This window comes from Drosophila sechellia, chromosome 2R, assembly GCF_004382195.2.
Source record: "Drosophila sechellia strain sech25 chromosome 2R, ASM438219v1, whole genome shotgun sequence".
In the NCBI taxonomy this organism is placed as follows: domain Eukaryota; kingdom Metazoa; phylum Arthropoda; class Insecta; order Diptera; family Drosophilidae; genus Drosophila; species Drosophila sechellia.
In genome coordinates this window covers 19,509,313-19,726,139 of record NC_045950.1, presented here as the reverse complement: position 1 = coordinate 19,726,139, position 216,827 = coordinate 19,509,313, and the positions used below count along the sequence as shown (strand labels likewise).

The 216,827-nt window shown below is 47.3% G+C and overlaps 40 protein-coding genes and 1 long non-coding RNA gene across 68 annotated transcripts; 21 read left to right on the top strand and 20 right to left on the bottom strand.

The window, feature by feature from the left end:
• Positions 1-409: 409 nt before the first annotated feature.
• LOC6615763 (sestrin homolog) lies at positions 410-20,733 on the bottom strand. Of its 4 annotated transcripts, none has more exons than XM_032716804.1 (10): positions 20,530-20,733; positions 19,794-20,007; positions 10,032-10,712; positions 4,075-4,260; positions 2,214-2,396; positions 1,776-2,148; positions 1,339-1,657; positions 1,101-1,284; positions 814-924; positions 410-755 (listed from the first exon to the last, which is right to left on the bottom strand). In XM_032716804.1, exons 3-10 carry the CDS (start codon positions 10,080-10,082, stop codon positions 669-671), a joined length of 1,494 nt encoding a protein of 497 aa, XP_032572695.1. In that variant the 5' UTR covers positions 10,083-10,712; positions 19,794-20,007; positions 20,530-20,733; the 3' UTR covers positions 410-668. The 4 variants fall into 4 exon arrangements, with proteins under 4 accessions (XP_032572695.1, XP_032572696.1, XP_032572697.1 ...); XM_032716805.1 differs by having other exon boundaries at positions 20,565-20,733; XM_032716806.1 differs by lacking the exon at positions 10,032-10,712.
• Positions 12,658-14,174, top strand: LOC6615762 (purine nucleoside phosphorylase). The gene has a single exon (XM_002040097.2). It carries the CDS (start codon positions 13,098-13,100, stop codon positions 14,115-14,117), a length of 1,020 nt encoding a protein of 339 aa, XP_002040133.1. The 5' UTR covers positions 12,658-13,097; the 3' UTR covers positions 14,118-14,174.
• Positions 20,734-24,879: 4,146 nt separating the features above from the next.
• LOC6615760 (lethal(2)neighbour of tid protein) lies at positions 24,880-29,159 on the top strand. Its single transcript, XM_002040095.2, has 2 exons — positions 24,880-25,233; positions 27,831-29,159. The coding sequence occupies exons 1-2, from the start codon at positions 24,948-24,950 to the stop codon at positions 29,069-29,071; spliced, it is 1,527 nt and encodes a 508-aa protein (XP_002040131.2). The 5' UTR covers positions 24,880-24,947; the 3' UTR covers positions 29,072-29,159.
• LOC6615761 (protein tumorous imaginal discs, mitochondrial) lies at positions 25,569-27,541 on the bottom strand. Of its 4 annotated transcripts, none has more exons than XM_032715898.1 (2): positions 26,109-27,539; positions 25,569-25,967 (listed from the first exon to the last, which is right to left on the bottom strand). In XM_032715898.1, the coding sequence occupies exons 1-2, from the start codon at positions 27,440-27,442 to the stop codon at positions 25,748-25,750; spliced, it is 1,554 nt and encodes a 517-aa protein (XP_032571789.1). In that variant the 5' UTR covers positions 27,443-27,539; the 3' UTR covers positions 25,569-25,747. The 4 variants fall into 4 exon arrangements, with proteins under 4 accessions (XP_032571789.1, XP_032571791.1, XP_032571790.1 ...); XM_032715900.1 differs by having other exon boundaries at positions 26,122-27,539; XM_032715899.1 differs by having other exon boundaries at positions 25,569-25,962; positions 26,122-27,539.
• On the bottom strand, positions 29,151-32,191 carry LOC6615759 (protein lethal(2)denticleless). Its single transcript, XM_002040094.2, has 2 exons — positions 31,887-32,191; positions 29,151-31,607 (listed from the first exon to the last, which is right to left on the bottom strand). The coding sequence occupies exons 1-2, from the start codon at positions 31,927-31,929 to the stop codon at positions 29,347-29,349; spliced, it is 2,304 nt and encodes a 767-aa protein (XP_002040130.1). The 5' UTR covers positions 31,930-32,191; the 3' UTR covers positions 29,151-29,346.
• On the top strand, positions 32,155-34,982 carry LOC6615758 (tumor necrosis factor alpha-induced protein 8-like protein). 2 transcript variants are annotated; one of them, XM_002040093.2, is made up of 4 exons: positions 32,204-32,453; positions 33,674-33,742; positions 33,947-34,239; positions 34,298-34,982. In XM_002040093.2, the coding sequence occupies exons 2-4, from the start codon at positions 33,679-33,681 to the stop codon at positions 34,571-34,573; spliced, it is 633 nt and encodes a 210-aa protein (XP_002040129.1). In that variant the 5' UTR covers positions 32,204-32,453; positions 33,674-33,678; the 3' UTR covers positions 34,574-34,982. The 2 variants fall into 2 exon arrangements, with proteins under 2 accessions (XP_032571795.1, XP_002040129.1); XM_032715904.1 differs by lacking the exon at positions 33,674-33,742 and having other exon boundaries at positions 32,155-32,453.
• A 341-nt stretch (positions 34,983-35,323) lies between these two features.
• Positions 35,324-36,396, bottom strand: LOC6615757 (39S ribosomal protein L43, mitochondrial). Its single transcript, XM_002040092.2, has 3 exons — positions 36,168-36,396; positions 35,998-36,104; positions 35,324-35,926 (listed from the first exon to the last, which is right to left on the bottom strand). The coding sequence occupies exons 1-3, from the start codon at positions 36,302-36,304 to the stop codon at positions 35,592-35,594; spliced, it is 579 nt and encodes a 192-aa protein (XP_002040128.1). The 5' UTR covers positions 36,305-36,396; the 3' UTR covers positions 35,324-35,591.
• A 73-nt stretch (positions 36,397-36,469) lies between these two features.
• LOC6615756 lies at positions 36,470-44,229 on the top strand. The gene is made up of 8 exons (XM_002040091.2): positions 36,470-36,842; positions 36,901-37,314; positions 37,371-38,070; positions 38,247-39,229; positions 40,760-41,635; positions 41,694-41,882; positions 42,061-42,924; positions 42,978-44,229. Exons 1-8 carry the CDS (start codon positions 36,834-36,836, stop codon positions 43,602-43,604), a joined length of 4,662 nt encoding a protein of 1,553 aa, XP_002040127.2. The 5' UTR covers positions 36,470-36,833; the 3' UTR covers positions 43,605-44,229.
• On the bottom strand, positions 39,258-40,506 carry LOC116800508 (protein angel). Its single transcript, XM_032715903.1, has one exon. It carries the CDS (start codon positions 40,385-40,387, stop codon positions 39,323-39,325), a length of 1,065 nt encoding a protein of 354 aa, XP_032571794.1. The 5' UTR covers positions 40,388-40,506; the 3' UTR covers positions 39,258-39,322.
• LOC6615755 (peptidyl-alpha-hydroxyglycine alpha-amidating lyase 2) lies at positions 43,860-46,317 on the bottom strand. Its single transcript, XM_002040090.2, has 6 exons — positions 45,752-46,317; positions 45,330-45,528; positions 45,152-45,265; positions 45,002-45,089; positions 44,828-44,927; positions 43,860-44,771 (listed from the first exon to the last, which is right to left on the bottom strand). The coding sequence occupies exons 1-6, from the start codon at positions 46,165-46,167 to the stop codon at positions 44,468-44,470; spliced, it is 1,221 nt and encodes a 406-aa protein (XP_002040126.1). The 5' UTR covers positions 46,168-46,317; the 3' UTR covers positions 43,860-44,467.
• A 184-nt stretch (positions 46,318-46,501) lies between these two features.
• LOC6615752 lies at positions 46,502-51,027 on the bottom strand. The gene is given in 10 exon segments (XM_002040087.2): positions 46,502-47,039; positions 47,155-47,237; positions 47,305-47,436; positions 47,569-47,799; positions 47,801-47,880; positions 47,883-47,911; positions 49,921-50,058; positions 50,112-50,184; positions 50,242-50,699; positions 50,759-51,027. Coding segments are annotated over 10 exon segments (1,581 nt in total). The 3' UTR covers positions 46,502-46,951.
• On the top strand, positions 48,858-49,779 carry LOC6615753 (protein lethal(2)essential for life). Its single transcript, XM_002040088.2, has 3 exons — positions 48,858-48,951; positions 49,045-49,432; positions 49,493-49,779. Exons 2-3 carry the CDS (start codon positions 49,045-49,047, stop codon positions 49,666-49,668), a joined length of 564 nt encoding a protein of 187 aa, XP_002040124.1. The 5' UTR covers positions 48,858-48,951; the 3' UTR covers positions 49,669-49,779.
• A 423-nt stretch (positions 51,028-51,450) lies between the features above and the next one.
• On the bottom strand, positions 51,451-52,790 carry LOC6615751 (amine sulfotransferase). The gene is made up of 3 exons (XM_002040086.2): positions 52,376-52,790; positions 51,781-52,311; positions 51,451-51,721 (listed from the first exon to the last, which is right to left on the bottom strand). The coding sequence occupies exons 1-3, from the start codon at positions 52,708-52,710 to the stop codon at positions 51,571-51,573; spliced, it is 1,017 nt and encodes a 338-aa protein (XP_002040122.1). The 5' UTR covers positions 52,711-52,790; the 3' UTR covers positions 51,451-51,570.
• A 1,111-nt stretch (positions 52,791-53,901) lies between these two features.
• LOC6615750 (high affinity cAMP-specific and IBMX-insensitive 3',5'-cyclic phosphodiesterase 8) lies at positions 53,902-76,031 on the bottom strand. 7 transcript variants are annotated; one of them, XM_032714447.1, is made up of 20 exons: positions 74,333-74,522; positions 73,512-73,651; positions 68,262-68,858; positions 68,114-68,198; positions 62,131-62,243; positions 59,928-59,984; positions 59,652-59,857; positions 59,403-59,462; positions 59,274-59,328; positions 59,054-59,152; positions 58,798-58,908; positions 58,555-58,724; positions 58,276-58,486; positions 57,115-57,282; positions 56,960-57,058; positions 56,648-56,896; positions 56,364-56,586; positions 56,142-56,299; positions 55,813-56,083; positions 53,902-55,754 (listed from the first exon to the last, which is right to left on the bottom strand). In XM_032714447.1, exons 3-20 carry the CDS (start codon positions 68,526-68,528, stop codon positions 55,612-55,614), a joined length of 2,745 nt encoding a protein of 914 aa, XP_032570338.1. In that variant the 5' UTR covers positions 68,529-68,858; positions 73,512-73,651; positions 74,333-74,522; the 3' UTR covers positions 53,902-55,611. The 7 variants fall into 7 exon arrangements, with proteins under 7 accessions (XP_032570338.1, XP_002040121.1, XP_032570339.1 ...); XM_002040085.2 differs by lacking the exons at positions 73,512-73,651; positions 74,333-74,522 and adding an exon at positions 76,009-76,031; XM_032714448.1 differs by having other exon boundaries at positions 57,115-57,255; positions 73,512-74,524.
• A 3,258-nt stretch (positions 76,032-79,289) lies between these two features.
• LOC6615749 (protein dead ringer) lies at positions 79,290-101,184 on the bottom strand. Of its 3 annotated transcripts, none has more exons than XM_032715476.1 (12): positions 100,538-101,184; positions 91,502-91,668; positions 91,279-91,429; positions 90,776-91,121; positions 90,599-90,714; positions 86,171-86,243; positions 82,896-83,079; positions 82,382-82,529; positions 81,833-82,311; positions 81,399-81,497; positions 80,702-81,234; positions 79,290-80,465 (listed from the first exon to the last, which is right to left on the bottom strand). In XM_032715476.1, exons 1-12 carry the CDS (start codon positions 100,622-100,624, stop codon positions 80,119-80,121), a joined length of 2,730 nt encoding a protein of 909 aa, XP_032571367.1. In that variant the 5' UTR covers positions 100,625-101,184; the 3' UTR covers positions 79,290-80,118. The 3 variants fall into 3 exon arrangements, with proteins under 3 accessions (XP_032571367.1, XP_032571368.1, XP_032571369.1); XM_032715477.1 differs by having other exon boundaries at positions 90,599-90,699; XM_032715478.1 differs by lacking the exons at positions 90,599-90,714; positions 90,776-91,121; positions 91,279-91,429; positions 91,502-91,668; positions 100,538-101,184 and adding an exon at positions 87,538-87,714.
• Positions 101,185-116,713: 15,529 nt separating this feature from the next.
• On the top strand, positions 116,714-129,744 carry LOC6615745 (aquaporin). Of its 2 annotated transcripts, none has more exons than XM_032715175.1 (3): positions 116,714-117,081; positions 128,464-129,022; positions 129,410-129,744. In XM_032715175.1, the coding sequence occupies exons 1-3, from the start codon at positions 116,990-116,992 to the stop codon at positions 129,629-129,631; spliced, it is 873 nt and encodes a 290-aa protein (XP_032571066.1). In that variant the 5' UTR covers positions 116,714-116,989; the 3' UTR covers positions 129,632-129,744. The 2 variants fall into 2 exon arrangements, with proteins under 2 accessions (XP_032571066.1, XP_002040116.1); XM_002040080.2 differs by lacking the exon at positions 116,714-117,081 and adding an exon at positions 128,226-128,316.
• Positions 118,921-125,861, top strand: LOC6615747 (aquaporin AQPcic). 6 transcript variants are annotated; one of them, XM_032715173.1, is made up of 3 exons: positions 118,921-118,938; positions 124,786-125,335; positions 125,410-125,861. In XM_032715173.1, exons 2-3 carry the CDS (start codon positions 124,805-124,807, stop codon positions 125,626-125,628), a joined length of 750 nt encoding a protein of 249 aa, XP_032571064.1. In that variant the 5' UTR covers positions 118,921-118,938; positions 124,786-124,804; the 3' UTR covers positions 125,629-125,861. The 6 variants fall into 6 exon arrangements, with proteins under 6 accessions (XP_032571064.1, XP_032571065.1, XP_032571063.1 ...); XM_032715174.1 differs by lacking the exon at positions 118,921-118,938 and adding an exon at positions 118,947-119,018; XM_032715172.1 differs by lacking the exon at positions 118,921-118,938 and adding an exon at positions 123,556-123,623.
• Positions 126,747-127,685, top strand: LOC6615746 (aquaporin AQPcic). The gene is made up of 2 exons (XM_032715176.1): positions 126,747-127,360; positions 127,424-127,685. Exons 1-2 carry the CDS (start codon positions 126,767-126,769, stop codon positions 127,640-127,642), a joined length of 813 nt encoding a protein of 270 aa, XP_032571067.1. The 5' UTR covers positions 126,747-126,766; the 3' UTR covers positions 127,643-127,685.
• A 293-nt stretch (positions 129,745-130,037) lies between the features above and the next one.
• Positions 130,038-130,535, top strand: LOC116800536. Its single transcript, XM_032716031.1, has 3 exons — positions 130,038-130,155; positions 130,206-130,272; positions 130,333-130,535. The coding sequence occupies exons 1-3, from the start codon at positions 130,094-130,096 to the stop codon at positions 130,522-130,524; spliced, it is 321 nt and encodes a 106-aa protein (XP_032571922.1). The 5' UTR covers positions 130,038-130,093; the 3' UTR covers positions 130,525-130,535.
• A 194-nt stretch (positions 130,536-130,729) lies between these two features.
• LOC6615744 lies at positions 130,730-131,278 on the top strand. Its single transcript, XM_002040079.2, has 3 exons — positions 130,730-130,858; positions 130,912-130,981; positions 131,050-131,278. Exons 1-3 carry the CDS (start codon positions 130,800-130,802, stop codon positions 131,254-131,256), a joined length of 336 nt encoding a protein of 111 aa, XP_002040115.1. The 5' UTR covers positions 130,730-130,799; the 3' UTR covers positions 131,257-131,278.
• A 66-nt stretch (positions 131,279-131,344) lies between these two features.
• Positions 131,345-131,621, top strand: LOC6615743 (immune-induced peptide 18). The gene has a single exon (XM_002040078.2). The coding sequence runs from the start codon at positions 131,365-131,367 to the stop codon at positions 131,572-131,574; it is 210 nt and encodes a 69-aa protein (XP_002040114.1). The 5' UTR covers positions 131,345-131,364; the 3' UTR covers positions 131,575-131,621.
• Positions 131,622-131,729: 108 nt separating this feature from the next.
• Positions 131,730-132,469, top strand: LOC6615742. The gene is made up of 4 exons (XM_032714347.1): positions 131,730-131,910; positions 131,964-132,074; positions 132,129-132,195; positions 132,253-132,469. Exons 1-4 carry the CDS (start codon positions 131,828-131,830, stop codon positions 132,448-132,450), a joined length of 459 nt encoding a protein of 152 aa, XP_032570238.1. The 5' UTR covers positions 131,730-131,827; the 3' UTR covers positions 132,451-132,469.
• LOC116800309 lies at positions 132,300-133,275 on the top strand. 2 transcript variants are annotated; one of them, XM_032714349.1, is made up of 4 exons: positions 132,300-132,475; positions 132,562-132,657; positions 132,717-132,780; positions 132,839-133,275. In XM_032714349.1, exons 1-4 carry the CDS (start codon positions 132,456-132,458, stop codon positions 132,983-132,985), a joined length of 327 nt encoding a protein of 108 aa, XP_032570240.1. In that variant the 5' UTR covers positions 132,300-132,455; the 3' UTR covers positions 132,986-133,275. The 2 variants fall into 2 exon arrangements, with proteins under 2 accessions (XP_032570240.1, XP_032570239.1); XM_032714348.1 differs by having other exon boundaries at positions 132,400-132,475; positions 132,529-132,657.
• A 419-nt stretch (positions 133,276-133,694) lies between these two features.
• LOC6615741 lies at positions 133,695-167,559 on the bottom strand. 3 transcript variants are annotated; one of them, XM_002040076.2, is made up of 5 exons: positions 167,417-167,559; positions 135,479-135,584; positions 135,156-135,416; positions 134,846-135,092; positions 133,695-134,783 (listed from the first exon to the last, which is right to left on the bottom strand). In XM_002040076.2, exons 1-5 carry the CDS (start codon positions 167,429-167,431, stop codon positions 133,970-133,972), a joined length of 1,443 nt encoding a protein of 480 aa, XP_002040112.1. In that variant the 5' UTR covers positions 167,432-167,559; the 3' UTR covers positions 133,695-133,969. The 3 variants fall into 3 exon arrangements, with proteins under 3 accessions (XP_002040112.1, XP_032570237.1, XP_032570236.1); XM_032714346.1 differs by lacking the exon at positions 167,417-167,559 and adding an exon at positions 150,819-151,186; XM_032714345.1 differs by lacking the exon at positions 167,417-167,559 and adding an exon at positions 135,697-135,762.
• Positions 167,560-167,674: 115 nt separating this feature from the next.
• On the bottom strand, positions 167,675-168,389 carry LOC6615740. The gene has a single exon (XM_002040075.2). The coding sequence runs from the start codon at positions 168,370-168,372 to the stop codon at positions 167,701-167,703; it is 672 nt and encodes a 223-aa protein (XP_002040111.1). The 5' UTR covers positions 168,373-168,389; the 3' UTR covers positions 167,675-167,700.
• Positions 168,390-168,417: 28 nt separating this feature from the next.
• LOC6615739 (phosphatidylinositol 3-kinase catalytic subunit type 3) lies at positions 168,418-171,973 on the bottom strand. Its single transcript, XM_002040074.2, has 7 exons — positions 171,824-171,973; positions 171,133-171,754; positions 170,896-171,077; positions 169,948-170,840; positions 169,611-169,884; positions 169,187-169,548; positions 168,418-169,128 (listed from the first exon to the last, which is right to left on the bottom strand). The coding sequence occupies exons 1-7, from the start codon at positions 171,892-171,894 to the stop codon at positions 168,683-168,685; spliced, it is 2,850 nt and encodes a 949-aa protein (XP_002040110.1). The 5' UTR covers positions 171,895-171,973; the 3' UTR covers positions 168,418-168,682.
• Positions 171,974-172,077: 104 nt separating this feature from the next.
• LOC6615738 (integrin alpha-PS5) lies at positions 172,078-175,752 on the bottom strand. The gene is made up of 7 exons (XM_002040073.2): positions 175,579-175,752; positions 174,654-175,500; positions 174,478-174,580; positions 173,686-174,403; positions 173,265-173,627; positions 172,480-173,200; positions 172,078-172,411 (listed from the first exon to the last, which is right to left on the bottom strand). Exons 1-7 carry the CDS (start codon positions 175,746-175,748, stop codon positions 172,268-172,270), a joined length of 3,066 nt encoding a protein of 1,021 aa, XP_002040109.2. The 5' UTR covers positions 175,749-175,752; the 3' UTR covers positions 172,078-172,267.
• A 525-nt stretch (positions 175,753-176,277) lies between these two features.
• On the top strand, positions 176,278-177,473 carry LOC6615737 (exosome complex component RRP4). The gene is made up of 2 exons (XM_002040072.2): positions 176,278-176,803; positions 176,867-177,473. The coding sequence occupies exons 1-2, from the start codon at positions 176,357-176,359 to the stop codon at positions 177,314-177,316; spliced, it is 897 nt and encodes a 298-aa protein (XP_002040108.1). The 5' UTR covers positions 176,278-176,356; the 3' UTR covers positions 177,317-177,473.
• Positions 177,474-177,776: 303 nt separating this feature from the next.
• LOC6615735 (zinc finger and SCAN domain-containing protein 10) lies at positions 177,777-183,585 on the top strand. Its single transcript, XM_002040070.2, has 3 exons — positions 177,777-178,210; positions 181,493-182,578; positions 182,635-183,585. The coding sequence occupies exons 1-3, from the start codon at positions 178,049-178,051 to the stop codon at positions 183,436-183,438; spliced, it is 2,052 nt and encodes a 683-aa protein (XP_002040106.1). The 5' UTR covers positions 177,777-178,048; the 3' UTR covers positions 183,439-183,585.
• Positions 178,861-181,151, bottom strand: LOC6615736 (caspase-1). The gene is made up of 3 exons (XM_002040071.2): positions 180,642-181,151; positions 179,542-180,104; positions 178,861-179,481 (listed from the first exon to the last, which is right to left on the bottom strand). Exons 1-3 carry the CDS (start codon positions 180,791-180,793, stop codon positions 179,225-179,227), a joined length of 972 nt encoding a protein of 323 aa, XP_002040107.1. The 5' UTR covers positions 180,794-181,151; the 3' UTR covers positions 178,861-179,224.
• A 96-nt stretch (positions 183,586-183,681) lies between the features above and the next one.
• On the bottom strand, positions 183,682-184,315 carry LOC6615734 (cytochrome c oxidase subunit 6A, mitochondrial). The gene is made up of 2 exons (XM_002040069.2): positions 184,172-184,315; positions 183,682-184,026 (listed from the first exon to the last, which is right to left on the bottom strand). Exons 1-2 carry the CDS (start codon positions 184,266-184,268, stop codon positions 183,794-183,796), a joined length of 330 nt encoding a protein of 109 aa, XP_002040105.1. The 5' UTR covers positions 184,269-184,315; the 3' UTR covers positions 183,682-183,793.
• Positions 184,316-184,585: 270 nt separating this feature from the next.
• LOC6615733 (serine-threonine kinase receptor-associated protein) lies at positions 184,586-187,633 on the top strand. 2 transcript variants are annotated; one of them, XM_002040068.2, is made up of 3 exons: positions 184,586-185,028; positions 186,477-187,142; positions 187,204-187,604. In XM_002040068.2, the coding sequence occupies exons 1-3, from the start codon at positions 184,908-184,910 to the stop codon at positions 187,401-187,403; spliced, it is 987 nt and encodes a 328-aa protein (XP_002040104.1). In that variant the 5' UTR covers positions 184,586-184,907; the 3' UTR covers positions 187,404-187,604. The 2 variants fall into 2 exon arrangements, with proteins under 2 accessions (XP_002040104.1, XP_032571697.1); XM_032715806.1 differs by lacking the exon at positions 184,586-185,028 and adding an exon at positions 186,205-186,384 and having other exon boundaries at positions 187,204-187,633.
• LOC116800492 lies at positions 185,210-186,075 on the bottom strand. The gene is made up of 2 exons (XR_004361430.1): positions 185,980-186,075; positions 185,210-185,924 (listed from the first exon to the last, which is right to left on the bottom strand). It is a non-coding gene; the product is annotated as an uncharacterized LOC116800492 (long non-coding RNA).
• LOC6615732 (eukaryotic translation elongation factor 1 epsilon-1) lies at positions 187,522-188,428 on the bottom strand. Its single transcript, XM_002040067.2, has 3 exons — positions 188,288-188,428; positions 187,910-188,215; positions 187,522-187,838 (listed from the first exon to the last, which is right to left on the bottom strand). The coding sequence occupies exons 1-3, from the start codon at positions 188,366-188,368 to the stop codon at positions 187,686-187,688; spliced, it is 540 nt and encodes a 179-aa protein (XP_002040103.1). The 5' UTR covers positions 188,369-188,428; the 3' UTR covers positions 187,522-187,685.
• A 74-nt stretch (positions 188,429-188,502) lies between these two features.
• LOC6615731 (putative gustatory receptor 59f) lies at positions 188,503-190,077 on the bottom strand. The gene is made up of 4 exons (XM_002040066.2): positions 189,897-190,077; positions 188,934-189,843; positions 188,730-188,882; positions 188,503-188,674 (listed from the first exon to the last, which is right to left on the bottom strand). The coding sequence occupies exons 1-4, from the start codon at positions 189,956-189,958 to the stop codon at positions 188,570-188,572; spliced, it is 1,230 nt and encodes a 409-aa protein (XP_002040102.1). The 5' UTR covers positions 189,959-190,077; the 3' UTR covers positions 188,503-188,569.
• A 2-nt stretch (positions 190,078-190,079) lies between these two features.
• Positions 190,080-191,499, top strand: LOC6615729 (putative gustatory receptor 59e). The gene is made up of 3 exons (XM_002040064.2): positions 190,080-191,024; positions 191,087-191,242; positions 191,303-191,499. Exons 1-3 carry the CDS (start codon positions 190,089-190,091, stop codon positions 191,408-191,410), a joined length of 1,200 nt encoding a protein of 399 aa, XP_002040100.2. The 5' UTR covers positions 190,080-190,088; the 3' UTR covers positions 191,411-191,499.
• A 159-nt stretch (positions 191,500-191,658) lies between these two features.
• Positions 191,659-193,834, top strand: LOC6615728 (sodium channel protein Nach). Its single transcript, XM_002040063.2, has 6 exons — positions 191,659-192,350; positions 192,409-192,505; positions 192,573-192,676; positions 192,786-192,864; positions 193,105-193,459; positions 193,517-193,834. The coding sequence occupies exons 1-6, from the start codon at positions 191,659-191,661 to the stop codon at positions 193,789-193,791; spliced, it is 1,602 nt and encodes a 533-aa protein (XP_002040099.1). The 3' UTR covers positions 193,792-193,834.
• Positions 193,835-193,936: 102 nt separating this feature from the next.
• LOC6615727 (protein brown) lies at positions 193,937-196,842 on the top strand. The gene is made up of 8 exons (XM_002040062.2): positions 193,937-194,335; positions 194,424-194,656; positions 194,720-195,312; positions 195,365-195,559; positions 195,620-195,725; positions 195,781-195,882; positions 195,935-196,391; positions 196,449-196,842. Exons 1-8 carry the CDS (start codon positions 194,176-194,178, stop codon positions 196,634-196,636), a joined length of 2,034 nt encoding a protein of 677 aa, XP_002040098.2. The 5' UTR covers positions 193,937-194,175; the 3' UTR covers positions 196,637-196,842.
• LOC6615726 lies at positions 196,627-201,010 on the bottom strand. Of its 3 annotated transcripts, none has more exons than XM_032715803.1 (9): positions 200,727-201,008; positions 200,450-200,628; positions 199,344-200,392; positions 199,152-199,286; positions 198,957-199,091; positions 198,832-198,893; positions 198,164-198,774; positions 197,899-198,059; positions 196,627-197,838 (listed from the first exon to the last, which is right to left on the bottom strand). In XM_032715803.1, exons 2-9 carry the CDS (start codon positions 200,510-200,512, stop codon positions 197,235-197,237), a joined length of 2,820 nt encoding a protein of 939 aa, XP_032571694.1. In that variant the 5' UTR covers positions 200,513-200,628; positions 200,727-201,008; the 3' UTR covers positions 196,627-197,234. The 3 variants fall into 3 exon arrangements, with proteins under 3 accessions (XP_032571694.1, XP_002040097.1, XP_032571695.1); XM_002040061.2 differs by having other exon boundaries at positions 200,450-200,513; XM_032715804.1 differs by lacking the exons at positions 196,627-197,838; positions 197,899-198,059 and having other exon boundaries at positions 198,630-198,776; positions 198,833-198,893; positions 200,727-201,010.
• Positions 201,011-201,256: 246 nt separating this feature from the next.
• LOC6615725 (ras-related protein RABF2a) lies at positions 201,257-205,067 on the top strand. The gene is made up of 3 exons (XM_002040060.2): positions 201,257-201,638; positions 202,731-202,864; positions 203,953-205,067. Exons 1-3 carry the CDS (start codon positions 201,596-201,598, stop codon positions 204,559-204,561), a joined length of 786 nt encoding a protein of 261 aa, XP_002040096.1. The 5' UTR covers positions 201,257-201,595; the 3' UTR covers positions 204,562-205,067.
• A 7,572-nt stretch (positions 205,068-212,639) lies between these two features.
• Positions 212,640-213,581, top strand: LOC6615724. Its single transcript, XM_002040059.2, has 2 exons — positions 212,640-213,303; positions 213,380-213,581. Exons 1-2 carry the CDS (start codon positions 212,689-212,691, stop codon positions 213,476-213,478), a joined length of 714 nt encoding a protein of 237 aa, XP_002040095.1. The 5' UTR covers positions 212,640-212,688; the 3' UTR covers positions 213,479-213,581.
• The last annotated feature ends 3,246 nt before the right edge of the window (positions 213,582-216,827 follow it).

Genomic DNA, 216,827 nt, shown 5'->3' with positions numbered 1-216,827 from the left:
TATTATCTGTCCATCAAAAGCTCGGCAATTCCAATCACCGTCGTTTTCTGTCCGAAACACTAAACTCAGGATAATAATTGTAATCAGGGACAAAAAAGAGATCGTAAACGGAGGAGGGAGAAAAGAAAACATGGGTCGTTTAATTAAAATAAAGTTGTATTTATTGCGCTAAAATAATTAAACAAAACATAATACATATGTACAGTGATTATTGCTTGCACATTCACGAAAGGGAAACAGACAGAAGGTTTGGCTCTTGAGTTCAGCTCGATTTGGGAATCATTTTCCATTCTTGCATTGCGGTTGTATACGTGATTAATTTGCGTGTTGGCTAACCATAAACACTGACTATTGTTAATTGAGTAGTAAACGATTCACATTCATTTAATGGACACCGATATCGAATGGCTATTAATTGCCGCCCATGTAGCTTGGCACACGCTCATTTGCTCCATCTTTCGTTGTGTTCAAAACAGTGTTTTAGCGGCTCTTCCTGCCTCTGGGATCCTCTGCAGCTTCCGTTTCCGTTTCCGATTCGCCGAATTTCCGTTGCGCTCTCTCAAAATAACAAAATGTTTTATGCATGTGTGGGTATGTGTGTGGTGAGTGGTTTTTGGGCGTGTATGTATATATACTCGTACGTATGTGTGTTTATTCACTTAATGAGATCAAGTCATATAGCGCATTATCTCGCGCAGAGCATAGAGTAACTCGGCCTGATTACGGGCTTCCATTATCATCAGATTCACATGAACCTGCGGATATCACAGATATCAGTTAGCGGCGACTATTGGCTGGGCAAATTCCACTCACCTTTTCACTGTCCTGCAGCTCGACCAGCACACTATCGTAGTCCTTGGTGGTGATTCGCTCGGGGAAGCAGCAGGCTGTCTTAATAAACATTTTCAGGGGACGCACGAGGAGCTGGGGGTTCAGGAATGTTTACAAAGTTAATTGGAAAATATGGAAAGTACTTGGATCGGCCAAGAACTCAATGGCACAAGTGCTCTTCAAGGCATTCGGCTACAAAGTTGTCTGTTGCACACTTTCAGACATCTTTGATAGTGAATGCCCAGCATAAGGGATTTCTTGGTCCTCACCTGGTTAACTTCGCCATAGTCGTAGTCGTCGTGGCGAATGCCGTAGATGCACTGGATGTAGTTCCAAATGGCCCGCCGGAACTTGGACGTGTCCACATTCTTGATGCCGCCCATTGTGCAGTAGGTGAGATTGTAGGCGGCCCGAAACTTGGCGTCCAAGAAGATGCCCACATCGTTGTACAGCCTGGGGAGTGAATGCTCAGCGCATGTGGGACAACAGCCGTGGCTCATCACTCACCCGTCCACCAGCGAGTAGCCGTGATCCTCCCAGGAGTAGTCCTGGATGCGAAACGTGTTGATGCTCTCGGTGCCGCGCCGGGCGAAGTCCTGATAAATGAAGTTGGCATCGTCCACGTAGTGCGACAGGTTGGTGGGCAAGCCCACAGCCGCCTCCGGAGTCACGGCCGCCAGCTCCGCCGTCTGCTGCTCCACCTTCTGGAAGCGGCTGCTCAGCTCCGCCTCGCTGCACTCGTCCTGCTTCTGGGAGAGTACCTTCATGCGCTCCATCAGCGTCTCCACACTGATGCCGTGCTGCTGCGGCAGCTGCTGCGCCGTGGCTGCAAATCAATCAAATTAGTCAAGAAGTAGCAGGGACTAAAGTTCATTCCAATATGATAGAATTTACTACAACTGAGATTCCTTTGGCACAATAGATTTCTCTCTGTGTGTACTCACCCAAATATCCGTTAAGGGCCGTTGCATCGGGTCCATCCGCAGCCGCATTTGCGGAGTCCGGTGGAGCTCCTCCATTACTCCTCGCTGCGGTCTGGCTGTTGTAATCCGGATTTGCATTGTTGAGCGAGATCTCCGCCAGCACGGGCTTCCCCTTCTGCGCCTCCGTCGGCGAGGTGGGAGTGATGAGGATGGTGGGTGCGAGGGCCCCCACTGCGGCGGGCGGACTCTTCAGCTTGGGACTGGACAGCCCGTCCAGCTTTTGTGTGAGGCCGCAGGAGAACACAAAGGAGGACAGCGAGTGGAAGTGCGAGAGCAGGACCATGGCGTGCACCACCTCCGACAGCGACCAGCTGTTCTTCCCCTTGGTGAGCCGCTGGAAGAGCACAAAGTTTTCATTCGGCGCTTACCGCAGCCAAATCCGCTCGGCGGAGTACCCACCTCGATGTGCTCCTTGCGCAGCAGCCAGGGCCGATGGGCTAATATTTTATTGATATCGTATATGGCACGTAGTTTGGCGGGTATAAAGTCCAGGCCGCCCAGCCAGGCGCTATCGCCGCCCTGGTTGATGAACTCCTTCTCGTACCGCTTCACCAGATACGGACACTGATGTCGTGCAGCAGCCTAGAGATACCACAAACAGAGATACCATTTATTCCAAGTCGCAAGTTGCAATTAATTAAGATTTACTCAATACTAGCTGGCTAATGACAGCTGCATATGTTTTCATTTAATCACAACTAAAATGGATTATAATAATAAGCTACATATAGACTTAAGCTTGATTTTATTCCCCACCATCAATTATCGCACGAGAACTCCAACGATTCGCTTGGCGAAATGAAGGCCTGAGGGTATTGGTATTGGTTTCAGGTAACATTTTTCTAGGCATTACGTAATTGTTTTGATCTTCTCGCCTAACCTTGGCCCCAACCTCCCGCACTCCGCGGCGTTAGGCGGCGTGACCCACAATCGAAAATCACCCAGAGCGCGGGACCTGCGAGGGATCGCCTCCGAGTGAGCCACCACCACCTGAACGGGAGCCAAGAATACGTGGACACCTATTTCGATCGCGGTGCGTGTGTGTGCGGCTGTGTGTGGCTGTTTGTGATGTTTGTGACCCAAAACAACACATTTTCGGGCATTCAGAGCAAAAGGCCCATTGTCTGCCCGGCCTCTCCGTTTCATTTCGCTGTTCGTCATTAAGGAGAATTGGGCAGCCAGGCAGCGGAATCGTGGCATCATGGCACCATTGCATGCCCTGACAGGCCATCGTAAATCTTAAATAATTTTACATTCGCCGAGGCCCGATTCTAGACAAAGGCAGTGCCAGAATCCGCGCTGTTCCCAAGGCGACTCTTGGGTGCACTTTCCCGCCAAATAAAATGTGAAATAGTAGCGAAAAACAGCCCGTGGAAAGCTGTCCCAATTGTAATGTGTTCATAATTCAACCAAAATGTCACCCACAAACAGCAAATACTATACACGAGTATATACGTACATTTTATTGGGTTTACGATTATTGCACACGCACAACTCGGGCTATAAATTATACTCAGGGGCCAAGAAGCCAACTAATTTGCTCCGAATAGCGCAGAACAACAATTGGAAAACTTGTGAAATAATTGATTAATGCGTTTGTTTCCTCTATTCTAGCACTTCGATCTCCCAATTGCAGCTGGGAAAATCTAAAATAAATGCATGCAACTGAAAGCATAAATCAATTTTAATTACGCATTTATCCCCACTCTTATGGCCGAAAGTGATTAGAATGGATCTGAATTATGATGGCGAGTGACTTAGTTGAACTAATAGTGCGACTTCTAATATTTAGAGGCACTTGGAATCTAATTCTTTGCAATTCTTCATGATATGCCAACGGGATAGGGATAGAAGCTATTGCAAATTCGATCTTAAAGCTAGGCTCTTGGCCAAAAGCCCTGTTTTGCCTCATTTGAAAAGTGCACTCGGACTCAGGTGGATTTGATTTCAACGTACGCGAAATGCAGTTCGCAGCTTCCGCACACCAGATGCACAGTACGTGCTGCGAATGGGTTTCCCAACAAAAGGTCAGACAGAACAATGCAAATGCGATCCAGCAGCCCCGGATTCCCGATTCGCTGTTTAGAGCCGGGTGCTCGCATTCACAGCAGGCCATGTTCTTCATTGGCCCAATCAATGGCTATTGTTCTGGGCCAGTTTGGCAGCCAAATAAATTTTGGGAATAGCAAACGGAAAATAGAGTGCGCTGAGCTCATGTCTGTATGCATTTCATTCAGCTTGATGCTGAGCTCTTACTCACAATTATGGCCAAGTAGTATCTGTAATCGTTTGGCAGCGGGCCATCGCCCTTCATAATGAAGTTCTGGGTGGCCAGGAAGTGATCGTGGAACTGGGGATGGTATCCAATCACTTGGGTCACCTGGTCCAGGTCATCGAGCTCGTCCATGTCAAAGTCGGATGCTCCAGTTTGCGTTGCAGCGAAACACTGAAAGAACCATATCATACATTACATTACAATCTCAATATGCAGGAATAAATCTAATTAAAATCGCCCATATTCCGCCCATCAAAATACAAGAAAGGGAAGGAGGGGCAGGGGTCAATTAAATTTATTTCTGTTTAGAACAGTTCAGTGCTCGGGAAATTAAATCTGCGTAACGAGAGACCCCACACAGCACAAAGTGCTAATTAATATTCAAATTAATTTTACAGCAAACGCATTGCGTATACGAGACGTGGTCCATGCCATTTGCCAAGAGGCAGGCTCCCATTTTGCCAAAGTTGTCAGTTTCGGGCACCGATTATTGTGTCGGCCATCACGTATACGCACAGTTGGCATGAACATGGGTTCTGCGCAACTTTGGCTCTCAGCAACAGGCGTGCCCAAGTACATCCATCCGAGCGTCTGGGCCCAAAGCCAACATAGCCGCATGGAGCTCTCTATGAGGCAATGCACTCATAATGAAATGCGGAATTTAATAAGCTCGGACCAACGGGTGCGGCAATTGATTGATGCTCTGCCGAGCTCTGCCAGATTTCTGGTGGCCATGGCTACCATGGCTCGCAACCCCCTTTTCAATAAAGATTTGAGCTGCAATCAGGATATTTTGCATCTGCAGGTGCACTAGACTTAAGCCTTTTCACGCAGGCAGGCAGCTGACCATTGTAAAGCAGATTTACCGCTCCGCTCTCTAATTGAAATTTTCTTGGCTTTGGCTTATCGCACCAGCAGCACAGAAGGGCTGCGAAAAGGCGAAGAACAGCCAGCTGCACGGCCGTAAAATATTAATAATAGCTGGCATGTGCTCTTCCGATAACAGCTGGCCAACACGTCGTATGCTTAACGCACTCGACCGAGCTGCGAGTATCCGATTAATAGGTAACTTAATACATTCCTAATTGGTTGTTGGCCTGGCCCCGCCTCAGCCCCGAAACTCAATGCTAATTGTGAATATCAGGTTTGGCTCTAACCTCAGATGCCACCCACTCACCTCGCAATCCAACCCAAGCCGAGGGAGGTGATGAGCTGATGGATGCCGAGTGGGATGCACCCACGCCCGCGTTTGAGTTTCATATTCATAAGCGGCTAACTGGACCGCTTACGCCGGTCATCGCAGCTCATTAGATGCCATCACTTGGCGTAATTAATTAATTCGAATGCCGAAAGATCTGTCTTGTGGTAGCTGCCTCCTCCTCCTGGGACACCAGACTTAACAAATGTCGAACACGCGTAAACAAGAGTAGCGCCATTAGTCAAAGTGATTTATGCGTATGCAGATCGAGAAACGGAAACTTTGCGTCCACCGAGTGGAGCTGGCCAATTTAAATCTGTCCAGTTACACTGGCTAATTAAAAGGGTGAGTCGCCGAGATATGCAAATGGCACTGCGTTGACATTTCCATCATTATGGGTTCTCTTTGTGAATCCATAAATACACAAATTGGCACACACTCACACCCACGCTGGCGGGCAAACCCGTTTGGAAAACAAAAACTAGTTTCTGTGACACACTACCGACCGCCAGCCGCCGACCACCGACCGCCGACCGCCGACTGGCGACGAGCGACCCGATCCCAGTTTCAGTTCCAGTTTCGATCCCAGTCCACTCCGGCAGCCAGCGGCTTTGAGCGCAGCTTAGGCCAAGTTTAATGGGCATGTACTCTTTAGTGCATATCCATTTCTGAGCCCCACACACACATACTACAGTCTGCGGTGTGTAGCATTGGCACGAAGCTTTTCCCTGCTTCTGCCTTTACATTCCCTCTCCAGCCGAAACCTGTTCGTCTGCCATGGCGTATACGTGATAATTGAATTGTGCCTCCCGTGCCTGTGGGTGCATCTAGCAAAGCCACCCACTCGTAGGCTCGACAGTGTGTTAATCAAGGCGCTCTGACCTCAAGACGTGGTCATGGTCTTTAGTTTTGGGTGCGAAGTAGGTGTAAATCAAACAGATGCAGCATTACTTCAATTACTGCAAGCATATGTAACAAGACACATTTTCTGAACTAGAGATATGAGATACTTGAATATCGCTTCTACTTTAAGAACCAAGCCACCTTGATTATAAATTAGGCTAATTGAAGACAGCAAGAGCACGATCCATCTTCTTCCATTTGTAGCTTATGCTTCTGGAGACTTTGTAAGACCGGAAACGGATATACTTCAGCATGAATCATGATGGCGCATAAAAAAGGGTGAGAACAGGCTGTTTTCAGCCGCCGAAAAGCAAAACAGGCGGCCAGTGGCCCCAATCAATCCGCTGCCGGCCGAAGACTTTCCGCGCCAACTGTTAACGTGCGAGATCATGGAGCGTGGCGATTAAATCAAAGATAATGCCTGCAGTGGGGCGTGCGAAGTGGGCGCTGTGCGAAGTGCTCACTGTACGGTGCGACTGGCAACTGGCAATTTGTATCTGCCGGATGCACGAGCGAACGCAGCTCTTTACGCTCCTGGGCTTATGTTAATCGCGGGCAATTAATTGCTGTAAACTAATTCTGATTTCCTCCGCACTTGGCCAGCGCAAAGTAAGCCAAATTAATTAATTAGCATAATTAGCCGCGGAAAATAAGAATAAATTAACTGTAGCTCCAGCTCCGCCCAAATGAGTCTGCAAACTCATTGTCTTCTGATTCCCGCAGAACTCAAAACACAAAACACAAAACACAGAACGCTGTGAGTGTCAACACGGCCCCAAACAGATTAAAACAAGAGCTGGTAAACAGGCAAATAAATTAGCATAAATGGTAGAATGCCAGCGAGCGAGACGGCACCAAACAATGAGCGAGTAAACAAGTAAAGTGGAAAAAACGTCAGGTGTTATAGAAATGCAAACTGAAAACAATGACAGCAAACAAAATCTATGAAATACGAAAGTGCGAGGCGAGGAAAATAAAATAATAAGCCTGAAAAAACGCTCCACGAAACTCGGAAAAAGCTGAATGCTTGTTTTTTCTTTGCATATGCAGCTGGAAGAAGAATGCAGGTTGATAACGATAAATAAACACTTGAAAGATCGATCACAGCAGCTTTACTATGGCTGATTAGCATAACTAGTTAGTAGGTGTGTAAAGAAAGTGGACGCAAGTTCTTCAGAACTATGAAAACGAAATGTGGAAATATGAAGGCTGCCTGCTTAAGCTCCTCCAAATGGGTCAATTACTATACTCCGCCAGATCGAGCAGATCGGAATATAGCCGCCATATACATGTGTAGCTTATCACCTGAGCACCTGAGCTCAACTCGAGGACTGCTCACTTACACTGCGCACAAAACCAGGTGCTTGGCTGTGTGCGTAGATAAAGTGACTTGTCTAGACGTTATAAACTATTTTTCTGTAGTTCGTGACACACACAAACACACAAACACACACACACACACTCGCCCATCCATGAACGTGCCAGTATGGGTGTTGTGTTTTTTACGAACTGCACTTACAGTGGGGCATACTTAATTAATCCGCAACTATCAACCAGGCATCGGCTGATTTATATGTGACTGAATATTGAAACGGGTGCAAATATCTCAAGATACTCCTGTACTCACATTGAAGTTCAAGCTGGCATGGATATGAGATGTGGATAAGATATCCCCGGTGTGTATAAACCACCTAAGCACACACATACATATACATATACGTGTGTACTTAAATCGCTTGTGCGTGTGTTTTTCTCGGTTCGCGTGGAGGCGGTACGTGTTTTTCCAACCTCGGGTAGCTAAATAAAAAATAAAAGCTGTCTGGCACTCGAAGCGACACTTTGTCTGCTGATAAAGTGCAACAACACGGCCAACTGCTAAGCGGCAAATGGCAAATGGCAAACAATCATGACAAATTATGAGTTCTGTGTGTCTGTGTGTCTGCGCATTGTGTCTTTGTGCCAATTAATTTATATGGTATAGTTGTACAGTATAGACTCTCCCAGAGATAACGAACTGCGATGGGAAACCCTTTCAACAATGTTGTAAGGACTGCGAAAGGCAAAGATAGTTGAGCCAATATATGTATGTATATTTCCCTTGGGTGAATGAACTCGCAAACAAAAGCCTAAAATTCTAATTTTAGCGAATAGTTTGCGGACATTTATAGACTCGTGCCAGCGATTTATGTGCAAAATACTATACTAATACTAAATATATTAAATGAGCTTTAAATTCGGTATAAAGTTCACTGTTTGTTTGCAACTTCCTGCTGCAAAATTGGGCCACAGCGGCATGTCATCAAAGTGCATTGCTGCATTCGTGCGCGATTGATCTCAATCACTCGCCCAGCCAGTCAATCACTCAATCAGCCCAATCAGCTCAATCAGCTGCCCCTTTGCCACTCGGCCCGAGGCGAAAGCCTTTTTGGACTCCTGCCAGCGTGCGAATGGCGCACATCTGTTTGTTCTGATATTCGGCTGCTGGCTGAGTGACTGGCCCAAGCACCACCCACACCCACACCCACCCACTTGGCCACCCCTCCCCATCCCCCACCCCCCGCGCTCGCCCCAAATTGTGTATTTTTATACAATTTATATTTTCATTGCGTAAATAAAATTCCTGGCCTGGCGCAGATGGCTGATGGCCGCGGGCTGTTTACGTTCGCTGTCATTGAGTATCGGGCATGATAATTGAAATTATTATTATTATTATTATTATTTCCACTTTGATTCGCCAGTGCAGTGCCTGATTAAAGTGCAGCGCCAGCCAGCAGGCTGTGCGACCTTTAAAGGCCACTGAGAGATCCTATGGCTTCCTTTGATTGGATTAACTCATGCTGCAAACGAAGGCCCAAATATGTAGTTCAGTTGATACGCATTGTTTTCGCGGCTAATCAAGCGGGTAGTTCACTTTTCAGCCACTCTAATTGAATTCATTCCGAGTCGCAATTACTCGACATTTGCATCTATTTCGCTGATTAGCTGACCTAGTTCGGCAATCGAGTTCGCCATGAAAACAAAGTGCCAGAGTCGCCAGCTTGGCGTTATCTATTCCATAGCTCTACCGGGTCTATGTCCACACACAGATCCATGTGAGAAATATCGGAGGCTTATCAGTTCTTATCGACGGGGTCTTTCGCAAAAGCACCCAGTCCTTTCTGCACACTCACTGCGCATTAAAAAGTTGGCAACTCAGCTCGGTTACCAAACTACCTACTCACATTCCCAGCAACTGATTGTTGCTTTCCCTGCAACTCCCTGCATTTCCCGCATTTCCTGCATTTCCCATTTTTATAATTTTATCAGCATGCCTGCAAGAAGAATTTCAAACAAAAGTACGCATTTTTCAAATAACATCCTTTCATATTTGCAGTGCGGTTTTAAGTTTTCCTACTCTGGCAAAAGTTAATTACGAAGCTGTGCAAAATGTGCGCCATCCGAAAACACAAAAGCACGTATTACATTTCAGCGTATGAATAAAGTGAAAATATTTTTGGCTGGCCAGGCAAAAATATAACGCACCAAGTATCGCTGGCATCGTTGATTGAAATCTCAGTTTAATAAGCATATCATATCATTTGCCAGTTGCCACTTGAAACATAATATGCTGTCAGTTAGGTTCTAAGTGCACGAGCTTGAGTTAATCACAAACTCGCTTAATAATGCTGCGATATGTGGTTACCATAAACTTTAACTCAACCAAGCGTCGTTTGGGTTAGAAAACCAATCAATAAGCTCTGAATTTGATGGAGACTCCTGCTAATCTTTCCCAGAAAGAGTGCCATACGTTTGGAATAACTACTTGCTGTGGGGGACTTACATCTAAACCGCATGAACTTACATCTTGAGAGATTTGTCCCATATCCGCGTAGTAATCCACAGCGTAGTACATGAGTCTGGCGGAGGGATCGAGTCCAGTTGGATGTGGATGCGACGTGGACTCGGACTCGGAATCAGAGGTCGCAGTCGATTGCAGTGAAGCCCAGTTGGTAGCTGCAGCAGCGATCGCAGTGGGAAAATAACCAGTTTTCACCCGGCTCTTTGTTTATGGAGCCACGAAAGTGGAGCAGCCGCCAAACTGGAAATGCACCAAAGCAGGAGGCTCGTCCGCGGATCGTATAGTATCGAATCGAATCGTATCGTATCGTATCAGAGCGGATTGGATCGCTGGATCGCTGTGGAGCTGGAGCCAAACCAGATTTTCTTTCAAGTTAAGCTGCTGCTTCTGATGGCGATGCTGGTCTGGGGTGGTCAGGCTTGGGTCTTCTCTATCTGCAGCCAGAGTCCACTATCACTATCAGCGGAGTATCCGAGGTCGCGGATTGTGGTTCAAGCACTTGTAGGTGTAGCTCTGGATCCGCAGGACGTTCTTCTCGTCGGTGATGGCGATTCCCCGACTCGAGTGGCTAAAGCATTGGCAGTTGGAGCAGATGATGTTGGTCTGGTTTTTGGTTTTCATTTGTCGGTTTGAGCTGGCGACCCTTCCACTCTGCACGTGCTTGTGCTGCTCAGATGTTGCTAGCTGCGGATGAGAGAAACGATCTTCATTAATTACCATATCACAGCTCCACAAAGCCCAAGCTCGCTTCCCACAGCAACAACTCGTTGGCGGCTCTCCTCCGCCTTCAATTAGCATTCAAATGCCAGTCAAAATATTCACTTTTCGTCGCTTTCTTTTTTCAGCTTTTTCGGCTTGGGTTTTGGTTTTGGTTTTGTTTGAGCGTTTCTTGTTGGCTCCACTGCCGTGTATTTAGCGGGCCTGCACAGACAGCGTAAAAATCGCGCAATGCCAAAAATAAAAGGCAAACAACGGCCACAAAGCAAAACGCAGCACAAAAGTTGGTAAACAAACTGGGACCTGCGAGTTGGGAACTCGGAACTGGCAACTGGCAACTGGGCAACTGAGCACTGGGAATGGCCGAAACGGGTTCGCTCCTCCTCCTGGGGCAAGGTGAGATTTCAAAATAAAATTAAAAAAAAGAATGTGAAAAACAAAAAACGATAATGGAGCGGCGGGTGAATGCGAAACCGAAATTAATATCAACTGCAAACAGGGCATTTTTGGCAGGCTGGCGCAAAGTGACAAACAAATAGCCAACCGAAAGTGGGCAAAGATACGGGGGCCACCAAGAAACAAGCCCAACAATGGGCACAACAAGCCGAAACAAGGCATTCGGATTCGGACACAGATTCAGATTCAAATTCAGGTTCAGATACATTTACAGACACAGATACAGATGCAAAGTCGGGGAAGTAAACAAACAAATGGAAAACAGATGATAGAGTTACAGGCCCGGATGATCTCTTGCGGTTTTTGGCCCCGCATCGAAGCCTCGTCATCGTCACCATCGCCATCGCCATCGCCATCGCCATCGCCATCGCCATCGCCATCACCAGCAAGGCGAATCACACAAACGTGACTCTGACATTGTAGGCGGCTGCACTGGAATAACAAAATAGCAAATAGCAAATAGCCCACAAATCGGGAAAAACAATCGGCGACAAAGGCTGCTTTTGTAACCCAAGCCATTTGGCGCGCACTCGAATAACATAAACAGCGCTACAAAGTTTCCTATTAATAATTTTTTATTATCGACCACGTCACGAGCATACTAAACGCTTCGCCGACTCCCCAATCCCAATCCCATCCCGCCCAGTCGCACGAATCGACTTCGAACAGCTGGCCAGTGGATTCGTTGACGGAGGTGGTCATGGTAAACATGGCCGAGACAATGTAGCTGCTTTTCGCTGGTTGGCCCAACTAATTAGCGAAAGTATTGAGCCAAGCCTCGGCCTGGTCCAGTCTACTCCAGCACACTCCAGACAGGCGATGCACTGGCAGAAAAAGGGGAGTAAGTACACTGTGCATAATTGAATCTTATCTTCAAGTTTGTCTACTTCATAACTGCATTGCAATGTTGGGATCGCTTGAATGAGATGCCACTTATAACACCCCGATTCATCTCAGTGTAGTTTTGAGTGTCTTGTTTACCGCCAGCTCCGAATCTCCGAATGGACGTATTTAATTTATCCACTCACACCAGCACTCCAATCGCGAGCTGTTCCATGGATGCGATGCTGTAAACGAACTCTGGCGTGTGGTGACATTGAACGGCGTCCACAACACACAAACACAACAAGTAAACAACGGCCGGGGCGTTGCCTATGTGCCGCCATGCGTATGAGCGTTATTATCACGTATACGCATGGTAAACATGGTAAACAGCATCTTCCCCGCCCTCATCGGCGGCAAAATGGGCGTGGCTGCCCTGCCGCTGATAATTAAATCTATTTCGCACTGTCTGTTTGTGCTTAAAGACTCCGATTGAACTTTGGAAAGTGAAAACTATGGAAAATGAAAGAGAAAAGCGCTCCCCGCTCCTGCATATTGCATGTTACTGATTAGAGTTAGCTTGGATGTTCCAAAGTTTTTCATTTGTTTAGTTAACTAGGGAAAAACAAACAAACAACTGCCGTTGCTTATGATTTAATGCAGTTTTTGGCCCTCGCTTTTGGAAACGAACTTTGCGAACAGCTGGATTTCGGAATTCATCAGCCCATTTAACCAGACGTCATGGCGCGCCTTTGTGGCTTTGCTTTTCAGCCAGACTCTGGCTTTTTGTTTTTAGCGTCATTCGATTCGAGTCACACCTCCTCTTTTCCGCTGACTTAATAAAGCGATGATTTTAGCGAACAACCAGGAACAAAAGTCATCTGCCGTCGATTCATATTAATTCTGAACCATATTTAAGTATTAAGTACATGGTTTAATACTTAAATTCTTAAACCTAAGCTATGCCCTAAAAGTCATCTTTTGAGTATTTTCCAAAACACTTCTTTGGTGGCTGCTAAAAAATTCGAAAAGTGGTGAAGTTTCGCACCCATTTGGCGACCCATCCTAATCAAAATGTGCAACTGGGAGTGCTGCAAGTCCAGGTCGCCGATTGCCAAGCGAATGGCGGCCAGGAAGCTCCTGCAGATGGAGGAGGAGGAGCGCCGGAAGCCCAAGCTGGTCATCCCGACGCCACAGAGCCTCTTCTACCCCTTCGAGGATGTGGAGGCCATGGCCAAGTACATCGTGAACGTCAGCCACATCAGGCCAAAGTACGGACTAATCTGCGGCAGCTTCCTGAGCGATATGATCAGCTTGGTGGAGCAGCCTGTGGTCATTCCCTACGAGGACATACCCAACTTCCCAGACGGCATAGAGCCGGACTGCAGCTTCGTCTTGGGCTCGGTCATGGGCGCGCCCATAATAGCTCTGGTCCACAGTTTCCACTCCTGCGACGGCTACAACCTGGCCACCTGTGCGCTGCCCGTCCGCGTGATGCAGCTGTGCGGTGTAAGGACCATCATGCTGACCTCGGAGGCAGCGGCCGTGGATCATGGATTCGCCCTGGGCGACATAATGCTGGTCCAGGACCACATTAATGTGGTGGGCATGATGCACCAGACGCCGCTGGAGGGTCCCAGTGATCCCCGCTTTGGCAACCGCCGATTCTCGATGGTGAACGCTTATGACAAGGACCTGCTGGATAGGGCACTCGAGATTGGCAAGCGGATGGGCATCCAGAAGTTCCTGCACAGCGGCGTCTTAGCCTGCCTGGGAGGTCCCATCCTCGGCACTGTGGCCGAGGAGCGAATGCTGCGGACGATGGAGGTCAGTGCCGTGGGCATGTCCCTGGTGCCCGAGGTTATAGCCGCCCACCACGGCGGCCTGAAGGTGCTCGCCTTTGTGGTAATCAGCAGGGTGGCCAGCGACAAGCAGAGCGAGGAGGGCGACAAGGACAAGCAGAAGGACACTGACAGGGACTCCAAGCAGGAAAAGCGGGAGCAGGATTCCCAGGATCTGGTCCCCCTCCCTAGACTGCAGGCCTGCTCCGATCTGATCGGCCGACTTATGTACTGCATGCACCTCGAGATCTGACGATCGAAAATAGACTTCTCGAATCCCCACCCGACTTCTTCTATTCGGATTCCTATTTTCGGTGCGGGCAGTGTGCTGCCAACGCGGAAATAGCCACAGGTGCAGCTGTTGGCGCAATCTTCTCGGCGAAGAAGATTTGTCGCCTGGGGGGGGAGGTTTCAAAATGTGAGATCTGTGATCTGAGATGGCCAAGTGGGAAGTGTGAGGTGTGAGGTGTCACGCTGTCTAATGGACGCCCCAAATGGCCAGCCATCAAAAGTGGAGAGCAGAGTGCACACGGGCCGTATACGTAATGTCCAATGCTCGGGCCAGCTGTAAAGTACATTTAATGGCAATTAGCCGGTATCGAAAGCCGAGCTACTCTGTTGCACGTCCACTTGGCATAGTAGAGTAATGTATCAATTAATCGGCTAAGAGGCTTACGAGTCCGCCTTATCAGAACGTCGTGGCCAGTGGCAGTGGAGGAGGCTCCCTGCGAGCCAACTCCCCGCAGATTAGCCTCTTTTGTAATGGCCATTACAAACTTGCACTGCCAGCGCTTCTTTGTTCGTCATTGTGGCTAATTTTATTATTCGCCATTGTGCGGTAGCTGCAGTAGCAGCGCGATGACGAACGGCGATTGTGCTGCTTATTGACGCTGATTGTTCAGATACAAGTGCATATATGTGTGTATGTATATAGTGGGGTATGTATATGGGCTATGGCGACCGCCACGAGCTGTTTGCCTTGCAATTTGCGAATCGCGCTCGTCGCTTTGCTTTCAGCTGTTTTCAGCTGTGCGATCATACGGCTAGAAAGCTACATTTTCCCCGGCCTGCACCGATTTTTCGCCGATTTCACCCGGTTCCTCATCCGATCTCTCGTCCGATTTCGACCGATTTCCCCGACTGAGATTTCGGCCTGCGGCACTACGCTAATGAGTTTTCCGTGGGCAGTTCGTTGACCCCGCTGCATGAACTCATATTGATTGCGACTTGCCACCGAGTTGCAGTTCTGACTGCGATTCATGCGGCCAGTTCAGTGCACTGATGACATTATGCACAGTTTTATTTTGGGTGCCATGAGTGCGTGAGTATCGGTGTCAGCTGACAGAGATAGAAAGATGCAAAGATACAAACACATTGTGGCATTTCAATTGCGCTGGGCGCAACATCTGCCCGCTATTTTGGCAACTCAATTGTCAACAAGGATCTAATTCCGATCTTCGGCTGACGCAATTCAAATGGCAGGCATTATTATAATGCCACGTGCTAATTATAATGCCAACTGAGGAAAAATCCATGCTATTAATTTAAGCCCAGTTGAAGCAAAGTTGCATTTAGAACTAATTTGATTCTATTAGCTTCTTGATAGATAAATCCAACCCCAATTACTCGGTTGCATGGGGAATTAGAATTTCGCACACAAAATTACTGTTGCATTGTAATTATTATTCGGTTGTAATGCAATTTGTTCAATTACCTACACAAATCCACAAACAATCGCACACAAGTTTAAAGCCCTGCAAAGCAGCGGCTGTAAATGAATGGAAATCTGAGTTTGGCAGTTGCTATGGCTTTTCGACGAACTTCTAATCGTACTTGGCCACCATAAACAATATTTGGCGATTAGATTTTTTATATATTCACTTGACTAAAGTCGTGCCAATCGCCATTTATTAGGCCTCTGATATATGTGCCTATGAATGGTGAGTTGTTTGCGCTGTGAGGGAAATCCATTTGATTAGTTATTGAAACTCTTTTAGTGAAGTCTTTGCAATTATGGGTAAGTCAGGAAGTTCCCACTTGGATTATGCTTGCAGTTAGCTGAAGTACATGCGTATGTATATACCCTTGAATCTGAAGCATGGGAAAACGGCATGGAAAGTACTCAGTTTTGTTTGTGACTACTTGTAATAAGTAGGTAAAAGTAGAAGATTGCACAAATTAACGGCAAGCAAGCAAGTTGCAATTGTGTTTCTGTTGCACTTGCTGCAGTTGCAGCTCCAGTGGCTGCTGCAGTTGCTGTTGCGAGTTCAGTCACCTCGTCTTGCGCCCATAGAAATGACTATGATTTAAGCAGCATTCGCGGTGTACGTAGTGCACATACAACAAACAAAACGACTTTTAAACTATCCGCATTAAGTATAAACCTTGGATAATTTGCAGAAAAGTATCTAGACTTTCAATTTGATTCTGTTCAAATAAGTGTTTAAGTTATGGTTACAATAAACTTTTACCGAATTACTGGAATCTGCGAAGCGTACAGCTGATCGAATTAATATTGTTAGTGGCCGCAGCTCATTGGAAGACCCATGACTGTTGTTTCCGTTGCAAAAGGACGAATTCGATGGAGTTTACAGACCGATTCAGTTGTTTCTGGCGCTCGAAAGCCGCTTAACTGATTGCAACATTGATGGAAGCACATATCAATTGCCCTCTCAGCCGATGGTTCAAGTGATTTCCCATCACACACTCGCACACCCAATCACTCAACACACATAAGCACACACACACAAACACAAGCGGCAATCTTAATGCGCCTGGCAACAACTAAAAGGCAGCAACAACATCGCGAGCAACATTTGTGTGCATGAGTATCTGTATCTGCGCGAGTATCTGTGTGGCGCGCGCCAGTGTGTGGAGTATCTGTGAGCGACGGCTACGGCGACGCGACGACATAGCAACCGTTTATCATAATTGGTATTAACTGCCAGCCATTCCTCAATTCTTTTCGGCCCGGAGCATTACGTATACGCCGGGATGGCCTGGCATGGCGAAGAGAATTCATTGCCGAGCATGGGACCTTAATTCGCAGGCTCACTTCGATTTCGTTCTTCTTGTTTGTCTGCGAATTACGTACGTACTTGATTGTTTCACCAGATGTATTGTGCGAGTGTAACAATGGCATAGTATCGTGTGTATGTCCGCAAGGACCATGTCATCTGCTGAACATTTAACTCGAATGCTGTCCAACAAGCTTCCTAATTAGTGGATGATTGCCAACTCGAAATAGAACTGGAAAAAGCTGAAGCTGAAGCAGAAAGCGAGACGAAATAGCCGCGAGGAGCCCGTAATGGAAACCGTAAACAAACGCAGCCAGCAAAGTGAACAAATGCCCTGAGCAGTTTACCAAAAACCGCGTGCGAGGCTTCGCCTTTGCAGTGGGGCGGAAAGAGAGGGAGAAACGCTCGGCTCGAAACACGCCGCCTAATTTAGATTCCCGTGCGGTAGGTCAAGTGCCAATTTCCTCAACTCGAAGTTGTGTGGCAGCAGCAAATCCAATGCTGAACGAATTGAATCAGTGTGTCTTCCATTCGATTCTGTGTTCGGTCTTCGTCTACCCTCAGCTCCGACCATTTCGCATCTTGGCCAGGAACCTGTTGCGCTGACTTGACAGCCCGTCAATCCGCAAAGTCCCTGGCCCTGGCCAAAAAATGGGAAACAGCCGGAATTGGCCAACAACCGCAGGTTTCACATGTGCAATCTGCCAAAGATTTGTGAGGATTTTGTGGGGAGCGATGCTCCAAGCCCACTTGGTTGAGCTGCTACTGCAGTCGAGAGTTGTGCACAGGGAAAGGAGGTTTCTCAATAGATTCAATAGAGGATTAAAATATTCAAAAATAGTGAGTTATTTATGTATGAAGACATTAAGTAAGGCACTGCCAAAGACACTAGAATAACAAGATGCATAACGGCCATACATTCGTTTGGCACTATGCAGCCACTTTTTTGGTGAAGGCCAAATTTGCTCTCTTTCCGCTCGCTCACGCTGAGAGCATAAGAAATCTAAAAATAGAATTTGCTTGCTTGTGTGAGTAAAAACAAGAGACGAGAACGCGTATATGTGTGCGTGTTGTGCTAGAAGACGATTTTCGGGCCGAAATCAATTCTGATCGAAGAAACGAATTTACATATTTGGAGTTGTGGCCAATTTCGTAGCAATATGATGAAATAAAATAAAAATTCCCTGACTATTATAATTTTAAAGTTTTTTATATTCGCTTGTTAAAATCGCCGCTCGAATTAGCTACCATTTACATATTTATGTATATTTTATTCTTATTTTATTTATATTATGTTATATTAATTAATTATTTGTAATATATGTAATATTCGGTACCCAGGGAACACCAGGGGGAGGCCATTAGAATTGTAATGGGGTCCTATATTAATTAGGCCTTCGAGTCGACTTGAAATATTTTAATGTATAACATTAAAACATTTCCATGTTCCCCAATTAAGTTATTTTTTTAACTATTGTTTTTTTTTTTATATTTTGCGTCCAGTTTTCAGTCGCCAATTATTTAAATATAAATTTTTTTATTTATGAGATAGAATGCTGAGCTTAGCTTGCTTTTTTTGTTTATCAGCTATCATCACAGTCCACTTGCAATGCTTAAAAAGCAAAACTTTTATAAGTTTGTTTAACAAATCTGTTCTATGTGCATAACATTCATTATTTTCATAAAACCATAATGAGAAGGCACTACTTTCATTTGTGCACTTAATGCATTGCTCAACAATAAATTTTTTTATACACATTTGTTTTTATTATTTTTAAAAATATTTTCGAAAACTTTAATGTGTATTTTGCAAATATTAAAAAATAAATCAGATGGTGCCTTTAATTTCCCGAAGTCCGAGTCTATTGAGTAGTTTTTCTCATGTATGAAAAGCTCTGATGGAGTTGTTAAATATCAAATTGGAATATACAAAAACAAAAGAAATAAAACTGGAAGCTGAATATAATGCGCATCTTAAATAATACAAATGGTTCATTTACATACATCATATTAAGTCAAATGACTTAATAAGTATACTAAATAATTAAAGCAAATACAAAGGAAATTATTATAATTATTATATATTATTATATATATTTCATAAAAATAATAATTATTTTTTAATTTCATAAAAAAATAATAATTTTATTAATATATAATAAAAATAATAATTTTATTAATAAATAATAATATTTCATAATAATATTTCATAAAAAATAATAATACGTAGTAGAAAATAAAAATTAATAAAATAAATAAAAATATGAAAATTCGAAATTCATTTTGTGATGTACATAGATTCGGCTATTACTATTTCTAAGCTTTATTTAAATATTAATAACGTTAAGGCAATGCAAAACAAGAATTTTTCGCATGGTGCCAATTGATAAAACATAATATAGATTTAAAGTCAACGAACTTCTAAGGTGAAGGGCATATTTTGTCAAATTTACAATGCATGAGCACACGTATGCACACATACAGTTGTCTGGTATAACTGTATGCGTAGAAAAGAGCAGTTTGCTGTAGCGCTCTCCGCTCTTTCTCTCTCGAACAAAAACTCAAGAGAGCCTGGAGCCACCTCTAGAGCCACGGCCAAAAAATCGCGTGCCAAAAATTTGTATGGCCGTTCCGCATCTTGTTATTCTAGTGTCTTTGGCACTGCTGATAACTTCGAGTGGCAACGTGTGTTAGGAGATTACCAGCTCAAGGATATATTTTAACAAATTTAAAACTAATTTTTGTTTCTTGCAGTGCTTTCGGTTTTTTGCCAACATTTTCGCTACACGGCAATCCCTAATGGAACATTCCATTTCATCCGAAAAGCCTCTTACTGACATCCCTGTCCTCAAAGGACATTTGCAAATGTATTTGGAAAAACTGGATTACTCCATAGGTTGCACCTCACTTACCCTTTGTTCTCCGGACTAACAGACTCTACATTTGCTTGATAGCGATGTTTGTAATCTCCTTTAATTTCGGTTCATTTGCCCGAGGGGCACACAGCTACTTTCTTGTGGTGGGTGTTTGTCGCTTCTTTCGCCCACGTTTTTGATAACACAGAACACATATGTAGTAACTAATTGCTGGAAATCGGCGAAGGGTTCCAAACTTAAGACACGAAAACTGTGAATAAAATATATTGTTTTGATCAAAGGAAACTAAGGAAACTGGATTTTGTATATAATTCGTATTTAATTTGATTTACGCGCTCACTAATTATGTAATGCCCGTTCCCCTAACCCCCCGAAAAAACGAAGAACCGATTGCATTTGGCGCGAAAATAGACAACGGCAAGCGCAGAGATAACAATAATAGTTTATATTTAAATTTGAACAACAACGGCGGTCAGCATCGTTTAATTTGTTTACGCGGCTCGAGTTCGTTGTTATTCGACTATAAGGCCAATCTAATTTATGCTCCGCCGCCTTGTTGTTGTCTCAGTTTTGGGTTTGATTTGGTTTAGTGCCACTCTGACTGGGCTGCTTTGCAGGAGATTTCTGTAGTAATTTTCCATGCAATAACAATGATTTTCGCTTTTTTATTTTTCTCTATTTTTTCAATTTTTTTTTTTTTTTTGGCGCTATCTACATTTCTGCGCCGCCTGCAGTTGCGTTTGAGCGCGTATCCGAGGGAAATGGAAATTACCAGAAGTAACAGAAGAAACGGAGGCGAGAACGAACCAAAGGGGAATAAAAATAAAAACGGTTATCCGATGTTTTCGGAGCTTCCTGATTTCCCGCGATCTTGCGCTGCGAGTGGGAGCAGATATCGGGCGTCTGTAGCGCGTCTGGATTTCCCGGTCTTCCGCTTTTCTAGCCGGACAACTGAACGCGGCCAGCGACAAACTTCAACTGAAGCAACTGGACTCGAATCGAATCGCGGCGAAACGAAATGAAACGAATCGCAACGAAACAAAACGAAACAGCTGGTATCTCAGCCTCAAAGCCCCAGAGTGCAACAACAACAGCTGACGGGGGCGGAGAGCCGAAGAGAGCACGCCACACTGCGCAAAAAGTCGGGCAATCACGAAATGTGATTTCGTGATTTCGTAGCTTAAAAGGATCTGCATTCAAGGAACTTATTTTCTATGTATCTAATTATACCTTTGTGTTTATAATTTTAAAGGGAACTTCTTTAGATTCCAATTATTTGATTTCTGTGTAAGCTTATTACGAGTGACGAGCGGGAGAGCAAGTGTGTGGGACAGAGAGAGCGGGCAAAGCAGCAACAGGCAAAGGCAGAAGCAGTCGAACTAGTAGGCTGGGGGCGGGGGAGTGGCTCTGTAGGCGCAGGAGAGACGGTCGCTATGACTCTTTGTTGCACCTACTTTGTTGCCGTTGCCAAGGGTGAGAGCTAAGCTGCATGCCAAATACGCTACACAAAACAAGATATAGAGACTTTCAGAACCGAATCGTTTCATTTTATAGTTTTATACATATCTTATAACATTATCATTTTGAAACTCCAATATCACATATATATGATATATTTCGTAAAATAGAAGACATATTTCAGCGTAATCTTATACTTTCTTCTGTAGCGTAGGGTACCCAACTAATCCAATACCCCACGCAAAAATGTACAGTTCTTTTCTTCGCCCTGCTCTCTGCTCCTTCAATTCTTTTTAGTTCAACATATGTGAGGAGCACATGGAGCGACAGCAACACAAACAGCAGCAGCAATAACAATAATAGCAACAATAACAACAATGTCAGCGCAGCGACAACGACGACGCTCCAAATGATTGAACTTAAATGGCAGAGGCCTAGAAAGCAGGGTGTGCGTGTGTGCGTCGCAGTGTTTGTGGATGCAAATGTGTGCCCGGTTATCAACACTTTTTAGTCGCCAGCCCTCCTATCTCCTCCCGTACCCCCCTTGCCACGCCCCTTTCCCCTCCCACACTCTATCCTCATGCTAGGGCCCAACAAAATAGTCAGCATTTGCGGGCGTTCAAAGCTCAAAGCAAAAGCAAGAGCAAAGATGCCACAGGCAGCCCTCGGGGTCGTGATCCAATATCTCTGTCCACAATAATCAGCACTAAAGGCGATAGTGTCGCACTCAAATGGGATTAATTCTCACTGGAATACAACCCGAAAACATTTCCAACACTTCAAGCAAGCTGTGCAAAACTTAGGGCTGTGCAAATATGTCATCTACTTTTTTACAAAAACTCAAAATAACACTAAAAGGGAATCTAGAGTCACTAAAGTGCAAGCTACTATCCATAGGTCTAAAAGTTTGCAAAAAAGCGTGCTTTGCGAGCAAAAATGGCACTTGTAACTTCACGAACATAGGTATAAACTATAATTTCACACAGTAGAACCTCCACTGTATTCGAAGCTCGGCAGAAAGACTTCGCAGAGCCATGGAACCCGCCTTGTTTACCCTACGGAGACTTTTTCCGGCTCGAGAGCCTCCGAACTGCCCCGCCTCCGTTTCTTCCGCCCATGGAGGAGCGAGTATCATACGAACTGCAATAAGTGACGGCGATAAATAAAGTGCCCGTCCCCATTTTCATTTTATAGCCAGATCGTGAGACAATAAAATGCAAAGGCAATGAGTGCGCTGCTGGCAAGAGAAATTAATAAGCACTCGAGTGCAAAGTACTGCTCACCACTATCACTATCATAGGCCGAATGCTGTTGATTTGCATTACAGCGGCGGAGTGGGGGGAGTCGCTTATCAGCAATGAGAGCCACAGCAGCAGCGGGCTGATAGTGATAACAGCGCCGATACCGAAATACACACGTTGTGTAGGTGTGCGTGGCGTAGATTATTGTTATTATTGATTAATAAACAATTGTCTCACTCACACAGAAAGTAGCTGAGGCTGTACGTATGTTGGTTTGTCTACACACATGGGTACATCTGTCGACTTAGGCGACGCGACCGATAAGGAGTGACCGATTTAGTTCTATAGTTCATGCGGAGATAGCCAACTTCGGACGCGATTGACCCACAAAAATGGGGCGACAAACATGAAAGACATATGCTCACACTTATTTTTGTACGCGCCCCAGGAAAACGCAGAGATCACTTAAATTAGCCAAAATGCTTGACTTGCCACATTACGCACGACTATCTGTTGTAGGATTGTTTCATTATGTACTATAGTAGAAACCTTTTAAATTATTTTATATTTGATTTCAATTACTCTTTCGAGCATGTTTTTTCTCCAGCGAAATGATGTATTCAAGCATATAAGCTTAATTAATGCTGGCATACATAATTAGTTTTGCTATTAAGGGACACACTTTAACATTTTTGCTTAAAAAAAGGCGAAACAAAGGATTATCCGAGTACAGAGAAATTTCACAGTAAAATTCCACTCATCTGTAGCAAAAATGTTTTTAAACAGATTTTTTTGAAAAAATGTAGCTGACAAAAATGGGTTATTGAATTCCAGTTCGCACGGATCCTCCGGCTAAATTCCTGTAAATCGCCGTGTACCTTTTTCACCTCACTTTTTCCCTTTTTGGATAATTGGTGGCATATCAGTGTTTCAGCTGGCTGACTGAACAGGTAAATGTCGGGAAAAAGCGACAACAGGTCCAACTATTTCGTGTTTTTCTTATTCCGAGCAAACACGCTGCAGTGGACACAATAAATGAGTCACGAAATGCGGAAAACACACAAGAGCGGGGCAGCGCCGGAAAATCGGGCAGCCATTCGGATCCGTAGGTTGACATTTAATTGCCCGGTGGTTCTGGGTGCGGGCCATTCCCCCGTCCGGAGTCCAGAGTCCCGAGCCCTGGGTCCTGTGTCCTGAGTCCTGAAAAGGATGTGGGCTCGATGGTGGGTTAAGTGTGGTTGCGGCATGGCCGTCATATCAGTTGTAACCCGATAAACGAGCTGCGTTTGCATGAGCACACCGGAGAGCCCCTCGCCCGGCTTATGTTACCCCGTTTGCCCCTGGCAAATGCATCTCAGCGATGCGTTAAACCGCCAGTGCCACCCCAAAAGCCACCCAAAGCCGCCAAAACCAGCCGGAGCACACGGACCACGACCGACTATTTGCTATTGGGATGACGCCAGCGATGGACGTTAATCTGGCCAGCAAATTGGCCATGAGCTGATTGGTTTTGTACCTGTTGCGTATTCCCACCTGCAGTTCCGGTCCCCCGCCCCGGGCCCACCCACTTTGACCGAATAGAAGCGTTCGTCGTGTAGGAATTCTGCTAATTACTACATGTATGTTATGGTTTAATCCACCCGCAGGCCTTACAACATCCAGCTGGCTAGGAAAAATGCAGTCATTCAAATTGTAAATACTCAGCGGGGGCCAAAGCAGTGGATGTGTTTCGAAATGCAATTGTCCAACTCCTTGCTATTCACTGCAATGAAATTTAAGCAAATCCCTAAATTTATACTTTTTATACTTTATGTAGATAAATGGCCGATTTGCATTATTATATTGAATCATTAATTCTTTTTGTCCAATCTATAAAGGTGAACCTTCAATTTTCCACCAAAAAATAGGTATTTTCGCCAAATCAATCAATTTTATGGCTCAAATATTGAGTGTCATACCTTGTTGAGCTCGTATTCACATTCCCAATCGATTCCCATTCAAATTTGAAAATTTTAATTTTTGTCAATTTTTTGCAAATTTTAATGACGTAACCCCTTACAAAAAATGCAAAAATTGGCAAAAATTTTTTTTTTGAAAATCGGCAGGACTCCGATGCAGATAGTTTGGGTCATTAGCAGTCCAAAACAGTCATTTTTTTAAATGTACGACTCTTTTTGGCCAAGTTATGAAGATAAGCCTCTTTGGAAACCACGTGTTTTGGCCACAATAATTTAGCTAGCAACCCAAATATGCCTCAAAATGTAAAAATTAAATTGTCATTTCTTGAAAACCAAGCAAGCACCGGAAACGGAAGGCGCCACTGGTGCTCGCTGTTAGAACTAAAAATTAAAATTGGGAAAGTATCGATAGCATGCAAAATCCAATTGGACTGCTATCGGTGGGAGGCGCAACAGCTGATTTTGATAGTGCCGCCCTGGTTGTTTTTCGGTTCAAGTTGAATTTTAATTAATTTTCGCCGGTTATCACAGAAATGGCCCCGCCAAAGGCCGCCAGCCACCGTCCGGCGGTGCGGCGCAAGAAGTCGGGCACCCTGGTAGACTCCATCCTGGACAAGTACCTCAACGTGCGCTTCTTCAAGTACCTGCTCCTGGAGCCGGCCGCTCTGCCCATAGTTGGCCTCTTCGTGCTCCTGGCGGAGCTGGTCATCAACGTGGTGGTCATCCAGCGGGTGCCCTACACGGAGATCGACTGGGTCGCCTACATGCAGGAGTGCGAGGGCTTCCTGAACGGCACCACCAACTACAGTCTGCTGCGCGGTGAGTATTTTTGGCCACAGGTGACCCCATTTCGAATCCGGAAGCATATGCGTGCACCTGTTGCTGTGGTTATAACTATATTTAGGGTTATCTTACTAAGGATAGCCTATTTCCAACTAGCTAGTTTATCCTCTTATAAAATAGATATTTCAGTTACTTTAAAGATTGAAGTAGTTTCCAAATCAAGGAGAGTAGTTTGACATATGATTCGAATGTTTGAACACAGTAACCATCAAAGGTTAAACACAGAGATTTGGGGAGTTTGATGACATCAAATGTGGTACGAACTTTAGGCAAATGATAACCGGAGCAGCGTAGGATGAAGACAAGTGAAGTTAGCCTCGCTTAAACGCAGAACTTGCCCGACTGACGGTCAATTTGGTTTATTCATCTCGAACCAAGTCGTATTTGGAATACACTCCCTCGGTTCCCGCCCGAACTTAGATTAGCAACAATAACGTGCGTTAACTTAGACACTAAAAAACAGAATCGGCCATCGGGTTGCCAACGCCTGTCAGTTGAACATGGACTTGATCTTGCTTATGAAGCCTCCGCCGTCGCCTTGTCCGGATCCGGATCCGCCGCCTTCTTTCGCTTTGGTTTCCTCTTCGTCCGTCCGCTGGTCTTTGCCTTCGCTTTCTGCTGCTCCTGGTCCTGGCTTGGAGGTTCCTGATCCGGCTGCTGCACTGGCTCCAGCAGTTGCTCCTGCTCCTGGCTCCTCACTCGCTCCTGCGCTGCAACGAGAGATGGGGAACGGAGAGAAAGACGCCATCATTTAATAAAGCTCGCACATAGAACGCACGTATATTTTAACTACGAATTCAAGCTCCAAGTTACATTTAGAGATTGCATTGGTAGATCGGGAGATTATTTACGTTGCTTGCTTACTGCCGTCTTTGCGATTCGCGATTCCGTGGATCTGCCCGGGGGTGTCCTCCTCCAGCTCGGCGTACGCCTCGATTAGAGCCAGGCGCTTCTTGTCCAGCTTCTTCGCCGATGGCACCGTGATCTTGACGTGCACGTAATGATCGCCGTGTCCGTGGGCATTCACGCGCTTCAGACCCTTGCCGCGCAGCATGATCTTGTGGTGCGACGAGGTGCCTGGCTCCACGTTTATCCACTGATCCTCGTACACGCCCTGGACGCGCACAGTGCCGCCCAGCACTGCCTGGGCCAGGGATATGGCCGCGTCCGTGTGCACATCGGCGCCCTCGCGCCTGAAGTAGTCGCTCCGCTCCACGCGGAACGTGACGAACAGCTCCTTGCTGCCCACCTGCATGCGCACCGTTTGTCCGTTCTCGATGCCAGCCGGCACCGGCACGGTGACCTTGCGGCGCTGGACCGTGCGGCCCTTGCCCTCGCACTCGCTGCACGGGTACTTGATGTGCTGCCGCGTGCCCTGGCAGTAGCGGCAAGTGGAGCGCATCACGAAGGGCCCGGTGGACACCGTTTCGAAGCCGGTGCCGTTGCAGTACTGACAGCGACCTGGCTTGGTGCCCGGCTCGCACTTGGTGCCGGCGCACTTGGGGCACTGGTCCACCACGTTGACGTTGACATCCTTGTTGACGCCGCGCGCAGCCTGAGCAAAGGTCAGGTCCATGACCATCTCCTGGGCCTGTCCAAATCCGAACTTGGAGTCGGCGAAGTCGTCAAACGAGTTCGTTCGGAAGTTGCCTTCGCCGAAGATCTTGCGGAAGAGCTCCTCGGGGTCGATGCTCGAGCGGAACTGCCAGCTCTGCGAGAAACCCTCGGGGCCGAAGCCACCGGCTCCTCCGCCGGGGAATCCGCCGCCCTGGCGACCAATGTTTTCCGCCGTCTGGCCATAGGTGTCGTACTCACGGCGCTTCTGCTCGTCGCTGAGCACTTCGTAGGCCTCGGAAACCTCCTGGAACTTGCGGCCCGCATCCGGATCCTCCTTGTTCGTGTCCGGATGGTACTTCTTGGCCAGCTGATAGTAGGCCTTCTTGATGTCCTTGCCGTTGGCGTTCTTGGCTACGCCCAGCGTGGCGTAGTAGTCCTTGGCAAGGAGGTCGCGCGTAGTGTGCAGCCCGCGCACTTGGGGTCCGTCTGTCCGGGCACTTCCGCTCCCGGCGCTGGAGAGGATTCGGTAGGAGGTCGCACGGGGCGAAGAGAACGCGGCTGTCGCCAGGCAACGGCGCACCGCCGGCAGCTGCCGGAACACGAATAATTTTTTACACGAAATCATCATTTTTCCATAAAAGTATCAGTTTTTCAGCTTTTCAACAACATGCCGTAACATCCATGCTGTCCTACGAATGTCTGTCTCTCTCTCTCTCTCTCGCTCGCACCTGGTCAGTGTGGCCGCGTGCGTGTCGAGCAAAATACCAACCGGCGTGAAAGCAAATGAAATACCGTTATATACCGTTAAAGTTAAAAAGACTGATATTAAATAAGTTAACTAATACTTTGCCTTTAAAATAAATATGAAATGTAACTCAACGAATATAATAGTTTTCCCAGGACCATACTGAAATGTTGAGTATATGAAAAGAATAATGATACAAGTAATAATGTTATGTTTCTTTTTATCTAAGTTACGATATGTTAAGTAATAGAAATCCTTTTTTATTTCCTAGGAGACACAGGACCTCTTGTGTATCCCGCTGCCTTCGTGTACATCTACTCGGCTCTCTACTACATCACGTCCCACGGAACGAACGTGCGCCTGGCACAGTACATCTTCGCCGGGATCTATCTGCTCCAGCTGGCCCTGGTGCTGAGACTATATTCGAAGAGCAGGAAGGTGCCGCCGTATGTGCTGGTGCTCAGTGCCTTCACGTCGTACCGGATCCACTCGATATACGTGCTGCGACTGTTCAACGATCCGGTGGCAGTGCTGCTCCTCTATGCTGCACTCAATCTGTTCCTGGACAGGAGGTGGACCTTGGGAAGCACCTTCTTCAGCTTGGCGGTGGGCGTTAAGATGAACATACTGCTGTTTGCGCCTGCCCTACTTCTGTTCTACTTGGCCAATCTGGGACTTCTGCGTACGATCCTGCAGCTGGCTGTCTGCGGAGTGGTACAACTGCTGCTGGGCGCTCCTTTCCTGCTCACCCATCCTGTGGAGTATCTGCGGAGCAGCTTTGATCTGGGACGCATCTTCGAGCACAAGTGGACGGTCAACTATCGGTTCCTGAGCAGAGATCTGTTCGAGAACCGATCCTTCCACGTTTCTCTGTTGGGACTGCATCTGCTGCTCCTGCTGGCCTTCGCCAAGCCCACCTGGACCTTTTTCCAGAGCTACGTGCGCCTTCGCAGCATTGAGGACCAGCTACAGCCCCAAATAGCCCAGCAGAACCTTGAGCTGAAGAAAAGACCAAAGAAGGTGGAAAAGGACAAAGACAAGGACCAGAAGAAGTTTACATCCGAGCAGCAGTCCTTCCTGAAGGCCTTCGAGAAGAGCCTGCAGAAGGCGTCCGGAGGCAAGGCCACTGCGGCGCCCTCCCAGGCGGAACCGGAACGCTACGGCATCCACTTCGATCGCTGCACCCAGCTGGCCCTGCTGCCGTTCTTCCTGTGCAACCTGGTTGGCGTGGCCTGCTCTCGATCCCTGCACTATCAGTTCTACGTCTGGTACTTCCACTCGCTACCCTACTTGGCCTGGTCCACGCCTTACTCCTTGGGCGTGCGCTGCCTGATCCTCGGACTGATTGAGTACTGCTGGAACACCTATCCCAGTACGAACTTCTCCAGCGCTGCCCTGCACTTCACCCACGTCGTACTGCTCGCTGGGGTGGCCAAGCAGCTTGTCCAGACCATGCGGATTAATAATGCGGCCAAGAGGGAGCAGCAGGAGCAACAGAAGAAGCTGCAGTAAAATGGGCTGATTTTGTTAGCCATAAGTGCCACATATAAACCATTTTGATTATGCCAAAAAAAAAAAATATAATAAAAAGTATGGAGCTTTAAAATGGAGTTACTTTTATTCGGGTACGTTAGTCTTTCGTATCTTTCGGCTCTGTACAGAGGGCGGGGAGTTGGTTACCAACTCGTCCCGCGATAGATGCAACCTACTATCTACATAAAATAACTTAAACAATGTCCGCTTAAAACTACAAGTGCAATAATGGTGCTGTGGCTCGAGGCTCCGCGTCAATCGCTGCCCACCGCCGTCGTGGGCGTGCGCATGCTGAGGGGCGTGGATGCGGGCGCAGTCACTGCCGGGGGATGGGGATCGGGAGAGGAGGGAGCCGCATTCGTTGTCGTTGTTTCCCCCGCCGGCACACTGCTACTCCTCTGAATGCTGAAGAATCGCAGGAGCGTCGTCTCGCTGTTTCGCCTACTGGAAGTGGGCGTTTTTGGCTGGGATTGGGAGTGCGAGGAGCTGCCAGCCGGCGTGCCACCGCCTCCGTCCGTGTGGGAGATTCGTCTGCGGGGCGAGGCGTGTATCCTGGGACTGCACTCGGACTGCCGCAGGCTCTGGAGGCGCGGAGATGCCAGCACATCGGTCTGTTGCTCCTCGCTGATCTTTTCGCTGAGCGTCACATGGGCCCTGCCACTCATCAGCTTCTGTTTGCGGATGTTCGTCAGCCAGTCCACCTTCTCCTTCGCCTTCCGCTTGGGCGACATGATGCCCAGGTGCGGTGCCTCGCCATCCAGCACGTAGTTGGGCAGGTTGGAGGTGGGCGAGTAGATGGCAGCGGAGATCGGCGGCGGATTGACCGCGTCGGCAGCCACCGCTGCTGCTGCCGCTGACGTGGTTGGCGGGGAGGTGTACATATGGTTCACATTCTCACTCAAGGGGGAATGACTTGGTGTGCTGAGAAGCTTGTGCAGTGGCGAGACATCCTCCGCAGCAGAGTTCTCCTTTTGTCTCTTGCTTGGCGACGCATCCTCTTCGTTTATGGGCTGAAGTTGTATATGCCTGCAAGCAGTTTCCTGGCTGGAAGGTCCAAAGAGCCGCCTTCCACGTGACTCCAGTGGCTTCGCGCGCTTCTGGGGGTGTTCTGTGGCTTCCGTCTCCTGGCCAGCTACGCCCAGCATTTCCAGGAACGAACGCTTGGTCGTCGTCTTTTCCACGGAGCCTGGTGTCCGTTCATTTTGATCCATAAGGCGCTTCAGAGATCGTGGCGTGGACTCCAGATCTCGAAGATTGTACTTGTGATTTCCACTAGATGGACCAACAGCTTTCTTGCCGAATTCCCTGACGTAGGAGGCAGTTCCTCGGTACTTTTCAGTGCGCTCCGCCTCGCTGAGGCCATCCAGGTCGGGTCCAATCCGCCAGATCTTGTGACGCGCATCATCGCTGCACGTGACAATGGGACAATCGTGGCTGGAGCCCCAGGCCACGCAGGTCACCTCCACCGTGTGTCCGGCCAATGCAACGAGCGGCTCCTCGGCGTGGTCCAGGTTCCAGATGTAAGCCCGCTCGTCGCTGCTTCCGCTCAGCAGATACTTGCCGTCCGGGCTGAGGCAGGATTTGATGTAGAACGTGGAGTTAAGGAGTCCCTTGTAGCAGGCCAGCGGGCGGGGCGAGTAGGAGGCCAGATTGTAGCAATAGATGGTGTTGTCCATGCAGTTGGCATACAGCCTCGTGCCCGACGCGTCCACAATGAGGTTGGTGAATCCACGGAAGGTGGAGCTGCCGGCATATGGCAGCTTGTGCCTGGGCAGTGGCTCCTTTTTGTAGGCTGTGTAGTTGCGCCGTAGGTCCCAAACTTTGATGACTCCGTCACCGGCACCACAGGAGATCAGCGTATCGTTGTCCTGGAAGGCCAAGCCGGTGATGCTGCTCGAGGTGGTTCCTCCGGCCATCTTGGGCGTGCGTGTGCGCTGCTTGCGCTGCGAGACTGGCGTGCCCGGTCCCCCCGTGTGCCCGCTGTAGATGCAGTTGTCCACTCGTGAGGTGAGGTCCATATTGAGATTGGCCCTGATGTCCCAGATGAGAATGGCGCCATCACGACCGCCGGTAGCGAAGACAGCGGGATCGGTGCGCTTAAAGGCCGCCGACTTAACGGACCTTGTGTGGCCCACATAGGAGTTCAGGCCGCGGATGCCAGAGCCCGCCACCTCCCACAGCCTGGCAGTGTGATCGCCCGAGGCGGAGACGAAGCGCATCTGGCCGGGGGCCCACTCCAAATCGAAAACGGCGTTGTAGTGGCACTGCGGGCCCACCAGGGACTGCTCCTCCGGCTGGTGGTTGCGTTGGGTGGTGTCCTGCAGCGTGATCTTTCCGTCCTCGTTGGCGATCGCCAGGATGTGCCGGTAACCATCGCAGTTGGCGAACTTGGCGGAGAAGATCGGCGGTTCCGGATTGAAGTCTGGGCAGTAGTTGGCCGGCGCGATGCCCCGCCAGCTGTCCTCCTTGGCCACGGAAAGGCGGCGCAGGGCGAAGTCGTAGGTCCTCTCATTGCCTAAAATTAAAAACGAAAACCAGAGGAGAAACCATGAAAATAGTGCCGTGGCTTTGTTTTCCACGGAACTTCTGCACGATCAGCAGTTTCCAGTGGAGCAACTAGTCGGGTTTCTTCACCCCTTATGCAATGCTCTGTAGTCAGGTGGCCGTGCAGGATTCCAGACCAGATGACCAGATGGCCAGTAAAACTCATTGAACCCTTTTCAAAATCAACACCTTTGACCGCAGGAAATTCGAGCGCCAAAAGTGAGATTCTCCCGCCAAGCGAAAGACTCACCGTAGCCGTGCTCCCTGGCCCGCAACTTGTTGTAAATGTTCATCGTGCACTCCTCTGGGCGACTGCTACTGCTAATCTGCGTTTTCCACTTTATTTCCTGTTATTTCCTCTGAAATAAATCAACCTTCGAGGCATCGAAAATATTTTTCAACGACGCAGCTGGACTCTTGGGCAGTGTGACCGTACTCAGATGGGAAGGAAAGGCCTTCTGTTGCGAAAGACTGGAGAACCGCCAAAAGCGAAATAAATACTAGCCATGGAAGATTGATTCGTTTCAGTGTAACATTTGGTTGCTAGAAGCAGCTGGTCTCACAGGCTGATATTTTGTTTTTGTTGCTGTTCGCTGAGTTGTTTTATGTTTAATCGAAGTTGCGCATAAATTTAGCTGCAAATCGTACGCAGTTCGCGGGCTTAAATGCAGCCACCCCCTTTCAGTTGCTTTCGCTAGCACTTCGATTCCCAGACACTGGTCATCAGACGCACTCACACTCATACACACATATACTCAGATACGAAGCAAGGACTCAAGGATTCGATTCAAGGACTGCAGCAACAACAACAACACAGGTGAGCGCCAAATTGGATTTCTATTCTGGTTTCCAGGGGGCGGGCATCACACACAGCCTGTTGCAATCAATAACACCCAGGAGGTAAAGAAACCCTCCTGCTGCGAAAACGGAACACGCAAATGCAGGACAAACAGGAAAGCCAGGAGAAGAATGGCCCAACGAACTCAAGTGCCCGTGGTTTCGGCTGTAGCGCACTTCCGCACTCCACTGGCGTCCTTGTGGGACCCACACCCGCTTCCTTCGAAGGGATAGGCCTTCTTTTATTGCACTTCGCGTGACCTTAGCCATTTGGAGCAGTCCGTGTCCTGACACGGTTCTATTGCCGGGCGTTATCTAACTGGAACTGGCATTCACTTAGTTAAATTAGTCACGAGCTTAGTCACGACTTCTCTAGTTAATACCTATTTGTGTCAAAAAGCTTGAACTCCGCTGACCCGCCAGGGGATTCCCCTCCAAGCACTCCATCACCCAACTAGCTCTGGTCTGGACTCCTTGTTTGGACAGTTGGAAGAGCTGCCGCATTTCCATTTCGGGCTCCAGCACGTACGCCGCGCCGTTAGAACGACCTTATAGATACGGTCAGAGGGGCGCAGTTGGTCATCCATTATTAATAGGCAGCATTCCTATATCTGTGTGTGGAAAGCAGCAAAGTTGTGGAGCTGAGGAACTCTTACTTTGACTACTGTACATTAAATTCCTTATATCAAATTTATCCGCTTTATGTTATGTTCTTTACGTACATTGCCTTACGATGATAACCCAATTTGAATTCCCCAGAATGTCTTATTATCGTTAGATTCCTGTTTTGTTTGCTCAAAGCTTGTGACGAATACTCGATAAGGAATTATTCGTTACAAATAAAGTTGTGTGTACATTAATCGTTTTGTTTTGTTCCTGAAATATAGAAGTTACTTATGTTAGTTGATACGGATTTAAGTCCTACAGGACTCTCCTCCAATGTTTCAGCACTATAGGTAAAAGTAATTGCATTTAAGTGACTCATTGTAGTTAAAGGTAGGCCTGCAGACTGTTTTATTGCCCACTTCACGTAAAGCACAAAGAAAAACAGAAACCCAGCGAAGAAAGAACCAGGTTTCCTTTATCTAGAGATACGGCGCTGATGTACATGGCCCAATCATTCATGTTTTATATCTCTGTCTATAATTCCCTTATCGATGCTTGCAACTGGAATCGGTGTAATATATGTGTGATATATAGCCGCGATGTCGGTGGCCGGGCTTCGACAATGTCTGCTGCTTTGGAGCGTCGACTACTGGAACTTGGAAGGTAAACCGCGGAGAAGAGCGGAGCTGATTTGCTTTTCAGTAGCCACCATTCAGTTTTCAGTTTTATGTTTTCCTCGGTTGCTGAGTTGTTGCTCCGTTTTGTTTGCTTGTACTGCTCGTATTTCTTTGCCACAATGCTTTAGTCAATGAATATGCAGCGATAATAATGTCTTAATCTCAATCCCACCCCTCCCATCCGCTTTAGTCATGGAGGACAATGTCTTCAAGTCGCACGATATCGGGCTGCGGGCGCAGAAGAAGATCCTCTCACGCATGGCCACCAAAAACATCGCCAAGACCTTCATCGATGGCACGACGGCGTCGCTGCTGGACAACCTCTACAGGCTCTGCAAGATGCACACGGGGAACAAGCCCAAGGCGGAGAAGCTGATCAAGAACATCATCAAGATCGTGATCAAGATCGGTGTGCTCCACCGGAACAATCAGTTCAGCGACGAGGAGCTGCAGAAGGCGGAGCTCTTTAAGAGAAAGTTTCAGGTGAGTCTTAAGTGCTACTCCATAACTACATGTTATTATGAGTTGTTTTTGGTTGCAGAACACGCAGCTGTCCATCATATCATTCTACGAAGTGGACTTCACGTTCGACCTGCCCTACCTGCAAAAGTCAATAGCCGAATCGCAAGTGGCGCTGAAGTCGATTGTGCAGCCGCATCTCACAGAGAAGTCGCTGGGCCGCATCGACGAGGTGTTCGATTTCTTCGGCGAGGAGGCGCTGCTGGAGACGGCTTTCCGAGCGGACTCTCCCTACCGCGAGGTGATGGGAAAGATCGTGGCGGACATAAACGCCACAATGGAAACAAGAGATATCTGAGGGGAGCCGCGAAGCGAGCTGAGCTGTAATTGCGTGCTATGAACGAAAGGCTATCTATCGAAACCAAAAAGCAGCCAGTAGCTAGTTGCGAATGAAAAACGCTTGCTTAAAGCTCACCCACCAACACCACCACCACCATCACCACCAAAATACAAAATCTAGGTATAGATATGGGCCAGCAGCGGAAGAGAGGGCGCAGAGCTGGGAAGGAAAGGAAAAAGACATGTGTTTAAGGAGGAGTTTAATTTAGTTCAACTAGTGATATACCATTGACAACAATATCAAAAGTGTAAAGACGTCCGTATTGATTATTTTGATGACAACGTTAACATTCGTGTACTCAAGGTCTATGTAGTAGTAATTAGGAAGAACCAAATGCATTTCGCCAAAGGAATTCACTAAACGGAAATTGTAAACTCGAGCAAAATGCTTTTATCGGTGTGTAAGTTGATCGTTGATCGTACGTGTGAAAGTAACTATATGTATAAGTCTAAGTGTTAGATGGGAAATACTTCAGCACATAAGCAATTACTTATTCGTGGTCTACTTTTTGATACTCCCAAACTCGCTGTGTGCACCCGCAAGTAACTATATCACCGTCTTAGTCAGACCTTTGCGTACTTAACCGATCGCCCCCGATCGGAGCCACCCATCTCACCTGCAGTCGTTAGTCGATGCTAAGTTGGTTATGGTAAGTCGTCACCAGAACCTGTTTCTATTTCTATTCGTATTTGTATTCGTATTCGTATTCCAAGCCTCCAAGGGGTCGGTAACCTTAAGCATTATTTATGATACTCCCACAATGATATTCCATTCGAAACATATCGAAACTATCTGAAAGGCAACATAGCTAAGGGGACAATAAGTTGTTTGCATTTTTCTATGACTTTTGGTTCGATATTCCAGCGATGGAGGCACAAGTTTAGTGGTTTAGATTTTAAATATTTATTTGTTTACCAACAAAACTATGTTGACTATAAAAATAAAAGCAACAATTACCAAAAAGTCCTAATCCCTATCACTCGGCCCGCTTTTTGTTAAGCACGTCGTGTGCTTCCTCGCTAGCTTCCAGTTGCTGCTGCCGGAACAACTCGATGAGCTTCTCGGTGGCGGTTTGCGGCGTCTCTAGCGGCTTGGACGCCTCGACACTGGGGTAGGCCTGGCCTTGGGCATCCGGCGAACGCAGCAGGAATGGCGTCCATGGGCCTTGGATGGAGGGCACTTCCGTGTGCCACATTTTCCGGAGTCGCAGGGAGCTAGAGCTGCCGTTTTGGGTCTTAAGCAGGTCAATCCACTTGGAGATCTCCTCTTGGGTGCTGTTCCTGCAGCTCATCCACTCGCGCTCGCCGTTCACTGGAACAGCATAACATATTTTAAGTATTCTCCGCTTCTAGGGACCATCCTTATACATCATGTATACGTACAATACTCTCCCACCAAAACTGGCGTGCGATGGCGCCTGGGCTTCACATAGACCACAATCCCGGGATTCTCTTTGGCGAAGTCCAGCAAGTGGTTCTCAATGAAGTCGCTATTGAACGTTGCATATGATTAGTTATATTTTATAATTAAACATTTAATGGGTTTTGCTTACCGCATGCCTCTGCTGGATCCATTATTCTTGCAGAACTTCAGGGTGATTCGCTGGAGCTGGCAAACATAGCGTCCCAGACCATTTTGCAGGGGCGCACGGGGGAAGCCGGACTTCAAGAACAAGTGGCTGTTCGACATTCTGTATTTGTTTTTAATTCAAAACAATTTTTAACTATTTTTTACAGTTCGTAATCAAAGGCGACGTAACAGCATGCCGCAAACAGCTGACTCTCTCTGACCAGAGATGACGAGTTAGTTAGAAACGTTAAGTTTTATAGCTATAAGCCCAATCTATGCTTACGTTGGAACATAAATAATCTATGGCACATCCGCTTTAAAATATGTAGCTGTTCCGCACTCAATAAAATAATGTAAGGTAACGTCCATTTGAGCTAATCACAATATGAAGAATAAGAAAATAGTGCTGCCCGAGCTATACAAGCCAATTGCCCATCTCTGACACAAGACAGGGCTGTTATGCACTCTCTCCTCTCTTTCGTTGATAAAGAAGAAGCGGCACAAAACGGAAAACAAAAATGCAGGCGAGGCGTCGCTTTTCATTTGATTGGAAAAACACGAAGTAGAAGCGGAGTAGAAAGCGTGCAACGTGTAAAAGTGGAGCACATGCAGCTGGTCTAATCAGCTCCACAAATACATAGACTGCAAAATGGCCACCGTAAGCATTAAATCGCTATTTAATCTCGAATGCAAATTAACAACATATTGGCCTCCAGACTTTTGTGGGCTCAAAGTTCTCCAAACATGTTCTAGTTGACGAAGAAGAGGGGGAGGAGGAGGAGGAGGATTCCGCCGAGTCTGGTTCCACATCGTCGTTCAGTTTGCAGGAGTGCATCGACGAGTTCAGGGCACGTCGCATTCGCCGTGTGTCCACTCAAAGTCGCGACTGCGAGACCAACAATAACCACGTCAACATGTCCCGACCCCTTCCCCGACTCCGCAGAACCACGGATGCGGACCTAATCAACCAGAATCGCTGCAACAAGGAGCAGGAGCGCAAGGGGAAGCCTTGCCAGAACGGCTTCTGCTACTGCTTCACCAGCGACAGCGGAGACTGCGGCTCCACGGCGCCGTCACGTGACCAGCACGTGCGACTACCAAGGCGCAGCAGGCGATCTGAGAGCGCCAAGGTAAGCCACTACTGACCAGCCCGCTACAGTTCCCTCATTAAACTCACACTTTACAGCCCGCCAAGCAGAACAATCTCGGCAGCCAGCGGCAGCAGGCGGAGAAACTTCGTCGAAGCGAGCCGAGCAGCATAAATTCTGGCTTCAAAACTCCCTTAACTGCTGTCAGTCGCTTGAGAGCCGTGGCCGGCGAGGATGAACCGCTTATACACATCATCCAGGAACTGCACGACAACTGTGTGGTGTCCGAAGTGCGCGTGAACCGCCACAAGCTGTCAGATTCTGGCTCCAGTTGCCGGCACAGGAGCACAAAGACAGAGCCTACTAAAATGCTGTCCTACGAGCCCATAGCCTATAAGCCCTCAGCTCCTGTTTTGTCTAACATCAGCGAACAGGAATCCGCTGTGGAGGAGGTGCAGGAGAAAGAAGAGCTGGCCACCGAGCCCCCAAGTCGTAGGAGTTCCCGCTCTCGACGCAGTTCCGGAGCAGGTGGACGCCTGCTGCAGAAACGCCTCTCGCAGGGTCAAGTCAGCTTCAAGGCACGCGACTCGCAGCTGCCGCCTCCGAAGCCGCCGCGTCGCAGTTCCCAAAGTCTGGATGGGAAACTATCGCAATCCTCGCTCACCTCCACGAATCCTTCGGTGCGGGAGGCCGAGCGAGTGCTGGACGAGTTTCTCCGCAAGCGTGGCGTTCAGGTGCCTACGAGCAACTTGGAGCCTTCGCGCAAAAAGGACAGCAAGCGCAGATCGTTTCCCATGGGTAAGTTATACCCATAAGCCCTAGAAAATGAAACCGTAACCAAATAGAATCTATTTTACCAAAAATCAAATGTATTTACCAAATAAAGACTTTTGTATCCAACCATTTGGCTTACGGTTTCATTTATTGGTTCCTTGGTTATTCGATGTTTTTACGAGTTTTGCGTCTTTCTTTAGCTGAGGTAGAGAAGCCCAGGCATCCCAGGAGCCAAAAGCAACTGCCCACTTGCCCCTCACTCAGTGACATTGAGCGCGTGGTGGAGTCCAAGCGTGGTTCAAATTACGCCCGCAATATTCGGCAGGAGAGCAGTCGCAAAGGGCCGCACACCAAGGAGGTTATTATTGGCTGGACAGAGCCCAAGATCACCGATATGCTCAACTACGAGGGCAAGACAGCCAGCGACTTTAGGACGCCGGCGGAACCCCAAGTGGCCATTGGATGGCAACTGCCTAAAGCGCAGCCGCAGCCCGTAGTGCCAAAGGTTTCCTTGGACACTGTTGACGGAAGTGTTTTCGAGAACCTGGCATCCAATATGGTGCACAAGGAGACGCCCATCAAGTATTCCAGTAGAGTTAGCACGGCAGGAGGTCAGGCCAGCCAGAAGTTCATCTGGGGCGAGCAGTGGCGGAATCTATCTCCTTGGAAGGGTAACAAACCGAAGAACCTTGGAAAGAAGTCCAAGAACTTCCTGAACAACTCCAAAAAAAAGATCCTGCGCTTCGTCTCGCCGAAGAAGTCCAATCAGGAGGATCACACGCAATTGGATCAGCAGAGATTCACTCCCCAACAGTGCACTATTGGCGTACAGACCTCTACCTCGCAACTGGACCTGCAGTCACAGTCTCCGCCGGGAAGCTACCACTCCCCCATGCAGACCACGCCCTCGGCTACTACCACATCCACCCGCCAACAGCTGGACACGGAGCAGCCGTACTTCGATTTCGAACGCAAGGTGAAGGCGCCGACTCCTCCGAAGAAGCTGCCCCGTGCCAACAGAGCCCGCAAGCTTGATTTTCAAGCAGCAGCAGCACCCACCACCTATCGCTCGTATCACAAGGATCTCGACCAGGACGTCACCATCACCAAAATGGGCTATCTGCTCAGCAGCATCAGGGCCAAGCTGGAGGCCAGCGATGAGCAGGCAGTGAGAACCTTTCAGGTGAGTCCCTTAACCTTTTGCTTTATAATTTGCGGGGCGTGTTCATTTCGTACCTTTATTGATGAGTCCAAGAAAGCATGAAGAGATTAAATACTAGACAACGGTAAATACTGCACCCAAGGCGTAGTGATCCGACCCGAGACAGTAATTGGGGATCTGTCCCGTCCCGATGCACCGGTTGATTGTGGGCAGTAAGTAGACGCTGAGGGGCAAGAGCTTGTGTCTGCTCCGCGATCCTAGCGAGCGCAGGATGTAGTCCACGATGACCCATTCGTTTTGGTATGTTGAGGCAGTTCCTTTGCCCGAATCGATGATCTCGAAATGCGGGGGTTTTGGGCAATCTGTGGAATCCACATCCCCATTCTTGCCAACGAGGAATTCAATAGGGGAGGAGTCGGGCAGACTGTTGAAGTCACCAGTCAAGACGATGGGCGTGTCGGTGGAGAACGAGTGCAGCTGCTCCAGAATCCTTTTCACCTGGGCGCAACGGACATCGCTCCGTTTCGGGTTGAAGAGCAAGTGCGTGGTGGCGACCACGAACTTCTTCTGCTGCTCCTGCTGCTTTCTGAATCGGAACTTGGCAAACAAGGCCACATTGTCGCGATTGAGCAGGGCCACCGCCTGGTCGCGCAGCTCCACGGCTTGGTGGTCTAGCAACTTGAACTTTGAAGAGTCGTAGACAATGGCGCATCCGTCCGTTCGACAGCCGGTCTTCTTTTTGTACACATAAGCCAACTTCTTGCCATTGCCTATACGCAGTCTTTGGACGAGCACTGGGAGGTGGTCGAATTGCATCTCCTGCAGGCATAGTATGTCCGGATCCAGTTTGAGCAGTTCCCTGAGAAGGTTCTGCTGGCGGCGTTGCCAGCTGAGGAACTCATGCGGGATTCCCACGTACAGGAAAAGGTGCTCCAGTAGCAGATCCTGGGCCAAGATATTATACGAGACAACCTTGAAGGAGGAGCCCTTGTGCGGATCTCCACCCTCAGTCTGATCCCCCAATGGCGTCCAGCGCCTATTCCGATCGTGGCTCGACTCCATTTCCTTTGCTTTTTGTTTGTGCTTTCCGCTGGTTCCTTTTGCCTGGCTGCTAACGCTGCGGCTGATGATCCTTGATGTCGCCTTGAGTGTAACGTTATGCAGCAGGGACTTGTACATCTCACCAGGTGCGCCTCCCCATATGCCCGAACTCCTGGTCCCCTTAAAAGCCTCTTGCTTCTTTAGTGTTTTTGGGTGGCGTCTGAGTTTTCGAGTGGAGGAAAGAAGTCTGCTGTTGTCAGCTGTTTTCACTTCTTGTTTTGCGCTCTCCTTCGCTGGGCTGCATTGCAGCAGATATCGATAACGCCGCGGTACTCGGTCTATCGAAATTAAAAAAAGGTTTATTTGGAAGTAGTATTACAAATTTTAAGGTAAAATCGATTTGGCTAATCCTTGGTTTATTTACTCAAGTAATAAGCCTCTTCTTTTATAAATATATCGTAAATATGGTTCGTAATAAGATAATTAAAGCATAATTTCAATCGATTGCAGAACTGCTCCCGCCGCTTTGACCGCCATGAGCCTCAGATCAGTCATCTTCAAACCGAGAGCTACGACTGCACAGACGGACCCAGCAGTGGGGCAACCACATCGTTGGCCACCACACGGCAACAGCGCGATCTCGACAGCGAGCCCATTTACTCGGAGATTGAGGAAGACTGCCTGCTAATTAGAGGGAGTCCGCACCACGAGGTTAGGACCGCTGCACAGATCATAGACCACACGCGGACTCCTACGGAAAGCTCCACCGCGTATGTGAGTGAGTCTGTGCCTGCTCCGTCGCCCTCGCGCGATGACATCAGTGCAATGTACGCCAGGGTGCAAAAGACGCCGAAGAACTCACCGCAAATGAAGCCACTGGTTAAGCCTCAGATCAGTTTCCAAGCCATTCAGCCACAGAAGAGTACTCATTCCGCTTCGCCGCCTATAACAACACCTATTGCTCTTGATCAGGAGGTACAACCTAAAAGCTGCACCCAGTCGAATCCACCGCAGCTAAGCACCCAGATGGTTTCACCACAAGCAACTGCTCCTCAGCAGCCTGTAGCTTTGGGTCACTTCCTCCACGAATCTCTGAAGAACGGCAACTTCTTTCAGTTCATGCCTCTGCCCGAGGAGCCGAGTGGAACGGAATCCTCCTGCTCAGCCAGTCAGACCACTGAATCCTCTGTGGTTCGCCAGCCGAAGTTAAAGTTGCCTCCGCCACATACCCACCAATCCTTAAACAATATCAGTGAGCAACACTCGCCGCCCAAGCAGAACCGGAATCTTTCTCGTTCAGAACTCTCTCTGCAGCGCAGCGAGATCTTCTTGGACAATCTGTGCCGCAGTGAACTGGTGTTGGATCGCCTGGAAAAGGTGCCCAATGTAAGTGCCATTGTAGTTTTTCCAATTTGTCGCATTTCTAAACCAAAGCCCATTACAGAACACTTCCAATGTGGATTCCGTTTCGTATGACATGCCCGAGCAGCTCTACGCAGATTATAGTTTGGTTGGAGCGGGCAGCGCCGGCAGCTCCTTCGTGACCAACGATTACGGCTCCGGGCAAATCGAACCTGAACCGGCCAACCAGAGTACGCCGAAAAAGAAGCAGAGCCAGCGCTTTACAACCAAGGTAGAGATTTTTGTTGACTCCCACTAAAGCTTAAGGCTTCCGCTTGCATCTGATTTCTGACATCTGACACTGTAAATCCTGTAAATAGACACTACCACGCTGTACTCATCTAAAGCTTTCTGAAACACACTTCAAATATAAGATTGTTGTTGAAACTGAGTAATGATTGATCTTTCAGCCCGCTTCCAATTTGACCATAGAAATTCATGATGGCCAAGCCACGTCGCTGCGCCATTTGGGTAACAATCTGAGCATCAGTTGCCCCACAACTCCCCAGCAGGCGGAGGCCTCTCAGGCAGTGGATCCCTCTGTCCTGCACAACAGCAGCAGTTTGGGTGAGCTGATGCAGACGGTGCCCAATCCCAGTGACAGCCAGCTGATGTCAGTCAGCGCCCTCGCTCGCTACCGCCTGCTGAAGAATGCCCTTCGTCGTTCGTACCGCAAGGGAAAGGACTTCTTCCTGGCGGAGAAGCAGCGCCTGGCTCAGAGCCTCAATCTCTCGAGGGATCAATCGAATCAGACGGATGGGGAGCTGGATAGCAGCACTTACTACGCCAGCTTCAACGTGGATTCCTTGCTAAACGATTCCCTGAACCCAAACGAGCAGCTGGCCCAAGCTGTGAGCATATGTCGGCAGATGCCGGAATTGGAGATCTCTGCGGAGATGGTGGAGGCGGAGCGACTGTTGCTCTTCTCTACCTTGCGAAAATCGACTCCACTAGGTGGCCAATTGAATGAAGAAGCATTGGCCGCACGTAGAAAATCCCAGTGCCTGCTGATCGACACCATGGAACTGCCGGTGAGGGCGGACGTCAGCCGGGATATGTTCTTCAACTACCACTACATCTGCACCTTTGAGTGCGGAGGACGCATACGATCCACTCAGTCGGTAGAGTGCCAAAATGGCTCCGCCTTCTTTCGAGACTGTGGCTTGGAGTTCTACAGTGGAGAAAATGCGGACTCCTTGGAGCTGCGTTGTCAGATCTTCATGCTCCGCCTGCGCAAAGTTTCCACTCTGGCCTTGGAGCCTGCCAAGTCTCTGGTAAGTAGCTTCAGTTGTCCTCAGAGGCAGTTCGCTAATAAGTTACCTTACAGCGCCGCGGCAGCGGAAACTTAGGCTCCGCCAACTCGAGCGGTTCTGCGGGTTCTGGTGGTGAGCAAATCATGTCGCGCTTTCGCTTACATGCCTCTTTCCATCTACGAGCTGTGGATCTGTCACCATTTCAACTGGTGACCAATGAGTCGAGATCAAGCGACAAAATCTGCCTGCGCAGTTCACGCTCCTGGCAAGTTCCCCTGAGCACGCACACGAAATCCACGAATCTGGGACCTGCCATATCTATTACTGGCAGAGTGGACTTACGGCTGCACAAGACCCGCTTCTCTGGCTACCTAAATGTTCAGGATCCGAAGAGCCAGCACAACTGGAACCGCAGATGGTGCAGTCTGGATGGCGTGCGGTTATCCGTTTGGCAACACGAGGATAATCTGGAAAGTGATACCCCGATATTTTCGCTGGAGTTGCCTGGACTCGGACAATCCCAGATAGCTGCAGCCCCCCGCGAGCTGTGTGCTCGGGCGAGAAGTTTTCTGCTGCAAGGAAGGGAATCAGATTACGAATCGGGAGTCTTCTTTGCTGCCGATACGCAAGCGGAGCTCTCGGAATGGCTCACCCATCTAAATGAGGCTATAGCTTTCGCCAGGCACTGGCTGTGCTCCTGACAGCAGCTGCATTGCCCAACAATTTTTATTTTTATATGTGTTAAAGTTTTCTATTTATATTTGGTTATATTTAAATTGTGCTTAGATCTTTCCACAAATTGTATATTGTTTGCCATGCAAACGTGTCGCTCCTTTCAATGCAATTCTAGCCCTTACGTCATACGTATGTGAATCAACATTCCTTTCCCTGAGCGGGATATAGTCATTTGATCTGAACCATCTGAATCCCAGTGTCCTGCTGGCCTGGCGTTCACGTCACAACAACAACAGTTTATTACGTACATAATTTACATGGGCTACGATAAGTTGATAAGATACAGATACGATTATATATTTGATATAGGTTACAATATGATACACAAGTATGTTATATGCGCTGGTTGCCCCCGGTTATCTGCAAAATCGGTTATCCATGCTCACGTCCCCACATCCTCACATTCGTGCCTAGTTAGTGCCTACTCGTAACTATTACATTTAAGTATATGTACTATTTAAGCTGCTTTGTAATTTCGTTTTCATTTCGTTTTCGTTTGCTCATTACAGTGCAAAACATAAGAGTCTGAGGTTATGTTTGTTGTGGTATTGTTTCCAAGCAATTTACATACTTAACTTGTACATTACTTAAGCACTGACTATTCTCTATTGATCTGACAACTGGTCACGTTAAACTGTACTTGGTGTGGGCTCTGCTTAGGCTTAGGATCGCTATAATCTTTATCTGATTCCGGCTCTGATTGTGGTTCTTTTTCTGTTTCTGTTTCTGCTGATAACTAGTTGGGATGAGACTATGGGTCTAAGGATATGCAGGAGCGCAGTGCAAGTCGGGTCCTTCTGAGGGATTCGGGATTGGCTTAGGCTTAGGCTCAGGCCAGCACATACTTCCACACTCGATTCGTCTGGTGATTGGTTCCGATCTCGGTCACATACAGCGCCGATCCGTTGACACTGACCGCCATGGAGTGCGGGTTCTTGAACTCGCCCCAGTGCCCGATGATCGTCTCCGAGCGCGGATCGATGGTGAATCCCCGCACCGGCAGCATGGAGGTGGGTCCATTTACGGCGAACACTATGTCCCCGAAGCTGGCCACTCCGAAGACGCGACCCAAGTCCGGTTCCTGGATGGTGGCCGCCGGTTCACCCTCGCCGTGGGAGGATATCAAGCCAGCTCTGTGAAAGATTACCCATTGATATTCCGTACTTATGGCTAGCTGAGTGTAGCTTACTTGGGACAGACCACCCTCATGTTCTCCCTGTCGGCGATGCACAGCAGATCCAGGTGTTCCAGCAAGGTGATGGCGTGTGGCACCTGCAAAGAGAGGAATTCTGCAAAAGATTTCGTTAGGAAACACATCGACACATCTGGATGTTGGATCAGAGTAAATATTAAGTATACGCACCGGGTGGCTGGGGAATCGTGCGGAGAAGCTTGCCAGCGGCATTGAACTTGAGTATGCGACTGTTGCAGTAGCCATCGGCGATGAAGAACTGTGGTGCGGGATTATAGTAAGTTCGAAAGTCAAAGAGATCAACAGGTATGCATGTCTTACCTCTCCGGTGGTCGCCACTGCAATGGATGTGGGCTTGCACAGGTGCTTGACGGATGATCCTGGCCTGAAGCGCTTGCCAATGGTCAGCAGAGGCTTGTTGCTAAAGGGTTTGAACTAAGGGGTAAGGGGTAAGGGATTACGTTAAAGGGTAACTTATTGACATAAACAGAACACCTGCCTTGAAAGCCTGGTGCATGGCCACATCCGTGATCCAGTAATTCCCGTGCAAGTCGATGGTCAGGCCATGCGGCATGTAGAACATGTTCGATCCCCAACCCGACTTGATGGCACCTGTCTTCGCGTCCAGCACATAGATGGTGTTCTCCTTGATGGGCCCGTACTCAATAAGGTAGTATATATTGCTCTCGTTGAATGTGCTGCAAATAGTAAATAGTATTGGCAATAGTAACTAGCTTATATATATGTACTATATATAAATGCTATTCCACTGTACACATTGCACTAAAAACCTAATCCTTACTATAAATTATTAGTTATTCAGCTTGCAATAAAAACAAAGGATCAAAGTGATTGGTTTCTGTTGCCTGTGTACATATGGGATAGACACTTGTTACCAGGCAGCGCCAGCTGTTGACCTACTTTACATCCCAGTAGCGCTCGGCGCGGTGGAAAACCACCGGACTGCCCTGCGGATCCACGGCCACGGCGGTGACCTGGCCAAAGCTGTGCTGCTCGGTGGGCCAGTTCTCCACGAGCACGGGAGTCGGCACGCTGGCCGCCGGAAGGGGCACGTTGTCGTAGCTGCGTTGGTTCTGCAGGGCCACTGCATCATCGTCGGCCAGTGGCATTGCCAGCTCTGGCTGCTCCGGCTTCGCGAGCCCCGTCTCCTGAAGCCTCCGCTTGATGAGCGCCCGCACCTGGTCGAAGAAGCGCTCGTTGAGGTTGACACCTGGTCCCAGGTCCACGGCCAAGCCCGCTGGCAGGTGGTTGCTGCTGCTGGGCGCCACACATCCCAAGCTTATGGCCAGCAGCGCCACGAACAGGAGACGCGACATTTTCTGGAAGTCCTGTGATTTTCTTCACCCAAAACAACGGCGACTCGGTTCTGGCTTCGCTCACTCGATTTTCCTCACTGCCAACATCTGTTGGCGGTGTCTATATGTCGAGTTGGCAATAGATTAACTGACTCTGCTCCGGACACACACACACTCGCACACGCACTCCCACGCTGTTCGATTTTCGCTTTCACTGCGACGCCTGCGCCTTGGTCCTGCACAGTGGGGCCAATCATCGAATTCAAGTTTTATCACAATGGAAAATTCATTGGTGGTTACTGCACTGAAAGAGAGACCATTTCTATACCTTAGAAGAAAAAACAAAAGTGTGCACTTTAGTCTCGAATAAATTTATTAAAAAAGTGCTAGGAACGTATAAATATAAATATTATTCGATTTAACATCTTATGGTTTCTTTTAATGTAACTTGAAAACGTGCAGAACTAGTCGCTTCGGTTTCACTGTGGCCCTGCCACAAGCCGTCGTGAATTGGAAAGCCTGTATTGATTTTCCAACAGCAGCGCGAAAACAGTGCGTGCGAAAAGTAACGCGACACTTGGTACTTTTTACTCAGCGCGAGGTGCGATAACAACGGGGGAGACTAGCTCATCTCCACTAGAGTATTTTGGAGGCTGAGCAGGAGGCTCCAAGTGGGTATCCTCCTGGAATAATTTTCGTTTGGCCTGCGGAGGCGTTTGGTCGGCAGTCAGTGTGTTTGACGTCACAGCGAGCTGTGTTGTTTGTGAGGGGGCGTGGCGGGGGCAAAGTCCGGAGCGGCTTCATCCTACGCCCCCCAATCCCAGTTCGGCTGGGTCCAAATATAACCGGTGTCCGTCATCGAGCAGTAGGCATTGTAGTAGCGTCCCGGCGAGCTGGGAAATGCGAAAGTAATTGCATAAAACCGAATCGGGGGAAGGAAAGCTAATTCGGTTTCGGTTTCCCCCGTGGCATTGCATTCCGGGCACTCGGCCGGAAACGGAAACTCACCGGCAGTAGGAGAATTGGGGGCACTTGCAGCGGAAGAGGCTCTGGAACTCCTCCTTGCACACCTCGTTCCACCAGCAGGTGCGCTAGAATGCATTGGAAACGAAAGGGTTAGCTCGCTGCCACTATGTACCACCTGTTATCAATAGGCACCTCGGTCATGTAGCCGTGGACACTCTGATCCGAGTAGCTTCGCTTCGAGAGATGCGCCTGCACGGGGCAGAAGAGCAGCGTCACCACCAGAAGCAACAGTCGTGACGTCACGGGCAGCGAGTGGGGGGCGCACTGTAATGCACAGGAGAAAGTGAAACCCAATCAGACATATAACCCTAAGTTGCCCCCGAAAGCACTAAAGTTCAACTACTTTCCACTGCACACTCGTGAACACCTTTATTTTTGTTTATTTTTGGAGCTCACCATCATATAGCTTCCTCTGTTGTCGTCTTGACTTATCCTCCGCTCCCGAAGTACAGTGAACACTTCACGTGCCGCACGTCCTGCGATGAATGTCGCCTGTTTTCCGTTTTTGGCATCCCTTTGGGGCGGTGGCGTCGTCATCTCGGCATCTCGGCTGCCTTGCATAAGCATAAGTATTGACCCCGTTCGCCCTCGGCTTTCAGCTTTCACTACTTTCACACGCACACACACACAGCCAACGAGTGCATTCACTGCTGCACTGGTGTTGGTGTGCTTTTGGCCCATTTCGAAGGGTGATTGCCTCACTGTTTGGCTCTGCTGGGTACACAATCCAATACAGGGCCTGTTAAGAACGAGAGATATGAATGAGGTGTGATGAAAATGTACCACAACCCTTTTAGCAACCCTTTAACAACAAATCAAAAGAAGATATTTGTATCCAACGAACTGAACTCTCACTTGTTTCTCAAATTAAATCTGAACACTAGAGGGCGGCACTTTATTTTTCATATATTGATGCGATGATACATTTTAAGAAGTAAAATTTGATGATTGATGCGGTACTAATTCAACCAAATTGCTGAAAACATTTTCAAAACAATGCTTGAAAATTCCTTTGTTTTCAGCGACGTCATCTCTTTCGTCTGATAGAAAACGCACGCGACATGACTCAGCAGAGGAAAAGCGAGAAATAAGCAAAAGTGGCAGATGCTTAAAATAGTTCATAAAGTCATTTAGTGGCCAAAGTATTTTCATATAAGCCGCATCAAATCAACACTCTCAACAGGTAGAAAATTATGAAAATTCCTATATATCTAAAGAGAAAAGGGGGCGTAAAAGTGTCGAGAAATTCTTCTGGCATTTTCCAGAAAACATTTTGCACTTTGGATTTTCGCTTTTCAAAAAAGTATTATACAGAATAGAATTTGCATACAAACTGTGGGAATTTGTGTAGGTTTGCTTTTTATTACTGTGTGTTTCTTCTGGAACAAACAATCGAAAACACTATCAGTTGAACTCCGAAAAAGGCCTGTCTGCGCAGTGACTAATAGAATCTTCTTTGGGTCACCATCATCATAATCGCAGCCGTCTGAGTCTCCAAATCCCACGACTCCCACGGTAACAAACAAAACAGGCTGAAATCGCTCGCAGATTCGCACCGAAGATATGTGTTTGGCATATATAAGTTCAGAATGTTCTCTAGAATGACGCTCGTTTAAATTTAGATGGGAAATAAATTTTCATATTTTTAGCCCGTGGGGGAAGATGTAAACAATCTGTTGAGGGTATAAAATCGTGTGAGTGCTCGAGGAGCTCCATCAAAATCGCAGCAGCCGCGAATCGAAGCAGACGCGTTTATCCAAGTGAATTGAATCTAAAAAGGTACGAGGAAGGACCGAGCCAACGCGGAATTTATTGTGCAGTGAAGAAGTGAAGTGATTGGCTCATTATCGTCTCGTTTCTTGATCAAAGCAGATGTCCGTAGTGCCACTGATGTTCCGTGACTGGTGGGATGAGCTCGACTTTCCAATGCGCACCTCGCGCCTCTTGGACCAGCACTTCGGTCAGGGACTGAAGAGGGATGACCTCATGTCCTCCGTGTGGAACTCCCGCCCCACAGTGCTGCGATCGGGATATCTGCGCCCCTGGCACACGAACAGCCTGCAGAAGCAGGAGTCCGGATCCACCCTCAACATCGACAGCGAGAAGTTCGAGGTCATCCTGGACGTGCAGCAGTTCTCGCCATCCGAGATCACCGTCAAGGTGGCCGACAAGTTCGTCATCGTGGAGGGAAAGCACGAGGAGAAGCAGGACGAGCACGGATATGTCTCCCGCCAGTTCTCCAGACGCTACCAACTGCCAAGTGAGTCCGAATTCCTTCAACAATAGGAAGTATGCTCAACGTGTATGATCCTTCCCCTAGGTGATGTCAATCCCGACACGGTCACATCCTCCCTCTCCTCCGATGGCCTGCTGACCATCAAGGCGCCCATGAAGGCGCTGCCTCCTCCGCAGACTGAACGCCTTGTGCAGATCACACAGACTGGTCCCTCTTCCAAGGAGGACAACGCCAAGAAGGTGGAGACCTCCACCGCCTAGGACTCAATCCTTTTGTACCGCCTTCAGTGTTAGTTAGTTTATGTCTACGTGTGCCTTATATATTGGACTCTACATATTTTATATCAATTAAAACGAATATTTAGATAAACATTTGAGGAACAAGGTGTTTGGTAGGTCAAACGGCTTGATCTTGCTTTATTTGCTCTCTCTCGTTATCTGTTATCTACTTCTGAGCTAAGCCAAAACAGCTATACAATACATTATCTTTATTATTATCGATATGTATCTTACGGATCTTTCAAGAGCAGTAGTTCGTCCATAGTCACTCCGTTCTTCGCAAGAACCTCTTGTATGCGGACATTGGCCTTCTCAATTTGTTCGGGTTTCAATTCGTCCTTGTAGCCATTGACATCACCACGTCTCACAAATCTAGAGGATTACAAGTGAATGGTTTTTCGGAAAACTATGGGACATTCTCTTACGGGTAAACTTCTTTACCAGCATTTTCGTGATGCACTTGGGCCAACTCCCACAGATGATTCGTGGTGGGATTTTCTGAAAAGAAAATTCATTTAGATCAATGAGATCATTGTTTCCGCATAGGCTTCCAACTCTTCATTTCTGAGAAGGACAAATGCTTTAGCAGTTTCTCCATTTGCTGATCGTTGATGGGTTTATTCAGAAATCTGGAGACATCGGTGATCACTCCTCGCAGATCTTTCTTCATCATTTCAAAGCTGGTATAAAAGACCCAAGGCTCGTTCCTCAGTTGGTAGAACTCATGGGCGTGTTCAATGAACTCCGTGGGGAAATCATCAGAGGCCAACCACTCATCGAAGTACTGGTGCAATGATTTCCCGTAATTGGAACCAAAAGATACTCCGTGATAATATCGAGAGACATAGGAGTCCAGGGGGCTACGGGACACATAGATCACTTTGTTGTTTCCCTCCCAAAGCTTTGAGGGGAGGAGGGCAAGCGGAAGGTGGGACTTTATCAGTCGCGGGGACTTCAGTTCCTCGATAGGCCCGAACGAGCGGTTCAGGTCCTGAAAAACGGAGTAACCGAACCTGGAAGACGTGGAGGTGTAAGTATATACATGTAAGCCCACGAATACGGATACACCCACTCGAGAAAGGGAGTTCGCAGCTCCTGGTCCTTGGCCAACGCCCCCTCGAAATCGCAGTTGTTGAGCAGCAACCAGAGCAGTTCCTGCATCCAAGTGGTTCCGCATTTCGGTAGTGTTACTATCCAGACATCTTCATCTCTGAGCTTCATATCGTGCACCAAGCGAAGAAAGTTCTCCGAATCTTTTCTATACAGTAGCTTTCGATTGCCCCAGTCCTTATCGATGAGGTTCGTGGGAAAGCTCCGCGGCCTGACCTGAACCCGTTCCATGGCGACAGCCTACTGAGCTTTTGTGGGGAATGAAGTAGACTATATCACTGGTTGGGTAACTATTTAAGAGAAAGACCTGCTGGCCTCGCTCAGTTCTCTCTTCTCACTCCGATGATAAGATTGCACTGTAGTTAATGGGACGCATCTTTAATTTCGGTTGATAAAAGCCATGAAAACAAGCCCAGCCATGATATAGATGTACTTCTTTCCATAAAGTAGGTCAGATGAGCGGAAAGCTTCGCATTATTTTATCAAAGAAAGAAGCTTTGCGATCGAAGAGATATAAACATAAATTGTATTTATAATGTTACTTGTTTATTAGAGTAGCTGCTGGTAATGATAATGAGCCACTTAATGCGGTCACAGTAGATAATGGAGTGCCAAGCACAGGAACGTAAACAATTCGCTCATAAAATAATTAAGTTACATACAGTATAACGAAGCAATTATTTATTTAACATATATGTACGTATATCATCACAGCTTACAGACTATTAACGAAGATTATCCAAGAAACACATTAGTGAAAACAATTAGTCGGAGTTACGCGGACGCAAATTTGCTGTAGTTGGCAAAGTCATCCATGTTCAATTTGAAATCCCGCAGATTGTTGTCCGACCAAAGATCGAATTCCCGGATGATGTCGGCGGTGAGCTCATCCTTGTGGCTGCCCACGACTCCGCGGCGAACGAACCTGCGGGGATATTAGGATGTTTAGCCTGCTCCTGGAGAGCATATGATCCAAGGACCTACCTGAACTCCTCCACCTCCCTGCCGGCAGCCGCCTTCATGCTCTCGAACTCCTTGACGTGGTTGCAGGCGGGATTGTCGCGCATGCTCTCGAAGGAGAGGTGTCGCTGCATCTGCTGCATCTGCTCCTGGCTGACACTGCGCTCCAGGAACTGGGCCACCTCACAGATAACCTGGCCCAGCTGGCCCTTCATCCGCTCGTAGCTGGTGAAGAAGATGTTGGGCTCGTGGCGCAGCTGCCAAAAGTCCAGGATGTGCGGCCAGCAGGGCGTGAAGTTCACATAGCCGTCGATGAAGGAGTGCATGAAGTCCGACTTGGTGCCCTGGTAGCCCACCATTCCGCGCCAGTGGTGGAAGTAAGAGATGGCCGCGTCCTTCGGGTTGCGGTACACATAGATGATCTTGGGCCTCTTGCTCCAGATCTGCCTCGGCAGCATCCAGGCGGGCAGATGGGACTTGATCAGGCGCGGCGACGGCAGGGCATTCGCTGCGGCGATGGTGTCGTGTGGCACGTTGGGAACCACGCCATTGAATCTGGAGAGGATTGTTGGTTGATTAGTACCCTTCACTAAGCTATGCTGATGGCTTGGGAACGCACTCAAGGAAGGGCGATCGATGAGTGAGATCCACGCTCTTGGCCGTCTCAAAATCACACTCGTTGATCACCAGCCAGGCCAGCTCCTGCATCCAGGTGGTGCCGCACTTCGGCAGCGTGACAATCCACACGTCGTCCTCCCGCACCTCGAAGTCGTACACCCGATCCAGGACCGGCTGGAAGGTGTCCGCCAGGCGGCAGAAGCGCTGCTCCCAGTTCCCGACCACCGGCACCGACGGCTTGCTGCTGGCGAAGATCGAGGAGTAGCCGCCACTGATGGCCAGCTTGTCGATCTGCTCGAAGGGCACGCTCTTGGCAAAGAAGCTCGACTGGGGCATCTTCGATATAGGGTGGGTATGTGCTCAAGTGAACTATTGATCGAACTGATCGGCTCGGCAGTTGAAACCGCATTAAACGCTGCTTGAGAAACACCCATGGATCGGCAGCAGAATCTCGGCTCTTTCCTCAACTTGGAGATGGCAGCGTGACACGATCGTTAAGGAAGGGACCTCAAATCGGAAGCCATTAAAACATAGTTATATTAATATAACATATTTAGGCTCTTAGTTTAGCATTTTGCGAAATAGCCTTAGATATGGTTACCAAATAATTTGTCAAACCCAAATTCCAATTGTTCAAAAGCACTTGTATGAGTCTTGGCCCCGATATCACGCATTCATCGCCAAAACGCCAAGCGGCATTATGCAATTAACACGTAACCGGACTCGTTTTTTACTCATATGCGACACGATTTTGGGCTGCATGAATCGATGGTGCTGTAAGATTGAATGACGGAAAGACTTTCTTTGTCCGAAACGTCCGAAAGAAAGTTTTCGGGCTGGAACCGCTCTCATTGTTTACCTTTCGATCGCGGCGGCCAGGTGAAATTAAGAAGACGCTTTTGGGCAGCCGTCGAGTTGGAAGAATGCCAGCCATTAGCTGCGGATAACAGGTTGTTTGCATTCACAGAGGGTGGGGCTCGCACCAAATGAATAGATCATTATTATTGACGGAGTGAATGAAATACTAATGGAGCTGTTCGGCAGTTATAGAATTGGTCTTGAATTGGTCTAGAACGGGCCAAATTGGCCAACAACCTTGACCCGATAATACCCGATGATTTGAGCGCTTTCTTGATCGTCGGCTTTTGTAGATAATTTTCATTTTGCTGGATTTTTATTTGTATTATTTGCGTTTTGCTTTGTTTCTTGTTTGTGTTTGTTTTTGCTTTTTGTTGTGTTTGGTTTTACAATAAATTTGACTAAATCTTAACATTTATAATCCTTAACCTGCAAGGAGCAAACAGATGTAGTAACAAATATACATAGTTGTATGTAAAGATTTATCATTTTTGTGTTGTGAAACATGTAGTAGTACCGTATCTATAAATATTATATGTATACATATATTCTTCATAACGTGTAAATTGTTTTCGCCTTTACTAGCAGCTTTTGCTTTATTTATTCAACTTTTGCGCTCTTGTAACTTACGCGATTAATCCAATACATTCAATTTGAAACACACACATATTAACAACATTGAATATGCAAATACATTTATATTCTCCTATCGCTCAGTTTGATTTTTCCGACCTAATGCGATCAGTAGTGATAGTGATACGAACGTGTGGGATAGGAAAATGTGGGCTGGTGGGTGGTCAGTTTTGGTCGGGTGGAGCAGACTGGATGTGGGTGGGGGTTTCCAGCTCAGGAGGTCGACAGAGGGACTTGTATACGTGTATATAACTTCTATCAAAACATTCTGAAGCACGGATTAACACCTGGTAACACATACAAATTACTGTAACTCTGTGAATGAATGCCGATATCGTATGACATATATAAATATATATAATATGCTTCGTAAAAGTTGTATAAATTGTATATACTATATGTATATTGTATATATTATTTTGCTTTTCCATTTCATCTCTTCATTTTAGTTATAACAAGAACGTATTATCAACTCGTATTAATAGATCTGGTTTATATATGTATATGTAATTTGTTCAGTCAATTAGATAAAAAGATTTCAAAAAGGATTTCACTTAATTGGTAAACATTTGCGTTTAGTTTGATTTCTCATACCGTATGCTTAGAAAGCTAAACAACATTAATAGTATTAGTTAGGATAGCTCATCGTTTCGCGTTTTTCTTCAGTTAGGAAAGTAGGTAACTAGATAATTATGTAGTAAAAGGGGCCCCATAGGATTTCATATGTCTCAAGAGTGGATTCGAATTAGTTTGTTTCAGTTTTACTTGTAGTTGTTAGCTAGTTAGCCGGTCAGCTAGTCGCTAGTGATAGTAGTATATATGTATGTATAGTGCTTGCCGCGATCTCGCCCGCATGTGCATATGTATATATGTATAGTCTTCATCTATGCTATGGCCTCGTACTCGTTCCGAACCCGAATCCAAATCCAAATCCGAATCCGATTGCGAACCTGACTTGGACAGCAGTTAAACTATATTTACTTGGCCTCGCAGTATTTAACAGAGATTGTCTTCATGATGGGAGAGAACTACATGCTTGTAACACTTGGGTCGGTAGTACCGCTATACGGTCGCCAAAACCGTTATACTGTTATACATTATACCGTTGCCAGGTACAGTGGAGCGCACGCCATATGATCTGGTCAATAGGTTGTGGGACTTCTTGCCAGCTTGCTAGCTTGCTAGCACAGCATGCTAGTTTGCAAGTCTGCTTTCGTTAGCCTAAACACATACACATTTATATGGGGATGGAGGGACATACACACTCACGCACACACAGACTCACATGGTATATATATTTATATAGAAATAGAAAGTTCGCTTCTTGTGATGCATCATCTTAAACATTTAATTTTGAGTCCAGCCCAATAATTGTTTACTTGTTTGCCTTAGTTAGTTTTGCTTTGCATGATACCGCATTTGTGACACCGCTCAGGGCACCACTTCGTAAGCCAGCCAGCCGCCCACTCCGGGACCCCGCCCCCAGTCCGTTGGTCCGTTCAGAGATAAGTGTGGGGCAGTCCGGGGAGCGGGTGGACTCGGGTGGGCTTCAAGCCGTGATGAGCTGCGACTTCAGTGGGAGGATTAGGCCGAGAGACTGCGGGTCCGGAGTCAGACGTCGCAGGACCTTCGACGCCGTCACTAGAGCACGTCCTCCATCTCGTTCTCGCCAATCGTGGAGGTACCTGGCGCCTGGGCCGGCAGAGGCTTCAGTAGACCCGAGAACAATCTCCGGAAGGCCGTATGCTATTTGGAGTTCGCCATCTTGCCCACCGGTGGCTGCTTGGCCATGATCTCCGCCAGCGTGTTGACGCCCTGCTCGTCGTACTTCTTCCACTGCGAGTAGTTGATCTGCATGTAGGTGATCAGCTGCGGCATGTCGATGAAGCCTGCAAAGGACGTAAGCCATTAGTTACTGCTCTGCAGGATCTGCCCCGTGGAACTCACTCTCCCAGGCGTGCATCATGTCCTGTATGATGTATTCGATGAAGCCGATCTGGCTCTTTGGTATGCTGCAGGTGGCCCGATCGAACATCGGCATCACGATGGGCAGGTGGCGCTGCTTCTCCTCGTCCGTCTGCATGAAGTACTCCTCGGCTATGCGGCGGGCCCACTCGATGCAAAACTGCATCGGCCTGGCGGGATTGCTCACATCGGCCACCTTGATCAGCATGCGACGCATGAGTATGGACGTCTCCTCATCCGTCTGGGGGTTGTGCTGGTGATAGAAAACATTTACTAACTGATTTCCTAAGGTGTTTTATATGGTGACTTACATCACGCGGCTCCTCGCCGCCAAAGACGCTCACGAACTTGGCCAGGTGCTCAAAGTGGCGGGTCATCTCGGTGGCCAGGATCATGTCGATGATGGTGCTGCGGGCCGACTTGTATGTCTCCTTGTCCAGGTTCTTGAAAATGTTGATCTTGTCGTCGCCTGGAAGTATGGGCACACATAACATGAGTTCCAGTGAGTTTAACTGATTTGGGAGGACACTCACCCAGTGTCAGTTTAAAGGTTATTGCCGCGTGATGGTTCTCCAGCACTGTCAGATCATTGTATAGAACGGCCAGGGCGTCGTTGGAGTTGCACAAGAAGGCGGATGAGCGACCAGGATGATCCACGTCGTGGGCGGCGGCGGCGATCAAGGCAGTCGCCTCCTCCATGCGATCCATCACCAGCATATCCTTGTTGGTTAGTTGGGTGATAAATGCGCCAGTGGCCTGTGGTGAAATACGAATGTTGTGAGATTGTTAAGGCAAGGATTAGCTTTGAGCAACGCACCTGCATCACATCCGCGGCATGGGTGCTGTTGTGATATGTGTTGCTCTTGCGGTAGTGGGCTTCAATCACTGCCAACCACGCCTTGCACACGTTTTCATCGATGTTCAGGGTGGCAAAGACGTCGAAGCGACGGAACATCTCCATGCCCAGGTAGAGCAGCGGGTGGTAGTCGGTGATCTCCTCCAATTTGAAAATATCAAAGTCCCAGCTGAGAGATTCGTCAAGTAGTTCCATGATAATGGGGTTGGACTGCAAGACAGTGTACTTTGTACATATGACATATGATAAAAGAACCCTGATCTGACCACTCACCTTCATTTTGGCGGGCACAATGGCGGCAGTTCTCGTGGAGCTGCCAGTGCGTATGATGGAGTCATTCGAGCTGCGGCGCGATGAGTACACGCTGGGACCCTGGAAAAGCCAATTCGAGTTAGATGCATCCCATGGGCAGGAGGGTTTGGACCTACTGTTAGCAGGGCACCGATTAGATCGGTGGCTATGGGATCGTCCGTTCGTATCTCCTTCATCTGCGGACTGTAGAGTCCCTCGCGCTTCAGGAACTCCAAGACCTTGTCTATGAGACGCGCCTCATCGGCCGAACAATTCTCCTGTACTTGTGATAGTAAATTGATTATCTAATGTGCGAGTGCGCAGTGGTTGCGTTTGGTTTGATTTTGTTTCGATTTGATTTTGGTATTTTCGGTTGTGTTTGTTGGTTTTGAGTTTTGTACATTTATTTTTTTGGTTTTTTTTTTATTTTGGTTAGCGACGCACAGCGAGCAATTCGAGCGAGCGAGCGAACGTGCGAACGAACAGTTTGGTACATTATTTGTAATATTTTTTATGAGTTGGTTCATTGTTCGAGTACACAAAACATAAAAGTAAAAAGAGAACATAACAATTAAGAGATAAAAAGAGAATCAATGTAAGAACATGGTGGCTTAGATGTGCTGTTACTGTTGAATTTGGGATTAGTAGGCATTAAGTTGTGACAAATTAGGAGCTCAAATGGGTGAACAGTGGGGCAATGTGGGTTAAAATGACCCATTGTCGGTTCTTTTATGTACGTCAAATACATTTGTATAGCTTGGAGTGTGCTTCCTGCTTGCAAGTCTTTAATTTCAGGCTACACCAGCGAAAAGTCCCTGGTTGGGCGCCATTTGTTACTAAGTTCCCTGGTTGGGCGCCACTTATCACAAAGCTGTGCTTTAAACCCTTTCGATTCGTATGTATGTAGAAGCACGAAACACCGATGGTCAAAGTCAGCACTACTCCAATCCGGTAAATGCATTTGCCTTCGGATTTCAGTGTGTGTCGGTGCCTGTGTCGGGGGTGCGGGTGTGGATGGTCTGTGTGGATGTGCTTGTGCAAATATTGTTGCTAATGTTATTGCTGTCGCTGCTGCAGTTGCTGCTGCTGCTGCCGTTGCTATTGCTGCATATGCTGCGGGGCATGACAGGACACCTGGTCACCAGGACACACACACACAGACGGAGCACGGACGGACAGGGGCACACGGCACACGGCACAGGCACGGACGACAATTTAGCAATTTAGGCAATCCCAAAAGCCCTCCCAAAGTTGCAACGTGCTGCAGCCACAACCCAAGTGCGGAAGCGGAGTCATACTTTAGTGATGGGTGCCTCCAGTGGCAGCGACGTCAGCTTGGCCAAGCTCGTCCTCCGCAGTCCGTCCGAGGCGATGGAGCGGACATCAAAGCTGCAGCGCCGCACCGAGTGCAGGGAGCCCCGAGGCGCCTCTTTGGGCTGCGGCAGCGTGGCTATGAAGTCCATCTGCCCGCCGGGCACATCAAAGTTGAAAATCAGGTGCGTGGGGGCGCTGTTGGTACAAAATTGCCAATTAGACTCGCTCGATAGCGGGGGATCGGCGGACGATTGGTCACTCACCTGCCTATGCAGGCCACCGGCACGACGCGCACGTGCATGGGTATGCCCTCCTGGCTCTTGCGACGCACGGTCAGGATGCCATCGAACTCCTTGATGTTCTTGCACTGCTCGCTGATGGTGGAGAGGTCCGACACAAATATGTCCTCCAGCTGCTTGCTAATGATCTCGTCCTGTTGTCCAACGCGGAAATCTCATTAATGCCGCAATCGCAAACAATCCACCCGCCCACGCAGACCCACTTACCAGCCGCATGTTGAGCAGCCTCTCGGTGGCACGGTTCGCGTACTGAATCCGCAGCAAGTCGTCCGTGATGAGCACCACCTCCTTTAGCCGGTGCAGAGCCGTGTAGAGGGCCTGGGGATGAAGAGGGATTGGGAGTACATACAGAGCGGGTTTACAATTTCATTGGCCTGCAGGACAGCGCTTGCACGCTTCCCTTTAATTGAATTAATTTGCAGAAGCGAATGGCCGAGTGACGGTGGGGCATTAACTAGATTACCTGTTGAGTGGACATGACATTGTGCGGCCGGATGATGGAGTGCAGTATCTGCTTCAGTTCCACACTGCACATGGCCAGGTTGGTCGTCTCCGCTACGCACTGTGAATACACAAGACACAAGGTGGCATTGTAGCATCTGTTTCGGTTTCTGTTGCTGTTGCCGTTGCCGTTTCCCCCGACCAGAGCCCTTCCTCCGATGGGGCAATTAACGGAAACTTACTCTATTAACGCCAGCGTCCAATAGAGCAATTAGCACATCATCCTTTTCGAAGAAACTGCAAAAGTAGTCGGGCGTAAGTCGCAAGTCGTTAGTGGAAATTGGCGCCCAACTACTGAGCACTGAACTCACCTCTTCTTGCAGACTGCAATTATTGTCGTTAAATGGTGGCCGTGTGTGTGACGAATGGTTCTGTGGGGACGGCAGCCACCGAAAAGAGGAGACGCCAAGTTTTATAGCAAAGTGAAAAGTTTATGAAAATGGAAAAGTTTCGAGAAGTTTGGTGGCCAACCCAAGCCCAAGCCCGAGACCAAACTCGACCCGAAACCCATTTCACATCTGGCACTTACTGCCCCAACCACTAGCATTATCACTACCTACCTCGCAATGTGCTCCGCATCCAGGTTCTTGAAAGAGCGCGCATCAATTATGATTAGGTGGTAGCACTGGGCGGTGGCGTACGACTTCTGCAGGGTGTCCAGGGCCTCCTCCTTGGACTTGACCAGCGTGACGTCCAGCTGGTGGCGCTGGCACGCCGCGGTGATCGCCTCGCAGATGCTGTCCGACTTGTGGAAAACCAGGAGGGCCTAAGGGCGGGTCAAAGCCATTGCACTGATTGAATTGCCCCATGTTCAAGGTGGTCCGAGGAGGGCTTACCTTAAGTGGGGGATTCGGTGGTAGCACGGTTGGATACTTCAGGTCCATGAGATTTCGCTGCATCAGGACATGAAAAGAGAAGGGAGGAAACGAGAGTGGGGGTGCTGGTGTCAGAACAGGTGAGACAACGTGTAAAATTTAATATAAATCTGCAGCTCCTCCGGCTTTGCCATCAAAATAAGAGGGCTTAACCCGGCTTCCCATTGCGTATGTACAGACGTATCTGTGTATCTGTATCCCTATACATATATATCTGTATCTACATGTATCCCCCAGCCAGGAGGCTTAAATGATGATAAATTAAAATAAAATTGCTCGCTGCTGATTCTGACTTATGTGTGGCACGCCCGTGCGCTGCAGATTTATAATACGAGCACATTAAATCCGCCGAAGGTGGGCTGGGCTCAGTGTCAATCAGAGGAATGAAAATGTAATCGGAAATGTATCACAACACGGCATAAGACGCGGCTAAGGCGGCAGATTGATGGCCATGCCAATGCCAATGCCAATGCCGAGCGGAAAAGTTGGTCCTGCGAAAGCTGAGTGCTGGAAGCTACCTGGAAAGTGCGGAACTCCTCCTCCTCCGTCGGCGGATTCTTCTTGCCAGCCACCAGGAGGTGGAGTTTCGGCACCCTGGGCAATCGGCGCTCGTACAGACTGTGTGCCTTGCGCTCCAGGCAGATGACCTTGCGCCGAAGGACCACCGAGTCCTCATGGTCGTGGTCCGGTGTCAGGGGCTCCTCCTCTGCACGACTCCTTTCCCCCTTCTGGTCTGTGCTCCCGTCGAAGCTCAGATTGTTCAAGCGGAGGGCCGGGACGTCCAGGCTGCGTATGGCCTCGACTATTTCCGGCTGCAGTGCATTGCGCCCTCCTCCGACTCCTCCTCCTCCTCCTCCGCCGAAGGACACGCTCAGCGGCCTTGTGTTGCGGCGCAGGGGGGTCATTATGTCACGACTTTCGGCCTCCACATTCGCCTCGTATTCCAGCTCCATTTCCTCGGGCGTTTTACTCGAATTCCGTCCCACAAATGGCAGGGAAATGGTCACTGGACCTGGAGTGCCATGCAGAGGCCGCGGCGGAGGCGGAGACGTGGCCGCCGAAATCGTTTCCACTTTCATTTCCGGGCAGGAACCCTCGCTCTTTGGCCGAAGGCCTCCGTTGGTCGTCACTGCCGTTGAATTCGAGTCCAATTCCAAACCCAAATCCAAATCCAAATGAGCAGCGCTTATCAGCCGGCTGCGAATGCTATCGTCATCTGGCAGCGGTCTTGGTCTTTCATTACGGTTATCTCCACTCCGATCGGATATAGCCGCGATGGCTATGGCATACGGCTCCGTATCAGAGTCCGGCTCGTTCGACGGATTCTCTCGGCCGGCCGACGAAGAGGAGGACTTCGCGGAGGACTTGCGGCGAAAGACTTTGCTGAATTTTGGCAAGCAGTTGCGCATTCTGCTAATTATAAACCAACACTCGACCACGACCACTGGCCACTCGCAGAGAGTGGGGCGAAGCAATGCGTAGCGCAATAACAATGACAGCGACGAAACAATTACACTCGCCACTTGAGGTCCAATGTCTTAGATCAATAACAAGTTGTTTGCATAAGCTCCGCGAACATACGAATGGGAACAGAAACGCGGCGCGTCGCGAGTGGCATTTCCAACTTTTCCACGCCGTCCTCTAATGCGACAATCTCGATCTCAGTCTCTATCTAGATCGGTATCTGTATCTGTATCAGTATCTGTATTTGTATCTCTATCTGCGGCTGTCTGTATCTCGATCGGTGATTCAATGCGGAATCAGTTCTGAATAATTCACAGGTTTCGTGGTCGAAAGTAAGCGACTTCGCGACGCTCAAACGCCGAACTGAAACGGAATGAACTGAGTCGCGTCGATCGGGGTATAATCTCTTTCTTTGCCTTTTGATTTCCCACCTTCAATGTTAATTGATTTGATTTCTCTGGTAGCGTATTGTTTATAGGCAAGCCACACACACACGCCGCGCGTCACTGGTGTGGGTGAGCGGCTATTTAAAGCGGAATGTAAACCGAAAAGCGCAACGCTCTCCGCTCGGCCCGCTGCCATATAAACTGTGTTGCCCGTGATAAGATACCTTATCAAAAGACGTAACAGCCATGTGGCTCAGATCGCTCGACCACCCACCACCCCACTGAATGGTCACAGTATGAATTGGCAGACTCACCTGGTAGACGTCCATCGGCTCATCTTCCGGGGTGAGGGCGAGGGCTAGTGATGACTTGCGGTGACCTGGACGGCTGTTCCCGCCGGATGAACTGGTGCCCGATGTGCCTGTGCCTGCGTTTGTGGGAAATCGGAAGAAGAGGGGAAAAGCGTTAGGAGGCGAGGAAAATTCCCTGAAAAGTATGCTACGTTTCCGAGCGTTTCGGGGCTGGCAATCGCTGCATACTTGGGGGCTGTCGACAGCACGACCACAATCACAATGAATGGTCACCACACACAAACATACTCACTCACTCACACTCACACACACACACATAAGCAACCACTCAGTTACCAACACTTTGACAGGGACACGCACGCACATTAATTCCTCTTGTTGCACGTTTTATTTAATTATAAACGTTGGCATTTCAGAAACACTTTATAAACGGGCACACGCACGAGTGTGTGTGTGTGTGTGAGTGCCGGCGAAAGGGTACAAAGGTCCTTGGGGGCGGTGCTCGAGCCTGGGCTTTCTATCTGTCAACCGAACGGGGGATCCCCCGAGGAACTAAGCCGCACAAATTGTATTTCACTTAATGAGAAACAGGTCGGGCCTTCAACAACCCACTTTATGCTGCTTTATGCTGCGGCGAGCAAACTAAACAAGAATCCTGCGAAAAGGATGCCATGAGGACATGAGGCTGCCTCGGCGAAGCAGAAGAAAAATAAACTTGCAATCCAATTGATCGACCTGTTCAACCTTCAATAATTCCCAGCGCATTAAAGTTTGTGTACATATTTAAGTAGGGAATTTCAATCCATATTGGAGCTTTGGAGCCCGGCATACCTTCGCAGGCATTCTGCAGGCAAAGTTGCCTGGCCAAAGTTTGGGGGAAATTAAAATTCTGCGGCTTCTCGCAAGTTATGTATGCTTAGGCCCAAACAATTTTTAAGACCCCAAATGATTGACCAAACAAACTTTCTGTGTAACGAAATTTGTTCGTGGCTTTTGTGCGGATTCCCTGCAAGCAAATTAAAGTTATCAACAAGGCATTTGGGTCTTGTTCTGGGGGCTTTTCGAGTTGATAAGGAGTATCCACATTGCAGGCTGCTTTCTTGTTAAGTATGCATTATTTAAATTATTTACAATACTTGTGTTGCGACATTTTAAAGCTTATATTGCCAATTGAAGCCTTCAGTACACACAATACCCAGTCATTCACTTGCGAGATTATTTTTGGTGAACGTAATTATTAAAAAGGAATTTTCTGCTAAGCACTCATTTTGCAACTAAGCTACGTTTAGTGGATTGTGCTTTAATTAATTATGTTTCCTCCTCTACTCTATTTAATTTTCACTAATCCAAATTTGCTCTGCGGACTGAGCACTCGTCTTTTCAATGTTTTCCACCTCTTGAATGCATAATTTTCATGCAGTTGCTTCTGGGGAATGCGATCATAACTTTTCACATAATACTCCGTTGCCTAAAGTTTTAAATTTCTGCACAAGCTGGTGGCAATTCGCCTAGCTGGCAACATTTACTAAGGATGAAAAGTTGATGAAGAAACTTTCATGCTGATTTTTAATTGCCAAGACCCCTTGGCAGGAGGGCACCATCATCATCATTTCGGGCAGCCCAAGTCACTCCCCAGTGGACACGCATGTTGACCGCATCATCAAACTCCACTTTGACCCCAGCAGAGTGGAGGCGGCGGCGGAGGAACCTTACCCACATTCAGCTCGGACTCGGAGGCCGGACGCGTTAATGAATCTCTGCCTGGTGTCGTGGTCGTGGGTGTGGCCGTGGCTGTCGTCGGATCCACGGCTGGAGATGGGCACTGTCTGGCCCCCAGGGCCATTCCCATTCCCACGCCCACTGCCCCGCAGTTGCAAGTGCCGGCGATGGGCAGGGGAATGGTAACGGGAACGGGCAGCGGCAGTGGCATGGAACCCTCCTGGCTCACATGGGCACTGGTGATGGTGGTGGTGGTCGTGGTCGTCGCCGATCCAGCCAAATTCGGCTGGCTGGAAATTATCATTGTTTGTGCTGTTGTGCTCGTCGTTATTTATTTATTCCTCGCTTGGCACTACTGCTTTTCTTGGTGTTTTGCAAATGAAGTCACACAAATTCGCATTACTTTCGTGGCATTATGCTAATTGTCATTTATGTGCAACAGTTTGTTTATCTGGCTGCGGCATTGATTTCACACAATTAGTGCGTAATGATAAACTGCCCCACATGCACACCACTACATACGCACAGCCCAGCAGATACGGCGCACGGCACAGCACAGCGCTCTTAATATAAATAGCCGCCGGAATGGGGCATAAACAAAAACTAGCCGGGGAAAGTACGGAAAGTGGGGAGTACGGTTCTCTGTGCCCAGTACATACGCATACCTATAGCTATAGCTGTACCCATACCCATGCCCATGCCCGTACCCACGAGCGGACGGGATCCGTGGGGACAGTATGTTTGCCCTTATTCAAATGGGTCGGGTGTATCTTATCGTTGGTGTTATTTTTCGGAGCAGCCGGGGAGTAAAGTGGAGCGGAATGGGGGTGGTGGTGTAATCTAAGCGAAAATCGATAAATTGTTTAGATAAAAGGCGGCCAGCAGCCGCTGACGTCTCTGAATTTCGGGAGCACCTCAAAAACTGGACCCAGCTCCACGTAGTGCGTACTTGGTGCTCTAAGTTACTTACTGCCCGGGCTCGCACTCCTAATCATAGTACAGAGTACAGGGTCACACACAGAGCGGCGGGAATCGCGGGCGCATCTACTTTTTCCGCCCGAGAGCAACACTACTTTTTCACTTCCACACGCGATCGAGTGGCGAAATTGCGGGGGATAAACCCTGAATCAAACTGGCGCAGCTACCAAAAAATATGGAAAATGGAATTAAACGCGAGCCGGACTGGGCGAAACGTCCGTTCTAATCCGGTATGAAGAACTGTTTGCCAGATGATAATTCTCGCACGGATTTTCAAACTGCCAGAGGCAGTGGACTGCGAGCACCGACTGCGACTGCGATGATGGCGCTGGCGACTGCGATGGCGACGGCGATGGCGATGGTGACTGCGAATGTGCGCTGCGGCAAAAGCTAACGGTCTGTTGGCAATCCGTGAGATACTTTTGGGTGCGCTTATAAGGCGCTTAGCGTTATAAAGGCAGGTGCAATGCCATCGCAACCAGAAGCACTGGCGAATTCAACTCAAATTCTATGAGCGGATTAGCAGGGGCTCCCGATCAGTCCCGCTGGCCGAATCGCATTGGGCCCTCGGTTTCGGGGCCTTTTGCGCCTTGGGCCGTTGTCATGGCGACCAATTAATTTGTGATAAGATAATATCAGGCAAGTTTGCTCATAGTATTCAGATGTTTAGGCTGTGTGCGTCGAGATACGGCACAGGTTCGGATACAGGTACTCTTGCCCAGATGCAGATACCAAAACGGCCAGATACAGATACAGTTACAGATAGGCCGCAACGCGTGCACAATCTACATCTGGGGGCTAAACTGGCTGGTTGGCTGGATGGCTGGATGGCCGAGTGGCCCTGGGTCGAAGTCGGTATCGAATCGGGCAGCCGGGCCTATCTGGGCCGATCTTCTTAACTCAGCGATAGCCGCCTGCTGGACTACTGGACATATGGCCGCAAGAGGAGCGGATATGGTAATGGGAAACCCATATTGATAGGGAGTACTCTCTATTCGGGGCGGTAATCTAATCGACCTGCTATACCTTCACGTGGCGGCTAAACTATACGTAATTTGTGTAAGACCTGCGAGAATCGCAAAAGTCGCGGTGACTACGACTACGCGGGCGTCATCGCTCAATTTCCCATTTTATGGGGAACGCTGATAAACTGCAGAACTTTGACGCGTGGGATTAGCCGCCTATAATGAATCGAGTAGCGTCGAGTCGACGTTCGTTCGGTTTGTTTTCTTTGGCTGTGATTGATGTTTTGGCGCCATTCCGTGTGCGATCCATTGTTTACGGGGGCTCGGGTTCGGAATCGGACTCGCACTGAGATGCGTATTCGGATTCCAATTCGGATTCAGATTCAGATTCAGATTCAGATTCAGAAAGAGAAGTGCGAGTTCGTCGTACTGCGATGACGATCTCGCTCTCCTTCTGTTCTTATACGGCTGCTGTGCGCGACTGGCAGAAAACCAGATATTGTCATGTGAATTTTTGCATATTAATTGAGGCCTTTTCACAGGGCGTTATTCGGGCAACCTACACCCATCAATGGGTCAAAAATGGGGCTCTGGATTGGGGGAGGTTCGAGGCTGGAGGCTGAATCTGCGTAGCTGGCTATCTGCGTATGTGGTGGTCTCCGACCAAGTCTATCCAGAGATCGCTACTCGCTACACTTGCTGTTTCTGCCGCGGTTGTTGGCACACTTAGTTGTGAAGTTTGTTTTGATTTTTAACACTTTTTTTATATTCGTGCGCGGCTATGCACACTTTTGTTGTATTTTAGAGCACGCTAAGCTGTTTTTTTCCACCTCGGCCGAATGCAGCCAACGAATTTCAGCGCGTACATGATTTTCAGTCGGCTCTATGCGTTTTTAATTGCAATCGCTTTGGATCGACGACTGGTTGGCCCTGGGTTATATGTTATATATGTTGTGCGCCGTAGCCACGACTTGGCCAAATTCAAGCGACTCCAGCTGCATTAGATGGCGATTCGTGGCGACCAGTTTGCAGCTGGCAGTCTCTTCTTCTATTTATTTGGCACTTGCATCAAGCGCCTTACTTCTGCACTGGCTATATAGCCGCCGATTCCGATTCTATATGGCACGGGCACTGCGATTCACATATGTATGTTGCGGCGACGTCGACTGCAACTGCGTCCGAGCAACCATCGCGGCGAAAGAATCTACAGCAACTGACTCCGCAACTGGGGAGCAGCTGTTGCGGCCACTCGGAAAGAGCGAGCTTTGCTTTGACAATCGAAGCTCGCTCTCCGGCTCTCCGATTCTCCCACCCCAATCCCGATCCCGATCCGTTTGCTGAGCACGATCAAGTTTCACCGATGCTCACGCGCTCTCTGGGCACGGCACGGAGAGAGAGAGAGAGAGAGAGTGAGAGTGGGGCGGAGAGCGGGAATCTGTTAATTGGACGGCGACACAAAACAGCTGCGCTTTGGATCCCCGACAAGCGCCAGCTGACTCTTACGAGTCAGGCATCGAGTTACCTGGATGAGCTGTTAGCTTGCACAGCACTTCTGATACCCTACATTTGAACTTAAAGCACATGCCATGATAAAGTCATGTTAGTCCTAATTTTGCATACAAATTAGAGGTCAAAGAGAACACTAATACCAAATATTTACTAATCAATCTTAATCCACTTATATCTAGCATTAGTTATGACAGCCACTTGAGTAGATTGGAGCATCGTAAATCATCAGAAAATCTGAAGAAAAGGAAACGTGCAACTGCTTCTGAGATTCCCATTGATAAGCACTACTACGAGTACTATCAAACTGCAGAGCGGAACCTCTTGACGGTGGAGTAGGCTCACTTCAGATTAGAAGAATCAGAACCAGAAGCAGAAGCCCAAGCTGATTTCCTCAATCGCAGCCCTTATCTACTTTGATAGCCTCTCTATTGAGTGTTGAAGGTAAACGACTCCTCGCATTAGAGGGTATTACGGAGGGAAATGATGCTGCCAAGGTATCATATATCAAAAAACACGCAGAGAAATGATATCAAAGCGCTCTAATGATTTGAGACTAATTGTTGCAAGCGTTGAGGTGTTTTATCGATTTTACAAAAGTGCAACCTAACCCATCGAAGACTTCAGTGGATCATCCAAGGAATTTTCAAATTGCCATGATTAAATTATTCAACCTTTTAAAAATTCTTCTCAAACTATTTCTGTTCCCTTCTTGAGAACCAAGGCGGCGGATTATTTCGGCGCATGAAAGGATGTTGCCCCTTCCATATCAGCTTACCACTATGGGCAGCTCTTAGCGTTAGTTAGTCTCTACTTACTTCCAGTGGCCCGTCGCACCACGCTGTGTGTGAAGTTGCCCAGGGCGGCCACCGTCACAATCGAGTCCTTTTTGCCGGTGCTCAGCTGGTGGAAGACAAGAAGTGAACACCGGGAGTACGGGGGCTCTGGCCGAGCGCATTGGGTTACCTTTTCGTAGTCGGCCTCGCTCTTGGTCTGCAGCGGATTGAGGAGCACCTGGCCGCACAGGTTGTCTCCGGCCGTGCTGCCGTTCCCGTCGCTGGGGGGCTGCAAGGTCACGCCCCCACAGCTGCAGCGGCGCAGGCGGCTGCGCCGGAGCTTGATGCAGAAGAGGCGGCTCTCGTCCTTTTCAGAGGCGTCCAGCGGCAGGGATCCTCGTTCGCCGGTCTGACCAGCGGAAGGGGCGGGGGGCAGAGTACTCGGAGAACAGCCCATGGCTAAGAAGTCCTGCTTCTGATCCTGGCCTGGCTGATTGCGTTGCGGTTACTATGCTAAATTGCTCTTGGTTGCCTTGTGATTTCGGTTTTGCAGTGAGTTCCGGTTCCGTATCCGGATTTGGCCTTTGCGGGATTGCACGGCTTACTCCTTCGTCCTGGGCAGTGCGGCTGCCTTCTTGTGGTTGCTGCTGCTCTGGTTCGATGCTTTCGATTCTGGACGATGTCGTTGTTGCTGGCGATAACATAATTGAAACATTTTTGGGCTGCGGTCTGCTGCTGATTGATTGACTGATGGCCAGCGGAGATACTGGTCACATGATCCGGAAAACTGCAAGAGGGAAGAGCGAAGTGGGTGTTGGTTAATTGGAATACCAGGCGAGTGCAATGGGCTTGTTCACAGATTTGCATGTTAGATTGAATTGCTTTCGTAAGTCCGCTAAAGGTCTTAAATCCATTAAAAAGGCAATCAAGCAAACAAGACATTTTATATAACTTTATTACCCGCTGTTTCCTAGCTAATTAGTTTTCTGTTTAAATATTAAACAGCCCGTCTTAAATATAAACAATATAATGGAAGGCTCTAAAATAACCGTGTTTATGTAAACCTTGCACTTCAACTTGAGCGTATTAAGCCCTAAAAAGCGCCTCATTAATGGAACCTCCTTTTCTGTAACTAGATTTGTCAGCTATCCCCCCAATCCCTAACTTTTATATATTCAGCTGCCTAGTGCGCACTGACCTACATTAACATTGGACCTTCCCGTTCCTCTTTTTTGATAATCCCCAGCTTAATTAGTTAAACTAGTTTAATTGACATTGATAAGCCAGAGTGATAAATGCGCGCTGCAGTGCATATCTGGTATTTTAACTCGATTACGAAAGCCAGTTCGTGTCGCAGTTTCATTGAAACTCTCATCGAATATGGGCAGAGCACCCGCACAATTGTCAAAAACTCTTGGCGATTGTTATAAATTCATAAAAGCCCAAATATTGGCAATGATTATTGGAGCCAAGGCGAGAAAAATACGAAAATAAAACGAAGAAAATAATAAAACAGGGGCCCTTGAACGTGACCAGCTCGCTGCATATGAAAAATGCCCAGTCGGAGCTATATTTGCGTTTTCCATTCGCCAACGACTCCTGTCTGCCATATTAAGTTCGCGTCCCGAAAAGTTGACGAAACCTGATAGTCTGAACCCTCGGAGGCACGTATCAAGCAATTGACTTGTGGGGATTTGTGGGTGTCATATATAATACAGCGCCGGGTACATATCTCTGACATCGGTGGGAATGGGGATGGGGGGATGGGAATGGGGTTGTGGATGGGGATGTCGATGTCGATGTCGCCCTGTTGTTCCCATTCCGGCTGTCAGTCGGCTTTATCTTGGGGCAAATAGAAAAACCCTATGTCGCTGGCTCGTGTCTGCTAGCCAATTTTAAATATTTAGATAAAACCCCCAACGAAAGCGAAAGAAGCAAATCAACTGATACGGAGTTGGGAGTACGGAGCACGGAGCACGGGAACCCAGCGAGCCCAGTTCAGATTAGTCACCAAAAGTCGTACCCACTTCAAGTGGCAATTGGAGCCCTACGCCTCGACAGATCAAGTCTGCGAGTGAAATGTCTTATGTCGCTTCTCTGGGGCAGGAAAAACAATTCGAAGGGGACTCGCCGGGAAAAGATAGTCCTTATCCCCGGCGACGTTGATTGACTTGCTAAAGCGAAAGGCTGTCTTTCATCTGCATTCGTACATAAACACATTCACATCCATAAGGACACTTGTTGTCGTCCCACTGTCTGAATCCGTTTGCATTGTTGGGGCCAAAGACAAAAGGCGTCACAACAGAAGACACCAACAGGAAGACAGGCGAGGGGAGGAAGAGGAACGGCAACATGAGTACAGAGAGAGATATATCACTAAAATTGGTCATCTATTTGGAATTTTTAATGTAAGAGAAAATGTTGCTTTGCATTTTAAATGATTAAATGATTTCATGCCAAACTCAGGCCCTTTAATCTAGGTGCAGTGTGACCTTGCTCTCAAAGTAAGGTCCAAATTAGTTTGCCAGCTAAGGTCACGCCTATCTTGAGCTAAGTTGCTCCTACATTTTTCTCCGTGCAGCATCCGATGCCGCTCCAAGCAAACTCATCCACATTTCTAGCAATGTGTAAACTACAATAGAGATGTCGAGAATCAGCTCCGCGTACACATCAGTCTATGGTTTGTTTGTTGATTTAAACAAATTATTTTTAGCCCGACCATATTAAAATGAACAAGTAATGGCTTTCGCCGTACACTCAGGCTCATTTAGGTTTTCAAATAAATAACGAACGCCGTGAACGTAGCATAATTTGTTTACCTCCGCCCCGGGACGAGTGGGGCTTGGCATTGCTCAGCCGCCCCGTTGCCAGGCTGTGCCTTGCTGTGCACTTTATCGGGGCCTCGAGCTCCTGTGCGGCGGCGCCTCTCGGTATGCAACTAAAAGCTCGAGTGCCAAGGAGTGCCAAATTCTATTAGCGGTCCCCGACGTCGACGGCAGCGTCAACTCATTAGATGCAGCCAGTCACGGATGCTTGGCCCCAGCTCGGAGCTATTAGTATGCAGGTGCTTGTGGGCACTCGGATAATAGCATCATCAGGACGCCTGTGTGCGAGTGCGAGAGCCCCTAATAGAATTTCCTACTGATTACCGATATGTACTCAAGAACGTAGGTATTTGGCAGCCGAAGCCGGGCCATATACGAAAAAGCTGGCCGAGACCAAAAAAGATGATGAACATGGAGCATGGCGCACTCGCACTCGCATTCGGATTCGCATTCGGATTCGCATTCTGGCGAATTTGTATCTAATAGTTTTTGCACGCTGATACTTTGCAGCTGCGGATCGCTTGGCTTCGGCTTTCTGTTTACATCGCATGCACACACGGATCCGAATCGGAATTGGATTTGGAATCCGATCGACAACTATGTGTATCCAAGTGCCGAATAATGTATCGGCCACTCGATGTGTGCACTTGACGCGACTCGACTCGAGATCCATTACAAGTGCCTAATTTGACTCGAAGTCAGGTGTTGAAATGGAGTATTTAAGTTTACGGCCTGCCATATTTCAAGACACTTTTCTCAAATTAACGACTAGAAAAACAGTTAGGAGTTAATTACGCAATGCGACAACGAGAAATACAATCTTGACTCTTAAATTGTTTTTTTTGTAGGTTGAGTGTACCTGCTATATATAAATTGATCACGAACTATAATTCTGCGTAATCCCTGAAGCTCCAATCGAAAAAGTTCTGAAAAACCAATTAAAAAGTGTGGCAACGAAGAAAACGTGTTGCAAATATGGATCTCCCCGCCCAAAGGGGCAGTCCATATACAATTTGATGGCCCATTATTATCTCGTATGTGTCCTCCAATGATGGAAAACCTTGAGGGTGGTCTCTCGACGAATTTCATGTACAGAACGTGCGTCACAAGTGTCAGATATGTATGTAGCTACATGGCCATGGCATCCTCGAGATTCGTTGGCGATCGCGGACCTTGGGGCTTCACAATGGAACAGCTACTAATCGCTTACAGGCGGAATGTTTGGACCGCCACTAATTAATAACGAACATGAAAGAACACTCCGAGATGCACGCGTGTGTGTGTGGAGGACCTATATGTATCTGCGACTGCTTACAATGTCTATGGGGACTGAATTTGCATTTCAAATGCCGATCTCAAGTGAGATATAACAAAATGGAGGAATGGGAGAGCAGGGAATAAGTGTCGCAACCTGGAAGATTAGACAGGGACGGCGTGCTCGTAAGCGAACGAGAGGGCGCTATGCCGGAGATGATTGCCCCAGTTGACAATGCAAATGCAAATGCAATGCACAGATACACAGATACACAGATGCACAGATGCATAGATGCAGATACAATGAAATGGCACATTGAGCATAAAGTTGGACGAACTGCAGACACCATGGCACTTTGGGTTTACGGCTGACTGAAGTGGGGGATGGGAGTGGAGGTGGAAGTGGGAGTGCATTGCATAACCCCAGTCATAGTAAACAGTCGAGCGGCGGGCGGATGGAATGTGGAGCCCCTCTGGAAACTCCCAATCAGTATGCACGCGAGCAGCCCGGATTTATTTGCTGTTAACAATAGCTGCGAAAGCACCTCGCCAACGCCACAACAATAACAATCCATTTTAATAAACAGTTAAAATCGGGATTTATTAAGCCAGCCAACTGATTGGGCGACAGCCTATCGCATAGATAGTGAAAACGTACTGAAACCGCACACACACCCATGCTCATAATCATGCTCATATCGTTGGGAGCCATTAGATAATCGACGAAATGGGCCAGTCCACGCGGGATGTGGCCGAAATAGAGACTAAATAGAAGCCACTGCCACATTTTTGGCCAGCGGCGCAATGCGAAATGCAAAATGCAAAACACGAATGGCGAAATGCGAACGCAGTTTGCAAACTTATCGCCGCCTGTTTATAAGTACGGAATGATATTTTTCCCATTGTTTATGACCAGTATGGGCATCATTGCTCACCAATTTCAAGCGCTTTTTATGTGCCTGCGTCGCGCCTATAAGAAGTCACTCGGCGGCGGCGGCGGTCAGGTGGGCTAGTTAAACTGAAAACTGCGACGCCAGTTGCATGAAAATATTCGCTTTTATTCGCTTCATTCCATTTCATTTCGTTTCGTTTCATTCGATTTTACGATCTTTTTCGAGGACGAACGGCGTACGTTGCCACCGCCGCCAAGGTGGCTCTGTATAGCCACAGCTTTGGCTCGTGTTTCTTAAGGATACATGTGCTCCTTGGGAGCTGGTCAACCAACGAAGCCACCCACCCAGCGATTCGTATCTGCCTGGCAGAGGAGGGCCGCAAATTGGGCGAATCGCAGCCCAAAATGTAGTAGTGTGTAGTATGTCCAACCCCGCCGTACATATACAATACATTATCTGTTGACGTACCGAAACCAAAAATTTGTCGTTCAGCTGGTAGTTGTTGCTTGGCCGCCTGTTGCTTGTGGTATTTTATGCACATAGGCGGGCGGGCGTAGCTGTGCGCCGCTTCTTATACTTATTTTAATATTTATATCAGACTCTAGACTCTAGATATAAATTAAACAAATACACATGAGCACAGAGTGGGCAGAGTGGGCAGGGTGGTCAGGAGTACGCACACACACACACACGCACTCTCATAATAAATATTGCCGCACACACACGAGGACTTCTTCGCAATAACAAAACATTTCGCTGCTCTTTCTTCCACAAATTAGAATTTATTTTAATGCGCGGGGGTCACGTTCATAGAACGGATGTTGTTGCTGTTGCTGCTGCCGTTGACGCACAAGATATTGCAAAATATGTATGTATACACATAGCTAACTACATACACTCGTATCCACACGGCGAGTTGTAAGCTGCAAACTCAAATTCAATGCATTAAAAATAATAACAATGGCGCGGTCACGACAGTAGTAGGAGCTATTGCGGCTATGGCAGCGGCAGCACTAGCGCCGATAACGCTCCTACCGCCAACGTATCTGTATCTGAGAGATACAATTGGCTCACATTTACTGCCAACACTCAATCTGAACGGCACACACGCACCCCCGATATATGGCACACAGCACAGCACACACCACACACACACACACACTCGCTACATGTATATTGATCACAAATCGGGAATATGATTGTCGATTATTGCGGCCACGGAGATAACCGAATTTTCGGCGGTCAGCGGGTGGTGCAACGTGTGCTCTTGGGTGGTATACTACTCCTACAGAATTCAGAACTCTGCTCGGGGCGGCCGGCGGCGAATGGAGTGGAGAGTGGAGAGTGGAACGCCCAAGATTTCGATTCACGAGATTCAGCCGCGATCCGCGTCGCGATCCGCAATCCGCCGTCCGCTGTCCGCTATTCACGATCTCCGATCGACGACGGTTGCTTGTCAAAGCAAAACGTCAAACTGATTTCTCGCTCAGCGATACGCTACGATACGAAATTCAGCAGAAACAGAAGCAGAAGCAGAAACAATGGCAATGGCAGGCCAGAAGAACGCGAACACACAGAAGAATCGCGGGGAAGAAAACTAAAACTAAAACAATCTCTGAGATACAAATTCGTGCGAGTGCCAGTACGAGTTCGAATCCGAATCCGAATGCGAGTCCGAATGCCGAATGCGAGCGACGAGCGACGATCGCGAGTATCTGTATCTGCACTTGGCTCCGAAAGAATCTGAAGTAGCTACACAGGCGAAGAATCGCGGAGAGAGCCGGTGAGCGCGGAGCGCGAAGAGCTTTAAGAAAAGCTTTGCTTGTAAAGTAATAACTGTATGATTAGCCGCTGTTATTAAGTTTAACTTTGAGAGAGTAAACAAGTTAGTACTCTTATAACTTAACAGTGGGGAAAACTGTGTTAACTGAGTTAACTACAGCAACAAATGTATCTTGAAGTCAAAATAAGCTTTCAGATGTCTTAAAAGGATATATTATTTAAACATTATTCAGAAATTCTTTTAAAAGAAAGTGAATAATATACGGCGCACATGGAAAGAACTTTGCTTAACTCATTTGTATATTAGTAATGTTCTATATCACACACTAAGTAAAAAATAAAAGATAACTTCGTTTTGTTTTCGCATTGATTGAGGACTTACTCATCAAGTAACAACACTGCAAGCTAGGGAGCTACACTCTGCGAATCCGAATCTTTTAATGACTGAAATTAAAACATAATTAAGCCTCGAACAATTGTCCGCAGAACATTGCGGATTACGACTGACTGGACTAAAATAATAATAACGGAAGCCAATGAATCATTTATGGCATCGTACTATAAGGTGACCCAAATAAATCGCGAACCTGTGAGTCACTACTCCACTACTTTTCGCTCGCAGCCAGCAAATATGGGATATGGGAGGTGGGATTTTCCAGCTGAAGAGCTGCCATCCAGGAGCTGCCCAGGCAAATTGACAGGACGAAGGATCGCAGTTGTGGCCGTTACATTAACGGCTTTTCCTTCGTTCGCCGAGCCCCCGGCAAGTGCTTACACTCCAGATGGAGTCTGCACGCAACCAGAATCCAGCTTTATAGAGATTGAGCCCCCGGCAAAGGCACACCAACACACCAACACACAAACACAAACGCACACACACACACGTAGCGAGCGCACGTACACATGAGCACTTCTTGATGAGCTTATATGAGCAATGGGATTTTTGCTGCCTGTTTTTGTTCTTTGGGTAATTGTAATTGCATTTGTGTTTGACCAGGCCAAGTGCCTCTATCGGTCGACTGCAGACACCACTATCAATTAGCCTGGAACCACAAAAAGGATGAGGGCTTGGGCGCCACAAGCCGTCGGCCACCATTATTTGTTCTTAAATTGGAGCCATTTCATGGCACTTCTCTGGCCGGAATGTACACAGCTTTAAGTTGAATGTGGGGTATTGGTTTACCTGCCCAACAGAGCCTAGGATTAGAGGCCACCTTCCCGGAAAACACTGCAACTGTGCGACGACCTCCGTTCACTCCAGTTCGGTGGACAGTTTGTGGGTTAAAGCACAAATCACAATTGCGGATTGGGGATTGCGGATAGCGGACCGATAAAAAATCAACGTGCATTCACTGCCGAAATGTTTTCCCACTGGAAAAGCGTGCTGGCCGCGATTGTGATTGCGGTTCAGCTTCTGGCTTTAACCGATGCCCGATGGCACTAGATAGACACGATGTGGGCCAAAGCTAAAGCTAAAGCCAAAGCCAAAGGCGGTTGCTTTGGCCAGAAAGCGGGACGAAATCGCTGTGTCCGTGTGCCAGTGCGTGTGGCTGTGTGTGTGTATCTATATCTACATATACGGCTGTGGTGTGCGCGGTGCGAGCTGCGTGTATCTATCAATTCTGCCGAAACCGAACTAAAAACTCTCAAGTGTGCCAAATGGTACATAAGTCGAGTGCCGCTCGTCACGCATCTTCGTGCCTCCAGCCGAGCGTTTTTGTTGAGCAGCAGCGGAGCAGCTGAGGCTGAGCAAATATGTTGCGCACGGATACAGATACAGATACATATACAGATACAGCTACAGATGCGGATACGGATAGGAGCACGGATACAGGCACGAGCACAGATACAGATACAACACGCTTGTTGCATGCCCGCCAAATGTTGAGATACCAAAAGCTCCGCCGATAAGGATGGCATCCGAATCGGAGTCCGCATCGAGGGGGATGAAACGGTCATCGGCAGCGGCATCACCTGGCCTGCCCGGAAAAGTAGGCAACAAATCGCGCCAGCGCGCAAGCGTATCTGCGTATCTGCAGGAGCAGCTTTCATGCTCCGCAACATGCCGCTAAAAACAACTGTTGCGTGTGGCACACTGCCACTGGTACTAAAAAGCCACACAATCCTTGTATTAAACACATTATACACATGTTTGTCTGGAGCCAAAGGGAACCCCTGGGAGGACCAACCCCCACCCACCCTTCGACCAGCTGCCGCTTCGGGTAATTTTACATTTATTTTTAAAGCTTAGTTTGTATTGGTAAATAATAGAGGTTACTTCCCGCTCGACACCAAAAAGGCCAAGCCGTCGTACTTTATGTACAGTACATGCCTCATGCGCACAGTGGCGGTCAGGAAAATAGGAGTCGTGTGCATCTAGCGAAACTTTTAAGTTAATTTTTGGGCTCTAATACTATTTCACTAGGCAAATACTAGGTAGTTGGAATACTTGATTGCTGATTAAAGTTTTTATTATTAACTTGGCTGAAAAGCAATAATAGTGTCTAATTCAATAGGGTTTATTGAAGAGACTACTAACTCCACCGCATCTGTACTTCGCTCGGGGGATGCGATGTATCTCGCTCGCTGGAAGCTGGCAGCACATTATATAAAATTTATAAATACTTTTAAGCGCGGCCTGTCTAGGTGCGTTTGTGCGTCTGGGTGATTCGATTTGGCCTGGCTTAGGGGTCCATAGGTCGATTGGCTGCCGACTTTATTACTGTATTATTGGCCTTTAATTTGAGCCTGAGCGGCAGAATTCTCGTGCGCACACAGAAATGAATTTCCCGCGCGTCGGCGACGACTTCCTTCCATTCCATTCTAGTCGGCTAATTTCTGTAATGTTTTCCATTCTTTCCTTTGTGAGGAAGGCAGCAAATAAAATATATAAAAAAATGCCCGGGCCGGAATACAAACGATTTATGAGCGGCAGGACGAACCGCGGACCTTGGTCCTGATTAGTTGGGCAATTTGAGAGCATTCAACACGTGACCCGCTCCCTTTGAATAATTTATTTTTGATTTTTTTCGCAATTTATTGTGGCTGGTGAACCCAGGGGTTTAAAGGCATTTATTTTAGTTAATGTGCCACACTGGAAAACCAATTATGCGAAGCTGGTTCCTAGGTTTTGGTCAAGGAAGACCACAAATATGTGCTGCCTAATTGGAAACCCAATGCCGAGTGCAACGCAAATGCATCCCGAATGCAGGCCCTATTGGAATTATTGAAATTCCACACCAAATCAACTCAATTAGGGCCGGTGGATGCGAGTTGCCAGTACCAGGAAATTGAAGCCCAACAATCGCCTGTGCTGCTTCTTTTGTCCTCGGCCAGGACTTTAGTTGGGGATTAAGTTTTCAAAGATATTTAATTCAATCTGCCCAAATTAAGTCCCTGGGGCAAATATTCATTTACTTAGCAATGCCTGCCAGTGCAGAAATCCAAACAAACAGGGAGTGTTTGCTCATGGAATCATCTTTAAGAAGAGACAATAGAAGTTCCGTAGGCAAGGAAAATAATTTTAATTTGGACCTTGAAACTGTTGTGAATTTAAAGCGGAAATGTATCCTTTTAATGTGAGAAGCCTTGGGCCCTCCTAGCTAAAGTTTCGAGTTTTAAAGACCAGGAAGTTGAGCCGACAAAGCAACATTTCGCAGCTTTGGCGGTTTACGGCCAAGGTCCTAAACGCACTTGCCACTTATCAAGGTCCTTTTGGCCAGGCTGCGTCCGTCGTACGCAAGTCATTAGGCTGATGGGTCCGGTTGGCATCGCTCTCCGAGCGCTGGGAGCCCTCTGCCCGGCCACCACCTCCAACCAACCACATTATGCATTAATGTAGTTAGCACTCGATCTCACCTGGGCAGGAATACGGCCGAGGATGGTGGGCAGGACGAGGTGGACTAAGACTAAGCGGACTAAGCGCAGCGTTTGGCCCTCGGGGTGCGAACAATTTCACGCATCCATTGTTTCCAACAACATTTGCTTTTCATCACTTTGTTTGGTGTGCATTTTGCGGGCCGGGCTGCGCCATCAGTGATGATAATCTACGGCCCCTTCTGTGTGTTTATGACTTCTTCACCATGTCGAAATTGGAGGGGCTTGGGCTCAAAACAAAACAAAACGAAAGGAATATGTTTTCCTTTTATAACGCGGGGAAAGCCAAATATTATGTCTTTGGGTTCCAGTGCTTCTCTCGTCGCTGTTTGCCCGGGCACTTAACCCAGGACCAGGACATGGTGCATCCATGTGCCAACAACCAAGTGCGTTAATTAGCCAGGGGCCAGTGTGTTTTATGGCCGAGATAGATTCGAATGCGCATTGAACTAAAATTAAATAGATTTATTATTCAATAAATTGAACGCTTATGCTTAGAATATGCTCATCAATCTGCCGTGGCTTGCCACCATCCGCTTGGCTCTGGAGCAGTACAAACTGTGGGGCAATCGAAGTGGTGTGTGTGTATTTGTGTGTGTGGGGGTGCCAAAAGCGCTATTTAATTTTACGACAGATACATTTATGCTTATTACTTATGTTGCTTTTACGTCTAAATATGTCTACGATGCGGTCATAATGGATATGCATGTGTGTTACTGCGGTGTGATGCGTGCTTGTGTGCTTACAAACTAGGTTCCGATATAGTATAGTATATATAGATATATATATAGTATTGTATAGCATATGGCCTACGAGCTAAGTATTGATTGATATGTACAAAAAGCCTTGCAGCCTAACACAAAAAAGGAGAAGTTCGTAAGAGGATAAAACAAATTTCACGCTAAAAACAAATTGCTGTGTGGGAATCGTAACCTATTCATATATCATATATCATATATATACGGGATTGGTTGTGTGTATCCGAAGTGATGCTTATGCACTCGCTTATGTAAGTAATGGCTATCGATAACTACACGCTCGCTGGCTTGTCTTTTATGCAAATGTGGAAATGGAGCACACACGCATCCTGTATATACTCTCGATAATGTATATACTCCATGATCTTCTACTGGCGGCATCTCGCACTTGAGTTTCGGTCGGTTGGGGATGATGGTGTGGATGGTGCTGCATGCATGAACATCGAATGCTGGGATGCGCCTAATGCGCTTTTCATGTCCTGTCCACATCCTTAATGCTCCTGTGCTCCTGCCGCATGCGTGTGTATGTACATTTAGGTTCGGCATCTGTGTGCTTGTCTGTGTGTGTGAGTTTAACTGCTTTTGTATTTTTCTGAAAAATATGACTTTGGTATTCCTTTCCTTGTCTCTTCTTTCCATGCCGGTTCTTGTTATCCTTCCTAGCTGACCACGGCATCCTTGAGCAGGGGCACACCCACACCCACACCAGCAGCAGCACCACCCACCGCCGAGGCGCCTCCGTTCAGAAGGACTTCGCTGCCCTCCATGTCCTGGTCGGCATCCTCGTTCTCCTGTTTAACTGGCGATCGATGCGATTCCTCTTCAGCGGCTTTCGGCTCCTCCTCATCCTTCTCCTCCTCGGCTGTCGGTGCTTCGGCGTGGCAGGGTGAGCTCGTCCTTGTCTCGCTTTCGGACAGCGGCACATTGGCCACCAGCACTCCCGAGTACTTGATGCCATTAAGCTCCAGATTGACAATCAGCTGCGGTTCGCCGTTATCGCCAGTTCCTGGAAGGGATTAGGGTTTGTATTAGTTCAATGACCATATGCTTGGGTGGCTGCAATCCAACTTCTGTAGTGCAAAACATAACTGAGGTATGTACATATAATCTTTCCATTCAACTCTCGTTTAAAGGTATGGATTGAAAGAGATTTAAATACTTCAGTTATTTCAGATATTATCTTATTTGCTACCGTGATAAATGCTTTAAGTTGCTGTTTGATATAATTTCGAGTGAACTTACCATTCCTTGCCACTTGAAACTGCATTCCGGACAGCAGGCTCAGCGTCTCGAGGGGATTGAGCTTGCCACTGGACGACGCATCCTTATCCTCGGCCGGCAGATCCTTCCCTCCACTCTGGGGCTTGGAGCCGCCCTTTTTCTTGGTGGAAACGGGCGAACTGTGACGATGTCCCACCGACCCACCGGTGGTGGTCGATGTGGTGGGTGAGTTCTCAATGGCCGAGTCATCGGACTTGTCCAGATGGTGGGTCTGGTGGTGGTGGTGGTGGTGGTGTCCGTTCATCTGCTGCGGTTCGCTGTCGTCGTGCATGGAGGACGAGTTGCCTGTGGTATTGTGCTCGTCGTGGGCGTAGTCGTCCTCTGGCTCGCCCTCGGATGCGGCATCCTGCTGGTGGCCCATGGATGGGTGATGGAATCCCGCAGCTGCTGCCACAGCGGCCATGTTGTGTGGATTCAGGTAAAAGTTGGCGGGAAAGCCGGGCGGAAGGAGGCCACTGCCCACGCGCTTCGCTGGAGGCGGCTGGTCCACAAATCTGGATGAAGAAGACAATTTGGTTAGTACTAATGTCTTCTCACGTGAAAATACAAAAACTGGATAAAATAAATCAATTCTTTAACAAACTAAAGGTACACAAAGGGGAACATTGGATGCCTCGACTTCCTGACATTTTATTATACGGGTATGGACCAAACTTACTTGTCATCCTGGTCCACGGGCTCTGGAGTGGGTTCCCGTTCGCGTTCCCGCTTGATATTTGTGAGATTTGGAGGCGAGTCGGACAGGTTCAGGGCTTCGCTGCAGTGGAGAATGGAGAGAACGTAAGTGGTTAGTGTCTTCGCTGTACAGTTACGCTTCGCATGCAGGGGGCGCTGTTTCTATTGCCCGAGAAGTTTGTAAGCTAGATGGCGCTAGCAGTCTGCTTGAATTTATTCTAACTTAATTCGTTTTAAATAAGTAATAAGTAAGTAAAACCTGAATTTAAGCAGATTTCAACTTAATGAATCTGCCAAAAACAAAAACCAGTTAGAGTGCGTTCAATCAAACTGGTTGCCACTGAAAACACTTGGCAAGTGCAAATTGGGAAATTTCGAAAGGACTGAAATCAAAGTCGCATATCTTGAAAAGCTTACCGTTGCTGCGGCGAGGTGTGTGCCGATCCCGGTGGGCTGTTGTTGTTGTGGTACATGTGCCACAGGGCCACCTGAGCACTGAGTGCCTCGTGCTTGCTCAGATCCGGACTCTGCGACCGCTGGCGCTGCTGCTGCAGGTGGTGTTGCTGCTGCGACTGCTGCTGCTGCTGGTGGTGATGCTGCTGCTGCTGTGAGTGCTGCTGCTGGTGGGGATGGTTGGCGCCCAGGACTGGCGGCATGCCCTGCTCCTTCTTGGCCTGGATCAGCTGCAGATACTCCATCATCCGGCTCTCGATCTCCTGCTTGACCAGGTTGGGCATCTGGCCAAAGGCGGGAGCGCCCATCAGGCGATGATGAGCTGCGGCGGCGGCAGCGGCGGCCTGAGCCTGCTGATTGTTGGCCACCGCGGCATGGGTGACCAGCGCCAGCGGCGACATTTGCTGCATGCCACCGGGCAGGGAGGGTCGTGAAATGGGCGTCTATGGAGCATAGCAGCATTAGTACCAGAAGTTCTTGGCTGAGCCAAGCTGCTGCTTCTTGTGTACTCACCATCGGCATCTGGTTGTGCATGGCCTCGTACTGGCCGTAGCTGGAGCGGCGTCCTTCCCGGCGATTCCCATCGATGGCCGCCTGCAGCTCCGCCGGCGTGCTCAGGTTCTTCTTCTCGCACTCGTACGGGTACAGATACTTCATGTATCTGCAAGATGCATAAAATTATTAATAAGCGAGGCAAACAGACGCTCTAAGCGGCACCGAGGGAAGGAGAGGGGAGGGGAAAACTTCACGTTGATGTCCTGTTTAAGTTGAATTATCGTGTAAATACGAAAGCGACAAGCAAACAAATCACGATCCCACAGAGGGAGCTCCACGATTGCTGATCGATTGTTGCTTGATCGCTGCAATGTTTGATTGTCCGTTTCTGTTTGTCCCGCATCTTGGGTTGCTTATGGTGTTTGTGTTTGCCTTGGACATAGCTCAACGTGGCAGGTACCCGCGATGGGATGTATGAGATTCAAGGGATTGAAGGGATTGAATGGGCAGCAGGGATGGGATATCCACTTACTGGGTGCGCAGGGTGAAGGCGGCACTGGTGATGCTGGAGGGCAGGTGCAGCCCCTTGATGATCTCCTGCCACAGCTTCTTGTTGATAACATCCACCAAGCCGCCGCGGGCTATCACCAGATTGTACAGCTCGTAGAGATCCAGCACCGACTTGGCCATGATCGGCAGCCGATTGATCGGAGTTCCTGAAATGCGATTAGAGGGGGTTTACTAAACATTCGATTCCGAGTTCAGCTGTTTGCGCAATGAAACTTCTTCTTGCACTTGGCTATGTTTTCCATCCAGCTCGTTAAATGCACCAACAAGCAAAACACGATTTAAAGATCCATAAAACAATTTATCTCCCCAAAGAGTGCAGCAATGCCCCCGATCCTCATCCCTATCCACATCCCACTCCCACTCATCGATCACGGAGCAATTAACACTTGTAGCCCCTGTAGCAGCTGAAAAGTGCAGAGCGAGGCCGATAAAAACTGAAATAAATCCTAATTGTTGCTCGATTTGAAACACACGCACACACATACTCGTATATACACATGTTTGTACATATGTTGGTCTGTTTATGGCGGCTAATCATCATCATACACATTGGCATTCTATTGGCCTCTATTTGCTATTGATTTGTACTATTCAAATTTTCGTTTCTACTTCCCTTTTTATTGCACACAGAGAGAAATTGACGAGTAGTTCTGATACTAACGTATGGTTCATCTGCTTGAAGACTATTCTATTATCATATCATCTTTCTATTTAGACATCCCACTAAGCATCTTTGCCACTTGAGATCCCCCAACTATTTTTTCGTGCACGGCACATGAAAACGAATAAAAAACGAATCAACCTGCCTAATTGCTGCCTCTGTACGTGTGTAACTCGAAGTTGTATAAATCTGCGCGGGTTCCTTTCCTTTTTACGATCCAAACACCAAATACCATATCACCCAATGCCGCCTGTTGCTGCCCCATGGATCCAACAATCCAATGATCCAACGATCCATCGATCGATCGACTTTCGGTTTCGTTTTCGTTGTGTTTTATGAGCCCCAGAGGAATCAATCAAACTCTTTGATGGACGTGTTGATTGAATGAAAATACGTTTGTTTTTTATGCATATAAACAAATTGAGTGGCGAGGTGATGCTCGTATCAAAAAGGAATAACACAAAATAAATGAACAATGTACCGATCGGTCGTCTACAATGTGCCAGGGCAAAAAGATTGTGGATCGCCCGGCGATCGCTGCACGAGCCACATACAAAAAATCTAAATCTGGTCAGGACGCACATAATCAAAGGCAATTTAATGACCAGCTCCAGCCGCCCGTCAATCGAATCGATCATTAAACTCTCCGTCGCATCGGATCGAATCTCCTGCCCAGGGGTATCGATCCGATCCTAACCGGAGTATCCCAACCGATCGCTGCTCCTGACACGCACATGCCAAATGCCGCCTGCCGACTGCTGACTTATTATTATTATTTTTCCTGCCAGCTTTTTACATTTTTTTCCACTGCGGTCTTTTTGTGGCTTTCAGGCTGAACTCTTTTTGGGGGCACATCTATTTATTTACTCATTCGGCTGCATTTGTTTTCCTAGATGTCAGGCGCTTTTAATGGAAATTAAGGGAAACTTGATCGAGTCTGAAATCATAACGCCACCAGCGACGGAGGGAGTCGTCGCATCTCCCATCCCGACATAGTCGGGCTCCCAGTTCCCAGCTCCCAGCTCCCAGCTGCTAGTTCCCAAATCCCAAATATCAGGGCGCTGAGCACTGGGAAATAGCTACGAAAATAGCGCCCGCGTTGATAAGTGATTGACGTCTTTTAATTAAGAATTGCGCCGCTCTTCGCTGCGCAAACAACTCACGGCAAGCGATCCACATTTATTTCAAATTTCAAATCACATTTATTTATACACATATCTATTTGGCATAATTTCCGTTAGTTAGTTGTACAATTGTACAATATCATTCGGTTATAGACACATAGACACGGAATACTCTTGGCCCGAGTCGCATTTTCGGCGCTTCCTTCTCATGGCGGACGACAACTTTACAGACAGTCTCATTCTACCCCAGCAGGCGACCCCCTTTGCCACCTCCTGCTCCTCCGCCCCTGCCCCTGCCCCCACCCAAAAAACCCCCTTTGCAGTGACCGCGACGGGTGAGCGTGCATATGTCAAAACTTGAACGCATGTGACAGATTAAAATCCATTAAGTTGTCAGGGATGTTCTACGCATATAGGGATGTGTAAGTATGTTTATTCAGAGCATAGATTTTATATACTTTGTATGAAACGTATACGAAATTACATAAATAAACAAATACTGCTGACTTCAGCATGGAATGTAGATTTCCTTCCCAGGCCATGATTACTAATCAAAGCCATGAATTTGCATCTAGCACATTTTTATATTTAATTATAGTTGGTCATGAACTGCAAAAGTAATTTGGAAAAAGAATACTTTTGCAATACTTTGAAGTACATTTCTGCTGCCAAGTTTATGCGAGTTTGCCGTGGGTCAACATCACTGTACTCGACTCGTACTATTTCCCTGGAACACGACTTGTGCAAATACAAACAAATTTAATGCCCTCTCAGGTTGCGAGTCTCGGGCAATCGAGGCAAACACACACACATTCAGCGGGAATTGCAGGACGCTCAAGGATTGCGCTTGGATCGCCAACCGGAAGTTAATTTATCGGAAAAGTACAGTCACGCCAGGCATTAGTAGTGGGTGTGCATGCCACCGATTGCCCTCGCATTCGGTAATGCCCATAATTAATGACAAAAGTGCAGGAAAGCATACTCGCATGTATAAATAGGCATTTGCTCCGATTGCCGCTGCAAGTCGCCTTTAAAATTTAAGTACCAATATGCATATGGTACCCCCCTTTTCCCGCAGTGTGTGCGTGTGTTTGTGACAGTAATTTGAAGTGACAAAATGACAAAAAGTCAGCCACCAAAATGATTTCTCTTCTCCTCTCGGTTTCTCGGTTTCCTTTTCACCAGAATTTCTGCATATTTTAATGGCTTCCCTTTCGCCCGCTCGCGCTGCTCGAAATCAAACGTCAAAGTGCCGAGAAATTTATTCAATTAACATAATTTGAGTGAGCCCCAAAAACACTTGGCTGGCTGAGTCAGCAATCCGTCATCTGGGCCAGGGATATGCAAATGTGAGAATTCAGATTCGAGATTCGAGAATTCAGCCCCCAATAGTATCGCGCTCCCTTCTCTATGAGCCCCCTTGGAAAAACTTCAATGCAATGTGCAACTTACCGCGCTTTTGCATAAACGAGAACAAGTCGTCCAGAAACTCTTTGCGCTTGGGGTCATCATTGATTTCGTAGAGCTGCAATTAGAAGCGGAAATGTATAGTTTTATTAGATTTCATAATCTTAATGCCCACCCGGGGGCGCCAAAAACATTTAACGGCCATTAGAGGCATCATTTAAGATTCTAAAGCATTGTTCCTCAGTTATATTTTTAATTTATAGGAAAAAATACATTACACAACCTTTTTATTAATTGAAAAATGTTAAATGATATCACATCATTACTGAATTAGTTTTGCTGTAGGCAAACATACAAAACGAGCCATTATAAGCGCATTAGGGCGAGTTTTGATAACAAAACAATCTAACAAAAGACCCAACAACTTGACTCTTTAGGCCAATGGATTGGCACAAAATGGAGTTTTGGCTCACTTCTGGCCTTTTGTTGGGCCAACAATAGACGCTCACGATGACAGGGGCGCGTGTTGGGTGCTTCCATCTCTGTCGCTCCTGGTCCCTCCCTGCAATGTTGAGCATGGTTTGCTGGGGGTTGATAGAGAAACATTCCCCTAACCTCCAACCCTGCCTCTTTTTGGACTTTTGTTCGAGTGTGAAGAGCTCAATGAGAACAACGAGTGGCACAACGGATAATTAGGTGATAAACATAGAGAGTAAGATACAAACGAGGGAAGTACATAAATGTATCTGCCATTTATACATTATTATTTATCGTCGCTATGTGCTGCGTTTTTTCTGCGGCTCATGCTTTGACCTTTGCCACCAGGAACCAACCAAGTCTGTGGAAGGAAAAACCCTAGTCACAACTTGGTACGAGTTTGTTCAGAATTAATGACAACATCGGAGTGAACTCATCAAATTCGGAATTCATCATACTTTCCGCCTACTGCAAAAAGAAAGAAACGAAGCCGAGCTGCAGATGGAGATGGAGCTGGAGCTCAAGCCCTGCACCATCCGTGGTGCACATTCTAAGTCAATGCGAATGATGAACTGCCTCCTTCTCCATCTCCATCTCCGTCTCCTTTCGCCTCTCCACCTCCTCGCATAAATGATTTAAAACCAAGTCAGACTTGGAGCCCCGACTTTGGCCGGGCACTTTGGACTCCAATCCTCCTGCCAACTTCTTTCCCAACTGGCTGGGCTGGGGATATTTTTTATGATTCTCGACGCCCACAAGAGCTATAGGAGCAGTGCCAACAAAACAAAAAAAGAAACCTTCATATATATGTGGTTTTATACCGCTCGGGGTTGAGCCAAACAAAAAATAAATTAATTGAAATTCAACTGGATTGGTTCCTCGAAGGATTCGTTGCTTTTCACTGATTGCACTTTATACATGTGGATGGGATGTACCTCCTGAATCTGATCCTCGGAGATGAGCATTTTGAGCTGCTGCTTTCGTTCACACTTGTTGAGCTGTTTTCCCGATCTCGGAACTATATTTCACTTGTCTTGGTGCAGTCTTCGATTTATTTCATTGATCAACGCGACGATGCAACGCCATCAAAGGTCGTTTATCAACTAAATTTGTGGCAGGAGTCTGGATCGAAATGCTGCCTGCGTCGCTGCCGCCGCACACACACACGCACACATACGCACATATGCGCACATGTGTTGTATCTGTGTACCTACATTATTGCCTGCCTGTCTGGGGTACTCGTTCGTATTAATAATCATAAAATGAAGTCCCGCTTTCACGCACAAGGGTTGCAAGCAAACCTGCCTGTGCCTCATTTTCCAATATCTCTCCCGAATTTCGATCCCTAACTTGCATCACAGCAGCCGCAAAACCGTTAAGCGCTACCAATATCTCTCCCAAATCCGTAGCAATAAAGTTATAAAACCGGCAAACGAGAATTCTATCCCCTGCCACGGTTGCCGTAGACCAATCATAATCGTTTTTATAACTATCGAAGATGCTGCTGCCGCTGCCTGAGCACACACATGTTTTTCGGGATCTGGAATCGGGAGTTGGGAATCGGGAGTTGGGATTCGGGATTCGGGGTTCTGGGTTCGGGTTATAAAAATAATCTCACTTATTTGTCGCCTAGACTTAGTGCCCGACAAATCCGATGCCTGGGTGCTTGAAATTTGAATCCTTGATTCTGGGAATTCTGGATTTCGCCAGATCAATTCCCTTTGCCTGCCCCCGTGTGTGTGGGTGTAATTTATAACTATCAGATACAGATACAGATGCCCTAGCATATGGATGCAAAAAGGTTCCAGTGGACATTAAAATTTATATGGACAGAATCCCGTTGCACGGACCTAAGTGTTGTCCTGCCGCATCGAGTGCATAACTCGACGGCCAGCACTCACACATCGTTTTGTAGCCGCTGCTTCGGATACAGATACAGATACCGCTACAGATGCAGATACATCTGCAGGTTGCCGGCATATTTATTTAAGAATTTCACACTCATTACTCGAAATGTGTTGAACAGACTTTCCGTTTCGTCGTCTTTTATGTTTTATTCCATCTCTTGGCTCTTATAATTTTGTGGAGAATGCTACAGCTTATAATGATCGTGGACTTGCACTGAATAAATACCCTTTAAATGTTAATGAATTCATTGTAATGATTTGTCAAACCGAAAGCCATTTAAATTATTAAGTATTTTGTTTTTGGGTTAGAAAAGGGCTTTGTATATTTCAGTAAACGTTTAGTTTTAGTTAAATATTTAAAGCACCTCTTAATGGATTATTGGAATTCCTAAACTTGTTTCCCTTACCATTCACCAGATTTTAGAACGTGATTTACAAAACACGCGCCAAAAAGCGTCGGATTGAAAGGAAATGGCACAATCGCCACGATTGAATTCTTCAACCAGAACACATGAATATATTTATATAGAATATTATTGGAAAATGCTTCGGGCTATAATTAAACCTAATTATTCAGTACGTACAGATAATTGACATTGATTAATGAGAGCAGGGCAGAAAGAAACTATATAATACAAGAAATGAGCAGCGAAATGTACCAAAAATAATATTTTTGTTTTACTTGTTGTCTTCGTCCGCGGATGGATGGATGGAAAGATGGAAAGATGGAAAGATAGATAGATATATAGATAGATGGATGGCTGACTATCTGACTGGTTGACTATCTGACTGATGGCCAAGACTGAGAACTAAAATCAGAGCAGAGCGCACTGTGAATTTTACTTAGAGTTGGGGAAAGGCGAATGGCTGAGAAGCCAGCGAATGAATGAGCGTATCTGTATCTGTAACTGCGACCGTATCTGTGCGATGCTCTTTCAAAATGGCTTTTCTCGCAGTCGCAGCCAGCCGCTATCGATTCAATTAACATAATTAACGTTTCGTCTCGTTTCCACAATTAATGAAAGAGCGAAACAGCCATTTTGAATGTGCTGCGAGGGACTTATCCGACACCTACAGAAAGCCCAAGTTGGAGGAGGCCAAAGGGAGTTGTGAGATATATATGTATATCTGGTCAGCTTGGTTTCTGGTTTCTGCAAGCACATCATCATCATTCAAGAGCCGCACACGGTGTAAGCGAAGGTGTTAAGCGTGAAGTTACAGATACATTTGCGGCCAGAGCTGTGGCTAAAGCCCCATCCACGAGAGATACATAAGTATCTTTTGCATTGCATTGCGAGGGTCAAAGTTTTTATAGTGCATAGAGAATGCGGGCTCCGTTTGATGGATAGCTATGGCCACAGCTACATGGCTATTTGGCCGAAAGGGAGCAACGGTGAGAGTGTGTGTGCATTTAAAGTTAATCGAAATTCGGTTTTTATGACCCAAGCGAGGCGAGACGAGACGAGTCAGGCCCAACCAAAACGAACCAAAAGCTGTCGAGGTTCACACAGTGTATCCGTATCTCTATCTGTATCTGCACTGTATCTGTATCTGTGTCTCGATTTTGGCAACCACATTTAATGACCACACCAAAAACTGTGAGGATTCGAGGGGATTTCGGGCCTAATTGCTCGGATACTCGGTCAGCATCTGGACCTTACATGCCGGGGGATGCTGACCAGCTATTTTCTCACCAAATTAACGCCCTGAAAAGGGCTACATTAATTGCTCAATTGCAAACCGGAACTATCGTATCGCCTGGAACGCCTCAAGGCGGCACTAGCATTAGCCGTGCCACGACGACATCCGAAACGAGATCACAAACTGGAGTGCTGGACTGGCGGACTGGCGGACGGCTTGACTGCTGGACTGCAGCGTCTTCCAACTGGTTTCGATCCCCTTCGGCCAGGTGGGACGAGGATGAGATACTTTCCCGCTGGACTGCGACTGGCTATTAGTAGTTAATTGATAGCTTGCCTGCATCTTGTTTACACACAGTTTTGTCGATTTCAATTGACTGGACCTCGGCCCCCGCCCCCTGTACCCGTCCACATCCAACTCCCTTCCCCTCGCCCAGCACTCTACTAACCTGTCTGACTTGTTTGAACTGCTCTTCAAAGCTCCATCCATTATTCTGCTGCGATGAATTGGAAGCCTCGCTGGACGTCGACGAGTTCGATGCGGAATTGGCTGCAAAGTGGCGGGCTGAGTGCAACAGTTAAACACAAATGGATCGCCGCCTGCCACGCGATAGATAGATACCAACCTTCTTTGCCGCTCGGCGCTGCTGTGGGGGATGCGAACGAGAACTGTTGGCCACCCACTCCTGCGCCTCCTCCGCCGCCTCCACCTCCTCCTGCTCCTCCGCCGCCCGATCCTCCTGTTCCTCCAGGTCCGGCGGTGCCGCCTCCATTGGTGGTCGCGTTGCTATTGGAGCTGTTTGTGGGGGTGGTGCCTCCGTTGTAGCTGCTCCCATTCCCACCGCTGGGCGCCGATGTGACGTGGCCAAAGGCCACCGAGTTGTGGGGCAGTGGGAAGCCCGAGCTGATCGTCGTGGGCAGCATGTTGGCCCCGAAAGCAGCGGCATGTGCTGCGGCAGCGTAGTCCTGTTCCTGCGGGTAAATACAGGTATTTCCAATATAATACGGATATAAACATCCAATCCTCGACTGAAGTGCAGTCAACAGATTTGTCTAAACTTTGGCAGATTGCCGTACTGTATGGTAGTAGCTACAGTATCTTCACCTCGATAGACACCTTAACACTCACCATCAGGCCCACCTTCATGTCGCGCACCTGCATCTTGAGCTTCTCGAGCACGTCGCTGTGCTGGAGATTTGGAATGCTGTGTAGTCCGCCGATGCCCATGAAGCTGCCCAGAGCATTGAGCGGATGATTCGGCGGCAGTTGATGGTGATGGCTGTGGGAAGAGGATTTTGCAGCGATTACCGCACCTCCGCATCCAGGACATTAATCAGGAGCAACCACTCACCTCAGGGGCAGCTCGGTCTGCGGTTCGGGGCTGGCGAAGCTTCCTCCGCCGCCGGAAACTGTGTGACTCAGGCGGGCTGCAATCGCCGCCTTGGCGCTCAGCTGATGATGCTCCCCATCCACGGAGTCGCAGTCGCGCATCTCGTCGTCCGTTCGATCACCATGTGACTGCACAGGAGAAAAAGGAGATCGTTTGCAAGTGAGTTTTTGCGGTGTAAGGCTCTTACATCTATTTCTTTATACAACATTTCTCCCAGTGAACCTAGAACCATAAACAAAGCGACCCCTTGTAGGTGATGGGGAATTAATGGCGGCGCTTATGTCAACAAGCTGCCCGCTGCGCCAGCTTAATACGGACACTTTGTCAGGCGGCAAATCGGCAAATCGGAATCAGAATCGATATCGAGGCACTCCGATCACTGACCGCGGATCACTGGGCGTGGGCAGTGGTCATTGATCCAGCTGGAAAGCAGCTCCATCTCGATTCTGGTTTATGGCATGTGCCAAGAGCCACATTAACTTAGGCACGCCGCGCAATTTCAATTGAAAGCAACTGAAAGCCAAAGACTGCGAGTGCTGAAAACAGAAAGCCACTTCCTCCGGCGGGGTGACAACAAAGGTAACCACTTAATAAATTAACAATGCCAGACCCACAAAACGGCAATAAGCCCAGAGCTGTTCGCCCCGCTCCAGGGCCGGTTGGCGGGTTCGGGGGAGCTACTGGAGCTTCGCTCCTGGCCGGCAGAACTGGGAGACCTGGCAGACCAGTGCCAGCCGTGACTCTTTGCCAAGAAGTCCGCCACGCATGGCCGGGAGTGTTGAAGTCACCAACTGCAACTGCGTCTTCAGCCAGAGCCAGAGCCAGCTAGCTCCAAGTCCGATGCAACTCCATCACGGCTTCTTGGTTTTTATGCATTTGGAGAGGTGCAAATTAAGCGCATCTGTGACTGTGTGCAAATCGGGAATTTTCAATTTAAACACAGCCATCGGAGGAGCTAGCGGAGCTGGAGGAGCTGGAGGAGCCGGCGGAGCAGGGGCCAAACAAAGTAAGCCAGGCCAACCCAAGTCGGTCTCATACTCGTATGCGGCTGTTTGCCGGATCCCCAGTGTGTTCAACATTTATCGCCTGGCTCTTTGGTGGTGCAGCACTGGTGTTGGTGCTTCAAGTGCTGGTGTCGCTGTGGCATAATCATAAGTGCAACCAAAACCAAGGCATAGACAATGCCTCGACCATAGAGAAACGGAGTTCCTGGAATTCTTTGAAGTCGGCGCGAATGCAAAGCGCTTCTATGGCGAAAATGTTGCACATGCATTTCCACACGCAGTTGCGGTCAAAATGATGATGGGCCTGTTGGCATGTCTTTAAAAACGCTTTTCAATATATGTATTTAATTAAAATAATATATTTTATTATAGTTTATGATGTTTAGCTCCAGAGTAGACCAAACGTAAACCGACTTGGTGGGTTAGTTAGCCCAACTCGGCTCCATCTGTGCATGTGTGTATATCAAATTAATGTAACTTATCGCAGTCGTGCGAAATACATGCAGATGCTCGGGTAAATGCACCCACTGTGTGCATGTGTGCGTTTTAGTTGCGGTCTGCTGTTGACCAGGTCCAAACAGAATTGTGGTCTGGGCTCCGCCAATGGCCAATGGCCAACATCCAAGATCCCACAGCCAACAGCCGCGGAAAGCGGCGGCATGCAGGCCATGCCAACTTGCACCTATAAAATGTCTAATTAATGCACAACGAATTTGTGCCGCTTTAATGTGGCTGGTGCAAGTGGATCGCATGGCTGTGGATACGGATCGGCAGATGGAAATGCTCAAAGAGCGCGCACATGCAATTTATTTAAGATATTCATTAAAAAGCTAACAAAGTAGCAGGGAAGAAACCATTGCAACTAGTGGTAACATGTTATGAAGTCAACATAGCTAGCCATCTTAACCAATCGAAGTAAATGCAATTAGCTGGAGGATGGAGAAGAGTTTCCACCTTCAGGGAAGAAATCCATCAAAATCACCGCAACAATGCCCATTTCAGATATGGAATTTCGTTGGAATATCGTCGGAGCTTCCGTGGAATATCAATATATAGTCGCAGTAGGCGACGCATAAATCACCGTGAAGCGATAAGGTGCTCCACTTGGAGGGCATTAGGTGCCCATCCAATGGAAGGCGGGAAAACACCCGCACGGTGCGGAACTCATGCAGGAAAGTCGACTAATGGCGGTGTACTATCCGCCATACATATATGTACCTTCAAATGGCTATGGCGAACCCACCTGGTCGGCGGGGGACACGGCAGTTCCATTAATTTCTGCGTTGATAAAACGCTACTGTTATCGCCAGCTAAACACGAAGTCCCCAACTGCTAAGGCAAGACATTAAATCGCAATTAGACCCACAGACAATGAGGAAAACTCGGCGCTACACATGTAAGATAGAGATACTATTCCGAAACTCAAACAAATGGATGTGGGCATGGGCATTTCGGAGAGGGGATGGCTGCGGAGGGGGGGAGGCGGGGCGGCACCTGTGCAATTTACTTTAATAGCTTTCGATGCACCGCAGACGGAGGCAACTATCTGAGTGGCCTGTATAGGAAAAATATTTAATTTATTTGCCACAGACCGTACTTAGCCCCCCTCCTCCACCACGGCTTTTTATCGCTAATTAGTGTTGACATTACATTTCGATAGAAGTGGCTGGAAATAATGTATCTTAATTTATTATCATCGCTGCATTCAGAACTGAGAACTACAAATGCAATTTGCCTAATTTCCATTCGCTGTTCGACAATCGAATGCGACAAATTTGTAGGAAATTGCTTGCAGTTTTCGAGGGATTCGCCATACGGACAGACGGACAACTGGACAAACGGACAACTGGACAAACGGACGGACAGATGCCGCATGTGCAACATGCCGTGCTAATTTAAAACAAAAGGACGCACCGCTGCGACCGCTCGGAAACCCATAATGCGACAATCCAGAAGCGAAGCTGTGAAGGGCGCTGCCGGCAAACAGGATCAGGATATTGCTACCAGAAGAGAGTCCTACATGGCACACATACAGCATACAGCAGCCCATTCGAGGGGCGTTTATTGTGTGAAGGATTAAGATTACGAGCCGGCGAGCATGTGTATCCGCATTTGTTTCTGCTCTTCTGTGGCTCGAGTCGCCGGTTTTACAACTGTATTTCCTTGTTTTTTCGTTGTCCTTATTCTTATTCTTGTTTTTTTTTTTTTAGCCCGAACTCTCTTGACAAACTAAGGCCTAATGTCCTTATGACTCAAGTGGGTTCGCCCGGAGTCTCATTTGAGGATCAGACCGGGGCGTACTGGCGTCTTAAGTTTATTACGTTCGTCTTATTCAAATCGTAGGTCTGAGTAATTAGCCACATTGTTTAAACTTTGTGCAACAGAAAGAAGAAATGCAGAGTCCTAAACCAATAAAGCAAGCAGTTCTTCAGGGCTAATGGAGAAAGAAACTATAGGTATTTCGATATAAATTTTTCAATATATTATACGAAGATCTCCTTAGAATTGTAATCTTAAATTTATTTATAGGCAGGACAGGAGTGTAGGGTTACAAACATGTGCTGACAGATATCTCTCCTATAAAAATAGAACCGTAGAACCGTCATATCGTGATGCCTGTCAAAATCATAATCTTGGATGACACGATGGCCTCTGGAGATGGATTCTTCGCTGCCCCCGGAGTCTGTAATCTGGGGGAGATTTATTGGGATCTGCGTATATATTCGGAATCAATTCACAGACAAATCTGCTAATTGGAACGCAGCCAAGACTAAAGGTTCTAAGCCATTGTTAGCTGGAGCCAAACCGTTAACAGGCCATCAAAGAATCCGTTTTTATATGCCAATCAACCCCTTGAGCTGGTTCCTTTTAGGTTTCCGTTCCGCTGGCACATGTGTGTGCCCGGATCTTATAACTGAATAAATATATAAATAAAATTACCCATTTACGCATCCACCCCGTGGCGAATGATGTATTTCAACGCGATGCAACTGCAGCGGAATATTCGAAAGCGAAAAGAACTGCAAGCCAGCGGCTAAAAACTGCGGAGATGGAAAAAAGCGAAAAATAAATTTGTGTAAAAAGGGACGAAACATGTGCAACGTGGTCTGCGTTCCGGCAACGAGAGCATGGAAATAAAATTAAAATGCAAAACGTATCTGACAGATACGCACACAGACGCGCGCTCTTAATGGTCGTGTGTGTATGTGTGCGTACAAACGCGATTTCATTCGCTCGCCAAGCGTCGAAGCGGAAAAAATAAGGCGAATAAAATATAAAAATGGAAACAACAAAAGCGGGCCAACAAACATACACACACACACACACATGCAAGCACAATGGCAAAACATAATGGCGCTGGCTGTACAGAGTGCAGGCCTCCTCCCCCGCCCCCTCTCCAACCCAACCCCCTTAACCCTTATTTAGCACGCACGCACATGTAAAACGAGCGCGGCGGGCAGTATTGTTTCGCGTAAACAATAAAAGATACAAATACAAAAAACAAAACCGGTTAAAAACAAAAATAAAAAATACGAAAGAAAAAAAGGAACGCAACGGTTAAACGGCAATAGTTGGGCTGGGTTCCTTCTACGTTCGCCAGGGGCGTAGTCGGGCTTTTAATCAGAAGGGCGCTAGATGGCGGGGCGCACAAAGAAAGATACAAGATACTCGCTCTTCTTTTGCTTGGTTTCGGAAACAGCATATCGTAAAAACAATGCATAAATAGAAAACGTATTAGCTAATTTAAATTACACTCTTGCCGAAAACCAATAAACGGATCATAATGGATCCAAACATGGCTCAAACTACGCCCCTGCTGTCTGGCCAACTCCGAGAGTCGCACTTCCCGAAGCTCCAGCGCCTGCGACCGGACCGACTCCTTGTGCCCATCCGGCTGCGGGGTGGATTCACTGCGTCTAGCTTCGATTGCAGGCGGCAATAATTAAAAACTGCATTATTTTATTGCCTTGGCCAGCCCGCAAGTCCGCCTGCCTAGGTCTCTTGGCCTCCTGGTCGCTGGGTCTCCTGGTCTTCTGGTCTCTGGGGGTATTGGTGGCCGTCTGGACGGCGAGAGAGCCCACTTTATTGGATGCGAGTGGCGCAGGGCTTGTTACAGTCGCCCGCCCGAAATATATCTGTGTTTTATGACTGGGTGTCGCCACATGAGGAAAGTTTCTAAGACCGCACTTTCCACCATTGTTAATCAGGAAATGTTGCCGCCAAGCACACACAAACAGCTACACTACTTGGCTAATATGGCAGAAGCTCTTCCCAGATATTATTGCTAAATGTTTAGCCAGTGCAAATACCCCAATTTTAATGGGTGCACTTTGCTTAATTCCACAAAAACACTGCGTTTACGAATCGATAATAATTACGTACGTATGGATTTCACTTGCAATTGCTTGGCTTCTTTATACGAAAGAAAATTGTGGCAGGGCTGTTCAGGTGCGAAGTGATGGAAACAGAGGAAAACAGACAAACAGGCAAACATCAAACAAGGATCTTTTCAGTACCAAATGCCAAATTAAGATTGCTGTTTGCCAGCGCGGTTATTCAGTTTGTTGGCGCTCACGCGATTTTCTCGTTGGCCAATTGGCACGCCCATTTCTGTTTGTATTCGGCGAAAGGGAGGGCGATATGTGCGGCGCAAGAGAGAGGGCTGGGTTTTATTGGTGCGATGATAAATACACTTTTTATCCAGGCCCCCGAGCACACACACACACACACGCACGCACACACCTACAGAGAGGAATACACACAGATACTCGGTTCGTGCCCTCGCAAATTCGCATTTTGTTTTGCGATTCGCGATCGTTTTTCGCAATCGGCAGCTGTACTGGAAAAATCCAATTAACAGTTTTATTAGCTATGGTTGGCAAAATAATTCATAAATTCATTAAAAACAATACGAAAAGCGCAAACTGTAATACTGCCAATAATAATCATATTTTTTACGAGCTCTTTCTGCTTTTACGGCCCTGTTTTCATTGGCGTTTTGTGCCGTTCTGACATTTGTCGCCATGCACTTTTGAGTGCCGCCAACTGCATTAGTAGTTAATTAAATTTCTCACCCCCTCCCCCCCTCAATATATATACATATATCCGAATGACGTGACATATCCCCTCCTCCATCTGGCCAGTTTCAAGTTCGCGCCCCCAGCGCGCAAACTAAAAGCAAAACAAATTTCGCTTGTCATTGCGGTGGAAAGCGCCACCGAAAATCATCCCATTCCATTTCATTCCATGATGGCATGGCCATCCCCCAAAGGCCCCACCAGATACTTAATCAAATATTTTCCCTGCCTTCTGGTTATGCAAGAAGGAGGAGGAGAATGAGAAGAAGAGGAGCGCCATGATTCCCCACAAAGAATTTAATAAAAATCGTTGCCTGTCAGCGTACAAGAAGCCAAACAAATTATAACAGGTGCCGCTGCCGTCCGACCCAAATGATTTCTGCTTCCAGTGGCGGAGGAAAAAGGGGGCAACCAGAGAGGTGTAAGCCAACCCCACCAGCCAGTTAGCCAGCCAAGTGTGAAACAGTTAACTCGTTTCGGTAGTAAGCGTAAATGGAATGTAATATTCAGTTGATACAAATCATAGGGTTCTACATATATGTACTTATTCCTAAATGCCAGATCTTTGAGCTGAGCTTGATTCCCATGAAACTACGCTGCAATTAAGTTTACAACTCTTCCAAAATTTCTGGCTGGCGCAGTAAAGCGGTCATAAATAAATGTGGAAACGACGCTGGCCGAATCGGAATCGGAGCCGGAGTGTGAATCAGTGCAAACACCAGCAGCGGCACCAGTTAACCACCACTGAGATTTTTGGGGGGTTCCCCCAACCCGAGGCCGGTGTGATTTAATGTGGGAACTGCGCCTGGAGCACGTGCAGCGCTCGGAGTGAAACCACTGGACGGGCCGGCTGGAGAAGGAATCGGAAGCCAATTGTCTCGAGTCATGTTCGCCGGTTTGATTTAATTTAAAAACGATTCAAAAATTACAGACAGCAATTCGGCAATAATTTTAAACTCTGCGTTTAACCCATGTAATTAAAGTGCTGCTCGGATGACGATACTGGGCATTGGGCATTGGACCATACAGCATGGACCATTGGGCACGACTTCTTCGCTGGGACTGGGTTTCATTCGAGAATTTATGACTTTTTGACAGCCCACATTATTGTTTAATCGTGACTTTCGGGCTGAAATTGGAAATGCGAGCGAGTGGCGGTGGCAGGATTTGATTTGAATAGAACTGCGGATCGGATGTGCGAATGACACCAGCATGTCGGTCCGATCGCAGTGGGGTTAATTAGACAGCACCCACATGCGGACCCTCAATTGAGGAACCCGCAATTAACACCAGCCCAGGCCCACAAGGAGCACACATCGATCCGGGGGATGACGAATGGGCCTGGCGAGCCGAGATTCACTCGCTGTTTGCACAGCCCAGCGCTCCTCCGCCTCCGCTTCTTGGCCAAAAGCGAGGCTATTAAAAATTATTATGTAAATAGCCAGACCGACCGGCCGGCAGTGAGTGTATAAAGTCTGGCTCATTGTTGATCGAGCCGGCAATGTCTATTAACAATAATAAAAATGAAAGGAAAACAAAGGGGCAGGAAAAGACTAACAAGAGTTTTATTGAATTGAAGAAGTCGCGCCGAGATGGAGATGGATATGGAGATGGGGATGGGGATGGGGATGGGATGGAGCTGGCGATGAAGGTGCATACCTGACTGAAAGCGAATGGCCGAAAGGCCTGAAAGGCAATAAAACCCATTTAATATTCATTTAAGGTACTAACAAATAATGCAAATATTTGAACAATTTATTTACATATGAACGCCATCAAAGAGCTTGGATTGAAAGATCTCTTTCAATCGGTGGAAATTGTGAACGATCCGATCGCTCGGTTTTGGGTACCAAAACAGATGAATCTATTTGTGTTCACGAGTGTGCCATGCACTTAGCTCGATCAACGTGAGAGTGTATATCGCGCTGGACGTGAGTGTGTCGCCACAAGAGCCGTCTTGTATGCGACCATTTAGCATGTCACCTTTTAACGGCTCTCCGGCAAACTGAAACGCCAAAAAGCCAAAAGGCAGCTCCCCCGTTTCGAATTCCCCTCGAATCTCCCAGTCCCCCGATTGAATAAACATATTTTTTTAACATTATAATTACGTTTTGAATCATCTGCAAACAATGTGAGTCGGTTGCAGGAATTGCCTTTGCTTTCGAGCACGAAGGCAGAAAACAAAGCTGAAGTATAAGTTGCTACCCAAACAAGAGATCATTATGGCCAAAAAGCGATCGCTTTCGGGTAAGGATTTCATATAAGTGCCGACGGCAAATCGGTGTTACTTTTCCGACTGAATAAATGGCGCACCTGTTTGAGTATCTTTGCCCATCAGTGTCACTCGTTTTCCATTCAATCTCAAGACCTTATACTATTTTCGAGTGGCAAATGGATATTGATGCATTAGTAACTCAAATTACCAGACGGTCGCGAAGAAAACGAAGCAGATTCTATATATGATGGATAGATGAAAGGTGGGATATCTTATTAATTTTCGCGCTTGACAAATTTCATTTGGTTAAAATAATAATAATACCTCGAAACGCTTCTGAGAATTATTATGGGAAAATGAATGATTTTCCATCAGTGGCTGATTGTAAGCAATAACCATGAATTCCGTATACTTCTTCATTATTTGTGTTTCAATGCTACATGTTTGTTTACATAAATCATTTGTATATTTCATATCAGTATTTTACGATGTGATAATAAAGAGGTAATTTAGCGGCACTTACTGACATACTTTTCACCTGGAATCTTCTACTGAGTATGATTATGCCAATTAAGTTTATTACTTGAATGTATGTCATTTATTTTAATGCCAACTAATCAGCTTGTCACATCAATTTTAAAAGGGAAAACGTAATATTTTGGAAGATAATAATCCTTTATAATAAAGTTCCTTTTCTTACCAAATCGTCCCCCAGATCGGAATCGCGTTCAATATTGCTGGTTGAACGACCGCTACAGTCCATAGTAGGGTGCACTCGCAGTTGCATTGAGGCGAATTGGATCACCCTGCTCGAATGTCACGAATATAAGGAAAACAACGAATATGACGAATGTTGCGGTTGATCAAAGACCTGCGCAGACCTTTGATACTTGAAGTTATTTCCTTAGCTGGTGTTTAATTGGCACAGCACACTTTTGTTGTGTTGTTTTTAGCTTCTATATGGCATTACTTTGCGGCCAGCATTTGATTCTTTTTTCGTGAGCCCGAACCGTTACTTGTGATCGTCGATCCTCTTTGCACTTTATTCTTGATGGAAAACAGGAGAGTGCGCTTAAGAACCGTTCACTTGCATTTATGCCTTTCTGTTTGTTTGCAACTGTTTGCGGTTGTTTAGTGCGTTTTGGTTCCTAGGTGCATAGAATGCTTCTCACTTTAATTATAGATCAAGAGTTTTACTGCTCACACGCTCACACACACAGAACACGATTGTTATTAATCCACATTGCGACGTTATCTAATTACAGTGATGTGTCCATTTGAAAAGCCGTTATCCGACCGCACGGAACTCGTCTCGTTCACTCGAAAGTTCAAATCGGTCTGAGTAGCGAACAAGAAACTGGCGAATAAGACACCGACACCATCTCACAGCAATAGCAACAAGTTGCTGCAACATTCCCGAATGTTGCCGGAACGGCCGTTCAAATCGAACGAATGGAATTGTAGCACGTTCCAATTCGCATTCGTTCCACGAACTCGTTCGCAGCCAATCGGATGGCCGTTCCACCGCTTGTTAGGGGAGGGGATGGGGGAGGTGGTCAATTAAATTAAAATTGTAATCGCAATCTATGCAATGCCCGATTCGTGTGTGTGTGAGAGTGTGCGCAATACGCCGCCTTCTTATTCGCTCGTTCCGATACACTCACACACACGCACACCTGAGGCAGAGGTGTGCTCGTGTATCTGTATCCGCAAAATGTGGGCAGAAAACGCAGATACACTGCCTAACACGTTTGTTCACGCAACCTAATGAGTTTGTGTGCTTTTGTTTTCGAATAAAATGTATCTTTAATAAGTTACTTTAATAATAATGTATAACTAATAACATGTACCGTTGCTTAGAAGTGTTTTAGGAGACTTTTATATACTAAATAAATGAAAACTTTTTGGTTTATAACTTGTGTAGCTTAGTGTTTAGTTTTGCGCACTTGTATTGGCTCACTTGCGTATCTTTCAATCGAGTTTTATGAGCGGTTCAATTGAAGAGCGCCGCCCTTTTCATTCGCGGAATCGTCCTGTTGATTTTCCCAATCGAATGGGAGGGGCCACGTTTGTGCCCTTTCAAATTTGTTGCCCATAAGTACACAAAAACGGGCTAAAAACAATTGCCAAGTGGGGGGTGGAGGTAGGCGTTGGGAGGGCTGGGAGTGGCAGGGAAAGGGAGGGAAAGGGAAAGGCAAACGGTAGGTTGATTAATGATTTGCGAGATAAATTGCACTTGTAATGGCCAAGGCGGTAGATAGATGGATGGATAGATTGCTGCTGCCACCCACCCAACAGACAGCCACATCCACATCCACATTCGCACCCAACCACCCATCCAGATAGTAAATAATTTCCGTTTCTCGATATTCACTAATTTGAAATTGATGAAAGGCAGCGCCGCCGAAGAGCAGCGGCAGTGGATCCAGACACTTGGAGAAAATATGATGTACTCTTATACCAGCAATCAAATACGTTAAGGTGCTCACTAAAATGATGCATTTAAACATCATGACTTTTATTCTTACAATTATTTATTTATTTGCAAAGTAAGTTGTAGTTTGAACTGATTTTCCTGTGTGCAGCTGAGTATATCAATTTTGGCCGACTTGTCTGTGAAACAAACAAGCCGCGAACGCTGCGGCATGTATCTGTATCTGCATCTGTGAATGTATCTGTATCTGGGTGTCTGTAGGGGAGGCTACCCTACGACCACGAATACACCCCCTGGCAGCCGCCCAGGAGGAGAAGAGCAACGCCAATGACGAGGCGTCGTCCGACCCACCGACTTGACTGATGATGAAGTGAGAAAGTAATTAAATACAATTTTAAATGTGACTAATGAGACGCCGTCAAATTCGTGGGGCAAATGGCAGGGAGGAGGCTTCTGGGCGCGATCTAAGGGAAGTTGCAGTCAAATGAATTCATCGGGAGTATTTAGGAATTCGAGGGAAATATAAAATCGATCTTAGAAGTGCCTGTTTGGCGCGATTTTGCCATTTGGAACTTTCCATTTTTCGCCGCAAGCTGAGCCCCATTTGATCTTCTAACAACGTACTCACCTGTAAGTGAAATTCGTGTTTAATTCATGGATACACATTTTGGCAAATATTGGACAGGGGAACATCGTTTATTTGTCAACACGTCCATTTCCTGCATTTTGTGTTTTAGCCGAAAAAAAGACGTTAGCCGACGGAGGGCGGGCAGAGAAATGGGAACCCGAACACAAAATTCGAAATACGTACTGGCAACAATTTCAAAATAAATAAATGAGATAGAGAAACCGCCGCGCGCAGCCCAAAAGCAGCAACAACCACACAAAGCCGGCAGATACATATATGGATATTAGTTGAAGTTGTTATTGTCCAACACATCCGTCGCCGCCCTAAGCTTTTAGGCCTCATTAGTTGATGAGTATTAAGTGATTTGGGAATTACACATTTGACATAAATATATGTATGTCCCCTTCGCCGTACCCCTCCTCCTCCGCTCCTTTTTATCTGCTCGCTGTGTGAACTCCACGATTCCCGGGCAACTCGATACGCTGACTAAGTGTTGCGGCTGGATCAATGGCCGGAATGGATAACTATGTGGCCCTATTGACTTGGTCACCTGCGCAATCGAACTCAAGAGATGTAAACCAATTGTAGTGTATATGATATGATATACCAACCCATTCCTAGTCTTAAAAACTTAGGATTAGCAACCATTTACACACGGACTATTAATGGCTAATTAATTGGGTGCATAAATTAATTCCCCTGCGAATGTAGATCATCCAGTTTGAGCTGCCTGCCCACCCCTTCCACATAAAAAATGAGAATATAATTACATATAATTAAGCGGCAATTTACAGTTTCAACACAGTTCGGCGGGCGAGAGGGGTCAGCAGATCGATTAATTAAACGCCATTTAGGCGATCATTAATCCGCGGAATGCAATTTGTCAGTCCGCCAGCGGATCGATGTGTGAGAAAGCGATTTCCAGCTGTTGAACCAACAATCTCTACCTGTTCGCCATCGCCTTCCTAGCCCTTGGGCTGCAGACCCGAGACCCCACAGCCAGGGCTAGAAACAGAGCTAGAGTCCGGGGTTAAAGCCAAATTGATTGACCAGATCGACCAGATCCGACCGAATATGAATGAATGCGAACAACGACGGCGGCGGTGATAATTGATGATACTTAGTTGTTGTATTATGGATTCGATGGGATCGCACACTCTGTGGCCGGGCCATTTGGCTGGGACCTTTGGACCAGGTCGGGCTCCACTAATGGCTTGGCCAAAACTGCGAGTGGAAATCCACAAGCAGACAGTTAGAAGCGATCGCAGGGAGCGAAAACGAGACCTCGGATTCATTCATAAACTGCAGCTAACTGACGGGAGCTTGTCAAGAGGGGCAGAGTGTCTCCATTATGGCTGTGGCAGCATCAGCATCACCATCACCATCGCCATCACCGGCATCATTAACTCAACTCAACTCGGCTCGGTCGCATAGTCGTCATATTTATTTAGATGATCTCTTTCCCCATTCGGGGGCACGATTTTTAATGAAGTCGAAGTCGGATCGGGAGTCGGATTCGGAGGAGCCTGGGAGCGGGAGTGCTCGAAAATAGAATATCAATTTGGGCAGAAAGCATAACGGATGCCGCTGTCAATATTTTGACAGTTCTCGCTGCCTAACAGGAACCGGCAAGCACCCAACTACACACTACTACATGGTATATGGGTGTATGGTATGTGCCCGACTTATTCCCGGAATGGTTACATCAAAACTTTAATTAAATTTCGCTCCGCGGCGACTGCAACTCATCAAGATCTGCGGCGGGAAATGGGATCGAATGAATAAATGGAATTCTGTGCGCGAGCGATGGAGAAAAATGATTAATATGCGCTAATGTTTTATAATTCTGCCCTTTAATATTCGTCCTGGCCCGCGAGTGGGGAAACAATAAACCCAACTGAAGGCGATGACGCTGCCTCCAGATCTCACAATCCAGAATCCAGCATCCAGAATCGGCATCCAACATCGAGATTCACCTCAGGCCCGCAACCTCAGACATGGCATTAAAAATGCCAAAAGCGATAAAAGAATGAGCCGTATTGCCTTTTGTCTGCCACATGGACACACGATGGCCTATAGGAGTATGCACTCGGATCTGCGCCTGGACACATCAACTGTTTGACTGATCTCGATCTTAACTGCTAATGACTTTAATCGTTAATCTCTGACATAAAAGATTTGATTGAAGCGGATCTGGGCTGAAATGCAATAAATTATTCCGAATATATTGCCACACACACACACACACACATGTTCTGCGGTTCATTTGGACCGGCACACAATAAACCAAATTGGATTATGGGGATTGAACTGGCTTTTAATTTTCTCGCTCTCTCTTGTTTTGTTCCTTTTGCGCTAAATTCTTGATATATATATATAAGATATATATTTATGGTAAAATATGAAATAATTTCATTAAGCACGGCGACCGCACAAGACATTGGCCATTATAGAAGCATGAAGACAGACCCCCAATGCTCACATGACATCAATAATGACATTGAATTGTCGCTGCTGCTTTCGTGCTTTTATCGGACTAAAGAAGACAAATGACAATATAAATATAATAACAATAATATTGCCCCGTTCACTTGCGGGGCTTCTGTGCAGTGGCCAAGTATTTGGATTGCGATTCGCGGGCAAACATCGCGCATACGACACGTTGTGCTATCGATTCGAGTGACGCACACCCGCACCGCGCGCATTGTCATGTGAGCAACTGAAACTATTTCGATCGGCGATGGAATGGGATGCGGATGGGCACGGGGATGGGGATCGGATTTTAAATCGAATCGAATGCGAGCGGAGTGCGGCGAACAAGTCCAGCTGTTGACGTCCGTTCGTTGGGCAAACAAACAGCACAGAACTCAGCCGAAATAAATAAATAAATTAGCCAGGCGGAGATCCATTCAGATCGGCTGAAACCGAAGGAAAAACGCACAAGATTGACGACAGCGCCAGCGACACACGTTGATTAATTCATCTGATGGCCGGCTGACACTTGCGGCGCCCACACAAAACTAAAAAGGCTTTGGATATTTGCAATTGTGGATATCCACTCGCTCGTTAATCCGCTCCACAGGCCAGCAGGAAGTCCGCCCAACCGCCCATCTTCTCCAGCCGAATGAAGCATACGCCCCGTGGGCCGCCCACTGAAATCAAATCCCCATATAGCGTAACATCAAACAATCCAACAGTTGTTGCTGTCCGTTGCCGGGTCCACATTTAATTTCGTTGACTTTTATAAATCGCTACATATCGCATAATGTTCCGAATTTTCCGAATTTTCCGAATGGGGCAACAACAATCGCATAGGACGCCAGCGGATTTTTCCGGCCGAGGCTAATTTCTATTTATCAAAATGATTCTATGTTTCTGCGGCCACTAATGATAGGATGTGTGTTTATCGGAGACTTTTTCTTTTTTACAACAATGTGACCAAGCTAATCTTAGCTTGATTTATGCGATGTTACTTTAAGTTTATAAATTAATTATAGCTTAGAGCTCATGTAATGATACCTTTAATCGAGCGCAATTCATTGATTGTTATACAATTGCGCCCCAAAACATAAGTAACTCATTAGCAGCTAATTAGTAATTGTACAATTGCAAGCGGATTTCTTAATTTTGTCTAGCCGGACCGACTGGCATAATGAGCGGCGATTAGCCTTAATGCCCCCACCATCCACTCGAAATACATTTCGCCATTTTATCTGGCTCGTTGCATCGTGACTGGGCCTAAACACATCTGCCAGTGTTATATTCAAATTAACTTGTCTAACGCTTATTAGCGGCCTTTGACCTTTGGTGTCGCCAAGTGACATGGCTCCGCCAGTAAGTCAGACGCTTAATTAATGTACAAAGCAATTAATTGCAAAAACTGCAATGGCGGAGTGCAAATACGAATGCTTCGGGCCGACTTCGAGTTTGAGTTTGAGTTTCAGTCGCCTGGCCCCTTGCACTTATTGATATGTGTTTATGTCTTTATGGACAACAGGGTGTATTAAATTTACAACCGCATATTAAAAAGTTGCAGGCTAAAATGGCCGCCTTAGTCCAACTTCGGCCCCAGCACAACAACAACAACAATAACAGCGGCAAAATATGGCAACAAAAAGACCGAAAATCAAAAGACTTCGAAATGCGAATTATAATAAACGTCGTCGTTTCAACGGCAATAAATAATAGACAGCAACGAACTGCGAATAACTTTTTACATCCAACCATCGAACTGAGCCCCTTGATACCAACCATTCGCGGGCAGGGAGCAAGCGGGACGGGGCTACTGCCAGAGCGGGACGGCGAGACGGCAAGAGCCAGACGGTTGGTTGGCTAAAAAACGCATGCACTAAATTATGTGCACCGTGGAACCGAGCTCACCTGAGTGCCGAGCAAAATCCCAGCTGAAAAGGATCTAAATCAGGAAATGTCAGTCAGTCATCAGTTAACTGAGAAAGTTAGAAAGGAATTGGCGGAAAGAGTGGACCACTTTATGGGATTCCAATGGGATGTAATATGGGCTCTTATGTTTTGCGAAGACATCTCAATCTTCACACCATTCCAAACAAAATGGAGTAAAAAAAATAAAAAGTTACTGATGCTCAAATATTAAATATTTAAGGGTAAATATAATATACAGGATTGAATGTAAGGAACCATTGCTTTGATTCCTTACTTTTCATACTTTTGGGCACTTTTCCAGAGTTAATATTGATTTGAAGAACTTTTAGTGTATACTTAATGACGAGTTTTTTCCCTGTGACTCGACCCACTATTCCAGCATTGGTCGATTCCGCTCGCTGTGCTTTTTGTCAAATGGAAAATCACACTGGGCTATGAATATGGATGATGTATTTGCAGCTCGCTCCTCGTCGTGTTTTATGCCCAAAAGTGCACCAGCACACATGCTGCCCAGGTTACAATGTAGCAAAAACAAAGCCGGCAAAAACGGAGTGCTGTTTTTCCGGCTTTTTGGTGTGCTCCAATGCCAGCTAAGGGAGTTCAGGGAGGCTGCCGGTGAGAGCTTGGAGCTGCTCGACCCATGGCGATGGGTTGGACAGCAGCCAATTGCTCTTGCGGCTGAGGCTGATCGATTGCAAATAGGTACGGAGACGGGGATCCAGGCCCCCGACTCGCCCCCAAATGCCAGCCGAAAGTGCTGCCGTAAACGCTTTGCCCGCGATCATCAGGTCGATAATTGATTGCCACATAATTTATGTCATTTCATGTGCGTGCCGTTTGCGAAATATGAAATGCAGCGATGCGCAGCGAATCGGACTCGCAACTCCCAGCCGCCGTAATGGCCATATTCGCAGATGCCGTCGCCATTCGCATTCGCAGTCGCATTGGCGTTCGCATTCGCCGGAGCTGCAGTTAAAATTGCTGTCGTTAATAGGTTTCGTACTATTGTTATAATGCGTAGGCTCCACCTCCCCAACTGCGGCCGCAGCCCCAGCTGGCTTCGGCTTTAACTTTAACTTTAACTCAAGCTCGGCCCAAGTCAGGCTCCAAAACTCCACAATGTTTGTTATGTTAATGAACTCCCAAGGCTTGCAGTCCGAGTTTGGCTTCGCCTCTACACAAGGAAAAACCCCTCGAAAACTATGCGCCAATTCGAAATATTCTGGGGCTCTAAAAAGAGCAACGTACTTAGTAGTCTTGTCCAACTGTACTTTTCAAACAGCGCAGTGTGACCATACTCTTGTACTAAAGTGCGCTCAAGCAAAAGCTCACTGAATATTCAATCTAGATCTTAATTTTTGGTATTGCAATTATATTGCTACAATTGCTATTCAAAACTGATTATTCCAATAATTATTCTCTCTGTAGCTTTGACTTGTAGCTCGAGTCGAGCCCAACTTTCATCATTAAAGAAAATTATAGCCAAGTGGCTGTAATGCGACGGTGCGAGCGAGCGAGACAGCGAGCGAGTAAGGGAGAAGGAGTGAGGAAGAGAGGGAGAGAGGCTGAGGAGAAGGATGACGACGTGGACCGTTCCACACAAAATTTTTTATGACCAGAAATCCGTCAACATATTAACACTAAATATTAAAACGTACGAGCGTGTTTATGCATACACCACACACCATACACCGCACATCTGTGCATGGGTGTGTGTGCGAGTGTGTCTGAGGTTGAAATGCCGGCGAAAAGACCGCAAAACTGCTCGCCCATCAAGTAACCGACCGAGCAACCGGGTACAGAGTTCACTCCATGGTAATTTGCGACTAGAAATCGCCATCTGATAGGACCAGGGTTGCCAACAGCTCGCATTTTCGGCTTTTGAAAATCTGTCAGTAAAGTAATAATACAAGATATGGTGATAACATCTATGCAATGTCTGTACATATCTATGATGTCAATGGCCTCGATATTTCAGGAACCTCCCAGATATGAAGAATTGTTTCTGGCCTTGAGTAAACCAAAAATAAACTACTGATCAACAAGTATTAATTATAATCCGTCAGATGGGTAAAAAACATCATCAAACTCGAGAGTATAATAAACAATTTTGTCAGATAGTTCCACACTCGAGCGGCTTGTTACCATATTTAGCCCCGGGACCTTCTAATATCATCAATTAACACACATTTATAGATCCATTAGATAGTGCAGAGGAAAGTGGATAGCTCTGTGGGAAGCAGAACTAGAACAGATCGGAGTGGGTCAGCGGGAAAATCGATTTATAACATTAATAGCATTAATAACATGTATTTAACCAGCCCGAGGGCGGATCGGTTGCCCTCTCTCCATAGAAAAGTCCCCTTGGACCTGCGATCCAGAACTTCCACACCACATCGATCACTAGACACCCGCACAGTTTGGCAGACGGTGAGGCGGCGGGGGAAAGCCGAGGGCGGGGGGATTTTGGGTGGAGCTGTGGAAATAATTGTGGAAAACATTGTTGTGGCCCAGAGTCGCGGCTCTCGCTACGAAGAATCCGCGGAGGGGCTCTTCTGGCGGGGGAAGATTCGGCATTTGCTTCCGCTGTGGCAGCGATGAAAGATGCCGAAATACTTAAACGATTTTTAATAATTTTACGACTTTTCCGCGAACATGTACGCATAAAATACAACAAATGAAGAGCAAAGAGCTGCGTTATACGCCCCCCAATGATTTACACAGGCTCACAGGCAACTCGTCCGAGGAGCGAGAGGCGAGGATCGCGGCGGAGGGAGAGCCCTCTGCTCCAGGGACGACTGGGAGAGCCAGGTCGGTGGCCGCCGCATCCCGAAGCCACCGCTCCTCCGGTTCGCCAAATGAGTTCATTTTGATCTCTTTACGCTGCGTTGGTGCCTCGCCCTTTGCCATCGCCGCTCCCTATTTTATATTTATACACAGCCAAGGCTATCAAAATATGAAATATTCATTGACTTAATAACAGTAGAGATATATAAAGTTAAGCACTCTTTTAATTGATCAATGCATATAGTTAAATACTTCATACTTCTAATCGAGAACCTCACATCTAAATATCTCACATAAATCAAACCATTTCCATTTGGTCACTATTTTTGCGACCTCGATCGTACTGCTACCCTGTTCCAGCGTGCAGCCGTTTTTGATCTGCATCAAGTTTACAGCTTGTAGTGGCGTGGCTGTGATTCCTTGCCGCATTTAATAGGCGCACTTCAAATGGCCTCCCAAATGATTTCCCTGAATTGCTTTATTAGGCTCCAAGTGAATTGCAGCCGCAGAAAAACTGCGAAAACTCCTGCTGAATGCGGGGTGAGTCAAGTGCCCACGCAAGTGATTTGCTGTCCAGCCCCCGGGCTTTAATAAATTTTATAGTCACACGTGTGGACGGCAGTCGGGCAGCAGGAATCAGCACCCAGCACCCAGATTCGATCGATTCGATTGTGGCCCCCGGGAAGGCATTCGTATCCGTGCATATAACAAGGCCTTGTTTATTACTAATTGAATTTGCTGCCTCCGCTTTGGGAGCCCGATCTCAGTATCAATCTGGGTTCTCAGCCCCCTGGTTTCCTAGTTCATTCGAAGAGCTGAAATCAATTGGCCGGCAAACAGGTGTGAAAACTCTTTCGGCTTGTCCAAACCGAGGCGACAACTTCCTCTGCCCGATTCGAGCCGCCTTTTATTCACTTTTCGGCCAGTTCCCACGCTCTTTAGCCGCTTTAGGCTGCATTCCAAACGCTTCGATTGTTGGGCAATTAATTAGCACTGCGTGAAATTATCCCGCACTGCAGAGGGGAAACGGGGGAAAATGGGGCTGGTTTTTGGAGTAGGCGGAGGTGTGTGCACAACAATTACTGGGGCCTGGGAAAATATGATTGCACAATTCCATAAACAATTTGCAGTGATTCCGAATAATGAGGTTTTTAAGGCAAGCTCTATTTTGAAGAGCAAAGTGAACCGCTTGGTAACAATTTAAATTAATTTAAGTTAAAATATGGGAATAAGCACTACAAGTGATTGATATACTTTTATATTAATTAGTTGTAAGTTTAGTAAGACCAAAAGAATAAATTAATTTGTAGTATTGATTGTCCGCTTAATTGAACTCAATTGCCAGCCTGGTCACACTGCGCCTGAAATGTTCTCCGGGCGTAAAGTACAGCCCGTGTTTTCCGTGGTGCCCAATCACAATTAAATGCAACCGACAATTACGGCGCACATTTTTATGCCCACCAAAGCTGTGCGAGTTCCCACAGTGCGACTCCGAGGGGAGGACCTACCCGGCTCTTGGCCACATCGAAATGTGGTGCGGATGGGCGGTGGGGATGGGGTGGGGCTGGTCCGGCGAAACATTTAATTAGCTAACTCAATTAAAAGAGCGTAAAACGAATTTATGTGGTCTGGTCTGCCGACTGGCCAGTGGAGAAACACACATCAGGTGTTGCGGCCATAAAACGAGTGTGGTGTGCATGAGTTGCGCCCAGCCTGCGTACTATGTGTGCTATCTACTTCTAGAGCGCCCCTCGCTGTTCGATTGAGGTGTGGTTATAAGCGCTTTTTATGTCGAATAGAGCTCACCTGGCGATGTCGATGAAACTGCCATCCGATTGGCTGCCTGCGGACAGATAAAATAATCGAGGAGCGAGCAGGCCGGCCGATGTCGCTTGGCGCACTGAGTGCGAGCGAGTGGGCCATAGAGGCACTCACACACAGATACGAGATACACACACACTGGCGAACGACGAGAGCGTGCGCACACAATTTGAATTGAAATTGGAAAAGGAAATGTTGGAATCGAAACGAAACGAGCAGAGCACTTCGTGTGCGTTGTGGGTGGTGGTGGTGGGGTGCGAGGAGAGGGGGCGATATTAATGTACAAATACTACCCACAAGATACATTTGCATCTCGTTCTGAATCTGCCATTTGCTGCTCGACTCTCGAGTATCTAATCAATTACTCCTCTGCGGCTGAGCCAATGGGAAGCTTTCGAATGGCTAAATTCATTTAATGATTGATAAAAGACTTTGCTCGTAGATACTAGATACAAATAGGGCAAAGATACAGAAACAATATATATAAAACCTTGGCGGGAAGTTTAAGTAAATGTGCACGACCCCTTATCGATTAATCCAATTGATTGAAATGGATTCGGCAAGTGGTGCTTGTGTATTTTTGAGATACACAAGCCGCATGTGCTAATCAATCTGAAAACCTTTAGAGCACACTCCAAGCCGGCTTAAATATGAATAACGTGTTTGGGCCCTGATCAAAGCAATTGAAGGAGATGCAATAATTGTATCTCTCTTACCAACTTAAGCACACAGAGCCGAGTTTTCTGCTCAAATTCGTGTGTAAATCGAACCACAACAACTTGTCAACACTTCAGACTTTAGTTAAGCCTATTAAATGCCCCAAACGCTTTGTTGTTTCCGTCCTCGAATGTTTTGGGCCAGGTCTCTTTATTTGTTTGCCTTTTGTGCTTTTGTGTTTGTCTCTTTATTTGTAATAAATATGTTTGGCCAAAGAAGGGGGGATTCCAAGTCAAACTCGAAGTCGAAGTCGCAGTCGGAGTCTCGAGCGAAGGTGGGTTATTAATTTCACAAGTTTTGTCTGAGTTTTCCACGCTGGCCAGCGCTTATCGGGTTACATAATTGTCGTTGCATTGTCTCCCCCGCTTTTATGCAGTGTAATTATCGCACATCGGCGGCGACTTGGAGGGTTTCCCCCAAGGTTCTTGGACTATCATAATCAGGATAACCGAGAACTGACGGAGAACTGCTGCGCAGGGGACGCGCCTTGTAATTGAGTAATTTCCACTTGAATTTCCCCTTTCAATGTGTGTTTCCTTTGCGACTTTGTGTGGGATTTGAGCAGATTGCTAGTCGCAGGACTTCTGCGTATCTATTTCCGTTTGCCTGTGGTCGCTCGTCCGGCTTTGGGGATTTTTGCGGTGGCATTACATTTAATATAAGAGGAATTCGTGGGGTTGGGTCGGTGGTCTGTGCCAAGTGCCATGTGCCATGTGCTATGTGCTGTGTGCTCTCTGCCCGGAAAGCTAACAAGTTGAGGGACAAAAACAGGGAGCAGATCAAGCGTTTCTGGCACTTTTTTCGGGCAGCGTGACGCGTGTGAATTTCAATTTGAATTCGAAATTGGTAACAATGATGCGGCTCTTTTGCCCGCCTGACAAATAACTGAACTGAAGCTGTGAGGAGGGTAATAACGATGCTGTTGCAGAGACAACAACGAGCAGACGTGCCTCCAGCATTTGCTTGTACCTTGATAGAATTTCAATTTGCCCGGGCACACAATAAAAAATCTATTAAATTTCCATCTAATCACAAAAGCAATTAATCATTGACACTATTTAGGCGCTTATTAAGCGAAACAGCGCGTCGGGGGGGAGGGGAGAAGTTCAGATCCGGAGCTTACAGAAATGGGTGCATTGTTATGCTGATGCCTTTGTTGGAGATACAGAGATACAGATACTCGCAATGCAGATACAGATACAAATGAAGATACAAATGCGGCACAAGGCGACGGACACGTAATTACAATTCCTTTGGCCTGCGCGGTCATCATGTGTATAAAAAGATATTGTATCTGCATCCGTGCGCTGGCCGAGCGACATTGAATTATCATCTCTCATCTCCCATCTCATCACCCAGCACCCGTCTCGAAAAACGCCTTTTTCGGGGTTGGGTTCGACTCGGTTTGGTTGACAAACTACAAAATAATAATGTGGCATTCATTGTGCGGCAAAGAAAGGCGGAATGGGGATGTCTGGTATTATCATGCAGCGACAAGATATTTACACAATTACTCGACTCGACTCAACTCGGGACGAGCTGGGGATATTTTCACATACTGATTTTCCATTTTGAATTTACGTACAAAGCTAATTTATCATCCGGTCGCGGCTCGAGAAACTGTAAAAACGCCGTGATGTTTTGTCCCGCTGAATGGATGCCAATATTTTCCCGTCCCGGCCAGTGCATAAGTATTATAACCGCAAAATAAATAACAAATATAACAAACGATGCGACCCAAAGGTAAGTCTCGGCCAAACCCCGTCGATTGAGGCTGTCAACGGGTACGCACAATAAAAACCTTTTGTCCCACTGCGTGAGATACTTTCAACTGCACGGAATCGAAGGCATATATATGTATATACAAATGTGTATGGATATATCGTGCAAGCTGTGGACATGGGCAAGTGCCTAATTATGTGGCCGAGTCAATTTGTTCAGCCATTCGACCCATTCCCACTCGTCGCCGCTTTTTGTTTGACTTTTCTCGCTGCGGGCAAACAATAAATGTTTTGTAGTGATTAAAAAGTAGTGTGAAATCGATTATACGTATACGTACTCACATTAACCAGTTCCAGGGCCTCCAGCACCTCCGCCTCCTCCTCCACCCAATCCTCCTTCTCATCGCTGGACCGGATACATCCGATCTCCGTCACTCACTCGCCTCGGCCGATTGTCAATATTTGGTCGACTTTAGCGATACATGTTAATTCCTGTTAATCGCCGTGAGTCGGGTATTTTTGATCTCTCGAATACGTCAAGTTAATGTCTACAAGGCGCTGCTTGAATATAATAGGAAACGGAGCGGATATTTTATTTAATGAAAAAGCCCTTACCTACATATGTACATACAATTGCTATCAAATTATGGCTTAAGTAATAATTAAGATATATGTAAATATACTGCGAATTCATATATATAAAAACACAATGTCTAATTTCTTTTCAATCGCTCTCCACTTGGTTATCCAATCTAAGATATCCAATCTAAGAATTTCATAATGAGAAACGGAGGTAATATTTGTATAACAATAAACAGACCCACCCCAGTAGCTACTTCCACCACTGGGGTTCATATACCACATCCTTTAACAAATGAAGATGTACATTTTACTACAAATAATTGGTAAATTATAAGTAGAACATTTTTCAACCACTGCGTTGCAAAGCTCTTACTAATTGTGTAATACCCCCTTTAAGGGTATAAAAAGCTAGTGCTTAGGAAATGCAAGCGAAAGCTTGAAAAGCTTTCAGTGGCGCCATAAATACATATTAAGAGATGTGTTTGTTTTTGGAACCTTCGCTGTATGAATTTTGAAAAACGTTTAAGCAAAATCAAGCAATATATATTAAATATTTGTTAAGGAGAACCTATAATTAGCAATTTCGCAACTTAGTTGAAAGGAAATAGAAAATCTGAAAAATGGCCAAAAGTATGCACCCATAAGAAGAATCCCCGCAAAGTATGCAGTATCTTTTGAAAGTATCTTGTGGGCAAACGCAACTCTTGTAACAGTATTAACAGAAGTCATATACTCCCATAAAATTCGTTTATGAATTCACAAACACAGTAAGCTCATTTCAGCCATCTATTTACAGTCTACAACCCGAGCAATACTCGCCCGCCCAATAAATTGCTTTCCGATAAGTGATATCGAAGGGGGCCTCCAATATAGTGGATAAAAAAAGAACCGCCCCCATTGCAGAGCCCTAAAACAACCCCATCGTATTGCACGCGAATGAAACTAATCAAATAAAAAGCCGATCTTTGCGTCAATGCGGAATTGCCAAGGAGGATATACAAGGCTTTTTGTATAAATCCATACATGTACATACATACATAAGTGATAACTATCCCAACTAGCATACACTGCGCGAAACAATGGCATGCAATTGCCGCAGCAATTAGATGGCTTGCCCAAAAATAAAAAAAAAAACCAAAGAGATCACTTCAATTTGTGATGACCCTCTAGGCAATAGTTCAACGAAAACCTGTCGAATCAAAACACAGGTCGAAAAAACACGAGGGCAAGTGGAAAATTTGTGTACTCGACCATGCGGATACCACGCAGACATTTTTAATGGATGTGCAAAGTAGCATGATCCCTTCGCAACGTAAGCGTCAGTTTCCCACTGTCAGTTATTGACAGGAAAGTATTTGTAACGAAAATACCATATAGAAGCAGGAATATTCGAGCATTTTTTGTATCTCAAGACGTTTGTTGTTAATCTTTTAGTCTTTTTGCGGAGTATTTAGGGCTTACTCATCCTCCAATGCTAGTTCCCTATCAGTTTCAATTGGGCCGGGTAAAATTCCACTTGTGTAGTTCGGCTAAGGACCCTCGGCACTATCTAGATTGACGCGCATCGCGTTCGTTTAGGGTATATACCCACCTGGTGATTGGGTATCGTGTCTAATGGCACTTACGGTTTTTGCTGCCTCGATTTTATGGCATGCCTTTTTTGCGATATTTGATTTTGATGGGCGCTTTGGCTTTTGCTCTTCGGTTTTGTTAAGCGGCGACTTCGACAGCGTTTACTCTCCGCCAGTCAGCTATAGCCGATAGCCGTAGTATAGCTATAGTCAGTCACTCGATCGGCGCTCGAAAGCGAAACTCACATGCGTCGCACCGGCTGCAGATACAGATACAAATACCCGTTCCGCAGATACAGATACACCGTCCGCGAGTCAAGAGTCCGAATTCGCGACACGCAGTGAAGTTGTGCCCGTCCCATACGATTCATGAAAATTACCATTGCAAACAGGCAATTCAATTAGTTTGTACGCCGCCTCAAGTGCTTTACAAGTGGAGAAATAGCGAATAAAGCCCAAGCAATTGGAGTTGAAGGAATCGAGGAAGGAAATGCCAGTGCAACAGCCACAGTCCGCGGTCGTCGGTCATCCCATAAAGATGGGCAGCGAGGAGCCACCGAGTGGCAAACAAACGCGCAGAAGGTGCGACATCATTTGCTATTTATTACAACACTATTTCCTATACCCATTTCTGGCACACTTTCGGTGCCACGTTGCGTATACGTCACGTGCGCACAAGCGTTGCCAGCCCTCTCCCCCCAGTCATCCCCCCTCCCCCAACAACAAACAGGCTGCAAAAACAGAAAGCCAACATTTATTTTTGGCTGCGGCATCGAGAACCGCACTGCAAATACAAGAAAACGCAAATGCCGCCGCATTTGTTTATATATTTTGCATTTCGCAGGCCGTTTAACCAGTTTTCGGTGAATCCCGAGGCGGCTAACGAGCTGCGCTAGACATCAACGAAGTGTCCATAAATCAAGCGAGTCTGGCCTGGACCAGTAAACAATATAACATAATAATAATAATAATAATGTGGTATATAAAGTCCGAAGTGGATCGAACACTGTGTCACATGCGCGGGAGTTACGATGGTCGATGAGCATCTCGAAGTCATCAATCGCTTCTATGCGCGACTTTGATTCGTCGCGGTTTCATTGAATTTATTTATTAATCTAGCGAGCTAAATTGCTTCTACCTCGATCGCTGGCACCTATAGTTTCTATGTCTATGTCCATAATTTATTATCGAACTTCAAATGTGTTCCGCCGCGAAGAGGTCTATGCTAATCTTTGGGTGCAAGTCGCCGAAGGTGCGCGTCATAAGGCGAGTGATTTGAGTGTCAAGGCCACAAGGAAATCCGAATCCGAATCCGTCATGGAAATCGGAATCGCGATAAAGCTTTCGATAAGTGACGTGTCGCTGGCCGTGATTGATAAGCAGTGCTATCTCGAGTGAGTGCCATGAAAATCCAGCCAGGAATCTTACGGGTAAGTTTTCCAGTCACCGCAACCTTGAAGGTAAGTGTAAACAGAGCCATTAATCCCCGCTTCCCTCTTGATTCGCTCTTATCAAAAAGGGCGCGGCACTTCAGTTTTATAGGTGTTTTCCAATTGATAATCACTCGCTTGCCACGGATTACAATTATTTAATTTAGTCTATCTCCTCTTGCTCTTCCTATCAGTTTTGGGTTGTCTTATCACTTGGGGAGCGCCACTTGAGACCAATTGAGGTGTTTTTTGTAGGTAGACTACCAACCTCAGCATCTGAGGTGTTCTGATAATTGGCGGAAATATTAGGCAAATAGGTATGACTGTAATATTTATTCTAACTTATAATTGAACAGTTGGCATGACTTCCATGTGTCCAAATATGGGAACGGTGGGTTTTTAATTGTTTACTCGGGACTGCGTGACTATTGTGTCCGTAAGTATGGGTTTTATATTGGACTTTATTTGCTTAACTAATGTAAATAGCAAAGTTGTATCAGAAGTGATGCACCTGTCATGGATTTGATGAGATAATCAAAGTTTAAATTGATAGATTCATTCTCTATTTTTGTTAACATAATATATCTTGTGAAATGTCAAATATTTCGATGGTGTTACTGAAAGAACTCGGTGAATCATGCATGATGTGAATGTTTTTATTGAGATCAACAAAAACCCGTTCCAAATTCCACCGCCCACTGCTTTGCACTGCTTGCCCGCTGCGAGCTGTTTGCGCTGCTTGAAGCAAAGCGCATATTAACGTGAACTTAGTCGCTTGATAACGCTATCAAAAGCTCACATCACTGGCGCAAGAACGCTGCGTCGACTGAGCAGGAAGCTTCGCACTGCTTGCTTGTGCTGGAAAGCAGCAGAGAACAGCTAGCGGAATCATACGCCGTGGTGTCCAGCTGCGACGCCGACTGCGCAGCCCACTCGCAGTCGATCGCGCGTATTTTGCTGCAGGCCTTTTCCACACTCAATAACAAACAAACGATCGATCGGAACGCAGGTTAGTTTGGCTCTCCGTGGTCTGCTTGAGTGTGCGTTAATTAATTAGCAAAGCTGTCGCCAAATTTCATCAAGACTCAGGTGGGCAGAGAGGTGGCTTCGATATAAAAAGGCCTGCAGTGCGTTGACTGGCGGCACAAGCTGTTCGCAAAACGCGTTTTCGAACTGGCGTGCTTGCACTTTTGAGTATCGTGAACTGCTTCCTGGGTAAATGAAAAAAAAAGAAAAAGAGAACACAGTGAAACAGAAAGTTGGTGGAATATTTCCATATCTTGAGGAGAGTGAATGCGAGTGAGTGGAGTGCGTGATTTTGAGTGTGAGTTCTGCTTTGGCACGCGTGTAATGGCCGATAAATGTTAATTTTATTAAAATATTTGACTTCGTCTGGGTTATCTTGGCTGTCAGCATTCCGCTTTCCATTTCTGCCTTATCGCCGTCTAGCCATAAAAGTAGAGTTCCCACTCCCACAGCGCCGCCACTGGCTGCTTTGAATAGTTGAATAGTTGGATACCTGAATAGTGATCAAACAAGCGAAGAACAATCGAAAACACCCGGGCGGGCACATTGCCTGCACATTTATACGTTTATTAATATTGTTGTTTACCGACTGCCGCATTATTAACTGGTAATTATGTGCATTATTTAGCATTTGCACCTGATGATGGGCGAGCCTGCAGGGGCGAAGGTAATTGCCAGTGATCCCACGATTGCGCAACTATCGGAGCGAGTAATTAGAAGTTCAGCTGCAATAGATATGATAGATATGACCATCATTCTACGGAGGACTCCTCCGTGTGACATTCATTTAACACTTGCCGTCTGGTGCTGAAAAGCGACTCTACCGGAGAATGTTTATTTTTAAAGAACTGTGCAACGCTTTTTGGACGTTTTGGCTTTTGGAAAACGTTTCCACTCTGTGTGCGCATACATTAGTCGGCCCGCTGTTCTACTTTAGCTTTTAGCTACACAAATATACCTATATATGTGTATATACATTCATATATGTTTGCCCCGACCATTGTTGTTTTTGTATACTAATTAGACGTCGGCTGGTGTGGCGGTCTTATCAAAATTATCATTGAAAAATAAGTATAGCAACACGATTGGCGGGGTCACTCGATTCTCGGTTCTCGGTGTTCTATAAACTGAAAAGCGCCCTGATAAGTAAGAAACTGAATTTCTGGCCTTGGATCAGGCGATTTTGCATAGTGCCCGCGCCAAATTGATCATTTTATGATACCTTAAGTACCAATGTCTTATGTGGCCACTTGGGAATATTTCAGTTTATCTTCTACATAGAAACCCGCCATATGGTGGTGTGCTTGGAATCGAAGTTTTATCTGCGCAATTCGAGAACTTAAACTCACACTCGCACCAAAAAACGAAAAATGAAACCAAGCAAAATGAACATTTTTTCGGCTGCCTTGAAGAAATCTCTCATGATAGGGGTACAAACAGAATTACAAATGCCAGTTTATTTCAAGAAATCTTAATTTTTGACATTAGATGTCAGATTTTGAAAAGCGATTGCTCCTTTTTAACAATGCTTAATAAAACAGCTGATCTCATTAGTACCATTAGTTTAATAATTTCAAAACTGTTCAAGTAATTAGTGACTAACTAAACGAAGTCTCGATTTTATATAAGTTGGCACATGCCTTCGATTAAGATCTTTCGGGGGGAACCCACGAGTTTGTGCTATTCAAATTTGATAAATCAATCAAGTGGCGAATCGCGTCCCCCATCGCCAGATCCAGATTTTTGGCTCTATTAAACGGATCAATCGAGATTTGGCCCAGTTGTAAAGTCATCATATGATTGAGAGACCGGTCGGACACGGAACAGTTGGCCGCCTCAAATTGGGCCAGTCCAAGTGTCTGATATGGCAGTTCCTGTATGGTAATTGTGCCTGACTTGGCCAGTTTTATGCCAAAACCCGGCGATTCTTCACAGTTGGCTGATGTCATTCAATCCCACGCCGTCGTATTTGTGCTTGGCAAGCCGCAGCTACTCGGAACTGCGATTAGCTTGCTTGCTTTGCCACTTGATAAGGTGCGCTTCCGTGGGGTTATCAGGTTATCAATCGGGTCCCAGCTGCCATTGAGCAGACAAGACTTTAAGACGGGGCCGTTGCATAATGCATAAGCTCCAGCCTAATTCCGGAGTCACTCCATCCTTATCGCCATTATCGAATGGACTGCATATACATACGTATTGTCAGAAGTGGGACAAAGTAAAAAACTGTATTGATTAGAGGCCACGTCGGACCATAAATTAACTGCTGACCAGCCTTCGTGGAAGAGCAGAAGGAAATCGTAGCCTAGGTCACTGCCGAGTGCTATCAGAGTTCAGAATAAGAGTTTTTTGCCAGTAATTAGCAAAGTGTCTGTCTAGTCACTACAAAGCCATTCACAAATCATAGTGTGAGCAATCCCCTTTCGAGTGGCCCAACCTCGTGGCCAGCTGATAAGACGGAGCCCCACCGTTTTAGCCACAAAATCAGGGGCCTTCAGCTGCCAGGGCACCTGACTTTTCCGAGCCGTGTGCGTGGATCTCGCCGCATTTTTGACCACGTCTTAATTGCCCCCGTATTTACAGCCGTAAATAAAAGGGGCCAGCACTGCGAGGTGGCGATGCCAACAAGCTGTTGCGCAACCCGAGCGTCAGCAGTTACCATTGCCCTGATAAGCCGCACAGATAAGAGCAGAACCTTGGGGCTAGGAAGAAGCTGCTTTGGATCTTGATCAATGGGCACTAAGGCTTCCGCCTGTGGCACCATAATGAGCTTCAATTACGATCCAGCTGGCAATTGGAATGCCATAAAGGGGTATACGTTGTTGTTGCACTTCAATAAGTCGGCACCCGATCACTATCGCACTTTGGAAGAGCCGTAAATGCGGGGCGATGTCAAAAGTCTGACGAGTAAATCCGATTTGAGTTGGCCCAATTATGGCCAAGTTAAGCCTGTGATATTGCCCCGCCAGACACCGCCAATCCCAATACACCATCGCCATCACTCAGCTCGATATCAGTTATCAGTGTGAGTGACAGTGGTTGCGGCGTGTGGTTTATGGCCAACATTTTAGGGCCACTAGCGAAAATCTCTTCTTAAGCAGCCCCAGCCATCAGCAAACAGCGGGTGGGGCTTATCAGCACGGATTGATTAGCTGTTCTTCAGGCTAACAAGTTTTTTACGACGAGCTTCTGGCCAAAGGCTTATCACTCCATTACCAACTTAGTCATAATTAGCTAATAATAACGCCGCGTGATAAGGAAGCTCCTCCAGAAGCTTCCACAACCAAAAGCTAACGATCGAAGCTCCGTTAAAGCTGCACATCCTCGCAGCTGAGCTTTTGAGAAGCTCCGAGGAGTCCCCGTTCTTATCGCACCGCTCTGTTAATTAACAGACCTCACTTCCGCCAACATCAGCGATTAGCACTCCCCAAAATACGAACGTAGAACCGCCCAGTCACGTCCCATCACTTAGACAAACGCTGAGAATGGATTATAATAATTAAGACCCATCATCCCAAACGGGGTTTGTCGTCAATTAGGCCCTCGGGCCATTGGAAATCGTGGCCCATGCAGCGATCCCATGAGTGATACGTGATCCTTCTGGGCATGGAAAATATGATAAAGGCGCAGGTGGTAATTAAATTATTATTATTATTATTGCGCTGCCGATCGGATGGTGTGATTTATTTTTAAGCTTTTGATCCATCGCGTGTTTACTGCTTCGCCTTTAATCTCTTTGTCTCTTGCCAAAACGTGTCGCTCTCTTTTGACCAACAGTCAATGAGTTGGCCAAACAAACATTTGCTGTTGGCCAAGGGCCAAAACACAAATGCCGCAGCAGTGCTATTTTCTCCACTGCTTTCTGTGGAAATGCCGATGTGTGTTATGGCTAGAAAGCGATAGAAAACATTAGGCGTGGTCAGTGAGGGTCAAAGGTTCTGAATAGATAGATCACCTGAGAGCACTGCGTACTGTGTGTGTGCAACAGCAGGGCTTTGAAAATATTTGCTTTAAATTGTTATTATTTATTGCCGACTGCCGCTCCAATTGTTATTGAGACACATAACTACGCAAATTGCGTGCAATTTGATCGACAGGCGTGCCGAGATTTGCCGTGATTTGTTTGCCACATTGCGTGGTACCCCGATTCACGCAACGCATCCTCAATTGCAGCAATTGCAATTGATAGTAATCGAAGCGACGGTGGTAATTGATAGTGGGCCACTCTGCTGTTATCAATACGCAGTGGCCAGCTTCAATTTTCAATTGCCAGCGCGTCACGCACTTGCACAGCATAGTGCGGTGTTCCGCCCACCGCCCACCACCCAACTACACTGAAAATAATCATGGGGATTTTCGGCATCAATTATAGTTTAGTGCTAAGTCTGAATGACATGCAATCCAAATGTCGTATTTAAGGAACTATATTTACTACTATAATTCTAGCAATCATTGCTAAGCAGATTTCCCTTTCCCATGGCAAACATATAGTTCGAAACTAGTTAAATGAAATATAATAATTATTATAAAATGCTCTGAGTAAACATAAGCCGGATGAATTCGATAGAGCAAAACCAGTATGTCAGTTGGACACCAAGCGTTAATATCTGCCCTTGTTTCCATGGAATATCATCCGTATTGTTTCTCCCATTTTATAATGATTTAAGTCAGGTGAGTTGCAAAGGGAGAGTGGGAGCGAGAAGGAGCATCGCTCCAGAGATAATCGCAAAAGCGAGCGAGAGCAGCGAACGAGCGTTTAAGATGCTCATAAATTCTGGACACTTGACTTTTTTATGCTCACCAGTAGGATTCGCTAATTTCCACGCCTTCGTGTGTGTGTGTTTGTGGTCCCCTACCCGGCATGTGTGTGTGTATCTGTGTGTGTTGGTGCTCTCTCACTGGGGCTAAAAATGGGCTTTTGATTTACGCAATATTATATAGACACAGATATAAATATTTGCCTATGGCTACTCCACCGCCTCAGATTGACATTGACAGTCGCGCTGCCGCTTCGTGAATTTTCACCAGCTCCGGAAAAGATTGATTATATAGTGCGATCTCGAAGAATCGGACAAGTGTCAAAATGAGTCACGAGATTCGGTAAATATCTGGCCCTCAAAACCAAAGAAAGTCAAAAAAAAGTGGACTGGCTACCAGAAAGAGGGATTTACCAATCACAATAAACGGATTAATTCGCAACGTAGTGAACTCCAATTGAGTCGAGTGGCCCTCAGCCGATAAGAGTGACAAAGATTGGTTATTGTTTTATGGCCATGCCGTGATTTGATTCGCATTTTTTGGGCCATTTATCTATAAACCCAATTGACAGCCGAACGGCAATCACAAGTCTACTAAATTTAGTACACGGCTACTTCATGTCAGTCCAACCATCGATGTCATTCGCACTGTGGTCTTCCCGCAGCAGGCATCGTTTGTCGGATCAGCAGCATAAGCTGTGCTTCCCAAAAGGGAGTTTGGAAAATCGATGCCAAGTCAATGAACTTCGAGCAGCAGGGGATGGATCCGCAAGGGGTGGAAAACCAGCTGGAAATCGTCCAGAAAGCAGCAGGAGAGCAGCAGTTGCAAAGGTCTTGAACCTGGACAAACAACAAAGTTGCACGATAGTTTAGATTGTAGGAGTGTGTCGCGGGGATTAGGTGCGAATCGCGGCGGGCTTTGCGAATCGATAGGATGGTCTTAGATAGGATATGATTGATGAAGTTCCTAAGCAGGTCTACTTAGAGTCGAGAAAGGGATGGACGACGCCGTGCGACAGAGAGGGTAGCTCGCTTTTTAGTGTGGCATTATTCAAGCGCTTCTCTGGCCATTTCAGTTGCTGTAAGGTCTTCAAAATGAAGGGATCGACGCTGGACAAAATCTCCGCCTTCCTCGGCGAGCTCATCGGCACGGGCATCCTGGTCTTCCTGGGCTGCATGGGCTGCGTGAAGACGGACCTCTTCCCCAACAGCCATCTGCAGATAGTGCTGAACTTCGGCTTTGCCGTCCTCATCGCCATCCAGTGCTTCGGCTGCGTCTCCGGCGCCCATCTGAATCCCGCCGTGACCGTGGCCGCCTACATCTACGAGATGGTCACCCTGCGCATGGCCTTTGCCTACTTCGCCGCCCAGATGCTGGGCGCCTTCATCGGCTATGGCCTGCTCATGGTCCTGCTCCCCTCGTCCACACTCAATGTGGGCGCCGGACTCTGTGTGACCTTGCCGCACGGCAGCGTGTCCACCGGCCAGGCCTTCGGCATCGAGTTCGTCATCACCTCCATCCTGGTCATCGTCTGCTGCGGCGTCTGGGATCCGCGCAACTCCAGATTCCATGACTCCGTGGGCATTCGATTTGGCCTGGCCATCGCCTGCCTCGCCTGCGCTGCCGTAAGTTAGGCCAACGTTTGGCTAACCCTTACCTGCCTCGAATGGATTATTAACCTCGTTCCCCTTGGTTTTAGGGTCCCTTCACCGGCGCCAGCATGAACCCGGCCAGGTCGTTCGCCCCCGCCCTGTGGAACAAGTACTTCGAGAGCAACTGGATCTACTGGCTGGCCCCGCTGAGCTCCTCCGCCATCACTGCCTACGCCTACAAGGTCGTTTTCCGCCGCGAGGTGGTGGAGGCGGAGATCACCTCCAACGAGAAGCTGCGGCAACTGGAGGACGTCCAGCTGTCGTAGAGCCAAAGACATTGCTGTAGGAAAAGCCCTAACTAATTTAGTCTAAGATGCCGAATTTTAAAATAATGCATTCGTTGTACGCTAATGTTAACAGTGTCTTCACAAAGTGCTCGAACGTTTCAAAGGCGAACCAAGTGCCCACCTAAGCTCTTGAAACGATAAACGTCTTGGTGAAAACACTAATTGCCTTCAGAAATAAAGAACATCGAGATTTTTAACCTATAAGAAACCAAGAAGCTAATTATTTTTATTGTTGTAAGAAATTAGCCAGTAATTTTGGGCGATTTGTGGTGAAATGCTGTGTTTTTGATATCTGAAGTTATGCTCTTCTGGTGAGAAAACTCATCTTATCTAAAAGCTTTTCATTCTTCAATAATGAGGTATTTGTGTTGATTAAGTCTAAGTTACTTCCGGGCTTAAAACTACCAATAAGCTTTTTCCAGGAATCGAAAGTGAAAAAAGCCCGTGAGCTTAAGCGGTCTTTGGAAAATCTGGTCATAAGATATTCGAATATCTTAGTACCTTCAAATCGACCAATCAAATGGGGGCTGAAAAACGTTATCAGCAGGCTGCGAATGAGGGGCGCGTACCAGCCAAATAAAGCAAATATACCAACCATATGCTCCGTATACGGAGCACAAATGATGTATGTTCCATGTGGTTTAAAGGGGACTAAGGGCTATGGGTGATATGCTAATGCTGGATTTGCACCACTCTTCTGGAATTTCTGAAAATCATGGGGTGATTCCTTCGAGTAGCTTTCGAACACCATAGGCCAGGCTTATTGGCCTAGTTGTGGCGATTCAGACACTGGCTGGCACAAGAAGTACGAGTATTGGCCAGGGCTCGGCGCCCCGTTCGCCGTTCGATAAAGATCTTAATGAGATAAGATTGAGCACAAATCGGGCGAAATGGCAGTGGCGCTTATCAGGCCGATAATTACGGCTGAGCAAAGCCCCGAAAATCGCCTTGATGGATTGATCCATTCTGAATGGGTGGGCGGGGGCTGCTCCCAAATCTGCGCTCGATAATTAGCATTAAGGTTTTATAATGGATTTTGATTGATTGCCGTAAATTTGCTGGCGCGTTGGGTCACTTGGGCAGCCGCCCAACGTTGCGCCAGTAGAGTTCCGTCAGCATGTCGCAACAGAAGCAAAAATCGCAGGAGTCCAATCCGAGCGCCAGGTGGCGCCTGGAAGGACACCACAGGAGTGCGATAGCCTGCTTCTTCGGTGAACTGGTGGCGACTGCCGTCTTCGTTTTCATAGCCTGCATGGGCTGTGTGGAAACGCCCCTGTTCCAGAACTCGCACTTCCGCAGTGGCCTCACCTTCGGCCTGGCCATCCTCATCGCCATCCAGTGCTTCGGCTCCGTTTCCGGTGCTCACTTGAATCCGGCCATCACCCTTGCTGCCTGGCTGTACGGCGCCATCGGTTGGATCCGGGCCATCGCTTACTTCGTGGCCCAGGCAGCCGGAGCCCTGATAGGCTATGGTCTCCTGGTGGCTGTTCTGCCCGGGAACTCCATCAAGGGGGTGGACAACCCGGCGGGTGTTTGCGTGACAGTTCTGGCCCCCGGAATAAGCGTACTTCGGGGGGTCTTCATCGAGTTCCTCATTACCTGCTGCCTGGTCATGGTGGCCTGTTCGGTGTGGGATCCACGGAATGCCAAGCTGAAGGACTCTGTGCCCGTGAGATTCGGCCTCACCGTCTCCTGTCTGATCCTCACAGCGGTTGGTATTTCGGTGCGTTTCAAGATTCGAAGTGTTACTTAATGGGGAGTCTGTTGCTTTTAGGGTCTCTTCACGGGAGCCAGCATGAATCCGACCAGGTCCCTGGGTCCAGCTGTTTGGAACGACTCCTGGGCACACCACTGGATCTACTGGGTGGGTCCATTGGTGGCAGGAGCTGTGACCTCGCTGATCTATCGCATGGCCTTCAAGGGCGACGAGGAGATCGATCTGAGAACTTCCGATGCCAAGATACGAATGATCGGAGAGGTTATAGTGCAATAGGTGTGAATCGAATCTTATCGAATAAACTATATATATACGAATATGTTGTAATAATAGAACCACAAAATATTTAGGTCGATTAAGTAATTAAGCACCACTTTTATTATTTCTATAGCATACAATTGGGATGAGGGGCGATATAGGCCATTTTTTTGGGGGCTCGTATTCGCTGGAAAGTTTGTCGAGTTTGTCATATATATCAATAGGTCCATAGGTCTTTAAAAACCATTATCAATGGCCACTGATAAGTAACCCTTTAGAATTGCTCAGCTTGATAGCGAGTGAACTGTTCTGCTATTCAACCATTACAACAGCTGGCTTAAATCATGTTGATTAGATGGCTTATAGCCACTGTCTAGTGGGACAATAACTTAGTGCCTTGTCACATTTTGAATTGCCTTAAAACGTCATAAAGTGGACATACGCACTCGAGTGATTGTAGCAGACCAACGCGAATGTTCGGCAATAGTTGGGTAGATACGAGTATGTAGAACCGCTGGCTGATAACCCACGTAAGGCGATTAGACGAGATTGCCGGCGATTAAGAGCCGGCGATAGAGTATGCGATTCGCACCATTGAGTACTTGGTCTGGAGTGCAGTCCACGTTGGACCACGTCTCCGTTAAAGTCAATCGCTCGTCTCGACGCACGTAAATCATGGCTACAACCGCAAGGTGATCCACCAAGTTCCAAGCCCTAAAATCAATGTCTAAAATCTCTTCGAACTGAATGATAAGAGTGACTCAAAAATAATGAAACACATTGAAAGCTGCGCAAACCCACAAGAATACTAAAATTGAATATTCCTCTCTATTCCGCAGCCAATCCAACTGCTGGCTGCTGCAGCGCCGCCAGCTGGACAGCATCACAACAGTTCTTGCCGAGATGATAGCCACCGCCATGCTGATGTTGCTCGGATGCATGGGCAGTGTCCAGAACTCCGTGTTCACCAACTCGAACTTCCAGAGCGCCCTGAACTTCGGGTTCGTGGTGCTAATCTGCATCCAGTGCTTCGGGTGCGTGTGTGGCGCACACCTGAATCCCGCCGTCACCCTGGCCACCTACGTCTACAACATGATCTCCCTGCCGATGGCTCTGGCCTACTTTGTGGCCCAGATGGTGGGCGCCTTCATTGGCTACGGCCTGCTGAAGGCGGTGCTCCCGGAGAGCGCCATCTACAGCACTGAGAACCCCAATGGCGTCTGCCTCACCTCGCTCAACAGCACCCTGACCCCTTGGCAGGGCCTGGCCGTGGAGTTCCTGATCACCTGCGTCCTCATCTCCATCTGCTGCGGCGTGTGGGATCCCCGCAATGCCACCAAGCAGGACTCGCTGCCAGTGCGATTTGGCCTGGCCATCGCATGCCTGTCGCTCACAGCGGTAAGTTGATTATTGTTTGGCTTTCAGATAAGGATTAGATATATCTTATTTTGTAATCCACCTTAATGTGTGTTCGTCCGAGTAATATCGATACAGATAATAATGTCTGCTCTTAAGAAATATCAAATCGACGATCCGCTATGCTAAAATTCCAATCACTATCTGTTTTCAATTTATCAGGCATATGCACTTGACTTTCTCGGTATCGATGATAAGCTTTCTTTAAATGGCATATAATCAGTTTTATAGACATTTTGGCCATCGCATGAAATGAAATCAATAAGTAACACATATTTTGAGTAGATGTATATTTCCATCTTATCAGAACACAAATTTCATGTGGGTTTTTTTCAACTTTTTAACTTTTTGTAAATCACCACCCAACAGGGACAACTGACTGGGGCTAGTATGAATCCAGTCCGATCCTTCGCTCCGGCCATCTGGAACGGATACTGGGATGACCACTGGATCTACTGGGTGGGTCCCATGGCGGCTGCGCTGGTCACCTCGGTGATCTACAAGCACGCCTTCCGGCGGGAGCTGGAGGAATCGGAGGTGGACGAGACCACGATGTCAACCAAGAGGACCTCGGAGGCGGAGCTCGCCTAGATGGATATAATACACATAAGACAAGTTATCGTTTAAGTTCGTGTTCGTATGAGTTGAGAGCGGATAGTTTTAAGTTGCAAAGCGTGCAAATAAATACCTTAAATGAATTCCTACGCCTGACGACTTTATATTTGTAAATATGTATGTAAATGCTATGCTTATCTGAGCATGATTATTTTTACGCCACGGCGAACTGCTTATTATTTATTTTATTATTAATGTTTAATTGCTCATACACTTGATCAAATAAACCACACGGTAGCCAAAAACGTCGAGCTTATATTTATTGTCACAGAATCTTAAGCCTTTCAACTCACCCCTGCCAAACTACTGGAAATGTTGGAAATTTTTAACAAATATATTCGCAAAGCATTTTGAATGTATTTGCATCACCAAGTTGGCGTGGATAAACTTATTAAGGAAAATAACATAAGTACTCAAATTTTACGCAGAGCTTAAAGTATGTTTCGGGGGGCTTATAAGATTCTTACTTTTTTAAAGACAAGAGATACCATGTTTCTATGGTAAGTACGTCTGAAATTTAAGTTCCCCTAAATCCACCATTTCCATGCAGCAAGAGACGAACGTTCAGCGATCTTTTTAACAAAGGAGGCAGTGGCGGTATCGATACGTATCATGTTGTGAGTATCTCCTAGGATAGTTATCATTTCAAGGGCTCATAAAGAACGTTTTCCTCCAAGAAACATTTGCAGGGGAACAAGGGAAAAGAGGCAAAGATCATGGAACTGACCGCACAAATCGAGTCCCTTGAAATGCAAATCAAAGCCCTTGAGAAAAGTAAGTCATCCGAGGCGAAGACTGCGAAGGGTAAACTTATATTAGTGCTCAAAGAGTTAAAACAAGCCCTCCGAAACATAAGAATGAATAAATAAACAAAACTAAATGTTTGCAAAAACTGTTTTGTACTGGCAAGGGCGATGGTTATTTTACAGGCATTTGACATGCGTAACCAACGCGCCACCTGTGGGACAGCAAGAATGCGTAGCATAGTTTTTGGCAGAGCGAAGAATGAGATAATTATAAAAAGTGGTTATATGCATTTCAGTTCCATATCAGCAGAATGTCAGTTTGAAGTTTCGTAAACACTTTGCAAATACTTTCAAACATTTAGAGATAATCAAAATTAGCTGGTTTCATTTTCGTAAGCATGAACATTAACCCGATAATTCGATCTATACTCAGCCATTTCAGAGGCTGCACCATCAGGTAGGTTGCATTCTTTGATTATTCAGATTCAATCATAACATTTGGATATATAGAAGTTACCTGGTTGTCCTGCCCGATCAGAGTCGCATAGAAAAACAGCTAAAGCTGGAGGATCTGCAAACAGTAAGTTCTTACCTTACATGATAGATGATACACAAATCGAGCGCCATCTAATCAAATCCCATCGTCAGGAACGCGGAGTCTTGGATCTGCGATCCCATGAGCTGGCACTCAAGCAAAAGCGCGTCGAGGCCAATCTAACCGACCTGACCCGCTGCATCCGAGGCATGGAGTTCGATTTGAAGGTGAATTCCAATCGCGGAAGGAAAGAGAGAAAGGCGGATCGACGCCCCCCAGCTGATAAGAAATCACCCAAAGTCGGTGATTTCAGCGAATAGCAAAATCCCCCCGGGTGCTTCCCAATCCCAGGAGCACTCGTATGCGCAGCGTATAAAAACAAGCAATTGCCGGAGGTCGGCATTCAGATTCACTTGAGATTGCCAACCATGAAGCTGATCGCACTGTGCTGCCTGCTCCTTTTGGGCCTCCTGGGCTTCCTAGCTGCTCCCGGCGCCGCCTCCCCATCTCGCCACACTGGACCAGCTGGACCATCTGTACCAGGGTCCGGCAATCCGTTCAGGTCTCCAAGTCCACAGCAACGACCGCTGTACTACGACGCTCCGGTTGGGAAACCATCGAAGACTATGTACGCCTAACGTAAAGAATGAAACAATAAAGCTTTGAAACGCCTAAACTAAATTAATTGCCCAGTTTCCTTATCTTACTTCACTTATGAAGTGACCTTGGTACACATCAGCATAATAATTATTTCACAATTAATTGCAAATTTTAAATTTCATATCGAAGTAGTTGCTTTTCACCATACGTCACATATTCACATTGTACTTTCAGACTGGTAAAATGTATTTCTGCCACACTGATTTCGTTCTATCCTAAACTTAAGAAGCCATGTTTCCTGTTGCACGAATCTTAGGCTCGACATCATGCAACAGGCTATTTCAACCTCAGGTGCGCTGTCGAGAAATTGTTTGGTATGTAGTTCTGGCAATTTATCCCTACTATATTTGATAATCTCCTAAATTAGTTGGCCTTCCAATGAGTTGCACAGAAATTTACCAAGGCATAGAAACTTTTGCCAAGGTAGAAACATTTTCCACCCGAGGTCGAATAATATTTTAAACAAATTTCCTGTCAAGTAAGTATTTTATTATTCAAATGACCCGAAAACTATTTATTTTACATATGACAGACGTCAATTCACTGACAAATTTTCCGAGAAGGGCAGAGGCGAGGAACTTAACTATGTTCTCAAGCTTGTAAGTATCGAAACTATTTAATGTTGTGAATAACCATGCAGAAAGGGTATTCCATAGGCCTCAGAGCAATTTATGAAGATAAAAAAGAACCGGGTTAAAGAAATTGCCAATGATATCGTGAAATTGAAAGAGGAGATCAAGCTTTTGGAGTCCAAAACTAGCCACAAATCAAGGAAACAGAAGGAGAATCTCCTAAAGGAGTTGAAAGCTCTGAAGGATTTGTTGGAGCAATTCAAAAAGAGTCTCGAAAAATGACCTGAATGAAATGTATCCACAAACGGTAGGCTATCACTTTTAAGTTTGTCAATATTCTACCTTGAAATACCTGATCAGTTACTATAGTAAATTCCAAATTATCTCAACAAGTTTTGGCGCGCTCCGTAAGGATACAATGCTGAAGGTGGTCGAGAAGCTTTTCCAACTGTTGCGACCCAGGATGTGTCAGTTTTCACAATCCAACAAGTAAGTTCCGGGTGCTGAGCACTTATGGCTTCGATTATTAGATGCATCTCTGTATCCAGGAACATATCCAAGCATTTGTTCAAGAAAGCCAGGGCGGAGGAGAACATACATTTCCTTAAGCTGGTTTGTTGTCTCAAAAAACGAAAGTAATCTATTTAAATAAATTTGCAAATTTAAACAGCAACGGGAACAACTGAAGTCGCTGCGAGAAAAGATTCTCAGCCAGAAGAACGAAGTCACAACGAAGATCATCAAGGTGGACAAGCAGATACAATCGTTGGAAAAATCAAACACCGAAGGCTCACAGATGAACCATAAACAAAATTAATAAAGTGTAGCAGAAGCATTTGTTTTGTTTTGTATTTTATTTAAAATAATTTGTATCTCTCATTTACACGCTCTACAAAGAAGCCTTCTACGACAACTGAAGCCGAGTTCGCGGCCTTCTTCAAGCCTGCTTATACGTAGGGTACATACATATATATCATATATGGTAACAATTTGTTTTGCAGCGCAAACGGAAAATATGAATTAAAAAGAACTTTCATGTAATATGGCATTGAAACAAACATATATAGGGTCGTATATATATCAACATAGTCTATACAAAGATACAAATAAATACAAGTTCAAGTAAGAATCAAAATCAGAGACAACTGCCGATTGTATGATGCATTGACATAAGGTTCTTCTCTTAGGACTATGAAAAATATTTATGTGTGCATTTCATTTTCGTTGAAATCGTTAGTTGTGGTAGCAGATGTCAAGAACGTAAGTACAATACATTTGTGGTAGTTGAGCAACTTGGAGAGAGTGGTTCCCATACGAACTAAAACTAGAAACTAACTAAACTTGACTTGACTTGGTCAAGTGCTGGTTAGGCCAGAAGAGAGTGTGTCTGTGTGTGTCTGCTAGCTGAGTGTGTGCATCTTGTGTGCGTGTGTGAGTGTGTTTGTGAGGTAGGCGATTCATCATCATCATCATCATAAGATTATGGCATACTTCCGAGCGCCTCCTGGTCCTCGCTGGGGTTCTTGGGTTCGGTTCTGTGTGTCGGGGTTCGCTTCTAGCTTTCAAATACTGATCAACAATGCCAGGAATGTCTCTCTGTGTGTCGGGTCTGGATGTGTAGCTGTGGATCCTGCTTTCAACTTATGACTAACTCTAGGGCTAACTCTAGTCGATTCCCAGTCACGCTCTCTGCCTGCGAACGTGACCGAGGTGACAGGCTTTATTTCTATAAACTAATGTAACATGAAACGGCGATGGGCTGCTGCTGCTGCTGCTGCTCCTTTTGCTGCTGCACTGCCTCCTAACTGGGCAGTCGCTTGCTGGCCAGCTCCAACTGCAGCTTCTGCAGCGCCAGTGTCTTGTTGATCTCCACCAGGTCGCGACTGTGCTTGGCCGCCTGCAACTGCACCTCCAGGATCTTCATGCGCATCATGTGCTCCTTGCTCTGCATCTCCATGAACATGCGCAGCTCAAAGTTGTTGTTGCTGCTGCTGTTGGCATTGGTAGTGACTGCCGTTCCCGGCATGGTCAATCCATTGCTGCTGCCGGACCGCTCCAGGGCCTGACAGTCCGAGGATGCTGGCACTGAAGGGGCCAGGACTGACGGCTGGTCCTCGCTGCCCAGCATACTACCACTGCTGGTGCGCTGTCTCTTAGACTGCGGCTTCATGCTGTCCTCGTCGTCCTCGTTGTTGTTGTTGTTATTCTGCTGCTGATGCATGGCGACCTGGGCCTGTGCCTGGTGCTGGTGAATGGCGGCCGCTGCCGCTGCTGCACTGGGAAATTGGCCAGAACGGAGGGCATTCAGGGCCTCCAGCGTGGCGGATATGTTGTTCATGTTGAAGTTGGCCTGGAAGCCGGACATGTCACCTCCTCCGGCCATATAGGCACCGCTTGAGTCCAGGACATTAGCTGCGGACATATTGGCGGGACTCTCGGCCTCGTGGATCCCGTTGCGACTGATGCTGTGATTGGGCGACACACTGAGGCGCTCGCCGGTGCCATGGATGTCGCTCTGGTTGAGGTGGTGATGGTTGAAGGTCTCGTTGAAGGTCTCGTTGTTCTCCTCCTCCTTGATGTCCACATCGCACAGTTCCTGGGGCGGTGTGCGGCTGCTGCTCAAATAGAGAATGCTCAATAAAGATCTGTTCAGACTACCACATCGCAATCAACTTACTCATCCATGTCGTGGTCTTCGGTATTGAATTTGTAGTCCTCGCGATACTCAAAACCCTCCTCCAAGGCCAGGGGAATCTTGGAGTAGTCAATGCCATCCAGGGCCTCCGATTTGCAGGCCTTCTTCGCCTCCTGCATGAAATCCCACACCTCGAAGGTGAAGGGAGATGGCTTCTTGCGATCGGCCACCTCTGCTCCAAACCTGGCCAGGCGATTGTTGTAGTCCAGGATCTCGTTGCGAGTGCATGCTAAAGGATGAGATCGAAAAGGTTAGCTGTGCCATTGAACATATGTATTTTACAAAGACTTACCCTTCATGCGACGCCACTGTTCCTTCAGGCGATTGCAGGTGCGATCGGTGCCAAACTGATTGGAGAACTTCTGGTGGATGATCTTCCAAGCCTTGTTCTTCACGGCGGTCAGACCGGCATCCAATCTCTTGTTCTCGATGATGCGCATGTCCTTGCGGCACAGATCGAGTAGGTATTTCTTCTCCTGGTGGTTCCAGTTCTGGGTGCGCTCCCTCTTCTTGTACATGTTCATGGATGGACTGTTCATGTACTGTGTCATTTCTGCAAGCATTCGATGATTGAATTAAGTTCCTTCAACGGGCAGTTCGTTTTGTTTAACTTACCCGTCTTTATGTCGACGCCCTCCAGCAAGTTGTGATTGGAATTTTGCCAGTTGGCGGCGATCTTCATGAAAGCCTCCAGATCGGTGGCCGAATACTGTTTGTTGACCTGCAACGGAAGCAAGAAGCGAGTGAAGTGAGGTGAGAAATGAGAGATTTATATTGGGAGGTAACTAGCAAGACGCGATAGTCGTTTGCCCAACGATTAGTCCCCAAATTACCCGCATTGATGAATTAGAGGCCCCAGATTGGCCGTCCCAGTAGTTGAGCATTCAAAACTAGTGCCAAATTCCGCACCAAACGAAAGCGATTCGCGGGAAGCACTCGAAAACCCAATGAACCTGACGATGAATACTGCCAAAGTCGAAAGCAATCGAAAAATGTGGAGTTTTTCAGTAATTATCAGAGTGCTACTCGGAGCACATCAATTCGGTTTTTGTTTTCGGACAGTAAGGTCAGTGAAAACAAAAGGATTCTGATTCGGATTCTGAATCTGAGTCGAGTCTTGAATTCCTTCTCTTGCTTTCATTCCCTTATTCTACCGGATTTACCCTACCCTGGATGATATCTGACTTTGACATGAGCAGCTATAGATGCAGTCACATTAATTGATTTTCAATTAGCAGACAGGCGGACAGATGAACCGAGCGGAGAAAGGGGGGAGGTGTGAGCGATATCGGGGGTATATGGTACGGAGCATATGAGTCGTCCAAGGCGTATCGAAATGTGAATATACGAACAATCGAATGAATTGAGCAGCCGCAAGACGAAAAAAAAAGTACAAAACCGTCAAATAATGCCATGAAACGCGTTTTAATTTATAAGCTAACACCACTCACACAAAAAGCAGCTGCCGACATTTTGTTTGGTTCGAAAATGTATCTGTGCGGTTGCTGAGTATCCGAATCCGAGTATTGGTGGGATTGAGTGGGGCGATCAAGAGTCATACTGACAGCCAATTATATCTAATCAAGTATATTCAAAAGTACTATATAAATATTCCAGAATGTGCGTTTACTTTCTGGCTCCTTCGGTTGTTCCCCCGTCGAAATCAGCCACAAATTCCCTCATAATTTAGTAATAAAAGAACATTAACTAAATTGTGAAGACCCTAGAATTATCAATAGCCCCTTGCAGACATGACAAATGACCAAATCCAAAAGAGAGCTCAACTGTACTCGCCATATATCGTCTCCATCAAAACTCTTTCATTGATCGCTCCCCCAAAAACACAATCGTCAATCTTAAGTACGTTTTATGGTGCTTTATTTTATTTCAATTTTGTTCAGTTCCTTCCGTGCCCCTCATCTGCCCTCCTGCTGCCCCCCAAACACCCACAACTCTTGGCTGTATAAACTGCGCCATGTTTTCAATATTTATGCCGTATCTGATTTACAATTTATACTTATACTCGCACTCGTATGTGTACCTCGTACACTCGAACTACGTATCTAGATACGTCGCATATAGATATGTACATTCGCATTTATCGCGTACTCGAAGACTGAAAGGAGACTTAGTCATTGGAGACGCGGCGTGTGCGCTTATTATTTTTTATTATTTGAGCTCTTCCTATATATAAACTCACATTTATTAGCAAACAATTAATTATTACGGCCGACTATTATGGCGATGTTTAAATTTTAGTCATGGGCTGCGGGGTGGTTAAACCCCTCCTTTTGGGAAGATACACACAGAGAAAACGGTATGCTGATATAGAATAGGTTCTTCAATGGAGGGTTCTCAAGCTCAAAAAAGAAGCCAGAGTTTCTGTCAGTGCATTCAAGGAATGCCAGAATCATTTAAATTCGAGGCGAGTGCCAATTACTCGCCAGGGTGGGGCTACAGCCAAGTTAGTCAAAGATGAAGTTCGAAGATGCCAACTGTGAAATTCTGTGCCCGAAAGAACTCGCAAATGTCGCCATTTAAAATCATCCCTGCTCTCCAGGATCTCACAAGCGATTTGATGCCATTTTTGATTTGAATTGATTTAAATTATTACGTCAACCCGATGTACATTGGATTGTTTGCTGGCACTCCGCTTTTGTAGTAGTAGTAATCACTCCAATCAATGCGACTTCAAAACTAAGCATTGAAATTAAATAAGCAAACTGGTTTAGATTTTGGTCGGCTACGTCTGTGAGCGTGAGTAAGACTGTTTGTTATCTGCTTTTGTGGGCTGTTAATATAAACGAAGTATAATTACCGAATCTACATGCTCTACTCGAACCCAGCGATTGTGAACCTACACACGGCGCGAACCGGAGCAACAAAACTCAACCTTGTGCCTTAAAATAAAGCCCGGCATTGTTGGCTCTTACGGCTACTTATAGTTATGGACCAGACCATGTCCGATTTATATATACTTGTGGAAATATTGTATATAGTACACAGCATAGGTATCCATTCCGAGCCGAAATCCAATGCCCCGGCAGGCGTCTGTGCGCAATTACCGCAAATCAACGAACGTATTCTGCGGCATGCCTTAGTATCTGAACTATGGTATCGTGTCATCGGGTTGAAGCGGCGTTATAGTTCGGACTAAACGGCCAAATGGGTTATACATTTGTACATACGGCCAGTCCAAGTGGAGCACACACCACCACGGCTGGCTTTTATGGCGGAGTACAGCTACGGCCAGATCCGAATCTGAACCTGGCGGGGCAATCGTTAAACTTTGAAGCACTTGAAGTGATTCTACAAATTCCTACTGCCCAAATTTACGTATTATAATAATTACGCGGAGAAAACTAAAAAACGAAATGTCATCGAACGCTCGAGTGGCCCAAAGTGCTGCCCATCCTGCGAGATTCATCTGTTCTCGTTTTTTCGACTCGAGTGGCGGCCATTCATTGATTTGAATGTGTGTTGCGTTGGATGGATAAATCGGGGAAAAGTATGAACAAAATCAAAGAAAAGAATCTCTTGTGCGGTGTTTATTGTTCTAACGCCGTTCGCAGTAGTTCCACAGACCTAAGTGGCACCCCTCCCACTCCACTCCACTCCACTCCAACCGTTTTTCTCGTAATATTCAAGTGGAGCTGCTATAAGGTTTCGTTATTAAAATCAGCGTTTTTATTTTAAGGGAAATTCACTGACTAGAGGGAATGCGGCGCTTCTCGATGGGAACGAATGCTTCATGGGCATTGGTAATCAGTCATGGCAACCAGTGTCTCCTTGGAGCACTTTATGGTGTTTATCCAAAGTGGTGTATACTACATATACGTAGTTATTTGCAAGAATCAATGGCTGGTGTGGCGTCAAAGTTTCTCCTGTAAATGCGCTCAGCTGGCGCAGCTGACGGAAATTGACTCATGGCTCAGCTCCAGCTTGGGCCAAGTTGGTTGGTTCAGTTGGTTCGGTTGGATCCGCCGGGGGCGAATTATGCTCCAGGTGTGCATGACACGGGTGCCGAAACAACAAATTTATTAGAAATTGCCAGCACACAGTGCTACACACACTCTGCCGCATTTATGCAAACAAATAAACTAATTTCATGACGCACACGCGCGCCTGCGCAGTTGTCAGCAAAATATTTAGTTGTGCGAGTGCTTGTGTGCTACTTACAATTGTAACTAGCCGAAAACACTGTGAGATTTTCTTTGTCGAATGCGGCTTTGTCTGCGGCGGGCCTGGCCTACGCCCAAAAATAAGCAGCGAGTGAGAGCGGGCTGCACTGAGAACAAATCTGTGGTAGTTGTCTTTAAAGCGCACTTTACCTTTATAATTATTTTCATGAAGAAAGCTAAGCTAGCATGTATTTGTAATGGAGCAGTGCTAGTTTTAACCAGAAACATTTCACACAACTATTTCTCACAGTGTAGAGATGTGGAGTGCTGCAAAGACGGAGAAAAAGGCAATAGAAAAAAGCATCGGCTCGGGCGGGTTCAGTGACTTCCACTCCTCGTTTGCGACGACGACAAATTGCGTTTTGTGCGGTGACAATTGCCAGGCATCGGAAACCCACCTTTGCGCATGCGTAGGTCTGGACTCTAGACGCTAGCCTCTAGCCGCTAGACGCTAGACGCTCCAGACTTACTAAATTATTATTGTTCGCTTTCATTAGTCAGCGCCGAAAAACCCGAAAACGTCACAGCCCAAGCCACTCGCATGCGAAATGGCGCAGCTGTGCATAGCTTCGAATCAGAGCCAGACTGTGTGACAGTCGGAGATATGGCCAAGTCAAATGGATTACCTTTATCTTCGATTCCCAGGCGTCGCACACTCCCCCGAGCAACTGGAGCACTTCGGCAAGTCAGCTTTCTTGGGCACACACCCTGCTAGCATGGCTGACAAGTTCATTACTCCGCTCCCCATCCCCAGCCATAGTCCCATGGCCTCGCTGCCCTCCATGCCCACCATGGCCACCATGCCATCCACAATTGCCACAAACTTTGTGAGCCGAGCTGCTGCTAACTGCCTTATATGGGCCCCCACAATTGCTATTTGCTATAAGCTATTGTTCTTATGCCATTCGCAGAATGAAAATTGGTTTGTCACTCGAGTGAGTGTGTGCTACATGGTAACAACATTCGGCGATCATAAAATCGCCAGCGGCGTGCTCTGCATAGATAGCGATCTGATTCTATGATTCTCAGATTCAATGCTAATTTGTAAGCTTCCAGGAAGTTAAGAACAGGCCTAGAAGTTAGTATACAGTTTTTCCAAGATCTTATGCTTACATTGCAGTGATAAGCACAAGTTTGATAACAAGATTGCATACTATTTCGATGGGCTTACTTTCTAAAGCTGCTCAAATCGAATCAGATGCGTAGGTATTTCTGGATCTGTATCTTGATGTTGGCCAACTTAAAGCTGCCATTGCTGCATGTTGATTGTTATTATTATTATTTATAGCTCTCCAACCGGCGGACTCGAAAGCCCAATAAAAAACCAGGGGAGAAGAGAAAACAATTCTAGACAGTTCAGTTCGGTTCAGGCGAGTTCAGTTGGGGCATTTGTGGCATTTTGGTTAAGTCATTTTCCAAAAATTCATTTGAATATCGAAATTGTTAAGTATCCATATGTGCTTGTGGCGGTCGAATGCGTAAGTGTGTGTGTGTATCTAATTTCTATTTGTATTGGGCATTAATGCTTTCCGACTCTCTACGCTTTGCCCCCCGCCCCCCATCAAAAAACTTCTTTATAATCGCATCAAGTCATGATTGCGCCCCAACTTCGAATCAACTTTGGTTTTTCGTTTTTTTCCCTTTAAATGTACTTTTGTTGTAGCTGTTGTGTGTGGCACTTGAAGGCGTTCGAAAATAATTTCTGGTTCCATTTAAGTTGGACTTAAAACGAAAACTGAGCACCCAAAACCAAAACCGAAGACTGAATACCGAAACTCCTCAAGTAGACAACGCAACTTGCCCGAAAATGAAAAAAAAATGAAATAAATGAAATAAGAAAGAAAGAAAGCCCTTCCCCGCACTTGAGGTTTCTCGACTTGTTTCTCTTTTTTTTGGCATTAATTGTTCCCTGAACCGAATCTAAGATTGATTGAACGAGTTGAACGAACCAAGACTTCTGAGTCGAGACGAGTCGTCCCGCAATGTAAATTATGGCATTGCGATTACCATTAGAGGCGGAATGAGTCGGATCTTCGACACGAACCATTTAGAATGATTTGTGCTGCGATCTGCTCCGATCTGTGGCCTTTATATATCGATTCCGCGGCAACTTTGGGCCAATGGCAACGTGCTACAGCCCCACTGGCCACGCCCACATAATGGCAGCAAGTAGCCGACGCCCTGTCATGTCGCAATGCGCAATAATAATTACAAATGATCGGATGTCAATTCTTATGGCGATATTATTTTACAGCCAGCCCGCCGGCCGGAGTTTCTTAAACAAATGAAATTTATTGTTAACGGTTAGTGACCCGAATTACACGTATCGCTTATTTATATCTGACTCGATCCGATAGATGGACGGTTCGCTAAGTGTGTGTGGCGTGTATCTTTAAGTAGCAAACAGCTCTCGATCTGACTCTGACTCTGACTTGGCCCCTTAAGCGTTTTAATTGCGCCAATGCCCGATCGGACCCACAAGCTGAGCGACGGACTGAATGACGACCGCCTACAACTACGCGATCCAGCAGGCTCGCAGCGGCGATAATGTATCTTTGTATCTGATCTTAATGTGCTCAGAACTCGGAGCCCAGCAGAAACGAGCTTCGCATCGGCGTTAATAAGTACTGGCTAGCTGAATTGATCGAATGAAATGAACACGGTCATTATGGACACTGGCGGCTATGCCCATTCAATCGGCGGAATATGCAAAGAATTCGGACTGGAGAAAGTCTGAATCCAGCCACCAAAAAAGATAGTCCCCAAGTGCGCGTGATCACTTGGAATTTAATTAAAAGCTGAGAAAATAGATTGCCAGCTTGATAAGCATGCTGTAAATAAATCCTTGGCAACAAAAACCGACTGTTGGGATAATTAAGTCGAAAATGGATAAAGTCCCGACGACTCCGCTTTCAATAGAATCCCCTTCAAACAAAACCCCCACCCACCGCTGCCACGACCCAATTGACAAATGCTAATTCTCGCTTTTCAAGATACATTTTGCATTTGGTACTTGAGTTATGCCAAGGCATTAATTCAATCCAAGACCATGAATGTTATTCATTCCGAGCGAATGGAAAAGTAGCCACGCACATTACTTGCAGCGCTTGTCAACCCGCCTGGTAGCATACGCACATACATAGATAGAGATACACATCTGTGTATCTGGCGGATTGCCTTCTGAACTCATTGCTCACTTTGTCGCCCCATTCCTGGAACGCAGCGCTCTGGTTCTTTATGATTTCGCACGTACAGACGCGGATTGAATGGGTCCTGGGAAGCTGGAGGAAATCAGAGCATGGAAGCGGAAACTGCAGCTGGGTCAGCCTTTGTAATCTGGCACAATTGCAATTAATATCTCATAAATATCGCCTGGCTCTATAGTTCCATATGTGTATATGTGTATCTGTGTGTGTAAATGTATCTGTGTCTGCGGCGGTGCAATCGCAATTTAAATGTTTGACTTGGGCCCGTTTATTCACTTATCAGGCGGCTAAAGCCAAAGGAAGAAATTAATTTAATTGCGCATAAAGCACAAAATTGTTTAATTATGCCAAACAGACGACGCAACACAACGCACAGCGCAGTGGAAAATGTGTTAACTAATTCTAGGTAATTTAACCAAAGCCTATAGCTGATAAAAGCGAAACCAAGCCAAGCCGAATGGAACGCCAAGAGAAACGCTCCCATTTGGCATTGTTGACGCCTTCTTTGTATAGTTTATAACTTTTTATTTTCCCTTTTTTTACCCATTTTTCGTGTCTAATTTACGTAAATTGTCGGAAAAGAGCGGGTGTGCCTGCTGCAGACGGGTGCGTGAGCAGAGCCATCTTGGACTCAGTGGAACTACAAGGCACCGGAAGCCACAGTTCCGCGAAGCTAACTCCCTAATTCGCCTTTAAAGTGTGCAGCAAGCGTATTAGAAGTTCGTCGAAAGCAATCTTCTGCCAGGCACTTTCATTCGCATTTGGGGTTTAACTATTAATTAGACACACATTACCCACATGGTGTCCGGTTTCAGTGATTTGCTGAGCAAATTTACTTAGGCATTTGATTAGGCCCAATTGATAGTAACACAAAAACAAATACGCACTCCTAAAGATATGTACGCACACACATTTGTATCTGTGTATCTGTATCTGTATCTGTATCTGTGCACGTAGGTATGCGAGTGCTGGGTGCAGTCATGAGTATCCAAAAATAATCACCCGGGCCTTATCGAACTAAATAAATATTAAATTGTAATTAAAGTCATGGGAACGATTGGCTTTGCGAGTGTGCGTGTGTGTTGGTCAACAGAAACAACAAATGCTAAGACTACACATAATTTAAAGCTCTTTTGTTTATCGATGTCGCACACCTCGGCGTATTTGTATCTGTAATTGATAAATAAGTCGTCGAGACTTTGCCTAGCATTAAGTCAACTGATATTTAATTGCTAATTGCATCGTTTAGGGAGCTTACTGCGACTGTCCACGACGGCACTATCAATAAACTAAACTAAGTACCTTTGATAGATAACCTTAATTAAGCTGTCCGGCGAATCGAATTCCTCGAATTTCTTTCAACTTTTCAGTTTTTCAGTTCGCAAGTGACAAAACAGCCCACATGCAAAAGGAAAAATCACAATCCGAATCCGAATCCAAATCAAAAGCACAACAACCGAAACCACAAACAACGAAAAATTTGTTTGGCAGTGCACACCTGGACGCAGTTGGGTATCTAGATACTAGAATCTAGTCTGCCCGGCAACAATCCATTGATATCGAACTGAAGCTCGAGCTGGAGCTGGACTCGGAGTTGGCGCTTGGGGTCGTGGCTGTAGGTCCAGCCAGTATCTGCATCTGTGCCCGAATTTCCAGCCGCCTGCCTCCCCCCCCCCCCCCCCTCCGCACTCCCCTCGATTATTATGCGCAAGTGTGACGCATGAATCATACCTATAACCCATATAACCTATATAGCCATTTATTTGCGGCTGCTGCCGCCGTTTGCCATTTGCTCGAAAAGTCATGCGCTTTAAATTTTAATAAATTAATTTTTGCCTTTGCCGTGCTGAGTGACTACCTCTAGTATAGTTCGATGTGCATATACATACGTATGTGCCTGAAATATGACTGGTCGGCCAATTAGTCGGGCAATATGAATGTAAGGGTGCTGCGAACGATCGCCTCCTCATCCGCCGATTGCAGATCTTTCAGTAGAGTCTATGTATTGGATAATAGTAATAAACTAACTAATCACTTGATGAGCTCAAAGTGATGCTTGCTTACTGAACACAATCAAAGCCGCAGATGCAAAGACATCCAATGATGAATAGTAGTTGCCCAATCGAATACCCAAATCAACTGTCAAATCCGCAAATTAGTCGGTGGAAGGAAGGAAGCTGAAAGTCTGGCTTGGGTGTGTGTGTTTTTGCGAATCAACTCAATGCCAAATGGATGAGCGAGCGGAGAATATGTGGAATTCAGCATAAAAGGCTGACGACATTTTTAATCCTAATATCCTAAAATCAAGACTAAACTCAGAGCGAGCGACTGAGTCAAGGTGGGGGAGTGCGCTGGTTCGTGATCAAATCTCCGATTTGGACGCGCATACCTGCGTGACGCGGATCGTGCGATCGCATCGGGGACTCGTATTAAAATATATATAACATCCTCTGCCCACTCCGCCCCCGCTCGCACTCACTGCGGGAATGGGAACCCTAACTGAAGCCGAAGTCGTAGAATCAAGATTAGGTTTAATAATTCCGAGTGAGTCGCTCCGCTCGCTTCCTCCGCGACTGTGAATTCGGCTGTCGAACTACCAAAGCTACCAAAAGCGAGACGTGTGAGGGATTAGCAGTCCCTGTGTGTATGTGTCAAAGTATCTCCCGAATTACTTCGAGTAAAAACTGAAATCATGTTACTTTCGGTTTGGTTTGGTCGCAGTCCCCCTTCCCCGACCAATTCGAAAGAAATTAAACAAGCTGAGGTGGCGGGGCAAAAGGGTGTGTGAGACGCAAGGAAGTGCTGGCTTCTCTTCGCAGCGCGCTATTAAAATACAGAACACACCCAAAAAATATTTTAACGACAACGAAAACAATCAAATCCGAGGAGAAGAACGAGGCAAGAGCAGCTCCCATGATGATGACAAAAGGCTGATCGGGGTGACAGCGCGATTTATGCCTAAATGGTACGCGTTGAGGCATAAGTTATGCCAGCGAACGGAATGAAAGTATCTCACAGATACATAGCGACCAAGAACGAACTGCAAGCGACGGCAATTGCCGGGGTTAATCATTGTTGTGTGCCCATCTGGAATCGGACTTGGCAATCTTCAATCTCTCTTTGAGGGCATATAGGCACTTATGCAATGGGTAGTTATCTTATCTCATCTTTGGATAGCTCAAGGATTGGCCAAGGCACGCAGTAACTATCCTAAAGAAACGCTTCAGCTACATCTGAGTATTAAGTATCTATGCTTGGTTGAATGTCCTCAATTGTATCTTACAGAAATGGAACTTCTATCTTTAAGTCAAAAAGAATACCATTATTATGTCTAAGTATAAATGCTGACCCCCTTTTGATATTTTGGCCGAACTTCTCAGAGCTCTGCCACACCGAATAGCTGCAAAGGACAAATGGCCTTCGGCTGAAGTAATTCTTGAGTTCAGTTTTGAGTCCATATCACACAGCTGTCATTATTCCAATAACTGGTTGGCCGTACAGACGCACACAAGGCAAATAAAAACCCCGGCAATGCGCAGTTGTTGAAATTGTACAAAAGGAGCGGAGCAACTCGAACACACTCATAATCGCTGAAAGAGACGGCGATACGCCGAGCGAAAGAGATGGGCGATGGCTCACTATAAAACGTTAATCCTATTTTATTAAGTGCACGCCATGCGAAATGCTGAATTCCCGGCCACGACAATGAAGATCATTATGAGGATGATGACGCCGCCGACAACCCCTTTCGGTTCCAACGATTCCCATTCCCATACCTTTCCCATTCCCATTCCGATTCCGATTCCGATTCCTATTCCTCTGTTGCCTTGCTCTTTTCACCACTAACTGGATGACCCACTCCCCCTATACATCGCCCATATTCAGCCGTATTTCAACATTTGCTAATCTCGGTATCAGGCGAATTGGAGAATTCCTATTAATTCTGCGAGCTTCAAAAGCGAATCAAGGGTATTCGAACAAAAGCAGCACTCGAATGTGGGCCAAGTTTTGAATTTCCGACATCTGCGCGCGCAAATCCTCCTTTGATCTTCAGTTATATAATGTACATAGTGACTTTAAAACTCATATTGAGTAAAGATACTTTTTCGTGGCCAGCACATCCTTGAGATGCTTCCCACTTTTCAGCACCATTCCCATATCATTCTGTCATTCAATAGAAGATGAACTTTGGGCGTTGCCCCAGCGGCTACCTGAGATGATTTATGTTGTCCTGTACTGCTGATCACAATTCACGAATTTTTCAAGGCAATCAAAATGTGCCGGGTGGCATGAGTAGAATTGATATTTTCGGGGCGGAGAATATATAAGCAGAAGATGCGTTTCCATTTCTCGATTATTGTGACTAATTGCGTTTGATTGTCAATTGGTTTGCATGTTGCAGACAAATAAATTAATGGCCCACCAGAAGAAAAACAGGGAGCAGCCGGAGTTGAGCGGGCCACCATAGGCCTGCCCGCATGCAAACACATGGAAAGCGGAAAAACTGGCGGCTTGGAAAATGCAAAAGCCACGAATTCGGTGGCGTGAAAAGTTTACCCCAAAAAGGGCACGGGGTAACCAGAGGGGGAACGGATCGGGTTAAATGGCACACAAGTTCCCATGTGGCAGGGTTAGCAAATAAGAAGAACGCGCTGAGGGTACCATCATATTTACAAGTCGATTGCTATTAATTCGTTACTTAATTGCTCCTCTTATCGAGAGCCGAGTCGCGTTCTTAGTTGGGGGAATGTTTTGTATTTCATAGTCGCCCATTGAAAATAATTAAAGTTAATTAAGACGTTCTCCTCGGGCAGCAGGCATGCATTGCCTAACCGTATCTATAAATTTAAATCGCCTCTAATTGAGCGACTTTCGGGTGACGCCGCGGACTTTGGCCCTCCGCCATAAAGACAGATTCCCATCCGATGTTGCAATATCTATATTGCTAAGCCAAACCCAGTCCGAAATTCTCTGCTGCGGCATTATCAAAAACATGAAGCACGTGCATTGATTGATTGCCAGTTTATTGTCTCGCCTCATGGCCGGGGGCTTAAGTTCCGAAACTGAAAAGACGCTTTTCGAGGAGGAGGAGGAGTTTCCATTGCCATTGTGCCTCGCGGAGTTGCGATGGCCACGTGAGGTGGTCGCGTGTGTCCCGGAAAAGCGTGAAATCCCATTGGCAACGTTGCTCGGAGTGAACCAGCTCGAGCATCATTATAAGTTACTCATTTCTGGCTGGTCGAGTTTGATAGATCGTGTTTCTCAGTGTGCCAATTCAATTACTAGATTTGATAAGCAAACGCAATGAAATGCATAAGGACAGATATAATATATGTAGAATGTATAATCTATAAAGTAATGAGCATATTTATAAAATACTTTTTTTGGGAATGCATAACCTAGAACTTGGTGCTAGCTTTTATCTTAATTTTAATCTATATATGAGTATTTGAAGGATCTGTTGATAGGTGGAATAAAGAGCCTGCATCTGAAGCGGCATCCACATGAGCATAGCATGAGGTGACTCAACTTGGACCGGCTGTGCCTGTCGCCTGGCTTGACTGACTGACTGACTGGCTGACTGACTGACTGAGGATGTGAGGTATTGACTGACTGATGGACAGATGAACAGATGGACATGTATTGTCTGCGACGGCCGCTTTTCTTACACTTGCATTAATTTTCCGCTGTGGAAACTATGGGTCTCCATAGTGAGTGATGGAACGAATTTGCATTCGACATTTGAGGCGCTCACAATCGCAGACGGAGAAACGAAACCCTATCCTCAATATTAACATGGAAAATTCCTCAGCCATTAACATAAACATTTCGATCGAAAGCCTTTCAGCAATTGGCTTCCAAAGGCTGTCCTCCGATTTCAAGTGTCAATGAATGTACTAATTGTACGTTGTCAATTGAGGCTTTTTAAATATTTATGAGCATAGAATCAATAAATAAGAAATCTTATTTCAACGCCAAAGCTAAGTTGGCATAAGCGGGCAACCTTTCAATTTGAATTCCAGATCGAAATTTTATGGCACTTGGAAATTAAGTAGTCAGTAGCAGCCGCAGATACAGATACAGATACAGATACAGCTACAGGCTACACTCACATGCAATCAGATCAAATCCCATTCCAGATGGTGAAAATGAGCCATGGAAGAAGTTGCCCCAACTCGCAGATACTCGTGTGTGTGCTTTTGTGGCCATTATAAATAAATTCCAATAATTGCCAATCCAATAGGCAGCCAATAAAAAGGGGTTGGCAGCTGACAAAGCTCCAAATGTGCTCGAATGGTATTTTCGATTTACTGAATTTGGCCAAATGCTGGCAGCAGCAGGAATATTAATTTAGGAAATATAATACATATCAATCCTTAAGTTACAGTACCCAAACCTTTGATAATCGCCCTTAAAAACAATCAAATCCAATATTGTCACTTGAATTACATGACTTTACACATTGCCATTAGTTTTAGTATCCTATAAAGCATTTTCCTAGTCATTTTCTATTTTCAGTGAGCACTGCCAGCTGTAAGATCTGCACTCTAATACATATATATATATATAGGTAGCATCCTCCGAAAAGTCGGATGTGTGGAATCGAATTAATGGGGAGATTTTCCGCGGCAACAACATGGTCCGAATGTGTAGCCCACAGTAATTTCGATTCGTATTGCTCATTACAGCCACTTTTTGGCCAATTATGATTATGCCATATAAAATAGCGTATTCCACGATTATCGGCCGCGGATTCTTGAGCATGTGTTTGTAAGAGTGGCAATTAATAAAACAAATGTGGTCGTTTCGTTTCGTTTCATCCGCCTCCTTCCTTCCGCCGCCGAGCATTTTGAGTGGAAACATATCGGGCACATTCTCGCCCGACTTTTCAATGGAAAAGCTGAAGCAAGTGCGGGAAAAGTGGGGGAAGAAAAGTTGCAAGGGGCGCACGCCCTGAAAGGAAAACGCGGGGTGGACCGACAATATCGGGGAATATGATTTGTGTAAAAGTTCGGCTGTGATTAAGCACTCGACAGTGTAATTGCAGCCGTGTGTGTGTGTGTGTGTGTGTGCACTTAAAAATAGCAGCCCCCAACTAAGACCATAACTAAACCCATAGCCATATGGGTCTCTGAACGATCCTATACTTATGCGATCTGAACGATCTGGCGACGGCAGCTGGTGGAAAAGTCGGAGCAGAGAGCTGCGACGACGACTGCGAATGCGAGTGTTTCAAGTCAATTTTTGAATAATTATGAATCGTTTTTCGCTTTCGTTGTTCTCTAATTATAACAACATCATAATCATAATCATATTCGCGATCATAATTTCATATTTGGCTGACTCTTCGCATTTTGCGGCGTTCTTAATGTGCCAAAAGTTTATTTGAAACCCGCCAAGAGAACAGATACAAATGTATCTTCTACTCTCACATATGGCGCAGCATTTTCAATATTACCCAAACGAGCGAATGCTTCTTCATTTTTCTTCATATTTCGCATTTATTGCGATTAATTTGAAAATCAGATACATAACCATTCGATTGCAAAACATTGTTGACAATTGAGAGCATCATCTCTGGCAGTAAAATTCTTTCGCGCTTGATATGTTTCGCGGTGATATAAAACTCGGAGTTTATCAATTGTCGGCTTCTTAGTCATTATTATAATGACGCTGAACTAAGAGCGTACTAAGCTCCAAACACCTATCAGCTGGAATAGTTATCAACACAAAGACCCTTGGGGGGTCCCACAGGGATCACGATTGGAATTCGGCACATATCCGCCTGGAGACTTTTCGCTTTGGCTATGTCAGAGTGCTGTTGGTGTTGGTACTAAAATTCAGCGGAATTATATAAGTAGGAGATTGTAATTGTACAGTGTGCATATTGCTTTATGGGTCCCGGAGCAAATAAATCGCGAAAACACAAATCAGAGTCGCCTTTTATGGGTGCAGTTCGCTCGGTCGCCTAAGTTAAGCGAATCAGCAGCGCCGGAAATTATAGAAATTAGCGATGCCAATATTATTGAGCACAAATTAATATGCAGCCAAGAGATTAAGCTAAATTTATATGTACGCCGCGGCGTCGAGTGCGTGCCAAATAAAAGGTATTCGCCGATTCTGAATCGGAATATCTCCATCTCCATCGGTATCTCAGTTCATGTTTCACTTTATAATATGCAATCTAGCGGGCGAAGATACCACGCCATTTGCCAGTTAGTTGGCTAATGACTAAGACTAAGGAGTGTCAGTCAAGTCACACAAACTTGGCTAATAAAATAGAAATTAGCCAGTGCGCGCTGATTCATAGGGCGTATGAAAATGCGGCACTAGAACGTTTATATTGGCCAATATCGTTTCTTTCGTTTCTTGTTTATAAGCCCCACACTGCACTGTTGCTTGTTGTCACTGGACTGGCTCCTTAAATTCGAAATATCCTTTTGTAAGGATAGGTCAAAAATACCATTTGAATTTAGTCCTTTGCCAATGTTTGTGGTCCTCTTAGAACGTTACAACACTAAGGATACCCTTTAGAAATGTTTTGGTGTGAGCCAGCTTCATATTTACCATTTTGATTGTCTGTTTGTATGCGTTCGTTATCCTTTTCACAAGTCCTTGCGAAAAGTTCACTCGTGTGTTTGTTGATAATCCCAAAAGCGACAGTTTAGCAAGTTTATCGTATTTGTTTTGATTTCTAGAACTTCGTTGTTTCTTGCAAGCTAATTGCACATGTTCACATGGGTAAATTGGTTTATATGTTGGTTTCTTGGTTGTGTAAGCACTCGAAAACCGATTCAAAATTGTGTTTAGCACTAGGTATCGGTATCATTGGGCGGGTTTCTTAAGTGATTGATGGCGGAAGAACGCCGGATGAAAGCCAAGAACGCTGGAATTGTGCCGCTGCGCGCGTTCGCACTGCTTCACGTTTAGTTACTGACTAAAGGGCCGCATTTGAAAATTTTTTTAAAATCATTCTGCTCTGCCAGCGGCGACGGCGACTGCGGCAGCGACAAACACACAACAACAACGAAAAACTAATAAAATCAATTTACAAACGCACACAAGCACGAGCGGAGCCGAAGACGGTTCGTGTGCGCTTCGTGCAGCAACGAAACATGCTGCAGAGAGCAATTCTGGAGCGGCGCTCTCGCGCTTCGCTAGTGTGCGTTGTATTTGGCTTTAAATGTGGGCCAAAAGTAATGACAATAGCGGCAATTGTACTTTAACTTGGGCTGATTGCCAACTCCGCTCTCTGCCGCTCTCTCCTTCTTCGTCTTCGCTTTTCTCGCTCTCTCTCTCTGCGAGTGGGAGTAACAAATGGGCGAGCAAAACAAAAAGCAAGAACGCAGCTACAACAACAGCAACAGTGCGCTCTCTTAGGAATATAACAACAAATATCAAATCTGAATTATTTGCTCAGCCAGCAAAAAAAATTATCTCGGTTTTTAAGAAGGATGTTGCAGCTGCATAGCATAATTTAGGGAGTCCTCGGTTGCCTCCCTCTTTTTTTATTATTCTTACATAATCACCTCGCTTATTGCTCGAATTTCACAGCGAACGAATGAGAGGAATCTAATCCGAAGGAACCCTCATGTCAACGACCGTTATAAGAGCTACCAACCCGTCCGTAATTACACACAAAGTTCCATATCGCATATACATAAATCGCAATTAATCAAGTGCAAGCCAATGCCGCTATATACCACCAACCCTCCCGAACTCGCAAACCCTAACCCAAACCCAAACCTAAGCCCAATTTCAATCCAAATCCCAACAAGTTCAAAAACTCCGACGGTTTGCGAACCATAATTACTCTCGCTCGCACTCGCAGTTCTTTCGGCTGCCGCCATCCCGCTCGCACTCACTCTCCCCCAAGCGGCTGCTACTAAAAATGTAATCATTATGCTTTATCGTGATAATCAGCAAAGGCAGCAGTCGCAGTGGAAATCGCAGTCAGGAGAAAAGTTTTATGCCCTTTATGCACAGGGTGTCAAAGGGTATGCCGCATATGCCTTCGTTGCAGCGACAGGAGGTAACGGATTAAGCGGGTTTACGTTAGGGGTACCAGATAGGAAATTAGTAGAGGTGGTAGCACATTCGAAAAGCCTAACCCATACCCCTTCCCATCGAACAGTCTCGTTACTTTCGAACTTCGATTTTGATTCAATAGGTTATGTTCTGATTGCATTATACGAAGAAACGCTTCCTTTGCACAATGGGATCTAAAATATTAAATCAAATTGTTCGACACAATTATGGGTACTGTACTAAAGAGGTCTTCAAGACATGGCAATTAAGCAGCAGCTGCTCAGCTCGAATGGGGTTACATTGAACCCCTGACTAATTGATGGGTATCAAAGTGCTTGCCTCACTTACTCGCCAGAGCAAGAGCAAAGCTAGCAGTAGTACATAACAAAGGGAAAACCCTAGCGCAAATATACATTCGAACTAGCCGGTAGAGGGAGCGAGGGATACGTGTGATAGGTGCGAGCGAGCAGGAGCGAGCAGCCAGCACATCCAACTGGCAAACAAACAAACTAAATTACAACAATTCCAAAAATTTATAATTGTGCTCAGGCGAACGCACACACACACACAAGTCAATTTAGAAGTTGAGGAACCACCACCCAACCCAACCCTACCCACCACCCCTTGGCATGCCACCACCCCCATCCTGGCGTGGTAATCGGCATTGGCATCGGCATCATCATCTGGGTTTTTTGCCTTCTCGCCTTACGATTCGCCGTGGGAAAGGGGAGGAACGGCAGGGCTACTAACAAAAACCAAAAAAGCGAAGGACCAACAACAAAAAAGGCAGTTAAGTTAAAATGTACTTAGAGTTTAAGCGTAACCCCGAAATCCCAACCGAACCCGAAACGAGATTGTGTGTTTTAAGCGTTTTAGTTACCCATACCATACCATACCCCCACCGCTACGCCCCTGGTCATGCCACCCCTCTCTCTCTCTCTCTTTCGCCCTTCCGGCCAGGCCAGGCCATCCTGCTCGCTCCTTTTGTTGTGCCTGCCCCTGCGAAGTCAGCCATCTTGTGCGGCGTTATTAAATTTTACACAAATACTAAAAATGAAATCAAAATTTTCTTATTACAATGACTATTTCGAGACCATCCCCACAGCCCTCCCTTCCTCGTCCTCGTCCTTGTCCTCGTCCTTTTCCGCCTGCTGTCCTTTTCTTTTCCTTTCTTCTTCTCAGCTCTTTTATCCAACTTCTGCTTCTTTCCCAACAGCTGTGCCTTGAGTCGATTCGGTGTCCTTTGAAGGGTGGAGGAGCTCGGAGCTTTTGAGGATACCCTAACTCAAGAGTTGGTAACAAGTTTCGGCAAACAAGTTACTTCACTTCAACTTATCTCCGAATCAATATATATCCCTAATCTTAATGTTTTGGTTTTACATGGTCCTTTGTCCATTTGGTCCTTCCTCAGCATTCAAGTTACATACGTTACAAACATTATGTTGAATATATATATTAATCCTAGTAGTAAGTAAGTGAACTTGCTATTCGGTGTCGGCCGAAATTAAAAACCGATTCCATTCCTCGTTTCTCATTGCTCGCATTATGTGACTGTGTGCGTAGAAATGAAATCGTACTTATGCCACTACTTATCGACTGCATTCATTGTTAGTACTCAGTAAAACTTTTCAGTTTTTGGCTGTTGACCCCTTCGAACCCACTAATCCCCCAATCGCACAATCGGTTGGGGAAACTTTCCCTCAGTGGAAGTCCTGTAAATGTCCGAACAAAAATCTATAAAAATCAATTAGAAATTTTTCGTGCATCACAGGAAAATCAGAAAATCACAGTCAGTGAGCGCAAATGTTTTACGACTTCCTGTGCCAACTAAATAAATTTGAGCATTTTGATTCTACCTACCAAACACAGCAAAGACCAAGAAAGCAAACTACCTGAGCATACATACTTAAAATTTTAATTAAACACTGCCAAGGTTGAGTGCCTAAACAAATCTCGCCCGATAAGCCGCAATGCGAAGCGAAGGAACAAATCCCAAAGATATAGGATACAACGAAGGACAAGTGATGAATAATACCAATCACGTACGGCCGGGTACAACAGGGGGGGTGGGGGAACAGGCGAAGAAGGCAAGGGAAGGGCGAGGGGGAGATGGCCACCTCCGAGGCCTAATCAAAAGAGCATTGTAAACTAAGCCAAGACAAGATGAGAATTTCAATTCTGAAAGGATCGTCAAAGATCTGGCAGGCAACTCGGAATGCGTAATCTCTCACCGAAATGCTGCAGCACACAGAAACAACAAATTAAGTGCCGGCACACACAGATACTCAGCGCACGCACACACGCGCACTCGCTCACCTACGCCACACCTTCGCAGACCTCCTATCTACATAAATCTATGGAATGAAAACATTTTTCATGCTTCCAAGATAGAGAGAGTTGCACTTGGAAAAATGTGCAACTATTTATTATCTTCAGACAAGTAGATCAAAAATATATGCTAAAATTCCCAAACTGTTATAGCCCACAAAATGTCGTATGAAACGAAACGAATGTCTCTAACTAATTTTAAGACATTGTAAACTGAAGATTGATAGTAATCGTACTGAAATCATTTTTTGGATCCCATCGAACCCTGCTGTTTCTCCCAGTGCAATAACCCAGAGAGTGATCCATTGGGAGACAATTAGTCGAGCTGAGACAGGCTTCCATCTCGCATCTCCCGATAGCCAGTCCCTCGTCTCCCGTCCCCTCTTCACCTACCGAGCAATAACTTGCGTTAAAAGGTCAAGCCGACTCTGTGATATGGAAGCATTGATCTATTGTCCCTCCGGAGCAGTGTGTGTGCATTTTATACGCTCCGTTCCTAGTGCGATATTCCCTTTATTTCGATGTTCTGGCGTTCTTTTCTTTTTTTAGTGAGTTGCTTCGTCAAAATGATTGATTTGTAGGTGATGAATTACAACAACCACAGCACCGAAACATCCAAGGCATTCTAAGGTTGGGTTAGCTAAGAGCCAACCGACAGACAGATAGATGGATTCAGGGATAGCCGCATGGATGTGTGAGAAAGGTATGGGACATAGTGAGGATTAAATACGAAATTTTCCATTTAAAAATATCTCTTATTGTTCGCATTCGTTTTTTGTTTGGTTTTGTTCTACGCTCCTCGTTTGCTCATTTTCCATTTTTTCTCCGTTCAGGGGGAGGCTTAAAACGTTTTCCACAGATAAATCTGATATCGGGATTTGGGAAAATTAATTATTGTAGCCATGCACGTGGAACAATGACAATGTGGGAGAGTCATCTCCGAGGGACGGATGTCTGTCATTTAGTTGACGAAATTCTAGGCAGGACTTCGTTACAAAAGACGGGGATCTCAGGCGAAGATAGGCAAGAAATCCCATTAAGGGTAGAAGAGAGTTGTTCTATTAAAATATGGTCCTTCGTTGTATTATATTTATGTACGTATGTATGGCGGAGATAGTGTAATCAAATTCCTTGAAAAAAGAAATGCCTAGCTAGATTCATGAGATGATCCTGGGTGGCTCTTAGGAGCAACGAGCATGTGCATCGAAGTCTCTCTTCATATCAATAATAAGCTAGTTGAAGACCCTTCACACGCCATCATTCCAGCTGAACAACTCAATTCACCGATCTCCACTCCACTCCACTCCACCCACTCGATGAATCTCAACTGGTCGCAACTAATTCGCACATCTTTCCGCACTTTAATGCATCATCTCGGCATCATTTTGGCCACTCGAATTCGAAATAGCTTGGAAATTCGAAATGTTGCAACCCCTTTCCGTCGAGGGTGTACTTCGCGGTTCGCGATGAAAAGCGGGCGGGGAAATTGATGGAAAATTTGTTGCCCATAAGACAATGGCTCTGATTTGTACATGGCCAGCGGAACGGAAGAGGGCGGTGGTTCGTTAATAAAAATCTGAGGGCACAATTCGAATTCAAATGGCTTCATGGTAATCAAGAATTTTAGCCCATTAATACAGTTATACAAAAAGCCATAAATACACAAATATTCACACAGAACTGGGCGCAGATATAACTTTGAATACATTAGATTATTGCCTGGGATATGCCAGCCTCCCTCGGCGTCAACATCACCATCATCATCAGGGGCAACCCATTCTAATGCGTATCTCAGGGTAAATATCTCAACTCGCCGCTTTGTGTATCCGAGTATCTTCTGTGTGTCGCTTTGCTGACGCAACCCCGCAACTAAAAAGTATCTTTGTGTTGTGTCACTTTTCCTTCGGCTTCATGGCTAAATATGTAAATACATTTGCCTAACTTTAGAGCCGAGCTCTGTGAAGTGCGATTTGGCAATCGCCCAATCTGCCGGGCACTCCACAAAAGGGGGAAAATTGAAATACGCTTTCAACGCCGCTGCGATTTGAATTTCAAATGTCGAGCGAGTGGAGTACAGATCCCGCCCGACTAGACATCCATAGATGCAGATGCAGATGCGTAGATGCCGCCTCTCATAACTGGGTCCACCACCCGTTTTCGCCCAACGACTCAGTTATTGTCATTGCCAGAGACTTGAATTTGTTTAATAATAGTTGCACCCCCTGGATTTGGGACTCAAAAACTGGGCGAGGGTTGCAGCGCTTGCATTATTAGCACAAATCTGGGGAAAGGGACACCTGTTCAAATGGTAATTGAATCTCCGCATTGCAAAATAGAAACTGAGACACACTCGCAGACCTATGGATCGAAGTCTTGCGCATTCATAATCCGCAGACAAAGAACTTTTGCCCAAACAGCTGCGCAGTTTTGCAAGGCGCAAAACTAGTTCCTCAAACTACGCATATAAGGCAGATGGAACATGGGCAACAAAGACGCACTTTGGCTTTTCAGATCTCAGTTTTTCATTGATTTACGCTCTGTGTTTTAGGCTACACTGAGGAAAATCCAGCTGAGAAGGATCAAGTATTCGAATCATTCATTAAAAGATAAAAGGAATGATGTATCTTCTCTTATGTTTTCTTTACCAATTTGAAATCTTCCTCAAATATCCTAAAATATATATGTTAATATAGTCACACCTTTTCTCTCAGTGAGCGTTTATCCTAAGACTTGGATGAGTCGCAAAATTGGAGAATGGAAATGGATTCCCCGGCATTAGGCGCTCTCATTATATTCCTATGCCTATTCCGACCTATAGTCGTATTCCCATTCCTGTTTCTATCGTCAAAACAAGGAAACCATAAACCATTAACATGAAAAAAAGGATAACGTGTTTCCTTTGTTATCTCTCCCCAGTTGCTGCGACTGGCAGTCTGTGTGTGTTTGCACAAGACGCAAAAATATCTACCAGGAACATGCCGAAGTACAACAAAAACACAGGCGGCGCAGAAAGAACTACAAATAAGGCAAATCCCATCCCAATGGACGAAGTGCCTCAAGGTACGAATCGCATTCACATTGCTATTGCTCCTCAGGTAGTCAGTCAGCCAGTCAGCCAGGCAATGGTATATGGTTCTGCGTTTTAGGATTTAGGGTGTTCGACTTGCTCGTCGCCCGAGCTCAAATTTAGTTTCGGTCTTCGGTTTTTGCGTGCGACTTTATTCTTATGGATTTCAGAATTCTATGAAGTACAGTTGATCCCTCGATCGGAAGTGCCATTTGATAGCACGCATAATCTGCACCCTTATTCAACTCCAGTGAACTGAAAGTAATGAAATAGTCGGATTGAAAGACAAGGATCACACATCGATTAGCATTTCATTGTTCTAATGACAACTATAGATATATTCGTTTACGTGGAAAAGATAAATCATATTCAAATTAACGATGAAAGACCTTTCGGTGATTTGAAAGGTAAGTTGGACCATAAATATTATCCTGCCAAGGTTATCTATTGAATTTTAGATCTATTCATTTTCAAAGAAAAACGCTTTTAAGACCAATTCAACATTTTTAAGAAACTGGAATCCAAAGTTATGAACAAGCAGAACACAATGCGCTCCCTAAGTCCCGTTAGCTTATGGCTCCCTCTGTTTGTGGGTCATCCTACTCATCCTACACATCCTTGTGCCAGCATGTTTATGTTCCTGGCCTGCCCCTTATCGCGCAACATGTGTTCATGTCCTGGGTCGCCAACTGTTGACATTTTACAGTTGCGGTCGCCGTAGTCGCTCGCTCTTCGACCGCCGCCCGGTCCTTTCTTATCAGCATCAGCATAGGAGCGAAGGACGAGAGTAAGGACGAGGAAAGAGAGAAGAGGAGAGGGGAGCACGCAATATTGTGACAGGCTTTGCACACCTTTGGCATCGTATTGCGAGCGGCAGGACACACATGCCATTCTGGCACTCTGCCAATCGGCCCGGTGTCCATTATGCTGCATATTTAGTGGCATTTAGCTGTCGATGTCCCTATCCCGATATCCTGATCCTTAACCTGAATTCGAGCCCGAGGCGAGGTGCTATGAACCTGACCTATGGGCACGAATGTGCCTTTGTGTGTGTGTGTGTATGCACATGCACATGTTACTCACACGCACGAAGAGCGAAAACAAAACAGAGAGACGAAAAGGACGACGGCAAGGACACACAGACGCGCTTCTTTCGCTGTGTGCGAGAGAGGGAAGCAGAGAGATAGCGAGAGAGGGAGCGGGAGCACGGACACGCAGACATGTGCTCGGCTGCTGTTGCCCTCCCGCTCGCACCGCATCCATCCCGCTTTGGCGCTCTCCCACTCTCATCCTCGCAACACGTGAGCAAGTGTTATTGTCCTTTTCGCGTGCGTGTGTGCGGATGCTACGGCGCGTGTCTGTGTGAAATGGAGTGTGTGTCAACCACTGTGTGCGTGACCTCAACAGGTGTTATTGCCAGTTGTTGTGACGGCTATTGCCTTCTCCCTTCCCCCGGCGATTCACTAAAATTCATTAATGAAAGGAGAAAACTGCAAAAAGGACCTCTAGGAAAATGCTATGAAACGACTATATCATATCTCTGAGTTAATAAAGCAATATTAAAGATATATATATATATATATATATATATATTCGGTTTTGAATTAAAAGGTATTGTTTAGGAATATGTATGTATGTAATATTTGACTTCTGAAAAGGTCCATCGACTCAAGCCCTCCACATCCAAAATCAATTCGATCCCATTTCTACCCCCCAAAATGGAAACAGCAATTCAAATTATGAAATCGTTGCCTTCAAATGCCCAGCAAGTAACGAACAACAAAAGGCAACCACATCAATTTAGCTCGCTAGAACTCCCATATCTATTTTCTAACGAAAGCCAATGAAAAGCAACAGAAATAGAAGAGAAAAAAGCAGCCGCAGCAACAATAATAAAAATCAAAATGGGCGCTAGAATAATGCATAAAAAAGTCTCAACAAGTCAGACAACTTTGCGCTAAGTACACAATACATTTCTCACACACAAAGGCAGCAAACCCTCTACACAAACACATCTGTATCTGTATCTATGTTCGGCTATATGGAGATTGAAGTACATACATACATACATATATATACAGCAAGTAACCAAATAACCAAAAGCTTAAAACTGAGAACTGAAGCGAAAGAGTGAAAGACAAATTGTTTTCAAACGTCGTAATCAAGAAATGATTTCTTAAAATATGCGCGTTGTCGACTTTTTGAATTCGGACCCATTACAATGAAAACGAAGGGAGGGGGGAGGGCTGACAGAGAGGGGGGAGTCAGTTTTTTGACCAAGTTGCGCGATGTTTGGAATACCCTTAAAAATTGAAATTGCAAAGGCACTAAGGGAAACTTGACATTGAGGGAGAATTGCCCAAGTAGCACATCAAAAGGGTTGTATTTCGAAAACAGATTTAATGCTTACTTAAGGAATATATTTAAAAGCCCTACTCGATATACACCCTTCTTTTGAGATCTTGTTAACCAAAGGACATGAAGAAAAGGACATTTTCTTCTACATATTTGGAACACCCATCTACAAATTCAGGATGTTAATAGGTTTTTGAATCGTAAGATAGTGGCAGATACCAGTCCTAAGGACTTCTCTATTCCGTACGATGCTATAGCAACTGTGACTCCCAGTTGGAAACTAATGGTTAGGGTATAGACAATAAGAAAGTCTCGACGGACAGGCGGAGATGAACTCAGTTAGGTGAGATGGCAGCAGAGACGACAGGAAGATGCGAAGGGATGCGCAGGGCCGAGGGGATGCAAAACGCTCGAAGATAGTTTGATAAGTCCTGGAGCGCAAGAAGGAGATGAGCTGGAGGTTGGAGAGGAAAGGAGCGGATAGGAAAGGAGTTTCCGTTCGCAACAACCAGCTGGTTTTTTGGGATTCGACAACTCAATGTTGTTGGCGATAAAGTACAGTTTCTGTGTTTCATTGCTGTGATTCTGTGGTTGCAGCCGACCAAAGACACTTGAACCAATTACGAAAGCGTCGTCGGACTGGAAGGGATATGTATGTCTATATCTGTATTCATCTACTATACGTATATTTGTGCGACTCTAATGGAAATGCATAGAATGACACAGGGCGAGCATATCCCGTATCTATCTCCATTTGTGTATATATGAATTTATGATTTGATTACACCAGCTCAAGTGTCGCCGTTTGTGCATCTTTCGGATACACATTTGCTAATGGCTTTTGTTTACTTGAATTCGAGGCAGGGGCAGCTGGATCCGATTCGGATTGATTGGTGTAATGTGTGCGCTACGTTCCCCTTCGATTGCCGATGGCCGGATTGCTCATTGCTTGTTATTCAAGTTGTGCCCGCTCCTCGAGCATTTGCACTTGAGAACCAACAAATTGTCGCGTTTCAATCACCCTTCCTCAATGCTGCCCCAAATTGCCGCACGGCTTCGAGTTCCGCTCCATTGTCAACCGAATCTGGATCTGGGACGGCGTTTTCGGTTTCCAACTGAAATCCCCTATCTCAGTCCGGCCATAAACCCAAGTGCGACCCTTTCTGAGTGGAGTGGATGGAAGCCGAGTCTAGTGCTTGATCAAGCTAGAAGACCTTAATTAATGGAAATTATGGAACACTCATATACCATTTACCAATTCTCGAGATAAAACCACTCAATTCAAAGCAGATAGGATACCAAAAGGATCCGGAACTGAGTACTGAACCAAACTCTAGGACTTGCATGGCTATTTAAGCCACTCAAATTCAAGCAGATGTAAAAAAATGTTAATATACATTCAGGTAACCACATTCCGGCATTTTAAGTTGGGAAAAGGCTGGTAAGGATGGGGGATTTGATCAGCCAGTTTGGGGGTGCGACAACATTTACTTAATGCGTTGACAAGGATTTCTTCGAAGAAAAAGGGGGCGAAGTGGGTGGGCCCGCTGCTCGAGGCGTTGATTGTGGGTGGTTTAATCGCCCACAATGCGACGACACAGCCACTTCCAGCAACCCTTTCCCTTCAGCAAGTTCAACAATTGTTGGTCTAGCTGCTCCGAAGTGGAAAGCATGGGTATCTGGGCCGTGAGGAGCGTTTTGGGAACACAGTAACTCTTAAGTCGCCATCGAATGATTCCCAAGTCTAAGTTTAACAAATGCATAAATAACGAATAAGAAAGAAGCACACACACACACACAGACGAAAACATGCCCAGACTAAGTAAATCATCAAAGTTTAGGCTCCACCCAGCAGTGCTGTTGTATGTGTGTTTCTATATGTACTACACTCATGTACGTTTGCGGTCAACATATTAGTGGTATGGAATCATTGGGTATTTCAGCTTATATGCTATACAGAGGTGGTCAAAATTATTTTCACAAAGTGCATTTGAGTGAAATGTGAAAAGTGAAAATACTTTTGACCACCTCTGTATGTCATTTCATACATGTAACATCATCATTTAGCTGAGATTGCAAAATACAAAGTATTATTGAAATTTAAGTAAGCTGCAGTCGAGCTATATTGTTGTGACCGCTGGTATTTGCGATTATATATATGCTGATATGTCGCAGACTCTAACTGGTTTTTTGTTAAATGTAAACAACATTTAAATTAGCGAATAAAAATGTATTATTAATGCGAAAACATGTTTATAAAGGCAGCAAATACACTCGCAAGCCAAGAACCCAGCGGAGCGACAGAGAGGGCGCTAGCCGGAGTGCGAGCGAGAGGCAGCGAGCAATTGTTAAAAACAAAAGGCAGCAGTGCTTTGTGTAAAGATTAGGGCGGGGCCCACCATCCCAAAAGAACAGCGAATGACGAAAAACAGCCGAGTGGAGAAGCCAGACATTAGGCGGAATTAATAAATTAGACTGGTAACGAAACGCGACTCTAACATGGCGACTCAGCTGACGCAGGCAAAATCGGAGAATACTATATGTACGTATACGATTTCTGGGGTTTCAATATGCTCTTCTCAGTCTGGCGAATGGCAGTATAATCACGTAGCCGAAGGTGGGGGAGAATTAGCTTATTATAAATAAATCTATCTGTAGCTACATTCATAAATTCCGCCAACAAAAAGCATTATAAATTTAAAGTCATATCAAGGGGGCTGATACGAAAGTTCTCTACTTTAGGTTCATAAGTTTATACGTAAGTAGTAATACAAGTAGTAGCTACTTCTTACTAGTTAGATTTCCAAGCTTTTTGAACAAGTTTCCTTGTGTACTTGCGTCTAATTGAACTGTCACCTAACTTTTCGGCCCGCCCTCGCACTTCGTTGTGGCCCAAAGCTGTCGAGCTCCCTCCGGCGACCGAAATGCGCTCGAAAACTAGTTCTGAGCCTTAGCCCCCACTTATTTTGATAATTTTGTTGCTATTTCTGCACAGGCATTTTAATTTCAAGTGACGCAGAAGCCTTTGCCTTCTATTTTTCTTGCCGTTCGGCGTTAGATTTTCGTGGCTGGGCACGTATTAGCATACGAATGTATCTCGCAGATACAGATACGAGTAGACCACACGGCACATACCTTTGCGGCATACTTAACGCACTCGAGTGACAATAATTGAATTCATTATGGGCATGGAAAAAAAGTTGCCGGGGCCCAGAAAAGAAAAACCAAAAACTGCCAACTGACCACTAAAAACGAGATGAGATGAAGGGCGCGCGGTGTGGGAGTAGTAGGAGTACTAGGATTAACAATGGCGGGTAATTAACCTGATAGATCCACTGGCCTTGTGATACCAAAAGCGGCTCGAGAGAGTCAGTCACCAATCGGCGATTCTGTTACCATTTTTATTTGGGCTACGTGCGGGTTTTACTTATTAGCCGCCTAATTACCATATAGTCATACCACAAGTAGCCGCTTCTTAGCCATAAAGCGGTCGTTCTGGCCCGCTTTCTAGCCATGATCTTCGTGCAAGTTAAGTTTTCGCAAACCCAGCGGCCAGAAGAAGATACACAAACGGGAAAATCTTTATCAGCGCGGAGGTCAACAAACCGCGGATATCGCTCAAGTCGCTCCCTCCCCCTCCCATCACATAAACCTTTATATATATATATACATCTATGTATATATAGCTGCCTTATCAGATAATTGAGCCAAAGGTAAGCAGAGTGCGCTATGTTAGCCGTCTGTGACTCAAGAGCCATAAACTTGGCACTCGGCCTACGGTAATTTCAGGCACCATAAAAGCCCGTTCGCAGCGTTTTGATTTTGCCTGGACTATTCAATAATGGTTTCTGGCTTCAGATAGTATAGTATATACATGCTAAAAGAAATCTTGCCTTTGAGTTCTGTTTAGAATCAATCAGTACTACAGGTAATGGCAATAAGCCAAAGGCAACAACACTCATCGAAACTTGTTTGTAAACATAAAATAATACCTTTCTTGAATGCCATGAATAACATTAATGACTTGAAACCGAACTAAATGACATTATCATTAAATTTACACACGAATAATATTTGTGAACTCACCATAAAAAAATGTGAATTATGTGTGCGATTGATCAAATGTGTTATGCATTTGCATTTGGCTTTCTTCTGTTCAATTTATTCGCGAGCCTTTTGAATACGATTCAATTCATTCAAAGTACGGGCACGTGCATTATTTATTTAATTTGCGCAAATTTTGCGCATATTCGCAAATCAAACGCCGAATTAAACCGCACAAAGCAAACGAACAGGAAGATCGGGGTATCTACTTAAACCGCAGGCAACGCGAAACGCTTAAAACTATAAACTGAAAACTAAAATCCCAGACGGATGGCCAAAACGGAGAGCCCAGCCGAAGGCGTCGCAAAGTGCACTGAAATTGAGAGTGGAATCGGGCGATCGAGGAATATATGGAGTATATGGAATATATGGAATCGGGCAGAGCCTCACATAAATAATGAGTGCGCACATAAGCATACAAGTACACTGGCAGAAAAGACGGCTTACAGCAGCGAAAGTCCCACTAAACAAGTGTCTCAGTGGCTGCTCCTAATGTTTTTCGTGCTTGGAACCCTTGTGGCGACCAAGTTCTCGCCCATCTGAGGCAAATTTGCTGACAATTGCAAGAGATGTTTCTTTTTTGCTCGGCTTTTCAAGCTATTTTGTTGTTGCCCTCGCCTCGCATTTCGCCCAACGGAGGGGGGGAGGCAGTGTGGTCTTCTTGGGCTGCACTTGGAGGTGCGGGGGGTGGGAAGGTAGTCTTATTTCAATTTACAACCAAGTGACGAAGTATCACAATTCAATGTTTAAAGTTTTTATCACGTTGTGGGCAACAACAACTGCAGCGAAAACACAGCGCCACACTCCAACAAAACTAAACCGAACAGTGGAGCCTCGCAGTGGACTAACCCGTATCAAATGCAAGCACTAAAAATTTCAAATTTAACCGCCACTTGTAAGTATGCAACACCAAACGTTTTCAGTGTGGCAGGAGGTGGATCCTAATGACATTTTCAGACACAGTAGTGTGAGGCTAGCAAGGCTTCACTGTACAAGGCAGGCGAACACAAACAAACAAATGGAGCAACTGCAGCTAACTCTGCCAGGCGACAGATGCGGGCAGATGCGGGGTGCGGAGCGGGGCAGGAGCGAGGGGATAGGGAACCCCACATACTGGGGCATGGGCATGGGCATGGGCAGTATGCAAAGCTTCCCCTTTTGGCACCGCGCAATATGGTTAATATGGCGCGACATTTCGTCCGCCGCCGCTCGCTTAGTCAGCCCGCTGCGCTCGATGCTCGCGGGGCTGTCCGGAGGGGGGAGGGGCACTAAATGTTTAGTAACCAACTGAAATAGTAGCACTCGTGTTAGTATCGGTTCATGAAAAACGAACGGCAGCGAAATAGAATTGAACGAAAAATAAATGAGAGCCACTTCGGTTTACACAGAGTTTCGCATGTAGCTACACGACTTGCACTTGGATTTGAATATGAATGCACACACATAGCCACAGACGGGGTCAGCATTATAGGGCCACTACATGGCAACCACATTGTGTTGAACAATGGAGTAGAAGCACAAATATACTTAGTTACTATTAAACATATTTCAAGTAAGTTTTTGTCTAGTTTGCTGACCCCAGCTGTGTATGCATGGTCAGGGGCGTGGGCAGAGGGGGCGGTGGAAAGTTGTAGCCAAACGTCGTCAGCGTAAACTGATTACCACCGGACGATCTATGGAGCTGAACTAGCGGCACGTACACTGCGTTTTTGGGGCCAAACCCGAGATGGGGGCTTACGGGGCTCCGGTGCTACGATGGGAACCTTGGTTTCGGGAGTTGGGTTCGTCGATGGGGAAGACAGAACGACTCGACGGCCCGAAAAGTTCCAGCTAAACGCGACTGCACATAGGAAGTCGGAGTTAAGACTTCAATTACAGTGGTGCACCACCCATGGGTCGATTGTGAAATTATAGACGAACCACCTTTGGGTTCCACGAATCCGAAATGAGGCGAAACGAAAAGAGTGCGCCAAAAGCGATTACCAATTAATGGAACGTGCTGCCAGCTGAGATTATACCACTAATACTACTATTTCCATATGATTAGTTCACCAAACAATGACAATTCTGCATGCATTGGCTTCAAGTAAGTTAGCTAACTTACATACTTATGTATGAATCACCTATTTTGCTCTAATTATCTCAGCCTTTGTATCTATACCGCACATTCGTAATGAACTCATCACCAAAACTATTAATCTTATTCACTCAATCGACTAGGAAACTCGCCGATTTATCGTTATCACCAGCCGGCTAAGTTGTTGTTGCGAAACATAGTTGAAATTCCGAGACTTTGGGCCCAACACCCACCGCAAACTGCACGTAGTGAAATTTAGCTGGCAACTAAACCAAACATGCTGCGATCTAGAAAATGTATCTTTCAGATGCACACGCTTTCCACACCCACACACCCCCAAGTGCGCACACATAACTCCAGCTTGTCATTCCAGCTGACTGTGCACTCCGAATTGAACACGTGCTGCATTTGGACCGGCTCGAAGGACCACGACCGGGGAATTGGGGCCAGCAGCGGGGGCGGGGGGAGTGGATTGGGGCTGGGCCGCCTGGTGAATTGGTGGTTCGGTGACTTGCAGCCACAGACAATAACAAAGGCCAAGTTGAGTGCAGTTGGCAGCGGTGAGTCATGCTCGCTCGCTCGCTCGCCAGTCGCACTCCCACTCACTCGCACTCGCAGCTGCAGCGGGCTCTCTTCGGGAAGAGTGGCATGTGGCATAGTGCTCCCGATAAGAGATTCCTGCTGCTGCTGCTACTTCACAACATTGCACAGATCGAGTGAATTATTAAAGCGAAAACGGGAAATGATGATTACACACACAGTTTCCCGCCTCTTCCATTGACAGAATGGAAATTGGGAAAGTCCTAGAAATTGGAATTTCTTGAAGGGAAGAATTCCAGGCACAGTGTCGCAAGTCTATCTTCAATTTCCAGGCCCACTGTGCGGCGAACTTAGCTGGCCGCCTGCGTCTAAGTGTTCATATGCACGTGCCCGCGAGTGTGCTAGTCCCGTTTTTTTTCGTTTGTTAGTGGTGCGTTGGCCGGCAACTTTAGTGGCAACGGCTAACTTTTAGCAAAAGTTTTAGCTACGAGTACCTGCCACTAACTAAAACCACAGGCACACAGACCCAGAGCACGAGCGCCGCCCGCAGAAGTTTCCACCACGCATCGAACTATGAAAATCGGAAAAGTTTGCAGACAGAAATTTCCAGCCATGCATCCGCACAATGGCGAAGTGGACGACGCAGTGCGTCCCCCCGCAACTCACCGCACCGCTCGCCATCGTAATTAAAGCTGGACTCCTCCGCAGGCTTAAACCAGTCCAACAATCCACAGAATCGTCGCAATTTCGGCAAAAGTAACGCGCCAAACAAACTTTCAAGAACACAAGGAACTGTAAACGAACAGCTGTCAAAGTGCGCGCGCTCACAGAGACGGGGCTGTTATGCGGCCAACAGCTGATGGCACCAGGGCTGCACCGCAGCGGGCTTTCAAACGGCACAACTACAGTGAACACACGAGCATGTGAACGGTATTATTTAATTACTTGAGCTATTTGAAAACCTGCGATTGCCTGGTCGGCTCCGCCTCCCTCTCCTTGGCATCCGAGTCCGACTCGGAGGACGAGACCTGCCGCTTCCGGGCGGAGTGCTCCGATGGCTGGGCGCTCGTCAGCATCCTGGCGGCGATGCGCCGGAAGAACCAGAAGCGACTCAGATAGGCCTCCGCGCCCCGGCTGATGAAGTACAGCTGCAGTGGTCGCCTGCTCCTCTGCGGATGCAGCTTCTGGTTCGCCCTGCTGCGCGAGTGGGAGAACATGAGGTCCAGGGCGAAGGTGCAGTGCATCAGGTAAATGGCGCCGGCGTACAGGGCCACGATGGCGTTGTCCCGGCAGCACGCATAGAAGCTGGGCCATCGCTCAGTGCGGAACTCCTCCAAGGTGGCCACGTACATGTTGGCGTACACGGTGACCATGTGCAGGCCACCCAAGATGCCGCCGAACAGCGCCTCGTGCTTCATCTTCGGCCGCTCGGCGTAGAATGCCCCAATCAGGGATATGAAGCATATGATCACCGAGCCGCCGTACGTCCCGCACAGCAGGAAGATGTGCGGCACACCCTCCTCCATGAAACAGGTCCAATGGACGAGGCAGCAGCCCAGGCTCAGCAGCAGCTCCATCATCTTGAACAGGAACCAAACGGGCTTCTTGGAGCGCACCTGCATGTTTGCCTGAGCAAATGGTTAGACTACAATTGAGACAAGATAGTATATGTGGATAAATTTGGTTCCGCACTACGGACTTTTAGCTACAGGCCACCTACGACTAAAGCAAACTTACGACTAGGATTAAAAGTGTGGTGTGGTAAACTAAAAAGTTGCAGGAGCCTAAGGTAATCAGTACATAATGTTAACAAGTATTAATAAGTATAAGGTTAATAAAATAAGGTCGATCTAGTCTAGTGTACACTTTTGATGTTAGACAACTCATAGATTACTTGCTCCTCCCACAATTTCTTATGCAAGCCATGCACCGCTACTTGCGCCAGTACTGGGTGAACCGATGAATCTGCTCCACCAGAGCCGGCATCACCGCCGTAATGGAAACGTCCAGGAGGCTCTGCAAGTGCTGCACTGCCTCCTCGTCGGTGAGGCCCAGCTGCAGGTTCTCCTCCACCTTCTTGACCGCCTTGTCGGGCTCGAGGGCGATGTCCGGCACAGTGGCGTCCACCATCAGGGAGAACAGGTTGAGCATCACGTTGGCATGCCGGCGCAAGTGCAGGTAGGCCGTGTAGCACTGCTTGCGGAACTCGTGGTGGTGCTCGGAGCTGATGCCGCCCATGGCCTCCACCATTTCCTTGCTCAGCTTCATGGGCGGCGGCATGGGCTTGGGGTCGCGTCCCAGAATGTAGCCGAAATCGATGTGGAAGAGCTTGCCGTTGGTGGTCAGCAAGAGGTTGTCCAAGTGCCGATCGCCCACACCTGCGAGGGAAGGCAAACGATTAGCGGAATCCACCTGGTTACACTCCTTTAGTCTAACCCAGCAAGTAGGTGATCACACAGTAGCCCGCGCAGCTCTTGATGTAGGTGTCCATGACCTCCGCCGAAATACCGTAGGGTCCATTGTCGCACGGATGATGCTTGCGGAAGAAGTTGTGGATGTTGCCCTCCCGCGCAAGCACCTCCGCCACGGTGCAGGAGTCGACGTACTGGAGGAAGCCGTGCTTGGAGCTGGTGGCCAGCACTTTGTAGGGAGTCAGCTTCAGATCGAGGTTCTCGCGCCTCAGCAGCTTGTCCATCAAAGTTATCATCTGCAGGATGAGCTGATCCTGGCGCAGATCATCACCGTGCTTGAAAATGGCCGCGTACTCGTGATGGGCAATCGAAGTGACAAAGGTGAGCCTGGGAATAGGATTACGTTAAGTATTCTGTGAGTGAGTAGTTTGTGGTTGGGCATGGCGTACTTGGCTGGCATCAGGGCGCTCTTGAAGAGCGAAGTGCGCATGGGCACGATCTTGGTGATGTAGATCTCCGGATCCAGGGGAAACGGAATGGGCTCGAAGTTGGTGAAGTTCACCTTGAACATGTCCTGTTCGGCCAACAGCTTCTGGAACTTCTCCGTTTTCTTATTGCGATTTCCCGGCTCCTTGGCCACTAGTTTCACCAGCTTGACCAGCTCGTCGATGAAACGCCGCTGCTTCCGGAGGTTGTAGAAGATGCCTCTCAGATTGAAGTTGCCTGTGCGGATGATGGTATTTAAGAATTAGAGAATGAGCCATGATTTCGTTAAATTGCACCCACCGTTCTCTAGCACCTTCAGAAACATCTTGAGCACCATGGCGTACATGTCGTGGGCCCTCTCGTCCTGCTTCCTCACCGACTCCACTTCCTCCACCTCAATGGACAAGTACCAGTAGAAGTAGTTGGCCAGCGTGGCGTTCGTGCAAGCGCGCTGGATCAGGAATGTGCAGAGATTGGCTGGAACACTGCCGAAGCTGATGCCCTCAGCCAGCATGAGGGCATTGGAGTTTGAGTCGCAGGGCAACGAGCTGCTGCCCGGAGTGGCGGGAGCAGAAGGGTTCGGCAGCGCAACCGATCCCTGACCACCACTGCCACTGCCACCCGCCGATCCGGGACTCACTGACTTATCGCTCTTGATGGCGGCTAAGACACTGGCCGCCCGCTGATTGGCTGGAATGACCGAGGCGTGGAGTCCACTGCTCGTGGCGCTCAGATCGGATAGGCTGCTCTGGTCCAGCAGAGAGCCGTTGTCGTCCAGGATGGACCGCACCACATCGCGCTCGGGAAAGATGCAGCCATGCAGGTGGACAATGTGCCGCGGATCCTCGTACTTCAGCGCTTGCACCAGCTGAAGCAAGTAGAGCAGCAGATCCTCGTCTGGCGCTTGGGCCAATCGACTAACTGCGTACTTTCGCACCTGGGGATGCGTAAAAGTCGGACTCAGCAGCTCCAAGGCATCCTCCACGTCCATGGGCGCCCAGTTGGCCAGCATCCAAAGGGCCTGCGTAACCTCGTCCTCCAACTTCCAATTGATGCACTTAAGGAACTTGGTCAGAGCCTTCTTGTGCGAGGAGAGGTAGAAGCGGAACTTCCACACCAGATCCTGTTCCTCGCTGCTCAGAACATAGGTGGGTGGATACCTATAGACAATCGTGTGGAGCTGATCGCGAATGCTGCGGGAATGCCATGCATGAGTTGACTTCTAATCTCTGATGATTTACGGCTTACCTGGCTGTCGGCTTGGCATCTCTGTCCGAGATGCCTGAACGTTCCGAACGGGCCAATCGATGGTGTTTGCGCTCGACCAGGTTTTCCATTTGAATCTCGGAGTCCGGCACAGAAACCAGCTTAGGCTTGGCCGGCAGCTTGTATTTGACGTCACCCTCCGGCTCGAAGTAGACCACGGCGTACTGTAAGACAAGATACAGCTCAGAGCTGGCCAGGATCAGTGTTCCAATGACTCACGTTGTACATGTCATCCACCACGATTGCGGGAAACTCGATCATAAGGAACATATAGTCCGACATACGCTTCTCGCGCTCGTTGATCACCTCGATTTCGCGAAACGTCAGTCTGTCCAGCCAGTCCACCTTCTGCACCTGGCCGTTCCGGTGTTTCTTGGCCAGCTTTCCCAGGCGCTGCATCTGCGACTTAGACGACTCCTTGCCCTTGCCGGGCGTGCGACTGGGAAAGTTGCCATCGCCCTCGACCCCCAGCCACACTCGCAAGTCGTACATTCCCTGGCGGAACATGCCGTCCTTGCCGAACATTGAGATGGAGGTGCCTCCGATGACCGTGGTCTGGCCAGCGCCCGAGCAGTCCAGGATGGTCAGCACCAGCATGGCGCTTCTGGGCAGGTCGGAGAACTGCAGCGGCAGCGTCACCCACTCGTTCCAGCTCCATCGCTTGCCGAACGCCTTGTAGGAGCTGGTCACTGGAAGGCAGTAGGGCCGGCCCTGGTTGAACACCTGCAGGCGCACCTGGAACGAGGGGTGCTCCTCGGAGTACAGGCCCGAGAATCTCAAGATCGGATCCTCCAGCAGTTTCTCATAGTCCGGCTGGCGCTTCTTCCCCTCGAGCGTCCCTCTGTGAAAAGCAACAATAATGGTTGGATTCGCCAGTTCCTTCACGTTTTCCGAGGCCTTCTCCACTTACACCTTGATTTGCACTCGCTCGTGGAGCGAGGAGCTGTGTATGTAACGGAAATGGTCGTCGGGCTGGTCCATTTTCCTGCTGCCAATTCACTTTTTCATTTATGCGCAATTTTCGCGGAGCAGCCACAACAGCTGTCCACAACAGAAAACAGCTGTTCAGACGGCGACGCGGCGAAGTACAGTGGGTGCTGACTAAGACGTACGCTGAACAAAGAAATCGCCATGTTTTAGGCACCTAACCTATTAGGCAATCGATTAACCTTATTCATTTTATTATCGCGGTTTATTCTCAAAAATTATCAAATATTTTAGCTTATTGCGTATTATATGCTTGATAAATATTAATTTGTTTCTTATGCTGAAGTGTATAATTTTTTATCAAAGGGAGGGAGTTCTCTTGAACCATTAAGATTAATTACAAAGACCTGCATCATTTACATTTGTATTAATTATCTAAGTCAGAATGTCTTTCCAGGTGGATTTCCTCTTGGCCGCCTTCACAATCCGTTGCAGGTTCCTCCGTTTTGGATCTTTGCTCCTCCAGCAATCGCTTGAGCTGCTCCCTCTTGCCGCGTTTGAAGAACCGAAACTGAGGATTGTAAGACCACAGGATATGGCATCATTAGAACAAATTTCCTGAATAGACACTGTACCAACCTTGTAGAGGACATAGGTCATCAGAGCGAGCAGCAGGTGTCCAATGATCAGGGCCGGAAAGATGTACCATGTGGGCAGTAGAATCTCTGAATACTTGAAGATCACATTGGGCTGGATGTTCCGCTTGATGGCAATTGATGTGGAGTCGCCTTTCTTGAACAGTACCACGTTGGTGAAGATGACGAAGTAATCGAAGCTATCCTTGAAATCACTCAAGTCCACCTTGAAGCTTATCCTAAGGTTAATGGGCTGCTCCGGCTTCAGTTGCACCCGCATTTGCGATCGGACGCAGATGGTCAAGTTGCCGCGCAGGCAGTCGAGCACAAGAGTGCGATTCGCGGGAAGATCATCTTTGGTCTGGATATCGCTGATCTTCACATCCGGCATGATGCGATACGGATCCTGCTGGAGTTCCCTGCGCTTTCGGTTTGCACTATGACTGGAGTCCGCCAAGGGGTACTCCTTAGCCAAGGTGTTATTCTGGTCATAGAGCTTGATGGGCACCAGGTGGGAACCGTGGGTGGCTTGCATCTGCAGACTGCTTATATTAAAGATGGTCTTGATCCCGGCGGATCCCGCTCCTCTATAAGCTATGGGTACATAAACGTACACAGTGAGCTCATCTATGACGCTAGGCCCATGACTTTTGAGCTCGTAGCTGTTGCTAACTTCCGCGGAGTAGGGATACTCCTTGAGAGCGATTTGTCCATCTGTGGGACCACTGAAATACAAAGTTGATTTAGTCGTATGCGCCAAATATCTAAAGATTTTCCATTCAATCCTACCCACTGGCGTCGATTTCGGCTTCTTCCCTTAGGCTAATCGTAGTGTTAATCGTGTTATCCTTCAGATTCTGGTCCATTCCCGCAGAGGATACTGCTGCCTCGATGGTTAGTGAGTGACCACTGAGCTGGCTGACATCGAAGGTGATGGTTAGGGATTCGCTGTCTCCTCTGGCCAGCGCTAGTCCGCCGTTCAGGTCGCACAGCATGTGCTCCTGTCGCACCCTGCAGTTCCCAGGAACCCTGGCGAAGGGCAGACGGGCGGAGCTGGTCACCTTGAACTGGGCCACGTAGGCGAGCTCTCCGTTGTTGGTGATCTCGTACCTCATACTGAAGACTGCCATGGTGCCCAAGGTGAAACTAGAACTGAGAAACACGCCTGATTAAATGGAATCACACACTAATGATTGAGATCTCAGCTTACTTCACATCCTTGCTGCTCAGCTGCAAGTCAGATTCACACACATTGCCGGCACATCCCGTTATGAAGCTGATCGTCTCCGTGGCATACTTGGGCTCCAGGGGATCGACAAAGGCGCAGGATTCGCAGAATGCTTCGTGAGAACGGGGAATCTTCTTGGACAGTTCGTAGTGCAGCTGGAGGTGAATGGGGGTGAATATGCCAGCGGGGTCGGTCACCAACACCTCAAAGTGCTTGCAACTCTCGTTCAATCCGGCCTGCGCCTGGAAGAACTCCTCATTGGTGCGCATGGGCGCAAACACCGCCCGCTTCAGGCGCTTATCTATGGTTATCCGGAAAGTCAGCTCCCGCTGCAGCATGTGCCTCGCCTTGGAAGGAGTTTCCAGTCGGTAGCAGGCGAGCACCGACATGGTCAGATCCGGATCCGGCCTGATCTCGCGCCTTTTCGAGCGCACAGTGGCATGGATTTTGACCACTGGATACGTGCGATACAGATACACTGCCTCGGCACCGGGCGCTCCAATCGCCAGGTCATTGAATCCGTTGCCATCTATGTCCGATCCGCGGGAGAGGGCGTGTCCAAACATGTAGTCTCCGTATGGACCCGGCTCCCGCGAGGGAGCATCCAGTCGCTGGCTCGGCTCATCCCCCAATCCGTGCTCGCTACCCAGGAAAATAAACACCGCCCCGTTTCCCGCGAAGGGCGCTCCAACGGCCAAGTCTTCAAGTGTTTAGGAATAATGAATACTGAATATGAATAATGAATAATAATCGCATACCCAGAGGTTTACTCACCGTTGTATCCGTCTTGGTTGATATCGCCCAGTCTTGAAAGCGAGGTTCCGAAACGGGCACCACTGCCCAATGGCAAGCGAATTATCTTTTTTTCGAAGTTCCACTGAAGCGGGAAATAGAAGCAGTTGTAGTCCGAGTTTGACTATTGGCGATTATAGGGAAATCGGTTTACTCACCAATCCCTTGTTGATGAACACGTATATGGCACCCACGTCGTGGTAGTTCCCTAGAGCATTGAGGGGCGCGGATACGACCACATCCGTTAGTCCATCGCCATTGAGATCTTCCGTCACCACGGAGTAACCGAAGTACTCGCCCAACTGCTCGCCGAGGAACACATGCAGCTTACGGATGGACTTTCCCTCCACGTCGAAGATGTATGCCTCGCCGGAATTCAGGTTGACACGCGGCGCGGTGGTCACGTAGAACAGACTGGTCCCGTTGTCTGTGCTAAAGTACCCGGAGCTCACGGCGAAGCCGACGTATGTGTAGGTCTTGTTTGACCAATGCTTTGTCGGATAGAGCATCTTGGGTACATCCTCATCTCCTCCGCGGTGCTGGTGAACTGACACCGATCCCATCCACAATTCGCCTACCGGGGCGCCTATCAGAAACGCCGAGTTGTCGTCCGTAACATGGGCACTGAGTCCCAGCGCGTGCATGCGTGATTTAGTGAAAAGGGGTGGAATGATGGAGCTCACATCGCTCAGCGGAGGAGCGTCTGCAACTGTGTCCCGAACCCAGTAGCAAGCTCCAAGCATTTTGTCCAATTTCGTGCTAAATGGCACGAAAAACCGGGGTGCGCACACGAGCAGCTTGTCCGTATCCTTGGTGCCGCCATCCATTGAGCCGCCCAGCCACTGGAATTCCTTGACGTGGAGCGCGTCCCCCTTTCCCTTGTCGTTTAGGACGTAATGCGAACAGGATCCACTGGCCAGGGAACATCTAAACACAGCTCCAGTCTCATTGATGCTGCCTTGCGATTTCAAGGGAGACTGAGCCCGAGGCGCTCCCACGAAGATGCTGCATTGATCACGAAGTTTTGTTAGAAGGAACTTCATGGAATTTCAAGTGCCATCACCGTCTAGGATTAGATCTCACCTGGTTGGACGGATGACGAGCGAGTATCCAAAATAGGAGCTTCGCAGTTGGATCATTCGGGTTTTTATGTGCTTTGGAGCATCTATCACTCTATTCGGGAATGGTGAAAAGTTCATTGCTTCGCTCTGGTATTTGAGAGCCAAAAAAATTAAGAACAAAAGCCGATGCATTTTCTACTTAAAGTTTTAGGTCTTATTTTAACAAATATTACTGCGGATAGGAATGTGCCTGCGAGCTCGGAGGCAGGCGAACTGAATCAAGACAGGATGTAGAAGTCTAATGGAGCTTAGCAAACTTCAAAAAATGATAACTTATCATTGAAAGTATGAGCAATTAATTTGAATTTGCTGAATGCTTAGGGCAACCTAAAAATGTCTTCGACCTATATATAATACACATTAAAAATAAATGTTAATTAATAAAACTAAGGAAGAACTTTTATTTTGGCGTGATTTCAACTACTTTTTTATGCTCTTCACTTTCATTTTATTTCGCTTTTATGAATTTTTGTGTTAAGCCAAGTTTCAATACACGCAATACCTATTTTGTAGGTCTTCGTTATATTTACTTTTGAATTTTAATAAAATTGGTTTTTCAAATTTCAATTCGCCGCAATCGATAGGAACTGTAGTTGCGGCGAAGAAATGGAACTGGAACCGGAACCAGCAACGAACCCCGAGCCCGAACCGGTTCCGCGTGGCGCGTGTTTGGCCAGCTGTTGTTCTTTTTGCCTCGCTCAAAATTAAAGTTTTGTTTACCTCGCTTTGACCGAACTGAGATGTCCACCAACGCGGCGATAGATCTGGCCCTGGACCGGGTGGACTGGCGCGACCTGGCCGCGCAGACGGAGGAACAGCCGAGGGTGTATACGCCGGGCGAAGTACTGATGCCGGAGGCGGGATTCATGCGTGGCCACGGAACCTTCGTCGAGGACGAGAACATCAAGTCTTCGGTGGCCGGGGTGATCCAGAAGGTCAACAAGCTGATCTCGGTGCGCCCGCTCAAGAGTCGCTATGTGGGCGAGATCGGGGACGTGGTGGTGGCCCGCGTCAGCGAGGTGCAACAGAAGCGCTGGCGAGTGGACACCAATTCCCGGCTTGACTCCATCCTCCTGCTCTCCTCTGTGAATCTGCCGGGCGGAGAACTCCGGCGGAGATCGGCGGAGGACGAGCAGATGATGCGACGGTACTTGGACGAGGGCGATCTCATCTCCGCCGAAGTCCAGGTGGGTACTTCCTAACTTGCTGGTACTGGAGCATTCATATAACCTTTCTTCTCTGGCCACCAGAACATCTTCGAGGAGGGCTCCCTTTCGCTGTACACGCGCAGCTTGAAGTACGGAAAGCTGTCGCAGGGCATCCTGGTCAAGGTGTTCCCCGCTCTCGTCAAGCGCCGCAAGATGCACTTCCACAACCTGCTCTGCGGCGCCTCCGTGATCCTGGGCAACAATGGCTACATCTGGATATCGCCGACCAAGGGCCAGGAAGAGGAGGGCGGCGAGGGAGGATTCGCCCAGAACCTGAACGAGCATGTGCCGCGCGGGGAGCGGGAGGTGATTGCCCGGCTGAGGAACTCCATCCTCGCGCTGGCCAAGTGCAAGCTGATGATCTACGACACCAGCATCCAGTACGCCTACGAGGAGTCCCTGCGCTACGAGGCCCACGAGCTGCTCCAGCAGAACGCCATCTACGACATCGGCCAGCAGACGCAGGCTCGGCTGAGGGACACGGACGAGTAGATTGCATATATATTTTATACTGAACTAGCTTAAATAGAGGTTAATGTATTTTCCACCGTCAAACGAAAAATGAACATTTCAATGGGTTCGAAATTGGCGGATTTCAAAACTGCATCCGTGGGCTACAAGTTTAAATACACTGAAAACTATCGCAAACTTTCTGTTTAATTTTTTTAAAAATATTCATTTGATCTTTGCTGAATTTGTATTAAAAAAGCTGGTTGTCCAATAAAAAAATTTAAAGAAAAACATGTGTTGCTTATGAGTTAAGCATTAATGGCGTTAATATAATATACATACATTTTAATAGCATTTTAGTTTTAGTTAAAAGTTTCGACTTCAAATTACTTTTAGTTAAAAAGCAGCTAAGATATCGATATTTTACCGAGACACGCACCAAGTGGCGTCACAAATTAGCGATCCGGCAACGCCCTGGCGGTTTGTGCAAATGAAAAGTAATTTTGCCTGGATGATAAAGGCACTCGGCATTATTTTTATTTTATCCCATATACGTGTGAAGTTTTATTTGTGACATATGTATACTTGACTGCGTGAAATAAAAACAAAAAAGTTTGTCAAGCTAAATTTACGCAGAAACATCGATATCTGCAGAGTGCACATCGCTAAGCGACGCCAAGCGATTGTTTTCCTTTCATTTGTAATCTTTTCGCACTTTGGAAGTGAATTTCCGCGTTTCTACCGCCGCCCGGAACGAATTACCGCCAATTGCCGATGGCCGCGAAACTGGAGGTGCGCGAGGCGCTGCTGACCGAGAAGAAGGTCTGCCGCTTCTGCCTGACCGAGCAGAAGCTGGCCTCGATTTTCGAGGAAAATCCACGGGTGAAAACAACCGCCAATCTGCCGCTGCAGATTATGGCCATCACGGCGATCGAGGTAAGCGGCTCCATCCATGGGTTCTGGCTTGCACTAACCAACGCCACGCATAACTTGGCTAAGAAGCCGCATCGCGGGTTTCCGCATCGACTGCGAGGCGTCTTGGCTAAGTTTCCCCGCTCCCAACCGGCCCGCCTCCCTTTTCCAGCCGAATGTCCTTGGAGAGTGCGACCAGGACTCAGCCCAATTGGTTGGCTAATCATTGGGCTTTCCCTTTTTCTGCTGGTGCAAAGAAAAATAGAAATCTCTGCGATTTGGGGCAACTGTACTGCGCTACACGCACACTAGTGCGTCGTCAACAGCTGATCGCCTTGACAGCTGTCAGTTGTCTTTGGCGCCAAATTCAAATCGAGTTCATATTTAATTGCATCAATAGTACCATCGATACTTATATTTACGCTAAAAATCATTATTTGGTTAACTGCTGTACTAAATTTTCTCCCTTAATTAGAAAATGATAGTGAGAAATTTCTTAATGAATCACTGTTAATTAATGCTAATTTGAATTCCACTAAAGTTTCGTAAAATTTCACTGATACAGCAAAGTCTTCATTGTTAACTTCTATTTTCCATATCAACTCAACCTGGCCCATTTCAAACTGCGTTGCTTAGATCGAAATCACCCGTTTACGTGGGGAAGTGCGTTGCAATGTTTTTAATTCATTTTTATTCATATCAAATATAAATGTTTGCGTGTACATATAAGTATGTATGTATGTATAAATCTTCATTGTATAATCTTATCTCAAATTTGTGGGTTTGCTATTGGCAAGGTGTCGCTTATGCGTACGGAAGTCATCTAAGTGGGTAACGAATTTCGTCAATGATAAGGCCGAAATGGGCGTGGGAAAGGGAGGGGAATGAATGAAAGGGAGTCGGGTGCTTCAATATCCATCGGGATAATCGCACGCGTCGGCTAAAACTAGACTTGAAGTGAATTGGAATCCAACGTGAATGATTGCGGGGGATGGTTGTACAACCTGTGTTGAAAATTCTTCAAAATGAGATCTCTTCCTAGCCAGCCTTATTCCCGTTCGGCTTGTCGCCGAAGCGCAGTATGCGCGTCAGCATGGAGGTAAGGCACGGTATCTGCTTCTGGCGATCCATCATCGGTGTGGCGGGCACGTTCGACTCAAAGTCTAGGGCTACGCGCTGGTTAACGAATGTGAGCAGGGTGAGCATGTCGTACTTTTTGCCATTGGCGTTCAGCTCGCGGATCAGCGATTGCATGTACCAGGAGCCGTTGTTGATGTTGCGCCAGGAGAAGTAGCCTAACAGTGCGAGAATGCTAGTGAAATTCTTTAAAATGGTTGTCTAATCATATTCCTTACCCGGAATGGTCGAGTAGGAGAAGAGAAAGTCGGCGTGTATTGGTATCTTGTAGCTAGTCGAGGACTCCCCGTCCGTCTCGGTAACGCCCTTCTCCAGGGTGATCCCTCCGTCCAAACGGTCGCCCTGGCAGGCTTGGATGAAGAACAGCTTCGGCTTGCCCGCCAGCGAGGGGCAGAAGGTGGCAGTGAAGTAGTGCCAGATGTTGTCCAGCTTGTACTGCGTATCCTTGGCGTATAGGTAGCCGTGCTCCCCGTGCGAGAGTATGGCCACCGCAAGGCAGTCGTTGTCCGTGTGATCCAGCTCGGCGGCCTTCTCTACGTGCTTCAGGATGTCCCTCAACTTGCAGTCCTTGTGTACGGACACCGCGAATCCCAGGTTTTCAAAGGCCTTCTTCAGCTCCTGGGCATCGACATTCGTTCCGGTGCGGCTCTTCAGCGAGGGTATGTCGAAGAATTCGTGGTTGAAGATCAGCGCTACTCCGCGGTGCTTGTGACTCATGTTGTATTCGCTGGCATAGCGCTCCACGGGCATTCGAGCCACAAACTTGTTGGCCGGCAAGGGGCTGGGAAAAGGAAATCAGAATGGTAATAGCCATTTGAGCAGCATGATAAGATAAGGTATTGGTCAAAGTAATCGATGATTGGGTATTTAATTATTTAAAAATAAACTTGTGAACACTAGAATTATAATCACAGGCAGTATTGTCACTGATCGAACTTATTTGCTTGATAAGAAGATCCTATTATGAGTAACTTATCGATTTTGCCAAAAATTTGTCATGATCAATCGTATTCGTAATCATTGATTACGAAGTTTTGGGGTTTCAGCAATTTTAACAGCATTATAAAGATTCTTTAAAATGGCCAGCAGCACACATTGATTTAAAAAGTTTACAAGAGCAAGAATATAAATAATGGCTGATTATAAAATAGATCGTGGAATGAAAATGGAATAATTAATAAAAATTAATGTATGCTGCATTTGAGACTAGGATATTACAGTTATGCCAGCACTCGCAATACAACGACGCATTGATAACAAAACACAGAAGCATAAAGAGAGAGATGGGAGAGGGAGAGAGCGAGGCACATGGACTCACCTCTCTGCAGCTGCACCACCAACAACAAGAGACTGCGGCGTACAGCCCTTGGCATCGGTATTATCAGCCATAAGAAAGCTGCCCCGATTTTCCGATCCGTTCGGGCTGAGAATGCCAACTCCGTAGTTTCTGGTTACGCACTCGTCGGTCATCTTGCGCCCCTTTTCTTGCTTAAGTTCTTGTTTTGATTGTTTGCGTTTCTCCTTGTGTTTCCTCTTGCCTTTTGTTCGCTCCCTCCTGCTCCTCCCTCGCTCACGCGCTGCTCGTTCCTTCCTTTTCTCTCTCTGCAGTTGTTGCGCCCTTTTTGGTCTGATTCTTGTTTTATTCTGGCACTGCTTCTGTTTTCTATTGCTCTGCGGTGGCCAAACTTTGCGCAGCGCAGCTGTTTTGCGCTTCTCAGCCAGCTTTTGTCGGCTTTCGATCGAGCGAATGTCCTTTTATGGCTCACAATCGGACGTGTTTAATCAATCAACTAACGGAGGTTAAGCGTGCTCTGAGCGGCGAAAACAAACTGCGATTGCATGTAGTCGTGTGTATGCACTTGCCGCCAAGCGGCGATGGCCGCCCGTCGATAGCACTAATCATCGATTGGTAGCCATCGATTAATTTGTAGAGGGTGTTCTGGTCCTCGGCGCCTTTTTTAAATTTAAACTTTAACATTATATTGTTCATTTTAAGGGAATGAGACATTTATGGCAGGCACTTAGTTGCGTTTAATTTATTATGTAGCGAAAAGCATATGGGGGATTTCCACGAATAGTTCCTTATTATTTGGCATAAGCACGGATTTCCCCGAATAAATGTAGCTTCCTAGTTACTCACGCATTTATCTAATCTTACATTCAAAACAGGTCTACGCCGGCGACGGAATGCCGGGGCACATCTGTCTGGAGTGCCGCCTCCTCTTCGAGCACTGCTACCGCTTCAAGCAGATGTGCAAGCGGGCGGAAACCCTTCTGCGCCAGTATCCGCTCACGGGTAACTGGCCGTCGCCGCTGGAGAAGCCCCGTGCGCCCATGATGATGGGGCCCAAGAAGTTGCTGGTCGTCCCAACAAAGGCAGCCGAGCCAAGCGAAACACCCAAAAAGCTACTGAACACAATGGCCAAATCCAGTAGTCAGGTGATTATCGAGGACGTCCAGGTGCTGGAGAGCGCCATGGTGACCCACGGGACGGTAGCAGATTCCTCTCCAGTGCCACGTCGTTCGCACGCCTATGAGCTGAAGGTGGATAACAACCAGGAGTTGTCCATGGACGATGTGCAGAGCATGCTGGAGGATATGGCCAGTGAGTTAGAGAAGGAGTTCCCCGAAATCCCTCAGAAGGCATCACCCATTAAGCCGAAGGTGCTGAACAAGTCCTCGATTAGGATCTTGAACAAGGGACCCGCCGCTCCGGTGGAACCGCGCCTGGCCACCCCCAAAGTCAAGCGAGATGACAGTGGCAATGTGGCAATAGTGACAGAGGTTCTGGACTCGGATCTGCCATTGGACGATCAGGATGATCCGACCAAGAACGCCGAGAAGGTGGCCACCGACGTGTTCCCCTGTCCCGATTGCGAACGCTCCTTTCCGCTGCAGCAGCTGCTCGAGATCCATCGGCTGAATCACACTCGCTCGCGCAGCTTCCAGTGCCTCCTGTGCGAGAAGAGCTTCTTCTCCAAGTACGACCTGGCCAAGCACAACTTCGTGCACACCGGCGAGCGGCCTTTCAAGTGCGCCATCTGCTCGAAAGCCTTCACCCGGAAGGCATTGCTCCATCGCCACGAGCGAACCCACACGGACGTACCCAAGTTCATCTGCGTGTACTGCGAGAAGCCCTTCCTTTCGCGCCAGGAGATGGAGAAGCACGCCGAGCGGCATCAGAAAAAGCGTCCGTTCCAATGCGGCGTCTGCACCAAGTCGTTTGCCTTCAAGCAGGGATTGGAGCGTCATGAGGTGAGTTGACAAGCATATTTATGATTTCCCAGGCTAACAATCATGTCCACTTTCAGACTGTCCACTCCACTAATCTTCCCTTCCCCTGCCAGCACTGCGAAAGAAGCTTTTCCACCGCTTCCAAGCTGGCCCGCCACCTAGTTGCTCACGCCGGGAAGAGGGCGTATCCCTGCAAGTACTGCCACAAGTCCTACATGTTGTCGCACCATCTCTCGCGCCACCTGCGCGTGCACACGCAGACTTCCGACGCCTCGTTCGTGTGCAGCGAGTGCAAGGTGTCGTACAACAACTACAATGACCTGCTGGAGCACGCGCTCATCCATGCCACCGCCAGCCTGAAATGTCCCATGTGTCGCAAGCAGATCGAGGATATCGACAGTGTCGAGAGCCACATGGATCAGCACAAGCAGAGCGAGCGCCATGCCTGCGAGTTCTGCGACCACATCTTCTTGACGCAGGAATGCCTGCAGCGCCACATCGAGGACGATCATGTGGTGGACATGGAGCCGTACCAAAACGAGTTCGAAGACGACGGCGAAGGAGAAGGCGGCGGCGTCGATGAGAAGGAGGAACATCTCGACGATTTTGAAGACCTAGACAATGCGAAGCAGGAGGAATTCGTGACGGAATACTTAGAAGACGATGCTCTCTATGAGGACCACCTAGACGATAGCGACGAATCCTTCACGCCGCCGCCTCCGAAGCAGCGTAAAATCAATCCTCCCAAGGACGCCCAGCAATCCGTGCGCCAAACTCGCAGTCGGGATGCTCAAAGAATCACTCCGAAGACGGGAAAGAACGAAGGCAACCCTCATCACAAACTGGAACGCAACCTTAAGAATCGCAGATCCGCAAAATAATGATAGCAGTTGAATAGATTGCTTGCGGAAAGTGCATCCGTGCTTATGCTTAAATTTAAATTCTATTTAATTGTAACTTTTAATTTATCCTTTAACCGAAGGCCTTTTAAATAAACTCCACCAGAATTCCGCTGTCGCTCATTGAAATGTTCGTTGCCTGCCTTGTTATGAGTCCCACATATCGGATTCTTTAAGGGATCTCTCCTCGCTCTGATTTGTTCTTTATTGAAGCGCCAACTGGAGTTTGGGTATATGTGTTTTCTGTGTATTTCCGCGTAAAGTTCAGTTTACATTAACGTCTATCACTACCAAACAACGAATACATCCCGCAGTGGGAACCGGATGTGGTGGTCACCTAGTGCTCGTAGCCGTCGGGCAGGGCGTTCACGTGGGGGTTGTGGAACAGGCTCTTCTGGCCCTCGCCCCAGGGGAAGCGCTTCTCGCGGCGGCGCAGGTAGTCGTACTTGACGAATTCCTGGCGGGGCTTGTCGTGCTCCTCCTGGTGCTTCAGGTAGGCGTTCAGCATGCACAGTCCGACGGCGGGCACGGCCACGAAGAATGACAGGCGCTTCCACACCTTGTAGCCACCTGGAGGATGAGATGAGCATGGGAAGTTGTGTTATAAGAGCGAATCCTTCTCCACAAATCGATCTTGCCCAACGGCCAAATTACATAACCTTAACCTTACAAAAGGGGACGAATTTGGCCATTGGAACGCTGGACGGACACTTACCGGAGTGCTCGCCGGCCACAGCGGCGGTTCCGGACATATTCCTGGCGGCAGTAGCGCCGAATTGGCGGCGAATTGCGTGGTTTAGAATAGCGGACATATTTTCAGTCGATTCTTGGCCCGAATGAAAATTTGCTGTTTTGACAAGTAAATAGGGATGGGCTACATGCAAGATGTCGTGACTCGTTCACTGAGGATATCGATAGTGGTTGGCCGTGATTTCTAAATTATGTACTGCGTAGCTATTAATTCGATTAATATAAATAAAAAAGCAAAATAAAAAAATTCTATGCCAAATTGAAAATAAGTAATTTGAGATTTTCCTTTGTATCCTCCCTTTGCTGCCGTGACACAGCTCTAACTAATCGACGAGCTATCGCCTCACGCGCCCACCGCCGTCGATAGGTAGGTACTGTGTGTGCGGACTATCGAGGCTGGAGTCGGCTACCAATCGTCCATCCACAACAACAACGTGTCGCGTAATTATTTTCCCCCCTTGTTTATAAAATTCAGTGCATCAGATTGTAAATACACTGCACACCCTGCAAAGCCACCGCAGCACCTCGAACCTAGAAACGAACGGGAAAATCATTATCGTACGGGCAGTGAAGCGCAGTTAACCAGGAGCAACAACCAATCCAAGTACAAAGTCGCCACAGCGAACATAACGGTCGCTACACTCGGAGAAAACCACAAGTATTAAGGACCACACAGTCCACCAATCCACCAGTCCACTGCCATGGCCGCCAACAACTTGCGACAAATCCCTCTGACCTGCAGTGGCCACACGCGACCCGTGGTCCACCTGGACTTTAGCGACATCTGCGACGCCGGCTACTTTCTCATCTCGGCCTGCAAAGGTAAGGTCCGCGGGATCGGCCAGCCAGTCGCATGCGATTAGCCGTCCTTGCGCGCTATTTATACACCACTTTCCGTCGTCGCACAGTGGTTGTCATAATCATCGGATGGGGTTAAAATCGCAAGTGCATCACTGACCAACTGGGACACAACGCAGATCCCGTAGGAAATAGATTAAACTAGTGTTTCGATATAGCAATAGTTTAATGCCCATACAGTAGGTGTTCTGATAAAAACAGGCAGCTACTTTTGCTTATTGGTCAAATTTGTAGTAAAGTTTTCTAGTAAGGGCAAATAATGTTTTACGCAGAAGGCCATGTCGAAAAACAAGTTATGTTGTCCGTGTTCTTTGACGGATCGTTGTGTTCGTGGGAAAGGTACTGCATCAGAGCGGCATGGAATCACATGAACGACAGGCGGGCCAGCACGGTGTAGCATCATGTCTAGCCTATGGGAAACCTTGACCCAAATGCAAAGTCACTTATCGCGAGCGAAACCTGTTTTCTGCGAGTGCGAAACCCTTTTGCCTGCCGCCACTCGCATGCTACAAAACTCGCGTTCTTTGCCTTGAGGTGTCAGCCAGTCGATGCGATTGCAATTGCCATGGCAGTTGCAATTCGTTAGCTATTGCCTGTTTTTTACAGGCACTTTGCATTCGTGGCTTTCGCAAATGCTGCTTTTATGCGGAAAGAGCGCTCGTTCCCACTGCAAGTTCAAGTTGACTTCGTTATCGCCTTTTAACGTACTCGCTTCCCCTTGTTTAGCAACTTTTCGAAACTGCTCGTTCAGGAAGCACCTTGGAACTTCTATATTTATATGCTGTGTGTATATGCAGCTGCTGTTTGTCTGCCGCCTGGAAGATTCTGCTCGCTGGATACACTTTCCCGATCCCAATCCCCTGAAATTTATTCGGATACAGCATCTAATGTGGGCTTAATTCGTGCGGTACTCACTGCGATGAATCATTCCAAGTTTAAGGCCACAGTAATTGTATAAATTAGAATGGGAAATTACATAGTATACATTACTTTATTAAGTGCTCTTGTTAGAAAACCTTTCTCTGCAAAGTTAAGCTATAGAATTCCAGGCAAACATCAGTAGAAGTCCTTGAAATGGCGAGAGTAGTGGGATCATTTATCACACATATAGAATGCATTGATGATGTAGCTCTGTTCGAACTAACAAGCCGCGTCCCTGCACTGCGCTGCACTGCAGCACCCTGCATCCCGATCCCGTCGAGCACGACAGTGCAGTGCAGTGCGGTGCGGTGCCAGTGACGTGAACTTGGGAGCTCGCTTGCATGATTGCGAGCGGCAGGCGGCCAGGTCGTTGGCCTTGGCGGCAGGCATTGAGTCAAGGTGGCTTCCGTGCGCTAATTTATGCACGCACGCTCGGCGGCGGGCGAAAGCGAATGCAACTGACCGAGAATCGTGTATTGTGAATCTTGCAGATGGCAGCCCGATGCTGCGGCACGGCGACACCGGCGACTGGGTGGGCACCTTCGAGGGACACAAGGGCGCCGTGTGGAACGCCACGCTGAACCGGAACGCCACCCTGGCCGCCTCCGGAGCGGCCGACTTCACCGGCAAGGTGTGGAATGCGGTGACCGGGGCCGAGATACACAGCTTCCAGCACAAGCACATCGTGAAGAGCGTGGCCTTCGACAGGGATTCCGAGAACATAGTCACTGGCAGCAACGAGAAGCTAGTGCGGGTCTTCAATCTGGAGCAGCCCGAGGCGCAGCCGGAGGAGTACGCCGGACACACGGGGGCCATCAAGCGGGCGCTCTTCTGCCGCGGCGACAAGTGCATCATCTCGGCGGCCGAGGACAAGACGGTGCGCCTCTGGGACCGCATGACGGGCATCGAGGTGCAGCGCCTGCAGTTCAACAGCAACCCGAACAGCCTGGAGATCTCCAGCGACAACCACATACTGACCATATCGCACGGCTCCTCGATTAGCTTCTGGGAGATCGACACGCTGAAGAAGCTGAAGGAGGTGAAAGTGCCGACGAACGTGGCGTCGGCCAGTTTGCATCCGGATAAGCATGTGTTTGTTTGTGGCGGCGAGGACTTTAAGATGTACAAATTCGACTACATCACAGGAAACGAAATTGGTATGTACCTCCTCACATGAGTCTTCTTTAATCCCAAGGCACTGTGTTCTGTTCCCCACAGAATCTTTCAAGGGCCATTTCGGACCCGTGCACAGCGTGAAGTTCAGCCCGGATGGGGAGCTCTATGCCAGCGGCTCCGAGGACGGTACTCTCCGGCTGTGGCAGACCACCGTGGGCAAGACCTACGGCTTGTGGAAGTGCACGGAGCCCGCGGACCTGGGCAATTCCATCAGCTCGCCGCGCGAGGTGCAGGCGAACTGATGTTGGCGCAGCAGGAGTCGCTGCTACACAGCCCACGCTGCACCGGCGACGCAACGGAAGGGCACGTGATTCGGAGCTACGGCTGAGATCCGATTATCAGAACAAGAACAACTCGTAGTGCGGGCTACAATAACGATTCTTCATATTCCAACGCTGAACTCTCTCATTGGCATTAAATGATAATCACAACACACAAAACTACATTGTGAAATGCAATAGAAATAACTTAAGTGTCGCATTCGTGACTGGATGTGAATGGGTGTAAGGGTGCCCGCCTGGGGCTTAGACGTGGGTGCCTGTGGCCCAGCCGTGCAGGTAGATGGTGGTGAAGTTCAGCAGTGGTTCGCCCTGGTGCACATCCACGCGGTTTTGGAGGTGATCGAACCAGCGGGAGAGATTCAAGTACGACTCCTTGTCCACCGGCGAAAGGGATTTCTGGAGGGGTTCACACGGATTAGATTTCAGGGGGTTCTGAATGGAAAAGAAGAAACTGGAACTATGCTCACCACAAGATCGTAGATGGCATAGTAGACGGCCAGGTCGGCCAGCGTGATGAAGTGGCCCACCAGGTAGGATTTGCTGGCGAACAGTTTGTTGAAGTCCGCCAGAAGTTGCTTGGACACATACTTGTCCTTCGAGCCGGGCGCCACGTAGAGCACGGAGAACTCGATCCACTGGTACACCTGGGCCTCCACCTCCCGCGACGCCCTGCTGTTCTGGGCGGTCTCCGACTTGGACTCGCTGGCCAGGCTCTCCAGGATCGTGGCGAATCCGGCCACGCTCTTCTTTTGGCCACTCGTGCGCGTTACGACCTTCACAACAGAAAATGAGTTGGTGGGGCGGTGAGAATCGTTCGATTTTCAGGGTCAGCGGTGTGTGCATACCTGCTCCTCGTTGAGGTGCACCTTGCCGGGATTAACGCCCAGGCAGTTGGCTATCTTCTGCACTGTTGCAACGTCGCACATGGTCAGCGAAATTAAAGTTATTGTATTTGGCTTGCGAAATTGCAAGAAACGATAATACTCCAGATTAGCAGACAGGGTTGCACCAATTGCCAGGCAACTATCGATAAGTGTGCACAATCGATTATAGATATACAGAGGCGCCAATTTTAAAAGGCATAATTAATGTATTTTTATTTATGTTCATAAGATATTCAGATACTACTACTTATATCTAGTGACATTGCCCTGAACCGACTTGGACAAGGCTTCGTAGGTGACATCGTATTGCAGCAGGAAGATAAAGAAATCAGCAGAGGCCACCAACAACTAAATTGGTTAAATAATTAAAGTTATTTGGAATAAAGCAGTAGCTCAAACTTACAGTGGTTAAAAATTTGAGGTCCAGATTTATGACTCCACACACCACATGCTGCCGCACATTCGTCCGCATTTGGACGATGAAATGGGTAATGGTATCCTGAAGATCCTTTCTGGCACACGACACTCTACTCAATAAGGTCAAGCACCTGGAATGCTAAGGAAATACATCTCAGCTACAGTTTGATCTTCTTTAGGATTTTCCCACCTCATTCTGGATACTCTGGTTGAAGTGCAGGATGCTGCAAACCTTTCCCACGTGCATGGCCAGCCAGAGGAGCATGCATACCCACTTGGCGAAGTCAGCCATCGACGGATTCTCAATGCCCTGATAGACGAGGAACAGAACGAGATTGAAGTTCAGGAAACATCCCACGAAGAGCAGTAGGATGGAGTACTGAAAGGTCCGGTTCACCACCTTGGTAAAATCAATCAGATCCGCATGATGCATTCGGATTTTCTGGACCTCAGATATTCGGGGACTGTGTAAATGAGTTAGTTCCCGTTCCAGGTTTTCGGTTAGTTGCCTTTGACGCCAAGCGATTCCTTGGAGCAGCAGGTAGTACTGAACGAAGGATATGCTACTTATGATATTGGGCATCGCGTAGCTGTTGATGCTCAGGATCGACCTATATACAACGCAGTTCTGGGTCCAGATGTTGAAGAAGATCGCTAGACATGCGAAAATCCCCACCAGAAACAGCTGCAGCCTAATAAATCCCTTGGTTCTGCCGCAGTCTATGGTATAGGCTCTATCCAGGTCGGATCTAACGATGTTCGTCATCAGCTTTGGAGCCCAGTTCCTGCACTGCCAAGTGAGGAGCATGATGGAAAATATGTGAACTACATAGATGGCGGACTCGATGGCATATAGATAGCGGTCCAAGGACACCCTCTGTGTGGTGACGAGCACGAATTCCCAGTAGGAGCCCAGGATGAACGATCCGTACCACAGAATCATCCAACTCAAGTGGACCAATCGATAGAATCTGTTGGGACAGCATGGCAGAATGGTTATAGGTGCCGTATTCGTCGAAACGGAGATGAGTAGTAACCAAAATAGAGTCCTGTGAAGTTCTTTGTATCTTTCTGCATATTGCAGTTTGAATGGAAATGGTCTGCAAGTGAGTAACTATAGATTTATCCATCTCAAGACACTATGCCTACTCACCCTTCCCTCGGAGAAGCCTTAAGTCTAGCGCCTGCCGTTGCTGGTTTCTCTGAGCTCTGCATGATGACTATTTAGGATTTAGGTTGCTGGAACCATTTAGGCCTGTCACTTCCTCCATTCTAATCATCAATCACACCAATAATAGGTAAACCCTTGTCGCCACTTCCAGTCATTAATTAAAGCGGGCTCAGGATGGACGGTTCGTACTGGGAGAATCTGCTGCTGACCATCAACCGGTTCCTGGGCGTGTATCCAAGTGGGAGAGCGGGCGTGCTCCGCTGGCTTCACTCCCTTTGGAGCCTGTTCCTGCTTATGTACATCTGGACTGGCAGCATTGTCAAGTGCTGGGAGTTCACAGTGGAGATACCCACGATTGAAAAACTGCTCTACCTGATGGAATTCCCTGGAAATATGGCCACCATCGCCATCCTGGTCTACTATGCCGTATTGAATCGTCCACTTGCTCACGGAGTGGATCTCCAGATTGAGCGGATTATCACGGGACTCAAAGGCAAAGCTAAACGTCTGGTTTATAGGAGACATGGTCAAAGGACTCTTCATCTAATGACGACCACTATAGTCTTCCATGGTCTGTGTGTTCTGGTGGACGTGATCAACGACGACTTCAAGTTCTGGACCACTTGGAGTAGCAACAGTGTCTACAATCTCCCTGGACTAATGATGAGTCTGGGGGTGCTCCAGTACGCCCTGCCCGTCCATTTCCTGTGGCTGGTGATGGACCAGATGATTATGTGTCTCAAGGAGCTGAAGTTACTGCAGAGACCACAGCAGAGTGCGACCAAGTTGGATGCCCGCTACGAGTCCGCCTTTGCTGTCCTAGTAGATGCGGGTGGAGGATCTGCTCTGATGATTGAAGAGATGAGATCGGCCTGCAATCTTATCGAGCTGGTCCACAGCCAGTATCTATCGAAATTTGGTCTCTACCTGGTGCTAAACCTGGTCAATTCCTTGGTCAGCATCTGTGTGGAGTTCTACTTGATCTTCAACTTCTTTGAGACTCCTCTCTGGGAGGAGACCGTGCTCCTCGTATATCGCCTGCTCTGGTTGGCAATGCATGGCGGCCGTATCTGGTTCATTCTGTCGATCAACGAGCAGATCCTGGAGCAGGTAACCAACAGGATTCAAATATCATTCGACCTGATTTGTATATAGAGCACTCCAAATCCTAGAAATGTAACCTTTGCCAGCTGCTCAACGAGTTGGAGGTGTGCAGCTCCCGCCTGGAGAGGACCCTTAATCGCTTCTTGTTGCAGCTCCAGCGGAGTATTGACCAGCCCCTGGAAGCCTGCGGAATCGTTACCCTGGACACTCGTTCGTTGGGCGGGGTAAGTGGGTGGCAGCCGTCCCATTAACCCATTAACTTTCTAGCCTTTGTTCATCGACAGTTTATCGGCGTCCTGATGGCCATTGTCATTTTCCTTATTCAAATCGGACTGGGCAATAAGTCGCTAATGGGCGTTTCCCTCAACAGATCAAATTGGGTTTACGTTTGAGGAGGTGGGGCTATCATTTACCATTTACCTTCTGGAGATGGCCGGATGGGTCGGAAACCCATCGCTACACGGGTATGAAGTTGGGAGGTCATGGGGATGATCCTTTCATGAAAGAACAATTCCGGTCCTTTGTCCCTAATATCTCATCGAAATCAATCAAAGCATTAAAGTACTAATGGAGTCCTATCATATAAAGCAACTAAATAAAAGCAGTGACCAACTAACCACGATTTTTATTTGGTAAATAAATGACCAACGAAAGAGTCTTGCTTTGGATTAGAGGAGCCGCTGCCAGGACCCTTCGAGGACTCCTGGCGCTCCTCTGGTTGGTCTTGGCTGGGTGTGGCAGGTACTTCGGCCGCTTAAGGGATGTCGTGGCGCAGGCAGGAGCCGAAACTGGACTCCTGGCGCTGAGCTTGTGCGTCAACAGGAGTATCCATCTGCTGGAGCGGCTGTTTTGGCTGGCGGTGGTCATAAGCAGTGTGATCGCCGCCCTGGTGCTCAGTCGCCTCCAGTTGGAGCGATACTTCAGCTCGCCCACCGTGATCTCCGTAGACCGAGACTACCGCGGCTGGAACGGATCCCTTCCAGCTGTCACGCTGTGCTACTACGACCACATCGACTCCTTCAAGGCCAATGAGTACATACAGGAGGTGTGGAATGTGTCCATCATCGACGAGGACTACTTCTACTTCATGGACTTCCTGTACGCCGTGGTGAACGCCACCGCGGGCAACTACGCCGAGTTGGCCAAGTTCGCGGAGGACGAGCGCTTCGACCAGATTGACCTGTACGAGATGATCCAGCGGGTGGACAGGCCCTTCGAGCAGGTCATCAGCAGCTTCGACGCAGGCTTCCAGGTCCACGTCCAGCGGGTGATGACGGAGCGCGGAGCCTGCTACGCCATCAACTCCCCCACGTCTACGGTGCTGAGTGGCCAGTGAGTGCTCAGGGAATGGGTCTACTTCTCGCTGATCCTGCCATCTTCCATCTTTCAGACCCGTTGCCTACGAGCTGATGCCGCAACCCCTGTCCTGCCAGTATGGAAAGCAGCAGTGCTACATCCGTATGGATTTGTATGAGAGCACGGGCGTGGTGGGTGATGCACAATGTCCTCCATTGAGTAGAGTCTCTGAACTGAACTATGAAATCAACCTTTCAGCTGGACGTGCACTCGCCATTTGAGGTTTCGGCCACAGAGGAGAACATTGTGGCCCTCCACAAGTCCGACGAGATAACCGCCTCGTTCAAGGTGCTGGAAACGGTGTAAGTAGACCAGACACCCCACCACCCCCCACATCCGCACTACATTGCCCCATCATCCATCCAGACAGTCATCATAGAGGGATTGATTTATATGCTCCTCCATCTTCAGGGCATCGAAGAACTTGCGCCAACTCAGCGTCGCCCAGCGCAAATGTGTATTCAACAACGAGGAGACGTCCAACCTAAAGGTATATACATAGTCATCTTATCTGGGGAAAGTGGCCTGCGTTTCGGTTCGGCGGGTAAACAAATTTCCCAAGTCAAATGGAACAGCAGCTGATAAGTGGTATCAGTGCAAGGAACCCATATTTCACAGCAGTTTCCCTGGATTCTCTGGAGGAATGTGGAGTTATCTAAGCACGTGCTGGGATGCTCCACTTCATCACACCTATTAGAAACATTCAGTTATCCATTTATTTATCCCACAGATCTACAGTAAGTCCCTGTGCCTGGCCAGATGTCGCGCGGTGATGGCCCTCGAGATGTGCAACTGCGTGCCCTTCTTCTACCCGTACGTGGATGGACCCAGCTGCAATCCCGCCGGATTCGAGTGCCTGCTGGACTTCAAGTGGCCCATCTGGGCGCTGCACATCTGCAAGTGCCCCTCCACCTGCACCGATATCGAGTACACCATGCAGACGGTGAAGAAGAGCTCGTGGGGCGTGAAGAACAACGAGGAGGTGGCCAGCAGCGAGACCGCAACCTCCAGCTTCCGTTGGGATCTGATCCCACCCAAGGTGCGCATGCGACGGGATGTGGTCTACAGCTTCGAGGACTTAGTGGGTGAGTCCGCTTCAGACTCTCTATGTATTTATGTCCTATAGCACTTGTGCTCCACAGTATCCTTTGGAGGAGTACTGGCCCTCTTCGTGGGCGTCAGTGTGATGGGCCTGGTGCAGATGGTTCATGTGCTCGTCCACAACTTGCTGCTGGACGTGTTCACGCTGCTCCGCCTGGTGTGGCTTCGACTGCGGCGCTGCTGGCGAAGAGACGACCACAAGCGGGAGGCCAACCAGCACCACCATGCCCATGCCCATGCCCGACTGCATGAATTCAACGAGCGCCTCTCTTTGGCTGCCACCGCTGAACTGCCTCCATTCGACTACGTGAATTGATAAGCGACAATTAACTGGCAAACCAAATGCGGTCAAAAGTTTAATGTTACTGGTGGGTTGGGTTGGATGGGGTCGGTGGTGGGTTGCTGGATCCCCGTTGGGGGTAGAAAACCATGTCGCCGCCATCGGCGTTGCCCAGTTGCCGCTCAGTCTTCCACGCGAACAGTCGACGGCGTGTGACCGCGATTGCGATTGCCCAGACAGACGGACAGATTTAAGGTTTCCCCCGAAAGATCCCGAGCAGATATGCAAATACATTGTAGGCGGCGGACCCTCAGATAAGATAAGCCTGCTCCGGAGGCGATAAGTCGGCACATCACATAGCCAGAATTATAGGAGTTCGTCGGAGAGGTGACTGAACCCGTTGAACTTACATAGCTCGAAATGCAGGAATCCGGCGGCTCGTCGGGCCAGGGACAGGGCGGTCCATCGCTGTGCCTCGAGTGGAAGCAGCTGAACTACTATGTGCCCGCCCAGGAGCAGAGCAACTACAGCTTCTGGAACGAGTGCCGCAAGAAGCGGGAGCTGCGAATCCTCCAAGACGGTGAGTCAATACTCCGGATGTGGATGTAGTAGGTGTCTATGGGAATGGGACTGATTTGCGGTCTGGCGCGGTTCGCTTTGCTTTGCAGCCAGCGGGCACATAAAGACCGGCGACCTCATCGCCATACTGGGCGGATCCGGAGCGGGCAAGACCACGTTGCTGGCGGCGATTTCGCAACGGCTGCGAGGTAACCTGACCGGGGATGTGGTTTTGAACGGCATGGCCATGGAGCGGCATCAGATGACGCGCATCTCCAGCTTTCTGCCGCAGTTCGAGATCAACGTGAAGACGTTTACGGCATACGAGCATCTGTACTTTATGGTGGGTCCTCTATATCCATATAGTAAAGCCTGATTAGATTAATTACCATATCCTCTGTCCCAGTCCCATTTCAAGATGCACCGCCGCACCACCAAGGCGGAGAAACGCCAGAGGGTGGCGGATCTCCTCATGGCAGTGGGCCTGCGCGACTCCGCCCACACCCGCATCCAGCAGCTGTCAGGCGGAGAGCGAAAGCGACTCAGCTTGGCCGAGGAGCTGATCACCGATCCCATATTCCTGTTCTGCGATGAACCCACCACGGGCCTGGACAGCTTCAGCGCCTACTCGGTGATCAAAACACTGAGGCACTTGTGCACCAGGCGACGGATTGCCAAGCACTCCTTGAACCAGGTCTACGGCGAGGACTCGTTCGAGACGCCGAGTGGCGAGAGCAGCGCCAGTGGCAGTGGCAGCAAGTCCATCGAGATGGAGGTGGTGGCCGAGTCCCACGAGAGTCTGCTGCAGGCGATGCGGGAGCTCCCAGCCCTGGGAGTCCTGAGCAACAGCCCCAACGGCACCCACAAGAAGGCGGCCATCTGCTCCATCCATCAGCCGACGTCGGACATCTTCGAGCTCTTCACCCACATCATCCTCATGGATGGTGGCAGGATAGTCTACCAGGGACGCACCGAGCAGGCGGCCAAGTTCTTCATAGAGTGAGTTGGTTCCTTCCTTTCGAGATTCCTCGCTACATCCAAATCATCCTAGCCTGGGCTACGAACTCCCGCTGAACTGTAATCCTGCGGACTTCTACCTGAAGACCCTGGCTGACAAGGAGGGCAAGGAGAACGCTGGAGCCGTGCTCCGGGCGAAGTACGAGCACGAGACGGATGGACTCTACAGCGGCAGCTGGTTGCTGGCGCGCAGCTACAGCGGGGATTACCTGAAGCACGTCCAGAACTTGTAACTCCTAGCAGTGAATTATTGAGAAACTGACTCTTCAAAACTTCTATTATGTTTCAGCAAGAAGATTAGGTGGGTATATCAGGTGTACCTCCTGATGGTGCGCTTCATGACCGAGGATGTGCGGAATATCAGGAGTGGGCTCATTGCCTTTGGATTCTTCATGGTAAGTGCTTACTAGCTTCGCCAAAGATAAGCAGTATTCTAATCTCCAACTGCAGATCACGGCTGTAACACTATCCCTCATGTACTCCGGCATTGGAGGACTCACGCAGCGAACAGTGCAGGACGTCGGTGGATCCATCTTCATGCTCAGCAACGAGGTGCGTGTCTTCCTCTCCTCTCTACCTCCAGTCACTTATGTACTTCTCCCAGATGATCTTCACGTTCAGCTATGGCGTAACGTATATATTTCCCGCCGCCCTGCCCATCATCAGGCGGGAGGTGGGCGAGGGCACCTACAGCCTGTCCGCCTACTACGTGGCCCTGGTGCTCTCCTTCGTGCCCGTGGCCTTCTTCAAGGGCTACATCTTCCTGTCGGTGATATATGCCTCCATATACTACACGCGCGGCTTCCTTCTGTACCTCAGCATGGGCTTCCTGATGAGCCTGTCCGCGGTGGCGGCTGTCGGCTATGGGGTCTTCCTCTCCAGCCTCTTCGAGTCGGATAAAATGGCCTCCGAGTGTGCGGCGCCCTTCGATCTGATCTTCCTGATCTTTGGCGGCACCTACATGAATGTCGACACAGTGCCTGGACTAAAGTACCTCTCGTTGTTCTTCTACTCCAACGAGGCGCTGATGTACAAGTTCTGGATCGACATCGACAATATCGGTGGGTACCTCCCAGTAGATAATCAGGATGCAAGTTATCGAATAATATCTTTTCTAGACTGTCCCGTCAACGAGGATCATCCGTGCATCAAGACCGGAGTGGAGGTGCTGCAGCAGGGATCCTATCGCACCGCCGACTATACCTACTGGCTGGACTGCTTCAGTCTGGTGGTGGTGGCCGTCATCTTCCACATCGTGTCCTTTGGGCTGGTGCGGCGATACATTCACCGCAGTGGTTACTATTGATTGGCGCGCTTTTATTATACTAATTTCAGTTTACACTGTTACAGAACTTGCTTCAGCTTAATTTCAGTTGCATTGAGTACACGTGCAGTAGTTAAGTAAAATTTGTAATTTTTAAGCACAAACTGTTCTAATACATCTAAACTTCAGTGGAAAATATTGCATTCATCAAACTTGAGTCGCATAAAATAAATCCCATATAGATCATATACGTATGCCGTTACTAAAATAAATTTAACTTGCATTTTTTGAGCTCAAGGAGAAGTCGGGAGTCTTGCGAGTCGAAGGAGAGGCGATCTATAAGATCTATATCAGATTATTTTACTTACACCTATTAATATACGATTGTCTGTCATTATATATAAATGGTTTGAAAGGCTTTAAAGAGACCTGACATTTGAATAAATTAAGCTAAAACAACCAAAAATAATGGAAACAAAAACGAATTAATCTTTTTGCCTAAAATGCTAAAGAACTAAAACTCATGTACACGTCTGGCTACTCCTTGCCGACTCCTATAATTTCAAGGGATCGGAGAGGATTTAAGAGCATCATATCATGATAATGCCTTTTCAAGAATCATCCTATTGGCCCTACTGTTCTAGCAGTCAAAGGAAATCTGTCTCTTGGCTTTGCCTCCGGAGTGGTTGCTGTTGCCCACGGGTGGCATTTGGAACTTGCGCGCCGAGCTGTTACTTCCGCCGCCTGCAAAGTAGGGACTGATGTTCTGCTGGTCCTTGCCGGTGAAGTTCTTTTGCGCCGATCGGCGAGCCTCGCAGTCCATGTTCTCGCGCAGCGCCAGTCCGCCTAGGTTACTCTTCGACGAGCTGTTCTGGAGCGAGGCATTGGGTCGTATGGGTTGGCGTTCCTTGCAGAAGAGATCCTCCGAGATGCGATCCACTATACTCGATTGCGTATCGGAGCAGGCATTTGTGGGAAGGCTCATTTGACTCAGACCGAAGGAATCGATGGAGTTCTCGCTGCCAAAGATGTTGTGCAGGGATCGCGCCGAACCTGCTGTTGATCCTACGACCGATGATTGCGAGAGAAGCAGTTTGCGCTGGGCAAACTCCTCCGGACCAATGTAGCCCGAAAGGCGGGTGCTCGACAAACGTTTGGCCTCGCATTCCTGACTGCGTGCCTGCAGGTAAACGTCGTCCGCATTCTTCCCCGCAATCACGCTAAAGGCAAACTTCTTGGCCAGCCTGCGGAAGGTGGAAGTTCCAGTAATGTTTATACGAGTATTATATCCACCCCTTACTCACCTTAGCAGGGTTTCGCTGTTGCTGGACGAATGCCCCAGGTAGAATTCCTGGAAGATGCGCTTCACAATGCGCGTAAGGTCTGCCGCATGCTGACGGAATTGCTCGTGCTTCGGCGTAATTTTCTTCTCCTGCAGTGCCTGTGACACAGCCCAAAGGAGTTTCTGTGGCAATAAGCGAAATTAGTATGACGATTTTAGAGAATGAATCTTAGGCATAAACCATATACAAAAGGCATCTTTTAATGTATGGATTAAGTGGGACTCACCTTTCGCTGGTTATCAGTCATACTGCTATTCGGTGTGGCGCTCATCTCCGAGTGCGCTCTGTGCAGTTTACTCGCCAGTGGCGTACCGCTTGCAAAGGAGGCCGGGTTAACCAGGTTGCTACTGCTGCCGCTCAGACCAAGACTGAGCCGCGTCTGGCCAGGGGTAGCAGCCGTGTGCTGCGCCAACTTTAGCTGAACACCCGCAGTGGAGGAACCAGCCCCAATGCAGAAACTCTGGCTCTTGATTTTTAGCGCGCGAGGAGTCAACCCACTGGGTCCACTGCTCTCGGCGCGGAAGAGCTTGCTGCTCTGGCTAGCCAAATCAGCTGAATCCTCGTCATCGCAGGCGTTTCTTTTCCGCTTCAGAATCGACTCTAGCTGGTTACTACTGCCCTGGTGATCTGGCGAAAAGAGAGCGCGCTTCGACCGCTCTACGCGGTTCGCAATCTCCGGCTTGAAGAGCGGTTTGGGCGGCATTAACTGCTGTTGCTGCAGGGTTTTGGCCGGACTTTGGAATAAGGCACGCTTGGAGGTTTCTCTCGAAGGTCCTGGCTTGATGAGATCAGTGCGGTAGAGGCGCTTTCGGGCGGATGAAGATGGCGTCTTGCGAGCTGGTGCAAATGCATCATTAACAAAAGTTCATTGGCTTATCTTATCAAATCACTCACCTTTTTTCTTGCTGCCCGGCGTCTTTCGTTTGGGCGTGGCCTTGCGTTTATTTCGCACTTTTCTGTAAACCAAAAGCATGGAAATTAGTATGTGTTTGGAGTTTTTAATCACAAAAGCTACCCACTTCTTATCTAGCATTATTTGTGGTCCAATTGAGCTGTTAAGCTTCTGTGAGTTGGTGGCTAGATTCGCAGAGGAAAATATGGCACGTCGTTTGGCCAAATGACTGAGGCGGTTGCCAGGCGATTGGGTTAACATTCTGTAAGGAGTTGGGTTCAGTGAGTTAAGCGTTCACACGGATGGATATTTTATTACTCACTTCATACGCATGTTTCTTTTCTTGGCGCTCGAGGGCGATCTCACATAGGACGTGGCGGTTTCCACGCCCACATAGCGGTCCACCACGGACATGCTGAGGTATTCATTTTGTTCGGCAGCCTTGTTAAGATTGTAGCTGTGGAGGGACGCGGGTAATGAAAACACTGCTAGCACAATGCTTTAAAGAGCATACCTCAGTCCATGATGTCTCACTCCCAACACATCTCGCCAGCCCATGTTTTGAGCCTCCGAGAGACTGTGAGAGGGTCGAAACAGAGAGGTTGTTTCGCTAATGCCACTGTCCTCGATTGTGGGAGTAGATGCCGGGCTATCCTTGGAGAGAAAGTTCAGCACGTTTGACTTCATGCTTAGCACCATTTTGATGACGTCCACATCGGGTGCAGTCACCGACGGCGGCGGACGAACTCCCTGAAGGCAGCGACGTATTCGTCGATACAGCTCCCGTTCTCTCCTGCAGTTTTCCAAGAAGTGTGACCGGGGATCGTTGGCGTTCAGCTGGGTGGTCGAAAGGTCCATCGTCTGCTCATCCACAAAGCTGGACTCCGTGGGCGCATTCAGCGAGCAGCGAGCTCGTGTGTCGCTGGTGCACTGCGACTCTTCCAACACCTCGGGTAGATCCTCCAGCCTCGTGGGCAGCTCCTTTTCCGGTTGCTCGTCGTTGTCAGCTTCATCGTCGCTGTCGGCAAAGAGATCAGGCGAGCGCTCGTTGTTGAACTTCTGCTGCGAGGTGTTGAGCGAGGTTTCCAGCACGTTGGACAGTCGTGGATTGGCATTGGAGGGCCCAGGCTTGTCCTGAATTTCGGGCTTTGCGGTCAGACTCTTGATTTTGCCATCGAAGGAGAGGCTGCCAGTTGTCGTGGTGGCTGTAGTGGCCACTGACACGGCCATGTCCACGGCATTGCAGCTGTTCTCCTCGATGAGGGTGTCGTAGAACCGGGGAAAGACAATCTTGCCCGGCGAGGGACGACGGACGGCAGGGGGCTCCACCTCCGGCAGCTTGAGGTTCTGCAGCTGGGAGCCATACAGTCGCTTGTTCACCTGGCCATATGGGCTCTCTCCGAAGCCCAGGAACTGCGATTCCTGGCTGCCTGTCTTCGGATTGGGCGGCGTTGGGGTTTTCTTGATGGGCTGGCTGCTCAGTGCTTTCGGTTTCATCAGATACGGTAAGTTCATGTGATCCTCGTCAGATATGTGGCTCTCATTGTTTTCACTGAGCGAAGACTATAAAACACGGAGTTTCAGCAAGCTCGCATCCGCAAGGACACCAATTAGTCTTACCCCGCTTCCTGTAGAAGGCTCCGATTCGTAGCTGTTGTTTATCTTGTTCCCAATAGTGGCCATTCTTCGAATAAAAATAGATTTCCTGTTGTAGTTATAGCTTCTTCTATAGCCCGAAGTTATTTTAGGCACGCGGCATTTTGTACAGGCTGCTCCCGTTTGTGGAGCCTTACGAAAGGCTAGAGTGACGGGGCAGAGAATAGTGAAAGTAAACACGGGGGAGTCACTGACGCTTTTCTTATCTCAGCCGCATCAATCTTCTTGGCAGTGCATTTACCTTTTGGAAATGTGGCACTTTTCCCAGGTCGGGGAAAACTAAGTTACCCAAGCGAAAAACGCGCGTAGAAGTCTGACTTTTGCGTGCATTTAAGGCGCTCGAGCCGCACGCTGCACGTCTATCGCTAGTATCCAGTTGTGCCCGCGAGCTTGTAGCTCCTATTGCATGTTGTCTAGCGCCTTTAAATACCTTTAATTTGTTAAATTATCTATAAAACACTGTTGTTAAAATCGCTGCCTGCATGAACATCTGCCTGCTTTTGGCGGTGGTACTAACGCGTCTGGGGATTGCCATTAGTGATGGGCGATGGTTGTGCTATCGGATGGCAGCTGTCAAGCTGTGATCAGGGTCGTGGTTATTGTGGTAGTCATATTCCTGATTAGGACCTTTTCTAACCAATCAAACTAACACATAAATATATTTTTTACGAATTTATTTACTTGTGGAACAAAGTTATTTCTATGCAAAATTCTACCCTACAAGACAAGCTATCGCTGCCAGCAGCAACTATCGCACCTCGTGTCAGCTCTGGTAAACAGCTGTTCGCGCGTAACATCGCACAATAACAACAAGCCTTCAAATTTATTAAATCTTTTATTTTTACTGCTGACTGCGTGCTTTTAATCACTGCGCCCACTTTGAAAACCCCCACCGACTCCGATAAATTCAGTTGTGCCCAAGAAAGCAAACGCAGCAGGCCGCCAAAGGGCCAATTACGCGCTTCCCAACCACTGGCTCTACAAGCAACAACAACTAAAACAGCAACAACCACTGAGCCAACAACACATCATCTCATCCATTTTACAAAAAAAAAAAACGTAACTAGAGTCCACGGAAAGCGATGCGATTGAGCCGCTAATCTCGGCGAGATGCGCGGAATCGAGGGCAAAGTGCTTGTTCTGGGCTCGCGAGGTAAGCACACACGTTTCCACCCGTTTCCCATTTCAATGGCCGTTCGGTGGGCTCCATTCAGAAGTCTCAATGATCCGCATAATGACAGTAATTCCATCAATTGCCCTGTGATAAGATTAATAACCGGGGTGAGCCGATAAGCCGTAGCCTTGAACTCCACTGGCCCCAATTGGGAATCTGCAGGCTGCGAGCTGCAATCTGGATTTAGGTAGATGCAGAAGAAGGTCTGGCAAAGACAGGGTGTCTGGTTGGGATTAGGCTGAACTAGCCGATGAATTTCACCACAGACAAGGTCTTCACAGCAAGATGACGCTGCCCTTGGGAGATTTAAGATAAGAAATCTATGTTAATGGGCCAAATTAGATGGCTTTAGTAGTGCACAACTTCAATACTTCAAATTGTTCATTTCTACATTTGTACCAGCTCATGAAAATATCTTCCATAAAAAGATCCCCATACATACATAAGTGTACTCCAAAAACATATCAAGATTGAAGCCTCCACCGACTACCGACACTTTTACACTACAAAGTGGACATATTTTGCAGTGTAATCGGCTGACGAATTCGCAATGAGTATATGTATTTAAGTTTGGCCCAAGGTCAACTAAGGGGGCTTATATGCACAGCGGTTGCAGTATTTGCTCTGCTTTTTCGCCAAACAAAGGGACGCATTGATAAAAAAAGGCGGTACTTTCCTCGGAGTATACGTTCTTCCCTTTATCGCCGGATGATTCAGTGCATGCATGTACTGCAGCTCCACGCGCAGATTCCCCGGCCGATCAGTCACAGAGGGGCTTTTCTGAGCGACAAAAAAGTGGGCACTGCCAAACAAAGAATCTCGTGGTCGGTGGGCGATTCCTTATCAGTGTTTACCACCTTTTGCGGGCTAGTTCGTCTCCAGTTTTTGTTTATTTGGCTCACTTTGCGTGATTAATCAGTGGTCAATTAATGCGTGCGCCATTGCGCATTCACTGACTTCAAGCTGATAAGCTGCACGGCATTATGTTTGAAGCGAAATAGGGCTCACGGGTAAACAGGGAGACAATGCTGTACCTCGATTAATTGCATAATTTGTGTTCTTTTCTTGCAGGAGTGGGCAAAACACGTTTGGTTATCCGCTACATAAAGAACACGCTGCACCGGAAAGAGAGCGAGGTGCCCACGATAGCCGTGTCCTTCTTCACGTGCAACATCATCCTGGACGAGGTCAAAATTAAATTGCAAGTGCGTATACAGCAGCAAGAATATGTATCAGTGCACCCAACTCTTTTGGGGCAAACGCAAATGGAATTGCCTCGTAAAAAAGCCGAAGCCAAAGGCAAAGCCAAAGGAATTTGCCACTGCCCCACGCGCCCACTAATCCTATTTGCCGGCTGGGCTGCCGGAACGCTAATCTGGGTTTATTCTGCCACTGGCTCCGCCGCGGGTCCTGCTCGTCCGCCGTCTCCGCCGCCCACTGTTTTGGTCACTTTATTTGTCCTTTTTTGTTTGCAATTTGTGCGTCCGCTGCACTTGGTGTTATTCGCTTTTTTGTTAGCTCGTTCCTGTTTTTTATAGTTTATTGATAAGCTAAACGGGAGCGTCAGTAGTAGCAGCTTCGCCCATTGCCAAAGGGTTACCACCCACTTGGCCCTGGCTGTTGTATTTACTCTTCGGTGATCCCGATTTTATGCGCAGCCATATAACAATGGCCACTACTATAGCCATACGTTTACTCTCAACGCCAAACGGTTTTTTTCTCTAACAAGATGCACAGGCAGCTGGGTGGATAGGCTTTAAATTGAGAACATTTGAAACTTTCTAGTTAAATAGGATTGGCACTTAGCTCTTAAATCCAATCACATAGCCTTTAAGCAAAGCAATACTTTTTCTTGAAAGAAGTGCTTGCTCAAATGCAGACGAATGTTGAAAGAAACAGGTCAGATTTGTTTTTCCCCCCGGTTGACCCCAGTTGACCAGCAGAAGCAGTCGCCGGCGCACAATAAGTATGAATACATAATAGGATATAGTTTTCGTATTCCGCTTGTTAGATTCGCTTGCGGGGCTCTTTGTTTCTTTGCCAAGCTTTTTTGTGCTTCGATTTAGTTTCGCCAATGAACATGTCGTTGCCCCAAAATGCTTATGATTCGCATAAAGCGGAGCCCCTTGAGAAGACCTAAAGCAGGGATTCCACATCCAATATGATTGTTATTGCTGTGGGAAAACGCGACAATAAAACGGCAATTGCAGAATAAGCGGGCAATGACTCAATTAAATTCAAGTGGCGTACGAACTCTAACCACTGCTCACTCACTCTCTCTCCATCCTCGTAGATCTGGGACACAGCTGGCCAGGAGCGGTATCGGGCGATGGCGCCCATGTACTACAGGAATGCCAACGCCGCCATTCTGGTCTTCGATCTAACGCAGTACAAGACCTTCACGGAGATCAAGTCGTGGATTCAGGAGCTGCACCGCAATGTCCAGGACCCGATGATACTGACGCTGGTGGGTAACAAGATGGACATGCAGGCGCAGCGAGCGGTCTCCCGGGAGGAGGCCTTCGTGTTCGCCACCTCCATTGGGGCCACCTACTTCGAAACCTCCACCGAAACGGATCAGGGACTGGAGCAAGTGTTCATCTCCACTGCCCAGGGTCTGGTTCGCCTGGCTGACGAGGGCAAGAGTCCGTCGCTGCGCTCCTTCCAGTCGACTGATTCGCTGGCCTACACCAACACCAACACTGCCTTCAGTCACACGGTGGCCGCCCTGGCCAGGAACTCCGGCAATGCAGCGTTCCGTCTGCCCTACGTGGACATTGGCCTGGCGGTGGAGGGCGAGGACGTGAAGACCAATGGCGTGGGGCGGCTGGAAACGGCGCCGTGGAGCATCGAGCACATCGCCCTCGGCGAGGTGGAGAGGCCCAGCTGGTGCTGCTACTAAGATCTATCAGATCCCCAGGATCCACCTCTGTGAAAGAACCAATGTGATTTTAACAGAACCAGACTGCAGTTCGAATATGGGCTCAAGAGCCATCCAGCATCGTTTAAGCAATCAAGCAACCCAACTCCGAAAACGCAAAGACCAAAAATAGCCGCCGCGAACTTGGCTTGAAGCTATGTATTAGATCACTGATTAGGCTAGATCCAGGATCCCCTCGATCCACTGACAAGGCGCTGCGACAACCGCTTCATCATAATATTAGTTCTTAATGACAGCTGTGTACAGCAATTGCCGCGTGCATATTATGACTTTATACACTCGATTCGCTCTAAGCCCATCTGACTTACCAATCATAAGATTAACCCGCCACACACAGGGAGCAGCACTCACGAAACACTCACAAACACTCACGAAACACTCACTCACAAGACGTTAACACAAACACCAATTCTTGTACAAAGCATTTTATACTGCATGCCTATAATAAATGTAAATGTAATAATGTATTTCGGCTGCTTTGTCATTTCGGCAGCGCCACGCCCCCCAGTGGCGAATCAACGGGCCAACGGCAGTGCAAGTGCATTAACTTGGCCATTAACGCGGCATCTTAACGTGTAATTGGAATTTAATGCCCCCATAACAATGCCAAGGGTTACAATTGTATTGGCTCCGCCGGCTCCTAATGCCTTCGCATTAAGTTTGCCCCCCAGAAGCGTGACCTGCTATTTTTATCAACCCTTGTGCGTCACTTGGGGGCTCTTGGATGAACGTGCGTTTTGGATTTTGGGGAGCTGCTAGTACTCTGACTTCATGGAGAGCTGTTCCAGGAGGAGTTTAATTATGAAATGATTTGTTTAGACTCTCGATCTGGGAATGCTCAAACAGAAATGTAATCCAATATACAAAGAGATTTAGCAAGGAGTGTCTTTTCTAAAATAAAATCCCGGAATGCGCACATTCGAATCGTATGACAGACTAATTGATATAAAATCAATACACGCCACCGGGCTGCCCAAGCAAAAAACTGAATCCATAATCCAAAACTCACTCACTCCGGAATTGATGGCCCATTGGAAGGCCAAATCGAATGGATAAATGTGGTCGTCAGTTGGCTGGCAAGTTCATAAAGCAGCGGAAGCAACCTTAACGATTAGCTAATATACATAACTTATGGTCAGTTGAGTCCTTATGTATAAATAATATGTGCAATTTAGCGTGAGATGCCGGCGACAAAAGACGCCGAAACTCATTCAAGTGTCATCAGCCGGATGGTTCCGTTTGCGGCTCCTATATAGCCATACCCATAGTAGAAGTCGAAGTCGTGGGCAGCTGGACTTCCTGGAACACTGGAACACTGGGACGTCGTGGGCTGTGGCGCAGTCAGCCCATTGATTCGCCATTAGGGAGTGGCAAATGAGTTGGCGCTGGCTCGTATCTGTATCTGTGTGGGTGCACTCAGCCGGAAGCGATGCGTGTGTGTGTATGTGTGTAGGGATGCCTGGCAGATAAATCCGTGACTTACATCCACACACGCACAACATACGCACCTCAAAATCTGGGCTGCTGCTAATGGTGTTTAGACGGCTTAATGATGTGGAAATGCACCAATGTAATCAAGGTGAGGCAAGAGCAGCAGCTTTATACTCAAATATATACGTATATATACGTACGAATCTCGAAGACATCCTGCGGGCGTGGGCCACACAATCCTGGTCTGTGTGCAGCTGGGTTAACCGAGCAGCCTGTTGTCCGAGCAAATTGCTCACTTCAGTCGGAGGGAGGCCTGTCAAGCCGTCTAATAGCTTCGTGTGCAACACTAGCCATTAGCATTCCCTGACTTTGATTGCTGCCCCTCTTCAACTTTCACTCGAGTGCCTAAAGTTATATCACTGAGCACCAATGGACTCCTTCACTATCAATTTAAAAATTAAGTTAATTAAGGTGCTAAAGAAAGCAACACTTCCACTTGTGGCACATATGTTTTTGTACTTTGTTAAGCAAGCAAACACCTTTCAATTGACCAAATCCATAATCGCACCATTTGGTATGCCCCAAATACCCATTTTTGAGCCGCAGACTTACTAATAGCCAACAATTTAATCCCGCCTCATATATGCAGATTTATATTTGCTTTTAATTCCTCCTATGGAAATGCAACTAGGCATCGATGGTCGATTTGGAGGGGGGACAGAGGGGCGGTGCGGCCATATTTGTATATGGAGCATGCATATAAATCGACTTACACGTCCTGCTGGCATATTTACGAGCCCCCCATGCATACATAGATTTGCGTATATTTTGTCGACGAGCGTTAGAATGTCAAATCTACCAAAGTTCTCAATGCCACATAAATTGCTGCCACACACACTCACACGCAAATCAAGTATGCAAACGAAGAACGTTTGTGCGACTGTGTGAGGTGTGCGCCCGTACACCCCTTTGTTCCTTCGTCCTGCCCAGTGCACCCCCCAGCCACTCCATCCAGCATCCTTCATCCTGCATCCTCCCATACATAGCACACATCCCCCATCCAGCATATCCGTTGCCATCGAATTTTGAATATTTATCAAGCGCCTCGCTCGGGGCTCAGTACGTTCACGCTTTTCTGATGCATACTTTATGGCGCCGTGCTGGTGTGCATGTGTGCGAGTATCTGTGTGAGTGGCAACTAGTTGGCATTGTTAGGGATCCAGCTGAACTTCCACTGACCTGCAGCGGCATTTGTGCACTCGTCCTGGTACACAGACAGAACAAGCAAATTAAATTCGAGTGGCGAGTAATGAATTCTTAGCGCTTTAAGTTTTAATTAATCGCCATTTAAGTGACAACCAACCGAATTTTTAAAGGGAGATTTATTATAATTATAACATATCTTTTTGGGTTATGATGGCAATTCAACACTTATTCCAACCTAAAATGCTTGTAACTAGATACAATGCTTTTGCTTTCTTTTCATGTTTAAAATGTTTATGTTATTTCCAAGAGCGTGTAGGCGCATTCCTTCTATTCGCACGCTCAACTCAAGCGGCGTCATAACAAATTGATTTTCCCACAACATTATTCGCATTATCGCATATTTTGCTAGCAAATGCGGATCAAGATAGCTCGAAATCCAATTTTCAGCGCTCGAAATCAAAGAGCTTTTCCGGCGGAAATGTGTTTGTTTTCCCTCCGCGCGGCGTTAAGTGCGGCAAATTAAATTCCGTTTCGATTTGGCATTATGTTTTAAGTACATGCCGAAGAAGAAGGGGCGTTTGCCACATTGACAATTAATCCAGTTAGCATACAATCGGCATTTCAAGCGCACGACTGCAGGACTACAGGACTGCAGGCAGCCTTAAAGGCAACAGACAAGGCGAATTTGCTCCTGGAGATTCCTTAAATGCCAAGATGTCGCCAGCCAGATGCTGAAAGCAATGCAGCGACATGGAAAATACCACAGCGGCGAATGCACAGACACGCAGGATGTGGATGCCAGGACGAGGCCGAAGGATGGGGCAGCCGGGTGGGTAACCGGGGATCCGGGGCCTTCGGGGCTTCAGTGCTCAAGATGACGGCGCTGCGGGCAAGTCGCTTGAGTGGAGTGTCCTCGTCCACGTCCCGAGCTCAAATCCCGAGTGCATAGACAGATGCTGCAGCTCAAGCTCAGGCACACTGAGCGAAAATCTTGGGTTTCTGTAGCTGTAATGTGTGTGTAGTTTATAAGATTGGTCAGTCAATAAACAGAACTCCCATATGCAATCAAGAAGTGTCGATTTTTATTTTAGGCATATCCATTGATTTATTTCCAGTGCAGTCTGCGCAAAAAGGCAATCTCAGCCGGGGAAAAGGAGGGCAACCTGGCAAGGAGTGGGCTGTGGCTCAGACCAAGGCACGACATGGCAATCCAAATGCAATTTAGTGTCATTTTAATTGAGCTGCCCAGCCAATGCCTTGGGTCTCTAAACGTATTACCCCGAAAAAACGCAAAGTTCCCACAGAGTTATTTATGTCGGGGCATAAAAAAGCATTTGAATGTCACCTAATTCAATAAGTGCCACAAGAGTGCAATTGTTGGGTCATAAATTGCCTTGAAATCCGAAATCCAAATCGAAGAAGCGTATTTCGCTGCAGGATTTCGAGGATTTTCTTGAGAACAATGTGAAACAATTTAGCAAATGGAGTTCCTGTTTTGTGTCAGCCCAAATTGAGTTGGGTTGCCTGGTCGCGGGTTAGACACGAATCTATTTATCATAATTTGCCTACAAATTACTTTTCGCCCACGCAGATGGTGTTGTTGCCAACTCATGCTGCCAATTTGGAGTTTCAGGTAGCTGGGCCGCAGCGAAAACGGAGGCTGAGCAAATATGGCAGCCATTAACGAGATAAGCCCACGCCACGCACACAGATGTAGGCTCCCCCTGGAAGGGGGAGGATCCCCCTTTGGGCGGGCTTAAGGACACAATTTGTCTAGACAAACTCCAGCTCGGCTTGGTTTTTCCATATTCTCGCCTTGCTACCCTGAAATCAGCAGGATGGCAGCTTGATGTGCAGGCTAGAAAGGAAGAAAAGCGTAATAGATGGCAATAAAATAGAGCTGGAAGCGAAAGAGTTACTCAAGAGATATATGAGCAGTTTAAGGATACATATGTACAAATTTTAAATCTATTTGAATCATAATCACATTCCACATGCACATCCCATTCAATACAAACCTTGTCTGCGGATCATCGCCGCTTGTGGTTATCCTATTACTCATATCCTTTTGGCAGGGTATCGACTGAATGTCGAACATAATTGAGATAACTTCGGCATCCTTTGTCCACATGTCCCTTCATATCATTTCCCTGCCACTCGATGTGCTGTCATACGAATTGTGAGACGTCACTGTCACACGAGAGTGAGCCATTTTCCTGCTGTTGTGCGATGCCAACACTTTGGATTGTGTTTGCGCCGTTGTGCCATTGTGCCTTCTATTCGCCCATCTGGATGTCCTGCGCCAACGGGGTCCTGGATCCAGGATGCTTTCGGATCGCCCCCGCAGAGCCATTTGCCATTTTTAATTGTTTACCTGCAAACCAATAGGCGCACAAAGCTTTTGTTTTACCCCGATTCGGATTCCGATTCGATGCGAATCGAGAGTGCTCTGCGACAAAACAAAAACAAGAGTAAAAAATCGAGGACGAAAATAAAAATGGGATTGCCGGCAACAGGTTCGCAACGAATTAAAACGATGGGCTTTAAGTTTTGAGCGCCCAGGGACATTCGCCGGCGTCCTGAGCCCCCTGAAATTTCGAGTTCGCGTTCACATCATTTGTCTGCTGACTGGGCAGCCATGAATCTGCATTTAATTCTGGACCGGGCCAGCATTTCAACTCGTTTTCATGCACTGCCCCTGGGGAGCCATGTGTGCGGGGATATAATTTCGGGTTATGGCGAATCGGTGCGGTGCACATGGAGGAGCTATTAACAGGCCCACAAAGACCCCGACTTAGCCCCAAAACGAATGCTGGTACCTTGGCCGGCGTCTTTGTCTTCGGACTTAATGGAAATGCTGTGCGCTTGCCGCTTCATCTGCTGGTAAGTGGGTGGTGCTGACGTTTGACATTGACTGGCTGATAATATAAATATCATTGTTGCTTGCACATAATTAAGCCGGACAGTCGACAAAGCCCTTCAACGAACGCAAGTCTACAGTGGGTTAAGTGAATTGAAGATACAACAAAATATTATGTTTGGATTTTAAATGGCTTTTATATACATTATTAATTGAACTCGCCAAGTGAAAATGTAATTGAATTAATAATGTATCTCATCCTTAAAGCTTCCATACAGAACTGAAATTACGGACAACGTTGCGTATGAGCAATATAAATCACTGCTTAAAATGTACTTACTTTTAGAATGGCTACCTATGTTTTTTTTTACAAACTCCATCGCACTGCTCCACTGTTTAGTTGTGCCACAATTCGAGTGCCAGCCACTGTCTAATATTTGATTGTGTTTTTAGTCCTTCTGGCAGTGGCTTTAAGTGTGTTTGTGTGCGTGGCAGGCAGGGGATGAGTGTGTATATGTGTGTGTGTGTGCGCTGGGCCCTGGGAAATGGGACATAATGCGCCTAGTGCCAGCTCCAGTTGGCAGTTTGTTGGCTTTCAGCTTTGGTCGCTAATTAAGCCTGTTTATCGAAGTAAGTTAGCTGTTCAACTTTCGCTCCATAGCCCCCGACCCCCTTATCCTTGTCCTTCGCCAAGATGATCGGCTCAGTTTAGTTTAGTTTTATCCGCTAACTAAATTAGCTGTCTGTCTGTCGGCATATGCATGCATTGTATATGGAGTATGGATGAAGTGTCGCCACAACTGAATTGGGGAGCGTTTCTAAGTGCAGCAATAAAGCGATTCTCGCTTGCCGCAAAGTCTTCGAGTTCGGCTTTAATTGAGCAAATTATAGAGGGGTAATTAAAATGGTTGGCCAGCTGCGAGCAACTTTGTGGCCATGTCTTGCTGACGTGCGGTTCTCGTGTGTCACTCGCCTGCGGAATCGGGCTAAAAAGTGGCTCTGCGGTTTGCTTTGGTTATGACAATTTATTGGCCGCCAGCATTAATTAAGCGGCAATCAAGGTCAGGAAACCGCAATTAAATTGCGAGCAGATAGTTGAGGAAAAGCGCTCACACGCTCACATGAAACGTGTGTGCAGCATGCCATCCCATTTTCCGGGCCAAAAGGGGTCGTTTGTAAGCCATCTGAGCTGAACTTCACCTTTGACCAAAAGTTTGCACACTGCATGCAGTTTATTTGCTTCATTTGAGCTGCGGACTGCCGAATTGAATTGAATTTTGTACCGGCTCTGCCAACTATTTTATCCACTGAAATAAATCGCCGGTTAAGCTTAAGTGGAGGCAAGTTTAACTACAGGAAAATTTGAACTATTTTCTGTTGCGAAACTCCCTGCCATTTGTATTTTTCCCATGTCTCCAAATTTGCAATTGAGTTCGAGCATTGCAAAAATTGTAAAAAAAGGGCGTAAACATGAAAACAAAGCAAAAAAGAAAATGTTGAATGGAACTATTTCCGGTCCATTGGTTGGCAAATATTTTCTACATTTGTTTGCCATGAAAGCGGAAGAGATATCTTCGGAGCCCAGAAACTCATGACAATTGGGGCAAGATAAATGTGCCCAGCGAGCCGCATGATTATTAATATTATTACGCAGAATTCTCCCATTTTTTCCTGAATTTGCCAGATTTCATTCAACCCATTGAGTGCCGAAAAGTGCTGCAAACTTGGTCCGAGCTCGAATGGAATTCGAATCTCCTGCGAGTAGCTCTGCAAACAGAGGGCCATGAATCAAGTTGAGGAGCAGAGCCCCTGGCCAAACAATCACTGCCCCCTCTTGACAGCTGGGTCCTTTTGCTCCTGATCCCCCACCGAACTTGATTCGCACTCAGGGGTCTGAGCACTTGGTCCTGTGGATAAACGTTGGACTCACTTTGACGAGTACCCCCGTCCTGTTTTCCCCCTCCTGCCAGAACTAATGGGTGGGTGGACTATACATTCTACATTCACTCCCTCAAAGTCATATTCACATGCACACAGACGAGGAGCATCAGGTGCATAAGTCATGAGGCTTTTTGGTGGGCGGCATAGGAACAACTCTAATTTGCAATTAATGAAGCGCACAGCCCAGAGATTATGAGCGAATTTCGGAAATTATAAGCTCCAATGTCAACCAATTAGATGTTGTGCACGAAGAGAACACCAGGCAAGTAATAAATGGCACAATTCATATCATTCTGCTGGTTTATTCACGAAGGGATGAACAACCCCCTTGCGTGAGTCATTGTTTTCAAGTGTGAGAAGATGTTTAGAACCCGATCCGCTCTTATCTTGGCGCTAATGTTGAGTAGTGTTTTTCGTTTTTGCACATATGCCATTCCGGGAACTATGCCCACGGCTTGTTTTGGCCAACTGATAAGCGGAAAGTGGCTCGGACGAATTCCGCTAATTGGCAGGCGATAAGCGAGGTGTCCGAGAAAAGGGGAAATGTATGTAATTGACTCTGCCGCCGATGGGAGGGCCATAAAAGCAGGTGATGAACGGCGGGTTCCGGCCACAGTTAACTTGAATCTCGGCCAGCTACATAGAAGACGATGGACGCGAAGACGTTGATACTGCTGGCCGTGGCCATATTCGCCTGCCACACGATTGCACAGCCACACTACATTGAGGATTCGGAGGAATCAGCGGAATGGTGTCCACCAGACAATAATACCGATAACGACCATCCGAATAGAACCGATCACGACTCCGCCTTGTGCGCTAACTTCCAGCACATTCGCGATATGATCAATCAGGAGGCCCTGCTCAACCTGATCGAGGTGCACTACAACTGTGACCTGAAGTTCCGCCGCGCCATGCGGTACTACAACACCCCCGGATTCGAGAGGACCACCCAGCAGCTCACGGATACGGATGCCTACAAGACTGTTCTCAAGGAACTGCAGTCGGAGAGCGTGGATACCGCCGACATCGAGACCGTGGCGGACATCTTCCACTGCATCATCCTGCCCGTCCGCCAGCCCGACCGCAACTGCGACTGCAAGGCCGTGAAGCACCACACCTTCGTCGGCGACCTGCTCGCCATCATGCCGAAGCAGGAGGTGCACAACTATGTGGCACAGTCCCAGGCGAACCACACCAACTTCGGCAACTTCACCAGGGCGGTGGTCTCCAAGCAATTCCAGGCCACGCTCAAGGCCAACATTGTGAGTAGATCCACTCCAGTGTTGCAGTGTATTGACTCCTTTGCTTCTCATTGTCATTTCCCCAATTATCCTGCAGAACAAGCGCGACGTGGTGAAGCCACTGCGCACCCTGCGCAAGAACGGCTGGGACATCCCGGAGCTGCTCCGCGCCATGCTGACCATCTTCCAGTGGTGAGTGGAGCACTCGCAGCCGGAGTGAAGTATTCAATGTGCCTCCATTGTATGTATGTAAGCCCAATAAAGCAACAAGTGAAAGGAAACAGTTCCGCATAGGCGAACTCACGGTTGACACCTGTCCATTTGTGGGGTGCGGAAGGTTGTGTGGCAGTGGGTGGTGCAATTACCACCCGCCGCGCCCGGCAGGACATCAACAAGTTTTCAGGACGTCGCCTTCAGCGGGCTCCACTTGTAATTGGCATCCATGGGTAACTGCAGTGGAAGTGTTGCGGAAGGAAGGATTCGTGTTGGAGATAATCGATCCGCGACATTTCACGTGGTTCTTTTCAGTTCAACCCATTCCGCCTGCAGCCAACTCATTTCCATTTCCCGGAAAACCTGAAGTTGGCAAGCGAATTGAGGCTGTTATCTACAACTTTCCTGAAGCAACTTTGCATTATTAATTAGGCAGCTCTTGAATATTTGAAATTAGTTCTTAGTCGCCATAATTCATATTAAATTGTCAGATTTTACATTCAGGAACGGAATTTCTTTGGCACACAACTTACACCTTAAAGCCAATTGTATTGCTAGTAACCGTTTTGTAGTGGAGGCCTCCCATGGATTGCGAGTGCGCCACTTGGCTGTCCCAGCTGGGTATTTGATTTGCCATGAGTCTTCCGTGTTTTAGGCGAACGTATTTAAGGCATCGACGGGAGTGGCTTATCGGATGGTTATCGGGATTTGTGGCCCGCTCGGCGGCACTTGGCAAACGAATTAAGACTCGTTACACTTTCATGGATCGCGCTCAATTTGAGAGCTGCCAGCTGGCGGGGAGTCGCCCAGCTCCTTAGTCCTTCGGCGAGGACTCTACCTATGCAGGCGTGCAATTTGGGCGGCACAAATGCCTGCTCATGGCAATTGATTTATGCCTGCGACGTGACTTCATTTCGGCGCAGGATACGGATTCGGATTTGGATTCGGGTTTGGGTTTGGGTGTGGGGCTACTCGAACAGCACCTGTTGTCGTCCTGGCTATTATTAAATTAACAAAGTAACAACCTCACTGCCGGGCGTTTGTGTGTGGGCGTGCCTATCCTGTGCAGGCCAAATCCGATGCCATTATGCATTATAACTGTATAAACAAATCGTGAGCGTGTCACGCCCACCGCCCCCGAACGAAGTACGTGCCTCGCACAGGAGCACTCGAGTCCTCGAATCTGGCAGCTCCAAACTGAAACGTGGACCGTCGCCCGGCTTGTGTGTCAATCAAGTTAAATGTTAATGAATTACTCGGCATCGGAACAAGGATATGCTGACAGGACCAAGCGCCACTTGTTTTTCTTTCTACACACTCCCGACTTCCCATTCCACCCACTGCGGTCGGGCTGTTTACTGTCGAGGTCCTTGGAGCAGTATGGAGACTTTGGGTGGCTTAGGGCAATATGATGCCAGAGAAAGTTGATCCTTGACTGGGCTGTTTTGCTCTTTGCCTTATATGCGATAATAACTTCTAGATGGGCAACCTAGAGTACACCATACAAGAGGTATCCAGCTAGTCGAACCTCCGCATCGATCGCAGGCGGCTTTCACTGTCATGGCCAATGTCAAAATGGGAAGATTCCTGAGCCCGCCTGTCCGCGTCCTTTCTTCCTTGTGGCAGCAAACAGGGCGAAATAAATCGTTGCATACTTACGTGCGCAAACAATTTGCGCTCTCGTCTTCGCCTGAGAAAATCAAGAACGCGGGCACTACGTGTCATTGAATTCATTACGCTGTCAGCCGCGCTTTTCTTTTTTCCATTTCCTCTGGGCGCATGCAGTAGATTAAAGCGGGAAAACCAAAAAAATAAAAAAAAAGTGGAAAGTGAGTAGGAAAAACAAAGCTCCAGCAATATGCCTGTTGAAATGAAATAATTAATTAACGCTGTCGTGGCCCGAATCGTGATTTGGTTACCAAACAACGCCCGTGTATCTGTGATGTGTGCAAACGATCCATCAACATCAGTCAAAAGGTCAAATCGTATGCAAATGGCAAATGGTGGGTATATTTACACTCGACACCAATAATGATGCATTCCGGCTTTTATGAGTATGTGTGTGGGGGGAATAAGATGCATCTGGCGGATGTATTGGCGATAGAATCGGCAATCGCTTTAAATCAAACTAGTGTAATTAAGCCATCGGAAGGAATCCAATTATTGCATCACTTTTAATGAATTATACATCCGCAAAGAGCGAAACAAAAAATGCCCAGAAAAGGGAAAATTAATTAGTGCAAATGCCCTTTGTGGCGAACCAATATTAGTATTATAGTATAAAAGTATATAAGTATTAAACTCGCAAATAATGCACATAATTAGATTAATACACTCTTTTTTAATCGCGAATTTTAACAGCTATTATAATTATGCGCGAATTATGCAAATAATAATATGAAATATTAAGCTGCTTGATTTATAAATCAATTCCGTGTTTGGAAATTTCAAATACACATATTAAATCAGCAAATGCGGCCTAAACAATCGCTAGCAACTTTGCTAATGCGCAATTGAAGGAGAATCGTTACCAATTGTTTCCTTGATTTGTTCTCAAATTTTATTATAGTAACGAACCTCGCCGCAGCTAGGCGCCAAATGCGATTTGAGTCGATTGATTTCCACCGACAGCTCGATTGCCAAGTGCAGTGTGCAATATGCTGGGTCCTTAGCCTTCCAAGGACTCGGACACAAATCGAGTTTGGCGAAAGGGGGGGCAGGACCATTCCGCATAGTTTGTGGGCAACACTTTATTTGGTTCACATACACATTTAATTATTACATTAAATCGAACTCGCTTTGCAAGCTGGCAAAATTCCGAAGAAGATAGAAGTCCTTTTGGTCCGCGAGAGCTGCTCGCTTTCTCCTTGCTCGAAGGACATTACTTTCGCCCTTTGTCTCGTACTATTGGGAATTCGAGCTGTTCTGGAGTGCGCTAAAATAATGTGTTTCGTTGATAAAATTCTTCCCACTCAGTGCTCTCATAACACTTCGGATTTATGGCCCGTGCTATCGGTGCTGCTCCCTCCGACGAATCCGCCTCGAATTGGGAAAGTGAAACCGCACGGGCCAGTGGCCATAAATAAATGCGGAGTATCAGTATCAGCTAGCAAATCTCATTACTTGGACCCCGGCCATCTTGGCCCAACCAAACCCATCTTGAACCAACCCAATCCCGCCCAGAAGCAGCTTATCTGCGGCGCTCGATTGGCCAGCCGGAGTGCATATCGCGGCCACAAATTCCCCAGATGAATAATTCGATGCACTGCAAGATTTCGCAGTTGCAATTCGATCGGCTTCACACTCTTAACGAGCGTGTTTAAGTGAAATTT

Excerpts from the sequence above, each read along its gene's own strand:
- LOC6615763 (XM_032716803.1), bottom strand. The coding sequence starts at position 7,895 with ATGTGTGTGCTTAGGTGGTTTATACACACCGGGGATATCTTATCCACA. Across the intron at positions 1,658-1,775 it reads GGCCCTTAACGGATATTTGG|CCACGGCGCAGCAGCTGCCG; the intron begins GTGAGTACACAC and ends ATTGATTTGCAG. Across the intron at positions 756-813 it reads AGCTGCAGGACAGTGAAAAG|GTTCATGTGAATCTGATGAT; the intron begins GTGAGTGGAATT and ends TGATATCCGCAG.
- LOC6615762 (XM_002040097.2), top strand. The coding sequence starts at position 13,098 with ATGTGCAACTGGGAGTGCTGCAAGTCCAGGTCGCCGATTGCCAAGCGA.
- LOC6615760 (XM_002040095.2), top strand. The coding sequence starts at position 24,948 with ATGGCCCCGCCAAAGGCCGCCAGCCACCGTCCGGCGGTGCGGCGCAAG. Across the intron at positions 25,234-27,830 it reads CAACTACAGTCTGCTGCGCG|GAGACACAGGACCTCTTGTG; the intron begins GTGAGTATTTTT and ends TTTATTTCCTAG.
- LOC6615761 (XM_032715898.1), bottom strand. The coding sequence starts at position 27,442 with ATGATGATTTCGTGTAAAAAATTATTCGTGTTCCGGCAGCTGCCGGCG. Across the intron at positions 25,968-26,108 it reads GACGGCAGTAAGCAAGCAAC|CGCAGGAGCGAGTGAGGAGC; the intron begins GTAAATAATCTC and ends CTCTCGTTGCAG.
- LOC6615759 (XM_002040094.2), bottom strand. The coding sequence starts at position 31,929 with ATGAACATTTACAACAAGTTGCGGGCCAGGGAGCACGGCTACG. Across the intron at positions 31,608-31,886 it reads GGCCAGGGAGCACGGCTACG|GCAATGAGAGGACCTACGAC; the intron begins GTGAGTCTTTCG and ends TTTTAATTTTAG.
- LOC6615758 (XM_002040093.2), top strand. The coding sequence starts at position 33,679 with ATGTCGGTGGCCGGGCTTCGACAATGTCTGCTGCTTTGGAGCGTCGAC. Across the intron at positions 33,743-33,946 it reads CGACTACTGGAACTTGGAAG|TCATGGAGGACAATGTCTTC; the intron begins GTAAACCGCGGA and ends CATCCGCTTTAG. Across the intron at positions 34,240-34,297 it reads TCTTTAAGAGAAAGTTTCAG|AACACGCAGCTGTCCATCAT; the intron begins GTGAGTCTTAAG and ends TTTTGGTTGCAG.
- LOC6615757 (XM_002040092.2), bottom strand. The coding sequence starts at position 36,304 with ATGTCGAACAGCCACTTGTTCTTGAAGTCCGGCTTCCCCCGTGCGCCC. Across the intron at positions 36,105-36,167 it reads GGATCCAGCAGAGGCATGCG|CGACTTCATTGAGAACCACT; the intron begins GTAAGCAAAACC and ends AACGTTCAATAG. Across the intron at positions 35,927-35,997 it reads AGTTTTGGTGGGAGAGTATT|TGAACGGCGAGCGCGAGTGG; the intron begins GTACGTATACAT and ends ATGCTGTTCCAG.
- LOC6615756 (XM_002040091.2), top strand. Across the intron at positions 37,315-37,370 it reads GGCGATCTGAGAGCGCCAAG|CCCGCCAAGCAGAACAATCT; the intron begins GTAAGCCACTAC and ends CACACTTTACAG. Across the intron at positions 38,071-38,246 it reads GCGCAGATCGTTTCCCATGG|CTGAGGTAGAGAAGCCCAGG; the intron begins GTAAGTTATACC and ends GTCTTTCTTTAG.
- LOC116800508 (XM_032715903.1), bottom strand. The coding sequence starts at position 40,387 with ATGTACAAGTCCCTGCTGCATAACGTTACACTCAAGGCGACATCAAGG.
- LOC6615755 (XM_002040090.2), bottom strand. The coding sequence starts at position 46,167 with ATGTCGCGTCTCCTGTTCGTGGCGCTGCTGGCCATAAGCTTGGGATGT. Across the intron at positions 45,266-45,329 it reads CCATGCACCAGGCTTTCAAG|TTCAAACCCTTTAGCAACAA; the intron begins GCAGGTGTTCTG and ends CTTACCCCTTAG. Across the intron at positions 44,772-44,827 it reads ATGAGGGTGGTCTGTCCCAA|AGCTGGCTTGATATCCTCCC; the intron begins GTAAGCTACACT and ends AATCTTTCACAG.
- LOC6615753 (XM_002040088.2), top strand. The coding sequence starts at position 49,045 with ATGTCCGTAGTGCCACTGATGTTCCGTGACTGGTGGGATGAGCTCGAC. Across the intron at positions 49,433-49,492 it reads CAGACGCTACCAACTGCCAA|GTGATGTCAATCCCGACACG; the intron begins GTGAGTCCGAAT and ends TCCTTCCCCTAG.
- LOC6615751 (XM_002040086.2), bottom strand. The coding sequence starts at position 52,710 with ATGCCCCAGTCGAGCTTCTTTGCCAAGAGCGTGCCCTTCGAGCAGATC. Across the intron at positions 52,312-52,375 it reads CATCGATCGCCCTTCCTTGA|ATTCAATGGCGTGGTTCCCA; the intron begins GTGCGTTCCCAA and ends AATCCTCTCCAG. Across the intron at positions 51,722-51,780 it reads AGGGAGGTGGAGGAGTTCAG|GTTCGTTCGCCGCGGAGTCG; the intron begins GTAGGTCCTTGG and ends ATATCCCCGCAG.
- LOC6615750 (XM_032714445.1), bottom strand. The coding sequence starts at position 61,375 with ATGCGCAACTGCTTGCCAAAATTCAGCAAAGTCTTTCGCCGCAAGTCC. Across the intron at positions 59,329-59,402 it reads ATTGCAGTCTGCAAGAAGAG|TTTCTTCGAAAAGGATGATG; the intron begins GTGAGTTCAGTG and ends CTACTTTTGCAG. Across the intron at positions 57,283-58,275 it reads TGGAGGCACCCATCACTAAA|ATAATCAATTTACTATCACA; the intron begins GTATGACTCCGC and ends CTCGCACATTAG.
- LOC6615749 (XM_032715476.1), bottom strand. The coding sequence starts at position 100,624 with ATGCAACTGCGAGTGCACCCTACTATGGACTGTAGCGGTCGTTCAACC. Across the intron at positions 83,080-86,170 it reads CTCGTTTATGCAAAAGCGCG|GAACTCCGATCAATCGGCTG; the intron begins GTAAGTTGCACA and ends ATCGCATTTCAG. Across the intron at positions 81,498-81,832 it reads CACACCTCGCCGCAGCAACG|CGAAGCCCTGAACCTGTCCG; the intron begins GTAAGCTTTTCA and ends TCTCCACTGCAG.
- LOC6615745 (XM_032715175.1), top strand. The coding sequence starts at position 116,990 with ATGCCAGTGCAACAGCCACAGTCCGCGGTCGTCGGTCATCCCATAAAG. Across the intron at positions 117,082-128,463 it reads GGCAAACAAACGCGCAGAAG|CCAATCCAACTGCTGGCTGC; the intron begins GTGCGACATCAT and ends TCTATTCCGCAG. Across the intron at positions 129,023-129,409 it reads CATGCCTGTCGCTCACAGCG|GGACAACTGACTGGGGCTAG; the intron begins GTAAGTTGATTA and ends ACCACCCAACAG.
- LOC6615747 (XM_032715170.1), top strand. The coding sequence starts at position 124,661 with ATGATTGATGAAGTTCCTAAGCAGGTCTACTTAGAGTCGAGAAAGGGA. Across the intron at positions 125,336-125,409 it reads CCTGCCTCGCCTGCGCTGCC|GGTCCCTTCACCGGCGCCAG; the intron begins GTAAGTTAGGCC and ends CCTTGGTTTTAG.
- LOC6615746 (XM_032715176.1), top strand. The coding sequence starts at position 126,767 with ATGTCGCAACAGAAGCAAAAATCGCAGGAGTCCAATCCGAGCGCCAGG. Across the intron at positions 127,361-127,423 it reads CCTGTCTGATCCTCACAGCG|GGTCTCTTCACGGGAGCCAG; the intron begins GTTGGTATTTCG and ends TGTTGCTTTTAG.
- LOC116800536 (XM_032716031.1), top strand. The coding sequence starts at position 130,094 with ATGTTTCGGGGGGCTTATAAGATTCTTACTTTTTTAAAGACAAGAGAT. Across the intron at positions 130,156-130,205 it reads AGAGATACCATGTTTCTATG|CAAGAGACGAACGTTCAGCG; the intron begins GTAAGTACGTCT and ends ATTTCCATGCAG. Across the intron at positions 130,273-130,332 it reads GTATCGATACGTATCATGTT|AAACATTTGCAGGGGAACAA; the intron begins GTGAGTATCTCC and ends TTTTCCTCCAAG.
- LOC6615744 (XM_002040079.2), top strand. The coding sequence starts at position 130,800 with ATGAACATTAACCCGATAATTCGATCTATACTCAGCCATTTCAGAGGC. Across the intron at positions 130,859-130,911 it reads TTCAGAGGCTGCACCATCAG|AAGTTACCTGGTTGTCCTGC; the intron begins GTAGGTTGCATT and ends TTGGATATATAG. Across the intron at positions 130,982-131,049 it reads AGCTGGAGGATCTGCAAACA|GAACGCGGAGTCTTGGATCT; the intron begins GTAAGTTCTTAC and ends TCCCATCGTCAG.
- LOC6615743 (XM_002040078.2), top strand. The coding sequence starts at position 131,365 with ATGAAGCTGATCGCACTGTGCTGCCTGCTCCTTTTGGGCCTCCTGGGC.
- LOC6615742 (XM_032714347.1), top strand. The coding sequence starts at position 131,828 with ATGTTTCCTGTTGCACGAATCTTAGGCTCGACATCATGCAACAGGCTA. Across the intron at positions 131,911-131,963 it reads CGCTGTCGAGAAATTGTTTG|TTGGCCTTCCAATGAGTTGC; the intron begins GTATGTAGTTCT and ends CTCCTAAATTAG. Across the intron at positions 132,196-132,252 it reads TTAACTATGTTCTCAAGCTT|GCCTCAGAGCAATTTATGAA; the intron begins GTAAGTATCGAA and ends GGTATTCCATAG.
- LOC116800309 (XM_032714348.1), top strand. The coding sequence starts at position 132,456 with ATGAAATGTATCCACAAACG. Across the intron at positions 132,476-132,528 it reads ATGAAATGTATCCACAAACG|TTACTATAGTAAATTCCAAA; the intron begins GTAGGCTATCAC and ends ATACCTGATCAG. Across the intron at positions 132,658-132,716 it reads CAGTTTTCACAATCCAACAA|GAACATATCCAAGCATTTGT; the intron begins GTAAGTTCCGGG and ends CTCTGTATCCAG.
- LOC6615741 (XM_032714345.1), bottom strand. The coding sequence starts at position 135,747 with ATGCTCAACTACTGGGACGGCCAATCTGGGGCCTCTAATTCATCAATG. Across the intron at positions 135,585-135,696 it reads CCTCTAATTCATCAATGCGG|GTCAACAAACAGTATTCGGC; the intron begins GTAATTTGGGGA and ends CTTCCGTTGCAG. Across the intron at positions 135,093-135,155 it reads ACAGTGGCGTCGCATGAAGG|CATGCACTCGCAACGAGATC; the intron begins GTAAGTCTTTGT and ends CTCATCCTTTAG.
- LOC6615740 (XM_002040075.2), bottom strand. The coding sequence starts at position 168,372 with ATGCAGGTGCGCTCCAAGAAGCCCGTTTGGTTCCTGTTCAAGATGATG.
- LOC6615739 (XM_002040074.2), bottom strand. The coding sequence starts at position 171,894 with ATGGACCAGCCCGACGACCATTTCCGTTACATACACAGCTCCTCGCTC. Across the intron at positions 170,841-170,895 it reads GATGCCAAGCCGACAGCCAG|CATTCGCGATCAGCTCCACA; the intron begins GTAAGCCGTAAA and ends GCATTCCCGCAG. Across the intron at positions 169,549-169,610 it reads AGCGCCCTGATGCCAGCCAA|GCTCACCTTTGTCACTTCGA; the intron begins GTACGCCATGCC and ends TCCTATTCCCAG.
- LOC6615738 (XM_002040073.2), bottom strand. The coding sequence starts at position 175,748 with ATGCATCGGCTTTTGTTCTTAATTTTTTTGGCTCTCAAATACCAGAGC. Across the intron at positions 174,404-174,477 it reads CAACCAAGACGGATACAACG|ACTTGGCCGTTGGAGCGCCC; the intron begins GTGAGTAAACCT and ends AAACACTTGAAG. Across the intron at positions 173,628-173,685 it reads CTGAGCAGCAAGGATGTGAA|TTCTAGTTTCACCTTGGGCA; the intron begins GTAAGCTGAGAT and ends CGTGTTTCTCAG.
- LOC6615737 (XM_002040072.2), top strand. The coding sequence starts at position 176,357 with ATGTCCACCAACGCGGCGATAGATCTGGCCCTGGACCGGGTGGACTGG. Across the intron at positions 176,804-176,866 it reads TCATCTCCGCCGAAGTCCAG|AACATCTTCGAGGAGGGCTC; the intron begins GTGGGTACTTCC and ends TCTGGCCACCAG.
- LOC6615735 (XM_002040070.2), top strand. The coding sequence starts at position 178,049 with ATGGCCGCGAAACTGGAGGTGCGCGAGGCGCTGCTGACCGAGAAGAAG. Across the intron at positions 178,211-181,492 it reads TGGCCATCACGGCGATCGAG|GTCTACGCCGGCGACGGAAT; the intron begins GTAAGCGGCTCC and ends CATTCAAAACAG. Across the intron at positions 182,579-182,634 it reads AGGGATTGGAGCGTCATGAG|ACTGTCCACTCCACTAATCT; the intron begins GTGAGTTGACAA and ends GTCCACTTTCAG.
- LOC6615736 (XM_002040071.2), bottom strand. The coding sequence starts at position 180,793 with ATGACCGACGAGTGCGTAACCAGAAACTACGGAGTTGGCATTCTCAGC. Across the intron at positions 180,105-180,641 it reads GGTGGTGCAGCTGCAGAGAG|CCCCTTGCCGGCCAACAAGT; the intron begins GTGAGTCCATGT and ends TCCTTTTCCCAG. Across the intron at positions 179,482-179,541 it reads CTCCTACTCGACCATTCCGG|GCTACTTCTCCTGGCGCAAC; the intron begins GTAAGGAATATG and ends TCGCACTGTTAG.
- LOC6615734 (XM_002040069.2), bottom strand. The coding sequence starts at position 184,268 with ATGTCCGCTATTCTAAACCACGCAATTCGCCGCCAATTCGGCGCTACT. Across the intron at positions 184,027-184,171 it reads TGTGGCCGGCGAGCACTCCG|GTGGCTACAAGGTGTGGAAG; the intron begins GTAAGTGTCCGT and ends CTCATCCTCCAG.
- LOC6615733 (XM_002040068.2), top strand. The coding sequence starts at position 184,908 with ATGGCCGCCAACAACTTGCGACAAATCCCTCTGACCTGCAGTGGCCAC. Across the intron at positions 185,029-186,476 it reads TCTCATCTCGGCCTGCAAAG|ATGGCAGCCCGATGCTGCGG; the intron begins GTAAGGTCCGCG and ends TGAATCTTGCAG. Across the intron at positions 187,143-187,203 it reads CATCACAGGAAACGAAATTG|AATCTTTCAAGGGCCATTTC; the intron begins GTATGTACCTCC and ends TGTTCCCCACAG.
- LOC6615732 (XM_002040067.2), bottom strand. The coding sequence starts at position 188,368 with ATGTGCGACGTTGCAACAGTGCAGAAGATAGCCAACTGCCTGGGCGTT. Across the intron at positions 188,216-188,287 it reads TGCACCTCAACGAGGAGCAG|GTCGTAACGCGCACGAGTGG; the intron begins GTATGCACACAC and ends TCTGTTGTGAAG. Across the intron at positions 187,839-187,909 it reads ATGCCATCTACGATCTTGTG|AAATCCCTTTCGCCGGTGGA; the intron begins GTGAGCATAGTT and ends GAACCCCTCCAG.
- LOC6615731 (XM_002040066.2), bottom strand. The coding sequence starts at position 189,958 with ATGCAGAGCTCAGAGAAACCAGCAACGGCAGGCGCTAGACTTAAGGCT. Across the intron at positions 189,844-189,896 it reads AAGGCTTCTCCGAGGGAAGG|ACCATTTCCATTCAAACTGC; the intron begins GTGAGTAGGCAT and ends ACTCACTTGCAG. Across the intron at positions 188,883-188,933 it reads ACCAGAGTATCCAGAATGAG|CATTCCAGGTGCTTGACCTT; the intron begins GTGGGAAAATCC and ends GTATTTCCTTAG.
- LOC6615729 (XM_002040064.2), top strand. The coding sequence starts at position 190,089 with ATGGACGGTTCGTACTGGGAGAATCTGCTGCTGACCATCAACCGGTTC. Across the intron at positions 191,025-191,086 it reads ACGAGCAGATCCTGGAGCAG|AAATGTAACCTTTGCCAGCT; the intron begins GTAACCAACAGG and ends TCCAAATCCTAG. Across the intron at positions 191,243-191,302 it reads ACACTCGTTCGTTGGGCGGG|TTTATCGGCGTCCTGATGGC; the intron begins GTAAGTGGGTGG and ends GTTCATCGACAG.
- LOC6615728 (XM_002040063.2), top strand. The coding sequence starts at position 191,659 with ATGACCAACGAAAGAGTCTTGCTTTGGATTAGAGGAGCCGCTGCCAGG. Across the intron at positions 192,351-192,408 it reads TCTACGGTGCTGAGTGGCCA|ACCCGTTGCCTACGAGCTGA; the intron begins GTGAGTGCTCAG and ends TCCATCTTTCAG. Across the intron at positions 193,460-193,516 it reads CAGCTTCGAGGACTTAGTGG|TATCCTTTGGAGGAGTACTG; the intron begins GTGAGTCCGCTT and ends TGTGCTCCACAG.
- LOC6615727 (XM_002040062.2), top strand. The coding sequence starts at position 194,176 with ATGCAGGAATCCGGCGGCTCGTCGGGCCAGGGACAGGGCGGTCCATCG. Across the intron at positions 194,657-194,719 it reads ACGAGCATCTGTACTTTATG|TCCCATTTCAAGATGCACCG; the intron begins GTGGGTCCTCTA and ends CCTCTGTCCCAG. Across the intron at positions 195,726-195,780 it reads TTGCCTTTGGATTCTTCATG|ATCACGGCTGTAACACTATC; the intron begins GTAAGTGCTTAC and ends CTCCAACTGCAG.
- LOC6615726 (XM_032715803.1), bottom strand. The coding sequence starts at position 200,512 with ATGGCCACTATTGGGAACAAGATAAACAACAGCTACGAATCGGAGCCT. Across the intron at positions 198,894-198,956 it reads CAAATAATGCTAGATAAGAA|AAAAGTGCGAAATAAACGCA; the intron begins GTGGGTAGCTTT and ends TTTGGTTTACAG. Across the intron at positions 198,060-198,163 it reads TGACTGATAACCAGCGAAAG|AAACTCCTTTGGGCTGTGTC; the intron begins GTGAGTCCCACT and ends TTATTGCCACAG.
- LOC6615725 (XM_002040060.2), top strand. The coding sequence starts at position 201,596 with ATGCGCGGAATCGAGGGCAAAGTGCTTGTTCTGGGCTCGCGAG. Across the intron at positions 201,639-202,730 it reads GCTTGTTCTGGGCTCGCGAG|GAGTGGGCAAAACACGTTTG; the intron begins GTAAGCACACAC and ends CTTTTCTTGCAG. Across the intron at positions 202,865-203,952 it reads AGGTCAAAATTAAATTGCAA|ATCTGGGACACAGCTGGCCA; the intron begins GTGCGTATACAG and ends CCATCCTCGTAG.
- LOC6615724 (XM_002040059.2), top strand. The coding sequence starts at position 212,689 with ATGGACGCGAAGACGTTGATACTGCTGGCCGTGGCCATATTCGCCTGC. Across the intron at positions 213,304-213,379 it reads CCACGCTCAAGGCCAACATT|AACAAGCGCGACGTGGTGAA; the intron begins GTGAGTAGATCC and ends ATTATCCTGCAG.